We start from the raw sequence: 255,859 nt of genomic DNA, 5'->3' as shown, positions 1-255,859 counted from the left end.
TGAGCTCCCGTTGCTCGGTCCCTGCTCCTGCCAACCTAGCAGTTCGAAAGCACGTCAAAGTGCAAGTAGATAAATAGGTACCACTCTGGCGGGAAGGTAAATGGCGTTTCCGTGTGCTGCTCTGGTTCGCCAGAAGCGGCTTAGTCATGCTGGCCACATGACATGGAAACTGTACGCCGGCTCCCTCGGCCAAAAAAAGCGAGATGAGTGCCGCAACCCCAGAGTCGGCCCCGACTGGACCTAATGGTCAGGGGTCCCTTTACCTTTACCTTTGTATGACTTAAAATTGAATGTAGCTAAAGAGACACTGGGTACTTCTGGTGGGAGGGTTGTAAAAAATAAATCAGTGTTTAGGAACGCTTTTAAGATCTGATGAATTATTGTTCAGTGGTACCTCAGGTTACATAGGCTTCAGGTTACATGCGCTTCAGGTTACAGCCTCCTCTAACCCAGAAACAGTACCTCGGGGTAAGAACTTTGTTTCAGGATGAGAACAGAAATCGCACGGCGGCAGCAGGAGGCCCCATTAGCTAAAGTGGTGCTTTAGGTTAAGAACAGTTTCAGGTTAAGAACGGACCTCCAGAATGATTAAGTTCTTAAACCGAGATACTACTGTATTTTAATGTTTTGTTGGAAGCTGCCCAGAGTGGCTGGGGAAGCCCAGCCAGATGGGTGGGGTATAAATAATAATATTAATAATAATAAGAAGAAGTCTATGAATCACTGTTTATGGCTGAGATATATTGCAAATAAAGAAAAACACCATTTGTTTTATATTGCTTTATGCAGACTGCTTAGTGTGTTCTTCGTTGATTGATTATGTGAAATAAATACAGGCCAGACTTTGATCAGCTGAAGGGAGACATTTGGGGGTTAAGGGGGTAGCAGCAGCAAATGGCAAGGAATGAGCCTTCTATCGCAGCCTCTGGTGGGAGGGGAGCGCAGCCGCTGTGGCTGGGAGCTCCAGATAGCCTGTCTTCCCATGTCAAGCACAGGGCAGCTGTCAATCCTTGAGGTTGCAAAGGAATTGATGAGCCGGGCGCAAAAGATCCCTCCTCTCCAAGGAACAGGTGGGAAAAGTCTCCCCCCCCCCGCCCCCGACCAAGACTGGTCCTTGCTGATCAAAAGGGCAAAGCAGGAATCCTCCCGGTCAGCCAGTTTAACCTCATTGCCAGCCTCCTGGGACTGATCCTGCAGCTGCTCAGGGGTGCTTAGTGAAATGGAGGCCTGGGGGCCACCTCTGCGTTGGATGAAAGCAAGACAGCTGCACACCGACCCCCCCCCCCCCAGCATCCCCTTGCGTCCCTGAGGAATTTCCCCTTCTTTTTTTGGGCAACTCTTTTTTACTGGTTTTCATTTTTCCTTCTTTTTTTACCCACTAATTGTGCCAGTGTACTGCTTGGGTCTGGGTGAAGCCCTGAGCCCTTCCCAATTCTTGGGGTCCTGTATGCTGTGAAGGTCAGGATCTAAAGGATGAGGTGGCTGAACTGGTTCGGCAAGTCTCTTCTTCAGACAAGGACCTCAGTTGGCCACAGAAATGTCCCCATCACCAGACCCGAAGAAAGGCTAATGGCCTTTCCTCCACCCTCTTTGCCCAGAAACACAGAGACCTCTCATCTCACCATTTGTTGTTGTTTAGTCGTTGAGTCGTGTCCGACTCTTCGTGACCCCCTGGACCAGAGCACGCCAGGCACTCCTGTCTTCCACTGCCTCCCACAGTTTGGTCAAACTCATGCTGGTAGCTTCGAGAACACTGTCCCACCATCTCGTCCTCTGTTGTCCCCTTCTCCTTGTGTCCTCCATCTTTCCCAACATCAGGATCTTTTCCAGGGAGTCTTCTCTTCTCATGAGGCGGCCAAAGTATTGGAGCCTCAGCTTCAGGATCTGTCCTTCCAGTGAGCGCTCAGGGCTGATTTCCTTCAGAATGGAGAGGTTTGATCTTCTTGCAGTCCATGGGACTCTCAAGAGTCTCCTCCAGCACCAGAATTCAAAAGCATAAATTCTTTGGCGATCAGCCTTCTTGATGGTCCAGCTCTCACTTCCATACATCACGACTGGGAAAACCATAGCTTTAACCAAACGGACCTTTGTTGGCAAGGTGATGTCTCTGCTTTTTAAGACACTGTCTAGGTTTGTCATTGCTTTTCTCCCAAGAAGCAGGTGTCTTTTAATTTCGTGACTGCTGTCACCATCTGCAGTGATCATGGAGCCCAGGAAAGTAAAATCTCTCACTGCCTCCATTTCTTCCCCTTCTATTTGCCAGGAGGTGATGGGACCAGTGGCCATGATCTTTGTTTTTTTGATGCTGAGCTTCAGACCATATTTTGCGCTCTCCTCTTTCACCCTCATTATAAGGTTCTTTAATTCCTCCTCACTTTCTGCCATCAAGGTTGTGTCATCTGCATATCTGAACTTGTTGATATTTCTTCTGGCAATCTTAATTCCGGCTAGGGATTCATCCAGCCCAGCCTTTCACATGATGAATTCTGCATATGAGTTAAATTTGTATACCTTCATCCATAGATCTTAGGGCAACGGTTCATAAGATAAAAACACAAAATACATAATAAAGACAAGACCAAAACCAAACAATAACCCCCCTCCCCGCTGTACTTTTTATGTGTTTTTTAAATTGTTTATGAGTACTTTGTTATGTTTGTGATTATGTCAGTCTTTTCATGTTGCGGGCTGCCTGGAGCATGGTTTTAGCTATGGAAAAGCAGCAAACCAGTAAAATGACGAACCATCCAACCTCTGATTTAAAACGTCCCATGAAGGAGTCCACCACCTCCTGAGGGAGTCCCGTCTGCCCCCCAAATTAAATCTAAAACTAACAAGAACACTAATTAATATCCAACTCTGTGTCTAAATGCCCAGACCTTCCGAGTCCCTCTTGCCATTAGCCTCTGCTTCCAGAAGAGGGCAGCAACACCTCATGGACCAGTTGCTAAGCACCACACACCCTCTCTCTCAGGTGGGTGCACAGGTGAGTGTGAACACAGAGCATCCAAGGGCCTTTCCATCCACTGCAGCGTCCGAAGTAAATCTGTGACCTGGTGAAACAGTTACGTTTTTCTCATACAGCCTAAAGTTCTTTTAGGCTTTTGGGTTTTGGGGGGGGGGTGTTTCCAGGCCATAAGATTAGGGGGACCCAGGTTCAGATCCTTCACTCGTTAAGCTCCCTGTGCCAGTTGCAACCTCTCAGCCTAGCCTACCTCGCAGAGGGCAAAACAGAGTCAGGCAATTGCTTTAAGCTTCCTGGAGGAAGCGGACACGGAGCAATGGATCCAAACTACAAGAAAGAAGATTCCACCTAAACATTAGGAAGAACTTCCTGACAGTAAGAGCTGTTTGACAGTGGAATTTGCTGCCAAGGAGTGTGGTGGAATCTCCTTCTTTGGAGGTCTTTAAGCAGAGGCTTGACAACCATATGTCAGGAGTGCTCTGATGGTGTTTCCTGCTTGGCAGGGGGTTGGACTCGATGGCCCTTGTGGTCTCTTCCAACTCTATGATTCTATGATTCTATGATTCTATGAATGTGAATAATAATAATAATAATAATAATAATAATTTATTTATACCCTGCCCATTTGGCTGGGTTTCCCCAGCCACTCCGGGCAGCTTTCAATAGAACATTAAAAACAGAATAAAACTTCAAACACTAAAAACTTCCCTAAATGTTTATATTTCTGAACCTCGAATTTTATTGTTATTCATGTTTTTATACTGTATTGTATGCTGCTTTTACAACTAAGTGTTTTAAATTTGTTGTTAACCACCCTGAGCCCGGTTTTTGAACCGGGAAGGGCGGGGTATAAATAAAATTTTATTATTTATTATTACCATTATTAAACAGGGCTGCCTTCACATGTCTTCTAAATGTCATATAGTTGTTTATTTCTTTGACATCTGGTGGGAGGGTTTTCCACAGGGCGGGTGCCACCACTGAGAAGGCCCTCTCCCTGCTTCCCTGTAACTTCGCTTCTCACAGGGAGGGAACCACCAGAAGGCCCTCGGAGCTGGACCTCCATGTCTGGGCAGAACGATGGAGGTGGAGACTCTCCTTCAGGGATACTGGGCCTTTGAGGCCATTTTGGGCTTTCAAGGTCAGCACCAACACTTTGAATTCTGCTCGGAAACAATTAATTCATGTTCGCACAATACCTAGAGTTGCGGCAGGGTAGAAATCTTGGGGAGGGGTGCATACAAAGGGGCTGGGGGGGACTGGAACTGGCAATGGGGCACACATTGTGTTTCTGACAGACGTAGGGGACAGAGAAGAGGTGGAAGGGAAAGAGAGAACTCTCCCTGCCCTCTTTTCCCCATTCTTCACCCCCCCCCCCAAGTGTGGGTACTACCCACAATGGCTCTGCCCTGCAATGCTCCTGAATTGAGAGCCAGTGTGGTGTAGTGGTTAAGAGCGGCGGACTCGTAATCTGGGGAACCGGGTTCGCGTCTCCGCTCCTCCACCTGCAGCTGCTGGGTGACCTTGGGCCAGTCACACTTCTCTGAAGTCTCTCAGCCCCACTCACCTCACAGAGTGTTTGTTGTGGGGGAGGAAGGGAAAGGAGAATGTTAGCCGCTTTGAGACTCCTTAAAGGGAGTGAAAGGCGGGATATCAAATCCAAACTCTTCTTCTTCTTCTGAATGGCAGCTGCTAGAAACCACACGAGGGAAGAGTTGCTCTTGTGCTCGGATCCTGACTACATTGCCTCCAACATTCCTCGGATGAAAATAGGGACATTCTGCTCTACATCAGTATCCCTGCTAGTTAGTTGCATTTATTGATTTGGGGTTTGCTTTTTCCCTCGGGCTTCCCTAAGTGCAATAACATCAACTTCATTGGACTGTGAAATATACTCGGAGTCGAAAGTGGATTTCCTGCTCTTTATTCAGCTCATAGTGGTGAGGAGGAATGGAAGTTCCCCCAGAATGTCTGCTTTATATACATTATTTACACAATGGGCCCCATGTGATTGGCTAATTCTGGGATTCACCTGTCGGCCAATCAGGTTGCAGATTCCCTTCCGCCTGGAGCTGGATTGGGTGGCTCCTGTGGACCAATCAGACTGCTGCACTCTGAATCCTATTGTTCTAGGACCAATCAGACTTCTGCCTTTTGGATCCTATTCAACTCAGTACATAACAGACTGGCCATGTTGTGCGGATGCCTGATGATCGTCTTCCAAAGCAACTACTCTATTCTGAACTTAAAAATGGAAAGTGTTATGCTGGTGGTCAACAAAGGAGGTTCAAAGACTCACTCAAGGCAAATCTTTAAAAATGTAGTATAAACACCAACAACTGGGAAGCACTGGCTTGCGAGCGCTCCAGCTGGAGAACAGCTTTTACCAAAGGTGTCATGGGTTTTGAAGACACTCGAACTCAGGACGCAAGGGAGAAACGTCCTAAGAGGAAGGCACGCTTGGCAAATCCACACCGGGATCAACTCCCACCCGGAAACCATTTTCCCCACTGTGGAAGGACGTGTGGGTCCAGAATTGGCCTCCACAGTCACTTACGGACTCACTGTTAAACCGTGTTTGTGGAAGACAATCTTACTTGACTTTGAGTGACCACCAAAGAAGAAGAAGACATAAGTTCAAAAATACCTCTGCAGTTCTCTGTGTTTCCTCTAATAACTTTGGCACTTGACCTGGAGAAAATGCTCAAGCCGTGATACTGATAGAGAAGAGAACGTCCCTATTTTCACCTGAGGAATGTTGGAGGGAATGTGCTTGTGGGTTCCCGCCACTTGGACGCCTGCCTGGCCCCTGTGGGAACAGGAGACTGGACTGGGTGGGGCCTTGGCCTGATCCTGCAGGCTCTCCTTTAGGTTCCAGCTACATCTCTGCCAGGAATGAAAGGAAGGCAGGGCAGCGGGGAGGAGAGGAAAGGAGAGGAAGGGTGAGCAGGCCTTCGCCCTCTGCTCTGGGGGGCCAAATTTAATTAAAGCAGCAGGCCTTGGCAACTCGTCCCAGAATCCGCCCTCATCTCCTCTGCTGGCTCCTTCCCTCCATGCTGGGGCGGCTGAAGGAATCAGGGACTCATCAAGCCATCTCAATTAGCAGGCAGAAGTTTATTGCAGCCCAGAAAGTGATGGATGGTGACAGCAGCAGCCCTGCTGAGCTCTTGTGGTTTTGTTTTGTTTGTTTTTTGCTGCGCCACAAGAGCCAGCCACCCAGGCAGCTGCTAGAGCCAGCATTGCGCCCTGATTCTGAGGTCTCTCACCTACTTTTTAAGTCTCTCAGTTTTATCCATATGAATCCAAACAAGCAAAAAAAGAACCTTAGAAGACAAACGCATGAAGACCCAACCCAGGCTGGCCTGAGATGTTCTATTCACAAAAAGAAAGGATAAGATTCCAGTTGTTTCCTTATCTGGTCTGGAAACAACAGCAGATACCAGCAGTAGAAGAATGGCGACAGAAGGTAATGGAATATGCAGAAATAACCAAATTAAAAAGGAAAATTAGGGGGTGCAAATCCACAGCTTAGGGGGCGCAAATCCACGGGTTAGGGGGCGCAAATTACCTGCCTTGCCCCGGGTGCTGACAACCCACGCTACGCCACTGAAGAGGCGAGGGGCAGACCTCTCTCCTGCCCTTGAAGGGAGCATCCTGGGTGGAGTTGCCTCCCCCAAAGGAGCAAGTTGCCACCTGAGGCAAACCAGAAAACGGCAAACCAGAAAACAAAAAAATTCACACCGGTATTTCTGTTTTGGTGTGCTTTCTGGTGACAATCTCATCCTTCTATATTGCATCTTGCAAACAGTTTTTCCTGGCCTTGTTTACCATCTTTGCCTCCCACTTGCGATAAAGAGTTTTGCGCTGCCTGTGGACTGTTAACAAAAAAATAGTATTAATGTTTTGTGTGTGGGAGTCTTGAGGGAAGGAGTAAACAGTTATTTGTCCTATTTTCTTCTTCTTCTGGGTGTGCTGCATTCATCAGCCTTTCAAACAACTAACTGCCCCGGACTCAAAATGACATCTCTACTGCCGAAGATGCTTTTGTGATTCTGTTGCTAGATGCTATTCTTGAAAGTTGAAATATACAGTGATTTCATGCTCTTTATTGCAGCTTGTAAAACAGTGATTGAATTGCCCCTTAAACCTCAGGCTTTTATATACCGTACGTTATTTCCACAGTGAGTCCCGTCGGATTGGCTGATTCTGCATCCCTCCTGGATCCTGATTTGTCTTTTCCTGCAGGCCAATCAGTTGTTGCATAATAGAATCCTAGCAGCCTAATAGGCTGATTAACTTCCTTCTGGAGTGTGATTGGTCTGCTCCTGCAAGCCAATCAGTTGTTGCATTCTAGGATCCTACTTGCTCTAGGATCCAAGCTTAGTACATACCAAAAGTGAATCAAAATAAACCCCCAAAATGGCACGTGCCCCCCCGTCAACGCCTGAGGAGAGTGCGTCAGCGAGGCTAATGGGCAGGGGGCCTGACTCTGTGGCCAGGGCTGCCTCCTACCAGTTTCATCTGGTTCTCCACCTTTTTAAATAATAATAATAATAATATTTTTATTACCGTATTTTTCGTTCTATAAGATGCACCAGACCACAAGACACACCTAGTTTTTGGAGGAGGGAAACAAGAAAAAAATATTCTGAATCCCAGAAGCCAGAACAGCAAGAGGGATTGCTGCGCAGTGAAAGCAGCGATCCCTCTTGCTGTTCTGGCTTCTGGGATAGCTGCGCAGCCTGCATTCGCTCCATAAAACGCACACACATTTCTCCTTACTTTTTAGGAGGGAAAAAGTGAGTCTTATAGAGCAAAAAATACGGTAATTTTTCCATTTTAACAATCCAATCAAATCACATTAAATATTCCAAATTATACATATACATATCAAATAATCCAAATATTCTATTTGGTTGTTATAATTTGGTTGTTGTTGTTGGGGCTTCCCATGCTTCAAGTTCAGGGGGGCTGTGATCATCTCATCTCTCTGCTGCTTTTGATAGTCATTCCTAATAGTTCCTTTAAATCTTCCTGTTGTTTTCCTTCTTCCGCTGTCTCTAAGTTGTTCCCACAGGCGAGTTGAAGTAAAATGCTATGTTTCTGTGTGGATTCATCTGGTTCTCCACCTTTGGCCGTTCCTGGACAGGAACAACTTGACCAAGGTGCTCCAGCCATGAATTGGTTGGATCCCCTTGAAAGCTCCCTCCTGTGGCAGGGAGTTCCATAGTTGACCTGAGCACAGAAGATGCAGCAGGAGGGCACTCTGGGGTGGCAGAGGGGACCTCCACATGGGCTCTTGTGGCAGCCCTCTGCCAGCTGCTCCCCCCTCTGCCCAGCCAAAGGCCCTGGCCTCATTTGCCGGCTCCGCTAATTCCCCTTGGCAGCCCTGCCAGGCTGCACACTCCCCGCTCTCTCCCCAGCCGCTCTCTTGGGCTGAGCTCACGGGCTGCTTCTCCGGCTCATCTGCAGCTTGGCTAAGCAGCCTTTTCATGCCTGAGCCTCCATTGTCCTGCTGCCTCCAGCCTGTCTGCGGAGCAGGAAGTGATTTCAGGGCCTGGGATTTGCAGGCTGTCCACCCCCAGGCTGCCCTGGGGGTGCCTTTGTTTCCTGAAACAGAATGCAGGCTGGCCGCTTGCTTGGCAGCCCTCCCCCTCCCAGGAGGGAGCCACAAATGAATGCCCAGCGATGGACTCTGCTTCAGTAGCCACAGGACACAGGGAGGCCTCCCCCCCCCCCAACTTGAGAATGTCAGAGGCTGCAAGGGGACGTGCGGAATTCCCTGCTGCAGGATCTGACAGCAGCCATAACAGTGGTTGCTTTTAATTCATTCCCTCTCTTCTCTTTTTTCTCAATGTGTTATCATGCATTATGGGGGGGGGGGGGTCCCCAGGTGGTCTCCCTCCTGGCAAACGCCAGACTCTGCCCTGTTTATTTTCAACATCCATGGTTTCCAGACCCCAGAATGACCGAGGGGAAGGAGCGACGCTGCAATGAAGAAAGGTTGCAGAATTTGGGACGTTTTAGTTTCGAGAAAAGATGTGGGGTGATAGACATTAAAAAAATTATTAATGGCAAGGGGGGAAAGCGGGTGGAGGAAAGGTTTTCCTCCCTCTCTCACAACACGAGAAGTCAGGAACATCCAGTGACGTAGAAGGTCTTAGTTTGAATCAGGCGCAGGGCCTCTACTGAATGCTGGGACTCAGCCACTGGATATAGGAAGGCAGTGCCTCTGAGCACGAGCAGAGTGCACAGGCAGCGGCCGAGTCCCTGGAAGACAACTCCTCCCACCTGGACTCTCTGTAGACTTCCCCAGTCCTACCAAAAGAGCTCTTCATGCAGCCCCACTTGTCGTGGGGATTAAAAGAGATCGATGTACGCCACCTTGAGCTCTCCGGAGAAAAAGGCAGGATATGAAGGCAATTAAATAAAAATAAAATAAAAGGAATGTCTGAGGCACAACGCACCCAGCTCCCCAAGGATGGCTGTGCAGCTCCTCCCCATATTTCCCCCCACTCCCGGTTCAACCCCCACCTGCCTGGTACCCAGAGATCAGGCAGCTCAGAGTAAGCCCTGTGCTAACGCAGGACCTCTGGATTTTCCTCCCCCTGAGATTGCTGAGGGCTGGGTGATGCGTTCTGGGGTACAAGCCTCTGCCCCTGCCCAGGCCCCGCTCCGCACGCGTCGCCCCGGCAACGCTTGGCAGGGGAAAGCGCCTGGCAACAATTACATCACCTTCCTCCTCGTTCTCCTGCCTCCCTCCCGGCTCATTGGCTGCTGCTGCTGCTGCTCCAGCAAGAGGCCGAGAGGGGATGCCTGCAAAGGGACCACGGAGCAGCTGCCTTTTAAGAACTCCAGAAGAGCTGGCAGGATCAGGCCAGTGGCCCATACAAGCCAGCATCCTGTGCCCAAGGCGGCTGGAGAGGCAGCTCTGAAAAACCTCGGCACCGGGGGCAACAGCTGCTGCTACCCATCGCGGGATGTGGGATTGTGTTGAGATGGAATAAGAGCCAAAGAATATGGGAAGAGGCCAATGGATCAGGCCAAGGGGGCCTCATCCTGGCCACCGCCCTGCTCTCACAGTGGCCTGAGCAGATGCCCCACTGGGAAGCCCCCAAGCAGCAACTGGTGTTCAGAAGCATCGCTGCCTCAAATTGTGGAGTCAGAGTCCAGCCATCCTGGCCAGGAGCCATTGATAGCCCTGCCTTCCTGCTCCATGAGTCTAACCCTCTTTTAAAGCCATTTGGACTGGTAGCCGTCATGGGGAAGGGAGTTCCCTAGGTTAACTCTGTGCTGTGAATAATTGAATCACAGAATTAATTGTAAAGTTGGAAGGGATCGTGAGCAGGGCCAGATTTAGGTCTGATGACACCCTAAGCTCCTGAACGTAATGGGGCCCTTGATAGGGCCAGCTGTCCTTTGTCCACAACAAATGGTCACTTTTTTGTGTTCAATATATGCTAGGTGGTGATTTATGGACCTAATGGGTATCTAAAGCCATTTGCAACCAGTCCATGCAGAATGTAGGTACTCTGTATATAGAAATGAGCAAACCGGTGATATTTTAGGGAGCAGGCTAGCAGGCGAGGCCCGTGACTTACATCATAGGAGCCTACACAACACAAAACACGGTTGCTGTAGGTAGGCTTTATTTTACAGTGGTACCTCGGGTTAAGAACTTAATTTGTTCCTGAGGTCTGTTCTTAACCTGAAACTGTTCTTAACCTGAAGCACCACTTTAGGTAATGGGGCCTCCCACCGCCGCCACCGCGCAATTTCTGTTCTCATGCTGAAGCAAAGTTCTTAACCTGAGGTACTATTTCTGGTTTGCCGAGTCTGTAACCTGAAGCGCCTGTAACCCAAGGTACCACTGTATTTGTTTTTTATCTTATATTTTGAAAATGTACATCCAGTTTTTTCCCCTTTAAATTTTTTGGGGGGTCCCCGAGAGAGTGGGGCCCTAAGCTATAGCTTGTTTAGCTCATACGCAGATCTGGCACTGTTCGTGAGGGTCAGCTAGATGGGTGAGGTATAAAATCATCATCCTCATGCTGAACCCCCTGCAATGCAGGGATCTTTTGCCCAAAGATGTGGGGCTCCAACTCACAAGCCTGAGATTAAGCACTTATAGAATCATAGAATCATAGAAGAATCATAGAATCCTAGAGTTGGAAGAGACCACAAGGGCCATCGAGTCCAACCCCTTGCCAAGCAGGAAACACCATCAGAGCACTCCTGACATATGGTTGTCAAGCCTCTGCTTAAAGACCTCCAAAGAAGGAGACTCCACCACACTCCTTGGCAGCAAATTCCACTGTCAAACAGCTCTTACTGTCAGGAAGTTCTTCCTAATGTTGAGGTGGAATCTTCTTTCTTGTAGTTTGGATCCATTGCTCCGTGTCTGCTTCTCTGGAGCAGCAGAAAACAACCTTTCTCCCTCCTCTAGGTGACATCCTTTTATATATTTGAACATGGCTATCATATCACCCCTTAACCTCATCTTCTCCAGGCTAAACATGCCCAGCTCCCTTAGCCGTTCCTCATAAGGCATCGTTTCCAGGCCTTTGACCATTTTGGTTGCCCTCCTTTGGACACGTTCCAGTTTGTCAATGTCCTTCTTGAACTGTGGTGCCCAGAACTGGACACTTCATGCTCTGCAGACTGACGGAGGACCTTATCTGTCCTGAATCTTAAAGCATTTGGCTTCCTTTGCCCAATGGGACTGGGGAGACCTCAGGGTGAGGTGGGTGCAGTGAAGCCCGCCCCCCCCCCCAGCCACAGGAGGCAAGGCAAAGGCCCGGATGCCCACAGGGTGGCAGGAGACTCCCCAATGCCTTGTGGGATCTGGTGACATTTGGCTGCTCATTCCAGGGCTGCAGCTCCGCTGGGAGATTCCCTGGCGCCAGGGGGCTCTTGCTCACGCTGGCAGCTGCCCTTCCCACCACAGCAGGTGCTGCTGCCGCATGCCAGCCAGGCCGATGCCAGCTTCCCCGGGGGGCAAACGAGTTTATCCAGGGACAGATTCCTCCCAGGAGAAGGAGGCGGCAGAGCCGGATTTTGAGAGTTCAGAGCGTGGCAAGGTCCCAATCCACAGCATCTCCAGGTAGGGCAATGGAAAGACCCCCTTGGCCTGAGAAGCCCAGGGAGAAGCTGCTCCCTTCTCCCTGAGAGCCAGTGTGGTGTAGTGGTTAAGAGCGGTGGACTCATAATCTGGGGAACCGGGTTCGCGTCTCCGCTCCTCCACATGCAGCTGCTGGATGACCTTGGGCCAGTCCCACTTCTCTGAAGTCTCTCAGCCCCACTCACCTCACAGAGTGTTTGTTGTGGGGGAGGAAGGGAAAGGAGAATGTGAGCCGCTTTGAGACTCCTTCGCATAGTGATAAAGCGGGATATCAAATCCAAACTCTTCTTCTTCTCCCTGAACCCCTCTTCTTGTTTGTTGTGGGGGAGGAAGGGAAAGGAGGTTGTGAGCCGCTTTGAGACTCCTTCGGGTAGTGATAAAGTGGGATATAAAATCCAAACTCTTCTTCTTCTTCTTCTGCCAGCCAGTGTAGGCAATATTGAGCGAGATGGACCAAAGGTCCGGGTGAGTGGAAGGTGGCTGCCTGTGGTGTTTTGTTTTGTTTTGTTTTGTTTTTTTGAGGGGGGCATAACTCAGGGTTGGAGCATCACCCAGTTCACAGGTTCATCTCCAAAGCCACAATGGCTGGGCAGGCCTCCCTGGTCAGAGGCAGACAAAATGCCCCCCCCCCAGCACTTTGCACGTGCTCCAGTGTGGATGCTGCCTTGCCCACTCATAGAACTGTACAATTAGAAGGGACTCCCAAGGGTCATCTAGTCCTACCCTCTGGAGCAGCAGAATAAAAGGTTGTGACAGCCCTGCAGAGCTCTCATAGCACATCTCAGTCTCCTCTTCCCCCGGCTACACAAAATTGAAATACAGTGGTACTTCTGGTTACGTACTTAATTCGTTCCAGAGGTCCGTTCTTAACCTGAAACTGTTCTTAACCTGAAGGACCACTTTAGCTAATGGGGCCTCCCGCTGCTGCCGTGCCGCTGGAGCACGATTTCTGTTCTCATCCTGAAGCAAAGTTCTTAACCCGAGGTACTATATTTCTGGGTTAGCGGAGGCTGTAACCTGAAGCGTCTGTAAACTGAAGCGTCTGTAAGCGGAGGTACCACTGTACTTTATTGTCACTTGTACATAGCCAGCTCCTTCAACCATTCCTCATCAGGCTTGGTTTCCAGACCCTTCATCCTCTTGGCTGCCCTCCTCTGCACACCTTCCAGCTTGTCAACATCCTACTTAAACTGTGGTGCCCAGAACTGGACACGGTATTCCAGGTTTGGTCTGACCAAGGCAGAAGAGAGCGGGACTATGACTTCCCTTGATCTGGACACTAGACTTCTGTGGATGCAGCCTAGAATAGGCTTAGCCTTTTTTGCTGCTGCATCACACGGTCAGCTTGTGGTCCGCCGAGACCCCTGGATCCTTTTCACATGTACTGCTGGCAGTCCAGGTGTTCCCCATCCTAATCTAATTTTTCCTAGAATCATAGACTTGTCCAGGCTTGCGCCCCAGGGAAGTCACTTCAGTGCTGCTAACACAGCGGCTTGACTTCACCCCCGAGACAGACAAACGGCAACAAGAATCGTGGAGTTGGAAGGGACCCTGAAGGTCATCCAGCCCAGCCCCCTACAATGCAGGAATCTCAACAAAAGCATCCCTGGCAGATGGCCACCCAACCTCTGCTTAAAAACCTCATGTAGAACCTTGGATTTCTTCCTACTGAAATCCATTTTGTGAGCTTTGGTCCAATCATCTCCTCTGGAATCCTCACTCTGCCTTCTGCGGTAGCTCAGGTTGGTGGCCGCTGCTGCCATGGGCTGGTGGCCGTCTGCACATGCTCGGGCACCCTCTCTCCTTGAGTCCGAAGCCCTCTCCCCGGTCCTCGGGCCTGGGAGGACTGGGCTGCCCGGCGAGCCTGCGGCTGCGGCGAGGGCGGGGATGAGCGTCGGCGCGCGCGCCAGTGGATGCGCACGGAATCCGGAGTGGCTCCGCCAGGGAGGGGGCGGCCCGGGCGCTCGCCTGCCTCCTCCGCGCGCTGCTGCTGCTGCGCGCGTCCCTCCGACGGGCGGCAGAGAGGAGGAGCCGCGGCCGGCGCTGCTGCTGCTGCTCGTCGCCTCCGCCTCGTCGTGCGCGGCGCCAGCCGAGGAGCCGAGCCCGAGCCAGGCGGCTGCGGCAAGAGCGCGTCCAGGTGAGCGGCTCCGGCGCGGGGCAAGGAGCGGCCGGGGCCGGAGAGCCCCCCGACGGGCGGCCGCGGCGAGGCTGCGCTGCCAGCCAGAGGCGCCTTCCGTGGGGCGGGAGGAGGGCAGAGTTGGGTGCAGGCTGTGCCGGGGGCGGGCGAGGGGGGGGGGGGGGAGAGGAAGGCCGGCTTTGCTGCTGAAATGCAGAGTGGAGGGGGGGGGGCGCTGAGTTGCCCGCAAGCGCCCTCGCGGGAGGGGAGCGGGGCGCACATCCCTCCCTCCTCCTGCTGAAGGGCAGGAGCCCTCCAGGATCGGGGCCCTGGGTTGGGGACGGGGCTCTCCGTCGCCCGCCCCTCTCCTCGCCTGTCCGGGACCGTCCGCGGGGCAAGGCAGCCGACGGGGCGGACTGGCCGGGGCTGATGTGCGCTCTGTTTTTACGCGCCCGTTCTCTCTTTCTCTGGGTCAGCTGCGCTCCGCGGAAGATGCGCGCGGTTTGGTGCTGGGGGCCCTTTTCCCAAGAGGCCCTCTCGCTCTCTCCCCCTCCCGTGGCTTCATCTGCCAGTGCCGACCGTTCAGACGAGACGGTGCAAGGGCAGTTTGGATTCTGACTGGATTCGAGGCGGCCAGAGTAGCCTTAGCCTCCCCGCTAATGACTCTGGTTGCGTTCTGAGAAACGGGCACTGCTCTTCTCTTGCGTGCAGCTTGGCTGGCTGACTAGAGCCCTCTGGCTCACCGGTTCCGCAGGCGCCTTGCCCAGGGGTCTGGCCTGCTTTGGGGCAGTGGGGGCGCCCTCAGTTTCTCCCCCCCTCCTTTCCCGGCATGTAGGTTGCTTTTAGGTTCTGAGGTGCTCCTTCTCACCTCGCCTGGGTCTTAAGAGTTACTGCGAGGCATTAAGAATGGCCGGACTCTGCCTCGCCAGTCGAAGGCAGCGACGCTTCTGAATGCCAGTGGCTGGAAACCGCAGGAGGGGAGATTCGCTCCTCTTGGGCTCCGATCCTGCTTGCTGGTTTCCCACAGGCAGGCTGGAGGAGATGAGCCCTTGGCTCGACCCGGCAAGTTCTTCCCACGTTCTCCTTCTACACGCTGTGACAGAGAAGGAGGAGAGGAACGGAGTGGGCTTCAGATCGGCCGTAGGGGAGGGGGGCACCAGCTGTCCTCTGGGAGGAACAGGACAGCCTTTTCCATGGGGCAATTTGCACACCCGCAAGCTCACATAGGGCAGAGGGAGAGGCTGTAGCAGAGCAGCCCAGAGAGGGGCATTTAAAACGTGCAAAGATTCACTGGGGCCCAAAAACGCATCTGACAGCCACGTGGCAGGGAGGTCTCTCCATTCAGCCTGCAGGTAAGGAAGACAGCTCCCTCCCATCTCTGGGGCAGAGGGACTTGGGGGCTGGTTTCCTTCTTACTTGAGCCACCTGCCACCTTTCTGCCTGGGTGTTCAAAGCTCTTGCAGGCAATTTGGAATCTGCAGCTAGCCCTGAATACAGTCAGGGCCATTAACATGGATGGACTTAGTCATGCCCCTTGATTTTAATGGGTATACTCTGAGTAGGGCTTGGGGGCAGGTGCAACCCACAGTATTTGCACAGAGCTGGGGCCTGGGTCTCTTTGTGTGTGGCGGCTCCCAGTTTCTTTCCAGGCTCAACTATGACTGCTGCTCCTTGTTGACCTTGAAATCCCTCCCCAGCTGAGGAGGGGGAGACCAGAGGGGCCCCCAAAGGGTCCCTGGGGTCCATGTCATGTGCTTGTCCACATGGCACCAGGATCCTGTCTCTGGCGCTCCTGCCCTCTAAGGGGTGGCTGGAGGGACGAAGAAGGGCCTTCTCGGTGGTGGCACCGTGACTTTGCAACACTCTCATTGCTTAGGAACCTTTCCCCTCATTTCCCCAGGCTTCCCAGTCCTGCAAATGTGGCTTTTCTCCTGCTGCTTCATGCCGGAAGGTTGTGAATTTCCCCTTTGCAATTTAAACTGGTTGAAGGGAAAGGGCACGTGAGCAGATAATAACATATGGTACTAAAACACGGCAGGAAAGCAAAGTGCCATGGTCTCTTTCAGGGGGACTGGTAACCAGCCCTGCCCACTGCCTGCCCTCCCCATGGGCACCCAGGACAGGGAGAGGCATCTGCTTGCCCTGCCCGGTTGCCATGGGCGAGAGGGTGCTGGGATCACCAGCATGGCCCCCCAGGCAGGCTCTGAGGACAGAAGGCATTCTGCGCATGCCCCGAAGTGCTCTTGGTGCTCTGACTTCTCCTGGCCCTACTCAGGAGAAGAGTTTCACCGCCATTTGCCCAAAACCAAATCTGGAAGGTGGGCAGCTTTTCATAACTTCGGGACCCTGGAGCTGAAAGGAAGGTGCTTCTGGGCTCAGGTGGGCCCCTGTCCCCCCCACCCTCACGCGCCCTGCCTGGGGTGTTCAGTGAGAGCCACGTAAGATCTTACCGATAATCCTGCTGGATTAGGCCAATGGCTCATCCAGGCCAGCATTCTGTTCTCACAGGTGTCTGTGGGAAACCAGCAAGCACGAGAGTTTTCAGCTACTGGGATTCAGAAGCACAGCTGCCTCTGACTGTGGAGAGCAAAGTGTAGCCATCCCAGAATCGTAGAACGGGAAGGGACCGTGAGGGTCATCTGGTCCAACCCACTGCAAAGCAGGACTCTTTTGCCCAATGTGGAACTTGAACCCACAACCCTGAAGAGCTTCATGCCCTAGCAGCTGAGCTATGGGCAGGGGCGGAGCAAGGTGGAGGCGGTAGGAGGCGGACTGCCCCAGGTGTCATCGAGGGGGCTGACATTCGGCGCGTCACCCGCCCGCGACTCCCGCCTACCCCGATCCATCTGGCGGGAGCTGCGGCGTTCCCCCCCCCCTTCCGCCTTCATTTATACAGCCCCGCACTCCCGGGCTGGTGGAGGAGGCATGCAGGGAGAGGATGCGAAGGAGGCAGGCGAGCGAACAAGCAGAGGGGGGAGGGAACTCTGGAGCAAAAAGCTGAACAACTTTGGCAAACCCTGGAATCCCCCCAAAAAAGTTCAGCGAAAAGATTTCAATGTGGGGGGTGGGTGCCGAGAAGTTTTCTGCACCGGGTACCACCTGACCCTGCTACGCCACTGGCTATAAAGGTAAAGGGACCCCTGACCATTAGGTCCAGTCGCAAACGACTCTGGGGTTGCGGCGCTCATCTCGCTTTACTGGCCGAGGGAGCCGGCGTACAGTTTCTGGGTCATGTGGCCAGCAGGACTAAGCCTCTTCTGGCAAACCAGAGCAGTGCACAGAAACACCGTTTACCTTCCCGCCGGAGTGGTACCTATTTATCTACTTGCACTTTGTCATGCTTTCAAACTGCTAGGTTGGCAGGAGCTGGGACTGAGCAACAGGAACTCACCCCATCGCGGGGATTCGAACCGCCGACCTTCTGATCAGCAAGCCCTAGGCTCTGTGGGTTAACCCACAGTGCCACCCGCGTCCCTAGCTATAGGTGGCTATAGGTGAGCACAACAGCTAGCAGCTACCCAGAGCTCTCTCCTGCTCCATGAATTTGCTCAATCCTCTTTGAAACCCCCCCCTCCTCCTCCTCCTCCTGCTCCTGCTCACTTTCTGCCATGGTGACTGTTGTGGGTTGTGGGTGTGCAGAGCTGTCCATGCGCCTCTTGCCGGGGCTGTGTTGTTTGCCACCCACCCAGCCCCGTGACTCAGGCGGCTTGTTGTTGAGGGTTTGGCTGGGGCTGTTTTGCTGCAAGCTGCTTGGGGGGTGGGGAGTGTCTCTGTGCTTACCCTGGGATTTAGGAGCCTTGCTGTCCCTGGGGCCAAGGCCGGCTCCGAGAGCCAGATGCCTCTGCAGGTCTGCTCCTGTCTCTCATATTTCCGCCTCTCTCTCTGCAACCCTTCACCTCTTGCCTGGCCCCTCCGAAGAAGCAGAGGGTCCTGTCCCCCCCCCCACCCGACAAGCACAATGGGGAGTCAGGGCAGCCCACATGCGCTCTCCGTTCCACATGCACACATATGCACCTGGCAGAGGGCATGCATGTCATAAGAACATTAGGAGAGTTTCCTGGATCCGGCCGCATCTAGTCGAGCAAGAGAGGGGCTTCGGGTGCTGGCATTTGACTGCCCTCTGGGTGGCCCATCCTGGGTAAAAGGTAAAAAAGGTAAAGGACGCCTGGACAGTTAAGTCCAGTCAGAGGCAACTATGGGGTTGTGGCACTCATCTTGCTTTCAGGCCGAGGGAGCTGGCGTTTGTCCACAGGCAGCTTTCTGGGTCATGTGGCCAGCAGGACTAAACCGCTTCTGGTGTAACAGAACACTGTGGCGGAAACCAGAGCCCATGGAAATGCCGTTTACCTTCCCGCCGGAGCGGTACCTATTTATCTACTTGTGCTGGCATGCTTTCAAAGTGCTAGGTTGGCAGGAGCAGGGACAGAGCAATGGGAGCTCCCCCCGTTGTGTGGATTCGAACTGATTGGCAAGCCCAAGAGGCTCAGTGGTTTAGACCACAGCGCCACCCGTGTCCCATGCTGGGTGTACATTGCAGAGCAGTGAGGAATTCCTCTCTCCCGAGCCCCAGGTCGGTTCAATGAAATGGGACCGGAGGAAGCAGTTGCCTCAGACAGAGTCAGACCATCCTTATTTAATTTGTATGCTGCCCTTCGTCCAAAGAACCCAGGGCAGGTTCACAGAACGAAACTGCAACATACCTAATGAAAACCAGAACCAACCAATGCCCTCACCTCCCAAACTGGTCCATTGAGTTCTGGGTGACACTTCCATCAGCTCCTGACGGGGGCTCTCAGACAGGGGGCTTCCCTCAGCCCTGCCTGGTTTTGATAGGGAGTGAACTGGGGTTCTTCTGCGGGCAAATCAGAGGGGCCCTACCAGTCTGTGATTCTGTCCCAGGGCTCGGGGTGCCCCCTCTGAGCAGCACCCCCTCTCCCAGGACTCCTCCAGCCAGGGAAGGACACCTGCCTTGCATGCAGAATGCCCCAGGTTCAATTCCTGACATCTCTGGGTACGGCTGGAGGGACTCAGAACAGACCAGCTCCCACATTCCAAGCCTCACTCCAGAATGGGATTCCCTCGTCTCCTTTGTGAACGGCTCGCATGCAGCCCATCTGGGTGGAAATGGCCAGTTTTCCTGGCAAAACAGGGGGAGGGAGATGCCTCGTACCCAGTGCCGGATTTACGTATAAGCTAAATAAGCGCTAGCTTAGGGCCCCACTCTCTTGGGGGCCCGCAAAAAAATTAAAGGAAAAACAAACCGGATGTGCATTTCCAAAATAGAAGATAAAAAACAAATAAAATAAAACCTACATTGTGTTGTGTAGGCTCCTATGATGTAAGTCATGGCCCTCGCCTGCTAGCCTGCTCCCTAAAATATTCCTGGTTTGCTCCTTTCTAGACATAGCGTGCCTACATTCTGCATGGACTTTGCATTCTGCATGAACTTTTCAACAATTACTTTGATAAAATACATATTTTGTTATGTGCAAATGGCTTTAGATACCCATTGGGTCCATAAATGACCATATAGCATATATTCAACACAAAAAACCTGTGACAATTTGTTGTGGACAAAGGACAGCTGGACATATCAAGGGCCCCATGACCTTCAGGAGCTGAGGGCCTCATCAGACCTCAGTCCGGGCCTGCTTGCAACCGTGGTTATTTCACGGGTGGGGGGGCTGTTCCCTCAGCCACGCTGGCACCCTCCCCCGTCGATGCTGCCAGGCACGTGAAGTTTGTACTCGAGGCAGCAGACGGGCCCCGACTGGGTGCAAAACGTACAAGTCGCAGCCTATTTATTTATATATTGCATTTCACAGAAACGCATCTGTGCTCAAAGCTGTTCAGAAGCAGCCACCAGCTAGAGGCCTTTTTAAGCCTAGTTTGCGTATGGATGGACCAAATGCAGTTTCATTCCCTGATTTTTTTGCCTCTAAAGAGCCCAACGTGGCTTGCACAGTCCTCCCTGTTTTAGCATCACAAGAGCCCTGTGAGGTAGGCTGGGTTGAAAGAGGCAGTGACTGGCCCCCCAGCGAGCTTCATGGCTGAGGGGGATTTGAATCCTGGTCTCTCCCAGGTCCTAGTCTGACACTCTAACCACTCCACCACACTGCCTCTCTGGGGACGGCCATATTTTTCCTCATTTAGTCCCCACAACAACCCTGCGATGTAGGTTAGGCTGAGAGAGGCAGTGAGAGGCAGTGGCAGGGGGATTTGAACCTTGGCCTCTCCCAGGTCCTAGTCTGACACTCTAACCATTACGCCACACTTCCCTTTCCTCCACTCTTTCCATGCATGGCCTGCACTTTAAAGCTCTGTGTCCGAGCATCCCCTCTTTTTTTGCTCCAGAGCTTTCCCTGTGAAAACACACTCAGTCGGAGCAAACATCAGTCCGTGGAAACCCTGAATTGCTGTTTGCTCCAGTTGAGCACTAAAGAGTGGGGAGGGGGTTGTGGGAAAAGCTCTGGAGCAAAGACGAAAATGCTTTTAAGTGCAGACTTGTGCCTGGAAAGAGTGGGGCAAAAAGGTATGTGATGATAAGCCCTGGCTGTTTGGTTCCTGACGTCCTTTGATTTCTGTAGAGCTGCAACCATCCCTGGGCAGGTATAGCTGGCCTGAATCTCACGGAGTGTGGAGCTGTCCCAGTCCAGCAAAGCCACCATCATGGGCTAGACTCCCGTGGGATGCTGCGTCCTGCTAGTTCAGGGGTCAGCAAACTTTTTCAGCAGGGGGCCGGTCCACTGTCCCTCAGACCTTGTGGGGGGCCGGACTACATTTTGGGGGGAAAAATATGAATGAATTCCTATGCCCCACAAATAACTCAGAGATGCATTTTAAATAAAAGGACACATTCTACTCATGTAAAAACACGCTGATTCCTGGACCATCCATGGGCCAGATTTAGAAGCTGATTGGGCCAGATCTGGCCTTAGTTTGCCTACCCATGTGCTAGATGCTCGCAGGGTGCCCCAGCCGCCCCCACCATCAGCTCCCCAGCTGGTTCCTGAGCCTTTGGAGAGCAGAAGCCAGGAAGGAGGGGGCTTTTCTGTCCTGGCTGCTGGGCCCCTGCAATGCCAACCTGGTGGTGCATTGCATCACCTGGAAACAATGCCTTATGAGGATCGGCTAAGGGAGCTGGGCATGTTTAGCCTGGAGAAGAGGAGGTTAAGGGGTGATATGATAGCCATGTTCAAATATATAAAAGGATGTCACATAGAGGAGGGAGAAAGGTTGTTTTCTGCTGCTCCAGAGAAGCGGACACGGAGCAATGGATACAAACTACAAGAAAGAAGATTCCACCTCAACATTAGGAGGAACTTCCTGACAGTAAGAGCTGTTCGACAGTGGAATTTGCTGCCAAGGAGTGTGGTGGAGTCTCCTTCTTTGGAGGTCTTTAAGCAGAGGCTTGACAACCATATGTCAGGAGTGCTCTGATGGTGTTTCCTGCTTGGCAGGGGGTTGGACTCGATGACCCTTGTGGTCTCTTCCAACTCTATGATTCTATGATTCTATTCTATGATTCTATGCAGCGGAGGCAAACCTGCTGTCCCATTCTACAATAGCTTTGTAAAGAAGCATTTTGATTTCCCTGCGAATGTCCAGGTCCTCAAACACTCTGCACTTCAATCGGGAGAAAGCCACACTCGCAGAGCTCAGGACCCTTGCGGGAAGACAGACGAACTAATGCCAGTGTACTGGATGAAGCAAAGATCACCAGTGTGGAAGCCATGATTCTTCAACGTCAACTTCGTTGGACTGGTCATGTTGGGCAGATGCCTGATGATCGTCTTCCAAAGCAACTACTCTATTCCAAACTTAAAAATGGAAAGCATAATGCTGGTGGTCAACAAAAGAGGTTTAAAAACTCTCTCAAGGCAAATCTAAAAAAATGTAGTATAAACACCAAAAAATGTAGTATAAACACCAACAATTGGGAAACACTGGCCTGTGAGTGCTCCAGTTGGAGAACAGCCTTGACCAAAGGTGTCATGGGCTTTGAAGACACTCGAACTCAGGACGCAAGGGAGAAACGTGCTAAGAGGAAGGCAGGCTTGGCAAACTCTCACCACGATCAACTCCTGCCCGGAAACCCGGAAACTGTGGAAGGACATGTGGATCCAGAATTGGCCTCCAAGGTCACTTACGGACTTACTGCTAAAACTGTGTTTATGGAAGACAATCCTCCTTGGCTAGGAGGGATCGCAGCAGCAGCAGCAGCAGCAGCAGCAGCAGAAGAAGAAGAAGAAGAAGAAGAAGAAGCAGCAGCAGCCGTCCCGTTCTGGCAGCCCTCTGCGCCTCAAAGGTGTGGCTGGCAGGGGACTTGGGGTGCTCCAGGGAGAAGCCTTTCTGCCCTCCCCCTGGGTCAGCCATAGGTCATGGGCTCAGGCAAAGAATCCTGACTTCCCGGCTTCTCTGCATGCCAGAGATAAGAGGAGCCCTGCAGAGATCTACAAAGATCTGAAAGGGGCGTTGGCTCCCCCCCCCCTTTGCCTCTCAGCGCCTCCCAGCTTCTAATGGGCACTGTGTCAATCCCAGAAGCAGAGAATCCTCAAGTTGGGAGGGAACCCAAATGCCATCTAGTCCACCCACCCCGCAATACGAGTTTTCTAAGCATGGAGAAGAGTGCAAATGTTTAGTGAGCCTTTAAAGGGCTACTGATTGTGGATCATTTCTTCTAAAACACTTTGTGACCCACCTGTCAATCATTTGGGGTGCAAGGATGGGGTGCAATGTGTAACCCTGCTAGCAAGACACCCCCCCTTGCTTTTGGCCATAAGAACATGAGACGAGCCTCCTGGATGAGGCCCATGGCCCCTCGACTCCAACAACCCCACCGCGCTCCTTTTAAAATAATAATAATAATTTTTATTTGGTTTTACAAATATAAAATAATAGTAATACAACAACACATATCCACAATTAAAAGATTCCTCCGAATCTCTGGACTTCCCCTCCACGGGTTCTGTTCTTAAACCTTTCCTACTGCATCTTTTTCTGTAATCCATTTTCATATACGGTGGACGCTCCGGTTGCAAATGTGATCCATGCGGGATGCACGTTAGCAACCTGCAGCGGCACGTCTGCGCACTCGCGGGTTGCAATTCTGTGCTTCTGCACATGTGCAAAGCGCAATTTAGCACTTCTGCACATGCGTGACCTCCGAAACCCGGAAGTAACCCATTCCGGTACTTCCAGGTTTCGGAGTGTCCGTAACCTGATAAAACGCAACCTGAAGCGTCTGTAACCCGAGGCATGACTGTAATTTTCTTTCAACGTACAGCGTGCCGAAAATTTCAAATCAGTTTTCCATAAACTTTCCTAAGATGGAAGTTGGATATTCTGCCTCCATGGCCAGCCTAATGGGACCTGCAAGCTGGACTCCAGCACAACAGGCAGCCCTCTCCCCTCCTGCGCTTGCCAGCAGCTGGCACTCAGAAGCAGGGGCTGCCCTCTCCTCCTCCTCCTCCATGGTCTCATCCTCTTTTAAAGCCACCCATGTCAGTGGCCATCCCTGTCTGCTGTGGCAGGGAGTTCCACAGCTCAACTATGCCCTGTGTAAAGAAGGACTTCCTATTATCTGTCCCGAATCTCCCAATATGCAGCTTCGTTGCACGCTTAGAAGTCCTGGTCTTGGATAAAAACTTTCCTCTCCCCACTTTCTCTGCACCAGGCATCACTTTATAAGTTTTTACCATGTCGCCTCTTCCTCACATTTTCTCTAAATTAAGAAGTCCCAAGCACTGCAGCCTTTCTTCCTTGGGAAGTCACGGCCCCTGATCAGGGCCAGATCTGATGTGGCCCTCAGCTCCTGAAGGTCATGGGGCCCTTGATATGTCCAGCTGTCCTTTGTCCACAACAAATTGTCACTGGTTTTTGTGTTGAATAGATGCTAGATGGTCATTGATGGACCTAATACAGTGGTAAAAGGTAAAGGTACCCCTGCCCATACGGGCCAGTCTTGACAGACTCTAGGGTGCGCCCATCTCACTTAAGAGGCCGGGGGCCAGCGCTGTCCGGAGACACTTCCGGGTCACGTGGCCAGCATGACATCGCTGCTCTGGCGAGCCAGAGCCGCACACACGGAAATGCCGTTTACCTTCCCACTAGTAAGGTCGCTATTTATCTACTTGCACTTTGACGTGCTTTCGAACTGCTAGGCTGGCAGGCGCTGGGACCGAGCAACGGGAGCGCACCCTGCCGCGGGGATTCGAATCGCCGATCTTTCGATCGGCAAGCCCTAGGCGCTGAGGCTTTTACCCACAGCACCACCTGCGTCCCAATACAGTGGTACCTCGGGTTAAGTACTTAATTCATTCTGGAGGTCTATTCTTAACCTGAATCTGTTCTTAACCTGAAGCACCCCTTTAGCTGCCGTGCCGCCACTGCATGATTTCTGTTCTCATCCTGAAGCAAAGTTCTTAACCCGAGGTAATATTTCTGGGTTAGCGGAGTCTGTAACCTGAAGTGTCTGTAACCTGAGGTACCACTGTAGATATCTCAAGCCATTTGCCCATGTTGCCATGCACCCAGTCCATGCAGAATGTAGGCACCCTATATATAGAAAGGAGCAAACCAGGGATATTTTAGGGAGCAGGCGAGGCCCATGACTTACATCGCAGGAGCCTGCACAACACAAAACATGGCTGCTGTATGTAGGTTTTATTTTATTTGTTTTTTATCTTATATTTTGGAAATGTACATCCAGTTTTTTCCTTTTAAATTTTTTGGGGGCCCCCAAGAGAGAGGGGCCCTAAGCTAGAGCTTGTTTAGCTTACAGGTAAATCTAGCACTTAAATCAGCATCTTAAAAAGCAGAGACAAAGCTGAGACATCACCTTGCCACCAAAGATCCATATAGTAAAAGCTATGGTTTTCCCAGTAGTGATGTATGGAAGTGAGAGCTGGACCATAAAGAAGGCTGATCGCCGAAGAATGGATGCTTTTGAATTATAGTGCTGGAGGAGACTCCTGAGAGTCCCATGGACTGCAAGAAGATCAAACCTCTCCATTCTGAAGGAAATCAGCCCTGAGTGCTCACTGGAAGGACAGATCCTGAAGCTGAGGCTCCAAGACTTTGGCCACCTCAGGAGAAGAGAAGACTCCCTGGTAAAGACCCTGATGTTGGGAAAGATGGAGGGCACAAGGAGAAGGGGACAACAGAGGACGAGATGGTGGGACAGTGTTCTCGATGCTACCAACATGAGTTTGACCAAACTGCGGGAGGCAGTGGAAGAGAGGAGGGCCTGGCCTGCTCTGGTCCAGGGGTCACAACGAGTCGGACACGACTAAACGACTAAACGACTAAACAACAACAACAAATCCCGCACTGGCCCCTGATCATTCTTGGCCCCCTCTTGCACCCATGTGTGCTCCCGTACCCATAGCTCTGGGCTCATTCAGGCACCCGAGCCAAAAGCGCTGGGTTGCTATCTGGGTGCTGGCTGATGGCGCGTCAAACGGGGGCTGCAGAATGGGTGCTGTTGATTGGGAAGGGCGGGTCCTTGCAGTGCTTGCCAGACTCAGCACCGCAGCAGCCGTGTGTGTCCTCCTCCTCCCCAGCCCCCACCACGGCACGTCCAGACTGTGTCGTCCGCGTGAGGCCTCCACCCGCTCCGCAAGGAACTGCTGCGCTCGGCAGAGGACTGTCAGCCCGATTGACGTCCTGCTTCTACACCTGTCGGCCGACCGGCCCCCTCGGGGAAGGGTGCTGTCGAGGTGCCAGCCTGCATTCGCCCCTGTCTCTTCACATCCCTGCCGAGCCGGTTTCAGGGAGGGCGTCTCGACTGCACTGATGCGACACTGCGGAAAGAGAGCTTGCCAGGGCACAAGTGCCCAGGGCTGAACTCTGCCGCGCTTCTTCAAAGAGGCAAGGATGGGCAGGTCAGCTGGCAGGAGAATACCCCAAAGAGCCTCAGAAGAGGCTGCTGGATCAGGCCATTGCCCCATCTAGTCCAGCATTCTGTTCTCACGGCAGTTAAAAAGACACTCCTGAAGGAGCGTCCCCATCCCCGTCGTTCAGCCCGGACACTGAGGTCCAGTGCTGAGGGCCTTCTGGAGGTTCCCTCATTGTGAGAAGTGAAGTTACAGTGAGTCAGGCAGAGGGCCTTCTCAGTGATGGCACCCGTCCTGTGGAACGCCCTCCCAGCAGATGCCAAGGAGCTAAAAAAACCTACAGTCATACCTGTAGTTGCGTTAGGTTCATGCTGCAGATTTTCGGGTTGCAAACCCGGCAAACCCAGAAGTGTATACTTCTGCCACGTGTGCATACACATAAGTGTTCTGTGCGCTTCACGCATGCGCAGGAGCACTCTATTGTGTCATGCGCATGTGCAGAAGTGGCATTCTATTTACGGACTTTTCGGGGTGCAAATGGTACCCCGGAACAGTTCACGTCCATAGGTAAAGGGACCCCTGACCATTAGGTCCAATCGCAGATATCTCTGGGGTTGTGGCGCTCATCTTGCTTTACTGGCTGAGGGAGCCGGCGTCCAGCTTCCGGGTCATGTGGCCAGGAGGACTAAGCCGCTTCTGGCGAACCAGAGCAGCACACAGAAATGCCGTTTACCTTCCTGCCGGAGCGGTACCTATTTATCTACTTGCACTTTGACGTGCTTTCAAACTGGGACAGTAACCGAGCAAGGGGAGATCACCCCGTCGCAGGGATTCGAACTGCCGACCTTCCGATCGGCAAGTCCTAGGCTCTGTGGTTTAACCCACAGCGCCACTTGCGTCCCTATAAGCAGAGGTACCACTGTATATAACTTTTAGAAGACATCTGAAGGCAGCCCTGTGTCGGAAAGTGTTTAATGTCTGGTGTTTTATTATGTTTAGATATATGCTGCAAGCCACCCAGGGTGGCTAGGGAAACCCAGCCAGATAGGCAGGGTGTTGTTGCTGCTGCTGCTGCCGTTGTTGTTGGAAATCCGCAAACAGGATTCCAGGCCAAGAACCCTGTCCCCTCCTGTGGCAGTGGAAGACCTTGGGGTTTCAAACTGGCTGCGCTCCCTTAAGTCCACCTCTTTGTGGCTTCCAGCAACTGGCACTCAGAAGCCTCACTGCCTCTGACCACAGAGGCAGAGCAGAGCCATGGTGCCTGGGAGCCATCAATCGCCCTCTCCTCCTCCCCCTCCTCTTGCCACCTTTGGGAGCAAGTTTCCTACAAAGGCATGGCTTCTTCAATAAGAGGTTTAAAGCTCTACATCCACTTGCTCTTTCTTTTTTGCAAAAACCCAGCTCTTTAAAGCAGAATCGCAATATATATATATATATATGGCAATTTGGTTTGCCCATGGATTGCCATTTGTTCCGATTCTGCTTTAAAGAGCAGGTTTCTGCAGGGAAGGCTCCAGAGAAAAGAAAGAGCACAGGAAGGTAAGTGGGGATAAGTCCATAGCTGAGGAGCGTTCAGGACTATTGCTCAGGCTTTCAGGATTTTTAAACCCCAAGTTCCCCTGGGGAAGAGGCAGAGCAGGCGGCTCACTCTTCCTCCTCCAGTTAAGGCGGGGGTTGTGTGCTCGCCTGAAACCCAGGAGAGTCGCTGCCAGTCTGAGCAGGCAATACTGAACTAGATGGACCACTGGTCTGGGTTTTCCGGAGAGAAGCGAGGCAGTTTGGCCGGCCTCAGAGGAGCAGCCTGTGCAAGACGGGGCGAGACTTGGTGACTTTGCCTTGTCTTCCTGCTTCCCTCCCAGCGCACTCCAACCGCCAGCTCAGCTCAGCCTGGGTGACAGTGACGACCCGCCACACTCCTGTTCTCGCCGGAGAGTGGCAGGAGGGTAGTTTCTTCTTGGCTGCGTGTGCTGTGCGCTCGTGCATGATCCCGTCTCGCTGGAGGGAGCGCTCCTCACGTCCTTGCTCCAACTGGGACTCTGGAGCGGAAACCGTCACCTCCCGCGTCTCCTCGTCCTCTTGTCACATCGATTGCACGGGACGCTTCTCCCCGACTGAGCTCGGAGGGAGCTGGGCGCCTGACGGGATCCGCTTTCTAACTTGGTCACCAGGCTGTGTGGTGATGGGGGGTGGGGGTGCCGGACAACCTGCCCCAGAAGCAAATGACACAACTCTGGCTTGTTGGAAACAGAAAGCTGCCTTCTTACTCTGAGTTAGAGCAATGGAGCTCACCATTCGCTAGGCCAGGGGTTCCCAAAGAGATGGGCTTCCCTGGGAGGGGTTGGCAAGGGGGGTGTGTGGGTGCTGAGGACCACCCAGCTTCATAAAGAAAGCGTACAGGACCTGCAGCCTTGTTTGTGATTGGCATCACACTCCAACCAACTGAGCTATCCAGGATGTTCCGACCACTTTGCCCATTGAATTAGGGCGAGATGTTTCAGGGCCAACTCTCTGGGGAGCATCACAACAACAACAATTATTTATTATTTATACCCCGCCCATCTGGCTGGGCTTCCCCAGCCACTCTGGGCGGCTTCCAACAAAATATTAAAATACAGTAATGCATCAAAGCTGAGGCTCCAAGACCTTGGCCACCTCATGAGAAGAGAAGACTCCCTGGAAAAGACCCTGATGCTGGGAAAGATGGAGGGCACAAGGAGAAGGGGACGACAGAGGACGAGATGGTGCAACAGTGTTCTCGAAGCTACCAGCATGAGTTTGACCAAACTGCGGGAGGCAGTGGAAGACAGGAGGGCCTGGCGTGCTCTGGCCCAGTGGGTCACGAAGAGGCGGACACAGCTAAACAACTAAACAACAACAATGCATCAAACATTAAAAGCTTCCCTAAACAGGGCTGCCTTCAGATGTCTTCTAAAAGTGTGGTAGTTGTTGTTCTCTTTGACATCTGGTGGGAGGGCGTTCCACAGGGCGGGCGCCACCACTGAGAAGGCCCTCTACCTGGTTCCCTGTAACCTCACTTCTCTCAGGGAGGGAACCGCCAGAAGACCCTCGGAGCTGGATCTCTGTGTCCGGGCTGAACAATGGGGATGGAGACACTCCTTCAGATATATAGGACCGAGGCTATTTAGGGCTTTAAAGGTCAGCACCAACACTTTGAGTTGTGCCCGGAAACATACTGGGAGCCAATGTAGGATGACCTCTTGACTCTCCATCTGGGATTTGTGAGCTGTGATCTCAGCATCGCAGGGGGGGTGTTGACTAGATAACACCCAGGGGTCCCTTCTATGATTCTATGGCCTGTGAGGAATGAATGCACGGGGGGGGGGGGGGGTTGATACCGTGTGTCCCTCTAGGACAGGGTTTGCCAAACCCAAGCCTCCTGCTGTTTTTCAGACTACAACTTCCACCATCTCTAGCTAGCAGGACCAGGCGCCGGGGTGACGGGAAGTCCAAAAGCAGCAGAGACCCAAGTTTTGGAAACCCTGATCCAGGAGAAAAGCCCAGAAAGTCGGGGATTCTTCCTGCTGCCCTCATGTGCATATCTCTGTGACAAGAGATGGCAGAGCTGCAGTTCCCGAAAGGGGAGCCATAGCCCCACCCCATAGGGAATTCTGCCCGAAATTTTCCATGTTTACTGAGGGTCAAGGAGTCCTTTTCTGCAATAGCTCGGGGCACCTAATGACCCTGTTTGTTTATTGCTTGCTCTTATCTCCCCATAACCCTCCCCTTAATTGCAGGCAAGTCTAGTCTGACCTCCCTCCAGATTCCGCTAGACTCGCTTTGCTTGCTAGGGATTATCTGGTCCAAGGACTGGGGGCGAAGGGGGGCGGAGGTGGGGGGTTTGCTTTTCTCTCTGCCTGTGGCCTCCGAGGGTGGCTGGGAGGGCAAATGGGGGAGCTGGCCAGGCGTGGGCATGGGAAACCCCCATATCATGCCGTAGAAACAGCCAACGAGAGCGCAGGTGGGGAGGTGATAAGGATCAGACCAGACTCCAGGGTCAGGGAGAGGGAGCTGTGGTGCTCTAGAGCAGGGGTCAGCAAACTTTTTCAGCAGGGGGCTGGTCAACTGTCCCTCAGACCCTGTGGTGGGCTGGATTATATTTAGAAAAAAGTAGAAAAAATTCCTCTGCCCCAAAATAACACAGAGATGGATTTTAAATAAAAGGACACATTCAACTCATGCTAAAACAAGCTGATTCCTGGACCGTCTGTGGGCCGGATTGAGAAGGCGATTGGGCAGGATCTGGCCCCCAGCCTTAGTTTCCCTACCCCTGCTCTAGAGAGATTCCCCCTCCCGACTCTCCCCAGGAAGGATCACCTGGAGCCTTACCCAAACACCTTTAGGCACCTGGTGAAAACCTTCATCTCCAACCAGGCTGCCGGCTGATGGACGTCTGATGCCCTTTTAAATGTGCTGGGCGTGTATGGGGGACTCTCGGTTTGCTTTTGCTTTTATTTCTATTATGAATTTTACGATTTAGGGAAGTCTTTAATGTTTGACGTTTTATCGTGTTTTTCATACAGTGGTACCTTGGTTTAAGAACAGTCCTGTTTATGAACAATTCTGTTTACGAGCTCCGCAAAACTGGAAGTAGTGTCCCGGTTTGAGAACTTTACCTCGGTCTAAGAACAGAATCCGAATGGTGGAAGGGCACTGGTGGCGGGAGGCATCATTAGGGAAAGTGCATCTCGGTTTAAGAACAGTTTTGGTTCAAGAACGGACTTCTGGAATGGATTGAGTTCATAAACCCAGGTACCAATGTACAGTGGTACCTTGGGTTACATACGCTTCAGGTTACAGACTTCACTAACCCAGAAATAGTACTTCAGGTTAAGAACTTTGCTTCAGGATGAGAACAGAAATCATGCGGCAGCAGTGCAGCAGCAGCGGGAGGCCCCATTAGCTAAAGTGGTGCTTCAGGTTAAGAACAGTTTCAGGTTAAGAACAGACCTCTAGAACAAATTAAGTACTTAACCCGAGGTACTACTGTATTCTGTTGGGAGCTACCCAGAGTGGCTGGGGAAGCCCAGCCAGGTGGGCGGGGTATAAATACTATTATTATTATTATTAATATTAAATGATTTTATGTTGCAAACCACCCTGGAGCCTATGGATGGAGGGTAGTATTCAAAATTAATTAATTAATCAATCATCATCGCGAAGCCCTGCAGCACCTTCCCCCCCATCCCCCGCTCGCCTTGGCACCCGGGGCAAGCGAACTGCTTGCCAGTGGTGGACTTTGGGGTTTCAGATTTCAGCAGTGCCCTGCACGATGCCTCCCGCAATGATTGCTTTGCCCTCTTAACTTGGTGCCTAGAGTGGGCAAAGCGGTTGCTGTCCCCTAACCATAGCTGTCGACATTTTCCTTCTTTAAAGGGAAATTCCCTTATTCCGATTCCTTGCAAGAAAAGGGAAAAGTTGACAGCTATGCCCCTAACCCCGCCTCTGTGACCAGTAGCGTAGCAAGGCCAGGTGGTACCCGGTGTGGAAAATTTCTTGTCTCCCCCATAATACACATTGAAATTTTTGGGGTTTTTTTGCCTGCAAAAATGGTTTGATTTTATTTCATATTTTTGGGAGGGGAACCGGAGTTGTTGAGCTTTTTTTGCAGGGATCATGCACCTTGCGATGAGGAGTCTGCCGGCCACCCTACAGCTGAGGGGGGGGGGACCTTTTGGCAGCCAAAGCCTTTTGCGCGCACACCAAAGCCACAGTGTCTCTCCCAGACCTCAAAGGTGATAACACCCAGGGCAAACCGCACCCACCTTCCTCCACCCCGTCTGTGGCTGCCCACTGTGATGCCAGCCTCATTGGCCCATCAGCCAGATCCTGCCCCCTCTTTCCCTCCCTCTCCCCGTCCTTCTGATCTTCTTTCTCTCCTCTCTGTTCTCCAGGTTCCACCTGCAAGAGGCCGGCAGACAGAGCCAGCGACGACGGAGGCCAATGTGGAGGTTCCTGCTCCTCCTCTGCCTGCCCCCTCTGGGCTCCGGGACGCCTCCCGGCCCCCGCCAGCTGGCGGGGCTCAGCGACAACAACTCCAGCCATGGGCTCCAGGCCCCCGGCACGTCCCCCACCCCCCCACCGGTGACCCCCACCCTGCTGCCCACCCACAGCGAAGCCCCTGGTCTGTCCCTGAACCTGGGGCTCAACTTCAAGATCAAGGTGCGAGGCAAGGGCCGGGCGGGCGAGGGGCCGGCCAGCACAAAGCCCCCCGCCCACCCAGCAGCCCCCACCCACTCCCAGGCGCCGGGCGCCAGTCGCTTCTGGGAAGAGGCCCCGGGGGGCTCCGGGTGGCAGGCTAGCATCCCTGCTGAGGAGCTCCCCCCTGGGCCTGGGGGGTGGGCCTGGGGTGGCCCCCCGGCACCCGCTGACCCCAACCTCCCGGGCCCCGGACCCACCCCTCAGCACCCGCTGACGCTCTGGCCCAGGCTGACGGAGAAGGCCTTGGCTGCCCCCGTGGGCGAAGACAGCAAGGAGCTTGAATTCAAGATCGACATTGACCTGACGGCCGGGCTGGGCAAGGAGGGAGGCCTGGCGCCCAACAGCAGCAGCGGTGGCACTGCCAGGCGGTACCCGCTGCTCCCTGGGCTCCGGGTGGGGATCTCGGAGATTGCCAGCAAACTGGGGGGACCGGGTGAGTATCTGTTGCAAGGGGAGGGAGGGAGGCCAACATTAGGGGGCGCTGGAGCCCATGACTAGAAAGAGGTGCCTCCTCCTAGCTTTGCCCCATCTTCCGCCTTCCTGCTGAGTTCCTCCAGAGTTGAACTGTGGAACTCCCCGCTGCAGTGACATCCAACCCATTTGGAAGGCTTTTTAAGAGGGTTGGAGAAATTCATGGGGGGAAAGAGGGTTGCAATAGCTCTGCTCTGCTTCTCGGTCACTCAGAGCTGGAGAGAGTTGCTGCTCCGCTCAGATCCCTCTTGCGGGTTCCCCATTGGGAAATCTGGCCAGCCGCTGGGAGAGCAGGTCTCTGGACTAGGTGGGCCCTTGGCCTCATCCTGCAGGCTCTTCTCATGGGTGGCTGGTGCCCCTTGGGAGGGAATATTAGTAACAAGTATATTTCACAATTTATAAACAGGAAATTTATGATTAATAATAATAATAAATTTTTATTTATACCCCTCCCTTCCCGGTTCAGAAACCAGGCTCAGGGCGGCTAACAACAAATTTAAAACAATTGATGCAACAAAAAACAGCATAAGATACAGTATAAAACATGAATAACAATAAATTCAGAATTCAAAAATCAATTTAGGGGGGAAATCCATCCAATAAACATTAGATGATCCCCAGGGCTAGCTGGCTAAATTAGTCCTATTTGGGCCAGTGAGGAGACCAGGGGAGAATTAGCTGTGGGGTCTCAGAGCGGGTAATCTTCATAAAAAGGGCAGGGGGAGGGAATAAAAGATCAGGCTAAGTTCAAATTGAAAGCCAGGCAGAATAGCTCTGCCTTACAGGCCCTGTGGAAGGAAGTTAAATCCTGCAGGGCCCTGGTCTCATGGGACAGAGCATTCCACCAGGTTGGAGCCATCACTGAGAAGGCCCTGGCCCTGGTGGAGGATAATCTGACGTCCTTAGGGCCTGGGACCTCTAAACTATGATGGAGTCACAAATAGTACAATTCAATCAAAATTGCATGCACCAAATTAAAACAAGTAGTCAAATAATATCACAGAGGCAAACAAGGCTTTCAACTGAATTTTCTGTTTAAAAATTGTGAAATATACTTGTGACTAATATTCTTATTAGCCGCATTTTCCCTGTGATTGTTTAGAGTTTGTCTATTTTTGCAATCCAGGGGATTTCCTTTGTTACACCTTGGGAGGGATAGGGCAGGAGGCCGGGAGGGACATCTTCCTCTTCCTCCTCCTCCTCCTCCTCCTCCTCCTAAGGCCGTGCCACCCTCTGGACTGGCTGCTAAGGGGGCAGGGCAGGTGGGGGCTGGCTGGGTTCCAATAGGGAGGTTGGTGGGACAGCAAGCAGCCTCCATTGAGTTGGCACAGAATGACGCTGAACCCTGGAAGATCCCAGGGAAACAAAAGCAGGGCAGATATCGACTCGCACCTTCCAGTGGTTTGCAGCAGCTGGTCTGCAGAAGCGTCACAGCCTCCGGCTGAGGAGGGCACAGCATGGCCATCCTGGCTAGGATCCCTTGACAGCCGTTGGCCATGCCAGGCTCTACCTGAAGCCGCTGCTCCCTCTCCAGCTCGGCTGTGTGGCACAGCCATCTTTGCCCAGGCCTGCCGTGGCGCAGCGGGCAAGAAGCAAGGCCTCTCTCGCGATGGAGCCAGGCAGAGTAGAGAAGCATCTCCTCCGTGGCCAGACAAAGGGGATTCCTTAGGGATTCTTCAGCCATGATTCCTGCATTGTAGTGGGTTGGACTAGATGAGTCTTGGGGGTCCCTTCCAACACCACAGTTCTGTATTAAACAAAAATCTGGCCTTATTCCCTTATGGGGAACACAAGAGCCCATATAGAGTCCTTTGTAGGTTCTCCATCGGTCAGAGAAAAGAACAGAGGCCAACCAGAGAATATCGAGAAGCAAAGCAGCTTGTAAGCTTGATCTTTATTGAACTGTTGCAACAGGGTGCTCCCTCACATGCAGGAGGAGGACCCAGAACCAAGGTGTGTCCGCCCTTATATAGACATTTTAAATTGCCTGCCCTGGAGCTCAAGACCACCCCCAGAAACATCATATCTACATCACTGAAAAGGTGGTCTACAACAGAAATCTGAGTGCGTTGTTTACCTCCTGTTTGGCAGGTTACCTGTTAATGCTTACTTGATTGGATACCCTGCGGAGCCTGGCCAGTCTTTTGTAATGATAAATACTTAGTTCCTGAATCCAGGTCACAGGCTGACCCTATTCATACACAGACATAGCCTTAAGGCAGGATTTGTGAAGAAAAAGACAATGGGGAGGCTTTTCCATTTTCCTTCGACCTTGCAGAGAAATATTTGAGGTCAATTTGGGAGGGACAAAATGGTTTCAGGACTTTTTCTGCGGGGTTTCAGACATGTGGTTTATGTATGCAGTTATGAACGTTTATCTTTTATATATAAGACCTTACAGTTTTTTATTTCACTTCTAAGCTGCTTCGCAAGTGTCTGGGAGGGTCTGGCATTGGTCTAGGTGCCCGATGGCCTCGTGGCGGGACGGAGAGAGGGGAGCAGCGCCCCCGAGCCCCTCTCAATTCTCTGCTTCTCTCCTCAGGCCTATTTGGATCCACGCTGCCGCCAGAGCCTCCCGAGTGGAACGTCACAGGCAGCCCCGGGGAGCAACCTGGGGGCTCCTACCCAACCCCAGAGCAAGGTGAGAGTGTCAGAGAGGCAGGCGAGGGAAGATGGGAGGGAGGGAGGAAGAGTTGGTCCCAAGATGCTCACCTGAACTCCAGGCTCCAAAGGATGGAGGGGCTCGCAGGAGCTTGGTCGATCCGTGGCCAGGATTGCTGCAGGATGAGGGCTGGCCCGGGGGTTAAGAACCTACTTAGAGCCTGCTGGATGAGGCCAATGGCCCACCTCGTCCAGCATCCTCCCCCCACAGTGGATGAATTGTTGACTGTGGGAAACCCACAAGCAGGATCCAAGCAGGAGAGCAACTCTCCCCTCCTGAAATGGTTTTCAGAAGCACTGCCCCCTCCGGCTGTCCAGAGCAGAGCAGAGCCAAAATCTGACTCACAGCCAGAATCTTTCTAATCCCCTTTTCAAGCCATCCAGCTTGGTGGCCATCGCTGCCTCCTGCTGGAGGGAGTTCCATAGTTTAACAGATGTGAACTTTTAGAGCAGATCACTACAAGACATGTCTCCGGAAAATTTTACACATCACTTGGGAGGATAGGCGAACTAATGCCAGTGTAGTGGAAGAAGCAAAGATCACCAGTGTTGAAGCAATGATTCTTCAACGTCAACTTCGTTGGACTGGTCATGTTGGGCGGATGCCTGATTCTCGGCTTCCAAAGCAACTCCTCTATTGCAAACCTAAAAATGGAAAGCGTAATGCTGGCGGTCAACAAAAGAGGTTTAAAGACTGTCTCAAGGCAAATCTTTAAAAATGAAGTATAAACACCGACAACTGGGAAACACTGGCCTGCGAGCACTCCAGTTGGAGAACAGCCTTGACCAAAGGTGTCATGTGCTTTGAAGACACTCGAATTCAGGACGCAAGGGAGAAACGTGTTAAGAGGAAGGCACACTTGGCAAACCCTCACCAGGATTAACTCCCGCCCGGAAACCTGTGCCCCACTCAGTGGTGGAGGAAGGGGGCAAGGGGAGTGCACCGCTCCGGCACCATCGGGGATGGGGGTATCAATGTGGTCGACCCCCCCCAGACACTCATCACGCACCCCCCATGCACCGGGCACCCGGGATGCGCACCAGCCATGCTCCCGTTTGCTCTCTGCTCCTGGTGCTGGAGCATGCAGCTTCACCACTGGTCCCACTGTGGAAGGACGTGTGGATCCAGAGTTGGCCTCCACAGTCACTTACGGACTCATTGTTAAAACCGTGTTTATGGAAGACAATCTTACTTAGCTATGAGGGATTGCGGGAGAAGGAGAAGGGAGAATACCCTGGAGCCCAGGAAGCCACAGACACATGTTTAAATGAAACAGAAACAAGGTCCAGCTCGAAGCCAAAATACTTTTATTCTCTTAACTCTACAAATATCGATCTCTCCCCTGCCCCGCTGAGCCTCCCCGGCTGCTCTCTCCCACGGTGCAAGACTTGCTGGCATCGCTCACCTCCTCTGGACGGGCAGCGGCTTGACCAGGAAGCTCTCAATGTGCTCAAAAATGGTGTAGGGGTCCTGGTCCGCGTTCAGGAAGATGGCTTCCTCGTAGTAGTCCTCCAGCTCCGTCACCTGCCGGTTGTAGATGTCGGCCTTCTTCTCCACCAGGCTGGGGGCATCCTTGGGGTTCCGCCGCAGGCGCTGGTGCACATCCTCGTCGGCCGGAGGCTTGAAGATGGTGTGGTACCTCTCCCCCGAGACGGGGTCGGTGGCCCGCTGGCAGATGCGCTGCAAGGCCACCTCGGTGGGCAGGTTGAGGAAGAAGACCCGGTTGGGCTCGAAGCCCGTGTGCTTGAAGAGGTCCGCCTGGTCCACGTCGCGGGGGAAGCCGTGCAGCACCCAGCCGTTGGTCAGGCAGTCCTGCTCCGACAGCCGGTCCTTGAGGACGCTCAGAGCGATGCTGTCTCTGACGGGGTAGCCGCTCTCAAAGAAGGGCTTGATGAGCTCGCCCACCGCCGTCTTGGCCGCCACCTTTTCCCGCAGCAAGTCGCCAAAGAAGATGTTGACCAGCCCGTACTTCTGGGCCAGCAGAGCCGCCTGCAGGCTCTTGCCGCAGCCGGGTGGACCTAGGAGCAGCACTCGGGGGCTGAAGGGGGCGTCCGAGCGCGGGCGGCTCTGGACGAAATTTAGGACCTGGGCAAAGACGTCCACGCAGGGCTGGTCGGCGTTGATGGCCTTGTGGCACCCCTCGTACGCCTGGATGATGCCGGGCAGGTTGCGGTGGCTCTCCAGGAGGCGCCTGGCCGTGGCTGGTGCCGAAACGCCCTCTGGCCTCACCAGGCGCTTCTGGACGGCAAAGTCGACCGGCCAGTCGAAGGTGGTGTGGTAGACCTCCTGGGTGAGCGGGTCCAGCAGCTTGCCCAGGTTCCTCTCCATTAGCACGGTGTCCGGAGCAGAGAGGACCACCACGTGCCGGGGGGCGATGCCCGTGGACTGCAGCACCAGAGCCTGGCTCCTCGTCTCGGGGAAGCCGTCCAGCACCCAGCCCAGCTTGATGCAGTCCACGTCGTTCAAGCGCTCCTCCAAGAGGGCGGCCCACAGATCATTGGGGATCTGCTTCTTTTGATCCCGCAAGGCCATGGCCTCGCTGGATCTCTTGAGAAGCTTGCTGCGCATGAGGTCCTGGGGACAGAGGTACGTGGCGCTCAGGTGCTTGCAGATCCAGCGGGAGATGGTCGTCTTCCCAGAGGCTGGAGGCCCCACGACGAAGATCTTGGGCACCTCGTCGTTGTCCCTCTTCAGGTGGGCGATCATGAAGTCAATGGGGTCCTCGGGCTGATACACCAGGAGGTCCTCCATCAGGCTCTGCATCAGCTGGAAGATGTTGTGTTTCTCGGCGTAGACGGCCATCGCCGGAGGGACTTGGTGGGGCTTGGTCGTGACGTCCATCTCTCCCTGCTGGCGCCACTGGAGCAGAAAGCCAGGTTCTCAAGCAGGTGTTGTGTTCCGAGGTCGCCCAGCAGCGACTGGTGACATCACCATTCGTAAAAGCGGAACACGGAACAACGCACAGCCCTCGGAGCGCAGAGCCATCCTGAGCGCAGCCTGGCTGCTGCTTTTATTGATTAGGAGCGAGTAGCAATTAAAGCTCTGGTTTTCCCAGTAGTGATGTATGGAGGTGAGAGCTGGACCATAAAGAAGGCTGATCGCCGAAGAATTGACGCTTTTGAATTATGGTGCTGGAGGAAACTCTTGAGAGTCCCATGGACTGCAAGAAGATCCAACTGATCCATTCTGAAGGAAATCAGCCCTGAGTGCTCACTGGAAGGACAGATCCTGAAGCTGAGGCTCCAAGACTTTGGCCGCCTCATGAGAAGAGAAGACTCCCTGGAAAAGACCCTGATGTTGGGAAAGATGGAGGGCACAAGGAGAAGGGGACGACAGAGGATGAGGTGGTGGGACAGTGTTCTCGAAGCTACCAGCATGAGTTTGACCAAACTGTGGGAGGCAGTGGAAGACAGGAGTGCCTGGCGTGCTCTGGTCCAGGGGGGCACGAAGAGGCAGATACGACTAAATGACTCAACAACAACAGAGTAGCAATTTATCGTACTTGCTGAGCATGGATGCCTGTTTAGTTTTTAGTTGCTGATATTCCGTGAGTTGTTTTCATTAAAAATATTTTGTTAAAGCCTTTTCATAATACAGTAAGAGAAATTCCTCTAAGTAAAAACAAAAGCAAGGAGAGAAAGAGAAAACACCAAAGGAAAACCCCCAAAATTGCAGAAGACAAATGTACCGGTACATAACAGAAATTGTTCAAGATATTCACTCTAGAATGGCACCCAACTGATCTACTTTCTAGTAGGCAATATTTACCGAAGTGGATTGATTCATTTCCCTTTTCACACAAAAAGTCCAAAAGGAGGGGTTATGTTGTTGTTGAATGTCAGCAATACAGTCATACCTCAGGTTACAGACGCTTCAGGTTGCGCGTTTTCGGGATACAGACACGCTGAAACCCGGAAGTACTGGAACGGGTTACTTCCAGGTTTCGGCATTCGCACATGAGCAGAAGCACTAAATTGCGCTTTGCGCATGCGCAGAAGCACTGAATCCCAACCCGCGCATGTGCAGATGCGCCGCTGCGGGTTGCGGACACTGCGGGTTGTGAACGTGCCTCCCACACAGATCACATTCGCAACCCGAGCGTCCACTGTAGTTTTTCCCTCCAGTAACTTCAACAACCATTCCTCCATATTAAACAGTAATAAATCTTTCCATCTTTGTGCACACAAGACTCTCTGCATTTCCATTTCCTGTTGTATTTGCCACAGCTTTCCATCTTGATTTTTGGGGGGAAAGGCTCTTCCATTAATGCTTCTCCCATTCTGTTTCCAAGAAAAGCTCCAGAGGCTTGACAGCTTTCCCCTCCAAATTCACTCCAAATTTTTCACCGAGTCCTCCTCCTTTCTTTCTCAACTTTCTCTATCTCTGCTGGCTCACGGTGTCTTTTCATATAGCCCTCCATGGAACACCTGTGTGAAGGACTTCTAAAAAAATAAGAAACCCGGGAGCTGTAGTTTGCTAAGGTTGCTGGGAACTGGAAAGTCCTCAAGGGATGGACTACAGTTCCCATGATTCTTGTGGGGAGGGGGGATGTGCTTTAAAGAGATGGTATTTGTTGTTGGTCCAGTAAGAGCAGGAGCCTGGAGCTCAGTGAGCAGGACTGAGAATGGGGTGTTTGCTCTGGCTTCCTGTGTGCTTAGGAGAGGCCCAGCGCCTCTGCAAACAGCACCCAGCGGGGGCCTCTGTTGCTCCAGACAAGGCATCCCACCTCCTGGCTGACCTCCCATCTCAGCTCCCTTGAAAAGGGCTGCATTGCAGGAGACTTTGTGCAAATATCAGAAGTATCCCAGGACCACTGATTCAGGGGGTCGACCCAGTCCCTTCTGCCAGGTCAGTTGGGGTGGGTTTACTCAGCCTGCAGAGGGGCTGATTCTCCAGTTGTCCTTGCCCACCTGCAACAGCTCCCCCCCCCACATGCTCCCCCCCCCCATGTTTCAGGCCAAATGGGAATCCTTTCTTCCTGTCTGAATTCCTTCCCAATAATCCTTCCCTTTGAGCCCTTAAAGGGTCTCTTCAAATGCAAATCTTCAAAACGAGCCATCAGTATGGAAGAAGCAAAGATCACCCCTGTGGAAGCGAAGATACTTCGTTGGACTGGTCGTGTTGTGCGGATGCCTGATTATCGTCTGCCGAAACAACTACTTAAAAACTTAAAAATGGAAAGCATAATGCTGGTGGTCAACAAAAGAGGTTTAAAGACTGTCTCAAGGCAAATCTAAAAAAAATGTATAAACACTGATTGGCCTGCGAGTGCTCCAGTTGGAGAGCAGCCTTTATCAAAGGTGTCCTGGGCTTTGAAGACACTTGAACTCGGGACACAAGGGAGAAACGTGCTAAGAGGAAGGCACGCTTGGCAAATCCACACCGGGATCAACTCCCGCCCGGAAACCAATGTCCCCACTGTGGAAGGATGTGCGGATCCAGAACTGGCACCCATAGTCACTTACGGACTCACTGTTAAGATAGTGTTACCAGACGTTCCCAGTTCCCGGGGACAATCCCCGGATTTGCAAATCTGTCTGCGGACAAATTCTGTCCCCGCATTGTCCCCAGATTTGCAAATCTGTCCCCGGAAAATGTGGCAGCAGCAGCCTCAGCAGCCCGGAGCCAGCCTGGTAGCGCAGTTGGCTCTGGCTGGCTCCAAGAGCTGCTCACTGCCCTGGCGCCCACCATTTTTCCTCACCGAAACTTCCCATATGATGTGTCTTGTGTGCAACACATCCTATGGTGACATCTGGCAAGGAAAAATGGTGGGTGCCACAGCAGTGAGCAGCGAGCAGCTCTTGAAGACAGCCAGAGCCAACTGTGCTCCCAGGCTGGCTCTGGGCTGCTGACTGCCGCTGCCACTGCCGCCACTGCCAAAGGGGAACTGGGGACGTCCGGTGGTACAGATCTCCTGCCCCCTTCCCCCTTTGTTTTCTTTTTCTTTTCTTTTTTAAGAGAAGAGTTTGGATTTGATATCCCTCTTTATCACTACCCGAAGGAGTCTCAAAGCGGCTAACATTCTCCTTTCCCTTCCTCCCCCACAACAAACACTCTGTGAGGTGAGTGGGGCTGAGAGACTTCAGAGAAGTGTGACTAGCCCAAGGTCACCCAGCAGCTGCATGTGGAGGAGCGGAGACGCGAACCCGGTTCACCAGATTACGAGTCCACCGCTCTTAACGGCTACACCACACTGGCTCTCCTTTCCCCCTTTGTTTTGACTGATCAGAGGAGGCACAGGAGGCGCGGCCAGCCGGCCATTGCCCAGTTGTTGTTTTTTTAAAAAAACTGCACATTTATGTTTCCCAGTGGTGCGAAAGAAGGGCTTTGCACCTTGCCTGGCAGAAAGACCGTGCGCCTTGCACCCTTCCTGGGCAATGGGCACCCGCCTATGACTCCTGAGTCTCTCCCAATCTGTCAAAACAAAGGGGGAAGGGGGCAGATCATTGGGGAAGGCTCAGGATATGCATGTGTGCTTGGGCCCAGAGTCTTTTACCTCTCCATCCCCACTACTGACTCATCATAACCATATGTTAAGATCGTGTTCATGGAAGACCATCTTCCTTGGCTACGAGGGATTGAAGAAGAAGAAGAAGAAGAAGAAGAAGAATGGAGGAGAAGAAGGGAGAAGCTGCCAGCTGCCTCTGTGCCCTTGGAAAGAGAGGCATGAAAAGCAAGGAGGGGCAATATTTTTGAGAGGTGCACAGGGAGGGAGTCCCGGAGAGCACAAGCAGTTTTACACCTTCAGTGCTTACCTGATTCTGTCTTATACATCTTAACAAGTCTGCTTGGAGTTAAATACCACCTGTGAATCATTTTCAGGTAGTTCTCCTTCAAAGAATAACATGCTGTAAATTTCAAGTCACTTTTCCAGAGTTTTTCCCAGAGGTTAAAATCTATATCGTGTCCTGTATCTCTTGCCCGGTGTGTCACTGAGGCTTTAAGAAGCTCGTCTTTTGTTTCCCAATCTAATAACAGATTGTACATTGTAGACAAAAGTTTTTATTTGTTTTGCAGAAGCTCTTTTTCAAATTGTAAGCTTTAGTCCAAAAAACAATTTTTCCTATCAATTTTAAACATTTCATGTAACTGGTGAGATTGTAACAAATCCATAACATGGCTCCTTACATTTTCCATTGATTTCGGTTTGGGTCCCCACCCCCCACCCCCCATAAAATGCAGCAATTCCTTGTAAGTTGCCCATGGTCTATCCATATTAACTCTCTTAATAGTAATGGCCTCGATAGGAGATAGTGTTTTCCTTTCCAGCAGATCTTTATATTTCGCCCAAACTTTATACAGATTCTTCCTAAGGATATGGATCATAAAACTTTTTATAAATTTTTGGCTTCCCATACCAACGACATTCATGCCAGCCGACCTTCTAAGTCCAGGATGTCTGCATTATCCAATATAATCCACTCTTTTAACTAACACAAACAGGCTGTCTCATAATACATTTGCAGGTCTGGCAGTTTCCTTCCATCTTTTGGGTGGGATCCAAGATGGGGCTTTCAGGGACTTGCTCCCGGCGAACAAACCAACCTCTCAGTCCGCCCCCTTTTCTCCTTCTCCCCCCATAGGTTCCGAATCCAGCAGCCTCTCTGCATCTCCGGGCAGCGAAGGGGCTTTCGTGGCTCTGCCAGGCTGCCCACCTGACCTCCTGAATGACTGCGGTTCACCGCTGCCCGACCCCGGCTCACCCCCGGCCTCCTCGCTGCTCTCGCCAGCCCTGCCCCTCTTTGTGCCGCTGCACGCCGACTGGGATGTGGCCCTGGCTGAGTGGGGCCTGGCCTGGGAGGCTCATGTCTATGGGGCAGGCTCCCTCTTTGCCCTCCTGGCCCTCCTCTCCCTGCTGGGCCTCCTGGGCCTCCCTTGCCGCTGCCCTGCCGGCTGCAAAACCCTGGCGCTGCTGCAGCTGCTGCTGCTGGGGGCTGGCGGTGGGCGAGCCGCCCTCCTCCTGGGCGACGCCTGTGGGCACCTCGAGCTGCTGCCCGCCTTTGCCCTGCGGCTGCTCCACGACCTGGCACTGCCCTGCCTGACCTCGGCCCTGGCCGCCACCCTGCTGCTGCTTTCGCGCCGCGCCCGCCTGGAGCACTCCTCGCCCTCCGGCCTGCGCCACCCTTGCCTGCTGGCTGCCCTGGTCCTGCTGCACTTCTCAGTGGCCACGGGGGCCGTTCTGGCCACTGACCTCCTCCACCAGCTGCCCTTCCTGCTCCTGGCTTCGCGAGGCGCCTTCGCCCTCCTGGCTGCCCTGCTCTCCGTCTCCTTCCTCATCTTCCACTGCAGGGCGCGAGCCGAGGCCGCACAGATCTACGACCTCAAGAGTGCCACGCAGCCAGCCTGCCGCTGCCCCTTCGCCGACACCCGCCAGTGGAGGCAGGCTGCCCACACCGCCCTCCCGGCCGCCTTCTTTGGGCTGCTGAGCGCCAGCCTGCACACCTACGCCATCCTGCATGCCCTGGGCTACGGCCTGCGCCCCCAGCTCTTTGGGCCCTGGCCCTGGTGGGGGCTGCAGCTGGCCTGCCGCATCTGCGAGGCAGGCATGGGGCTGCCCTTGGCCTTCCTGGGGCTGTACGCCACCTTCTGCTGCTCTCCGGCCGGCGGGCCGCCCTGCTGCGCCCGCTGCTGCTGCCTCTCTGCGGACCCCGCTGCTGCCAAGGCCCAGCTCCTGCCCAACAACTTCCAGTGGGCATTGTCTCAGCACGAGAAGCTGGTGGTCTGCGACACCATCGCCCGCAGCGAGTCCGACTACCTCCCGCTCTACGCCCTGCCTGCCGGGGAGGCCGACGACGCCAAAGCCGTCTCCGTGCTCAGCGTGGCCGTGGAGGCTGGCGACCCCACGGCAGATTTCCAGCCCCCCTCGCCCATCGACCTCCGGCGCAGCATCGACGAAGCTCTCTGCAGCGAGGGGCTCTTCCTCCGGGACGGGGGCTCTCCCTACGCCCCCTCCAGCACCCTGTCGCTCAGCCTGGCCCGGGAGCGGTCTGCAGAGAGCGAGCTCTACCGCACGGCCTCCTGCCTGGAGCTGGTGCCTGCCCGGTCCTGGGGGGCCGGCGGGGAGGGGGCCAGCGGAGCCACCACCGCCGCCTCCTCGTCCCCGGAGCCTTGGGGGGGCGGCGAGGGCGGCAGCAGCACCTGCTCCACCTGCCCCTACAGACACTCCACGGACGACACCTCTCTCGTGCTCAGCTCCAGCCCCGGGAAAAGCCCCCCGCGGGTCTCGCCGGCCTGTGGGAGCCCCCCGCCTCCAGGCCGCCAGAGCTGGCCCCAGGCTCCCGTCTCCCAAGAATCCCTGGTGTCGTCGTCTTCGGGGCCCCGGGGGCCACACGCAGCCCTCCTGCAGGAGGAGTTCATGGACGTGTGCCGCCAAATTGACGCCCTCAGTGTCAGCAGCGACACCATAGACTTGTAGGCGTGCTGGGCGGAGGGAGGGGAGGCTGACCTTTGACCCCCCCAAAAAAGGCACATGCAATTCTCAGCGGGAGCTGCAGTGGGGCAGGTGCCTTGCCACTCCCCCCCCCCCCGTCGCCGACTTTGCATGGGTCAGGAATCGTGGTGCGGCTGAGCGTGGGGGGCTGCTCTTGTCTGCTCTGCTCCCCCCACCCCCAAGGGGAGGGAAAGACAAACGGACATCCCTGCTGGGGCACAGCCATATGCAATGCCCCCCCTGCCCCCAACCTGTGTCCTCCTCTGGTCTGCTGAGGCCCCAGTGTTAGAAAAGAGCCTGCCCCACATTCCCCCCTCTCCGGACTTGCTTTCCCGTCCCCTAAGGGTGGGGGCTGCCCTCCAGCAAGAGTTTGTTCCCTTTAGTAGCGCTGAAAGAGGATGTCTTGCCTTGTTCCGTGGTGTCGTCGACTAAGAAGAAAAGGAAGCAGGTGAGGACCCCCCCCTCCTCACCAGGGCTGGGGGAGGGAGCAGGGGAAGCGAGAGAGAGAGTTTTAACCTTTATTTATCAATAAAAGAGTTTTATGGAGACACGTGTCTGGGTTTCCTCTTTGGGAAGCGCAGCGGAGATTCACCTGCGAGTTCTGCGTTGCAAGGGGTTGGGATAGATGACCCTGTGGGCCCCATCCGATGGGACTGTGGTTCTGTGCCGCCTGGTCCCCCACTGCTACCCCTCTTATAGCAAACAGAGGCAGCTGCCTTCTGCTGAGCTAGACCTTTGGGCCTCTCTAGCTTGGTTCTTCCCGCACTGACCGGCAGAGGCTCCCCAGGGTTTTGCTCCAGCCCTGCCTGGAGCCAGAGTCGCACCCAGACTCCCTTGCACCCTTGGGAAGGAGCTGTGCCAGCACCTCCAGAGGCAGGAGAGACCATGGACCAGAAACCCAAAAATGTTTGCTTTCTGTCCCCTTTGTTATTAGAGGCTTCTCCCCACACACTTCCGCTGCACTTTTCTGCTTGTGTGGTGGCACCTCAGTAAAACCACTTCTGACTGTTTGTAGCAGAGTTTTCCCCGGAGGCAGAGGACAAGAACAGGAGTCATACTCAGACTCACAGTCAAGAGCTTCTTTATTGCTTGACTGGCAGCACAAGCATCTCTGTTCCTATTACAGTGGTACCTCTGGATATGAACAGGATCTGTTCCGGAGCCCCGTTCACAAACAGAAGCAAACGTATCTAGCGACAGCACGTCTGCGCACTTTGGGCCACTTCTGTGCATGTGCATGATGTCATTTTGAGTGTCCGCACATGCACAAGCAGCGAAACACGGAAGTAACGCGCTCCGTTACTTCCGGGTTGCCGCGGAGCGCAACTCAAACGTGCTCAACCTGAAGCTCATTCAACCCGAGGTATGACTGTATATACAAGCTACAGTGGTACCTCGGGTTACAGACGCTTCAGGTTACAGACTTCACTAACCCAGAAATAGTACTTCAGGTTAAGAACTTTGCTTCAGGATGTGAACAGAAATGGCGCGGCGGCAGCAGGAGGCCCCATTAGCTAAAGTGGTGCTTCAGGTTAAGAACAGTTTCAGGTTAAGAACAGACCTCCAGAATGAATTAAGTACTTAACCCGAGGTACCACTGTACAGTATTTACATTCCATCTTTATCTTTCCAGCACGGTATACTCTCAGTCCAGTAATTAACAATCCTGACACAGCAAAACTCATAGTATCAGCAGCACACGTTGTCTTACTTCCAACCTTGTTGTCAGCGTGTGTGCTGACAGTGCGTGTGTGTGTGGAAATTGTAGCCTGCAACTTTCTCCCTTTATGTGCACCTCCAGCTGACAACCAATCAAGTCTAGAGTGCCACTCCTACACACTAAAGAAAACTCTGGAACCCTCTTTAAAGCTTCCAGGAACTTTTATCTGTTTCTTAAAGAAAGTTTTCATAACATTTGTGACTTCTGCCATGGACATCAAGATGGTCTCTGCTCCTTCTTCTCTTCTTCCTCCTCCTCTGGTCCCTCGGTCTGCCAGCCGCTTTCCATTCTGTCTCCCTTCCTGTTCCCTCCTCTCGCAAGTCCCTCCCCTCCCAACAACCTCTCCATTTTTCTTCCAATTATTATTATTATTATTTATTTGTACCCCACCCATCTGGCTGGGTTTCCCCAGCCACTCAGGGTGGCTTCCAACATAGACTAAAAATACATTAAAATGTTACACATTAAAAGCTTCCCTAAACAGGGCTGCCTTCAGATGTCTTCTAAACATTAGATAGTTGTTTATTCCTTTGACATCTGATGGGAAGTTGTTCCACAGGGCGGGTGCCACCACCAAGAAGGCCCTCTGCCTGGTTCCCTGTAACTTCACTTCTCACAGTGAGGGAACCGCCAGAAGGTCCTCAGCGCTGGTGTCTGGGCTGAACGATGGAGGTGAAGACACTCCTTCAGGGATACAGGACAGAGGCAGTTTAGGGCCCCACTGAGCCCCACTGGGGAGGGGGCCCTGCAGGGCTGTTGTGACGGCCCACACCAGTGACTGGATTCCTCCGCAGAGGCGCACACCTCTCCCAGCCGCCCAGGACAGCAGAGGAGCGGTCCAAGGAGCGCACAGGTAGGCGGACAGGTGCCTAGCCCCACCCTACCCCCCAAAATGCCACAGAGGAAAATAGGATGTGCATCTTTCCGGGACAGGCTCCCATGTGAGTCACATGACTTGCACAAGAGGGCGTCCCCCCAGATGGGGACCACACTCTTATCACAGGAGCCAGGTGACTTGTGTAAGAGCACGCTCCCCTCCCCAACAAAATGGGCATCTTTTGGGATCGTGCTCTTGTGGGATCATCTGGGATCCAACCGGAAGCCAGTATGGCTTCGGTAATTCTGGGATGTCCCGCTTGAAGTGGAACAGTTGAAGGGTATGGCCACCGCGAGCCTGCCTAGAGAGGTGAGGATTTCGCACATGCACCCTGGGCCTGCTGTGGACTCCCAGCTGTCCATGGAGGCGCAGGTCAGTTCTGTGTCCAGGGCAGCTGTCTCCCAGCTCCATCTGGTACGCAGGATGAGACCCTCCCTGCCCACAGACTGTCTCGCCAGAGTGGTGCATGATCTAGTTTTCTCCCGCTTGGACTACTGCCATGCGCTCTACATGGGGCTAACTTTGAAAGTGACTCGGAAACTACAACTAATCCAGAATGCAGCAGCTAGACTGGGGACTGGGAGCAGCCACCGAGACCACATAACACCGGTCTTGAAAGACCTACATTGGCTCCCAGTACGTTTCCGAGCACAATTCAAAGTGTCAGTGCTGACCTTGAAAGCCCTAAACGGCCTCAGCCCAGTATATCTGAAGGAGCATCTCCACCTCCATCGTTCTGCCCGGACACTGAGGTCCAGCGCTGAGGGCCTTCTAGCGGCTCCCTCGCTGTGAGAAGCCAAGTTACAGGAACCAGGCAGAGGGCCTTCTCGGTGGTGGCGCCCGCCCTGTGAAAAGCCCTCCCACCAGATGTCAAAGAGAAAAATAACTACCAAACTTTCAGAAGACATCTGAAGGCAGCCCTGTTTAGGGAAGCTTTTAATGTTTAATAGGTTATTGTATTTTAGTGTTTTGTTGGAAGCTGCCCAGAGTGGCTGGGGAAACCCAACCAGATGGGCGGGGTATAAATTTATTATTATTATTATTATTATTATTATTATTATTATTGGCAGGGGACAGCCTGGTCGACCCCTAGTTATGCCTCTGCCAGGAGCCAACGGGAATTGAACCCACGACGTTTAGCACAGAACACAGCCTCTCTGACGCCGTCTCTCTGCCTCCCCTGTGTGGAACCCGGAGGCATTGCAGAGGGAGGGTCTAGATGGCCCCCAGGGTCCCTTCCAAGGCTGCTGCTCTCTGATCCTAAGGAAAGTGGTCCTTTCTGAGCTGTGGCTTCCCAGCCTGCCCTCCCCTTCCTGCAGTTCAGCTGTGCCAAACCCTGCTGGGGGTCCCTGCCCTTCTCCCTGCAAACAGACCCCCCCTCGCTCCCCCTTGCATGCCTCTCCCCCCTCCCCTGGCTCCAGACAGTATGACTGATGCCCATCGATCTCTCTCTGCACACCCAGCTTTTCTCTCTTTTCGCAACATAATTTTTTATTACATTCTTCCAAGCCTTTTCACAGTCGTCTTCATCCCAAATAACGACATTGCTTCATAAATTGACTTCCGCAGTGTATTCTACCCAAACCCTTTCTATGGCATTTTATCTTTATCCAGTGCAGGAGGTTTCTCCATTTACCGTTATTTTAACATTTTTCCCCCGCTGCCTTCATCATGAATCCTGTGGCCGCAATTTCATTTGACTAGAGTGTGTTTTTCAAGCAGTCCACAAAAGGCCTTCTTCTATCAAAAGCAGCTCATTCCGATCTCTCCGTTTCGCTGCCAGCCTTGCCATTTCTGCACAGTCCAGGGCACACACACACGGCTCCAACTGGTGTGACTGGCGCCCATCGATCTCTCGCTGCACACCCGGCTTTTCCACTCTGGGTCAGTCAGGCGCAGGAAAGGCCTCTTTTCCCCAGGCTGCAGAAAACTGGGTTGCTCCGCCTGCTTGCATCGAATGGCGAGTGAAATTGGGGCCGAGCCGTGTGGCCGCACCCTGACCCTGCGCCCGGACAGTCAGATAAGCTCAGTGCAGAACTGAGCTCCTGCTGAAGAAGGGAGGGAGCATGTGCAGAGGGCCCTTTGCAGGAAGAACGGAAGCTGCCTTTGTTGTTGTCTAGTTGTTTAGTCGTGTCTGCCTCTTCGTGACCCCCTGGACCAGAGCACGCCAGGCACTCCTGTCTTCCACTGCCTTCAGTTTGGTCAAACTCATGCTGGTAGCTTTGAGAACACTGTCCCACCATCTCGTCCTCTGTCGTCCCCTTCTCCTTGTGCCCTCCATCTTTCCCAACATCAGGGTCTTTTCCAGGGAGTCTTCTCTTCTCAAGAGGTGGCCAAAGTCTTGGAGCCTCAGCTTCAGGATCTGTCCTTCCAGGGAGCACTCAGGGTTGATTTCCTTCAGAATGGAGAGGTTTGATCTTCTTGCAGTCCATGGGACTCTCCAGAGTCTCCTCCAGCACCAGAATTCAAAAGCATCCATTCTTCAGCGATCAGCTTTCCTTATGGTCCAGCTCTCACTTCCATACATCACTACTGGGAAAACCAGAGCTTTAACTAGACGGACCTTTTTTAGCAAGGTGATGTCTCTGCTTTTTAAGATGCTGTCTAGGTTTGTCATTGCTTTTCTCTCAAGAAGCAGGCATCTTTTAATTTCGTGACTGCTCATACTGGCTCAAATCACCTAGTTCAAGACTGCCTGCACTGACTGGCAGCAGCTCGCTTGGGTTTAACGAAGGCGAAACTCCCAGCCGTGCCTGGAGGTGCTGGGAATTGAACCCAGTATCTTCTGCATGCAATGCTCTACCCACTGAGCGATTGATTCCCTGGCCTGCCAGTCAGAGCCATCTTTCCTATTGGGCTTAGTGGTGCTTTGCACCAGGGCGCCTGCCTCTCAGGGGTGCCCCAGCCAGTGGGGGAGCTGTGCGGCTTTGCCGGCGGCCTCCCCTTTCCCTGCATGCCCGCCAGCTGTGCCCCATCAACCATATGCAGATGATATGGATGATACCCGGCTCTTCCTCTCTTTCAAATCGGAACCAGTGAAGGCGGTGCAGGACTTGCCCCCCCCCCCCCCGAGCCCTTGGGCTGCCACAGAAGCTCTCCTGCCATACCACACTCACTGCTTGGTGCGAATGTTTTTGTTTTGGAGACAGAGAGGACCATAAATCTCAGCTCCAAAGGCAGAGATGGCTTAAAAGAGGATTAGACACATTTCTGAAGGATAAAAGCTATTGAAGGTTCCTTCTTCTTCTTTGGCGATCAATTGTAGCCGAGTAAGATGGTCTTCCATGAACACGGTTTTAACAATGAGTCCGTAAGTGACTGTGGAGCAGTGGCATAGTGTGGGTTGTCAGCACCCGGGGCAAGGCAAGTAATTTGCGCCCCGCCCCCGCTGCACTGTCCCTCCCCCAGATAGTCCCTCGCTCTCTCTCCGCACCGCACCGCACCGCACGCCTGGAACCCTCCCCTCCACAGTGGGCCGCGACCCAGCGGCTCGGATCGGATTCGCACAGCCAGCACTGCAGTGAGAGAGAGTGAGTGAGCCAGGTAGGGGCAGAGAGCTGCGAGTGCGAGCGCGCCCCCCCCCAGATGTTGCGCCCGGTGCGGCCGGCCCCCCCTGCACCCCCCACGCTACGCCACTGCTGTGGAGGCCAATTCTGGATCCACACGTCCTTCCACAGTGGGGACATAGGTTTCTGGGCAGGAGTTGATCCCGGTGTGGTTTTGACAAACGTGCCTTCCTCTTAGCACAAAACAAAATAAAAACATTCCTTCCAGTAGCACCTTAGAGACCAACTAAGTTTGTTCTTGGTATGAGCTTTCGTGTGCATGCACACTTCTTCAGATACTGTGGTACCTCAGGTTACAGACACTTCAGGGTACATACGCTTCAGGTTACAGACTCCGCTAACCCAGAAATAGACCTTGGGTTAAGAACTTTGCTTCAGGATGAGAACAGAAATATTGTGGTGGTGGTGCGGCGACAGCGGGAGGCCCCATTAGCTAAAGTGGTACCTCAGGTTAAGAACAGTTTCAGGTTAAGAATGGACCTCCGGAATGAATTAAGTTCTTAACCTGAGGTACCACTGTATTATGAAACCGCATACCAATAACAAACTTAGTTGGTCTCTAAGGTGTTACTGGAAGGAATGTTTTTATTTTGTTTTGACTATGGCAGACCAACACGGCTACCCACCTGCAACTTCCTCTTAGCACGTTTCTCCATTGTATCCTGAGTTCAAACGTCTTCAAAGCCCATGACACCTTTGGTCAAGGCTGTTCTCCAGTTGGAGCTCTCGCAGGCCAGTTCTTCCCAGTTGTCAGTGTTCGTGCTACATTATTAAAAATTTGCCTTGAGAAAGTCTTTATGCATTATGCTTTCCATTTTTAAGTTCAGAATAGAGTAGTTGCTTTGGAAGACAATATCAGGTGTCCACACAACATGACCATGACCACAACATGAAGGCTCCAAGGCAGGATGATGAAGAAGAAGAGTTTGGATTTGATATCCCGCCTTTCACTCCCTTTAAGGAGTCTCAAAGCGGCTCACATTCTCCTTTCCCTTCCTTCCCCACAACAAACACTCTGTGAGGTGAGTGGGGCTGAGAGACTTCAAGGAAGTGTGACTGGCCCAAGGTCACCCAGCAGCTGCATGTGGAGGAGCGGAGACGCGAACCCGGTTCCCCAGATTACGAGTCCACCGCTCTTAACCACTACACCACACTGGCTCTGCTCTGCCCTCCACAGTCAGAGGCAGCGATGCTTCTGAATGCCAGCAGCTGGACACCGCAGGAGGAGGAGAAATGCTATCGTGATCGGATCCTGCTTGCAGGTTTCCCTTAGCGCGCATCTGCTTGGCCCCTGTGAGAATAGGAGGCTGGACAGGATGGCCCACAGCCTGATCCTGCAGGCTCTGGGGGTTCTTATTGTTTCCACACTATTGCCACCTATGGGCTTGTTAACAGAGAAATCTGAGGGACAAAAAACAAGGACACCAGCCAGGAATAGCAGAGCAAACAGCAGCCAGGAGGCTTGGTCTTTATTGAAGTCTGTCACGACAGGGCTCCCACCTGCCACCAGGTGGAACAAGATGGAAGCCCAGAACAAAAGAGCCCCCAAACTTTTATTAGCTGCTAATCCCCATGTTACACCCCCCAAACTACATCACTCATACATCACAGTTACATCATGAAAGGGGAGGTCTGGTGGCAGAAATCTGAGCATCCTGGACCCTGCCCCATGGTTCCCCTTGCCCTCCACCAAACACCTATCAAGTGTCACAAAAGAGATCTTTATATTTCCTTGTTTCCTAGCCAAGTTAATCACACCCTTTTGTCTTCATCTGGGTTTGTTATTTCTGGCATGGCTACCTCAGTCTGGCACTCAGGTATCAGGATGCCAGGGATTATCACTCAGGCAGAGGGGCTGCTGAGCAGCTGAGCTCACAGGTCTATATGAATTTCTGAAGTTTTCCCAGTGAGTCAGTACATAGATACATTGATCAGTGAATTCTTACATTTGGTATCGTGCAGCAACATCTCAGGGCGGTTCACTGCATAAAATTACAATATATTTGAAAACAAAAACAAAATACTTAGTAAAAAATAAGAACAAAAGGAGCAACCCTGCCCGGAATTCCTGACCTAAGCTGGCTTAGCGGCTGGCGGCCCCGTAGCAGCTCCCGCGCCGAGCAAAAGGGGAAGAGGCGGCGGCCGCTGCACCGGTTGAATTTCCGCCTGTGGCCGATCCCCGGGGAGGTGGGTAGGGGCCGGCCCGCGGCGCGGCGGAAGCTGCCCAGGCTGCTGCCCGAGCCTATTTCGGAGGCGCACGGAGCCCAGCCGGACCGAGGCGGGGAGGCGGCCGCTCGGCGGGGCGAGGCGAGCGGAGCTCCGGGCCGGAGGCGGCGGCGAGTCCGAGGCGGCCGGTGAAGGCGAGGGGTCGGCGGCGGAATCCCTGCGCGGCGCTTCGCTTCTCCTCTCCGCGCCTTGCGCCCCCTCTCCAAAGACGCGCGGCCCGTCCGAAAATCCCCTCCTTCCCCGGGGGCAGGGGGATTGTTTTCTCCTTTCCGAGTCTCCCTCCCCGTTGGCTCGAGACCCGCTGCTCCTTGCAAGGCACTCTGCACGCGCTCAGGGGCGCTCTGGAGCCGGGCGAAGGAAGGTGCGCGCCGAGGAGACGGCGCTGAGCCGGGCACCTCGCTCAACCCTCCCCAGGCAGGACCAGCGGGGCAGCCGCACCCCCGGGAGGCATGCGGATGTGAAGTGGTAAGAACTGTCGAGTTGGACGGGACCCCGGGGGTCATCCAGTCCAGCCCGCTCCGATCGCCGCTCAGGCATCCCTGGCAGAGAAGCCCCGCAAGCTCTGCTCCGAGTTCCCCTCCCGGAGCCAGAGAAGAGATGCGCTCGGGCGGCTGCAGCAGCGCCATCCCCGGCAGGGGCGGAGGGGCTCGTACTTGGGGCGGGGTAGGGGGCAGGAGCCCGGCCAGCGCTGCGGGGCCACCGAAAGGGGGTCACCGATGCTCCGGTGGCTCCGCGGAGGTGGCCGGCCGCTCTCCGCCAGGGCGCGCCTTGCGTAAAAGCAGGCGAGCGCGGCTCCTTCCAGCCGGGGAACAAGCCCGAGGCTGCTTCTGCATGGGGGAAGACGGCCCCACTTGAGGGACCTCAAATACCCTCCCCAGCACCCCCAGACTGACGTCACTGACCCAGAGCCACCTCTTGGGTGCGCCCAGTTTCCCTAGAGCTGCTTGGAGGGGGGAGCTTGGGGGGGGGGACGCGGTGCAGAGGCTCCTGGAAGAATGTTTGAGCGGCCCAGAGAGAGGGAAAGGAAGGCCCCGCCGTCTGGAGAGGGGCACGGGGGGGGCAGGGGGCTGGCTCCGTGTCACTGCAACAGCCTGCCCCCTCCTGCTCCCCCACTGTTTTTGCAGAGAGGGAGCTCAGAGCTCAATCCCCCCCCCGCCCCCCAGAGGAGCCCTACCTGCGGATCTCAGGTGTGTGTTGGGGTGGAGGAGGTGGGGCTGGCTGTGCTTACCTGGCAGTGCAAATTGGTTGTAATAATAATAATAATAATTTATTATTTATACCCCGCCCATCTGGCTGGGTCTCCCCAGCCACTCTGGGCGGCTTCCAAAAGAATATTAAAATACTGTGATACATCAAACATTAAAAGCTTCCCTAAACAGGGCTGCCTTCAGATGTCTTCTAAAAGTCTGGTAGTTGTTGTTCTCTTTGACATCTGGTGGGAGGGCGTTCCACAGGGAGGGCGCCACTACCGAGAAGGCCCTCTGCCTGGTTCCCTGTAACTTGGCTTCTCGCAGTGAGGGAACCGCCAGAAGGCTCTCGGTGCTGGACCTCAGTGTCCGGGTAGAGCGATGGGGGTGGAGACGCTCCTTCAGGTATACTGGACCGAGGCCGTTTAGGGCTTTAAAGGTCAGCACCAACACTTTGAATTGTGCTCGGAAACGTACTGGGAGCCAATGTAGATCTTTCAAGACCGGTGTTATATGGTCTCGGCGGCTGCTCCCAGTCACCAGTCTGGCCGCTGCATTCTGGATTAGTTGTAGTTTCCGGGTCACCTTCAAAGGTAGCCCCACGTAGAGCGCATTGCAGTAGTCCAAGCGGGAGATAACCAGAGCATGCACCACTCTGGCAAGGCAGTCCGTGGGCAGATAGGGTCTCAGCCTACGTACCAGATGGAGCTGGTACACAGCTGCCCTGGACACGGATTTAACCTGTGCCTCCATGGACAGCTGTGAGTCCAAAATGACTCCCAGGCTGCGCACCTGGTCCTTCAGGGGCACAGTTACCCCATTCAGGACCAGGGAATCCTCCACACCTGCCCGCCTCCTGTCCCCCAGAAACAGTACTTCTGTCTTGTCAGGATTCAATCTCAATCTGTTTGCCGCCATCCATCCTCCAACCGCCTCCAGACACTCACACAGGACCGTCACCGCCTTCACTGGTTCTGATTTGAAAGAGAGGTAGAGCTGGGTATCATCTGCATACTGATGAACACCCAGCCCAAACCTCCTGATGATCTCTCCCAGCGGCTGCATATAGATGTTAAAAAGCATGGGGGAGAGGACAGAACCCTGAGGCACCCCACAAGTGAGAGCCCAGGGGTCTGAACACTCATCCCCCACCACAACTTTCTGAACACGGCCCAGGAGGAAGGAGCGGAACCACTGTATGACAGTACCCCCAGCTCCCAGCCCCTCAAGACGGTCCAGAAGGATGTTATGGTCGATGGTATCAAACGCCGCTGAGAGATCCAGCAGAACTAGGAAACAGCTCTCACCTTTGTCCCTAGCCCGCCGGAGATCATCAACCAGTGCGACCAAGGCAGTTTCAGTCCCGTGATGAGGCCTGAATCCCGACTGGAAGGGATCCAAATGGTCCGCTTCTTCCAGGCGTGCCTGGAGTTGTTCAGCCACCACTCGCTCAATCACCTTGCCCAAGAATGGAAGATTTGAGACTGGGCGATAGTTGGCCATCGTGGCCGCATCTAAAGATGGTTTTTTAAGAAGCGGTTTAATAACCGCCTCTTTCAGCGGGTCTGGGAAGACTCCCTCACGGAGGGAAGCATTCACCACCCCACGAAGCCCATCGCCCAGCCCTTCCCAGCTAGCTTTTATAAGCCAGGATGGGCAAGGATCAAGGAGACAGGTGGTTGGTTTCACTCGTCCAAGCAGCCTGTCCACATCCTCGGAGGTAACAGATTGGAATTGATCCCATGCAATTTGACTAGACAGGACTCTAGCACTCTCCCGCCCCGGCCCTGCTCCCACGGTGGCATCGACCTCTTCCCGAATCTGAGCGACTTTATCTGCAAAAAACTTTGCAAAATCATTGCAGGAGATCATGTGGCCCGTACTGGGCCCCGATGTAGCAGGTGGTTCCGCTAGATTGCGGACCACCTGAAAAAGTCTCCTGCTGCTGTTTTCTGCAGATGCAATAGAGGCGGTGAAGAAAGTCTTCTTCGCCGTCGCTACTGCCACTTGGTAGGCTCGACATTGAGCTCTAACCTGTGTCCGGTCAGCTTCAGAATGGGTCCTCCGCCACCGGCGCTCTAGCCGTCTCAACGATTGTTTCATTGCCCTCAGATCCGTGGAAAACCACGGGGCTGTCCGGGCTCCATGCAATCGGAGAGGGCGCTTCGGAGCCAAACAGTCAATAGCCCTGGTTAACTCCACATTCCAGCGGGCCACCAGGGAATCGGCTGAAAGGCCATCAACATGGGATAAAGCATCCCCTACCACTCTCTGGAAACCATTTGGATCCATTAAGTGGCGGGGGCGGACCATCCGAATCGGTCCCACCTCCCTGCAGAGGGGAAGGGTTGCGGAGAAGTCAAGTTGCACCAGGAAGTGGTCTGACCATGGCACTTCTTTTGTTTCGCTTTTACTTAGTGTCAGATCACCAACATCCATTGAGGTAAACACCAGGTCCAAGGCATGTCCGCGGCTATGGGTTGGGCCAAACTTATTCAGGGACAGCCCCATGGAGGCCATGCTTTCCACGAAGTCCCGAGCGGCCCCTTGTAAGGTCGTGTCGGCATGGATATTAAAATCCCCTAGGACAACCAAGCTAGGTGTCTCCAGGAGGACATCCGCCACGACCTGAAGCAGCTCGGGCAGGGAATCCTTGGTGCAGCGGGGAGGTCGGTACACCAGAAGGAATCCTGTACTGCCCCTATTGCCCAACTTCCAGAACATGCACTCAGAAAACTGGGTCTTCCCAATAGGACGCCTGGTGCAAACTAATGACTTCCTAAAAATCACTGCAACCCCCCCTCCCCGCCCACAAGGCCTGGGTTGCTGTGCGTAAGAGAAACCTGGTGGACAAGCAGCGGCAAGAACAGGCCCATCAGCTTCATCCAACCAAGTCTCTGTTACACATGCCAGGTCAAATCCTCCATCCATGATCAAGTCATGGATTGCAGTGGTTTTATGAATCATCGACCTGGCATTGCACAGCAGCACCTTCAGGCCATGTGGGTATCCCTTGCAGATTCTAGTATCCGTCCGGTCAGGACCAGACCCGGAGGCAGGGATAGTCCTCAGACAACGACTAAACCTGCCTCCTCTGTAATGACAAGGTCTGGTCTTAGCGTAACTCCTCCTCCTACCCGTGATCACTGAGATCGGTTGTCCCAGCGCATCCCCCTCTGTGGAACATGCCCCAGCCATTTTGTTGGCTGGGACCCACTCCCCGGCAGCCCTGACCCCTCCCCTTAAGAACAAAATAAGACCTTAAAACAATAAAAACAAAAACAAAAGACCCCAGAAAACAAAAAAACAATACAAATAAAAAACTATAAAATTACAAATCCGTTAAAACAAACAACTTCCCAACTAAACATCCATCCCACCCCCATCCACGTCCCCGCATATACAAAAAAATAAAAATAAAAAGAACAAGGAAAAATTTAAAACATTTTAAAAAAGCTCTGCGCCACTCCGGAACCCCCTGGGCCGCAGCAGCAGTGACAACAACCGTCCTTATGAGGCTTCAGGCCCCGCCCCATGCCAGATGGTAAGTGGCAGGAAGGAGCAGGGCCCTCAGACACCCACACAGGAGAGTCCTCCTGGGCAGCAGAGCGCAGCAGTCCCTGTGAGGCTTCAGGCCCCGCCCCGGGCCAGATGGTGAGTGGCAGGAAGGAGCAGGGCCTTCAGACACCCACACAGGAGAGTCCTCCTGGGCAGCAGAGCGCAGCAGCAGTCCTTGTGAGGCTTCAGGCCCCGCCCCAGGCCAGATGGTAAGTGGCAGGAAGGAGCAGGGCCTTCAGACACCCACACAGGAGAGTCCTCCTGGGCAGCAGAGCGCAGCAGTCCCTGTGAGGCTTCAGGCCCCGCCCCGGGCCAGATGGTGAGTGGCAGGAAGGAGCAGGGCCTTCAGACACCCACACAGGAGAGTCCTCCTGGGCAGCAGAGCGCAGCAGCAGTCCTTGTGAGGCTTCAGGCCCCGCCCCGGGCCAGATGGTGAGTGGCAGGAAGGAGCAGGGCCTTCAGACACCCACACAGGAGAGTCCTCCTGGGCAGCAGAGCGCAGCAGCAGTCCTTGTGAGGCTTCAGGCCCCGCCCCGGGCCAGATGGTGAGTGGCAGGAAGGAGCAGGGCCTTCAGACACCCACACAGGAGAGTCCTCCTGGGCAGCAGAGCGCAGCAGCAGTCCTTGTGAGGCTTCAGGCCCCGCCCCGGGCCAGATGGTGAGTGGCAGGAAGGAGCAGGGCCTTCAGACACCCACACAGGAGAGTCCTCCTGGGCAGCAGAGCGCAGCAGCAGTCCTTGTGAGGCTTCAGGCCCCGCCCCAGGCCAGATGGTAAGTGGCAGGAAGGAGCAGGGCCTTCAGACACCCACACAGGAGAGTCCTCCTGGGCAGCAGAGCGCAGCAGTCCCTGTGAGGCTTCAGGCCCCGCCCCGGGCAAGATGGTGAGTGGCAGGAAGGAGCAGGGCCTTCGGACACCCACACAGGAGAATCCTCCTGGGCAGCAGAGCGCAGCAGCAGTCCTTGTGAGGCTTCAGGCCCCGCCCCGGGCCAGATGGTGAGTGGCAGGAAGGAGCAGGACCCTCAGACACCCACACAGGAGAATCCTCCTGGGCAGCAGAGCGCAGCAGCAGTCCTTGTGAGGCTTCAGGCCCCGCCCCGGGCCAGATGGTGAGTGGCAGGAAGGAGCAGGGCCTTCAGACACCCACACAGGAGAGTCCTCCTGGGCAGCAGAGCGCAGCAGCAGTCCTTGTGAGGCTTCAGGCCCCGCCCCAGGCCAGATGGTGAGTGGCAGGAAGGAGCAGGGCCCTCAGACACCCACACAGGAGAGTTGTACTTAATGGGGTACGGGGTGCTGGCCGGGCATGCGCTATCTGGGGACCATAGAACTGCAGCTGGAAGGGAACCCCAAGAGTCATCTAGTCCAACCCCGTGCAGTGCAAGAAGCACAGCTAAAGGATCCTGGACAGGTGGCCACCTGACCTTTGCTGAAAAACCTCCAGGGAGAGCCCACCACCTTCTGAGGGAGAGACTGCTCTGCTGGCCAGCAGCTCTCACCATCAGAAGATTCTTGAGGCAGAATCTCCTTTCTTGTAATTTGAAGAACTGAAGGACGGTCTCAGAGCAAAGCATCCGCAGGAACTGTCCTACTTAAAAATAGCAGAGGTCACCTTTGGGACCTGAGCTGGGCTTATGCGTTACTGATACAATGCGTGGAGACATTGGAGAGAGGAGGAGGAGGAGAACGGCTCTGTTCCTCTGGAATCGATAAACAGGGGAAAGGTCTCCAGGATGTCCTGATAGCTTCAGGAGCTTCATTTAGGGGAGAGAAAATACGGGTTATCTGAAGGCCTTTGTAGCACACATTCCACCAGCAAATCCACAGCAAACCCCCTTCTTAGAATGACAGGCGGCAGTCAAAACTGCAAGGCGCACTGTACTCGATTTGAAAGCTGCAGTCCTTGCAGAATGCTGCAGCGCGATTGCTGACAAGAGCAAGACCTTGTCAGCGTAGAATAATGGACTTGTAGAGTTGGAAGGGACCAGGCTTCCTCGACCTCAGCCCTCCAGATGTTTTGAGACTACAGTTCCCATCATCCCTGACCACTGCTCCTGCTAGCTAGGGATCATGGGAGTTGTAGGCCAAAAACATCTGGCGGGCCGAGGCTGAGGAAGCCTGATCTAGGCCAACCCTGCAGAGCAGGGATCTTTTGCCCAACGTAGGGATTGAACTCACGAGCGTCAGAGTCTCAAGCGCTACTGACTGAGCACAGGCACTCAGAAATCTGCAGCGGTTGCCAATTTGTCTCCGGGCCAAGTTCAAGCTGTTAGTACAGAAAGCCCTCAACTGCTTGGCACCGGTTTACTTACGGGATCATCTTGCCCCAGCTGTGCCCACGTGACTGCTCCGATTGGCGGAATTGGCACTACTGCAGGGGCCAAATGAGACTCGTTCCTTTGGAACTCCCTGCCTATTGATATCAAGCAGGATCTTTCACAGTACAGTGCTACCTCGGTTTAAGAACAGTCCAGTTTAAGAATAATTCGGTTTACAAACTCCGCAAAACCAGAAATAGTGTCCCGGTTTGAGAACTTTACCTTGGTCTAAGAGCAGAAATCTAATGGTGGAAGGGCACCGGCGGCGGGAGGCCTCATTAGGGAAAGTGTGCCTTGGTTGGAGAACGGTTTTGGTTTAAGAACGAACTTCCAGAATGGATTAAGTTCGTAAACCGAGGTATCACCGTATTCTTTTCGGTACCTGCTATAAACATTCCTGTTTTGGCAAGCCTGACCCAGAAAGTTAAATGGCGATACCAATTTTAAGCTGTGTAAGTAGTTCAATCATGTGCTTTTCTCCTCGTTACCTTTTTGCATCCTGCCTAGAGGTTTTTACACAATCCAGTGAGGTATAAATCTCATGAAATGGAATGTGTCAAAGGGTGCCAACTGATGCCAGGCCTGGCTGATCCTGGGCTCGTCTGCGGCCAGTAGCTCCCCCCTCCCCATTCTCGCTTCTTTTCCCCCCTGAGCAGGGCTTTGGCTCGGACAGGCATCAGCTCCTGGCACCTCCAGGTCTGGCCTGGAGAGGGAGGGGGCACAGTGCCAGGCGGGTCTCCATAGCGACTGGGAGATTCCTCTGTGACCCAGACTCCGTGGGCCTTGATCCAGTCTGCATCGCTCTTGCCAGCCCGGGGAGCGGCGGCTGCTGCTGCTTGGTGTACAAAGTGCTCTGTTGTGATGGATTGCCCTTGTGACAACCGTGTGAGGTAGGCGGGGGGGCAGGGGGGGTCACCAACTTGGATGGCTTTAAAAGAGGATCAGACAAATTCACGGAGGAGGAGGGGGCGATGGAGGGCTACCAGCCACAACGGCTTCCTGCTTGGAGGCAGCAATCGCAGGACAGGGGTCTTGTGTTCCAATCCTGTTAGCTGGTTTCGCACAGGTCAACTGTTGTGAGAACAGGATTCTGGGCTAGATTTGGTCTGATCCGGAAGGCTGCTCTGCCCTCCTCCTGGGGATTTCTGTCTCATTGGACTCTCTGGACTCTCCTCTTTGATGTATACAGCTGCCGCCCCTCAGATCTGCCCTTCCTCATTCTTGCCGTGGACTTTGCGCCCAGAGAGATAAACATGTCCCACAGGCGCTTAACCCAATTTGAAACCGGCTGCTTCTTAGTATGTCAATCAGATTGTCATGACATACTTCATGTGTCATGACTCAGAATATTCTTCCTGATGTTTATAGAAGCCCTATACGGCCTAGGACCCTCGTACCTATGGGACCGCCTCTCCTGGTATGTCCCACGGAGGACCTTACAGTCTTCAAACAAAAACATCTTGGAGATCCCGGGCCACAGAGAGGTTAGGCTGGCCTCAACCAGAGCCAGGGCTTTTTCAGTTGTGGCCCCGATCTGGTGGAACACTCTGTCCCAAGAGATTAGGGCCCTGCAGGACTTGACATCTTTCCGCAGGGCCTGCAAGACGGAGCTGTTCCGCCAGGCCTTTGGCCAAGGCACAGCCTGACCCCCTCCTTTGGTAATCCTCACAGAACTCTAGCCCAATGGTTGCCATTAATTTGATTCTGAATTGATTTTAGAATGAATTGATTTTAGAATGCTGTTACATTTATTGTTGTTAGCCACTCTGAGCCTGGCTTTGGCTGGGATACAAATAAAATTATTATTATTATTATTATTATTATTATTATTATTATTAGGAAGAACATTCTTTTCTTTTTTTCCTCTTTACATTTTATTTATTCCAGATTTGAAAAATAAAAATCAGCTTAAAAACCATCCATACAAATTGGATTTCATAACAATCATTTTAAGTAACAAAAAATAATATGAAAATATTTACTGTAAATGTAAAGGCTGCTTTTAAAGTCAGAATACAAAACTTCTTATCAGGAAGAACATTCTGAGCGGAACAGGCTCCCTGAGAAGGTGGCCGACTCTCCTTCCTCAGAGGTTTTTCAGCAGAGGCCAGATATACCAGTGCTTATTCAGTTGAGATCCCTGCATCGCAGGGGGCAGACTAGATGGCCCCTGGGGTTCCCTTCGACTCTACAATTCTGGGAGTGCCTTGCCTGGATGATCAATGTTATTTCTCCTTTTCCCAGTTCACGATGCCTTGTTTTTTTGGAGAAATGTGCAAGAACGACCGGACATACGAAGTGATCTTTGCCAGAATGCGCATCCACCCAAAAGGGGCTGCGAGATCCTTTCCTAGGGAGCGATAAAGAGGGCAGCTCTTCAAGGAGGAGTGAGCAATTAGAGCTTGCGAATGCCGGTAGGGGAGCAAAAAGCACAACGTTTCTATTTAGGGCTGCATGCTTCAATCAATCGGCTAATTAGTCTAATTAATCAACCGAACTTTGGTTGCAGATTAAAGCTCCCCGCCCCCTCTCCTGTGTGGGCACGGGGGGGGGGGTAAGCAGAATTTGGGGTGCCCCATGATGCAGAGGGGGGGGGGAGAAAGATGCAGGTGGGGGGGCTCATGGGGTGCATTCTCTCCCTCTCTGCTCCTCTTGGCTCCCTGCCACCTCCTGCTTTCTGGAGAGATTTGGAGCATTAAGGTCAGGCAGGGGGCAGGGAGGGGGGTTAGTCCCGGTCCCCATGGAAACGCAGCGGATCAGGTGGGGGGGCGGAGCTGTCCTGTCCCCCCAGGAAGTTCCCCTAGGGGGCCTCTCTTCCCCATCCCTCCCCCTGCAATTGCGCACTTCCTGCAGTTCCAGAGATCCACCCGGGTGATCTTTGAGCTGAGCCCTTTTCCAATCCTCTTCTCGCCTCCGGAGTTTCCTTCGCTAGCTCTCTTGCTAGTTCTAGGAATGGATTTCTTGCTTGTTTCCTTTCGGAATTGTGTTCCTCATAAAACAGCCTGAAGCATATCTCTCTCTCTCTCTCATCTATCTGTCTGTCTGTCTATCTATCTATCTATCTATCTATCTATCTATCTATCTATCTATCTATCATCTCTATCATCTATCTATCTATCTCATCTATCTATCTATCATCTATCTATATCTATCACTAACATCTATCTATCATCTATCTATCTTATCTATATCTATCGCTATCATCTATCTATCGCTATCATCTATCTTTCTATCTATCACTGTCACCTATAACCTATTTATCTATATATCTATCACTATCTATCTATCTATCTATCTATCTATCTGGTCAAATACAGACAGGATCATATATTATTGCATTGCATTTATATCCATGATCCCGCAACCTCCTCATTTCATCTCCACAACCCCCCTGTGGGGCAGGCCAGGCTGAGAGGCAGGGATTGGCTTTGTGCTTGAGTGGGCATTTGAACCCTGGTCTCTCCCAGGTGCTAGACTGGCATTTGGAGACATTGGATGAAGCTGAAGGTTGGAAGATGCAGGACAGATCAAATGAAGGACCTGGTTAAACCGTGGAACTCCCTGCCACAGTAGGCAGTGATGGCCACCAATTTGGATGGCTTTAAAAGAGGTTTAGACCAGTTCATGGAGGAGGAGAGGACCATGGATGACTTTGAGCCAGGATCCATGCTCTGCCTCCACCGTCAGAGGCAGCAGGAGACCCCTGGAGGGAGAGGTATCTTGAGTTCGAATCCTGACTGCAGGTTTCCCACAGGCAACCATTGAGCGCCTATGAGAAGGGGAAGCTGGACTAGGAGGGCCATGGGCCTGATCCAGCACAGGCTCTCCTTAGGCTCTTCTATTCTTACAGATAATTACAATAAAAACATGGAGGCCGGTCCAAGATGTTGCCCCCAGTGGCGGGCGACGATGGTCCAATATCACTATCTTTTTCTGCTTTGTAACACTTCGTATATTCCTCCTTACAAAACTTCTTGTAGTCCTACTAGCGTAATTTGTTGGTTACAGTTGCTCTTCAAATAATTCATATACTTCTTCCAATCTTCTGTGAATCTCTGGTCCTGCAGGTTTCGAATCCTTCCTGTCATTTTGTCCAATTCTGCATAGTCCATTAATTTCGTCTGCCATTCTTCTTTCGTCGGAATTTCTTCTTGTTTCCATTTCTGGGCTAACAATACTCTTGCCGCAGTTGTTGCATATAAAAACAATTTAACATCTTGCCTATTCATGTCCTGACCTATAATACCAAGTAAAAATGCTTCTGGTTTTTTAAAAAATGTGTATTTCAACATCTTTTTCATCTCATTATATATCATTTCCCAGAAGTTCTTTACTTTTTTACGTTCCCAACACATATGATACAATGTTCCTTCTGGTCCTTTGACATTTTCCAGGGCTGCCTGGCCTCCAGGGCGAAGAGCAGGCGGCAGACCTTGCAGGAGCGGCGCCTGCGATGCCTCCCACGGAAACTGAGGCCCCTCCTCCCGTCACCCCCGAAGGCGCCGCGGCGGAGGACCCACCTGTGGGCAGCCCAGGAGCGAGCCATGCCTCTCTGCTGCCTGGCACGGCCGTGACGCCCGTCTCGCGCACCGTCTGCCTATACCGGCCTGCGGGCACCTTTGCCGACTCGCAGCCCCTTGTCCTGCTGCTGCCCTGGTTTGGCGCCCGGCCCGGTGCCCTGGCCAAGTACCTCTCCCTCTACCTGGGCCGCGGCTGGGCTGTGCTGGTGGCCGAGAGCAGCCTGGGCCACTTCCTGTGGCCGCGGTGGGGCCTGGCGTACGCAGAGCAGCTCCTGGGGCTCCTGGGGGAGGGCAAGGCCCTGGGCACCCAGCCCCTCCTCATCCACGCCTTCTCCATCGGAGGGTACACCTTTGCCCAGATGATGGTGCACCTCGCCAGACACCCCGAGCGGCATGCCGGCATCGGAGAGCGCATTTGCGGCTGCGTCTACGACAGCCTGGTCGCAGGGAGCCTGGAGAATATGGCTCAGGGTGAGCAGTGGGCCTCCTGGGGTGGGGAGGAAGGGGCTGGCGGGACCAGTTGGCTCACCACGGGCCATGCCCAAAGCGGCTCACAGCCGGCATTCAAGACATCAAAGCGCAGAATTCAGAATGCAGTGGCACCTTGGTCCTCAAACCTAATCTGTTCCGGAAGTCCGTTATCCACCCCCATCATTCTACATGGACGCTGAGGTCCAGCGCCAAGGCCTTCTGGCGGTTCCCTCCCTGCGAGAAGTGAGGTTACAGGTAACCAGGCAGAGGGCCTTCTCGGTGGTGGCACCTGCCCAGTGGAACGCCCTCCCGTCAGATGTCAAGGAGATAAACAACAACCGTATTTTTCGCTCTATAGGACGCACTTTTCCCCCTCCCAAAATGAAGGGGTAATGTGTGTGCGTCCTATGGAGCGAATGCAGGCTTTCGCTGAAGCCTGGAGAGCGAGAGGGGTCGGTGCACACCAACCCCTCTCGCTCTCCACGCTTCAGGAAGCTATCCGCAAGTCTTCAGAGCTTGGCGGGAGTGCCCGCTGCGCTCCAAAGGCTTGCGGATAGCAGTCTGCATCCTGAAGCCTGGGGAGCGCTGTGCAGCGTGCCCCGGGCTTCGGACACATATCCACAAGCTGTGGGAGCTCGGTGGGAGTTCCCGCCGGGCTCCCAAGGCTTGCAGATAGCAGCCTCCAAACCCTACCTGGTTTGGAGGCTGGCGGTGGGGAAAGCAGCACTTCTCCCCACCGCCATCCCCACAAGCTCGGGGGACAGCGGGGAGGCGGAGCGCCGCCTTCCTGCTGTTCCCCGACCTGGTCTTTGGGGCTGGCAGTGGGGGAAAGAAGCACTGCCCCCCCCCGCGAGCCCCAAAGAGCAGGTCAAAAGGAACCCAAAGCCTCCAGAGCCCAGCGGGAACTCCTGCTGGGCTCCTGAGGCTTCGGGTGAACACACCTTGAACGCACAGAACGCACCTTGTTTTAGACGGGGAGAACAAGAAAAAATTTTTCCCCCGTTTTCCCCCCCTTATGGTCCGGTGCGTCCAACAGAGCGAAAAATTTGGTATTTCACTTTTAAAAGACACCTGAAGGCGGCCCTGTTTAGGAAAGTTTTTAATGTCTGACGCTGTATTGTTTTTGATATTTGGTTGGAAGCCGCCTGACAAGGGATGCGGGTGGCGCTTTGGGTTAAACCACAGAGCCTAGGGCTTGCCGATCAGAAGGTTGGCAGTTCGAATCCCTGCAACAGGGTGAGCTCCCGTTGCTCGGTCCCTGCTCCTGCCAACCTAGCAGTTCAAAAGCACGTCAAAGTGCAAGCAGATAAATAGGTACTGCTCTGGTGGGAAGGTAAACGGCGTTTCCATGCGCTGCTCTGGTTCGCCAGAAGCGGCTTAGTCATGCTAGCCACATGACCCAGAAGCTGTACGCCGGCTCCCTCAGCCAATAAAGCGAGATGAGCGCCGCAACCCCAGAGTCTGCCACGACTGGACCTAATGGTCAGGGGTCCCTTTACCTTTACCTGGAAGCCGCCCAGAGTGGCTGGGGAGACCCGGGCAGATGGGCGGGGTATAAATAATAAATTATTATTATTATTATTCCTTCCTGCATCTCTGTCTCCTGCCCCCCCCCCCCAAGACCTGGGATGCTTGAGCTGCCTTCTTTCTCCCCCCTCCCCAGGCGTGGCCAGGATGACCAGCTCCTCTCCGGCCGTCCGGCCTCTCCTCCGCGGAGGCGCCCTGCTGTACTTCCGCCTCTTCCGCCCGTGCACCGTGGCACACTACGAGGCCGCCCTGGACGCCTTCCACCGCCCGCCCCTCCGCTGCCCCGTGCTGGTCTTCTTCTGCCACAATGACCCGCTGAGCGACGCCCGCACCATGCAGCAGTTGCTGGGCAGCTGGCAGGCACTGGGCCTTCGCGTCCAGGTGCAGGAGTGGGCAGTCTCTCGCCACGCCCAACACCTGCGCCTCTACCCCCAGGAATACGCCCGGGCGCTGGGCACTTTCCTGCAGCAGCTGGGCCTCCTGCCCGCCTCCGGACTCCAGGCGAAACTTTAGCGAGCGAGAGGGAGCCAGAAATGTACGCTTGGCATTGGAGGAGGAAGACATCGCCGCTGCCATCCCTGCGGCGGGCATGGAGGTGAAAGGCCCGTTTGCCTCCAGGAGGCTGCAGCCGGATGGGTGGCTGGACTTGGGGGTCCCAATGGAGCAACCCTCCCCCCAAAAAAAACTCACTTTGAGTGCTGCAGTTTGTTGCAACGGAAGTGCCCAGGAAATAGGTCCCATGGAGGGGTGGCATGGAGCTGAACTGCCACCAGCAGAAGGAGGGCAGGCAGCAAGGCTGTTCCCCCCGCCCTGCTAAGGTTGTGGGGTCTTCTCAAAACGTCAGCAGCGGAGGCTGGGAAGCCAGGATTGCAATGGGCGGAAGTGGGGAACGCGAAGTCTCCCCCCCCCCAAAAAAAATCTGCCCTGCATCTTGAGTCATGGAGAGGGGCAAGCAGAGGGCACACCGGTTAGACTGAGGGACCCCCACCCCGGATGGCTTCTGAAAAGGGGGCTTGGACCGATCCATGGAGGAGAAGGATCTGCGGAACTCGCCGCTGCTGGAAGGACGGCTGCCAACCTGGATGGCTTCTGAATGCTGGAAATTATGGGAAGGGGGTGTTACTCTCGGATCCGATGGTGGGCTCTGCCCCCTCCAGCTGACCACTGTGTGGACAGGAGGCAGGGCTGCCCAGAGGCCCCTTGGGCCGGATCCAGCGAGGTTTTCCTTGCGTTCCTCACCCCAGACCATTAAACGACGCTCCGTAGCTTTATTCTTCTTTAATAATACACAGTGACACAAGAGGAGACCTTGAGCATGCGCAAGAGTTACAGCCTTGAGGCAAAGGGGGGGGGAGGGGGGCAACTCTGAAGGAGCCCCCAAGACCCAGCCGGGCTCTAGCCAGCAGCAGCAGCTGCCCCCCACCCACCCCCAGCGGCCAAGAGGAGGGCGGGGGTCTGCTGCCCCTGTTGCTTGGCAGGAACGAGACCCAAACGGGGCAGGATCCGGCCCCATCGGCTTTAAGGGGGAGGCTGTGACCCCCAAACCAACCGCCTCAGTGCCCCCCCAAGTGCAGCTGCCCCCCCGAGGGTCCTGAGATGAGATGGGGTGCAGAGTCCCCTGGGGACGTTTCCCTGGCTCTCTCCCCCTTCTGCCCCCCAAATTAGCATCAGTAGGGCAGGCGGGGCTCCCAGCAAGCCTGGCTGGGGAGGGGGCTGCAGCACCCTGTAGAGAGGGGGGCAGCACCTGGGGTGGGGTTTGGGGGAGGCGCCTGGTCCCAGGATCCTGGCCACTAGCCCCCTCCTCCCCTCAACTGTGCCCCAGCGGGGGGTGGGGGGGAGCGGGCATGGAGGGTGTGTCACGCCATCCCCCCCCTCGAGACTTCCAGCAGAGATCCGTGAGGCTGCCAGCAGGTCCTGCCCTTGGTGGGGAGAGTCAGTCCCCCCCCCCCCAGCTCTGGGGCAGAAAGAGAGAGAGAGATGGACAGAACGAGACAGAGAGAGAGGAGGAGGGTGGCCCACGGCTCTGGCGCCAGCCAGGTGGTTCGTAGTGCAAGTCTTTGCCTGTCAGCGCGGCCCGAGAGGCCGGGGGGGGGGCGGCCAGGTGAGCCCGCCCCTTCAGGTGCGCCGGCAGCGGGCGACGGGGGCCGGGACGGTGGGGGCCGCTCGCTGGGCGCTGCTGCTCCGGAATCCGTCCTCAGTACAGCCGCTTCTCGTAACTGCGGAGGGAGGGGAAGGGAGGAATCAGTAGCGTCGGAAGGGGGCCTGGGGTCATCTAGCCCAACCCACTGCGAGGCAGGCCCCGTTCTCTCTGACGCCCCCTGCAGGACAGGGCGGCTGCGCTCGGGCATCTGGATTCTGCCTGACCCCAAACCAGGAGCTGGGGGTCGCTTGGAGAGCGTGGCTTCCGAGCCAGTCGCCCCATATCCCACGCCCCTCCAGGCCCTTCGATGTGGGGCAGCGGAGGAGGACCCCCGAGAGGGAACATGGAGACTGGCAGAGTCTGCTTCTTCTCCTGATGACCCCTCCCTCCCCAAAAGCCCCTCCACCCCACTGGAAGTGGACACCCCCCAGCGCCCTAACACCAAACGGAGGACCACTCATAGACTCTGGGAGGCAGCAAGGCATGGAAGGTGCATGAGAGGAGGAGGGAGGAGGAAGCCAGGCAATGCGGTGGGGGGGGAAGCTTGGGAGCCAGGCAGGCAAGGGGGCCGGAAACATCGGAGCCCCAGATGCCTCGGGGCCACAGAGCTAGAAGGGACCCACGGGTCATCCAGTCCAACCCCCCGAAAGGCAGCTGTGGGGAGGGCGGAAGGGAACCCCCAGCTGAAGACGGGTGCCAACGGCCGGGCGCTGGGACTCCCCCCTTTCCCCACCCTGACCTCCCACCCCCATGGGCTCAGCTGCGCCCCTCTTTGCCACCAAGCGGCGCCAGGGGGCAGCCGAGGCCTCCGTGCGGCGCATGTGATCAGGACAGCACCTGCGCCCCCCACAGACCTTTGGGGAGCCAGCAGCGCACCCCTGGGGCAAAGGGCAAGGCTGGCGGGCAGAGGGTGCCCTAAAAGCAGACCCCGCTCCCAGGTCTTGCTCTGCACATTCATGCTCACTGCAAAGTGGGGAATTGAGTCGTTCTTGCCATAGAGATGTAGCACTGCAGGGGTGGGAGGGACCCCCAGAAGCCATCTAGTCCAACCCCCTGCGACACAGGGGTCTCGGCTGAAGCATCCATGGCAGGGGGCCCCCCAGCTCTGCTCGGGATTGCCTGAGGCTGACCGTGGGGTCTGGCCAGGGCAGGACCCTCGGACCACGTTGTTGGCCGAAGGTGGGACTCTGGTCAGGGCAAGAGAAGCCCAAAGGATTCCTCCTTCCTGCCCCACGGACTCTGCCCAGGGGCCCCGATTCCCCACAGCCCAGGGAGGTCAAGGGGGTGAGGGGCTCTGAGAGAGAGGGAAGCTTTTCTGGGCCTGGGGAGAGAAGCCTCACAACGCTCATTGCAGGTCCACCATTTTTGGGGGGGGGGTTGGTGTGGGGAGAGCAGGGGGAGCTTGCAAAAGCGGTGGGGGAGGTGGGGGTGTTGAGAGGGGATGTGTCCCCCCCACGGTTGTTACTATCCCCCCAGAAGTGCCCGGGGGAGAGCGGAGGGGGAGAATGCAGCAGCTGACCCACATCCAAGACACGCGGGGTGGGGACGGACCTGCGGAACTCCCCGCCCCAGTTACTTACATGGCAGAAACGTAAAACTACAGGAAGGCGGCCATGGGCGTGGGCAGGAGAGAGAGAGAAGGTCACAAGGTCAACGTGTTCCTGCCCAGGACACACACAGGCGCGCAGCCCCCTCCCCAAAAACACCAGCAGAGCTGCCGCCGCCACCAAGCCTGAAGCCCCCCAGCTGCCCATCACCGCCCCCCAGCGCCTGCCGGGGGTCCCGCTCCCAAGCCAGCACTAGGCAAGAGCCCCCAGGCCCCTCTAGGGCCCTAGCAAAGCTTTGGACCCTCGTCTTCCGACCCACACGCAAGGGGGACGCAGAACGGGGGGGCAGGGCCCTGGGAGAAAGAGAACGGGCAGAGGCCGCCCCCTGCCGGCCGACACCCCCTAAGAGGGAGACGTGTCTTGGCCGGAATCCCAGAATTCCCCTCTCGCCTCTCCAAAGCTGGAACAGTGAGAAGGTGAACTGCGGAACTCACTGCCACAGGGCAGTGGCGACGAGCCACAATGGCTTAAAAAGAGGGCGAGACAAAATCAATGGCCCCCAGCCGCAATGACCAGCCTCTTGTCTCCCGTGTTGGAGGCAGCGATGTTCCTGAACACCGGCTGCTCTGGGAAGCGAGGAAGGGAGACCACAAGGGGCACCTGGTTAGGTGGCTGGACTAGATGGGCCCCCTGGGGCCTGATCCAGCCTCGTCTTTCAGAAGCCTTTGATTTCAGATCAAAATGGAAAGCCGAATTTTTTGGGGGGGGAGGGTGTTGAGATGGAAGGGAAGGCGAGGAAGCCTGGGGGTTTCTAATGCTTTGCTACGTCCCCAGGGCCCCCCTGCCCAAGCAGGCACCCCATTTTGCGAGCGTAAAGGGGCCACGGGCATGATCCTGCGGGCTCTTCTGATCTTCTGAGTCGGGAATCCAAACCATCCAGGTTACAGGAATCTGCTGCAAAGGTTGAAGTGCTGGACATCGCCCCCTTTCCCTGACAACCCCCCCCCCCGGCCCACCCAAACCCTGCAGGGGAAGAGGCACCCGAGGAATACGCAGAGCGGCACCCTGGGAAACGAGGGGCCAAAGCTCTCCCATCCCATCCAATGTGCATTTAACATGAACATGCGCTGCTTCATCCGCGCACGGTTCAAGGCCGGCAGACTGAAATTGCGCATGTGAAATCCAAGCATAGCAGAGAGTGAAAAAGCTCTTTTTTGTGGGGGGCACCAGGTTCGCTCGAGGTTTTCCCAGCACCTGAAGAGCTTTTAAGCTGTCTGCCTCGTTTGGGGGTGAGGGCACGGCCCGCTCAACGCGCCGGCTCTGGGGCGCTGGCGCGAACTCGAACCCAGAGCCACAGAAATCCCGCAGAGACTCACACGAACATCCCTGGCCTCCCAGAGCTGGTGCGCCAGGTGGGTCTTGCCGCCAAAGCACAGCAGAGTGTGCAAAAGCTCTTTCTGACTTGGCACAAAAAGAGCTTTTCAGCTGCCCACCGTGCTTGCCTGGCAAAGACCCCTTGGCGTGTGGGCTCTGGGAGTGCGGGGGAATTCTCTCTCTCTCCCCCCACCCTGCAATTTTGGGGTACACATGCAACCCTAGAAACTGAACCCCTCACATCAGATGTGGCCGTGCCGCGCTTTATGGAGCGTGGGGTGCCCGGCCCGGGATGCGCCAGGAGTGGAACTTTGCCTCTCTCTGGCGAGGGGGCCACCAGCGGCAGGGCCCAGCAAAATGACCCCCGGCCCACCCTCAAAAACAAGAGGGGTCTGCCAGCCAAACTCATGAGAAAGCCTTCTCATTTTGGGGGGATGATTCCATGAAGTTGTTCTGTGCTTTCCCAAAGGGTTGCTGGCAAGGTCCGTGGGACTGGAAGAAGAGAGGGCTGGGGGGGGGCTGGGGAACTGGGGGGGGGGGTCCAAGGGGCAGGGGGAAGGTCAGCCACCACTTCCCCCATGACTCTGGCCTCGGTTGGCCCCAAAATTTCTCATCCGGGCTAGAAACCTCAGGAGCCCCAAACCAGAAAGCCAATGCGTCCGGGGCTCTGCGAATTTCACCCCATTTAAAAAACCAGACTTGGGAGGTCCCCCCCCCTCCAAATTCCCAGCTCAGTCACTGTCCATATTAAATTGGCCCAGCCTTCTTGGGTTTGCGGGGCGAATAGCACAGCAGCAAGAGAACTCTTGCAGAGAAAAAGACACAGAGCGGGTCTTTTTGGGGGGGTCAGGCTGGGTTGGGGCGATTCCTTCTGCGATTGAGGGACCCGGCTATGCAGCTGGTTCCAGGAACCGCCAGGAAAAAGGCTACTTTGGGGGTCTGTGAGCAACTGCCAGCCTTACGCTACACCCCATGAAGCAAGCGGGTGCCTCACTTTCCTAGCCTGAGACCCCCCCCAAAAAGATGCCTCCTGTCCTCATCCCTGCAGTGGGAGTGGGGGGGTTTGGAAGATGGGGTTGGCCTTGGCCCCAGGTTCGCTCCGGATCAACTGTCCTGTGCAGGCAGAGTTCATAGCTGCCAACTTCCCCCTTTTTTAAAGGGAAATTCCCTTATTCCGAATAGAAAAGGGAAGAGTTGACAGCTACGGCAGAGTTTGATCCTTGGGGACCCCCACACCTCCAAGGAACCAGCCTGTCCCCAATCTTGTAGGAAGGTTCAGGGCAGATCATAGAAAACCCTTCGCACACTGCAGAGCCGACCTGCGGAACTCCCTGCCACAGGAGACCGCAATGGCATTAAACTATTGGACAAATCCACATATGGATGAGAGGCAGCCCTGCTCCTATGCCCCAGTTGCTGGAAACTGAAGGGGGAAAGGGCTCGGGGTCGGATCCTGCTTGCCCAGGGAGAAAAGGGTGCCCTCCTTGGGTTCTCAGTCTCTGGGCCTACCTAGATGGGCGGTGGAGCCTGGCTCAATGGCCGCAGGACGGCCCCCTGCGCTTCTTGGACCAGAAGACCCTTGGGATCCATTCCAGCTCTACAATACAGTGGTCCCTTGGTTCTCAAACTTAATCCGTTCCGGAAGTCAGTTCCAAAAGCAAAGCGATCCAAAAGTGAGGCGCGCTTTCCCATAGAAAGCAATGCAAAATAGATTAATCCGTTCCAGACTTTTAAAAACAACCCCCAAAACAGCAATTTAACATGAATTTTACTATCTAACAAGACCATTGATCCATTGACTTCCAAGATAGCGACGGGAGTAGCAGCCTCGCTAGAGCTCTCCCGCTCGAATCCATGGTTTTAACTAGCCGATAGCCGCTCCCTTGATTTTCCCACTGAAATGAGGCTGCATTTTAATGTTTTAATGTTGTATTTTAATCTTGTTTTTTAAGCTGTGGTTCAATCAGTTGTTTTTATATTTGGTGTTAGCCGCCCTGAGTCCAGTCTTGGCTGGGGAGGGCGGGGTATAAATTATTATTATTATTATTATTATTATTACTATTATTATTATTAAAATGAAAGCAATAGACAATGTACTGCAGTCAGTACCTGAACTGGGTTCCACGCAGTTGCAAAAACAAAACAAAAAAGCCGCTGAAACAAAAACGCAAAATAAAGAGCAAAAACAGACAGACCTCTACGTGGGACTCAAAACGGAGCACGTTCAGCTTCCGAAAAAGGTTTGCAAACCGGAACACTGACTTCTGGGTTTGCAGCCTTCGGGTTGCAAGTTGTTTGACTACCGAGCCGTTTGAGAACCAAGGGACCACTATATAGTTGGGACCACATAATGGATTTTCATCGGCTCCCAGTATGTTTTCAAGCACGATTCAAGGGGGGGGGGCTGACCTTGAAAGCCCTAGACGGCTGTGGCCCTGGACACCTGAAGGGCATCTAGTCCAACCCGCTGAAACGCAGGAAGAGGTTGGAGGGAGGAAATGAGCCCCCCCTTAAAAAATGAGCACCCACCTTCCGAGAAGCTGGGGGCGCAGCTTCCTCCCCCTCCGAGGCCGCCCTCCAGGAAGCCAGGGGCGGGCAGTGGGGTGACCCCCTTCTCTCCCTAGACAAGCCCTTGAAAAGGGGGGTGGGGGGCAGGAGATGCCTTGGGGGGGTCTGTGCTCAGGCAGGAAGGAGGTTTGAGAGCAGGAACGGAGGCAAGGGCAGCACCGGGGAAAGCAGAAAGGGGGGGGGAGGCCCAGATGGCGATGGATTTTCAGGGGGGCAGAAGGGGGGGGTTACTCACGAGTGCAGGCCGTGGACGCCCCCCTCGATCTGGGCCGACATCGTCCGCTTCTCAAACTTCAGTTCACCGGAGTACATCATGGACCTGCAAAGGAGATGCCGCCGGCTAAGCGTCTGAGGCGGAAGGGGGGGTCTCCAGGGGGCATCTAGTCCACCCCACCCCTGCTCAGGATGCGACGACGGTGTCCCCGGCCAGCCCCAGTGAAGAGGAGGCTGCTGCGCACCCCCCAAACCGCTCCAGCTCAGTCCCTCTTCTACTGTCCAACAGCTCTAACCATTGGGCGGCACTTCCCCCACCAACAGGAAGCCACAGTCACTCCCTGGACCCACCCGGTCAAACCCCGACAGCTAAACCACCCCGTCTTTAACCACGGAAGCAGGGCAGAGCCAGCCTCGCTAGAAGTCATCAATCACCCTTTCCTCCAGTGGCAGGGAGTTCCACAGTTCCGCCACGCTTTGCGCAGAGAAAGGCCTCCATCGTTTTAGAAGCAGCAGTCATGCTCGCCTCTTGCTCGCTTTCCCTTCAAGCCAGGGTACCCGGAACTCGGATCTCCAGCGGTTGCTGGACTACAGCTCCCATCATCTCTAGGACCAGTGGTCAGGGATGCTGGGAACTGTGGTCCCAAGACGATTTGGAAAACTAAAAAGAGACAGCCTGGTCCATCTGTGACAGACAGGCCGCCGGCCCTGGAGACTTTTGAAGACCCCTCTCGCGTTCTGACCCTTCTCCGAATGCGCCCTCAGAGGCTTTGTGTTCGAATCCTGCTGGCGGGTTTTCCATTTGGGGCATCCGGTCAGCCGCTGCGGGAACAGTATGCTGAACGAGACGGGCATGATCCAGCAAAATCTCCAGCACCCAGGGGGCTCACCGATGCAATTCTTAACAGCATCATAGAATCTCAGTCGAAAGGGACACGAGGGTCATCTAGTCGAACCCCCTTCAATGCGCGAATCTCAGCTAAAGTCTCCAGGATGGTTGTTCTCTTTTTGGCAGAGTTGGCTTAAGGCCGGCATAGGCAAGCTCCGGACCTCCAGATGTTTTTGGGACTACAACTCCCATCATCCCTAGCTAACAGGACCAGTGGTCAGGGATGATGGGAATTGTAGTCTCAAAACATCTGGAAGTTTGCCTAGGCCTGGCTTAAGGGATATTTTGTGGGATTCTTCTTCTCTTGGAAATCTGGTTGGAAGGAAGGAAGGAAGGAAAACCATCTATAAATAACCAAACCGAAATAACTAGGAGTCGGGTGCGATTTTAAAAACGCAGAAGTGGCTCATAAGCTGCCTCTCCAGCGGAACACCATTTGACGTAGTTTCCTCTGAGTCGCACGGGCGACAGCTGGGTTGGCGTTGGCAGCTGAGAAAAAGCTGCCATTTATTCCCACCTTCCGCCCACCTTCTGCGCGGAAAGGAAAATAACTTTGCCAAAACATTGTGAGATTTCAAGGGAAGCCTGCCAGCAGGCAGAATGCGCTCTCCCTACGGCGCTTGAGCAGCCACCCCACAGCGAGGGGCCTGGGATCCCCTTTTCACCCTCCTGGTCAAACCTCCTCCAAGTTTCCCGTGCCAGAATAAGGGAGAAGGGCCATCTCTCCCCTTACAGCGCAGAGCTAGACTGTGGAACTCCCTGCTGCAGGAGGCAGCGATGGCCAGAAACCTGGGTGGCTTTAAAAGAAGACTGGACTAATTTATGGGGTATGAAGGCGATCAGTGGCCGCTAGCACATCCCCCCACTTCTGAAGGAGCGGCAACTGCAACGCAGGGGGCTGTGGGGAGACGAATCGGCGCCAGGCCCCCCCTTCCAAAAGTCTGCATCCCGCACAGTGCCAGATTTCCGTATGAGCTAAACAAGCTGTAGCTTAGGGCCCCACTCTCTTGGGGGCCCCCCAAAAAATGAAAGGAAAACAACAACTGGAAGTACATTTCCAAAATATAAGATAAAAAAGCTAATAAAATCAAATCTACATACAGTGACAGTGTTTCGTGTTGTGTCGGCTCCTATGATGTAAGTCATGGGCCCCGCCTGCTAGCCTGCTCCCTAAAATATCCCTGGTTTGCTATCATTATTTCACGTTATAGCAAGTTTCTAGAGACTAGATTATAAGTCTTTGCAAATTGTGTTTCTAAAGGAACTTTTGTCATTGCCCAATGCCAATGTGTTTGCATTGTTAAGTTTGTTATGAATAAAAAATCATTTTAAGTTAGAGCTCAATAATCATTGCACGATTAATATACAGTGGAACCTCGTGCAGGAGGCACGTTCGCAACCCGCAGCATTCGCAACCTGCAGTGCCACGTCTGCGCACGCATGGGTCGCTATTCGGTGCTTCTGTACATGTGCAAAGCACAATTTAGCGCTTCTGCGCATGCGCCAAAACCCAGAAGTAACCCATTCTGGTACTTCCAGGTTCAGCGCAGTGTGCAACCCAAAATCGCATAACCTGAAGCGTCTGTAACCCGAGGTACCACTGTACTTCTTCTTAATTGTATTTCACTGTTAGTATACTTCTTAATTGTATTTCAGTTCAACAATTACTTTGATAAAATACCTATTCTGTGATGTGCCAATGGCTTTAGATACCTACGAGGTCCATCAATGAACATACTGTATAGCATTTATTTGACACAGAAAACAGGGTCCATTTGTTGTGGGCAAAGGACAGCTGGACATGGAAAGGGCCCCGTTACCTTCAGGAGCTGAGGGCCGCATCCAACCGAAATCCGGCCCTTGTCCCGGACCCCCCTGCGAGGAGAGAGAGGGCACCCCAGGGACTCACCTCAGGATGGAGAGGCTCTTTGCGCCAATGTCTTGGCAGCCGTGCTGGATGCCAGCGATCAGGTAGGGCACGAACTTCTGGATGGAGCCCTTGTCCTGGATGGAGCCGGAGACGCCTTGCGCCACCTTGACCTTGTCTCCCTCGCTGAAAAGGAAGGAGGAGACGCTGCGTGGGTCACTGTGCCCGTCTCCGGAGCCCCAGTTCACCCCCGGCTTCTGCCAACCACATTCTCTCTTCCCATCCATCAAACCTTCTGATGGCTAATCTGAAAACCTGCTAACGTACCAAACTCTTTTTTTTTCCCTCCCCCCCCCCCCCCAAATTTCTGTACATACAAGGGGTGGAGCAGGAATCAAAGGGGGGAAAATGAGCTTGTCTGACGTGGCATATTCTTAGATTGGAATAATGACTACAATGCACATAATAAAATTGTTGCAAGATCTAAGCCAACTATATAAATATGAATATAAATATGGTAACATTGCAGAGAATAAATGAAGAGAGAGAGAGAGAAAAGGAGAGAGGGGGGGGGAGAAAGAGAAAGAAAAGAGAAAAAGAGAAGAAGAAGAAGAAGAAGAAGAAGAAGAAGAAGAAGAAGAAGAAGAAGAAGAAGAAGAATAAAAATTTTATTTATATCCCGCCCTCCCCAGCCGAAGCCGGGCTCAGGGAGGCTAACAACACTAAAATAGTGCAACATTATAAAAACATTTAAGAAAAGAGAGAGAAAAAGAAAAGAAAACAGCAAAACCAAAAAAATTTGGAAGAATAAAAATACCTATCAATTGCTAAGTACAGTGGACACTCAGGTTGCAAACATGATCCGTGTGGGAGGCACGTTCACAACCCGCAGCACCACGTCTGCGCACGTGCAGGTTGCAATTCAGCGCTTCTGTGCATGCACAAAGTGCGATTTAGCACTTCTGCGCATGCATCAAAACCTAGAAGTAACCCGTTCCGGTACTTCTGGGTCCGACACGGTGGGCAACCCGAAAACATGCAACCTGAAGCATCTGTAACCCGAGGTATAACTGTACAGTGGAGCCTCTATTTACGACCGCCTCTGCTTGGGCCTGATACAAGTTGTGACCTCGGCAAACCCGCGTGCGCAGAAGCAGCTGCACATGCGCAGAAACACACTGCCGCCGAATGAGCCGGCACACAACGGCGCTTCTACCAGCCCCCCGGCTCAACTTACGGACGGAGCTCCGGAACGGATGATGTCCATTAAGCAGAGGTTCCACTGTAGTGTTTTATTTATCCCTAAGGGCTCCTACTCCCCGCGGGGGGTTTTCCAAAGCTGACAATGCCCTTAGTTTGTATGTCTCTGATTACATCCTTATTTCCATCATTGTCTCCTAAGATCTCTGAGCAGCTCTTCCAGGGCCAAAGTCAAGGGGGGGGGGCAGCCTTGCCTTGTCCCCTTCTGGGTATCCCAGGGTTTAGCCAAATCCAAGCGTTATGCAGGAAGGAAACCCCAAATACATCACAACGCCATGCTGGTGGCCATAATATAGCTGCCCTGGGACCTGCAGGTATGGGGCAGTATATACAAATATAATAATTATTATTATTAATAATAATAAACAACTTTTATTTGTATCCTGCCCTCCCCGGCCGAGATCGGGCAGCTAACATCCAATATAAACATTGATATAAAATCAAACAATAATTAAATCACCTCTTAGAAATGAATTGGGACAGAATTAAAATCTGAATTCAATGGCTTTCTGCAGGATTTGGGTTGGGGACCGTAAATGCTCATCAGGCCCAACGCTGATCTTATATGGGCCTGTGAGAATACTGGGAGGCCTCTTTCGTATCAGTTCTCATACAAAAATTTGGGGACATAATTTATAATGAAATCAAAAAGATCTTCTGATTAAAACAAACAACCTGAAGCCTTTGCATTAGGCATGATGCCCATTGGTATACAAAAAAAGCTACAGAACCCTTTTTCTGTATGCACCCGCAGTGGCGAGGATTTTAATAGCAAAAAAACTGGGAAGGCGACTTAATCCTCACAAAAACGGACTGGCAAGCGAAGATGATAGAATATTTAGAACTTGCAAAGAGGACTGGGAGAATAAGAGGAAACTCTAACCAGAAAGCCAGTAAAGATTGGACAATATTCAAAGAATATATTTGAAAGCACCGTGATAACACAAATCTCCTGACAGATTTGGATTGAATCTTGAAGTTTAAGGAAATTATAAAAGCAAAAAAAAAAATCTTTATAAGTAACAGAAAAGAATAATAAATAATGAAGTGCGTATAGATTAGTATAAAAAATACAATGAACTGAATTGGAATTCAAAGGGTATGTAATGTCAAATGATGTGATGTTAGTCAGTGCCTATGGTTTGCTTGTGTTCCTTTTGGCTTAGTTTACATTTTAAGTAAATTGTTTTGCAGTAAAGAATCTTTTCCAAAATTAAAAAATACAAATTTAAGGAATCATAACAAGCTTTGTGTATCGATCTCTACATTAGTATAACATTCTAAAGTCACTTGTAATAAGATGAAGAAGGTTTTAAAATGGGTTTTGTTAAGAAAAAAAGGACCTCATCTGAGTCGGGCTTTATGGGGGCTGCATTAAAAAAAATTAATCTGGAGGACCCCATTTTGGGGGATCTTTCTCTGCTGCGACTCCCCTAGTCTGTAAATTTTATTTTCAGTTTATGAAGCAATTCTATATCCTCCCACCACGCTGATGAAGAATTCTATGAAACAGCAGTCAATATCTGGAATCACTGTTCAGCGTTGGACATCATTTTTGCTGGAGACACAGAGCTTCACAGATTGTCTGTCATCGCACAAAGTCTGGGACCTCGCTTCATTTAAAGCTTTTCAGAGACTTTGAGACTAAAGATTTCATTTTAGACTTGTTACGGTTTGAAGGAACTCTATAAAAGATTGTTTATCGCATGTGGACATGGTTGTTGCGTTGCCTAGACATTGCTAGGCAATGAGGATGATTTGCCTTTGATCAATTGTTATGCTGAAATTTTCAATCAAAATTATTCAAAAGAAAAAAGGATGTCCCCTGGTGCGGCCACTCCCCCCCCGCACGCCCCCTTGCTCCGCCCCTGCCTGGAAGCCGCTGTCCCTTTGAATGCGCCCGCGTCCGGCCTGCGCAAAGCCAAGGCAGGAGCGCGCCTCCCTGCCCGCCCCTTGTGCCAGGTGGCCCCACTCCGTACCTGAAGTAGCGCTTCTGGCTGCTGCTGTTCTTCTCCATGGCGTCGAGGGAGCCCATCCCCCGGTACTTCTTCAGCCGGACCCCGTCCGAAAAGAAGTATTCGCCGGGGGCCTCCGTGGTGGCAGCCAGCAGGGAGCCCATCATCACTGGGGGAGAGGGAGAAAGGGGGATCAGGGCCAGAGTGCATGGGGGGAGCTGGGGGACACCAACCCAGGCGGCTGGGGAAGAGGACTGGGCAAACTGGTGGGCAGTGCTGCCCTAGGGCTGGAAGGGACGCCCAAAGGTCATCCATTCTGACCCCCTTTGATGCAGGACTCTCAGCTAATGCATCCATGACTGATGGTCATGCTCTGCTCAAAAACCTCCAGGGAAGGAGAGGAGATGGGAAGAGAACAGGGACTGGAATTGGAATCGACTGAGCTGGGCACAGATCATAGCTGTCAACTTTTCCCTTTTCTTACGAGGAATCCTATTCGGAATAAGGGAATTTCCCTTTAAAAAAGGGGGAAACATTGACAGCTATGGCACAGATTCAAGGATATAGAACAAGAAAAGAAGGACAGAATATTATGGAGAGACTTAAACACGGGCAGAAGAATTTACAAATTCCCAATCTGGAGGCCTGGGGGTGGGAATTACTGGAGGCCAAGGGGACATTAAAGAAAAAACATGCCTGACATTTGTCGAGAATAAACCTAATTTGGGAACCCCTCTTGGATTTTCCGCGAGAAAAGGAAATGAATGCCTTTGGACGTAAAAGAAAAATCAATTAACAGATAGCAGAGAAGATGAATGTTGTCATAGACTGAATGTCTTAAACAACCGGCAGATGGAAAATCAGAAGTCCTCTTTTTAACGACTTCTTTTTCCTTTCCCGCTTCTTTCTCTTCTCTTTCCCTTTCTCTTCTGTTTTTGCCTCTTTTTTCCATTTACATTAAGTTTTCTATTATGAATTGTTAAAAATAAAAAATCAACAAGCATCAGCGACGGAGACACAGAGCGAGGCGTCAGCTCAGCCAGAGGAGGAGGAGGCCACCAGCATGCATTTTATTATTACTATTAATAATAATAATAATAATAATAATAATAATAATAATGTTATTAATGATGATGGTGATGGCGACAGGATTCCCAGCTCACCTGTCGAGGCTCCCAAAGAAAGCGCCTTGACCACGTGGCCCACGGTTTGGATCCCGCCGTCGGCAATGACCGGTACGCCGAACCTGCGGGCGTACTCGGCTACTTTATAGACTGCTGTCCCCTGGGGCCGGCCGCACGCCATCACTGGCCAGGAGAGAGAAAAGGAAGAGGGGCCGTCACTGCCAGGGGGCCAGCCTCCTGGAGGACCCCGAAATTCTGAGCTGCCAGGGTGTGTGGTTTAAATGGTGATTTAGTTGTATTTAGAGACACGACACAAAAGGGAAGGGGGCGGGGAGGGAGAAGGAAAAAAGCAAGTTCAGGTTACGTGGCAGAGATAGCGAAGGGAGAAGCAGGGAGGGAAACATCTGAGACTCCTCAAATCCCAGGAGGTTACTTCGCCTTGAAGGAACTGCCCTCTGCATATGCTCAGAGGTGGCCTCTTTTAACTGCCTTACCCCTGGGAACGGAAATAGGTTCTGGGGCTTACGGGATGGAGCTATGAAGAAAGGGTGCAGCTGGAGAAAAAACTGCTCATGTAATAATAATAATAATAATAATAATAATAATTTATTATTTATACCCCGCCCATCTGGCTGAGTTTCCCCAGCCACTCTGGGCGGCTTCCAACAAAACACTAAAATACAATAACATTAAAAGCTTCCCTGAACAGGGCTGCCTTCAGATGTCTTCTAAAAGTTTGGTAGTTAATTTTCTCTTTGACATCGGGGGGGGGGGGCGTTCCACAGGGCGGGCGCCACCACCGAGAAGGCCCTCTGCCTGGTTCCCTGTAACTTGGCTTCTCACAGGGAGGAAACCGCCAGAAGGCCCTCGGCGCTGGACCTCAGTGTCCGGGAAGAACAATGGGGGTGGAGACTCTCCTTCAGGTCTACTGGGTCCCTGAGGCCGTTTTGGGCTTTCAAGGTCAGCACCAACACTTTGAATTGTGCTTGGAAACGGACTGGGAGCCAATGTAAGTCTTTCAAGACCGGTGTTATGTGGTCTTGGTGGCCGCTCCCATTCACCAGTCTAGCTGGTATATGCTACCACTGCGGCTAGGATCTTGCCAGCGCAAAGATGGAAGAGCGCTGAAATACCAACCAAAGAGGAATGGCAGGGGAAAGCGACGGAATAATACACGGAAATGGCAAAATGAATGGAAAGGCTTTGAGACAAAGACAACAGAGAGTTTAAGAAAGACTGGGAACCGTTTATGTCCTATCTGCAGAATCAACGTAAAGAAATGGACTTGGTTGCGGGGTTTGATTAAACACTTGCAATTAACAAAACAAATGCAGATATAGAAACACCATGTTAAAAGGATAGGAGAATAATAATTTTTTTAAAAAAATTTTTAAAGAATATGAAATAACCAATAAGCAGGGAGAGATAATATGCCCAAAAACCAGAAAAGGAAGTCATGGTGGGGGGTGGTTTGGGGATCTATATTATATTTTGGTTTTTTTGAAGCATAATAATAATAATAATAATAATAATAATAATAATAATAATTATAATAATAATTTATTATTCATACCCCACCCATCTGGCTGAGTTTCCCCAGCCACTCTGGGCGGCTCCCAATCAAGTGTTAAAACAGTACAGCATTAAATGTTAATATTAAATATTAAACATTACAATTAAAATGGCTGTGGTGATGACAAAATTGTATAGATAGCCAAGATCGTATTTTTCGCTCTATAAGACGCACCAGACCATAAGACGCACCTAGTTTTTGGAGGAGGAAAACAAGAAAAAAATATTCTTGATCCCAGAAGCCAGAACAGCAAGAGGGATCGCTGCGCAGTGAAAGCAGTGATCCCTCTTGCTGTTCTGGCTTCTGGGATAGCTGCGCAGCCTGCATTCGCTCCATAAGACGCACACACATTTCCCCTTACTGTTTAGGAGGGAAAAGGTGCGTCTTATAGAGCAGAACATACAGTATATATATTTTCAAAGGGCGCAGCGTTTGGGAGCTTCCCTCCCTCTCTCGGTAACCTTCGAACCCGCTCCCAGCCGGGACTCACCTTCCTGTGTGATGCAGATGGAGCCACAGCCCATGCCCACCCGGAGGGCGTCCACGCCAGCGTCGATGAGGTTCTTGGCCTGCGCTGCTGTCACCACTGTGCATCCAATAGGGGAGAAAGCAAAGGCACCTGTGAAATACCTGGCCGGCTGGGGGGGGGGGCTAGATGGCCTTTGGGGTGTCCCTGTCCAGCTCTACGCTTGCAGGTCTACTCAGAAGCGGCTAGGGACTAGGAATAATAAACATATGGCCAACTCTATAAATTCACAAGGTTCGTTTTGCTGCTCTACTCTTGAGGGGACAATGTCCCCTTCCCCATTTTTAGCTATTGGTATTCTAGCAGCTATCAGATTCCCATCGGGCCTGACACTGAGGAAAGAATGGGAATGTGTGGAAGAATATATGGCGAAATGTCGTTCAGAAACCATAGTAACAATATGTGTTGACTGAAGTTTGTAAAGTTAAGGATAAAATATGGAAAGATGGTTAAGGGGGGATATGCAAACAATATTTACAATACCTTAGATGAGCTAAGGTGGAGGGAAATCATAGGGGTAGGAATAAGGTAAAAATATGTAATTAAAAAGAGATGCTTATATTATATATTGTATAACTTGGAAGGTATGAAAAAATATAATGATTGGTCTAAGTAACCAAAAAGATCAGGAGTTTTTTTCTTTGAATAGAGGGCAGTATTGTGGTCCCCCCCCCCCCATGTTACCTCTATTATCAATTTAGGGTTTTTCTTCTCTGGGAGATGCATTGTCTTTGTAAAACAAACACTGCTTTTCTCCAATTTCTCTGTTAACGGCGAAGAATGGAAATAGAATAAAGTTTTACTGATTTGGGGGGGAAAAGGGAAAAAATATGTATCTGAATGTATAACCATAAAAAAATAAAAATAAAATTATTATCCTTATTTTCAGAAGCAAACCCTACTGAAGTCCCTGGGGCTTACTCGTGAGTAAACAGGATCGCAGCTGAACCTCTCTGTTTCGATTTCCTCCTTTATTCCCCCACCCCTCCAGAAATTTGACCAACGAGCAAAATAAAACAGGCTTTATTACCTCGGCTGAAACTCCCCACCCAACCACCCCAAGGGGGGGGGGAGAACAGTGTTCTTGGGGGGGGGGGGAATCCTGTTCCCCTGCCAAGGCCATCCAGATACTCACCATTGCCCCCAATGACCTGGAGATCTGGGTATTTGTGTTTGATGTAGTGGATCATGCCGATCTGATAGACGGAGTTTCCCTGAGATGAGTCCTTTTTTTTGGTGGTTGGGGGGGGGGAAGGAAAGAGAAGAGAAGAGCCTGTTAACATTCCCGCATTGCAGGGGGGCTGGTCTAGATGGCCCTTGGGGGTCCCTCCAAACTCTACCGTTCTAGGATTCTACGAGGGTTCGAATCTCCACTGGGCCTCGGAGGCCCGACGCTGCCTTCCTGCGCCCAGCCCACCTCGCAGGGTTGTGGTGGGGGTTGAATGGCAGAAGGGCAGAATCAGGCCCACCCCCTCAAGCTCCTGGGAGGTGCATATAATTAACATTTCATAGGCTGCCCCCAATTTGCAAAGGCAGCTACAGCAGTACCTTGGTTCTCAAACTTACTGTATATACTCGAGTATAAGCCAACATTTTCAGCATATTTTTTATGCTGAAAAAGCCCCCCTCGGCTTATTTCCCCAGTTTTTTTGTGCTAAAATTAGGTGCCTCGGCTTATATTCAGGTCGGCTTATACTCGAGTATATATGGTAATCCGTTCCGGAAGTCTGTTCGAAAACCAAAGCGTTCCAAAACCAAGGCGTGCTTTCCCACAGGAAGCAATGCAAAATGGATTAATCCGTTGCAGATTTTTAGAAACAACCCCCAAAACAGCAGTTGAACATGAATTTTACTATCTAACGAGACCATTGATCCATAAAATGAAAGCAATAAACAATGTATTGCAGTCACGCAATCAATCCGTCAGGAGCTGAACTGGGTTCCACACAGTCACAAAAACAAAAAACAAGAGCCACAAAAACACAAAATAAATAGCAAAAAGAGACAGACCTCAGTATAACACGCGAAATGGAAATTATCTGAAAATTATCTGAAGAAGTGTGCATGAAAGCTCATACCAATAACTAACTTAGTTGGTCTCTAAGGTGCTACTGGAAGGAATTTTTTAATTTTATTTATTTAATTTTATTTTGTTTCCACTCAAAACAGAAGTGCGGCACTCAAAACGGAGCACGTTCGGCTTCCGAATAAAGTTCGCAAACCGGGACACTGACGTCCGGGATTGCACTGTTTGGGTTCCAAGTTGTTTGAGTGCCAAGGTGTTTGAGAACCAAGGCGCCACTGTACTCGTCTTATTCTCCAGGTGCAAAACCGGACGGGGGAGCCAGCCCTTCCGAAAAAGCGCCTCTGCGGATTCAGCACAGAGGACCATCCTTGCCCCCGGAGCCACAGCCCTCCAGCCAGACGAGGCGGGCACCCACCAGCACGACCACGTCGACGCCCGCCTGCATGAGGAGGTCGAGGCGGTACTTGTCGTCTTCCCGGGTGCCAATGGCCGCCCCGCACAGCAGCTGCTTCCGGGAGTCTTTGGAGGCCAGAGGGTAGTCGCGGTTCTTCTTCAGGTCCGTGCGGGCGATGATGGCCACCAGCTCGTCCACGTCGTTCACAATTGGCAGCTTCCCTGCGCGGAGGAGGGCAGAGGGAGGCAGGGCAGCTGAGAGCCTGGCGGCAGGATCGGGCCCAAGGGGGCCCCAAACCGCCCAGCAGCCAGAAAAAGAGGGAACATTTTATCACATGTGGTGGGAATGTAAAAAAGTTAAATGCTTTTGGGAGATGATATAGAATGAGTTGAAAAAAATGTTGAAATATACATTTATAAAGAAGCATTTTTATTGGGCGTTGTGGGGAGTGACATAAATAGAAAGGAATGTAAGCTCTTTTTATATGCAATAACAGTACGTTTCTGAGCACAATTCAAAGTGCTGGTGTTGACCTTTAAAGCCCTAAACAGCCTCGGCCCAGTATACCTGAAGGAGCGTCTCCACCTCCATCGTTCTGCCCGGACGCTGAAGTCCAGCGCCGAGGGCCTTTTGGTGGTTCCCTCATTGCGAGAAGCAAAGCTACAGGGAACCAGACAGAGGGCCTTCTCGGTAGTGGCGCCCACCCTGTGGAACACCCTCCCACCAGATGTCAAAGCAATAAATAACTACCTGACATTTAGAAGACATCTTAAGGCAGCCCTGTTCAGGGAAGTTTTTAATATGTGATATTTTACTGTATTTTTTGTTTCTATGGAAGCCGCCCAGAGTGGCTGGGGAAACCCAGCCAGATGGGCGGGGTACAAATAATAAATTATTATTATTATTATTATTATTATTATTATTATTATTATTATAACAGCAGCAAGAATATTATTGGCCCAAAAATGGAACCAAGAAGGGTTACCGACGATTGAAGAATGGAGGATGAAGTTAATGGACTATGCAGAATTAGATAAACTAAAAGGAAGGATTTGAAACCGGCAAGACCGGAAATTAACGGAAGACTGGAGTAAATTTAGGGACTATTTGAAAAGTATTTGTGAAGAACAGACGACGTTTGTAGGGTTGCAAGAAGTTTTGTGAGGAGTATTATTAGAAGTATTGTAATAATGGAGAAGGGGGAGGCTGATTTGTTAAGAGATGTAACGGCAATATAAAGTTAAGAAATGCATAAGAAGTGGTTAAAACGGTGGATCATCAGAGGTGCTGATGGAAGTCTAAAAAGACAGTATAAGTGATAAGATTTGTGGTACATTTTATAATTTATATGTTAAAATTAATAAAAAATGTTATATATAAAAAAACCGCCCAGCACCCTGCTCTGGCAGCGGCCAACCAGGGAGGAAGACTGCAAGTGGGGCCTGACTCTGGCTCCCCACCGCCTGGTACCCAAAGGTAGACTGCCCCAGGGGGTGGAGGTTCTGCTCTAATTCCTGCAGCAGAACCGGCCCAGATTACCGGCTCTGACTGAGGAGGGCAGAGCAAAGCCAGCCTTAGGGGTCCATGGGGGGAAAGGGTTACCCACCCTACCCCCCCCCCCCCGCGTACCTTTTTTGCTCCTCTGAAGGATCTCGTTGGCTTCTTTCAGCGTGACTCCGGCGGGGGCCACCACCAAGTCGTTGCGCTTCGTCATGACCTGCGTGGGGGGCAGGAAAGGGGGCTGTCTGGGGTGAACTGGCCCCAGACACACAAACACACACAGAGCCAGTTTGGCCACCCCAAGAAAACTGGGACCGGGCATTTTGGGGGCGCCTCTAGATCTCCTGGATGCGGGTGGCACTGTGGTCTAAACCACCGAGCCTCTTGGGCTTGCCGATCAGAAGGTCGGCGGTTCGAATCCCCGCGACGGGGTGAGCTCCCGTTGCTCAGTCCCTGCTCCTGCCAACCTAGCAGTTCGAAAGCACATCAAAGTGATCATGCCTGACCTTCCTCTCAAGGGCTCTCGGCTGGTGGCCCTCGCGGCCTCAAAGTGGGAGGGAATTCCACAGTTGGACTATGTGCCGTGCCTCCATTCCAGGTATAGTTTGAGAAACTTCCCTATGCATCTCCCAAGACACTGCAACTAATCCAGAATGTGGCAGCTAGACTGGGGACTGGGAGCGTTCGCTGGGACCACATAACACCCGTCCTGAAAGACCTACATTGGCTCCCAGTACGTTTCCAAGCTCACTTCAAAGTGTTGGTGCTGACCTTTCAAGCGCTAAACTTGGCCCAGTATCCCTGAAGGAGCATCTCCACCCCCATCATTCAGCCTGGACACTGAGGTCCAGCTCCGAGGGCCTTCTGGCGGTTCCCCCCTGTGAGACATGAAACTACAGGGAACCAGGCAGAGGGCCTTCTCGGTGGTGGCGCCCGCCCTGTGGAACGCCCTCCCACCAGATGTCAAGGAAATAAACAGCTATCTGACTTTTAGAAGGCATCTGAAGGCATTCCTGTTTAGGGAAGTTTTTAATGCCTGATGTTTTATTGTGTTTTAATATTTTGCTGGAAGCCGCCCAGAGTGGCGAGTCAGATGGGTGAGGTATAAATAATAAATTATTATTCTAATATTATTATTATGAAGAAGAAGGACTTTCTTTGTCTGTCCTGAATCTTCTCAGAGGATGGAGGAAGACACAAGGGCAGCATTTGAATTGGGTGCCGAGCAGGAGACGGGAGACCTCCCCACGAATTCAAGGCAGTGGCAGAAATTCAAGAGAGATCCTTTTTTTCAGCAGCTGTGCCCTCTTTCCCCCCGACCCACATTGCAGGGGGTTGGACTGGATGACCCCTGGGGTTCCCTCCCAGCTCTACGCCCGTTCCTTCCCTTTCGTCTTGGCTGCTGCCAAGGGAGGCGGGCACCTGGCTCCTACCTCGCTGAGCACGATGCCGTAATCCTTCTCGGAAAGGAAGTCGATGTCCCGGGAGGTGACGATGCCCACCAGCTTGCTGCCCATCTTGCCCGTCTCAGTGACCGGGATGCCCGAGAAGCCGTGCCGGATCTTGGCCTCGAAGACGTCGCCCACCGTGTGCGCAGGGCTCAGCACCACCGGGTCCGTGATGAAGCCCTGCTCAAATTTCTGCAGAGAGAGGAGAGAATAATTGGGTGCCCTCTTCCCACCTTGGATCCAATCTACACTTCCAGGCAGTGCCATAAGAAAGCTGCAGAGATAGCGCAGGATAGTGTGCACCCCAAAAATGATCTCTTTCAGCTTCTGCCTTCTGGAAGAAGGTCCAGGGTTATAAAGACCAGGACTAGCCGCCTGAGAAACAGTTTCTATCCAAATGCGGTTTTGGTTTTAAACGCAGTGTAAGGTAGTCTTTAGATGCGGGTGGTGCTGTGGGTTAAACCACAGAGCCTAGGACTTGCCGATCAGAAGGTCAACGGTTCGAATCCCCGTGATGGAGTGCGCTCCTGTTGCTCGGTCCCTGCTCCTGCCAACCTTGCAGTTTGAAAGCACGCCAGTGCAAGTAGATAAATAGGTACCGCTCCAGCGGGAAGGTAAATGGCGTTTCCGTGTGCTGCTCTGGTTCGCCAGAAGCGGCTTAGTCATGCTGGCCACATGACCCAGAAGTTGTACGCCGGCTCCCTTGGCCAGTAAAGAGAGATGAGCGCCGCAACTCCAGAGATATCTGCAACTGGACCTAATGGTCAGGGGTGCCTTTACCTTTACTTTAAGGTAGTCTTTATGTGAGTATCTTGTATTTAAAAATGGGGTATCAGAGTTTTTAGGGGGCTAACCAGGTTGGGATAGCAGACTTGTTGGTTTTGAATGTCGTATGTAGATTCCCCCCCCCCCAATTTCGTTGTTCTGTATGGGACAATGACAATAAAGATTATCACATCGTATCGTAAACCTTGCCAATCCCTGCGCCAGGAGAATCCAAGGCCAGGGACACGCCCCCCCCCGGGATAAACTGGGGTGGCACCAGGAAACACCTGCAAGCCCACCCTGCCTTCCTCCAGGCTGCGTGTCTCACACACAGTTCACACCCTCCATAAATGTGTCCATTCCTCTTTTAAAGCAATCCTTCAGCGGGGAGTTCCGCAGTTCAACTCTGCTCTGCGAAAAAGGGCTTTATTTTACCTGCCCTGAACCTCCCAGCGTTCAGTTCCATTGGAGGCCTGCGAATTCTGGTATTTTAAGAGAGCGACTAGGATTTTACTAGCCCAGAAATGGGAGGATGGCAAGATGCCAATGAAAGAAGAGTGGCAAGCGGAACTTATGTACTGCGCCGAAATGGCGAAGCTGACGGGAAAACTCAAAGACAAGGACAGTAAAGACTTTTTAGAAGACTGGGAACCGTTTACGATGTGCTTACAGGAAACGGACTCACTAGCGGGGTTTGAGTAAACACTTACAATCAAGGGGGGAAGTGTGTAAATCAAGGAGCAACGATTGGGAAAACAACAAAGATGTAATTTGGAAAGATATAGTATAAAAATGGTAAGAATAGAAGAATATTTAGTTGGAAGATTTTTAAAATCAAGGTAAACAAAGCAAGCAGAAGGAGCAAATATTTAAAGAACCAGAAGAGAAGGTTGCTGGAAGTCAAGGGGGGGGGAGGGATTTGGATTTATGAATTTTTAAATTGTGTTTATGATGATTGTGTTGCATATAAAATTATAAAACCTAATTTTAAAAAAGGAGAGCGAGAAAAACTTTCCCCGGCTGTCCCCTTCCTCCCTGCCAGGCATCATCTTACAAACCCTTCCTTCCTTTTTCGGCCAGCCAGGGGGCAGGAGTGGTCCTTCTCCCCCCGACTACCCTGGGGTCGGCCTCGCGGCTCTGGCCCCACCCCAATACGGAGCCCTTCGCCAGCCCCAAATCCGGGCGCTCACCTTGACTTTCCGGACCTCGTTGGCCTGGAATTCCGGGGTGCAGTTGTGATGGATGATCCCAATGCCGCCCATGAGCTGCAGGGGGGAGACAAGCGGGGCGGGGGGGGGCAAAGTCACAGGGGCTGCATTCTCCCAGGTCCCAGCCCCCCAGATTCCCCACCCCACTCCTAAACTCTGGGTGCTGTTTTCTCCCCACACTGAGCCCCCTTTTAACCATGGAAAGGGCGTCATACCAGTAAATCTGTGTGTCTGTGTGAATGCCTCCAGGCAAAGTCTGTTTTGGGGGGCCTAATCCAGCCCACCAGTTGGTCTAATCCAGCCCCCCCCCCCGTGTCAATTTATTTCCTGGGGTAAAATCCTAAAATAAACCTCACCAACTTAAAAAAAGCTCAACAACCAACTGTGGGGTAAAATCTTTCAAATGTCACCCATTTCAATCCTTTCTTTGGCCCTTCACTTCATCAAATCTGGCCCTCTTTGGAAAAAGTTTGGACCCCACTGCCCCAGACCCACGGGCAAAACTGCCTCCCCGGGGCTCCTGCTGGGGGGAAGACGTGGAAACAGAGTGGGGGGACCATCCCCACCCCCTGGGAGGCCCTGCCCCCTCTCTGGGGACGGCCACTCACCGCCATCGCAATGGCCATGTCTGACTCGGTCACCGTGTCCATCGGGGAGGAGATGAGAGGCGTCTTGAGGGTGATCTTGCGGGTCAAGGCTGACGTCAGGTCCTGCGGAGGAGGGAGAGGGGGGTGGAGGGATGGAAGAGACCCCAAGGCTCATCCGGCCCAACCCCCAGGGCGCCCCCAAACCCCAAAGAGCCACAAGAGGGCCAGGTGACACTCAGCACCAGAGGTTCTCCAAGTGGGCGCTCTCGCCCCCTGGAAGGCAGCGCAAGAACCTTGGCGGGGGGTGACAAGAGGCATGGGGGCGGCAGGGAGGTGCTGGGGGTGTTAATGATGATGATAATAATAATAATTTATTATTTGTACCCCGCCCATCTGGCTGGGTTTCCCCAGCCACTCTGGGCGGCTCCCAATCAAATGTTTAAAAATACATCAAAATGTCACACATTAAAAACTTCCCTGAAGTTTTCGATGGCTCTCTGACTTTAAAAAACCGATATCCCTAGATAAAGTTCACCCGTTCTGTCAAATTCATTGCGCTCAATAGTTTCCATTGGACTTTGAATAAAGGGGAAACTCATTTTTTATTTTTATTTTTTATTGTGTGGTTATTTTCCTTAGTAGGTCATGTGAATAATAATGTTCTCAATAATTGCTTTTTGCATGCGCCGGGGATGAGTTTATGGGCAGACATGGCCAAACTTGGCCCTCCAGATGTTTGGGGACTACAAATCCCATCATCCCTAGCTAACAGAACCAGTGGTCAGGGATGATGGGAATTGTAGTCTCAAAACATCTGGAGGGCCGAAGGGGGGGGGTTTTCAAACGATAAATTTTCTCCATAGACATACGACTTCCCGTCCTGTCCAATTTCCCACCATATTAATAAACTCATTGCTTAAATTTGTCTGTTTTATTATTACGAAAGTAGTAGTAATAATAATAATAATAATAATAATAATAATAATAATAATAATTTATTCTTTGTACCCCGCCTATCTGGCTGGGCTTCCTCAGTCACTTTTCCAACAAAGACTAAAAATACATTAAAATGTCACACATTTTAAGTAAGGCTGCTCCTATCTATTTCTCTTAACGTATAGTATTTACCAAAGTTATTCCAAGGCGGCTGCCGTACTGAGATTGCAGCAACTGCTTTTGAAATATTCCTTGAAGAATTCCCACCTGGAGGCGTCTCTCATTTCGTCCCTTGCAAAGAATCCTAGTTTCCTGGGGTCGTTGGGAACTGTAGCACCGCAAGGGAGAGGGCTCCTTCCCCCCCCAGCATTTCTCGCCTCGGCCGCCCGCCTGACCTTCACCGTCCCGGCCAGCCGATTAGGCACCGGCTCCATTTGGCCTAATTAGCCTTGACGAGCTTATCTCCACAGGGCCGGCATCGTCCCCACCCCCAGCCCAGGCTGCGCCACGCCAGCGCTCCCCAAACCGGTGCCCCCTCCCAGATGTTTAGAGGGCCCAGCCCTGGGCAGCACAGCTGGAGGTCAGGTGGGGAGCGGCTGGCGGGGTCCCAAACAGCGCAAGGCGAACCCTGCGGGGGCCAGGTATACCCCCCCCCCTTTTATGGTGTATTCGAAGCCTGTTTCTGCTTTTTTTTAGGAAAAGAAAGTTTGCCTAGTTATATAAAAAGAAAACACATATACCACTGTATCACAGAATGTACAGAAATACCATGTTTTTATTATTTTTATCGTGTTTTTAATTTTTTATTGTGTTTTAAATATTTTTTCGTGTTTTTAATATTTTTTCGTGTTTTTAATATTCTGTTGGGAGCCGCCCAGAGTGGCTGGGGAAACCCAGCCAGATAGGCAGGGTATAAATAAATTATTATTATTATTATTATTATTATTATTATTAATCACAAAAGAGCCATCTGACTCTCCCTCCTTGGAGGTTTTCCAGCAGAGCTGGGATGAGCATCGTTTGTCAGGGATGCTTTAGTGGAGATTCCTGCATTGGAGGGGGTCGGGCTGGATGACCCCTGGAGGGCCCCGTCCAACTCTACGATTCCATGAAAACCAGATAGTAAAATCACCAAAATATTGCAAAAGAGAGAAGAGCAAAATAATTCCCAACACCTACACCAGGGGGCTCATTTCTTTGGGAAGGAAGGGAAAGGTTAGGGGGCGTCGTGACCCACATGGAAAGAGGGATGGCTGGGGAATTCAGAGAGGGGAGCCAATGGCTTGTATATTTGTGCTGCTCTGCAGCTCATAAAGGGGGGGGGGGTCTCAGGTGACTGGCTAGGGAAAAGCCCCCTTGCAGCTCCCACCAAGGGGAGAGGGGAGCAGCCGCATGACTCAGCCCCCTGGGACCCCTCAGGCAGCCCCACCCAGCAAACGGCGCTGCCCCAGGCAGAACTCGAACTCACCACCTCGTCCGCCGTGAAGTCGATGAAGCCTGGGAGGATCAGGAAATCACTGAGGAGAAAGGAACGGACGGCGGTTAGCGGCAATCGGTGCATCACGGCGGGTTGGAATGCATGACCTCCGGGGGCCCCACCCACCTCTACCAATCTTTCCTTTTTTTAGTTAAATAATTGTTATTTATTTTCAATTACAGTGGACGCTCGGGTTGCAAACGTGATCCGTGCGGGAAGCACGTTCGCAACCCGTGCCCCGCGCATCTGTGCATGCGCGGGTTGCAATCGGCACTTCTGCACATGCGCAAAACATGATTTAGCGCTTCTGCGCATGCACCGAAACCTGGAAGTAACCGTTCCAGTACTTCCAGGTTCGGCGCGGTGCGCAACCTGAAATCGCACAACCCGAAGCGTCTGTAACCCGAGGTACGACTGTACAAAAATCCAGTTTGTGCCATATTATATTAATACCAAATAGCAATACCAATTCAAACACAAATCAATTACATAGCCAATTATAAATTTTGTGTGGCTTCCCACGGGCTGGCCTTCAAGGTCTGAGTCTCTTTAATTCTGCCGCCAGACTGTTGCTCAAACCAAATACAAATACAATATGAATGTACTGCCCATAAATGCTATTTCTATTCTAATCAATCCTGATAATAAGTAATATGGCATGTTTTAGGTAAAAGGTAAAGGGACCCCTGACCGTTAGGTCCAGTCGTGTCCAACTCTGGGGTTCCGGCGCTCATCTCGCTTTATTGGCCGAGGGAGCCGGCATACAGCTTCTGGGTCATGCGGCCAGCAGGACTAAGCCGCTTCTGGCGAACCAGAGCAGCGCACGGAAACGCCGTTTACCTTCCCACCGGAGCGGTACCTATTGATCTACTTGCACTGTGTGCTTTTGAACTGCTAGGTTGGCAGGCGCAGGGAGCAAGCAATGGGAGCTCACCCCGTCACAGGGATTCGAACTGCCAACCTTCTGATTGGCAAGTCCTAGGCTCTGTGGTTTAACACACAGTGCCACCTGTGTCTGAAGTATGGTACATCATAATTGGGACGCAGTGGTACCTCAGGTTACATACGCTTCAGGTTACAGATGCTTCAGGTTACAGACTCCGCTAACCCAGAAATAGTGCTTCAGCTTAAGAACTTTGCTTCAGTATGAGAACAGAAATCGTGCTCCGGTGGCGTGGCAGCACCGGGAGGCCCCATTAGCTAAAGTGGTGCTTCAGATGAAGAACAGTTTGAGGTTAAGAACAGACCTCCAGAACGAATTAAGTACGTAACCCGAGGTACCACTGTATTATGGTATAAAAGCTAAAAACAGAAAGAAAATGGGGTAATAATGAACTAAGAAGGAAACAGTTTACCAAAAACGAAAAGAGAATCGTGTTTAGGGTGAAGGAAGTCAATTGCCAGAAAAGAAGTATTGAAATTTTACGCCAGAAGAAACGCCAGAAGCCCAGCCACCCTCCACAACAACCCATGAAACAAACAGTACATAACATATCAGACAGGATCCTCACCTCAACTGAAACCAAAGTACTCTCCAAAGGTTTCAACTTTGCAGTCGCCCCGAGACGCATCCCCACGGAAAACATCATATGCGGAGTCGAAGCTAGCCTAACCAAAATCAATCCAGATGAAGCCAATAAAATCAGACTTGAAGTCACCAACATCCTCTGCTCCAGCAAACCACCCAGAAGCAATTTACACAAAGAAGAACAGAAAGCACTCACCAACCTGAGGAAAGACAACAACATAATCATTCTCCCAGCAGACAAAGGTAATGCCACTGTTGTGATGAACACATCGGACTACCAAGCAAAACTATCAAATCTACTCCAAGACCCTACCTACCAACCTATAAAAACAGATCCCACCACCTATCTGGAAAAAACCACCAAATCCAAAATAAAAGCCTCTCCTATCAGTGAAGAAATCCAGCTAAGAATCATCCCCAGAGAAAAATCATCCAGATGCCCCAAACTCTACGGCCTCCCCAAGATACACAAAGAAGGAACACCACTCAGACCAATAGTCAGCTCCATAGGCTCACCTCTACAAAATCTCGCTAAATTTCTCGCCAAGCAACTTCAGCCCTATGCAGAATCCATCTCTTCACACGTTCCAAACTCCTTCCAGTTCATAGAAACAATAAAGAAGCAAAACCTACAACCAAATGACCTACTTGTGAGCTTCGATGTTGTATCTCTCTTCACACAAGTGCCCATTAATGAAGCCTTGACAGCCATTCAAAACAAATACAATCCCCCCGAATACATCTTGGACCTGACCAACCACTGCCTAACCAACACGTACTTCATCCACAATGGACAAAGATACAAACAGATAGAAGGAGCACCTATGGGATCACCCCTCTCACCGGTCATCGCTAACCTGTACATGGAACACTTTGAAACCAATGCTTTAGACAAGTCAGAACACAAACCCAAACTTTGGCTCAGATATGTTGACGACACCTTTGTAATTTGGCCACACGGGAAGGAAAAACTGGATAGCTTCCTCACACATCTCAACAGCCTACACCCCAAAATACAATTCACTATGGAAATAGAAGCCAACAACCAACTTCCCTTCCTTGACGTCCTAATCTACAAAAAACCTGATGGCTCCCTAGGACACACTATCTACCGGAAAAAAACACACACCAACCGCTACTTACATGCACAATCACACCACCACCCTGCACAAATAAACTCCGTAGCCAAGACTCTCATCTCCAGAACCAAACGCCTGGCTGACGAAGACCACTTGACAACTGAGTTACAGAATCTCTCAAATGTGTTAATTGCCAATGGATACCAGCAAAACAGGGTTACGAAGCTAATCCAAAAAGAAACACCCCCCAAAAACCAAGACACAGAAGAAAACAATGGCATAGCCCTCCTTCCTTATATCAAGGGCACTACAGATAAAATTAGCAAAATCCTCCATAAACACAATATCAAAACAGCCTTTTGCACCAACCAAAAAATAGCCAATATCCTCAGAAACCCCAAGGATAAAATTCAGTTGGAAAACCAAGGGGTCTATGAAATACCCTGCAAAGTCTGCCCAGCCACGTACATTGGACAAACAAACAGACGAATAAATGCACGGATCGCAGAACACAAGAATGCCGTCAAAAAAGAAGAAAAAACTTCCTCTCTTTTCCAACACATGAAAGAAACAGGACACGAAATTAATTTTGCAGATTCCAAATTGCTCTTTAACATGGAACATCACCACAAGAGAATAATCATGGAAGCCATCGAGATAGAGAAACACCCTCACAACATGAACAAGCGTGACGACACATCCCGCTTGCCAGACATCTGGAAATTAGCCCTCCCCACAAAATCTGACACCAGATCCAGAGGCACACAGAACGCCATCACCAACCAACCACACCAGACCCAAACCCAGACCCTCTCCACAGATAAATTACAGACACCATCCAGTAGCCAAACCAGGGTGGCACCTCCGGATGCTGCACCCCCCTGCAATCCCTACACAGATCTGGCTGGCACAGGCCACAAAACCACAGCTCGCCCCTATACACGAAGCCAAGCCAGAGCACAACCAAGTGCAGTACAGCCATCTTCTCAGAAAAACTCTTCACAAAGTTCAAGAGTTCAAGACACGAAGGCTTTAGCAACTAATCCACACCTAATGACCCACCTAAGTGGGATTCAGGAAATCACTCAAGAAATCACTCAAGATATCCCTCAAGTAATTAAGGAACAAAAGAAGAAAAGGCACACTAGCCTGGGAACCTCCTCTCTGCCCAGAACATTGGAGGCTATACACCACACCTCCTCAACAGTATTTATAGGAACTCAAACACTGAGATCCTGCTCTGTTCCAGTAACAAGAAGCCGAAAGCACCAGCCTGAAGATGACGAGTGAGACCTCGTCGAAACGTCGCCTAGACACCCCAACTTTTACACGGGAAGACACCCGAGGACACCAAAACCTGCATTCCTGTACCCGTGAAAATCTACGAAAGCAAATATATATATATATATATATTTACATTGTTGACTATTTGATCTGTGCAAGTTTCTGTATGTCATTATGTTTTATTTGTATTCATTTGTTTGCTGTTTGTTGTTTGATTGTGTATTATTACTTTGATGTTTAGTTTTATGGCTGTGTGTGTGTGTGTGTTGTAAAAGAAACTTAACAACAATAATAATAAAAGACATAAGAGCATGGGAAGCACTGGGGCAGGATCCGGCCCAAAGGCGCCCATCTGGCCCAGCACCCTTTTCTCACAGTGACCCACCAGAGGCCCATCATGGGAACCCCGCAAGCAGGATCCGAGTGCGAGAGCAGCCCTCTCCCCGGGGTCCGGCCCTTTCCGGCCCCCGGCGGCATCCATTGCTTCCGACTGCGCAGGGCAGAGCCTTCAAGAACCCTCTCCGCTGTTGAATGTTACTTTTTTGATGTAGGCTGCCTATTTTAAAGTTATGTTTTATTATCACATTTTTGTATTGCATTGGATTGTTATAAGATGTACATTTTTTGTTTCTTCAGCTTGCAAACCGCCTTGAGCATTGCAAGATAGAAAGACGGTATACAAATTAGAAATGATGATGATGAGCCATTGCGGCTGGGAGCCTTCAAGAGCCCTCTCTGATGTGGATTGAAAGAGGGCACCCCAGGAGGGGCATCACACACCCCGGGGGCAAGAGGGGGGCACCTAGAAGCGTGGCTGCTCCAGGAGAGAACGGGGTGTGTGTGTGTGCTTAGGGCTCGAGACCCCAGGGCGGGTGGACTCCCCAAGCCAAACCCCAGGTGTTAATTCAGGGATTCTTTCCCTGGCAGCCTCTGACCCCATCCCCCCCCCCAAAAAAAACAAAAGGTCTGGAGGGGCCCCACGGCAACCGATGCAAAGCCATTCATGGGCAGCCGGCGTGAGTAATGGGGCTTAGAGAGGGAGGCCCAGGGCAGCAGCGGGCCCTATTTTGGCTGGGGGAGAAAGGAGGGGTCAGGGGATCAGGAGGCTGAAAGCTGGAGCACAGGAGCTCCCCCCCCCCAGCACTGTCAATATTTTCTGCCCCCAATGGACAGAATTCAACCAAGGCCAGACCAGATAATAACAACAACAACTATTAATAATAGTAATAATTTATATCCCACCCATCTCTGGGCGACTCCCAACAGAATATTTAAAACACAATAAAACAGCAAACATTAAAAGCTTCCCTAAACAGGGCTGCCTTCAGATGTCTTCTGACAGTCTGATGGTAGTTTATTTCCTTGACATCTGATGGGAGGGTGTTCCACAGGGCAGGCGCCACCACCGAGAAGGCCCTCTGCCTGGTTCCCTGCAACCTCACTTCTCGCAGGGAGGGAACCACCAGAAGGTCCTCGGAGCTGGACCTCAGTGTCCGGGCAGAATGATGGGGGTGGAGACGTTCCCCCAGGTATACAGGACTGAGGCCGTTTAGGGCTTTAGAGGTCAGCGCCAACACTTTGAATTGTGCTGAGAAACATACTGGGAACCAAAGTCTCATTTTTCAAAAGATTGATTGACTCTTTCTCTTAATGGTGACACTGGTCATCCATAACGTGGGAATATCCTTCAAAACTGTGGGCAGATGGAAGCGACAACAATTCAATGTTGTTCGCTGCTCCTGCTCAGCTTGCCCAGAAAAATAATTTTGGTTTCAGAAATTCATTCTGACGGCGCAGATAAAACATAACAGATAAAATGCTACAGGGTGTAAAAACGACCCCGATCCGATGATCCCCAAGCATGCACCTCCAGATACGGCAGAGATATCAGGCGCTATCCTGGCAGCCAGGCATCTTCCCTTGGTCACAAGGGACTGAGAGCCGAGTGCAAAATATGCCCGGCTCATTTTGAACCCCGCAGGGTTGGTGGGGGGAGATGCTAAATTGAGCCCCCCACGCCTTGCGCATGCAGGTGAGCAGGGCTGTATAATAAGGCAGGCGGGATGTGAGGGATGGGCCAGGGAGGCAGCTCTGCTCAGCATCAAGTCGAGTGACCAGATCAAGGCAATGGGGCTTCTGTCTCCTGTCTTGGTCTGGCCACACCTGGAGTCCTGCGTCCACTTCTGGGCACCACAATTTGTTCTTTTTCTTTGGCGATCCCTCGTAGCTGAGTAAGATTGTCTTCCATAAACACGGTTTTAACAATGAGTCCGTAAGTGACTGTGGAGGCCAATTCTGGATCCACACGGCCTTTAACAGTGGGGACAGAGGTTTCCGGGCAGGAGTTGATCCCGGTGTGGATTTGCCAAGCGTGCTTTCCTCTTAGGATGTTTCTCCCTTGCGTCCCTTGCGTCCTGAGTTCGAGTGTCTTCAAAGCCCATGACACCTTTGGTCAAGGCTGTTCTCCAACTGGAGCGCTCGCAGGCCAGTGTTTCCCAATTGTTGGTGTTTATACTACATTTTTTAAGATTTGCCTTGAGACAGTCTTTAAACCTCTTTTGTTGACCACCAGCATTACGCTTTCCATTTTTAAGTTCGGAATAGAGGAGTTGCTTTGGAAGACGATCATTAGGCATCCGCACAACATGACCAGTCCAACGAAGCTGATGTTGAAGAATCATTGCTTCCACACTGGTCATCTTTGCTTCATCCAGTACACTGGTATTAGTTCGCCTGTCTTCCCAAGTGATGTGTAAAAATTTTCGGAGACAAATGGAATCTTTCGAGGAGTTGGATGTTGACAAGCCGGAAGGTGTGCAGAGGAGGGCGACCAAGATGATCAAGGGTCTGGAAACCAAGCCAGATGAGGAATGGTCGAAGGAGCTGGGTATGTTAATCTGTAGAAGAGACTGAGAGGAGATCTGAGAGCCATCTTCAAATATCTCAAGGGTTGTCACAGGGAAGAGGGAACAAGCTTGTTTTCTCCTGCTCCGGAGGGCAGGACTCGAACCCATGGCTTCATGTTGCAGGAGAGGAGATTCCGACTCAACATCAGGAAGAACTTTCTGATGGTAAGAGCCGTTCGAACAGACTTCCTTGGGAGGTGGAGGACTCTCCTTCCTTGGAGGCTGGATGGCAATTTGTTAGGGAATCTTTAGCTGCGATTCCTGCATTGGAGGGTTAGACTACATGGCCCCTGGAGGTCCCTTCCAGCCCTTCACTTCTATGAATGATAACACATTTCGAAGCAGGAAGAGCACACCACGCTGCCCGCTCGCTCGAGGGGAAGCAGAGCAAAGGCCAAACACCCCCCTGGACTGGGAAGGGGATCCGGTAGCAATGGAGGGATCAGAGATCCCTTACGCAGCAGCTCCGCTCTCGGCCTCCGTGCAGAGAATCCCTTTGCGATTCCCATCCGGAACTGTCAGCCCACATGCATAATGGATATTTGCAACCGCAAGACCCATCAAAAAAACCTCGGTCAGCCATCCGGAGGGAGCTCAGCCACTCCCAGGCAGGAGCAAAAAAGGAAAAAATTAATTGCATTTGGAATGCATCCAAACTGGCACACGCCTTTGCATAAACATTAAAGGGGGGAAGAGATGAGGCTTCTCCAAAAACCGAGCAAAATGCTTCACAGGAATAAAAAGAAAAATTAAAAAGTGGGGGGGGGGGGCTGCTAAAAGACTTGCTGTAGTCAGACCTTCGCATGAGACAAGCTCTCTTACCAGGAAACAGAAAGGGACCTAATCCAGCAAACACTTTGTACCCTGAAAGGTCCACAAAGTGTCTGTTGCTCTTTGCCACTTGCCCTGCCCAGCTCCCCGTTAAAACTGGGGTGTCCTGCATATTTTATGTACCATAAACAGTAGGCCTCTTGCAGTGACCCCACTCTAAGGAAGGCATACAATGGCACAGTCCCGTGAGTTGACCCCGGAGCGAACATCGAACAGCTGCCAATCGGGACACTCTGGGCCAAACCCGGACAAGACCGTCTCCGAATGCAGCAGAATGAGGCCCGCTGGGGTCCCTCAGCCGTGCGCCGGGTGGTCTTGGGGACCCTGCAGCCAGCGCCACAACTCAGCACCTCCAGAATTCACGACTCTTTGGCACCGACAGCTGCAGTGGCCCTGAAGAGGACCCAGGCCCAAAGGGGGCAGGATTCTGTCTATGTCCTTCCTCTGATCAATACAGATCAATTGACAGCTGCTTCGTGCGCAATCGTTTGTGGAGGGCGGAGAGAAGATTCAGAAGCACGGCTTCCTCTGACCGTGGAGGAAAAGCGAGCCGTCGAGAGGCCTCTCCTCTGCCGTGAATTTGTCCATTCCTCTTTTAAATCGCGCTTTGCGCATGCGCAGAAGCACCAAATCGCAACCCGCGCGTCAGCAGATGCGGCACTGTGGGTTGCAAACGTGCCTCCCACACGGATCACATTCGCAACCCGAGCGTCCACTATATTATTAATAATAATGTATTTCTTATAGCCCGCCCATCTGACTGCGATGCCCCAGCCACTCTGGGCAGCTTCAGACAAAAATACAGAGGGAAGGTGGGTGGAGAACCATCAAGCATTAAAGGAATGATGGTTTGGGGGGACAGGGGGCGGGCAGGGGTGGGGGACTCCCTGGTCCTGAATGGGGTAACTGTGCCCCTGAAGGACCAGGTGCACAGCCCGGGGGTCATTCTGGACTCCCAGGTGTCCATGGAGGTGCAGGTCAATTCTGTGTCCAGGGCAGCTGTCTACCAGCTCCATCTGGTACGCAGGATGAGACCCCACCTGCCTGCAGACTGTCTCGCCAGAGTGGTGCATGCTCTGGTTATCTCCCGCTTGGACTACTGCAATGCGCTCTACGTGGGGCTACCTTTGAAGGTGACCCGGAAACTACAACTAATCCAGAATGCGGCAGCTACACTGGTGACTGGGGGCGGCCGCCGAGACCACATGACGCCGGTCTTGAAAGACCTACACTGGCTCCCAGTACGTTTCCGAGAACAATTCAAAGTGTTGGTGCCTTTAAAGCCCTAAACGGCCTCGGTCCAGTATCCCTGAAGGAGCGTCTCCACCCCTATCGTTCTACCCGGACACTGAGGTCCAGCACCGAGGGCCTTCTGGCGGTTCCCTCCCTGCGAGAAGCAAAGCTACAGGGAACCAGACAGAGGGCCTTCTCGGTGGTGGCGCCCACCCTGTGGAACACCCCCTCATCAGATGTCAAGGAAATAAACAACTATCTGACTTTTAGAAGACATCTGAAGGCGGCCCTCTCTAGTGAAGTTTTAAATGTCTAATGTTTTCTTGTGTTTTTAATATTTCGTTGGAAGCTGCCCAAAGTGGCTGGGGAAACCTAGTCAGATGGGTCAGGTTATAAATAAGAAATTATTATTATTTTATGATAAGGATGAGGATGATGGACTTTCTTTCTTTGTCCTGAATCTTCTCAGAGGATGGAGGAAGGCACAAGGGGTGGCATTTGAATTGGGTGTAGAACCGGAGGTGGGAGACCAGCCCACGAATTCAAGGTGGACGTGAACGGCAGTGGCAGAAATCCAAGAGAGATCCTTTTTCTGGCAGCGGTGGGGGATCTGCCAAGATGAAAAGCCGTTTTTTCAATTATTAGCGTCAAAGGATGACAACGTTTTCTTAAACCACGCGCTTACTCATTCACTGCTCCTCGTTCCACGCCCACCAGATTTGCACAGTTTGGGGGGAAACATGAGATATGGGAGATGCTCTCCCCAAAGCCACAGGCTGCATCCCTCCTCCCATCCTTGGCTTCAAGGAAAAGGCGGCGCTATTCTCTGCAAAGATAACCAGAAGTATCTTTCCATTCCTCCTTCCCTTCCTCTCCCCTTGAGGGCACCTGGTCTCCTTAAATTTCTGTGGTTTGGCTTCCACTGCACCCGGTCCCACAGCTTGAGGGCAGGAAGAAAGTTCTCCACTACAAGGACCCGGAACAATCTGACACCCCGTCAAATTCAGACAAGGCACACTTTCCCCAAGCCACAGTGTGCCCGCAAAATGGGAAAAGGGTGCTGTTCAGAAATAAAGGGCCGGAAAGCTGGGAAACCTCTCCATGGACAGGAATCTCCAAAGCGCCTCTCTGCCAGTGCGAGAAACTCAGCATTCGATGGACGTTGGAGAGAGCCTGAGTTGAGAAATAAGACCAAGGGTACATATTGATATAGGAATGTATTAGATAAAATGTAAAGAAATATACAATAAGAAGAGTACATTCATTTGTAAAAAAGCAATATACGACGGGATAGACAGGAAGTCCAAAGTGTTGGTACCTATATGATTTTGGAATAGTTTTTTCTCCTTGTTTCTTTTCTTTAGGTATATAAACATTGTATATTTGCTGAAAATTGTTTTATAATAAGCCTTGTGATGTAATATGATAATGTTTACCGATGTAACATTAGAACGTTAATAAATAAATAAAACTCAAAAAAGGAAAGGGGGAAAAAGAAACTCAGATATATAAACTACCGTATTTTTCGCTCTATAAGACACACCAGACCACAAGACGCACCTAGTTTTTGGAGGAGGAAAACAAGGAAAAAAATATTCTGAATCTCAGAAGGCAGAACAGCAAGAGGGATCGCTGCGCAGCGAAAGCAGCAATCCCTCTTGCTGTTCTGGCTTCTGGGATAGCTGCGCAGCCTGCATTCGCTCCATAAGACGCACACACATTCCCCCTTACTTTTTAGGAGGGAAAAAGTGAGTTTTATAGAGCAAAAAATGCGGTAATTGCCAAATGGCAACTTAAACCAAGGTTACGGTCACCACAATGGAACGTCTATGCACCATTTTCCCCCATAGTGAGATTTACTATTTTTACTACTACTACTATTATTATTTTTATTTCCATTTCTAGAGCACTTCATCTTTCAAAGAAAAAACCTCAGAGCTGCTTACGAACACATTAAAACGTCAAATAAAACTACCCCGTACAAAACACATTCAAGCCTCAGGGCCAATATTTCAGAGCCTTCTCTAAGTGACTGCAAATGAGTTTATAGAACCCGGATGGGCACCAATGACTGAAACGATGGCAGTCGTGCCCGAAATGAGGAGAGAAGGAAGGAACACAAACTCTGGCAAAACAAATTCAAATTAAGAGGGAGGATTGGGGGAAGGAGTTACCAGAAGAATGAAGACCAACATTCATACATTATTTTTAAATACATCAGAAAACAGAAGTGTGAAAAGGGCTGCCAAAGGGAGCAGAGGGAGACGGCAGAAAAGGGGAAGGAATTATTTGCGTTGGTCTTCACTGCAGAAGATTCTGGACAGGCATCTGTGCCCAAACCAGTTTTGAGGTGTGTCGTGGTGGTTATTTTTTATTTTTTAAAGAGGGGCATCTGAAGAATTAAGTCAAGCAGGAATGACAAGAGACGAAGGTCTAGGGCCAAGTGACAAGCGAAGGACAAGTCGCCGGGTCCAGATGGAAGACGCCCAGCTCTAACAGAAATGTGAAAACGCTGATCTTCTAATAAAAAGGGGCGGCTTGTTGCTAAAAATCAATTTCCCTCCTGAGGGGCTGGAAGGAGGCCCGTTTTTAAATGGAGGAATTAGGAGGGAATTACAGACCCACGAACCCACCGCCTCTCTCTGGCAACTTTGTAGGCAGCATTGTGAAAATCCGAATAACTGAACATACGGAAGAACAAGCCTGGGCCAAAAAACCAGCAGGGCTTTTGCAGCAGGAAACCTTCCTTCGCCGTGTCCTGAGCATCAGCAACCATGGAGAGATGGGAGATAATCTGGTATAAAAATTGTATGCCAGTAGCCGCTCCTCCTGAGTCCGATTACTTGGACATTAAGTCCCGCTGTACTTCCAGCTAAGTGTGCACAGGATCATGACCTTGCAGCACAACCCAAAGTGTGTTTACTCAGAAGCAAGCTGCGTCCAGTTAAGCAGCGCTTACTCCTCAGGAAGCATCCTGGGGATTAGAGCCTCCTGTTTTCCAAAAACCTCTAAATTATCTAAGTTCAAGAAGGACACTGACAAACTGGAACGTGTCCAGAGGAGGGCAACCAAAATGGTCAAAGGCCTGGAAACGATGCCTTATGAGGAACGGCTAAGGGAGCTGGGCATGTTTAGCCTGGAGAGGAGGAGGTTAAGGGGTGATATGATAGCCATGTTCAAATATATAAAAGGATGTCACCTAGAGGAGGGAGAAAGGTTGTTTTCTGCTGCTCCAGAGAAGCGGACACGGAGCAATGGATCCAAACTACAAGAAAGAAGATTCCACCTAAACATTAGGAAGAACTTCCTGACAGTAAGAGCTGTTCGACAGTGGAATTTGCTGCCAAGGAGTGTGGTGGAGTCTCCTTCTTTGGAGGTCTTTAAGCAGAGGCTTGACAACCATATGTCAGGAGTGCTCTGGTGGTGTTTCCTGCTTGGCAGGGGGTTGGACTCGATGGCCCTTGTGGTCTCTTCCAACTCTAGGATTCTATGATTCTATTCTATCCCAGGGGATGAGGAGGGGCCCTCCTTATAGGGGAGCCTCTGGCTATAGGAAAGAAAAACCAGGAACTCAAAGGTGCTCAGCCCATTCTTGCAGCAGAGGGGAGCCAGGGCTGGGGTCTTCCAGGGCCCGCCACTTTTAAACTAGTTCCTTAAGTGATCTTGGGTGAACAGTAAGGTGGGTAAACTTGCACCTGGGAGCTCAGGAGTTCCAGAAGGATCGCTTCAAACTGGCTGAACGAGGAGTATTAATAATAATAATAATAATAATAATAATAATAATAATAATAATAATAATTTATATCCCGCCCATCTGGCTGGGTTTCCCCAGCCACTCTGGGCGGCTTCCAACAGAACACTAAAATACAATAACCTATTAAACATTAAATGCTTCCTGAAACAGGGCTGCCTTCAGATGCCTTCTAAAAGTCTGGTAGTTGTTCCCTTTGACATCTGGTGGGAGGACGTTCCACAGGGCGGGTGCCACCACTGAGAAGGCCCTCTGCCTGGTTCGCTGTAACTTGGATTTTCGCGGGGAGGGAACCACCAGAAGGCCCTTGACACTGGATCTCAGTGACCAGAATGAAAGATGGGGGTGGAGACGCTTCTTCAGGTCTACTGGGCCGAGGCCATTTAGGGCTTTAAAGGTCAGCACCAACACTTTGAATTGTGCTCGGAAACGTACTGGGAGCCAATGTAGGTCTTTCAAGACCGGTGTTATGTGGTCTTGGCAGCCGTCACCAGTCTAACTGCTGCATTCTGGAATAGTTGCAGTTTCTGGATCACCTTAAAATGAAGCCCCACATAGAGCGCATGGCAGTAGTCCAAGCGAGAAATAACTAGAGCATGCACCACTCTGGCAAGGCAGTCTGTGGGCAGGGAGGGTCTCATCCTGCGTACCAGATGGAGCTGATAAATACGTCAATACATCAAAGAGAGATCAGTGTCTGCAAGATGATGAAGGGCCTGATGAGGAGTGGTTGAAGGAGGTGGGGGTGCTTAGCCAGCAAAAGAGGAGACCGAGAGGAGATCTGAGAGCCGTCTTCCAATATCTGAAGGGCTGCCACATGGAAGATGGAGCAAGCTTGTTTTCTCCTGCTCTGGAGGGTAGGAGTGGAACCAATGGATTCGAGTTGCAAGAAAGGAGATTCCAACTGAACTTATAGAATATTTTTCGGGCGGTTATGAGCTGTTTGACAGGATTTCTCAGAAGTACGACGGTGATTCTGTACAAGGGGAGAATGTGACCAGGGTGCAGAACACGTACCCAGAGCCTCGCCTTCCCTTTTGACTCAGGAAGCTTCCTCCTTGACCTCCGGCCCATGAGCCTCATCCGGCGGAAAGAGCACAGGAAATCTCAAGGCATTTCTTGCTGCAAAGCGCGGCGATGGCCACGGGGCATGGGTTGTTTTTAAAAGGGGGTGAAGATGAAATTCAAAGGGTCGGAGGAGAGAGAGAGTGAAACGGAGCCTCCACAATCAGCTGCAGGGTAGCAATATTGGGAGACGAGAGCTATCCACGGCAAGCGGCCATGGAAGCGAAACGGAGCCTCCACAATCAGCTGCAGTCTACCTCCAAATACGAGGGGCAGGGTCCCAATATTGGGAGACGGTTGCTGGGCGCCCCCTGCTCCTATCCTGACTAACAACCTCCCAAGGAGAATATCTAAGTTTTGCTGACATGCATTCTCTGTGTGTGGCCTTTTCACTGCAAATTCAGAAGAAGGGAAGGGAGGGGGAACCACAAACCCAGCACAATACTTTCGAGCCTCAACAAAAGACATCGTTTTATTTTTTAAAAATAATAAATGTGGAAGCAACGCCCGGTGGGGGAGGATGACCGTGGTAATCTGATTAATGGATCATCTTCCATCATATGAGAAGAAGCTTAAACTGTTGGGCTTTTATGTATTGGTGGGCGGGGTTAGGCAGGGGAACTCTCAACTGTGCCAGAGCAAGAATGCAATTTATAGGAGTGCACACAGAAGAGCTAAACCACGAGATTCGGTCCCAGCTTGGATCGGACCATTCCAAAAGCTTCTGGTCATGACGGCTGAGCTCTCGCCTCCCTCTCTGGTCCCTCAGGATCGAGAAGATGCACAGCAAAGCATGGAGGCAGCAGGATTTTATGCAACGGCTCACTAAGAAGTCACACTATCCATCACGGCCTGCTTGTGGGTTTTCTAGGGGGGGATTCGGGTTGGCTGCTGCTTCTGCCCTGTATCCCTGAAGGAGCATCTCCACCCCCATCGTTCTGCCCAGACACTGAGGTCCAGCTCCGAGGGCCTTCTGGCAGTTCCCTCCCTGCGAGAAGTGAAGTTACAGGGAACCAGGCAGAGGGCCTTCTCAGTAGTGGCACCTGCCCTGTGGAACACCCTCCCATCAGATGTCATGGAAATGAACAACTACACAACTTAAACATCTGAAGACAGCCCTGTATTGGGAAGTTTTAAATGGCTGGTATTTTATTGTGTTTTTATATATATTGATGATTGCCCAGAGTGGCTGGGGCAACCCAGTCAGATGGGCAGGATACTATTATTATTACAATTTTTATTATTATTATTATTATTATTATTATTATTAGATGCTAGACTACGTAGGCCCTTATTGACCTCATACAGCTATGGGACACTTCTTATGTTCTCAAGGAAAAGGAGAACCAACGGGGTTCTAGGATAGTTCTGTAGGTTAGAGTGTGGCGCTGATAATGACAAGACTGCAGGTAACAGACAAATGCCTGGAGACACCACCTTGCCAACAAAGGTCCGTATAGTAAAAGCTCTGGTTTTCCCAGTAGTGATGTATGGAAGTGAGAGCTGGACCATAAAGAAGGCTGATCGCCGAAGAATGGATGCTTTTGAATTCTGGTGCTGGAGGAGACTCTGGAGAGTCCCGTGGACTGCAAGAAGATCCAACCTCTCCATTCTGAAGGAAATCAGCCCTGACTGCGAACTGGAAGGACAGATCCTGAAGCTGAGGCTCCAAGACTTTGGCCACCTCATGAGAAGAGAAGACTCCCTGGAACAGACCCTGATGTTGGGAAAGATGGAGGGCCCAAGGAGAAGGGGACGACAGAGGACGAGATGGTGGGACAGTGTTCTCGAAGCTACCAACTTGAGTTTGACCAAACTGCAGGAGGCAGTGGAAGACAGGAGGGCCTGGCGTGCTCTGGTCCAGGGGGTCACCAAGAGGCAGACACGACTAAATGACTCAACAACAACAAAGACTGAACTTGGGTCGCCAGGTGCTTTTAGACTACAATTCCCTGGTTCTGTTCGCTGGGGATGCTGAGAGCTGTAGTCCAACAACCTCTGGAAAAGACCCAAGTTTAGGAAACACTGAGAGAGAGAGGTTGTTTTCTGCTGCTCCAGAGAAGCGGACACGGAGCAATGGACACGGAGCAATACAAGAAAGAAGATTCCACCTAAACATTAGGAAGAACTTCCTGACAGTAAGAGCTGTTCGACAGTGGAATTTGCTGCCAAGGAGTGTGGTGGAGTCTCCTTCTTTGGAGGTCTTTAAGCAGAGGCTTGACAACCATATGTCAGGAGTGCTCTGATGGTGTTTCCTGCTTGGCAGGGGGTTGGACCCGATGACCCTTGTGGTCTCTTCCAACTCTATGATTCTATGATCCTTGGGGTCCCTCCCAACCCTTCAATTCTATTAATCTACAGAGTATGCATTATTATTTATTTTCTCCCCATAAACGCAACGCTTGGGAGATACCTGCTGAAGCTACTACTCTTCAGATAAGAAGGGCAGGAACTTAGGGAGAGGCTGCTGGATCAGGCCAGAGGCCCACTGAGTCCAGCATCCTGTTCTCGCAGTGGCCGACCAGATGCAAGCAGGATCCCAGCGCCAGAGCATCTCTCCGCGGCTGAGATTTCCACCAACTGGGATGCAGAGCCATCCCGGCTGGGAGCCCCCAAGAGCCCCCTCCTTCTTGAGGATTACTTGGAACTCACAGCCGCAGGATGTGGTCATGAACACTGGCACAACTTGCTTTTCTTAAAATAAAACGAAATGAGTATCCTAGGGGAAAGGGAAAGTCCATTCTTGGTTGCGAGCCCATCGCTGGCAGAAATGCAGCCTCCACTATCTGAGTGACAGAAAATGACAGGCAGCAACAGAGCGTTTGGGGCCTGGGAGGCGGCTGGATTGGAGCAAAACTGAGGCTCCTGAAAGCCAGGCTGGATACAGTGTTAAGGGCACCAGAATCTTTCTTTCCCTGCCACTGAACCCAAAACGCAGACTCAAAGCTGAAAGCTGAAATTCTTATTAATAGATCGCCTTTCCCCACCCAGGCCAGGACTCAAAGCAGCTACTGCAACTTTAAGCAGCACAGCTTACAACCCAAAAAGCTAAAGGCACGTCGAAGGTGAACGATTTAAAATGCAATGAAATGCAGAATTAAAACCACAGATCTGTTTAAAACGCAGATGGCGAAAACAGCGCAGGACTATCCGAAACACTTTTATTTCCAAACAAAACAAAACGCAGTCAGTTCCCAAAGACCTGCTGGAAAATTCCAAAGTTTCCTGGGAGAAGCCACCACCGAGAAGGCCCTCTCCTGCATCCCCACCCAGCGGGATTGTGAGGGTGCTGGGACTGAGAGAAGCCCCCCCCCCCCCCCCGAAGATCTCAGAGCCCGGCAGGTTCGCCTGGGAGAATACAGTGGTTCAGACAGCCCAGGCCTGTCAGTTTCGGGCTCTGGAGGTTGTAACCCGAAATTTGGATAGGAGAAACCCTTTCCCTGCAAATTCACTCCAAGACCCGGACCGTGATGGAGGGGGAAGATGCACCCAGCCAGACCCAGGAAGAGGAGGTGGTAGAGGCGGCCCATTCGGAATATTTTTGCCCTCTACCCACCCACCCGCCAACCCCAAAGGCTCAGCAAAGGCTGTCACCAGGTTCCTCAATTAAGAGTTGACTAGGAGGTTTTGCGCAACAAACCTGCTTCCCCCGAAGATTCACTCTTTTTGCAAAAAAAGGAAAGCGATAAGAAAAAACAACAACTTTGGAAAGGCAGGGAGGGATGACGCTTGCGTGGACGCAACTCCAAGTAACCTTCCCACAAACTGGAATGAAATTGCATTGAATGGCCAACGCTGCCTAACGTCCCTGCACCCAAATCCGAACAAACAGCGGGGTCTCCTGCAAGCGCAGAGAGTGGCCAGCAGCCCATTTCACAGATTTCCGTGCAGGAAAAGCAAGGCAGGCCCTGTTGGCAATTGCAGAGGTCCACAGGCCGAACTGTTCAGCAGAGCCAACCAAGGGGTCCCCCAGGTGGCTGCCACATTTCAGAGAGGGAAATGAGAAGGAGATTTCTGCCCTGCGCCATCTGCTCTTTGCAGGGCCTGGCCAGAGATTCTGATCCAGAGGTTCAGGTTGGGCACTAGGGTGGGGTTGACGGCTGGGGGGCAGGGAGAGGGATGCAGCGGAAGGTGTGGGGCAGGAGGAGGACCCCCGCCATCCATGCAGGGAAGGGGCTCCTTGCCATGGGGCGCTGCCAGCCCTCTCCATCCGCCCCTGGCGCTTGGGCAGGTGATGCGGAGACGCCCTTCCTGGCCGGGGCCCCTTTTCCTTGGGTGCCATCTTCCGGGGGGCCCCCAGGCAGGGTGCGTGCAGAGGGACCCAGCTGGGAGCCACGTGGGGGGAGGTCCCGCCCCCTTGCCCCCCCTTACTTGTAGGTGAGTCCGTCGGCGATGGCGAAGAGCTGCTGCGCCGTCAGGCCGTCCTCGGGGACGTAGCCGGTGCCGCCGCTGATCAGGTAGTCGGCCATGCTGCGGAGGAAGGGAGAGAGGAGAGAGGCCGTCAGCGCTCTGCACATGCTCCGGGGCCGCCTGTCCAGCCAAGGAGCCGCGGGGCCAGGCGGCGGGGCTGGCCCTGCCTGGCGCACGGAGCCTGCCCGGGGAACTGGGTGGGTGCTCGGGCACCCGGGGCGCCCAGGGGCCGCCGATGCCACCACCAGCAGCAGCCGCCCCGGCCCGGCCCGCTTCCTGCCTCGCCTCCTGCCCGGCCGTGCGCTCCTCCTGCCGCGGCCCGGCGCGCCTACCTGAGCGGCTCGCCTTCGCCCATGGCGCCGCCGCCGCCGGGCCGGGCTCGCCTCCGCCGCCGCCGCCGCCGCTTCCCCCTCGTAGTCGTCGTCGTCCGGCGGGCGGGCGGGCGGGCGGGCGGCTTCCTCGGTCCGCCGTTGGCTGCGCTCGGCGCCCGCCCCGCGCTCTCTGCGCCGGAGCCACCAAGCGGCGCCCGAGAGGAAGAGGAGGAGGAGGAGGGCGGAGCGCGGGGCGCGGAGAGCCCGGGAGGGCGGCTCCTCCCTCCGGCGAAGGAGGGAGGGAAGGAGAAGGAGAAGGAAGGAGGGCGGGGAGGGAGGAAAAGGAAGGAGAGTAAGAGGAAAAGGAAGAAGGATGGAAGGAAAAGGAAGGAGAAAGGAAAAGGAAAGGGAAAAGGAAGGAGGAGAGAAGGAAGGAAGGAGGAGATGGAAGGAGGATGGGAAGGAAAGAAAAGGGGGGTGGAAAAAGAAGGGAGGAGAAGGAAGAAGTAAGGAGGATGGGGAGGGAGGAAAAGTAAAGAAGGAGAAGGGAGGGAGGGGGGAGAAGGAATGAAGATGGAAAGGAAGGAAGGAAAAGGAAGGAGAGAAAGAGGAAAAGGAGAAGGATGGAAGGAAAAGGAAGGAAGGAAGGAAGGAAAGAAGGAAGGAAGGAAGCAGAAGGAGGAAGGAAGGAAGAAGGCAGGGGGTTCCTGCTTCCTGGTGCCCCAGGAGGCCTCAGAAGGAACCCCCATCCATCCTCCGGCCACAGTTGTGCTCCCCCAAAGAGGAAGCACAGGTTTTGGGTCAGGCAGGCGCCGCTCTTTGGGCCAAAGCAGACAGGCTGACAAGCAAAGGAAAGCTCTTTGGCATCCAAATGTGGGCAACCAGCAAAGGACTTCAGGGTCTGAGAACCCAGGTCGGAGCGACGCTGGTTTTAACTGGGGTCAATGGGCAGGCAGCTCCCCAGTGAATCCTAGGATTGGGGAGCTGGATGGGACCATGAGGATCATCTAGTCCAGGGGTCAGCAGACTTTTTCAGCAGGGGGCCGGTCCACTGTCCCTCAGACCTTGTGGGGGGCCGGACTATATTTTTTGGGGGGAAAGAGAGAACAAATTCCTATGCCCCACAAATAACCCAGAGATGCATTTTAAATATAAGGACACATTCTACTCATGTAAAAACACGCTGATTCCTGGACCATCCGCGGGCCGGATTGAGAAGGCGATTGGGCTGGATCCGGCCCCGGGCCTTAGGTTGCCTACCCCTGATCTAGTCCAAGCCAGGAGTCTTTCGTCCAATGTGGGACTCAAACCCAGGAGCCTAGGATAGGGTTACCAGACGTCCCCGGTTTCTGGGGACAGTTCCCAGATTCACCAATCTGTCCCCGGACAAAATCTGTCCCCGGATTTATGCCTGGGGACTTCCGGTGGGGAACATGGTGGGCGCCATGGCAGTGAGTAGCACTGGAGGTCCCGGCCACATCAAAGTTCCAGCCAGCCAATCCGCTGGCTGGTGTTGGGGCTATTTAACCCGAGGCGCAAGCCAGAGAGCTTCGTTCTGGCTCACTTCCTTGATCAACGCTCACCCCGAACCCACAGCAGAAGAGCCTGTGGCGCTCCAACGGGCTCTGAGCCACTCGGCTGCCTTGTTATGTACTGAAGTTCTCACCCTGGGCCAGCAGGGGGATACTGTAGATAGTCCACATATGCAAATAAGGGATCGAAAGTGACTTTCAGTGATTGGATAGTTACAGAAAATGGTTACTGTTGCGTTGTAGTGGAGCTCTATATAAGCAGGCTGACTGAGCTCCTCAGTTCAGTTCTGTTCTGGCCGGTGAATAAACAAGAGCTGTTTGAAGAATCGCTGTGTCGTCTGATATGTTCACCCACAACTTAGCATGCCTTGTGTGTGTGTTTTAATGCGTGTTTTCCCAAGACCAGCAAGCGCCTCTATTCAATCTCTCTCCACACACAACCCGCCACCTTTTTTTAAAATTTGCATTTGTGTGTTTGTAGATGGGCTTCTCCGCCTGCCTTGTGTTGAGGTGTGCGCTCCACAACTTTGGGGATTTCCCCCCCCCAAAAAAAAATAGGTCAACAACTTTGGACAACCCTTTTCTAAAACAATAAAGCATGGAATTCAGGAAAAAAAGGAAAGAGAAAAAGAAAGTGTCCCCGGATTCCTTGAAAAAAATCTGGTAACCATATCCTAGGACTCAGCCTTGCGTATTTTAATCTTTGGAATGTTTTAAATAGTTGGGTTTTTATATTTTTAAAAAAACCCTTCTGCTGATAATTTTATTGCTTTATTCATTTGGAAAAGCACTTTGAGGTTGTTGGGCCTTTTTAAAAACAAGTAGGATGTAAATCTTAAGGATCAAATAAATCAATAATCAAGTTTTAAATTAAAAAAAAACCACACATACTGTTGTTAGGCAGTGCTACAATTTGCATTTTGGGGCAATTGATCGCTCCTCCCCGCTTTGTGGACAGCTTGATGAAGTGAGCTGTATCTTCAGCCGTGATAAAAGGGTTTCGGGTGCTGGAAATACTCTTTGTTGTTTTGCTGCAATGGATTTGCATGGCTGTCCCCCCCCCCCGCCCAATCTGATAATAGGGTTGACCTTCATTCCCCAGAAGCCATGACAACTGCCGGGAGAGTCTCTTTAATAGTATTGAGAAGCGACATGGTAAAGGTAAAGGGACCCCTGACCATTAGGTCCAGTTGTGACCGACTCTGGGTGCTCATCTGGCTTTACTGGCCGGCGTACAGCTTCTGGGTCATGTGGCCAGCAGGACTAAGCCGCTTCTGGTGAACCAGAGCAGTGCATGGAAACGCAGTTTACTTTCCCGCCAGAGTGGTACCTATTTATCTACTTGCACTTTGACGTGCTTTCAAAGTGCTAGGTGGGCAGGAGCTGGGACCGAGCAACGGGAGCTCACCCCCTCATGGGGATTTGAACTGCCGACCTTCTGATCGGCAAGTCCTAGGCTCTGTGGTTTAACCCACAGCGCCACCTGCGTCCCAAGCGACACGGTAGCCATCACCTAACATCGGGTGGAGGACGGAGCAAACTTGTTCTCTCCTGCTGCGGAGGGTAGGACTCGAACCCATGGCTTCAAGTTCCAAGAAAGGAGCTTCCCACTAAATCCAGGGTTGGGCTGGATGACCCTTGGGGGTCCCTTTGACTCTACAATTTCATGGTTCCATGAGGGTTCTTGTGATTATTATTATGCTTTCCTGCGCTCAAGTCATGCGCTTGCGGAGAGGCCAGGATCTCCGCGCAGTTAATTGGCCTAATTGACCACGAGGTGCTGAATTATTCCAGACTGGCTTCCTCTGCAGCTAAATTCCTTCCTCACATGATTCCAGAACTTGCCGCCATTCAAGAATCCCTTTAACTTCATTTACGGACGTCAGAAGAGTCCTGGGCTGGACCCTGCCAGTGGCCCCTCTTGTGCAACATCCTGTTCTCAAAGTCGCCAAGCAGATGCCCATTCTGGAGACCCACAAGCAGGATCCGGGCCATGGCTCAGGGAGAGGACACCTGTCCTGCATGCAGAAGGTCCCCAGGTGCAACACCCAGCGGCAGGGGATCTCCGGGCAGGGCTGGGGGAAATTCCCTGCTTGGAAAATTCACTGCCAGTCAGAGTAGGCTCTACTGAGCTGGATGGATCAATTTATTACTCATCCCATAAAATTATACACCTCTCGTCTTTAAGGTGGAGCCGGGGGGGGAGGCGGGGACTCGAGCGGCTTCCAAAAACGATAATAAAAGTATCCGTACGAAAAGTTAACAGCAGTTATTTTAAAACTTTCAAAAGTGGAACTAATAATAGGCTAGAAGTAGATTAAACCACGGACGCGGGTGGTGCTGTGGGTTAAACCACAGAGCCTAGGACTTGCCAATCAGAAGGTCGGCGGTTCGAATCCCTGCGACAGGGTGAGCTCCCGTTGCTCGGTCCCTGCTCCTGCCAACCTAGCAGTTCAAAAGCACAAAATGCAAGTAGATAAATAGGTACTGCTCCGGCGGGAAGGTAAACGCCGTTTCCGTGCGCTGCTCTGGTTCGCCAGAAGCGGCTTAGTCCTGCTGGCCACATGACCCAGAAGCTGTACGCCGGCTCCCTCGGCCAGTAAAGCGAGATGAGCGCTGCAACCCCAGAGTCAGCCGCGACTGGACCTAATGGTCAGGGGTCCCTTTACCTTTAGATTAAACCACACATTGAGTTTCTAAACATCTGGGTGGGCTTGTCTAAACAAGAGTGTTTTCAGCAGGTGCCAAAAGGCGAACGATGCTTGATCTCAATAGGCGAGGAGTTCCAAAGGGGAGGCGACTGAGTCGGACGGGGGATTATGGGTCACCTGTAGCAATGCCAGTTCCACCGATTCTAGCGGCCGCGTGGGCACATCTGGGGTAGCAAATTGGCAGCCCATCTGAGCAGCCCAGGTGTTCTGTGCTGGCAAGGCCTCACCCTGTCAGCACTTTTGCTGCAGCATCCTGCACTCACTGCAGCCAAACACGATGGCCTGGTAGCAGAAGGCAGCTCTGCTCCTGTGGTCAAGGAAACCACCCTGAGTCTGACTGCAAAGCAAGGAGCAGAGGAAACCACGGGGGACAGAGAAAAACCTTGGGACTCGGATCTCGAACCCGTGACTCAAGCCAGCAATTCCCCTGACTCCTTTCCATCCGTAGGAAAATATCAGAGGAAGTGAAATCCATCCGGCGAGCAAATTCTGCCCGTGTGGTTTGCATTTAATTTCCATTTCAAACTCTTGCAAACCACGATGGTTCTTTTTGGGAGAAGCTTCCTGGGCTGCCCTGACCTTCCCCTACCAAACTGCCATCATGCTTTTTTCCAGCCAGGAAAAGCTGGTCAGGTCCAAAGCACAAGGTTTTTCTTGGCTTGCAAACAGGAGTTTCATTTATGTCCCCCGAGGAGAGTCCCGAGTTCGAGGGAGAAGTCGAGGCAGGCAGATTGCGTGCCTGGTCCTCAGGCCAGCCGCTCCTGGGCTCAGCACCCCTTGTCAAAGGGGCTTGATCCTGCAAGGGGAGGCCCTGCTTCTTAATGCAGCCACAACTTTCAATGTGTGAACCCTGGCTGCGTGTACTCAGCACTGACACCAATGCACTCTGTGCATCCTCAGAGGCCGTTCCTTTTCTTTCCTTCTTGGGGTGAGCCCTGGTGCTAAAAGCCGCTTTTGGAGTGGAACTGATGCTCACAGGGAAGCCCTAGAGACACTCCTCTTTCCTGAGGGGTCTGGTGGCTGGGAAGGTGAGATTTCGCCTCCCTGCCTAAGGCTGGTGTGCTCTGCCGTCCCCCCAAGAGCAAGGGCACCAGGAGACCATTCACCAGTTCAGCAGAACCGCGTCCAACTAGATTTCGGGGTTCAGGGGTCACTGGCCAAAGGGAGGCAGCGGAATCGATACAGAGGGAGAGCGATTTGGGCTCCTTCTGCTCCAGGGCCTTGCCTCGACCTCTGTCTTGAACACCTGGCTCTGCTTGGGGAAAATAATAATAATAATAATAATAATAATAATAATAATAATAATAATAATTTATGCTCTCATCTGGCTGGGTTTTCCCAGCCGCTCTGGGTGGCTTTCAAGAGAACATTAAAAACAAAATAAAACTTCAAACATTAAAAACTTCCCTAAACAGGGCTGCCTTCAGATGTCTTCTAAAAGTCATGATTCTAGATTCAGGTAGGTAGCCGTGTTGGTCTGACGCAGTCGAAATAAATTTAAAAAATTGTCCAGTAGCACCTTAGAGACCAACTAAGCTTGTTCTGGGTGAAGTGTGCATACACACGAAAGCTTATACCCAGGACAAACTTAGTTAGTCTCTAAGGTGCTACTGGACAATTTTTTTATTTATTTCTAAAAGTCAGATAGTTGTTTATTTCCTTGACATCTGAAGGGTGGGCGCCACCACCGAGAAGGCCCTCTGCCTGGTTCCCTGTAACCTCACTTCTCGCAGGGAGGGAACCGCCAGAAGGCCCTCGGAGCTGGACCTCAGTGTCAGGGATGGATGATGGAGGTGGAGACATTCCTTCAGGGATACTGTTTGCAAGCCAAGAAAAATCTTCCTGCCATCATAGAATCATGGCATACCCCAAGGGTCACCTAGTCCAGCCCCCTGCAATGCAGGAATCTCAGCTCCAGGATCCAACCTCTGCTTAAAAACCTCCAAGGAAGGAGCGTCCACCACCTTCGAAGGGTCAAGCAGCTCTCATCAGCAGAAAGTTCTTCCTAAGGGTTGGTTGGAATCTCACCCTAAAGTCCGTAGCAGGACAAGCGAAAGAGGACGCCTCTGCTGCCCTCCAGTGGCCAGACAAGGAACCTCAGGCCCACTTGCACTGAGTCCCACCAGCCGGTTTCCCCAGTGCAATTGCCCAGTCACTGGAGAGGGAAACAACAACAACAACAACAGTAATAATTTTTTTTATTATTTATATCCCGCCCATCTGGTTGGGTTTCCCCAGCCACTCTGGGCGGCTTCCAACAAAACACTAAAATACAATAACCTATTAAACATTAAAAGCTTCCCTAAAGAGGGCTGCCTTCAGATGTCTTCTAAAAGTTTGGTGGTTATTTTTCTCTTTGACATCTGGTGGGAGGGCGTTCCACAGGGCGGGTGCCACCACCAAGAAGGCACTCTGCCTGGTTCCCTGTAACTTGGCTTCTCACAGTGAGGGAACCGCCAGAAGGCCCTCGGTGCTGGACCTCAGTGTCCGGGTAGAACGATGGGGGTGGAGACGCTCCTTCCGGTATACAGCGGGAAGGGACCCAAGGATCATCTGGCCTTGGCCGGGGAGGGTGGGGTATAAATGCTACCACCACTATTATTATTATTATTATTATTATTAGTCCAACGCACTGCAATGCAGGGATCTTTTGCCCGAAGTGGGGCTCAAACCCATGTCCCTGAGATTAAGAGTCGTCTCTGCAGAGCTGCTGTTTCAGAAGGGGATGCTGGAGGCTTTTAAGCAGAGGTTGGGTAGCCATCTGCCAGGAATGCTTTGGTTGTGATCTCGGCATTGCCGGGGGTTGGACTAGATGACCCTCAGGGGTCCCATCCAACTCTACAATTTTATGGTTCTTTACCGGCCTGACTTGGCTGGCAGCCTGAAATAAGCAGGGCATGGAAAGGTGGAGAAATGTTCCCTGTTTGATTTCCACAGAACAAGCTGCTGTTGCTGCTGCTGCTGCAAGTGCAGGATTAGGGCCAGGGGCAGAGCAGAAACATCCCAGAAGCCCCCACAAGTCCCTCGCAGACCACCCACCCCAGTCAGCCCTGCTCCTTCCACTGCCTTTGGGATGGGGGAAGAGTTTGCAAAGCTTTGCTGGCCATTTTTAATGGTTTCCTCATTTATATCCCTCAGCTTTGCTCTGGGCCCCTCTCTTTATTGATGCTCTTGCTGGTGACTCCATTGTGACCCACAGTTTAAGCGTGCAGAATGGCGGGGGCTGCCCCCCCCATGGTAAATCTTTTCTAATGTTTCCTTTTAATGAGGTTCATCCCGCCCGACTTTTAAACTAGAGAATTGTATTCATGGCTGCCAGTTCCCTCCTCCCAGGGCGCTACCTTGCTCCTACTTCCCTTATGTCTATTATCGTGCTGTGAGCTGGTTTTAATTCCTTATTCTTAGCTGCCTTGCAACACTTGTAAAAGACGGGATTGGGTAGATCCTGGAATGAATGAATGAATGAATGACTCAAGCCAGGGTTGAATTTTTGCTTCTTTTGATTTGGAATTTACAGTGAAGCTGTGTGTCCATCCAGCTTGCACCCCAACAAAAAGACTACATTGAGAATTTCTCTCAGAGGAGTTCACCATCACCCTGTTGCGTCTCTGTGTGCACCCCCAACCTGGACGTGGCTTCTTCAGATAACTGGGCTGTGCCTCTGCATGGGGAGTGATTGGCCGAATGAGCCAGTTTCACCCTCTCCAGGGAAACAGCAGAATCACCTGCGTCAAGCGCAGCCTGGGTGGGCCAGGCCAGGAAGGCCAGCCCAGAAGAGTGAATCACGCAGAGACAGAGCAGGCAGCCTCCTCTGAGGACCCTGGAGTCGCAGGAGCCTTTTGTTGAATCCGTTCTCCTCTGGCAAGGTGCTTGCTGGGCAGGGATCTCTGCTCCAGGGGGCAGCACTTTGCCTGCAGAAACGCATCCTTTACGTTTGCAGAAACGTTGTCTTTGAGTCTTTGGCAGGAAGAACAACAAAGCTGTCTCTCCTGGGACAGTGCAATTTATTGCGGCATCAACTTTCCTGGACTCTCATCTCTCCCCTTCGTCAAATGTATCATGGGAGTCAGGATCCAGCTTCACCAGAAGAGGCACACAGCGTCTTCTGAATGAGGCCTCTGCCTGAGGTTCTTTCCTTTCTTCTCTGGGTAGGGCTGTCCTCACACCTCATTGCAGCGAGTGTGGAATGCTGCAACCTGATTGCTGACAGCAGCGAGGTCTCGTCAGCCTGTAACACCTGCGCTCAGAGATCTGCGCTGGCTGCTGACTTGCTACTGGGCCAAGGTTAGTATACAAAGCCTTTGGGACCAGTTTGCTTACGAGATCGCCTCACCTCGCATGTGGCCACTTCACCTCGTCAATCTTCAAGAACTATGGTAACCGGATCCCTGTCCTCTTGCCAGGCGGGTCTTAAAAGGTTCCAGGAGAGCCAGGGGGAAAGGCAGCCAGCCTCTCAGGCCCCGGGTGCAGGCTTGCAGGCGGCAGAAGCTGGTTGTGGGCCACTTCCCATTAGGCGCCACTTCCTATTAGGCGCAAATCCCTGGCTGCCATTTTTAGGAAGGAGGAAAGAGGGTGAGTCCACCTGGCCAGGTCACACCCTCTGGCTGGGACATAGGAGAAGAGCTTGCTGCTTGACCAGCCCATCCAGTCATCATAGTGGCCAGGGATCAAGATAGACTGCCCCTGGCCCTGGAGGTGCCATAAGAACACAAGAAAAACCCTGCCGGATCAGGCCCATCAGGTCCAGCATCCTGTTCCCACAGCGGCAAGCCAGGCGCCCGTTATGGGAAGCCAGGAAGCAGGATTCGAGAACAAGAGTAACTCTCTCACACACACACCCCTGTCGTTTCCAGCAACTGACATTCAGAAACATCGCTTCCTCCTGCTGGGGAGGCCCAGCCCAGCCGTGATGGCCACGATCCACGGACCAGGTGGCCCACGCCTTATCTCTGCCCCCACCCCCAGGCTGCCTTTCATCCCAAAGTACCAATGAGGTGTCGCTCAGGGCACAAACCACGTGCACAGTTGACCTGTGGAACTCCCTCCCACCGGAGCAAAGGTCTGCCACCAACTTGGGTGGCTTCAAAGAAGGGTTGTACAAATTCAGGGAGGAGGAGAGAGGTTATTGATGGCTCCTAGACATCTCTGCTTCCACAGTCGGACTGAGCAATGCTTCTGAATGCTGGAGATGGGAGGAGGGGAGAGTCTTGCTCCCGGTGGATGAGAGGATCAGGTTTAAGGTGCTGGTTTTAAAATTTAAAGCCCTATACGGCCCAGGACCCGCGTACCTACGGGACCGCCTCTCCTGGTATGTCCCACGGAGGACCTTACAGTCTTCAAACAAAAACATCTTGGAGGTCCCAGGCCACAGAGAGGTTAGGCTGGCCTCAACTAGAGCCAGGGCTTTTTCAGCTGTGGCCCCGATCTGGTGGAACGCTCTGTCACAAGAGACCAGGGCCCTGTGGGACTTGACATCTTTCCGCAGGGCCTGCAAGACAGAGCTGTTCCACCAGGCCTTTGGCCAGGGCACAGCCTGACCCCCTCCTTTGGTAATCCTCACAGAACTCCAGCCCAATGGTTGCCATTGATTTGATATCAACTGATTTTATAACGAATTGATTTTAGAATGCTGTATTACTTTACTGTTGTTAGCCGCCCTGAGCCCGCCTTCGGCTGGGGAGGGCGGGATATAAATAAATTATTATTATTATTATTATTATTATTATTATTATTATTCTCAAATCTTGCATACAGATTTCCCAGGGTGCTGGGCTAGATGAGAGCCCTTTGGCCTGATCAGCTTCTTCAGCCCTCCTCTCACACTGCAGGAGCAGAAAGAGAGTTTCCCTGTTCCGGCTCCCCTGCCAGCCTGCGCCCGCGGCTGAGGCTTGTGTACAGCTGCAGGCAGGCAGCTCCCCAGTGCCCAGAGCAGCCTGGCACAGTTAATTATGCCCCAGGAGAGGCAAGCAGGAAAACAGCCCCATGGCAGCTAGCCTTGTTTTCGTGCCGGGGAAGGAAGCCTCTCTGACGGCAGCAGAGGCGGGTGAGCCTGCCAGCCAGCTAGCCAGCCCTCGTTCCCAGACATGCGCTTGAGAAGAGGCTGCTGGGTCACCTAGGGGCCAACCAGATGCCCATGACGGAAAACCCGCAAACAGGATCCGAGCACAAGAGCCACACTCTCCCCTCTGGCGGTTTCCCACAACTGGCATTCAGAAGCACTGCTGCCTCTGACCTCAGAGGTCAGAGCAGAGCCATTCTGGCCAGGAGCCACTGACAGCCCTCCCCTCCGTGAATGGGCCTAATCCTGTTTTATAGCCATCCCAGTTGGGGATCATTGCTGCCTCCTGGGAGAGCCAATCTATCTGCCCAATACCACAAGGCCTCCTCTCTCAGATGCTTCATTGATTTCGTTTGCTAAATACCGTATTTTTCGCTCCATAAGATGCACTTTTTTCTTCCTGAAAAGTAAGGGGAAATGTCTGTGCGTCTTATGGAGTGAATGCGTGGTCGCTGGAGCCGAATTGCCCAGGGGCAAAAAGCAGATTGTGCTTTTCTTTTTTTTTAAAGAGGGAAGTGGGTGTTGAAACAAAGCCGCTGATCGTTTGCCCATCAGGGAGAGAGATAAGGGATGCTAGAGATAAAGGAGGCTGCCTGGGAAGGGGGAGGTAAAGACAGCAAACTTGCAAAGGGGGAAAACAGGAAGACTAAAGCAATAAGGAGAGAAATTAGAAGAAAAGGAGGAGCAAAAAAACTGCTACAGCTAAGGAAAAGAGACTAAGGCAAACAAGAGGGAAGGGAGTGTTGAAAGGAAACAGCTGATTGGTGGGATCGGGAGAGAGATAAGGGATGCTAGCGGTGGCTGCCTGGGAGCGGGGAGGTAAAAGCCCATGGATCCTCAGAATTTTTGCACTGGGTCACCCCGAATTCACCATCAGATCACATAGCATGTCAATGGCTGCAGCCTGCACCAAAAAAATCACGCACCCGCTGTTGCATGGGACCGCAATGGCACAAAAACGTGGTTACAAAGCATGAATCCAAATGGATCCTCAGGATTTTTGCACTGGGTCATCCCAAATTCACCATCAGATCACATGTCTTTGGCCACAGCATGAGCCACAAAAATCATACATCCACTGTTTCTTTTAGAATATTTTTTTTCTTGTTTTCCTCCTCTAAAAACTAGGTGCGTCTTATGGCCAGGTGTGTCTTATGGAGCGAAAAATACGGTATTTGCCAAATATGTGTGCAATGGACACACTGTTATTTAACACTAGGTGGCGTTTGGGATTATTGCTTTTGACTGACAGCTGACAGGCAGTGAGCGGCATTTGATCATAGAATCATAGAATCATTGGATCATTGGAGTTGGAAGAGACCACAAGGGCCATCGAGTCCAACCCCCTGCCAAGCAGGAAACACCATCAGAGCACTCCTGACATATGGTTGTCAAGCCTCTGCTTAAAGACCTCCAAAGAAGGAGACTCCACCACACTCCTGGGCATTTGACATCTTCTGAGCTCACCCACGTTCCCCGAAAGCTGGACCAAATCTAGTCCAAACTGTTCAAATTCTGCGACGGGTATCAGATGGAAAACGGAGAAATCTGAAATGTGGGCTAATCTTCAAGGTGCTTCTGTTCTACCTGGAAACCTTTGCACCACAGCTCACAGAATCGCAGAGGGAGCCCCAGGGGTCATCTAGTCCAACCCCTGCAATGCAGGGACCGCAGCTAAGCTCTCGGTGACCTATTACTATGGAGGCAACCTGGCTGGTCATCCCACTAGTTCCCTCCTTTGACCTGATCTCCGTGGGGCCCCAAGTCCTGACGGGACACCACTTTGGGGGGTAAACTGCTTGGGATCTGAAGGGATTGGAAGCTGTCTTCTCCAAATTGGGAGAAGGGAGGCGAGACGCTCCCTGATCTCCAAGGACAACCCTATTCTTTTTTTTATTACTATTAGCAAAAAACATACAGAAAAAATAAACAGAAAAAGCATATGTAAAAAGGAAAATAGAAAATAGAAAGTAATCTTACAATAAATGTTCTTTGACTGATATAGATCTTATCTTATATATAGTGAAATTGTTTAGAAATCTAAGATTTATATATTAATTCAATAAGGTAAAGGTAAAGGGACCCCTGACCATTAGGTCCAGTCGTGGCCGACTCTGGGGTTGCGGCGCTCATCTCGCTTTATTGGCCGAGGGAGCCGGCGTACAGCTTCCGGATCATGTGGCCAGCAGGACTAAGCCGCTTCTGGCGAACCAGAGCAGCGCACGGAAATGCCGTTTACCTTCCTGCCAGAGCGGTACCTATTTATCTACTCGCACTTTGACATGCTTTTGAACTGCAGGAGCAGGGACCAAGCAATGGGAGGGGATTCAAACCGCCAACCTTCTGATCGGCAAGTCCTAGGCTCAGTGATTTAGACCACAGCACCATCCGCATCCCAATTATACAATACAGTATCTTAAAAAAAGAGAAATTTGTTCACAAGATCAAGGGAGTGAATCGGACGTTGCCACGTCCTTCTGGAGCAAGACCAAAAGCCTTGACTCTCGTGCCCTGGAATAACTGGGATTGGTGATCCCTTTCCCAAGTCAGCCCAAGACAGGCAGTCAATGGGCAGGAAACGGAAGCCCTCCAAGCAGCCCAGAGGTCTGGGGGCATGGGAAGAGGGGGGCGCCCCACCTTTGCCCAGGGGAGCAGCAGCGGAGGCCACCCTGAATATGCCTCTCCCCTGCTGTCTCTGCTCAGCCCATCGCAGCCAGGCCACAATTAGCAGCATTTGCTGCCTCGGAGATTAAGGTCTCCAACGTCACTCCTCTATCCTGCGGCAGAAATAGCCAGGAGCAGCTTTGCGGGGCAAGGGTTCGCCAGAAAAAGGTAGGCAGCGTTTCCGGAGGGGTCCGCAGAAGCCAATGCCCTGCCCTGGTTCTCTTAACGTGTGCGGAAAGCAGAGCCAGAAGAAGAAGCATGTCTTTGTGTGCGTTGGCAAGTCTATGTGCACATCTCAGTCTTCCGCTGGGCAGTAGATATTCTCTTTCTGCCTCCCCACTTTACTCAGCTCTAGGCTCCTGTTGATCTACTCAGAAACAGGCCTGGTTAGCACTGAAGCGTCTGACATTGAGGAACTGGACCTCACCGATTTACGCGGCTCCAAATAAATTCTGGGCTTTTTACAAAGTTACTGAAGTGCGCTGTGCATTCGGCACCTTAAGTGCCCCAAAAAGGGACAAGGAAATTCTTGCTTAGAATGCTTTTGGGGCTGGGCATGTCACCAGACCTCATGGAGAATAGATAGCATAATCCTTGCAGGTGCTGGTGGACTCCATCCCCTGGCCGCCTTCCTAGTTTTCCATTGTCAAAGGCAGGAGGGTCTGCTAAAGAGCCCCCCCCCCCGCCTTTCCCTCCAAAAAAAACCCCAGTTCAGTCCTGCAAAGAACTTGAGGAAGAGCTGTTTGCTGCTATCTGAGGATTGCTGTGTATACTGAAGGCTATCTCAGGATTGAACCACCCTGTGATCTTTAGATAAATATAATAATAATAATAATAATAATAATAATAATAATAATAATAATGCAGAAGGTCCCAGGTTCAGTTCTCCATGGCAGGGCTAGGAGCAGACCCTGAAGCCCTGAAGCGCTAGCGGTGTTCCTACATTGGGGCCCAATCCACTTGTCTGCCCTCGATGGGTCAAGCCCAAGGCCAGCCCAGCTGAGCTGCTTTCCTCCTCAGCTACCTTTCGACAGACAAGAGCTGAGGACCTCAGAGCGCTGTGGACGGCCGGAGTCGATTCTCCTGCTCCCATCCTGCTATTCTCTGTGCTTTGTGGGGCTCAGGAACCCTGCAGAGCAGGTTTGACCAGGCAGGGCAGCTGGAAGAGAGGCCCCCCTCTTTCAAGGGGGGAGAGGGTCTCTGGATGGCTCCTCGCCATGACGCCCACACTCTGCCTCCGCAGTGAAGAGGCAGCAATGCTCCTGAATGACAGCTGCAGGAAATGGCAGGATAGTGCTTTTCAGCTCAGGTTCCGATTGCAGGTTTCCCAGTAGAGACATCTGACTGGCTGCTGTGAGAACTGTGTTGAGCCACCGGCTGGATCCGGCAGCCAGGCTCTTCTCATGGCCCTACGCTCTGCAGCAGTGGTGGTACGGGGACAGACTGGGTCTCACGCATCCCTTTCGGGTCCTCCTGAGCTCTGGAAAGCCCCTGGGCACCCATCATTCAGGCAGCTCAGCTGGACTTGACCCAAGGGGGCTCCCTGCCTTCCACGAGTTTACGGCGTAGGTTTCCAGCCCCTCTGATTCGGCACACAAGTGCCGCCAGCAAAACCCCACCCAGACCCGGGTGAAATGGCCCTGGGCCAACGCCCGCCCCCTCCCCACCGCCAGCAGATGCTACGCAGATCAGATGAGCACCTGCCAAATTCATATTAAGCCTTTAAAAGTCATTATGTAAGAGCTCAGACACTTTAGGCCAAAGGCAGATAACTAGCCCCCGAGCAGCCGTCCGAAAAGAGCTCCCACCCCGGGGTCACCCAGGGTCTCTGCTGAGCAGATGGAGACTCAAGCGCCACTTGCGGGAAAATTAAATCATAATCGTCACCCACCCAGCGTAGGCAGCCTTCGGATTCGCCATGGAACCTCAGCTCCAGAGCCTCAGCCCCTTTGGGGTCATTCCCAGTTCCTGGCTGAGGAGCTTGGGCCCCCACCCTTCTGTGGGGATACTGGAAAGGGGCTCAGATTCCTCCTGCAGCCCAGGCCTCTATGCCTTCTCCCTTTGGTGCCATCACACTGTCTGTGCCAGCGCTCTCTTAAGCCACAGCCTAGGACCCTCGTACCTATGGGACCGCCTCTCCCGGTATGCCCCACGAAGGACCTTAAGGTCCACAAATAGCAACACCCCAGAGGTCCCGGGCCCTAAGGAAGCCACATTAGCCTCAGCCAGAGCCAGGGCCTTTTCAGTGATGGCTCCGGCTTGGTGGAACGCTCTGTCTCATGAGACCAGGGCCCTGAAGGATCTGATTTCTTTCTGCAGGGCCTGTAAGACAGAGTTGTTTCACCTGACCTTTGGCTTGGAGCCAATTTGATTCCCTCCCCCTCTTTCTTTTTCCTTTCTCCTCCTGTGATGAGGCTGCATTTTAATGTTTTAATGTCGTATTTTAATCTTGTTTTTAAGTTGTATTCATTCAACTTGTTTATATTATTGCTTGTTAGCCGCACTGAGCCCAGCCTTGGCTGGGGAGGGTGGGGTATAAATAAAATTTATTATTATTATTATTATTATTATTATTATTATTATTATTATTATTTGCCTCTGGTGAACCAGTTGGCCTTTCAGTAAACAGGTTGGATCAGCGATTTGCTCCTTGGCATCATCACAACTGGGGACCAGTTTACCTGTGAGGTCACCTTATCCCTCAAATGCCCTCTCAACCTCTTCTGGACAAGGCCTCTCTCCTGTCAGCAACCTGAATCCTGTTATACTTTAATTGCATCTACAGTGGTACCTCGGTTTAAGAACAGTCCTGTTTACAAACGATTCAGTTTACGAACTCCACAAAACCGGAAGTAGTGTCCCGGTCTGAGAACTTTACCTCGGTCTACAAACGGAATCTAAACAGTGAAAGGGCACCGACGACGAGAGGTCTCATTAGGCAAAGTGCACCTCGGTTTAAGAACGGTTTTGGTTTAAGAACGGACTTCCAGAATGGATTGAGTTCTTAAACCGAGATACCACTGTATTTCAAATTATGATTTTAGCCTTCCCCATTTGATCTGTGTTGTTTTGATTTGTGCAGGCTGCCTTCGCTCCTGGTCTGGGGAAAACACAGGATATTGATAAACATTATTTTTATTACTATTGCCCAGATGCGCTCACAGGGACCAACACACACTCCACGCCACATCCCTTCCATGATGATTCCCATTTCAGCCGGGGACACACACACACCCCATGTAGCTGCTGTGGGCAGCTCACCTTCCATTGGGAATAACAGCAGTTTGAAAGCACATCAAAAGGTACTTCTCTAGTGGGAAGGTAAATGGCGTTTCCATGCGCTGCTCTGGTTCGCCAGAAGTGGCTCAGTCATGCTGGCCACATGACCTGGAAGATGTCTGCAGACAAACGCCGGCTCCCTCAGCCAATAAAGCGAGATGAGCTCCGCAACCCCAGAGTCGGCCACGACTGGACCTAATGGTCAGGGGTCCCTTTACCTTTACCTCGCAGGGCTAGCTCTGAGTGCTTGTGTCAGTGGCTTACCAGGTCATTTCAACGGGGCTTTTGCACAATGAAGACTTCCCCCTGCAGTTGCGTCCCAGGTGATCAGGGGACAAGAAATGGGGCAGCCTTCAAAGACCGGCATGTCTGGAGCCTACAGGGCTGCGTGTGCAAGCGAGAAGCAGGGACCGGGGGCCGTCACAAGGATACTGGGCAGGGGCCCTGGAGCTCAGTGGTCCCTTTCCTTTGCACTGAGACGGACCCGGGTTCAAGCCCTAATAGTGCTGCTGTCTCCAGGCAGGGCTGGTTACGGCCCCCTGCCTGAAATTCTAGACAGCTGCTGTCGACAGCGAGAGGAGAAGAGCCTTTCTCAACTTTGGGTCCCCAGATGTTCTGGCATCCCTGACCACAAGCCATGCTGGACTGATGGGAGTTGAAGTCCTGCAACATCTAGGGACCATGAGAGGCTGATGCCGAAAATACTGACCTAGGTGGGATGAGCTCTGCCTCTGTGCAAGGCAGGGGGTTGTCTCAGGATCCTGCCCAGGGTTCTGGGTGCCCCCAGGTCACCTCTTGACTTGGCTGGGTGGTGGAGGGGGCGTGTTGCAAATGTCTTCATGGCCTCCTGGAGGTCTTGGGACCTCCAGGAGGATTCCAGGACCATTTTGGGAGCCAGTGACAGATTCCAGGTCTGCAGCAGCATCTACTCTGCTTCTTTTTGACCATAGACACTGAAAGCTCTCTAAGCCCAGGGATTTGTTTTGAGGGTCAGGACCGAAGGGAGCTCCCCCCACTTGGGGTTGGGCCTGGGGGAGAAGGGAAGGTGTAGAGGTGAGACCGCAGGATGGAGCAAGCTTGTTTTCTTCTGCTCCAGAGGGAAGGATCTGAACCAGTGGATTCAAAGGACAGGAAGTGAGATTCCGACTCAACATCTGGAACAGACTTTCCAATGCTAAGAGCTGTTTGGCAGTGGAACGGTCTCCCTCCGGAGGCTGTGGGCTCTTCTTCCTTGGAGGTTTTTAAGCAGAGGTTGGGTGGCCATCTGTCCTGGATGATCTAGTTGAGACTCCTCCATTGCAGGGGGTTGGACTAGATGACCTAAGGGGGTCCCTTTCAACACACTCCACCAAACTTTATTCATTTCAATTGGTTGGCGTAGGGAGGCAGAAGAGCCAGCTTGTTGCTACTGTTGTAATTGTTGATGTTATTAATTCAGATCCTTACACTCCCTTCCCCAGGATGTCCCAGGGTGGCTAAACTCAAAAATTACAGTATTAACGTCAATTAAAACCAATGTGCAGCCCCTAAAAATATACCCCCTGTAGCACAGTCAGATGGTTTTGAGCCACTGGAAGTGAGAAACCCTTGCTGATCTACTTTGGGCCACCCAGAGGTCCACCAGTCGATCCCCGCCAGCCAGGAACCTCCGAGGAGCAGAGAAGCCCCAAGCTGGGAGCGTCTCTCCTGGCACGGCAAGCGCAACGACGTGGGGGGACAGGTGGCTGGTGTTCTCCAAGGGCGACCCGGGGCCAGTCGCCCCCACTCAGCACCCAGCCCACCTAGCGGGGTAAAACCGGGCTGAGCGCGCATGTGGACGCGCACCTGGCGCCCAGGTGCAGAATAAGCAAGTGCGCAGCATGTCTGAGTTCCGCCTGCCAAACTAAAACGATCCTTTTGCCAACAACCGAAGTTCAGAAGTACCGCGGTTGGTTCCGGAGTTAGTCAACCCGAGTTAGTGGGGAAGGAGAAACTAGCTCTCACCCCGACCCCCCCGCCCCGGGGCTTCCCCGAATCCGGCGCCGCTCACCTCTCCGGCTCGTAACCGGCCTGCAGGAGACGAGCGTTGTACCTCTGAGCCGCCGTCTCGTGTCCCGCGTAAATGGGGGCGCAGCCGTTGGCCGGACCGCCGGGGCGCCGCGTCCTCTGGCCGGGGGCCGCGGGCTCGCGCAGCGGCCCCACGATGCGGCTGTAGTCGTAGTGGGGCGCCCCCGACGCCTCTTCGCCCGCCTCGACGCCGCACAGCCCCGCCTGCCCGTCCATGGCGAGCAGCCTCGACGGGGCGCACGGCGCGCTGCGGCGCCCCGGACACTGTCCGAGCCGCGTCCCCGGAGCGGATGGCCCTCGACGGAGCGCTTGCGGGCGGCTCTCCCCGGCAAGGCGCTCCCGGCTCCTGCGCGCCCGTCCTCTGCCGCCGCCGCCGCCGCTGCCCTGCCCGCGCTGCCTCCACCCCCGCCGGGCAGAAGCGGCCGAGGCTCTGTGCCAGCAGCCGTGCCCGGAGACGCGCACGCCGAGGAGCGGGGGACGCCCTCCCGTGGACACAAGCGCTCTCCGGGGGGCCTCGAGGGACGCCCCTGGGGAGCCCTTCCGAAGCAGGGCACCCTGGAGACCCCGCCAGATCTCTCCAAACCCCGCACCCTCTCCTGTTCCTTTGGACGCGCTGGCAAAGCGGAGCTGCCTCTGCACATGGGCAGAGGGCGATTTCTCTCCCGGCGAGTTTAGGGTCAGCAAGGGGGCAGGGAAGGTTTTTAAGCAGAGGTTGGATGACCATCTGCCATAGATCTTTAGCTGAGATTCCTGCATTGCAGGGGGTTGGACTAGATGACCCCTGGAGGTGCCCTTCCAACTCTACCATTCTATCAGTGTGCATGCCCACTTTTCTCTTTAGAAATTGGGTGGTGGTCTGGACAGGCAGAGCGGCTGGTTTCCTTGGCTGCAGACCCCAGCCTGGAATTGGGGGGCGCAGGGAAGGCACTTGGGTGGGCAATGTACCAGCACGGTTTTGGGGTTTTGCTGTGATGCTGCCATCACCCATCTTCCTTTAAACACACACACACACACACACACACACACACACACTGCTTCTAGGGTGGCTGGTATTGATATTTGGTGAATTATTGCATTTTAATATTTTGCTGGAAGCTGCCCAGAATGGCTGGGGAAACCCTGCCAGATGGGTGGGGTATAAATTGTTGTTGTTGTTGCTGCTGCTGTTATACCAATTGCTACATCATCATCATCATTATTATTACTGTATTTTATTATTATTATTTATACCCTGCCCATCTGGGCGGCTTCCAGCAGAACACTAAAATACAATAACCTATTAAACATTAAAAGCTTCCCTAAACACGCAGATTTTGTCCAGATTTGTGCACCCAGCCTGGCAATGCCCCGAGATGGTCGCACCTAAACACATACCTAAACAGGACACTGCAAAGTTAACTATGAAGAGGGAGCCTTTGAGCATACTCTGAGTGGTTTTCACTCACCTCGCAACTCACCCTGCCCCTGGATTAAGGAGGAAGGGGCTTTCCGGTCCTGATCCCACACTGCAGCACTGGGTTTCCTTTGGCCTGCGCCAGAGATCCAAAGGCCACCGATGGAGCCCAGTCCCCGGCTGGCAAAGAGGGAGGAAGGGAGGGCCTCTCTGTGCCAGTGTCTCTGCCCGCCCCACCCCTCTAACATTCTCTGCCAGGTCATGATGAACCACAACGAAGGGGCCTTTCAGGACACCGGGCTCACAGTGACCAACGCCAAGAAGTCCAGCCATTGCACGCTGCGTGAGAAAGGGCCCTCGCGTCCAACAACGAGCATCACCAATCCCCTGTCGCAAGAAGGGAACCCCGAGGGTCATCCAGTCCAACCCCCTGCAAAGCAGGAATCTCAGCTAAAGCATCCCAGACAGATGGCCATCCAGCCTCTGCTTAAATACCTCCGAGGAAGGAGAGTCCACCACCTCTTGTGGGAGTCTGTTCCACTGGCAAACAGCTCTTGCTGACAGAAAGTTCTTCCTGATGTTTAATCGGAATCTCCTTCCTTGTAACTTGAAGCCACGGGTTCGAGTCCTAACCCTCCAGAGAAGGAGGAAAAGAAGCTTGCTCCATCCCCCGTGGGCTAGCCCTCTAGATGACCCTCTACAAGTTGATGATACTAGATCCACTGCATTCTAGACCCAGGGCTCTGCCAGCTGCCTCTCCAGACTCCTGGACCCTCAGCATGTGGTGCAGGCCCAGGCAGGCAGCCCCTTCTAGTGCCCGTGAAAGCGTCCAGGGAGGGAGGCACAAACGCAGCCAAGTCCAAGGAGCATCCGAGTGCACCTCTCGTGACCTTCCTCCTTCCACGTGGACCATCCCAGGAGTCACTGAGTGCTAATATTGACTTTCCCTGCTTGGCCTGCAGCCGCCTGGGCTCCCAAGCTGTGACCTGTCATGTGCCAGCGAAGAGACAGCAAGCTTGCCAAGGCAATTCCTCTGACCAGGCAATGGCTTTGGCCGACTTGAGAAGCACCAGGATGAGCCAGCGCCAGATCTGGCTTGGGCGAGCGGCTGGTGGTTGGTGGGCCAAAAGGCTCACCCTGAGATCCTGTGGTGAAGGGTGGTGTAATAATAATAATAATAATAATAATAATAATAATAATGGTAGTGGTGGTAGCATTCTTCCCAGGGCTTACTTATTAAATTATTACATTTGTATACTGCCCTATGCCCGCAGGTCTCAGGGCGGTTCACAAGATAAAATCACAAGATAAATCATCAAATTCTTCTTCTTTTTCTTTGGCGATCCCTCCTAGCCGAGGAAGATTGTCTTCCATAAACACGGTTTTAACAATGAGTCCATAAGTGACCGTGGAGGCCAATTCTGCATCCACACGTCCTTCCACAGTGGGGACATTGGTTTCCGGGCGGGCGTTGATCCCGGTGTGGATTTGCCAAGCGTGCCTTCCTCTTAGCGCGTTTCTCCCTTGCGTCCTGAGTTCGAGTGTCTTCAAAGCCCATGACACCTTTGGTCAAGGCTGTTCTCCAGTCGGAGGGCTTGCAGGCCGGTGTTTCCCAATTGTTGGTGTTTATACTACATTTTTAAAGATTTGCCTTGAGAGAGTCTTTAAACCTCTTTTGCTGACCGCCAACATTACGCTTTCCATTTTAATAAAAATAAAAACAACCCAATAATCAGATCCACAATGAAGTGAAGAGACCCTCAGGCTTATAAAACAGAGAGGAACCCAGTTTGCCCCTGAAGGATGAAGAGACACAGCTTCAAAAGAGGCCCTCCAAGGGGATTATGGAGCCACACAAGCAGGTGTTTTGGAAATATTTCGGTACGCCCCTCAAAGCATTGTAAAAATAAGTTTGCAGCATCATTTCCCTGAGAGATTTCCTGTGCATTTAACAGCATTTAACAGAGGACCAATATTTCCCAACCCCCAGAAGAAAAATGGATCTCCATGTTTTTTCTTCTGCAACAGGTTTTTTGTGACATTACTGTCAGCTTTGAGGTGAGATTTGACCGTTGGATTTTAAATCCAGACTCCGATACTTATTTTATCTTCAGTTATTCAGAATCTCTGGGGACGGGAAGGTGCAAACCATTTTTAATATTGTGTTTTAATGTCATAGCTCGCCCTGGGACCTTAGGGCGAAGGGCTGGTGATAAATAAATTTTATATACTGTATTTGTGGGTCTGGGTGTGAATCCTGCATTGCAAGGGGTTGGTCCAGATGACCCCCCCCCCCGGGGGGTCCTGTCTAACTCTACAGTTTTATGACTCTAGGAATGAAGTGACCAAGTACATACAAATCTCCTGGGATTGCAAAACGGATCCAGAATTCATCCCAGTCTGGGGTGCTTGTAACAGGGCGCTCAGTAGTTAGTTGCAGCAGAGCTGAGCAAAATAAAAATTGCTGGGTTTTAAAGTGCTGTGCACTTATATACGATATACGATATCTTTATTGTCATTGTCCCATACAGAACAATGAAACTGAAAAACTACATAAAACTACTACAAAACTACATTAAACTACTACAAAACTACATAAGACATTCAAAAACCCCTAAAAACTCTGACACCCCATTTTAAAATACACTATACTATAGAGACCCCTTATGCTGCGTTTAGAACCAGAATTGCATCTCGGTAGAAACTGTTTCTCAGGTGGCTAGTCCTGGCCTTTATAACCCTATACCTTCTTCCAGAAGGCAGAAGCTGAAAGAGATCATTTCTGGGGTGCGCACTATCCTGCGCTATCTCTGCCGCTTTCTTATAGCACCTGGCAGCATAGATTTGATCCAAGGTGGGAAGAGTGCACCTAATTATTCCCAATCCCAGACGCGGCAGGGCTTCCTTTTGCTGGTTACAGCCAGCATTGCAAGCCAAAGGGACCATAAGACAAGCCCCGCAGGATCCGGCCCATGGCCTTTCCAGTTCTGTCCATTGGGCCAACCAGATGCCCCAATGGAAAACCCAAAAGCAGAATTTGAGAGCAAGAGCAACTCTCCTGCGGTATTCAGAAGCAGGGCTGCCTTCATCCTGGCTCAGAGCCATCCATAGCCCTCTCCTCCTCCTCCTCCCCAAATCCTCTTTCGAAGCCATCCCATTTGGTGGGATGCCTGAACTTACAGCTGATGCCTGAACTGAGCAGCTTCGTTTTCTGTCTGCCACAACAGCTTCGAGAATATTGCTAGCAAAGAATGGGAAGAAACAAGATTTACCAACTATCTAAGAAGGGGAGATGAAGATGATGGATTATATGGAACTTGTCAAACTGACCGGGAGACTCCGAGACCAGAGAGAAGAGACGGTGGAAGAAGACTGGAAGAAGTTTAAGGAATATTTGAAAAAATATGTTAATATTTAAATCTCAGAATAGCTTTGGAAGCGGATATAGGCTGTAGGGTTAGAAGCAGAAGATAGGGTATTTTAAAACAGTATTATTTGTAAGCGATAAAATGTGAAGTTATTTTAAGTGTGTTTTTAAAAAAAGATGGTTAGAAACTATGATATATGTAAACTGCTAAATATGAAGTAAAATGAAAATCAGATAGGTGGGACTTGCGAAAGCCCACCTAACAATGTTTAGAAAAATAAGGATAAGAGAATAATTTGTTTGCATTGTTTGTTTTTCTGTTTGTGTTCTTTATTTGTGTAATAAAATGAATAAAAAAATTGATGGGGGGGGAATGAACTGAGCAGCTTCAGGGAGAGTTGTGTTGTTTGGGATCCTGGAGCCAACTGTCTCCCCAGAGAGGTGAAAAAGCAACAGCGGAAGACCAACCCCAGATGGGGCCGCAGGATCCTGCCAGCCTCACCGAAAACCCATCCAGGTCCTCTCTGCGAATTATTACTGTTGCTCTTCATATTCATTGTGGCAACAGAGACCGAGCGAAAGAGGCAGGTTACAAACTGACGTTTCGAGAGATGGGGAAACAGCAGAGAGAGGGGAGACCCTGGAGGCAGCAGGGCGAGGGGCGGAACCCCAGGATGAATCGTAGAATCGGAAGGGACCCCGAGGGTCATCTAGTCCAACCCCCTGCCAAGCAGGAATCTCAACTGTAGCCAATTGGACTTGGGCTTTGTTGCAGCCTAGCTATGTTGCATGGTGGGTGCTGGGGGAGGCACAAGTCATGCCCCACAAGGGAAGGGGGTGGACTGCCCTTCCTTGGCGCCTTTTAAGCAGAGGTTGGGTGCCCATCTGTCCGGGATGCTTCAGCTGTGATTCCTGCGTTGCAGGGGGGTTGAGCTAGATGTCCTCCTGGGGTCCCTACAGCTCTGTGCTTCTGAGAAATGCAAGCAGGTCTCCTTTCCCATTAGCAGTTTATGTATTAAGCCTGAATCATAACTGGCTCCCAGTGGTCATTGCCCATTGTGCAATGTGGCCCTCAGTTCCACGGACAGCCATCACCTGCTTTGTGTTTCTTTCCTTTTTTAAACAAAATTTTATTGATTTTCCAACATTCTCAATCCAATATAATTAACAACAACAAAACCCAGATACAAGATTCCTTTGCATCCTTGGACCTCCCTCAACTCTTCCATGGGCTCCATATTTAACATTTCCTGCTGCATATTTTATGCCCTCCGTTTATCCCATTTAACATTTACAGTGGTACCTCGGGTTACATACGCTTCAGGTTACATACACTTCAGGTTACAGACTCCGCTCACCCAGAAATATTACCTCGGGTTAAGAACTTTGCTTCAGGATGAGAACAGAAATCGTGCTCTAGCAGTGTGGCAGCAGCAGGAGGCCTCATTAGCTAAAGTGGTGCCTCAGGTCAAGAACAGTTTCAGGTTAAGAACAGACCTCCGGAATGAATTAAGTACTTAACCCGAGGTACCACTGTATACCTTAAGTCTCTGTTAGCTCACAAGTGTTACTGAAGTCTGGTTAAAGAGCTCAGCTGTTTACAGTGGTCTTCCAAGTACGATATAAATTTCTTCCAGTCTTTATTAAAATCTTGGTCTTCCTGATTTATTATTTTTCCACTCATTTTCGCCATCTCAACACAGTCCATCAATTTAACTTGCCATTCCTTGCCATTGGGACCTTTTTGTTTTTCCATCTCTGGGCCACAAGCATTCTGGCAGCTGTCATTGCATATATATGAATCCTGAATCGTAATTGGCTCCCAGTGGCCATTGTGCGGTTGCCCCTGGCAATGTGGCGGTCAGTTCCACGGACAGCCGTCACCTGCTTTGTGTTTCAGACCTCTCTTTTCACCCTGGCTTTTGCAAACTGGGTGGTTCTCAGTATTGCATGCAGCCCACACTGCATATAACGAAGGGTTTTTAAGTTGCATTGCTGCTCTCAGTATTGTTCTGCAACATATTCTATGGCAGGGGTCAGCAAACTTTTTCAGCAGGGGGCCAGTCCACTGTCCCTCAGACCTTGTGGGGGGCCGGATTATATTTTTTGGGGGGCGGGGGAATGAACAAATTTCTATGCCCCACTAATATGAGATGCATTTTAAATAAAAGGACACATTCTACTCATGTAAAAACAAGCTGATTCCCAGACCATCCACAGGCCAGATTGAGAAGGCGATTGGGCCGGATCCTGCCCCCGGGCCTTAGTTTGCCTACCCATGTTCTATGGGCTTCTGAACACTTTTGTTCCACACTTGCAAATTTTAAGCTGCTTATATATTGTCATTTAAAAAGAAACCAGCTGCGATTCCTGACTTGGGTCCCTTCCGACTCTAGAGTTTTATGGTTCTAAATTTCATCCCATGAAGAAGAGGGGCATTTGACATGTGTGCAGGCAGATGAGGCACTGCTATAAAATGCCCAGAGATGAGGGCATTTCTTTCCTTCCAGCGCAAAGCAGCCTCTCAAACTGAACGGGACAAAGCTTCCGTTCTTGAGAGGATTAAATCGTAATCCCTTCAATTACCTCCTTACTTTATTCCTGACATTTTTATTCCACCTGGCCTCCAAGGAGCTCGGGGTCAGGCCCCTGGGTTCCCTGGCCGGCGTCTCCTCGCATTCACAACAACCCTGCGAGGTGGGTGAGGAGGCAGAGAGGACTTGGCGGTGGGAGCATTTGATAGGCAATGCAATAAAAGTATTCCAGCACTAGAACTCGTGCACATCCATTGAAGATTTGGGATAGATAAAACCAAAGCACTTTTTCACACAGCACAGAGTTAAACTCTGGAACTCCCTTCCACTTGAAGTCACCAACCTGGGTGGCTTTAAAAGATGATGGAAAAAATCACGGAGGGCTTTCCGTGGCTACTAGTCAGGATGCCTATGGCCTGTCTCTGCTGGAAACCGCAGGAAGGGAGAACTTCTCATAATAATAATAATAATTTTATTAATTATACCCCGCCCATCTGGCTGGGCCTCCCCAGCCACTCTGGGCGGCTTCCAAAAAAATATTAAAATACTGTGATGCATCAAACATTAAAAGCTTCCCTACACAGGGCTGCCTTCAGATGTCTTCTAAATGTCAGATAATTGTTGTTCTCTTTGACATCTGGTGGGAGGGCATTCCACAGGGAGGGCGCCACCACCAAGAAGGCCCTCTGCCTGTTTCTCTGTAGCTTTGCTTCTCGCAGGGAGGGAACCGCCAGAAGGCCCTCGGCACTGGCAGAACGATGGGGGTGGAGACGCTCCTTCGGATATACTGGACCGAGGCCTCTTGCGCTCAAATCCTGATATCTGGTTTCCCATAATGGCCAGTGTGAAGAAGCGGGTGCTGGACTAAACGGGCCCCTTTGGCCTGACCCAGCAGGCTCTGCTTCCATTCTTCCGTTCCAGTTCAGCCCCTGCGGAGACCTTGCCGCTGCCTTCCTCGCCTGCCGTCCCCTGAGCCCCAGCACCTAGTAACGGCCTGAGCCCAGAGGAGGGCTGCTGCTGCTGCCGGCGCTGTTCTGCTGCGTCCTGGGATTAGAGAGAAGAGTCAGCGCTGAGCCAGCAGAGGGCTGGCAGGCCAAGCCTCTTAGCAGCCGCAATCTGGGCTCAGCCCCTGCTGCCACTTGCAGGCCAAGAACACTGGCGGGGGGGGGGGGGCATTCAGTAATATCGGGAGGAGTGCCAGTTCTCGATGACTCTGTCTGCAGAGATCCCAGGTCAACTGGTGCCCCTGCAGTTATGACGGAGGGGAGGGGGGACCTGGGTGTCTTGTACCTGCAGAGGTGTCTTGTTCTGCTGGAGCACCTGCCCGACCCTGGACCACCTTGGAGTAATAATAATAATAATAATTTGTTAATGTCTAGGCACCAATTAAAAGCACGTGTCTTTTTGCAAACATTTGGCAGCTCTTGATCAGTATTTCGTTCATGTTTTCAGCCTCCCTATTTATTTAACCCTTGGTAGACTTGGCTCTGGGGCGGGCTTGGCTCTATGTCCAGCTGTTTGTTTTGGTGGATTGCTCTGTTTCGCCTTCCTCCCAGGAGAGCCTGGGTGGGGTCCAAAGGCGGGATATTGATCTGTTTTGTGTGTGCGCAGTGCCAGATTTACATACAAGCTATAGCCTAGGGCCCCACTCTCTTGGTGGGGGGGGGGCAGGAAACTGTATTAATTGTATTTCAGTTCAACAATTACTTTGATAAAATACATATTTTGTGATGTGCAAATGGCTTTAGATACCTATTAGGTCCATCAATTAAGTAATAATAATAATAATAATAATAATAATAATAATAATAATAATAATTTTATTTATACCCCGCTCTTCCTGGCCACAGCCAGGCTCAGGGTGTCTAACACCAGTAAAATTACAATAAAAACATAATGGGGGGGAACCAATTTAAAATACAGGATATAATACAATTTAAAAAGCAGCCTCATTTTAATAATAGCCCATGGATCAAAAGCATAAGGGGAGGGAAATATAAGGTTCATACTGAGTCCAAACCAAAGGCCAGGCGGAACAGCTCTGTCTTGCAGGGCCCAGAAAGATGTCAAGTCCCGCAGAGCCCTGGTCTCTTGAGACAGAGCGTTCCACCAAGTCGGGGCCAGTGCTGAAAAGGCCCTGGCCCTAGTTGAGACCAGTCTAATCACCTTGCGGCTCGGGACCTCCAAAATGTTGCCATTTGTGGCCCTTAAGGTCCTCTGCAGGGCATACGAGGAGAGGTGGTCCCGTAGTTACATTCAACACAAAAAACAGCGACCATTTGTTGTTGACAAAGGACAGCTGGACATAGAAAGGGCCCCATTACCATCAGGAGCTGAGGGCCTCATCAAACCGAAATCCGGCTCTGTGTGTGTGAGCAGACTGGAGCGGCAGGGACCTGAGATTGAGAGTCTCCTGCTCTACTGACTCAACTATCGCGGCAGCAGCAGCCAACCTGTTGTTCTGCCCGTAACGTGATTCGCTGCGTGCTGTGTGATCTTTAGCTGAATTTTTACAGATGGTTTCAGAACTTCTCACCTAACAGTTCCTTTCGCAGTCTCCCCAGTTCCAGACCAGTTCAGAGCTTTGGTGAGCAGCTGCCCTCGTGTGGCTTTGGGTGGCGCTGCAGCCGCTCATCCCCCAACGCTCCTTCTCATGGCCAAGTCACGGCACAAAGCAGAACAAGCAACAACCCTTCATGTTCTGCAAGCAGGACGTAGGCAAGTGCAAGGCCCCTCTGCACACCTGAGATTCCCAACAACTGGTAACCAGAGGCATGCAGCCAGGGGCATAGGAAAGGGGGGGGCAAGGGAGCCGACCCAGGTACCATCATGGAGGGGGTGTGTGACAAATTATCAAGGAATATAATAGTAATAATAATAATTTATTATTTGTACCCCGCCCATCTGGCTGGGTTTCCCCAGCCACTCTGGGCGGCTTCCAACAAAACATTAAAATACAGTAATCCGTCAAACATTAAAGGGCTGTCTTCAGATGTCTTCTAAAAGTCTAGTAGTTGTTTATCTCTTTGACATCTGATGCGAGGGCGTTCCACAGGGTGGGTGCCACTACCAAGAAGGCCCTCTGCCGAGTTCCCTGTAACCTCACTTCTCACAGGGAGGGAACCACCAGAAGGCCCTCGGAGCTGGACCTCAGTGTCCAGGCAGAACGATTGGGGTGGAGATGCTCCTTCAGGGATACTGGGTCTTTGAGGCCATTTAGGGCTTTCAAGGTCAGCACCAACACTTTGAATTGTGCTCGGAAACATCCTGGGAGCCAATGTAGGTCTTTCAGGACCCGTGTTATGTGGTCTTGGCGGTCGCTCCCAGTCACCAGTCTGGCTGCCTCATTCTGGATTAGTTGTAGTTTCTGGGTCACCTTCAAAGGTAGCTCCACATAGAGCGCATTGCAGTAGTCCAAGCGGGAGATAACCAGAGCATGCACCACTCTGGCCAGACAGTCTGTGGGCAGAGAGGGTCTCATCCTGCGTACCATCTGGAGCTCCTAGACAGCCGCCCTGGACACAGAATGGACCTGTGCCTCCATGGACAGCTGTGAGTCCAGAATGACTCCCAGGCTGCACACCTGGTTCTTCAGAGGCACAGTTGCCCCATTCAGGACCAATTACTGCCCTACTAGGGTGGTTCATAAAAAACTTTAATAAAAAAAAGCCTGCTCCAAAGGTCTTATCTTACTACACTAGGGGTTATATAGCTATATATGGAATTTCATGCATATCAGTTAATATCTTGACCCTCCTCCACGAAAATAGGTGTTTACTTGGCCATTTTCCTATGTCGTGAAGGCTGAAATTTCAATTCAGTGGAGGAGGGTCAAGATATGCATGTAATTTCATATATAGCTATATAACCCCTAGTGTAGTAAGATAAGACCTTTAGAGCAGGCATTTGTTTATTTAAGAAAAAAAATTTTATGAACTGCCCTACCCTCCGCTGGGATTCCCAGGTCCTGGAAAGTTGGCCTTTGTGAAGAAAATGAGACTAGGCTGAGTAGATTAGATAATACAGAGCATGGCGAAATATAATAAATAAAACGTCCCCTTCAGTAGTTTCAAGCACTGCTACAGGTTCCACATAATATCTGTACTGCATTGTTTACTAGGACAGCACCTGCCCTTTGGAACCCGCCGCCTCTTGCAACAAAGCACGTGCCTTTGCTAGGCTCTTTTCAGGCACCTGCTAAAAGCATTCTTCTTTAGGCAAGCATACCTAGATGCTTAGGAAGCTGAAGTAATTTTAATCTTAATATTTTAGCTTTTGTATGTTTTAAAGTAGGAGTATTAATTTTTCTTGATTTTACTGCTTGATTTTTTTGTTTTTTGTTTCAGTAAACCACTTTGCAGGTTATTAAATAAACAATAAATATAAATGAAATAACACAAGCCAAAACACAACAAGTATTTGTCCATAGTCGCCTACTTGTTATCAGAGGCCCAGAATCCACATTCCTTTGTAAGAAAATATGAAATAACGTAAAACCAAATAAATAAATAAATAAATAAATAAAAAATTCAATGGGGGGAGGGGGGAGTGACAAGAAATTTCCTGCCCCGGGTACCCACCTGACCTCTGCATGCAGCCTCCCAGCCAGGCCTGAGGGGAAGGGGGTGCAACTCAGCCGGAGCTTTAGTGAACTGAACAGAGCGAAAGGCTAGGAGTCCTGGGGGCGCAGAGACTGTGTGAATGAGCTTCCTGCTTAGCTTCTATTTGAACTGCTATTTTGTTAATGTTTTTAACGTTGACTTACAGATTCTAAATGCTGCATTGGTTTGTTAATCGCACAACTTGCCATAATTGTGAGGTTTAGCTTATTTTTTTAGTTGCTGTTTCGTTAAGTGCCTGAGAATACCTTCTGTATCCTGAGCAAACCGTTTTGTACGACTGGCTTTTCGGACTGATGAAGCGTGTGGCAAAACCTGTAATATATCCGGAGAACAGGTCTCCTTTTGCCCACTTGCGTTCTTCTCACCAGGGTGGTGGCTTTGATTTGCCTTCCCGGGATTGATCCACGCACACGGCTTTGGGTTTCCAGCCCCAGGCCCATTGAAGAACATCTCATCCAGTTCAACCTTTGAAAAACAGCTTTGAAAAACTTTTTCAGATTCTCCAGTGCGCTACCCTTGCCGTTGTGGCGTCACGGGGTTGCCGTTCTGCGACTGGACTTACGCTACTTGTTGAACGGTTCATTCATCCAGTCTGTATAACGTTTATTGCACATGTATCTTGTTAAGATACAGTTGTACATTTATCCACTCCACGTTTACAGTATCTCCAGGCTTTGTTTTGCACACGGCACCTTAGTATGTTTGTTGTTTGAATGGTTACAAGTCTATCTCTATTCTAGCTATTACTCTAGTAAATTTGGTTTTATACTTATAAGCTAGTTTGTGTTGGTGGTGTTTTGTATTATTATTACTGTCACCACATTTGATACTTTGTGTATATACTGTTCCTTATTCTCAGCCCATTAAGCTTCTCGAATGGCATTCCCAGCCTCTTGGCTTCTGCTCTTGACAAAGATGCCTTAAGAGAAGCTTGGACAGAAGCCAAGAGGAGGAGAGAGATTCCTTGGGGGCCAGAGGCACCCTGGCTGCCCCACCCCTCAGCCCCCTTCCCCACAGGGCTCCCTCCCTCTACCTGAGCTGCTTCCACAGCCGCTGCTTCTCCTTCCCCACCAGGAATAGATGGAAGAGGAGGTCTTGCTGGCATCATCTGGTCACCTGCAAGAGACAGAGGTAAGTGGGAAGCCAGGAGTGCAGCTGCTCTCCAAAAAGTCTCACCTTCTGAGTCCATCTGGACATTTGGACCCATTTCATAATGTAGTTGGGTTAAAAAAGACATCTCCCTCCTTGGTGCTCTTGGCCCCAAGGGTCTCCCCCCCCCCAAAAAAAAGATGACAAGAACCCATGGATTTGTTTTGATATCCACAGAAAGGGACCAAATGGAGAACGGACTCCTTCCTTACCCAGCAGCCTCTCTCTGGTGTTCAACAGAATCCTTTTGGTCTCAGAAGAATCTGGGCCCATTTCTGCAAACAGACCCTGTCTCTGAAATAGCAACGAAGATTCAAAACAGAGAATATGAAGAAGAGTTAGAAAAGGAATGACAGAGGCAAAAACTGAAGGGCAATCTGATAGCATTCAATGGCTGCTTTCCAAAAAAAGGATGGAGAATTTTCAGATACCCTCACTCACGTTCGGAGCCCCTTGGGAGTATCGAGAGGAAAGTCTCTCTCACCTGCTGCTCTGCCTGCTTCCTCTCCTCTGCCTGACTCAGGAGGAAACCTTCGGCCAGGGCCACCGCCTGGGAACTGGTCTCCGCTCCGCATTCCCTCACCCAGCTCTCCATCTCCGGTGGAAGGACAGCCAGGAACTGCTCCAAGATCACCAGGTCCAGCATCTCAGCTTTCGTGTGCCTTTCTGGCTTCAGCCATTGATGGTAAAGGTTGTAGAGTCGGCTGCAAACCTCTCGAGGTCCTTTGGCCTCCTGGAAGCAGAACTGCCTGAACTGCTGGCTCTGCACATCTAGGAACAAGCAATGATGCTTAACATGCCCCCTCCCCCATCATGAATACTTGGGGACGCCTGGGTCCATCATGGTTGCTTGAGTCCTAGACTTGGTCCTGGTCCTCCCTGCTCTGCACCAGATGGGATGGTTGCAACGCTCTCTGTGTGGAACTGCCCTTGAAGGCGACTCAGGAACTGGTCCAAAACACAGCAGCCAGATGATTGGCTGGGCTGCCTCTCTTTATGAAGGGCATTTCTCTCCCACCTCTTTGCCCAAGGAGATCAAGGCGGCATCCATGGGTCTACCCCTCCCCACTGAGTCCCCCCACAACAAACACATTGGATTCCTGTTTTAAAACAGTTGCACTGGTTGTTTCCATTCCAGCAGGACCTCTCCTGCTCTGGATGCCTTGGCTTGTGAGACCTCCAGTGGTGCTTTCATAGAACTATGGAGGTGGATGGCACCCCAAGGATCATCTAGCTCAACCCCAGGCAATCTCAGAGGCCACGCTTGCATCTGGAGGAACTGAGCACTGGAGGAGAAAATGGGCCCTGCAGGATCAGGCCAGAGGGGCCCCTCTTGAGTCCAGGCTCCTGTTCCCACAGGGGCCAACCAGGGACCCCTCATGGGAAGCCCACCAGCAGGACTGGAGCACCAGAGCCACTTTCTCTGAAACTGGGCTGCCTCCTATGGGGGAGACAGAGCAGAGGAGCCCCCCATCGCCCTCTCCTCCTCCACAGATTGGACTCCTCCTCTTTTAACGCCACCTTGATTGGTGGCCTCTGCCTCTTGTGGGAGGGAGTTCCACAGGTTTTACTCTGCCCTGCCCTGCAAGAGGAAGCGCTTTCTCTTCTCTGCTCTCCTTCCTTCCTTCTTTCCTTCCTTCCTTGCACAGTTGCGGTTTTAGGGACCAGGGTATATTTCATGTCCGAATGTTTCCAATGGGACCCCCCCTCCCCATGGGAGAGAGACTCACCGGATCCCAGCAGGCGCCCCCGGGCAGCCTCTGCAGAGCCGAACTTCTTGCAGGAAAGGGAGGGAGAGGCTTTTGGCCCGGAGGACCTGCCCTCCCCTTCTTACTTTCCTCTCCTCTCTAGGAATCCAGCTCGTTTCCGTTTAACCCTTGGCAAGCCGAGCGCACCCAACTCACGCCTCTCCCTCTCCCGAGAGCAGGAGCATCGCGCACCAATGGCATCCCGAGAAGGCGGAGCAGGAGAGGTTTACGGATTACTTCCGGCAAGGGATACATTCTTTGATGGACAGCAGCTGAACGGCCCCCTAACAGCTGGTCCCTGAACACGGGTCCTAAGAAATCCTCACTGGCTCCCGGTCCGCTGACCTTGAAAGCCCCAAATGGTCTCAGCCCAGTAGAAGGAGAGGAGCGTCTCCACGTCCATCGCTCAGCCCGGACACTGAGGTCCAGCTCCGAGGGTCTTCTGGCAGGTCCCTCATTGCGAGAAGGGAGGTTACTTCTCGGTTGTCGTGACTGCCCTGTGGAACGCCCTCCCACCAGATGTCAAGGAGATAAACCATCATGCGACCTCCCTAGACGCCTGAAACGCCTCCCCCCCGCCCCGTGGATGTTGCAGGAAAGTAAATGAAAATCCCGACGGAGGACAAAGAGGTAAAGGGGTCGCGGGGGGGGGGGGGAGGAGAGGGGAGAAAAGTACCCAGAGACCCCTGACAGCTCCCCAAAGCGCCTTCCGTGGGCCCCGTCGGCAGTGATGCGAAGGGGGCTTTTCTCGGCCCCTTAGGCGCCTTGGCAGGGGCGGGCATGGAGCCCTCACTCAGGGGGGCTCCGTGCAGAGAGAGGTGGGCCACGAAAGGGTTAACGGGCAGGAGGAATAGAGACGCCCCTGTCCCTCCCCTGCTTCTCTGGGGGGGGGGGGGCGCCTCCGGCTGGAGAGATGGGGGCGCAGGGTGTGGGATTAGCGGAGCCAAGGGAGCCTCTGGATGCAGGGGAGACTCTGGAGAGAGGGAGGGGGTCAAGGAAGTGGGGGAGAGGAAGGGGAGCATTGGTGGGGGGGGGGGAGAGGTAGGAAGGACAGTCTGGGGGGGGGGCGTCTCCATCGTGCCTTCCTCGGGGAATCTCTGGTAGGACAGCCTTGTCTTCTCCCTCCCGCCCAGGAATGGGCCACCCCTTCAAGGAAACCAGAGGGATCCCTGGAAAGTGGGGGGTCCTGTCCCCCCCTTCCTTCCTGCAAGCTCCATCCTCTTCCCACCCCATAAGCCCCTGCCCTGTCCAGACACAGCGATTCTGCCCAGTCCAACCATTGTTCACCCTGGAGAGGAGAGGAAATCCAAGAGGAAGAGGGGAGGGGGGAGGCCTTCTCAGAAGCAGCTCTTTCTTTCCGCAATCCCACCCAGGAAGCAGCCAGAAACCTTTTCCTCTCTCTCAGGCTTCCATCTTTTCCACTGCCTGGTTCATTGAGGATGAGGATAAGGTGCACCTGTCATCAGAAACGGGTGCAGAGTCCATGGAATGGCTCTCAGGATTGATATAGAAGTTGCACCTCAAAAGCATTTCTGTTCCTCTTATTCTTTGTAGGCAATGTCAGAGTGACTGACGAGCTGAGATACAACCCATCAGCATCCGATGACAGCGACTGCATGAATCTTCCCAGTCAAAGGACCCATTTTCTTGATAGACAGTGCCTGGGGCTGGAGGCTCTACACACAGGGTGTGCCTGTGCAGGCCAAAGACTGCCAGTATTAGCACAGGTGAGGAGTGTGACCTCCCCAAATTTACAGACTGTATGTGAATGAGTGTTTCTGGGTGGGATTATAGTTTACGGCAAACCTGTGATTTTCTCCACCCATAACATTTTATGAGCTGATATATCAGTACAAGCTCCAAAATAACTTTAAAAACCCCCACAAGATCATCATCATCGTCATCGTATTTATACCCCGGGCCTTAGTTTGCCTCCCCATGATCTAGAGAAAACACCAGCTTTGAATCATACAGAGTAAAACTACCAGAACCTTCTTGAACCGATAGGTTAGGAATTATCGCTGTACATTAGATCTGTACTTTTCTATGCCTGAGAAATGCAACCATGACACAGTGGGAATGTTCAGGGATGCAGGAGAGGATATATTGTTTGATTATATCCTTTCCAACTTGTGTTAACAAGTTGTACAATTTAGCACAGTAACATTTCCCTTTTTAAACTTACAGCGGATGCGTTTCTGGGTCACCTTCAGAGGTAGCCCCATGTACAGCACATGGCAGTAGTCTAACCAGGAGATAACCAGAGCATGCACTACTCTGGCAAGACAGTCAGCGGGCAGGGAGGGTCTCAGCCTGCGTTCCAGATGGAATGCTAGACAGCTGCACTGGACATAGAATTGACCTCCGTGGACAGCTGTGAGTTCAAAATCAAACCCCAGGCTGCGCACCTGGTCCTTTAGGAACACAGTTAACCCATCAGGACCAGGGGGTCCCCCACACCATGCCACCCCCTGTCCCCCAGGGGCAGTACTTCTGTCTTGTCAGGATTCAACCTCAATCTGTTAGCTGCCATCCATCCTCCAACCACCTCCAGGCACCAACACAGGGCATTCACCGCCTTCAGTGGTTCCAATTAAAAGAAATGAAGAGCTGGGCATCATCCACATACTGGTAAACACCCAACCCAAACCCCCGATGATCTCTCCCAGTGGCTGCATATAGATATTAAAAGCATAGGGGAGAGGATGGAGCCCTGAGGCCCCCCACAAGTAAGCATCCAGGGGTCTGAACACCACTTTCTGGACATGGCCCAGGAGGAAGGAGCGGAACCACTACATAACAGGCCCCCCAGCTCCCCTAGAGGGTCCAGAGGGATACCATGGTCATAGGTCCCCAAAGCCACTGAGAGATCCAGCAGAACCAGGAAAGAGCTTTCCCCTCAGCCTCTGGCCCATTGGAGATGATCAAGCAGCACAACCAGGGCAGTTTCATTCCCATGATGAGGCCTGAATCCCCATTGGAAGGATCAGGGTGGAAGAAGCTTTCCTGGTCCTGCACCCCCAAGAGCTCCAGCCACAAGACTTTAAATAGTTTTCAAGGGGCCACCTGATACATGCTTGTCTTTTCTTCGAAAAACAAATATTCTGAATACTTTTTCAGTGCCGTATAATGTAAAGTGTTTCTGTTTCGCTTGTTCCACATCAGAGAGACTTTGATAAACAGGTCTGAGCTCATTTCTCCACCTGAAACTGCTGTGTTAGCAGCACTGCCTGGGCAGTGTGTTTGGGGGTCCTGGGCTGCCTAGACAACAAGACCCCCTTCTCAGCAGAGCAGTACGTTTGGCACCAGCTTGGCTGCAGGAGTTGAATGAAGAAGGTGTGCAGGGCACTATCCAAGCATCTTAGAGACTCCACTTAAGATTTGTGTAAGGTTTTCCTCCACAGCCTTTTCTTCTCCTGAAGATAACTCAAGAGGCAGTGAAGGTTTAGGACCAGAGTTTTCCTTCTCGATGGGCTTCCTTCCCTGGTTGACGATCCCATCTGCCCTTTATTTTCCTCTGCAGCATGGGCAGAATCTGCCTTCTAGACTGTGGGATTCACTTTTGGTCTCCTCCTCTCCATCCACCAGGGCCTGCCTTCACCTGCAACAGAATTCCCCAACCCACCAGGGGTTTGAGACCCATCAGGTATCCACACCTAGTTTTGCCGGCCGGTTGGAGCGGTTCCTGGGATTGTCGCTCCTGTTACACACTTACAGCTTCTGGAAACTACAGGTGAGAGCTGAGTTCAGGGTGGGGACCAGTGGTGGATAAATTACCCCATAAGGTGCATGACATTTCCCCCACTAAAGGTACTACTGCTCCCATAACACCCCATGACATCATATAATTACAATATTTGAGACAGAACAGGAAATAACACAACTTCAGGCCATCAATAGATCAACACTACATATTCAAGGTTTAAGTTTTCACTAAGTACAGTTATCCATTTGCCTTTAATATCCAGCTTTTTCAGTGTCACTTTAGGATAGTCAGAAGACGGGCACAAGATCAGGCAGCACATCATCATTATAAAGAACCATTTGGGTCGGTGTTTCCACCTGGGATTCCCATGTGCCATCTGCTTCTCCTGCTCTCTCCATGCAATGTGAGGCATGTAGACAGAGGTCCATCTCCAAGAACAGGAGCTTCCCTGAGCACCCATTCAGCTGACCCGAAGCACCAAGCCTTGTCACTAGTTCTCTGACTGACCCAGACCGCAGTCCCCAGAAAAGATGTAGACCTGGATCTCACAAAAATGGTTCATATGGACCTCCTGTGGCCAATGGGACTGTGAAGGTGACTCATGAAGATCTAGAGGTGGATGGAGGATTATGATGCAGAGGATGGGGAATGTCCAAAGGAACGATGAACCAGAGAAAGAGAGGGCCTGTTCATGGACAGAGAGCAGCTGCCTTTCCTGTGAGGAAACAACTGATTTGAAAAGGCTGTTTTCCAAGATCACGCTGTGTAATTAACGATGATTGAGGATTATGAAATGTTGCTGATGCATTACTATCATTTGATGACATTGCATCTTCATTTCCAAAAAATTGGGAACAAGGGTAGGATGCGGGGAAATGTAGGATCTGTTGAAATATGAGGTGATGCTAATGGCGGTTCTAAAGTCTTTCATTTTGTTCTCTTCCTTGAAACCCAAACAGGATTTCCTTTCCTTCCACTCGGAAGAAGGTGATGGAGAAGACATTCAGAATTCCAGGGTATAGGCCAACTTTTGTTTCATTAGGAATAGAAATTAAAATGTGGAATATGTGGGATATGCTTCACTGAATGAGCACACATAGCTCACATCAATGAACACAAAAAGGAAAGAACCCATTTAAAGGTATGGAGAGTGTGAAATGTTTCACTGATAGTGGAAAACTTAGAACACATCAGCGAACTAACATGGGCAAGAAAGGATTCCAATGCAGAGAGTGTGGGAAGAACTTCAGTCAGAGAGGACTCCTCAATATACACCAGCGGACTCACACAGGAGAAAAACCATTTAAATGCATGGAGTGCGGAAAAAGCTTCCGTCAGAGTGGACACTTAAGTGCACATCTACGGACTCACACGGGTGAAAAACCTTTTAAATGCAGGGAGTGTGGAAAAAGCTTCAGTCGAAGTGGACACTTAAGTTCACATCAACGGACTCACACGGGTGAAAAACCATATAAATGCATGGAGTGTGGAAAGAGCTTCAGTAAGAGTGGACACCTCAGTAAACATCACCAGACTCACACAGGGGAGAAACCATTTAAATGCATGGAGTGTGGGAAGAACTTCAGTCAGAATGCAGACCTTAAATTACACCAGCGAACTCACACTGGTGAAAAACCATATAAATGTATGGAGTGCGGAAAGAGCTTCAGTCAGAGTGGACACCGCAATATGCATCAACGGACTCACACAGGGGAGAAACCATTTAAATGTATGGAGTGCGGAAAGAGCTTTAGTGAAAATGGAGCCCTTAGAATACATCAACGGACTCACACAGGTGAAAAACCATTTAAATGTATGGAATGTGGAAAGAGCTTCAGTCAGAATGCAGACCTTAAAAAACATCAACGGACTCACACAGGGGAGAAACCATTTAAATGTATGGAATGTGGAAAGAGCTTCAGTTACGATTCAGGCCTTAGATCACATCTACAGACTCACACAGGGGAGAAACCATATGAATGTATAGAGTGCGGAAAGAGCTTCCATCAGATTGGAACACTTAGAATACATCAACGGACTCACACAGGGGAAAAACCATTTAAATGCATTGAGTGTGGAAAGAGCTTCAGTCGAAATGGATACCTTAAAACACACCTACGGACTCACATAGGGGAGAAACCATATAAATGTATGGAGTGCGGAAAGAGCTTCAGTTACGATTCAGGCCTTAGATCACATCAACGGACTCACACAGGGGGGAAACCATATGAATGTGTGGAGTGCGGAAAGAGCTTCAGTAAGAGTGGAGACCTCAATATACATCAACGGACTCACACAGGGGAGAAACCATTTAAATGCATGGAATGCGGAAAGAGCTTCAGTTTCAATGCAACCCTTAGAAGTCATCAACGGACTCACACAGGGGAAAAACCATTTAAATGCATTGACTGTGGAAAGAACTTCAGTCAGAATGGAGACCTTAAAACACATCAACGGATTCACACAGGGGAGAAACCATATAAATGTATGGAGTGTGGAAAGAGCTTCAGTAAGAGTGGACACCTCAATATACATCAACGGACTCACACAGGGGAGAAACCATAAGAATGCATGGAATGCGGAAAGGGCTTCAGTTTCAATGCAACCCTAAGACGACATCAACGGACTCACACCGGGGAGGAACCTTTTTAATGTATTGAGTGCGGAAAGAGCTGCAGTCAGAATGGAGACCTTAAATAAATGGAGACCAGCGGACTCACACAGGGGAGAAACCATTTAAATGAAGATGTTTTTCAACGTTTTTGGCAGGTCTTTCCCTACAATCCCCAACAAAAATGCCTCGGGTTTTTTAACAAATGTTAAATGGAACATTTTCTTCAATTCATTGTATATCATTTCCCAAAATTTTTAATTACTTTACAATCCCACCACATATGATAAAATGTTCCCTCCTTTTCCTTACACTTCCAACATATATTTGAACTAGTTTTGTACATATTCCCTAGCTGCACTGGTGTTGTGTACCATCTGTACATCATCTTCATGTAATTCTCCTTCAATAGAGAACAATCTGTAAATTTTAAGTCAGTTTTCCATAATTTAACCCAATCCTCCATCATAATGTTGTGACCTACATCTTGTGCCCATTTAATCATAACTGATTTTACCTCTTCATCTTTCGTCTCCCATTCTAATAATATGCTATATGCGGCCTTCAGGAGTTTCACTTTCCCTTCAATCACTTCTGTTTGAAACCTAGATCTAGTATAACTAAATCCTTTCTTACAGTCTTCTTTATATGTTTCATGTAGTTGTCGATAATGCAACCAACTCTGAAAGTGGTCTTTGGTCTCATCATAATCTCTTAATTTCCATTTTCCATCATGTTCCTTTAATAAATCAGCATATGTGAGCCATTTTCCTTTCTTTCCAAGTGGTTTGAGCAGTAATGCTTCATGTGGTGAAAGCCACCACGGAGTCTTTCGTTCCAATAAGTCTTTATATCTCTCCCATACTCTCATTAATGATTTCCTGATTATATGGTTGTAAAAGCTTCTATTAATCTTCCCTTTCCCCGGATTAAGAGCAATTTATCAAGACCAAAAGGCAAATTTAATAATTGATGGGGAGATGACTGAATACTTTAAAATAGAAAGGGGGACAAGACAAGGGTGTCCCCTATCTCCCTTGTTATTTATTTTAACATTGGAGGTACTAAATCAAGTTATCAGGTCAGAGGAGGAGATTAGAGGTATAACACTAGGAAGAGTCGAATATAAAATAAGAGCATTTGCCGATGATATGATTGTAATGGTAGAAGAACCAACAGGAAGTATAAGCAAGCTGCTGAGAAAGATGGAGGAATTTGGCAAGGTGGCAGGATTTAGAATAAAGAAAGAAAAAACTAAGGTGGTGGTTAAGAATATGGATGAACAGAGGAAAAAGAATTTGGAGCAAGAAACGGGATTACAACTTGTACAAGAAGCAAAATATCTAGCGATAAATTTGACAATGAAGAATATCAATTTGTTTGAACATAATTATTAGAAGACCTGGAAAGAAGTTAAAAATCAATTAGAGATTTGGCAAAGGTTAAAGTTATCAATATGGAGGTGGATTTCAGTGATTAAAATGAATATCCTGCCAAAGTTACTGTTTCTTTTTCAAGAGAGAGCCAGTGTGGTGTAGTGGTTGAGAGCGGTAGTCTCGTAATCTGGTGAACCGGGTTCGCGTCTCTGCTCCTCCACATGCAGCTGCTGGGTGACCTTGGGCTAGTCACACTTCTCTGAAGTCTCTCAGCCCCACTCACCTCACAGAGTGTTTGTTGTGGGGGAGGAAGGGAAAGGAGAATGTTAGCCGCTTTGAGACTCCTTAAAGGGAGTGAAAGGCGGGATATCAAATCCAAACTCTTCTTCTTCTTCTTCAAGTTATAACGATAATAGGCAAAGTTGATTGCTTTGAGAAATGGAGAAAATGATTTAAGATTTCGTTTACCAAAAAGCTTTTCGTTAGGCCTAATATCTAATAACATCCCCAGAAAGAAGAAAAATTTATTCCTTTACTCAACTGCAGCGGCCAGAATACTGATCGCAAAGAATTGGAAGGGGGAGAAAACCCATCATTATTAGAATGGCAAAACAAACTGCGAGTTTGTAGAAATGGCAGAATTGACGGCACTTATTAGAGGCCACTCAAATCAGAGAATAAACAAAGAGTGGGATGGTGTGAAGGAATACATGAAAAAATATTGTTCCGGAATTGAAATATGAATAGATAATGGGTAAAACGTGCAGGGGTAAGCAAGAAAAGAACAATAGAATTAATTGAATCATTATTAAACTATAACAATACAACAAGATGGAAGAAGTAAAATACTGAGATCACACATGGGTGAAGGGGAGTGGGGGGCATGTGGGAATCTATAATATTATTTATAATATAATTCTTTTAACTGTGTTTCATTTGCATATAGCAAAAGGAAGCCTAGAGTGATTATGTAGATTTTAATTTAGGTAATCTATGTAATAGGCTTAGGGACAGGGGTGGCGCTGTGGGTTAAACCACAGAGCCTAGGACTTGCCAATCAGAAGGTTGGCGGTTTGAATCCCCGCGACGGGGTGAGCTCCCGTTGCTCGGTCCCTACTCCTGCCAACTTAGCACTTTGAAAGCACGAAGAAGTGCAAGTAGATAAATAGGTACCGCTCCAGCGGGAAGGTAAACGGCATTTCCGTGCGCTGCTCTGGTTCGCCAGAAGCGGCTTAGTCCTGCTGGCCACATGACCCGGAAGCTGTACGCCGGCTCCCTCGGCCAGTAAAGTGAGATGAGCGCCGCAACCCCAGAGTCGGCCACGACTGGACCTAACGGTCAGGGGTCCCTTTACCTTTACCTATGTAATAGGCTTATGTTAGAATACAAATATGGATTTTGAATTTGATGCTTGTACTTTGTTTCTTTTTGGGTTTGAAATAAAAAAAGGAGAAGGGGGGGGAGGAGAATATTCATCTTCAGACGATTCCCTGACAAAACACATTGCCCTGTGTCCTTCCAGCCTCTTTCCTCCCTTGCTCCCTTCTGCCGGTTTGTGTGCCTGACTTAGATATCCTGTGTGCTGTATTTTTCTACTGCTGAAACTGGATCTGCTCTCAGGAGCTAAGTTTTGTGCCTCACTGGGGACCCAGTGAGAACTGTATGCTTTGAAAGCTCAGTAAACTATTACTGAAGAAGTCCTGCTGCCTCTGTGTGTGTTTTTGACCTCAGCGTGGGACTTGCTCTACGCGTGGCCCCTACTCTGCTGCTACTTGGCTCAGGCCCTGGAGTTGCTCTACTCAAACATGCAAGACGGGTGTGTATGTGTGTGTGTGTGACTGTGGTTTTTCTGCACTGTTACGGAAATGACAAGTAGGACCCACATCTTTAAAGTTCTTGCAATGTTAGAAACCATCAAACCTTTATTGGCATCACTTACAAACATTCAGAATAAGTGGGCCAGTGCGATCTCGTCGCCATTTCAACAGTACAGTCATTTGCCAAAGGGAAGAAGAGGCAAGCAATCTATTTCATCTCTCCAGCAAGGGCAGGATCCTGTAGCCTACTTTGGCGACAAAAAATCAAATAGAGGAACTTAGCTACTGTCTTGGGGAGCTCCTGGTCTCTCCCCTGGAATAAGAAGCGTACAACCTCCTTCTCTGGTTTCCAGGTTGGAATGCATAGGTGGTCTAAAAATGGTTGGCGGAGATCATCATAGATTTTGCATTTAAGGGCCATGTGAGCTGGAGTTTCCACCAGGTGGGCATCGCATGGGCAGATCCTATCTCCTTCTGCCAAACCCACAAACCTGCCCCAAAGGAGGTTAGAAGGATTAGAATTGAACCTAGGCAGAGAAAAAGCCCTTCTTTCTTGCAGGTTAAACAAAAATTGTAAATAATTAAGGTTAAATTCCTGCACCCTAGAGAGTCGAAAATAAAGAGGGGACCATGTTTTTTCCGCAGCTGAGATTAGTTCCTGGAGATCTATGTCCCACAGCCTAGTTTTTAACACGGCCTTGGCTACTGGGAAAGCCATGATGATGATAATGTTGCAAATATTATGCCTGAATGTATCCTTTCGACTTGACAGCTCGGGGAAGATACCTAGCTTTATAAATTTGTAGAAAATCCATACTTTAACTGACTCTCCTCATTCCAACGCCATTTTGACCCTTAAACAAAGGGGAATTTGGGCTCCACCTCCCTCCGTGAACCAAGAAGCAGAAAATCAGATCGGCAGTGCCAAGCGCTCGTCCTACACTCGAGTAGGACCCTGGTAGAGACACATGCCCGACTGGCATGTTCTCTCCCTCCTGGTCATTCGTTCGGGACCTTCAAAAGCTTCACAGCGACTGATGCCAACAGACATTGGCACACTTAGGGATCTGCAGAGTGTTTGCAGTTTGCGTTACAGAGCTCAGCAACTCAGCATTTTGGCTAATCTACTTTATTTACATATAAACACACACGGAGCACTGCAACATGGCTCCCTCTCTCTCTAGCATCAGAAAGCAGAGAGAGAGAACAAAGGACAACAGTCCCACTTCATGGAGCACAGGAACACAAACATCCTGTCTCCATCATTTCTCACTCTGTGGAGTCAAAACATCCATAACAGACAACAATCCCATGACTGCAATCACGGAGCAGGAATTCTAACAGGCAGCAGGAACAGGGCATCTTGCCATAATCCCCCAAGCGTGAGAGCACAGACACGGCCCCCCACCCAGGGAGCAACCGGGGGGGGGGGCAACAATAGACATCTGCAGAGGCAGTTGAGCAAGTCAGGTGTTCTGAAAGCCCATCTCCAGACCAGTCCTGAGGGCAAGGAGATGTCAAGAGTTTTATTGTTCTTCTGGTGATGGGGAGTTAAGAGGTGTCTGATAAAGGGACCTAATGTTGGACTTGTGTCACCCTTGTAGACCCCTCCCCCTTTGTGACATGCTAGTGATGTAGTGATGATGTCTCAGTGATGCTGCTCCAAGTGTATTCTGGGATATTGTGGGAAGTTTTAAAAGAGGGGGGTCACCCCTTACTCAGGGTTCTTACTCCTGTGGAGACCTGTTGCACAACAATAAGGATCATGGTCTACTGACCGCTGTTTTGCTGGAGCTTCTTTCTTTTACTGACCACATGGACCCGCGGGGGAGCAGCACCCCGATGATCTTGGCTGTTGAGTCGTCTCTCACCCCAGAATTTTTCATTACCAATAATGATCTTTTAAAATGTTTATATTTTTTGTTGTCTGCCACACTCCAAAAAATTTCACCATCTTTTCTATCCCCAGCTCTGTTATCTGTCTCTACTCATTTTTCTTCTGTTGTCTCATATTTTTACCAACAATTTATTTCAATTTTTATTCAATTTAACACCTGCGACTTGGCCAAATTGATTAATCTTGTTGAACACCCTTGGTATACTTTCCAATGGGTTTCTACCATTATTACCAGGTTGTTTTCAAATGCCTTAGGTTCATATGATCTTCATCCCACTGTAATAACAACAACAACAACAATAACAATAATAAAATTTATTTGTATCCCACCCTCCCTGGCCAAAGCCGGGCTCAGAGCGGCTAACAACAGGTAAAAATAGCCCAGTGCACAGAAAATTGCACAGTCAATTAAAATACATTCTAGAATCAATTCAGAATCAAATTAATGGCAACCATCAGGTTAGGGTTCTATGAAGATTACAGAAGGAGACGGGGGTCGGACTGTGCCTTGGCGAAAGGCCAGGCAGAACAGCTCCGTCTTGCAGGCCCTGCAAAAAGATTTATTGATGATGCTGTGAGAACTCAATTCCCCGATATGGTGGGAAAGTTTTAAATGTCAATGTCGCCCCCCGCTCTGGGTTCACTCGCTGTTGTTGAACCTGTTGCACAACAATAAAGAATCTCAGTCTACTGGCTGCTGTTTTGCTCCAAATTGCTTCGCTGGAATTTCCTTCTTTTACTGACCACACGGACCCGCAGGGCACTTGGACCCTGATGAGCTGAGCTGTTGAGTAGACTCTGAACCCAGAATTTTCCTTATCAAAACCTTTCTGCAAATGGCCTTTGCAACACAACTCCCTGGGTGGTTACAAAGTATACACATCTGCCTCTTTTCAACGGAAGCTTTTGCTTGGCCCCGTTTCCTCAATGAATCCACCCATTTCGTGATGAAATAGAACTTCTGCCAGGAAAACCTGAGCTGAAAGAGTAAGGAGAGCAAAACAGCAGCCCTGTCTGACCCCCGTCAGCCTCCAGACTCCCCCAGTCACGTGGCAGGAGATTCTCCCTGAGCCCCCCCCCCCATCAGTGATGATCCAGTGATGATCCATTGATGATTCACATGATCCAAGCAGACTGGGCCAAAGAGCAGATCTCTAGGCCTGAATGAAACGGGTCTGCGGTGATGGAATCTGGAGTCAAGAAATCCGCCCTTTCCAGTGATCTCTCAGGCTGGCCAGGAAAAGGCAGCGAGCAGGAATCCTCGGGCATCCCGGTTGACAGACAGACTTGTCATGTTGCCGAAACATGAACTCGGAGTCTGATCTGATTTCCATGCAGAACTCATTTTGTGACTTCGCTGTTGGATTGTCGGGATCAGCCCCTCCCCTCTCTCCTGATCCCAGAAGGAAGACCGGGGGGGGGGATTTCCTCTCCTCCTTCCTCCCCACCCGCTCAACACTTTCCCTCCCCTCCCGGCACATCCTTCTCTCACCCCGCCCCCACAGCCCCAGATCCCGCCCCCAATACATTGCTCCTCCTCCTCCTCCTCCAATCCGGTTTCTGCTCCAGGAATGTGGGGGGGGAACCCCCCCTCCCAACCTGCCTGCTTCTCCCGGAAGTGGAGCTTCCACTCCGGATTGCTGCTCTGCCCCGTAGATCGGGGGGGGGGCGCTTTCGGAAAGGGGAGGAGGATGGGAAGAGGAGGATCCCCGCCCCCCGTGGACGTTGCAGGAAAGAAATGAGAATCGGGAGGGAGGACAAAGAGGTAAAGGGGTCGCGGAGGGGAGGAGGGGGGAGAAAGGACCCAGAGACCCCTCCAGCTGCCCAAGCGCCTTCCGTGGGGCCTGGATCCCGGCACGCGTGCTGCGAAGGGGCGGAGATGGGGCGCCCACCCACGAGGACACCCTGGGGCGCGGAGAAGCGGGCCAGGAAAGGGTTAAGGGGTGCGGGAGGCGCCTGGATAGAGACCCCCCTGTCCCTCCCCATCTCGTCTTGGGGGGCAATAGGGTCGGAGAGATGGAGGGCGCACGGCGAGGGATGAGCCAAGGGGGCATTTTTGTGCAGGGGAGATTCCGGGAGAGAGGGAGGGGGTCATGGAAGTGGGGGGAGGGGAGCATTCCCGGGTCAGGGAAGGGCAGCATTTTCGGGGGGAAGGAAGACCAGTCTTTGGGGAGACATCTCCATCATGACGCCCACGATGAATCTCCGGAGGGGCCGCCTTGGCTTCTCCCTCCCGCCCAGGAATCGGCCCCCCTTCAAGGTGACCAGAGAGGGATCCCTGGAAAGTGGGGGTCCTGTCCCCCCACCCTTCCTTCCTACAATCTCCATCCTCCTTCCACCCCATAAGCCCCTGACCTGTCCAGACACAGCGATTCTGCCCAGTCCAACCATTGGTCCCCTGGAGAGGAGAGGAAATCCCAAGAGGGGAGGGGGGAGTTCTTCTCAGAAGCGGCTCTTGGTTTCCGCAATCCCACCCAGGAAGCAGCCAGAAACCTTTTCCTCTCTCTCAGGCTTCCATCTTTATTGTCTTTTCCACTGAGGATGAGGATAATGTACACCTGTCATCGGAAAAGGGTGCAGAGTCCATGGAATGGCTCTCAGGGTTGATTTAGAAGTTGCACCTCAAAAGCATTCTGTTCCTCTTATTCTTTGTAGGCAATGTCAGAGTGACTGACGAGCTGAGATACAATCCATCATCATCGGATGACAGCGACTGCATGAATCTTCCCAGTCAAAGGACCCATTTTCCTGATAGACAGCGCCTGGGGCTGGAGGCTCTACACACCAGGTGTGCCTGTGCAGGCCAAAGACTGCCAGTATTAGCACAGGTGAGGTGTGTGACCCCCCCAAATTTACAGAGTGTGTATGAATGTGAGTTTGTGGGTGGGATTATATTTTACAGCAACCCTGTGATTTTCTCCACCCACAACATTTCATGAGCTGATATTGCAGTACGAATTCCAAATTAACTACAGAAATCACATGATAATAATAATAGTGCAGTGGTACCTCGTGTTAAGAACTGAATTCATTTTGGAGGTCCATTCTTAACCTGAAACTGTTCTTAACCTGTGGTACCACTTTAGCTAACCTGTGGGGCCTCCTCCTGCCGCCGTGCGATTTCTGTTCTCATCCTGAAGCAAAGTTCTTAACAAAAGGTACTATTTCTGTGTTAGCAGAGTCTGTAACCTGAAGCGTCTGTAACACGAGGTACCACTGTAAAAGTTATAGTATTCGTCTTTCCCCCCAGCCACTCTGGGCAGCTTACAGTACATATAGGTAAAGGTATAGGGACCCCTGACCATTAGGTCCAGTCGTGGCCGACTCTGGGATTACGGCGCTCATCTCGCTTTATTGGCCGAGGGAGCCGGCGTACAGCTTCCGGGTCATGTGGCCAGCATGACTAAGCCGCTTCTGGCGAACCAGAGCAGCACACGGAAACACTGTTTACCTTTCCGCCAGAGTGGTACCTATTTATCTACTTGCACTTTGACATGATTTCGAAATGCTAGGTTAGAAGGAGCAGGGACCGAGCAACGGGAGCTCACCCTGTCGCAGGGATTCGAGCCGCCGACCTTCTGATCGGCAAGCCCTAGGCTCTGGGGTTTAACCCACAATGCCACCCGCATCCCTACAGTACATATACAAGACAGTAAAACATCCAACATTAAAAACCTCCTGATACGGCTGTCTTCTAAATGTCAGATAGTTGCCTACCTCCTTGCCCTCTGAAGGGAGGGCATTCCATGGGGCAGGAGGCCCTCTGCCTGGTTCCCTGGAACTTCACTTCTAACAGCAAGGGAACCAGCAGAAGACCCTCGGAGGCGGACCTCCCTGTCCGGACTGAGCAATGGGGGTGAAGATGCTCCTTCAGGTCCACAGGGCCGAGGCTGTTGAGGGCTTTGGGTTGCAGATCTTGCTCCTCCATAATGATTGATGTATAGTTAGCAGAGTAGGAAAAAACACTCAGAGGCAGCAAAAAAATAATTCAGCTGAGAAATTTATTGCTGAAGACAGATAAGCATAACAGGATCCAAAAATAGCAAAAATTTAACTCACAGTAAAACCCTGACCCAGCATACCAAAACAGCACTCAAGTAAGAAACAGACAAGCAGAGTAGAGTAATATCAGAATAGGAAGTGGGAGCAGGCACATTTCAATACTGCAATTTCTATACAATGCAATGTCAGAGTAACCCTGGGACTAGATAACAAGCCTCCAGGTGGACGTGCCCCACCTGCCCTTCACGTTCCTCTTCCGCACGGGCAGAATCTGCCTTCTGGACTGTGGGATTCACGCTTGTTCTCCTCCTCTCCATCCACCAGGGCTTGACTTCAGGTGCAGCAGAATTCCCCAGCCCCCAAGGATTTGAGACCCATCAGCTATCCTCACCTGGGTTAGCCGGCCGGTTGAAGCCGTTGCTTGAACCCCTGTTGCATGCTGACATCTTCTGGAAGCCACAGGTGAGAGCTGAGTGCAGGGTGGGCACCAAGGGTGAAAAAATGACCCCAGAAGGACATGTCCCCCACCAGAGGAACTACAGCTCCCCAACACCCCATGACATCTAGATTCAGATAGGTAGCTGATGCAGTTGAAATAAAATATTTTAAAATAGTCCAGTAGCACCTTAGAGACCAACTATGATTGTTCTAGATATAAGCTTTTGTGCGCATGCACACTTCTTCAGATGCACCGACACAGATGTCACCAGACCCTTGTATATTGTGGGAGGGTGGGGTGGGCTTTTTCTCAGAAGGGCACTCCTACTACCATCTCCCACTACCCATCACTATATGAAGAAGTGTGCAAGCACACAAAAGCTTATGCCTAGAACAAACTTAGTTGGTCCCTAAATTGCTGCTGTTGTTGTTTTTTAGTCGATTAGTAGTGTCTGCCTCTTCGTGACCCCCTGGACCAGAGCACGCCAGGCACTCCTGTCTTCCACTGCCTCCTGCAGTTTGGTCAAACTCATGCTGGTAGCTTCGAAAACACTATCCAACCATCTCGCCCTCTGTCGTCCCCTTCTCCTTGTGCCCTCCATCTTTCCCAATATCAGGGTCTTTTCCAGGGAGTCTTCTCTTCTCTTGAGGAGGCCAAAGTCTTGGAGTCTCAGCTTCAGGTTCTGTCCTTCCAGTTCGCAGTCAGGGCTGATTTCCTTCAGAATGGAGAGGTTTGATCTTCTTGCAGTCCATGGGACTCTCAAGAGTCTCATCCAACACCAGAATTCAAAAGCATCAATTCTTTGGCAATCAGCCTTCTTTATGGTCCAGCTATCACTTCCATACATCACTACTGGGAAAACCGCAGCTTTAACTATACAAGCATTTGTTGGCAAAGTGAGGTCTCTGCTTTTTAAGATGCTGTCTAGGTTTGTCTTTACTTTTCTCCCAAGACCCTAAGTTGCTACTGGACTATTTTTGTTAATTTTTTTACTTCAACCGTGTCAGACCAATATGTCTACCTACCATTAAGTACAGTTATCTCCTCGCCTTGAATATCCTGCTTTTCAGTGCCAGATTAGGATAGTGCTCTGTCAGAAGGCAAGCACAGGATCAGGCAGCACATCATCATTATAAAGAACCATTGGGGTCGGTGTTTCCGCCTGGGATTCCCATGTGCCATCTGCTTCTCCTGCTCTCTCCATGCAATGCAAGGCATGTAGACAGAGGTCCATCTCCAAGAACAGGAGCTTCCCTGAGCACCCATTCAGCTGACCCCAAGCACCAAGCCTTCTCACAAGTTCTCTGACTGACCCAGACCACAGTCCCCAGAAAAGACGTAGACCTGGGTCTCCCAAAATGGTCCACATGGACCTCCTGAGGTCAGGGGGACTGTGCAGGTGATTCATGAAGATCTAGAGGTGGAAATGGGGACAACCACTTGATTTGAAAGGTAGTCTCAGAGGACAACGGTATTCCAAGATCATGCTGTGTTATTAAAGATGATTGAGGATTATGAAAGTTTGCTGATGCATTACTATCATTCGACATTATACCGTTTTCATTTCCTAAAAAGTGGGAACATGGGGAGGACATGGGAGAATGTAGGGGATGTTGAAATAGGAGAAGGTGCTAATGGCGGCTGATCTGTCCATTTCCCCCTGTGTTTTCTTTCCTGAAACCCAAACAGGATTTCCTTTCTGCCCACTCTGAAAAAGGTGGTGGAGAAGACAGAATTGCAGGGGACAGGGCACCTTCCATTTCATTGGAATAGCCATTAAAATTGTGAAATGTGGAATATGCTTCACTGAATGAGCACACACAGTTCACATCAACGAACACAAAAAGGAAAGAACCCATTTAAAGGTATGGAGTGTGGAAAGAGCTTCTGTTTCAATGCAAAACTTAGAACACACCAGTAGACTCACAGAGAGAGAAAACATTTTACGTGCAGGGAGTGTGGGAAGAACTTCAGTCAGGGTGGAAACCTTAAATTGCACAAACGGACTCACACAGGGGAAAAACTATATTTATGCATGGAGTGTGGAAAGAGCTTTAATGATAGTGGAAGCCTTAGAAGACATCAACGGACTCACACAGGGGAGAAACCATTTCAATGTATGGAGTGTGGAAAGAGTTTTAGTGATAGTGGAAGCCTGAGAACACATCAACGGACTCACACAGGGGAGAAACAATTTGAATGCATGGAGTGTGGAAAGGACTTCAGTCAGAGTGGAAACCTTAGAAATCATCAACGGACTCACACAGGGGAGAAACCATTTGAATGCATGGAGTGTGGAAAGGACTTCAGTCAGAGCGGACACCTTAGAAATCATCAACGGACTCACACAGGGGAGAAACCATTTGAATGCATGGAGTGTGGAAAGGACTTCAGTCAGAGCGGACACCTTAGAAATCATCAACGGACTCACACAGGGGAGAAACCATTTAAATGTATCGAGTGTGGAAAGAGTTTCCGTTTTAATACAAACCTTAGAAGACATCAACAGACTCACACAGGGGAGAAACCATATGAATGTATTGAGTGTGGAAAGAGCTTTAGTGATAGTTCTAAACTTAGATCACATCAACGGACTCACACAGGGGAGAAACCATTTAAATGTATGGAGTGTGGAAAGAGTTTTACTGATAGTGGAAGCCTTAGAATACATCAACGGACTCACACAGGGGAGAAACCATTTGAATGTATGGAGTGTGGAAAGAGTTTTAGTGATAGTGGAAGCCTGAGAACACATCAACGGACTCACACAGGGGAGAAACCATTTGAATGCATGGAGTGTGGAAAGAGCTTCAGTCAGAGTGGGCACCTTAGACAACATCAACGGACTCACACAGGGGAGAAACCATTTGAATGCATTGAGTGTGGAAAGGACTTCAGTACGAGTTCAAACCTTAGAAATCATCAACGGACTCACACAGGAGAGAAACCATTTCAATGTATGGAGTGTGGAAAGAGTTTTAGTGATCGTAGATACCTTAGATCACATCAACAGACTCACACAGGGGAGAAACCATTTGAATGCATGGAGTGTGGAAAGGACTTCAGTCAGAGTGGGCACCTTAGACAACATCAACGGACTCACACAGGGGATAAACCATTTAAATGCATGGAGTGTGGAAAGGACTTCAGTACGAGTTCAAACCTTAGAAATCATCAACGGACTCACACAGGAGAGAAACCATTTCAATGTATGGAGTGTGGAAAGAGCTTTAGTGATAATGGAAACCTTAGACAACATCAACGGACTCACACAGGGGAGAAACCATTTAAATGCATGGAGTGTGGAAAGGACTTCAGTCAGAGTGGAAGACTTAAAAAACATCAACAGACTCACACAGGGGAGAAACCATTTAAATGTATGGACTGAGGAAGGAGCTTCAGTCAGAGTGGAACCTTTGATTTATGTCCACAAACACACACAAAAGACAAACTGTATAAATATCAGGAAAGCAGATAGAGGTTCACTCTTAGTGGAAGTTCAAAATCAACAGACTTATGGACAGAAAGAACTTTAAGAGTTGAAACCCTTCAAACCATCAACAAACTCAGAGAGGAGAAGCAGTTTAAATGAAAAGATTGCAAAAAGTGCTTTATTTATAATGGAGTGATCAAGGAACATCCCAGGACTCTCACATGGGAGAACCCATTTAGATGTATGGAGTGTGGGACGTCTTCCTCTCAGAGTCAACTCTGAGCAATGAACTCAGCAGGAAATCATTCCTAAAAGCATGAGGTATATGTGAAGTTCTGGTGTTTATATGTAAAACTGTCTAATAATGAAATAATGAAGGCAACATCTCAGAATAGTGAGTATAATTTTAGATTAAAGTACCTTTGGTTTTTGCACCAAACTCTGTCACCCCCCACCCCTGATCTCCAAGCACGGCTTCTTCACCTGAACTTCATCGCTGCCTCCTGCCCTGCACGTTCTGAAGAAAACTTGAAATACTGAAATTGAATGGGAGATTTCCCCCCAAGCCTAATTTCAAGAGGGGGAAGGAGGGGCTGTAGGTATCAGGGAAGTCTCCTGGGGGGCCCATCTTCACTTATGAACCCCATGGGGCAACCCCAGAGATCCTGCTTATTCCAGGGTTTGGGAAAGAGAATATTTTTCCATAGTCCCAGAAGTTTTTATTCCCTCATGCTACTCGGGAGTTTTCCTAGCAGAGGACCACAGTGCTGTGGCTGCTGTTGTTGTCATGGACTGGCTGGTGGGAGGGGGAGGCACCAGCTGGGGGACCACAAGGGAAGAAGGCTCAAAGCCTGGGGATTGGTGGGGGGATGAGGCGAAAGAGGGAGAAAAGGGAGCAGACCGGAAGGGGAGATTTTGCAAGCTGAGAAGGAAACAGGGTTTAGTGAGCGGGAAGAGTCTGGGGCAGAGAGCAGTTCAGGCTCAGAGGGAGGAGAGGAGGGGGCCAGGAGACCCAGAGGAGGCCGGCTGCTGAAGCATCCAGGGAGACTGCCCCTCCTGCTGCGACCAGCACATGCCTTTGTGTCTGGCGGTTAGAACTCTTAGAATGTGGGGATCCCATTTTTCAACCAAAGGAAAACCCCGCTAGCCTTTTCCCAGGTCTTTCCTGACCTGACAGTCGTTCGTCTTCTCTACGAAGGACTCTACGAAGTCCTTCTCCCTCCCTTTATTTACCATGGGGTCCCAGCACCCTTTTCTGCCTCTTACACTCTAGGGAAAAGAGTCCCTTTCCATTGGACGCCTGGCAGCCCAGTGCCAAATCCAGCTGCTCCAGAGAGAACGGAAAGGAACTGGAAACGCCCTTGCGCTCTGACGCACACCAGTCGCTTCCTTCAGGATCAGCTGCATTTACGAGAAAAAGAGAAATTGGAAACCGAGCCCAAGTCCCTTGCTATCCAAACTGGCCACTTGGACCAGCCTTGGGGCGTCTTCCTTGGGAAAAAGGAAAAGTTTCAGATCTCAGGTTGCCTTGGCTGCCAGAGCGACAGAGAATGAGAGCTTTGATTGGCGTTCTCCCCTTGCAGTTAATTGCCTCTCTAATTGCAGAACCCCAATTCTCCCATTCTCCCCTCCCCCTCCTAGCTACCTCTTGCCAGGAAGGCTGGGAGTGAAGACCGTAAGCAAAAGATACAGCAAAGGATGAGAATCTGGGTTGCTGGGTGTTTCAGAGAATCCCGCCCACAATCTTCTCCATTCCTAGACTCACATCCGCATGCGCTGCTCCTGGCCATCCCAGGGTCGTCTGCTTCTTTTTTTAATATGCTTTTTATTAAGTTTTCATTTTAAATACACCAACACCAACAAACAAATATATCAAATCTTTTTACATCTATCTTACTTTATGTTCCATAGAGCCATTGACCTCCCTCCTTCCCTTCCGCAGGTTTTCTTCTTCCAGTCTTTAATTCACAGATTCATTAGTAAAAGACTAAACCATGACATGAGATTTATTTCAGTCCTGCTAACGTCTTCAGATTTCTACAGTTCTCACTTACATAGACCATAAATTTACTCCATTCTTTTTGGTACTTTGTTTCCTCCTGACTGCGAATCCTGTGTGCCAGTTTTGCTAGTTCCGCATCCTCGACCAACTTTGTCTGCCACTCCTTTACAGTCGGTATCTCCTGTGTTTTCCACTTTTGGTCTATCAGAACTCTGGCTGCTGTTGTAACATACATATATAGTCTTTGGTCCGTCTTCTTAATATCCTCTCCTATCAAACCTAGCAGTAGTTCTTCAGGCTTTTTTGGGAAAGTATATTTAAACATCTTTTTAAATTCATTATAGATCAGTTCCCAAAACTCTTTCATTTGATCACATGCTCACCACATGTGGTAAAAGTCACCATCCTTTTCTTTACATTTCCAACAGATTTTACTACTCGTCCTGTACATTTTTGCTAGTTTGCTGGGAGTAAGATACCAGCGATAAACCATTTTCATTACATTCTCTTTTAAAGTAGAGCATGCAGTAAATTTTAAATTTTAATTCCAGAGTTTGATCCATGCATCATATTCTATATTATGCCCAAAGTCTATTGCCCATTTTGTCATAGCCTCTTTCATCAATTCATCTTTTGTATTCCGTTCTAATAAGAAATTATACATTTTCGAGAGTAGTTTGGTCTTGCTTTCTATAATGTCAATTTGAAATTTCTATTTCTTATCTTCAAATCCTAATCTTTTATCATCCTTAAAAACATCATTAACTTGATGGTATTGCAACCATCCTGTCAATTTCTCCTCAATACAATTATAGGGCTTCAATTTCCATCCTTTCTCAGATTGCATCAAAATCTCCTCATATGTAGCCCATCTCCCTGCCATATTCAATTTTTTTACTGTTAACATTTCAACTGGTGAGACCCAACACGGTGTTTTCCTTTCTAGCAGATTCTTATTTCTGCCCAGACCTCATATAGGGCACTCCTTATCACATGGTTTGTGAAACCTCTGTGCACTTTCACTTTACCATACCAGAGGTAGGAGTGCCACCCATATCTGTTATTAGATCCCTCCAGAACTAACAGGTCTGAGTTTTCCAGGTTATCCAATCCTTTATCCAACATAGACAGGCCACTTCGTAATAAAGTTTCAAATCAGGTATCGAGACCCCCCCCCTTTCCTCTCTGTCCGTCAGTATTTTAAGTTTAATTCTCGATTTTCTCCCTTGCCATATGAAGCACGGGAGAACCTTTTGCCATTCTCTAAATTGTCCTAAGCCTCTGATTATAGGAATCGTTTGAAATAAAAATAGCATCTTTGGTAATGTATTCATTTTGATCGCTGATATTCTTCCCCTTATTGACAATTTTAATCTATCCCATACTTCCAAATCTCTTTTAATCTCTTTCCGCACTGGTTGATAGTTATCATTGAATAAGTTTATATTCTTTGCCGTCTTCCAGATTCCCAAGTATTTTACTTTTTTAATCACCTTAATTTCACTTTCTACCTTTCTACCTCATTCTTTTCCATATTTTTGACCAGCATTTCCATCTTTGTCTTGTTCAATTTAAATCCTGCCAATTGTCCGAATTTTCCCATTTCTTCCAATGCTTTTTTAACACTTTCCTGACTGAGGTTCATCTAAGGTTAATGCTAAATCGTCTGCATAGGCCTTAAGTTTTCATTCTTTAACACCTATTTTAACTCCATTTATCTCTGATCTTTCTCTCAAATAATTTGCTAATACCTCTAGAACCATAATAAACAATAGCGGGGACAGTGGGCACCCCTGTCTGGTACCCTTTGTGATGTCAAATGATTATGTCAAGGCATTATTCACTATTAGTTTCGCTCTCTTTTCCGAGTAAATTGCTTCAATTCCGCTCAGGAAGGAGCCACCAACCCCCATCATCTCCATAGTTTTCTTCATAAATAACCAAGATATATTATCAAATGCTTTTTCAGCATCGATAAACATGAGTACAGCTGGTTTATCATTTCTTACCTCTAAATATTCCAATGTATTAATAATATGTCTTACATTATCTTTTAATTGCCTGCCTGCTAAAAAACCTCCTTGGTCTTTATGAATTAGCTCATTTAATATTATTTTCAATCTGTTTGCCATAATGTCCACAAATAGTTTGTAATCATTGTTTAACAGTGATATTGGTCTAAAATTCTTAATGCTCAAATGATCTGTGTCTTGTTTGGGGAACAACGTTATATATGCCTCCTTCCAGGAATTTGGTATTTTTCCTCCTTGTAGAATAGAGTTCACAGAGAACCGGTATCAACTGTTCACTAAGTGTCTTGCAATACTTTGAGGTAAGCCCATCCGGTCCTGGGGCTTTACCTTGTTTCATCCTCTTTATTGACCTTTGGGTTTCCTGTTTTGTTATTGGGGCATTTAGTTGTTCTCTTTCCATGCGGCAGCAGGATTGGTTTGGATGAAAGACTGGATTACACCAAAAGATATGGACCTAATAGACTTGGAAGGCCACGAGAATCGGTCTGGATGGCAGGCTTCTTCAAAATACGAAAAAGTGAAGGTCCACAGGGTATTTTTGAGCCATGTGTTAAGAAAATCATGATATAAAATCTGGAATAAATATAAAGGACTACTTGAGCCCAAAATACCCTTGTGGACATCACCAAGAGAAGCCATCTACTCATGTCAGAATAGTTACAACTAGCAAAACTGACGGGAAGAGTCAGAGGAGGATTGAACCAGAAAATAGTTGGAGAAGGGAGAATATTAAAGGATTATATAAGATCATATTTTACCAACCACACCATATTAGCAGAACTTGAGTGATACTTGTAAACACAACAACATGCTGTTTGTGGAGTAGACGGGAACAATATCAAAGAATATAAAACTGTGGGGGGAAACAACGGCAGTATAAACAGTACAATGAGAATGATTGGAAGACTCATTTTGTCAGAAGTCTTTTTTATTTAATTAGGAAGATTAAGTTTTTTCATGCACATAAATCTGCTTTTTCTTTCTTTTTCTGTATTTTCTTCTTTCCTTTCTTCTTCTTCGTTTTTTCTTTCATTTTCTTTTTGCAGTATGAGATTCCAAATTCTTTGCATATGTATGTAATTTAAATCAAAAAAAGATTATTTTAAAAAATAAATAAATTTGAGGCCGGCCTGATGAAGCGTTGCTTCCTCTGGTTAGCCCCGCTGGAACTCCACTTATTTCCAGACCCTGGGGTCACTAGAGGACTGGTGGCTCCTCCTGGCAAATGGCCTGGTGTGCGCTGGATCATCGGTCCTTCCTTGCCCCCAGAATCCGGCCATCCGAAGGTCCCATCTGGGGTGCCATCTGTTGTAAACAAAAGCTGCCCTTCTTCCCTTATGGGGGACACAAGAGCCCTCATAGAGTCCCTTGTAGGTTCGCCATCGGTAGGAGAAAACAACAGAGGCAACCAGAGAATACTGAGAAGCAAAGCAGCTCGTAAGCCTGATCTTGATTGATCTGTTACAACAGTGTAGTCCCCTGAGGTGGACCCCCAACCAAGGTGTGCCTGTCTTTATATAGACATTTTAAATTCCCTACCCTGGAGCTCCAGACCACCCCTCCATACATCACAGAAGGGGTGTAACCCCAGACCACCCCCCACAAACATCATACCTGCATCACAGAAAAACAGTCTACAACAGAAATGTGAATGTTGCCATTTTTCCTGTCTGCCAGGTTATCTGATATTGCCTTATCTGATTCCCTTTCCTGGTAGTCTGGCCATTCCTTTGAGATGGTGATTTCCCAATTCCTGAGACAATGGGAAGGTTCCCTCACCCCCTCCCTCCTTGCAGAGAAAACATTTGGTCAGTTGGGGAGTCTAAATGGTTTCCTGTGCTGCTCCAGACATGTGGTCCACATATCTATGTATGCACTTGGTTGGTACATTTATGAACATTTATTGTATATATAAGACCTTGTTACGGAAAATCCAGGTGCGAGGCTGCTCTGCCACCTGGCTCGTCGGACTGAGTCCGCGGGTCCCTGCGGAACAAAAGGAGCGCAGCCAGAGACGGGAGCAAGTTGGAGAAGATCCACGTTTGTTGTGCAACAGGTTCAAGGCGAGATTGAACCCCGAGGATGGGGTGACATGAACTTTTAAAACTTCCCACCATTACCCCAGATACAGTTCAAAAGCATCATCACTACATCATTGCTACATCACGATTACATCAGAAAAGGGGTGGGTTCTACAAGATTAAGATATGGAGGAGGGAGGGGGAATCCTGCAGAGTTGGAACATGTATTGAAAGGCACATTCTGAGTACCGGTGGTAAGAGGGCAATGGGGACTTAGTTTGCATAGTCTGTCACCCGGCCGAGCCTGGAGGAAGGGCTAGACTGGGTGATTTGGCATCAATGGGGTCCTTCCTGGGTGTACGTGACCTCCCGCTTGAGGGATTATGGAAGGTACTGGGCAGTCTTGAAGTCCTGAGGAAATTGAGCAGTTTGGCATTGAAAGCAAGAGAATCGGTGGTACGGGTGATTTTCTATGGGGATTTTTTAGCCCTTTAAAACAGTGGCAGCTCATTTGGGGAACGAATTGATCCATTGTATCAATTTGGATGGGCTTAGCAAGGATACGAGGTGTCAGTCCATTGTTCTCCCATCAGGGAGCTGTCAACAGCTTGTCCGAAGGTAAAGGAGACCTGCAAGAGCTGACACTGCGGACCAAATGCATTGTATTGATTGGCTGGAGGCTGCATTCAGTGTAAGCTGATTGGTCAGGACGCTCCCATAGGCAAATAGTCTGTTCATTCATAAAATATGCTACTAGCTCCTCCGGTCTAGCCAGGGAAAGGGCACTTTATTTGGGGGCTTGGGTTTTGCGTGGTGCTTAGTGCAAAAGAGTGAGGGGGCTGAGGGGTCCTTGTAGGCCCGGGCGCCCTTGAGGTCATCGCCTCGAACCCTCTGAAGGCTTCTGGGAAGGGGGTTGACCAACATGCCCCCCCTTCCGTATCAACCTTAATTTTTTTATTACAGGATTCATCCAGTCCAGCCTTTCGCACGATGAATTCTGGATCTACGTTAAATAAGCAGGGAGACAATATACAGCCTTGCCGTACTCCTTTCCCAATTTTGAACCAATCAGTTGTTCCATATCCAGTTCTAACAGTAGCTTCTTGTCCCACATAGAGATTTCTCAGGAGACAGATGAGGTGATCAGGCGCTCCCATTTCTTTAAGAACTTGCCATCGTTTGCTGTGGTCGACACAGTCAAAGGATTTTGTGTAGTCAATAAAGCAGAAGTAAATGTTTTCTAGCTTTCTCCATAATCCAGCACATGTTTGCAATTTAGTCTCTGGTTCCTCTGTCCCTCTGAAATCCAGCTTGCCCTTCTGGAAGTTCTCGGTCCACATACTGCTTAAGCCTGCCTTGTAGCATTTTAAGCATAACCTGGCTAGCGTGTGAAATGGGCACAATTGTACGGTAGGTGGAGCATTCTTTGGCACTGCCCTTCTTTGGGATTGGGATTCATGTGTTCAGGAAACACATGAACTCCTCTTTGTCTTCAGGAATGTAATCATGGGGAGAGGAAAGCAGGAACCGGACAAGTGACAAGGAGAAGAAGAGGAGGAGGAGTTTGGATTTGATATCCCGCTTTATCGCTACCCTAGGGAGTCTCAAAGCGGCTAACATTCTCCTTTCCCTTCCTCCCCCACAACAAACACTCTGTGAGGTGAGTGGGGCTGAGAGACTTCAGAGAAGTGTGACTGGCCCAAGGTCACTCAGCAGCTGCATGTGGAGGAGCGGAGACGCGAACCCGGTTCCCCAGATTACGAGTCCACTGCCCTTAACCACTACACCACACTGGCTCTCGACAAGACACTCTGGTTACCACCACAACTCCTCCCTCAACCCTTCCTCTTTGTGATGTGTCAATGATGTAGTCATGATGTAATCATGATGTAGTCTTGGGGGTGTAGCATGGGGGATTAGGAGCTAATAAAAGTTGGGGTCTTCTTTTGTTCTGGGCTTCCATCTTGTTCCACCTGGTGGCAGGTGGGAGTCCTGTGGCGACAGTCTTCAATCAAGACCAAACCTCCTGGCTGCTCTTTTGCTCTGCTATTTGTTAGGGGGAAATCTAGGTGCGAGGCTGCTCAGTCCCCCAGCTGGTCGGGCAGAGCCCGCGGGTCCCTGCGGAATAAAGGAAGGAGTCCAGCCACCAACCGGAGCAAATAGCTGTAGACCAAAGTTTTTGTGCAGTAGGTTCAAAGATGAAATTTGAACCCCGAGGATGGGGTGACAAAGACTTTTAAAACTTTCCCACCACATCCCAGAATACAGTTCGAAGGGGAGGGGTTAACCTTGGCAAACATGTCCAGACAAGTCCTTGGTACAAGATTTGCATAAGCAGACATGGCGGGGCAAGAGTCAGGTATAAGATGAGCATAGACAAATATGTCTTAAGTGCCCACCACCCAAAAGTACAATAGAAGTTCCTTTGCATGTCTGGAGCCTGAGGGAGTCAGGTGATGAGATTTGGCTTCCTTTGGCTAACAATGAGCCCAGCAATTGTCACCTCTGGGAACTTCCTGAAGTCCTTTTGCAAGGGGAAAATAGCTTTGGAATGGGGGGAACTGGCAAAGGAGATGATTTTATATTATTTTTAAAGCTAGGTGACTTCCCTGAGCTGTCAAGTTGGAAGGTTATATTCAGGCATAATATTTGTCATATTTAACTTTAAAGATGTGCCCCCCCCCCCCGTAATATATTCCTGGCTGGTCTCCTTGTTTCTTGCCCTCAGATTTTGGAATCCGCTTCTGGCTCCAATTGTATCGGCTGCTTTTCTGAGCCTCTTGGCTGTTGTGCATGGACGGTGCCTGGGTCCACGGTCCTTGTCCTGGCCTGAGTCAGAGCTGGGATTTGGGGGTTTGAACAGCACCAAGACATAAAACCCGGAGGGATCCAAGCTCGTGGGGTGGGGGAGGGGAGGATGTTGCAATGCAAACCTTGCAGGGGGAGGGGACCCACTTTGCAGCTGGATCTCCGGGATCAGCCCCTCCCCCGCCCTCCTGATCCACTAAAGGAAAAGGGGAGGGGGAAACCTTCCTCCCCCCCTCAATTCTTTCCCTCCCCTCCTCCTCTCACCCCGCCCCCACAGCCCCAGATCCCGCCCCCAAACATCCCACCCCTTCCTCCTCCTCCTCCTCCAATCCGGCTTCTGCTCCGGGAATGGTTGGGGGGGGGGTGAGCTTCTCCCGCAAGTGGAGCTTCCACTCCGGATTGCTGCGCTGCGCCGTAGCTCTGGGGGGGGGGGGGGGGGCGCTTTCGGAAAGGGGAGGGAGGAGGCAGGGGACGCACCGCCGAGGATGTTGCAGGAAAGGAGAATCGGGAGCGAGGACAAAGAGGTAAAGGGGTCGCGGGGGGAGGAAAGGACCCAGAGACCCCTCCAGCTCCCCAAGCGCCTTCCGTGGGGCCTGGATCCCGGCACGCGTGCTGCGGAGAAGCGGGCCAGGAAAGGGTTAAGGGGTGCGGGAGGCGCCGGGATAGAGACCCCCCTGTCCCTCCCCATCTCGTCTTGGGGGGGCAATAGGGAGGGAGAGATGGCGAGGGGTGAGCCAAGGGGGCCTCTGGGTGCAGGGGAGACCCCGGGATGGGAAGGGGGCCAGGGGCGGCGGGAGGAGCATCCCTGGGGCAAGAAAGGACAGCATTGGGGAGGGGGGAGATACGAAGACCAGTCTTGGTGGGGGGCTCCATCGTGGCTTCCTTAGGGAATCTCCGGAGGGGCCACCTTGGCTTCTCCCTCCCGCCCAGGAATGAACCCCCCCCTTCAAGACGACCTAAGAAGGATCCCTGGAAAGTGGGGGGTCCTGTCCCCCCACACTTCCTTCCTGCAAGCTCCATCCTCCTTCCACCCCATAAGCCCCTGCCCTGTCCAGACGCAACTATTCTGCCCAGTCCAACCATTGGTCCCCTGGAGAGGAGAGGAAATACCGAGAGGAAGAGGGCAGGGGGGAGGCCTTCTCAGAAGCGGCTCTTGGTTTCCGCAATCCCACCCAGGAAGCAGCCAGAAACCTTTTCCTCTCTCTCAGGCTTCCATCTTTATTGCCTTTTCCACTGAGGCTGAGGATAATGTACACCTGTCGTCAGAAACAGGGGTGCAGAGTCCATGGAATGGCTCTCAGGATTCATATAGAAGCTGCATCTCAAAAGCATTTCTGTTCCTCTTCTTCTTTGTAGGCAATGTCAGAGTGATTGACAAGCTGAGATACAATCCATCATCATCCGATGACAATGACTGCATGAATCTTCCCAGTCAAAGGACCCATTTTCCTGATAGACAGTGCCTGGGGCTGGAGGCTCTACACACCGGGTGTGCCTGTGCAGGCCAAAGACTGCCAGTATTAGCACAGGTGAGGTGTGTGACCTCCCCAAATTTATAGACTGTATGTGAATGAGCGTTCGTGGGTGGGATTATACTGTACGGCAACCCTGTGATCTTCTCCACCCATAACATTTCGTGAGCTGATATTGCAGTACGAATTCCAAAATAACTGCAAAAAATCTCATAATAATAATAATAGTACAGTGGTACCTCAGGTTAAGAACTGAATTCGTTCTGCAGGTCCGTTCTTAACCTGAAACTGTTCTTAACCTGTGGTACTACTTTAGCTAATGGGGTCTCCTGCTGCCGCCATGCGATTTCTGTTCTCATCCTGAAGCAAAGGTACTATTTCTGGGTTAGCGGAGTCTGTAACCTGAAGCGTCTGTAACCTGAGGTACCACTCTAGAAGTTCTAGTATTTGTCTTTTCCCCCAGCCACTCTGGGCAGCTTACAGTACATATAGGCAGTGGTGTAGCGTGGGGGGTGCAGGGGGGGCCGGCCGCACCGGGCGCAGCATCTGGGGGGGGCGCACTCGCAGTGCTAAAATCCACGGGTTAGGGGGCGCAAATTACTTGCCTTGCCCCGGGTGCTGACAACCCACGCTACGCCACTGCATATAGGTAATAGTATAGGGACCCCTGACCATTAGGTCCAGTCGTGGCCGACTCTGGAGTTACGCCGCTCATCTCGCTTTATTGGCCGAGGGAACCGGTGTGCAGCTTCTGGGTCATGTGGCCAGCATGACTAAGTCACTTCTGGCGAACCAGAGCAGCGCACGGAAATGCCGTTTACCTTCCCGACAGTACAGTACATATACAAGACAGTAAAACATCCAACATTAAAAATCTCCTGATCCAGCTGTCTTCTAAATGTCAGATAGTTGCCTACCTCCTTGCCCTCTGAAGGGAGGGCATTCCATGGGGCAGGAGGCCCTCTGCCTGGTTCCCTGGAACTTCACTTCTAACAGCAAGGGAACCAGCAGAAGACCCTCGGAGGCGGACCTCCCTGTCCGGACTGAGCGATGGGGGTGAAGATGCTCCTTCAGGTCCACAGGGCCGAGGCTGTTGAGGACTTTGGGTTGCAGATCTTGCTCCTCCATAATGATCGATGTATAGTTAGCAGAGTAGGAAAAAACACAGAGGCACCAAAAAAGAATTCAGCTGAGAAATTTATTGCTGAAGACAGATAAGCATAACAGGACCCAAAAAATAGCAAAAAGGTAACTCACAGTTAAACCCTGACTTAGCCTACCAAAACAGCACTCAAGTAAGAAACAGACAAGCAGAGTAGAGTAATATCAGAATAGGAAGTGGGAGCAGGCACATTTCAATACTGTAAGTTATATATAGTTCAATGTCAGAGTAACCCTGGGACTAGATAACAAGCCTCCAGGTGGACGTGCCCCATCTGCCCTTCACGTTCCTCTTCCGCACGGGCAGAATCTGCCTTCTGGACTGTGGGATTCACGGTTGTTCTCCTCCTCTCCATCCACCAGGGCTTGACTTCAGGTGCAGCAGAATTCCCCAGCCCCCCAAGGATTTGAGACCCATCAGCATTCCTCACCTGGTTTAGCCGGCCGGTTGAAGCCGTTGCTTGAACCCATGTTGCATGCTGAGATCTTCTGGAAGCCACAGGTGAGAGCTGAGTGCAGGGTGGGGACCAAGGGTGGAAAAATGACCCCAGTAGGACATGTCCCCCACCAAAGGAACTACAGCTCCCCAACACCCCATGACATCTAGATGCAGGTAGGTAGCCGTGTTGGTCTGACGCAGTTGAAATAAAAAATTAAAAAATAGTCCAGTAGCACCTTGGAGACCAACTATGATTGTTCTAGATATAAGCTTTTGTGTGCATGCACACTTCTTCAGATACACCGACACAGATGTCACCAGACCCTTGTATATTGTGGGAGGGTGGGGTGGGGTTTTTCTCAGAAGGTACTCCTACTACCATCTCCCACTACCCTTCACTATATGAAGAAGTGCGCAAGCACAGGAAAGCTTATACCTAGAACAAACTTAGTTGGTCCCTAAATTGCTGTTGTTGTTGTTGTTTAGTCGATTAGTCGTGTCCACCTCTTCGTGACCCCCTGGACCAGAGCACGCCAGGCACTCCTGTCTTCCATTGCCTCCTGCAGTTTGGTCAAACTCATGCTGGTAGCTTCGAGAACACTGTCCCACCATCTCGTCCTCTGTTGTCCCCTTCTCCTTGGGCCCTCCATCTTTCCCAACATCAGGGTCTTTTCCAGGGAGGCTTCTCTTCTCATGAGGTGGCCAAAGTCTTGGAGTCTCAGCTTCAGGATCTGTCCTTCCAGTTCGCAGTCAGGGCTGATTTCCTTCAGAATGAAGAGGTTTGATCTTCTTGCAGTCCGTGGGACTCTCAAGAATCTCATCCAGCACCAGAATTCAAAAGCATCCATTCTTCGGCGATCAACCTTCTTTATAGTCCAGCTCTCACTTCCATACATCACTACTGGGAAAACCATAGCTTTAAGTATATAGACCTGTAATGGTTCTGGGGTTGCTTGTGCATAAGTTGCCGTTACTCCTGGCTAGGTTGCCTGGTTGAACCCTTTCTGTCTGGACAGCCTTCAGTTCGTGGCTGCCTCAGTTACTGGCAGAATCCGTCAGTGGCCATTTCTTGAACCTCTTCCAGCATAGAAGCTGTTTGACGCCCAGTCTCCTCCTATGCCTGCGCGGAAGTCTTCTGCGCAAAGTGGGTGTGGGCAGTGGAGCACTCGTGCCCTCCCCGCTGGTCTCCGGCGAAGAGTCCTGGAGCCCCCTCTCCGATTCCCCCATCTGCCCCCCTTCTCCACTGGTGTTACGCTGATTTCCTTCCCCCGCAGATGGGCTACCTCTCTCCCTGCTGGGACCCTCTCCGCCATCCCTCTGGAGCCTCCTCTCCGCCTCCAGTTCCGATGGCAGTTCCCTGACAGGACCTTTGCTGGCAAGGTAATGTCTCTGCTTTTTAAGACGCTGTCTAGGTTTGTCATTGCTTTTCTCCTAAGACCCTAAGCTGCTACTGGACCATTTTTTTACTTCAACTGTGTCAGACCAATATGGCTACCTACCATTAAGTACTGTTATCCCCTTGCCTTGAATATCCTGCTTTTCAGTGCCCGATTAGGATAGTGCTCTGTCAGAAGGCAAGCACAGGATCAGGCAGCACATCATCATTATAAAGAACCATTGGGGTCGGTGTTTCCGCCTGGGATTCCCATGTGCCATCTGCTTCTCCTGCTCTCTCCATGCAATGCAAGGCATGTAGACAGAGGTCCATCTCCAAGAACAGGAGCTTCCCTGAGCACCCATTCAGCTGACCCCAAGCACCAAGCCTTCTCACTAGTTCTCTGACTGACCCAGACCACAGTCCCTGGAAGAGATGAAGGCCTGGGTCTCCCAAAAATGGTCCATATGGACCTCCTGAGGTCAGCGGGACTGTGCAGGTGATTCATGAAGATCTAGAGGTGGAAATGGGGGCAACCACTTGATTTGAAAGGCAGTCCCACAGGACAACGGTATTCCAAGATCATGCTGTGTTATTAAAGATGATTGAGGATTATGAAAGTTTGCTGATGCATTACTATCATTAGACATTATACCATTTTCATTTCCTAAAAAGTTGGAACATGGGTAGGACATGGGAGAATGTAGGGGATGTTGAAATAGGAGAAGATGCTAATGGCGGTTGATGTGTCCTTTTCCCCCTGTGTTTTCTTTCCTGAAACCCAAACAGGATTTGCTTTCTGCCCACCCTGAAAAAGGTGATGGAGAAGACAGAATTGCAGGGGACAGGGCACCTTTCATTTCATTAGGAATAGCCATTAAAATTGTGAAATGTGGAATATGTTTCACTGAATGAGCACACATAGTTCACATCAACGAACACAAAAAGGAAAGAACCCATTTAAAGGTATGGAGTGCGGAAAGAGCTTCTGTTTCAATGCAAAACTTAGAACACACCAGCGGACTCACACAGAGAGAAAATCTTTTAATTGCAGGGAGTGTGGAAAGAGTAGATACCTTAAATTGCACAAACAGACTCACACAGGGGAGAAACCATATACATGTATGGAGTGTGGAAAGAGCTTTCGTGATAGTGGAAACCTTAGATCACATCAACGGACTCACACCGGGGAGAAACCATTTAAATGTATGGAGTGTGGAAAGAGTTTTAGTGATAGTGGAAACCTTAGATCACATCAACGGACTCACACAGGGGAGAAACCATTTAAATGTATGGAGTGTGGAAAGAGTTTTAGTGATAGTGGAAACCTTAGATCACATCAACGGACTCACACAGGGGAGAAACCATTTAAATGCATGGAGTGTGGAAAGGACTTCAGTCAGAGTGGAAACCTTAGAACACATCAACGGACTCACACAGGGGAGAAACCATTTGAATGCATGGAGTGTGGAAAGGACTTCAGTCAGATTGGACACCTTAGAAATCATCAACGGACTCACAGAGGGGAGAAACCATTTAAATGCATGGAGTGTGGAAAGAGCTTCGGTCAGAGTGGAGACCTTAGACAACATCAACGGACTCACACAGGGGAGAAACCATTTAAATGCATGGAGTGTGCAAAGGACTTCAGTTCGAGTGCAAACCTTAGAAGACATCAACGGACTCACATAGGGGAGAAACCATTTAAATGTATGGAGTGTGGAAAGAGTTTTAGTGATAGTGGAAGCCTTAGAACACATCAACGGACTCACACAGGGGATAAACCATTTGAATGCATGGAGTGTGGAAAGGACTTCAGTCAGAGTGGACACCTTAGAAATCATCAACGGACTCACACAGGGGAGAAACCATTTAAATGTATGGAGTGTGGAAAGAGTTTTAGTGATCGTGGAAGCCTTAGAACACATCAACGGACTCACACAGGGGAGAAACCATTTGAATGCATGGAGTGTGGAAAGAGCTTCAGTCAGAGTGGAAACCTTAGATCACATCAACGGACTCACACAGGGGAGAAACCATTTAAATGTATGGAGTGTGGAAAGAGTTTTAGTGATCGTGAATACCTTAGATCACATCAACAGACTCACACAGGGGAGAAACCATTTGAATGCATGGAGTGTGGAAAGGACTTCAGTCAGAGTGGAAACCTTAGATCACATCAACGGACTCACACAGGGGAGAAACCATTTAAATGTATCGAGTGTGGAAAGGACTTCAGTCAGAGTGGACACCTTAGAACACATGAACGGACTCACACAGGAGAGAAACCATTTAAATGCATGGAGTGTGGAAAGGACTTCAGTTCAAGTGCAAACCTTAGATCACATCAACGGACTCACACAGGGGAGAAACCATTTAAATGTATGGAGTGTGGAAAGAGCTTTAGTGATAATGGAAAGCTTAGAAGACATCAAAGGACTCATACAGGAGAGAAACCATTTCAATGTATGGAGTACAGTAAACACTTCACTCAGAGTGGAAGCCTTAGACAATATCAACAGAATCACACAGAGATGAAACCATTTAAAGGTATGGACTGTGGTAGGAGCTTCAGTCAGAGTGGAACCCTTGATTTATGTCAACAAACTCACACAAGAGACAAACCGTATAAATATCAGGAAATAGATAGAGGTTCACTCTTAGTGGAAGTTCAAAATCAACAGACTCATGGACAGGAAGAAGTTTAGGAGTTGAAACCCTTCAAACCATCAACAAACTCAGAGAGGAGAAGCAGTTTAAATGAAAAGATTGCAAAAAGTGCTTTATTTATAATGGAGTGATCAAGGAACATCCCAGGACTCTCACATGGGAGAACCCATTTAGATGTATGGAGTGTGGGACGTCTTCCTCTCAGAGTCCACTCTGAGCAATGAACTCAGCAGGAAATCATTCCTAAAAGCATGAGGTAGATGTGAAGTTCTGGTGTTTATATGTAAAACTGTATAATAATGAAATAATGAAGGCAGCATCTCACAATGGTGAGTATAATTTTAGATGAAAGTACTTTTGGTTTTTGCACCAAACTCTGTCACCCCCCCCCCCCCGATCTCCAAGCACTTCTTCTTCACCAGAACGTCATCGCTGCCTCCTGCGCGTTCTGAAGAAAACTTGAAACACTGAAATTGAATGGGGGATTCCCCCCCCCCAGCCTAATTTCAAGAGGGGCAAGGAGGGGCTGCAGGTACCAGGGAAGTCTTTTGGGGGGCCCATCTTCACTCATGAACCCCATGGGGCCACCCCAGAGCTCCTGCTCATTCTAGGGTTTGAGGAAGATAGTATTTTTCCATAGTCCCAGAATTTTTGATTCAGTCATGTAGTCTGGAGTTTTCCCACCAGAGGACCACAGTGCTGTACCTGCTGCTGTTGTCATGGACTGACTGGTGAGGGGGGGAGTCACCAGTTGGGGGAACCACAAGGGATGAAGGCTCAGAGCCTGGGGACTGGTGGGGGGATGAGCAGAAAGAGGGAGAAAGGGGAGCAGACCAGAAGGGGAGATGTTGCAAGCTGAGGAGGAAACAGGGTTTCGTGAGCGGGAAGAGTCTGGGGCAGGTAGCAGTTCAGGCTCAGAGGGAGGAGAGGAGGGGGCCAGGAGACCCAGAGGAGGCTGGCTGCTGAAGCATCCAGGGAGACTCCCCCTCCTGCTGCGACCAGCTCCCCTCTCCCCTGGTCTCCTAAAGCACACAGGGAAATCCAGTTCAGACCCCATGAGCCTGTACATGATATTAACAGGTGTTTGGTTTTTTATCCCAACATGCATCACTTTAATCTTATTGATAATGAACTGTATTTTCTGCCCATTCACCCCATCAGCAAACTGCCCCCTCCCTGCTCCCTCCTAAGTCTAGATGATTTATGAACAAGTTGAAAAGCCACAGGTCCCAATACTGATCTTGAGGGGACTCCGCTTTCTGCTCCTCTCCATTCAAAGAACTGTCTGTTTACTCTCTTGGTGTTTCAGAAGGAGGGCTGCCTTCCTGGTGGTGGGATGGCGGTGAGCCGAAAGAGGGAGAAAAGGGAGCAGACCGGAAGGGGAGATGTTGCAAGCTGAGGAGGAAACAGGGTTTAGTGAGCGGGAAGAGTCTGGGGCAGAGAGCAGTTCAGGCTCAGAGGGAGGAGAGGAGGGGGCCAGGAGACCCAGAGGAGGCCGGCTGCTGAAGCATCCAGGGAGACTCCCCCTCCTGCTGCGACCAGCACATGCCTTTGAGTCTGGCGGTTAGAACTCTTAGAATGTGGGGATCCCATTTTTCAACCAAAGCCAAAACAAAAACTCGCTAGCCTTTTCCCAGGTCTTTCCTGACCTCACAGTCGTTCGTCTTCTCTACAAAGTCCTTCTCCCTCCCTTTATTTACCATGGGGTCCCAGCACCCTTTTCTGCCTCTTACACTCTAGGGAAAAGAGTCCCTTTCCATTGGACGCCTGGCAGCCCAGTGCCAAATCCGGCTGCTCCAGAGAGAACGGAAAGGAACTGGAAACGCCCTTGCGCTCTAACGCGCACCAGTCGCTTCCTTCCGGATCTTGGTGCTGCCGGTGCAGCTGCATTTACGAGAAAAAGAGAAATCGGAAACCGAGCCCAAGTCCCTTGCTATCCAAACTGGCCATTGGACCAGCCTTGGGGCGTCTTCCTGGGGAAAAAGGAAAAGTTTCAGATCTCAGGTTCCCCGACAGGGAATGAGAGCTTTGATTGGCGTTCTCCCCTTGCAGTTAATTGCCTCTCTAATTGCAGAACCCCAAGTCTCCCATTCTCCCCTCCCCCTCCTCGCTACCTCTTGCCAGGAAGGCTGGGAGTGAAGACCGTAAGCAAAAGAGACAGCAAAGGATGAGAATATGGGTTGCTGGGTGTTTCAGAGAATCCCGCCCACAATCTTCTCCATTCCTAGACTCACGTCCGCATGCGCTGCTCCTGGCCACCCCGGGGTCTTTTGCTAGATTAATTCATGGCCAGCCTGGGGCTGAAAATAAACTACCAAAAAACTAAATTACTGACAAAAAGCCTCACAATGGAAGTAGGGGGGGGGAGAACTTCAAGAAAATAAATATAAGGTTAAACACCTAGGCATCTGGATTTCAAATAAAAGCATAAATGTATATGAGGATAATTATAGTAAAATATGGAAAGAAATTTTTAAAAAAATATATGGAAACCTGGACCAAACTCCATCTCTCACTCTGGGGAAGAGTCTCGGTTGTGAAAATGAATATCCTCCCCAAAATGATTTTCTTATTCCAAATAATGCCAATTTTAGGAGAAATGAATTGTTTTAAGGAGTGGAAAAGGGAAATATCTAGATTTATATGGAGTGGAAAGAAACCGAGAATTAAACACCAGTTATTAACAGATAAAAAGGAGAGAGGAGGTTTTGCATTGCCAGATTTGGAATTCTACCATGAGGCAGCAGGATTGGTTTGGATAAAAGACTGGATTGCACTAAAAGAGATGGACCTATTAGACTTGGAAGGCCACAAGAATCGGTCTGGATGGCACGCTTCTTTAATATACAGAAAAGTGAAGGTCCACAGGGGATTTTTGAGCCATGTGATAAGAAAATCGTGATATAAAATCTGGAATAAATATAAAGGACTGCTTGAGCCAAAAATACCCTTGTGAACATCACCAAGAGAAGCCATCTACTCATGTTAGAATATTTACAACTAGCAAAACTGACGGGAAGAGTCAGAGGAGGATTGAACCAGAAAATATTTGGAGAAGGGAGAATATTTGAGGATTATAGAAGATCATATTGTACCAACCACACCATATTAGCAGAACTTGAGTGATACTTGTAAACACAACAAATGCTGTTTGTGGAGTAGACGGGAACAATATCAAAGAATATAAAACTGTGGGGGAAAACAACGGCAGTATAAACAGTACAATGAGAATTATTGGAAGACTCGTTTTGTCAGAAGTCTTTTTTATTTAATTAGAAAGATTAATTTTTTTCATGCACATAAATCTGCTTTTTCTCTCTTTTTCTGTATTTTCTTCTTTCCTTTTTTCTTCTTCGTTTTTTCTTTCATTTTCTTTTTGCAGTATGAGATTCCAAATTCTTTGCATATGTGTGTAATTTAAATCAAAAAAGATTATTTTGAAAAATAAATAAATTTGAGGCCGGCCTAATCAAGCGTTGCTTCCTCTGGTTAGCCCCGCTGGAACTCCACTTATTTCCACACCCTGGGGTCACTAGAGGACTGGTGACTCCTCCTGGCAAATGGCCTGGTGTGCGCTGGACCACCAGTCCTTCCTTGCCCCCCTTGAATCTGGGAACCGAAGGTCCCATCTGGGGTGCCATCTGTTGCAAACCAAAGCCGCCCTTCTTCCCTTATGGGGGACACAAGAGCCCTTTATAGAGTCCCTTGTAGGTTCTCCATCGGTAGGAGAAAACAACAGAGGCAACCAGAGAATACTGAGAAGCAAAGCAGCTCGTAAGCCTGATCTTGATTGATCTGTTGCAACAGTGTACTCCCCTGAGGTGGACCCCCAACCAAGGTGTGCCTGTCTTTATATAGACATTTTAAATTCCCTACCCTGGAGCTCCAGACCACCCCTCCATACATCACAGAAGGGGTGTAACCCCAGACCACCCCCCACAAACATCATACCTGCATCACAAAAAAGGCGGTCTACAACAGAAATGTGAATGTTGCCATTTTTCCTGTCTGCCAGGTTATCTGATAATGCCTTATCTGATTCCCTTTCCGGGTAGTCTGGCCATTCCTTTGAGATGGTGATTTCCCAATTCCTGAGACAATGGGAAGGTTCCCTCACCCCCTCCCTCCTTTCAGAGGAAACATTTGGTCAGTTTGGGAGTCAAAATGGTTTCCTGTGCTGCTCCAGACATGTGGTCCACATATCTATGTATGCACTTGGTTTGTACATTTATGAACATTTATTGTATATATAAGACCTTGTTACGGAAAATCCAGGTGCGAGGCTGCTCTGCCACCTGGCTCGTCGGACTGAGTCCGCGGGTCCCTGCGGAACAAAAGGAGCGCAGCCAGAGACGGGAGCAAGTTGGAGAAGATCCACGTTTGTTGTGCAACAGGTTCAAGGCGAGATTGAACCCCGAGGATGGGGCGACATGAACTTTTAAAACTTCCCACCATTACCCCAGATACAGTTCAAAAGCATCATCCCTACATCATTGCTACATCACGATTACATCAGAGAAGGGGTGGGTTCTACAGGATTAAGATATGGAGGAGGGAGGGGGAATCCTGCAGAGTTGGAACATGTATTGAAAGGCACATTCTGAGTACCGGTGGTAAGAGGGCAATGGGGTCTTAGTTTGCATAGTCTGTCACCCGGCCGAGCCTGGAGGAAGGGCTAGACTGGGTGATTTGGCATCAATGGGGTCCTTCCTGGGTGTACGTGACCTCCCGCTTGAGGGATTATGGAAGGTACTGGGCAGTCTTGAAGTCCTGAGGAAATTGAGCAGTTTGGCATGGAAAGCAAGAGAATTGGTGGTACGGGTGATCTTCTATGGATTTTTTTTAGCCCTTTAAAACAGTGGCAGCTCATTTGGAGAACAAATTGATCCATTGTATCAATTTGGATGGGCTTAGCAAGGATACGAGGTGTCAGTCCATTGTTCTCCCATCAGGGAGCTGTCAACAGCTTGTCCGAAGGTAAAGGAGGCCTGCAAGAGCTGACACTGCGGACCAAATGCATTGCATTGATTGGCTGGAGGCTGCATTCGGTGTAGGCTGATTGGTCAGGACGCTCCCGTAGGCAAATAGTCTGTTCATTCATAAAATACGCTACTAGCTCCTCCGGTCTAGCCAGGGAAAGGGCACTTTATTTGGGGGCTTGGGTTTTGCGTGGTGCTTAGTGCAAAAGAGTGAGGGGGCTGGGGGGTCCTTGTAGGCCCGGGCGCCCTTGAGGTCATCGCCTCGAACCTTCTGAAGGCTTCTGGGAAGGGGGTTGACAAACATGCCCCCCCTTCCGTATCAACCTTAATTTTTTTATTACACGATTCATCCAGTCCAGCCTTTCGCATGATGAATTCTGCATTTACATTCAATAAGCAGGGAGACAATGTAAAGCCTTGTCATACTCCTATTTCAATTTTGAACCAATCAGTTATTCCATATCCAGTTCTAACTGTAGCTTCTTGTCCCACATAGAGATTTCTCAGGAGACAGATGAGGTGATCAGGCACTCCCATTTCTTTTAGAACTTGCCACCGTTGGCTGTGGTGGACACAGTCAAAGGATTTTGCGTAGTCACTGAAGCAGAAGTAAAATGTTTTCTAGCTTTCTCCATAATCCAGCGCATGTTTGCAATTTGGTCTCTGGTTCCTCTGTCCCTCTGAAATCCAGCTTGCCCTTCTGGAAGTTCTCAGTCCACATACTGCTTAAGCCTGCCTTGTAGCATTTTAAGCATAACCTTGCTAGCGTGTGAAATGGGCGCAATTGTACGATAGATGGAGCATTCTTTGGCACTGCCCTTCTTTGGGATTGGGATTCATGTGTTCAGGAAACACATGAACTCCTCTTTGTCGTCAGGAATGCAATCATGGGGAGAGGAAGGGAGGAACCGGACAGGTGACAAGAAGACGACGAAGAAGAAGAGTTTGGATTTGATATCCCGCTTAATCACTCCCCTTCAGGAGTCTCAAAGCGGCTAACATTCTCCTTTCCCTTCCTCCCCCCCACAAACACTCTGTGAGGTGAGTGGGGCTTAGGGACTTCAGAGAAGTGTGACTGACCCAAGGTCACCCAGCAGCTGCATGTGGAGGAGCGGAGACGCGAACCCGGTTCCCCAGATTACGAGTCCACTGCTCTTAACCACTACACCACACTGGCTCTCGACAAGACACTCAGGTTAACACCACAACTCCTCCCTCAACCCCTCCTCTGTTTGATGTGTCAATGATGTAGTCATGATGTAATCATGATGTAGTCTTGGGGGTGTAGCATGGGGGATTAGCAGCTAATAAAAGTTGGGGTCTTCTTTTGTTGGGGGCTTCCATCTTGTTCCACCTGGTGGCAGGTGGGAGTCCTGTGGCGACAGTCTTCAATCAAGACCAAACCTCCTGGCTGCTCTTTTGCTCTGCTATTTGTTAGGGAAAAATCTAGGTGCGAGACTGCTCAGTCCCCCAGCTGGTCGGGCAGAGTCCGCGGGTCCCTGCGGAATAAAGGAAGGAGTCCAGCCAACCGGAGCAAATAGCTGTAGACCAAAGTTTATTGCGCAATAGGTTCAAAAGCAAATTTGAACCCCGAGGATGGGGTGACAAGGACTTTTAAAACTTTCCCACCACATACCAGAATACAGTTCGAAGGGGAGGGGTTAACCTTGGCAAACATGTCCAGACAAGTCCTTGGTACAAGATTAGCATAAGCAGACATGGCGGGGCAAGACTCAGGTATAAGATGAGCATAGACAAATATGTCTTAAGTGCCCACCACCCAAAAGTACAATAGAAGTTCCTTTGCACGTCTGGAGCCTGAGGCGAGTCAGGTGATGAGATTTGGCTTCCTTTGGCTAACAATGAGCCCAGCAATTGTCACCTCTGAGAACTTCCTGGAGTCCTTTTGCGAGGAGGAAATAGCTTTGGAATGGGGGGAACTGGGAAAGGAGATGATTTTATATTATTTTTAAAGCTAGGTGACTTCCCTGAGCTGTCAAGTTGGAAGGATATATTCAGGCATAATATTTGTCATATTTAACTTTAAAGATGTGCCCCCCCCCCGTAATTTCCGTAACATATTCCTGGCTGGTCTCCTTGTTTCTTGTCCAAGGGAGCCCTCAGATTTTGGAATCCGCCTCTGGCTCCAATTGTATCGGCTGCTTTTCTGAGCCTCTTGGCTGTTGTGCATGGACGGTGCCTGTGTCCACGGTCCTTGTCCTGGCCTGAGTCAGAGCTGGGATTTGGGGGTTTGAACAGCACCAAGACATAAAACCCGGAGGGATCCAAGCTCGTGGGGTGGGGGAGGGGAGGATGTTGCAATGCAAACCTTGCAGGAGGGACCCACTTTGCAGCTGGATCTCCGGGATCAGCCCCTCCCCCGCCCTCCTGATCCACTAAAGGAAAAGGGGAGGGGGAAACCTTCTCCCCCCCTTAATCCCTCCCCTCCTCCTCTCACCCCGCCCCCACAGCCCCAGATCCCGCCCGCAAACATCCCACCCCTTCCTCCTCCTCCTCCAATCCGGCTTCTGCTCCGGGAAGGGGGGGGGGTGAGCTTCTCCCGCAAGTGGAGCTTCCACTCCGGATTGCTGCTCTGCGCCGTAGCTCTAGGGGGGGGGGGCGCTTTCGGAAAGGGGAGGGAGGAGGCAGGGGACCCCCCCCCCGTGGATGTTGCAGGAAAGGAGAATCGGGAGCGAGGACAAAGAGGTAAAGGGGTCGCGGGGGGAGGAAAGGACCCAGAGACCCCTCCAGCTCCCCAAGCGCCTTCCGTGGGGCCTGGATCCCGGCACGCGTGCTGCGGAGAAGCGGGCCAGGAAAGGGTTAAGGGGTGCGGGAGGCGCCGGGATGGAGACCCCCCTGTCCCTCCCCATCTCGTCTTGGGGGGGCAATAGGGAGGGAGAGATGGCGAGGGGTGAGCCAAGGGGGCCTCTGGGTGCAGGGGAGACCCCGGGATGGGAAGGGGGCCAGGGGCGGGGGGAGGAGCATCCCTGGGGCAAGGAAGGGCAGCATTGGTGGGGGGGGGGGAGATAGAAGACCAGTCTTGGTGGGGGTCTCCATCGTGGCTTCCTTGGGGAATCTCCGGAGGGGCCGCCTTGGCTTCTCCCTCTTGCCCAGGAATGAAACCCCCCCCTTCAAGACGACCTAAGAGGGATCCCTGGAAAGTGGGGGGTCCTGTCCCCCCACCCTTCCTTCCGGCAAGCTCCATCCTCTTCCCACCCCATAAGGCCCTGCCCTGTCCAGACACAGCCATTCTGCCAAGTCCAATCATTGGTCCCCTGGAGAGGAGAGGAAATCCCGAGGGGAGGGGGGAGGCCTTCTCAGAAGCGGCTCTTGGTTTCCGCAATCCAACCCAGGAAGCAGCCAGAAACCTTTTCCTCTCTCTCAGGCTTCCATCTTTATTGTCTTTTCCACTGAGGATGAGGATAATGTACACCTGTCATCAGAAACGGGTGCAGTCCATGGAATGGCTCTCAGGGTTGATTTAGAAGTTGCACCTCAAAAGCATTTCTGTTCCTCTAATTCTTTCTAGGCAATGTCAGACTGACTGACAAGCTGAGTTACAACCCATCAGCATCTGATCACAGCGACTGCATGAATCTTCCCAGTCAAAGGACCCATTTTCCTGATAGACAGCGCCTGGGGCTGGAGGCTCTACACACCGGGTGTGCCTGTGCAGGCCAAAGACTGACATTATTAGCACAGGTGAGGTGTGTGTCCTCCCCAAATTTACAGACTGTATGTGAATGAGTGTTTCTGGGTGTGATTATAGTTTACGGCAACCCTGTGATTTTCTCCACCCATAACATTTCATGAGCTGATATTGCAGTACGAATTCCAAAATAACTACAAAAAATCTCATAATAATAATAATAGTACGGTGGTACCTCAGGTTAAGAACTGAATTCGTTCTGCAGGTCAATTCTTAACCTGAAACTGTTCTTAACCTGTGGTACCACTTCAGCTAATGGGGTCTCCTGCCGCCGCCGTGCGATTTCTGTTCTCATCCTGAAGCAAAGTTCTTAACAAAAGGTACTATTTCTGGGCTAGCAGAGACTGTAACCTGAAGCGTCTGTAACCTGAAGTACCACTCTAGAAGTTCTAGTATTCGTCTTTTCCCCCAGCCACTCTGGGCAGCTTACAGTACATATAGGTAGTGGCGTAGCGTGGGGGGTGCAGGGGGGGCCGGCCGCACCGGGCGCAACATCTGGGGGGGCGCACTCGCAGTGCTAAAATCCACGGGTTAGGGGGCGCAAATTACTTGCCTTGCCCCGGGTGCAGGAGGCCCTCTGCCTGGTTCCCTGGAACTTCACTTCTAACTGCAAGGGAACCAGCAGAAGACCCTCGGAGGCGGACCTCCCTGTCCGGACTGAGCGATGGGGGTGAAGATGCTCCTTCAGGTCCACAGGGCCGAGGCTGTTGAGGGCTTTGGGTTGCAGATCTTGCTCCTCCATAATGATCGATGTATAGTTAGCAGAGTAGGAAAAAACACAGAGGCACCAAAAAATAATTCAGCTGAGAAATTTATTACTGAAGACAGATAAGCATAACAGGTTCCAAAAAATAGCCAAAATGTAACTCACAGTTAAACCCTGACTTAGCCTACCAAAACAGCACTCAAGTAAGAAACAGACAAGCAGAGTAGAGTAATACCAGAATAGGAAGTGGGAGCAGGCGCATTTCAATACTGCAATTTCTATACAATGCAATGTCAGAGTAACCCTGGGACTAGATAACAAGCCTCCAGGTGGACGTGCCCCACCTGCCCTTCAGGTTCCTCTTCCGCACGGGCAGAATCTGCCTTCTGGACTCTGGGATTCACGCTTGTTCTCCTCCTCTCCATCCACCAGGGCTTGACTTCAGGTGCAGCAGAATTCCCCAGCCCCCCAAGGATTTGAGACCCATCAGCTCTCCTCACCTGGGTTAGCCGGCCGGTTGAAGCCGTTGCTTGAACCCCTGTTGCATGCTGACAGCTTCTGGAAGCCACAGGTGAGAGCTGAGTGCAGGGTGGGGACCAAGGGTGGAAAAATGACCCCAGGAGGACATGTCCCCCACCAAAGGAACTACTGCTCCCCAACAGCCCATGACATCTAGATGCAGGTAGGCAGCCGTGTTGGTCTGATGCAGTTGAAATAAAAAATTAAAAAATATTCCAATAGTACCTTAGAGACCAACAATGATTGTTCTAGATATAAGCTTTCGTGTGCATGCACACTTCTTCAGATAAACCGACACAGATGTCACCAGACCCTTGTATATCGTGGGAGGGTGGGGTGGGGTTTTTCTCAGAAGGTACTCCTACTACCATCTCCCACTACCCTTCACTATATGAAGAAGTGTGCAAGCACACGAAAGCTTATACCTAGAACAAACTTAGTTGGTCCCTAAATTGCTGTTGTTGTTGTTGTTTTTTAGTCGATTAGTCGTGTCTGCCTCTTCGTGACCCCCTGGACCAGAGCACGCCAGGCACGCCTGTCTTCCACTGCCTCCTGCAGTTTGGTCAAACTCATGTTGGTAGCTTCGAAAACACTATCCAACCATCTCGCCCTCTGTCGTCCCCTTCTCCTTGCGCCCTCCATCTTCCCAACGTTAGGATCTTTTCCAGGGGGTCTTGTCTTCTTTTGAGGTGGCCAAAGTATTGGAGTCTCAGCTTCAGGATCTGTCCTTCCAGTTCGCAGTCAGGGCTGATTTCCTTCAGAATGGATGTGTTTGATCTTCTTGCAGTCCATGGGACTCTCAAGAATCTCATCCAGCACCAGAATTCAAAAGTATCCATTCTTCGGCGATCAACCTTCTTTATAGTCCAGCTCTCACTTCCATACATCACTACTGGGAAAACCATAGCTTTAAGTATATGGACCTGTAATGGTTCTGGGGTTGCTCGTGGGTAAGTTGCCGTTACTCCTGGCTAGGTTGCCTGGTTGAACCCTTTCTGACAGGGCCTTCAGTTCGTGGCTGCCTCAGTCGCTGGCAGAATCCGTCAGTGGGCGTTTCTTGAACCTCTTCCAGCATAGAAGCTGTTTGACGCCCAGTCTCCTACTTTGCCTGCACAGAAGTCTTCTGCGCAAAGTGGGTGTGGGCAGTGGAGTACTCGTGCCCTCTCCGCTGGTCTCCGGCGAAGAGTCCTGGAGCCACCTCTCCGATTCCCCCATCTGCCCCCCTTCTCCACTGGTGTTACGCTGATTTCCTTCCCCCGCAGATGGGCTACCTCTCTCCCTGCTGGGACCCTCTCCGCCATCCCTCTGGAGCCTCCTCTCCGCCTCCAGTTCCGATGGCAGTTCCCTGACAGGACCTTTGTTGGCAAGGTAATGTCTCTGCTTTTTAAGACGCTGTCTAGGTTTGTCATTGCTTTTCTTCTAAGACCCTAAGGTGCTACTGGACCATTTTGTTACTTTTTTACTTCAACTGTGTCAGACCAATATGGCTACCTACCATTAAGTACAGTTATCTCCTTGCCTTGAATATCCTGCTTTTCAGTGCCAGATTAGGATAGTCCTCTATCAGAAGACAAGCCCAGGATCAGGCAGCACATCATCATTATAAAGAACCATTGGGGTGGGTGTTTCCCATGTGCTTTCCTTCTGCTTCTCCTGCTCTCTCCATGCAATGCAAGGCATGTAGACAGAGGTCCATCTCCCAGAACAGGGGCTTCCCTGAGCACCCATTCAGCTGACCCCAAGCACCAAGCCTTGTCACTAGTTCTCTGACTGACCCAGACCACAGTCCCTGGAAGAGATGAAGGCCTGGGTCTCCCACAAATGGTCCATATGGACCTCCTGAGGTCAGCAGGACTGTGCAGGTGATTCATGAAGATCTAGAGGTGGAAATGGGGGCAACCACTTGATTTGAAACTCAGTCCCACAGCACAGCGGTATTCCAAGATCATGCCGTGTTATTAAAGATGATTGAGGATTATGAAAGGTTACTGATGCATTACTATCATTAGACATCATACTGTTTTCATTTCCCAAAAAGTGGGAACATGGGTAGGACATGGGAGAATGTAGGAGATGTTGCAATAAGAGAAGGTGCTAATGGCGGCTGATGTGTCCTTTTTCTTCTGTGTTCTTTTTCCTGAAACCCAAACAGGATTTCCTTTCTGCCCACTCTGAAAAAGGTGGTGGAGAAGACAGAATTGCAGGGGACAGGGCACTTTTCGTTTCATTAGGAATAGCCATTAAAATTGTGAAATGTGGAATATGCTTCACTGAATGAGCACACATAGTTCACATCAACGAATACAAAACAGAAAGAACCCATTTAAAGGTATGGAGTGCGGAAAGAGCTTCTGTTTCAATGCAAAACTTAGAACACACCAGCGGACACACACAGAGAGAAAATCTTTTAAGTGCAGGGAGTGTGGAAAGAACTTCAGTCAGAGTAGATACCTTAAATTGCACAAACAGACTCACACAGGGGAGAAACCATATACATGTATTGAGTGTGGAAAGAGCTTTAGTGATAGTTCAAACCTTAGATCACATCAACGGACTCACACAGGGGAGAAACCATTTCAATGTATGGAGTGTGGAAAGAGTTTTAGTGATAGTGGAAGCCTTAGAATACATCAACGGACTCACACAGGGGAGAAACCATTTAAATGTATGGAGTGTGGAAAGGATTTCAGTCAGAGTGGACACCTTAGACAACATCAACGGACTCACACAGGGAAGAAACCATTTAAATGCATGGAGTGTGGAAAGGACTTCAGTCAGAGTGGACACCTTAGACAACATCAACGGACTCACACAGGGAAGAAACCATTTAAATGCATGGAGTGTGGAAAGAGTTTTAGTGATAGTGGAAGCCTTAGAATACATCAACGGACTCACACAGGGGAGAAACCATTTGAATGCATGGAGTGTGGAAAGAGTTTTAGTGATAGTGGAAGCCTTAGAATACATCAACGGACTCACACAGGGGAGAAACCATTTAAATGCATGGAGTGTGGAAAGAGCTTCCGTCAGAGTGGAACACTTAAACAACATCAACAGACTCACAGAGGGGAGAAACCATTTAAATGCATGGAGTGTGGAAAGAGCTTCCGTCAGAGTGGAACACTTAAACAACATCAACAGACTCACACAGGGGAGAAACCATTTAAATGCATGGAGTGTGCAAAGGACTTCAGTTCAAGTGCAAACCTTAGATCACATCAACGGACTCACACAGGGGAGAAACCATTTAAATGTATGGAGTGTGGAAAGAGTTTTAGTGATTGTGGAAACCTTAGATCACATCAACGGACTCACAGAGGGGAGAAACCATTTGAATGCATGGAGTGTGGAAAGAACTTCAGTCAGAGTGGACACCTTAGAAATCATCAACGGACTCACACAGGGGAGAAACCATTTAAATGTATGGAGTGTGGAAAGAGTTGTAGTGATCGTGGAAACCTTAGATCACATCAACGGACTCACACAGGGGAGAAACCATTTAAATGCATGGAGTGTGGAAAGGACTTCAGTCAGAGTGGACACCTTAGACAACATCAACGGACTCACACAGGGGAGAAACCATTTGAATGCATGGAGTGTGGAAAGGACTTCAGTCAGAGTGGAGACCTTAGAAAACATCAACAGACTCACACAGGGGAGAAACCATTTAAATGCATGGAGTGTGGAAAGAGTTTTAGTGATAGTGGAAGCCTTAGAATACATCAACGGACTCACACAGGGGAGAAACCATTTGAATGCATGGAGTGTGGAAAGAGTTTTAGTGATAGTGGAAGCCTTAGAATACATCAACGGACTCACACAGGGGAGAAACCATTTAAATGCATGGAGTGTGCAAAGGACTTCAGTTCAAGTGCAAACCTTAGATCACATCAACGGACTCACACAAGGGAGAAACCATTTGAATGCATGGAGTGTGGAAAGAACTTCAGTCAGAGTGGAAGCCTTAGAATACATCAACGGACTCACACAGGGGAGAAACCATTTAAATGTATGGAGTGTGGAAAGAGTTTTAGTGATCGTGGAAACCTTCGATCACATCAACGGACTCACACAGGGGAGAAACCATTTGAATGCATGGAGTGTGGAAAGAGCTTCAGTCAGAGTGGAAACCTTAGAATACATCAACGGACTCACACAGGGGAGAAACCATTTAAATGTATGGAGTGTGGAAAGAGTTTCAGTCAGAGTGGAGACCTTAGATCACATCAACAGACTCACACAGGGGAGAAACCATTTGAATGCATGGAGTGTGGAAAGAACTTCAGTCAGAGTGGACACCTTAGATCACATCAACGGACTCACACAGGGGAGAAACCATTTAAATGCATGGAGTGTGCAAAGGACTTCAGTTCAAGTGCAAACCTTAGATCACATCAACGGACTCACACAGGGGAGAAACCATTTCAATATATGGAGTACAGTAAACACTTCACTCAGAGTGGAAGCCTTAGACAATATCAACAGACTCACACAGAGATGAAACCATTTAAATGTATGGACTGAGGAAGGAGCTTCAGTCAGAGTGGAACCCTTGATTTATGTCAACAAACTCACACAAAAGACAAACCGTAGAAATATCAGGAAATAGATAGAGGTTCACTCTTAGTGAAAGTTCAAAATCAACAGACATGGACAGGAAGAAGTTTAGGAGTTGAAACCCTTCAAACCATCAACAAACTCAGAGAGGAGAAGCAGTTTAAATGAAAAGATTGCAAAAAGTGCTTTATTTATAATGGAGTGATCAAGGAACATCCCAGGACTCTCACATGGGAGAAGCCATTTAGATGTATGGAGTGTGGGACGTCTTCCTCTCAGGGTCCACTCTGAGCAATGAACTCAGCAGGAAATCATTCCTAAAAGCATGAGGTATATGTGAAGTTCTGGTGTTTATATGTAAAACTGTATAATAATGAAATAATGAAGGCAGCATCTCACAATGGTGAGTATAATTTTAGATGAAAGTACTTTTGGTTTTTGCACCAAACTCTGTCACACCCCCACCCCCACCCCCCTTTGAACAACCCTGGACAATTTACTGCCATCAGCAAACTGCCCCCTCCCTGCTCCCTCCTAAGTCTAGATGATTTATGAACAAGTTGAAAAGCCACAGGTCCCAATACTGATCTTGAGGGGACTCCGCTTTCTGCTCCTCTCCATTCAAAGAACTGTCTGTTTACTCTCTTGGTGTTTCAGAAGGAGGGCTGCCTTGCTGGTGGTGGGGTGGCGATGAGCCGAAAGAGGGAGAAAAGGGAGCAGACCGGAAGGGGAGATGTTGCAAGCTGAGGAGGAAACAGGGTTTTGTGAGCGGGAAGAGTCTGGGGCAGAGAGCAGTTCAGGCTCAGAGGGAGGAGAGGAGGGGGCCAGGAGACCCAGAGGAGGCCGGCTGCTGAAGCATCCAGGGAGACTCCCCCTCCTGCTGCGACCAGCACATGCCTTTGAGTCTGGCAGTTAGAGTGTGGAAAGGACTTCAGTCAGAGTGGAGACCTTAGAAAACATCAACAGACTCACACAGGGGAGAAACCATTTAAATGCATGGAGTGTGGAAAGAGTTTTAGTGATAGTGGAAGCCTTAGAATACATCAACGGACTCACACAGGGGAGAAACCATTTAAATGCATGGAGTGTGCAAAGGACTTCAGTTCAAGTGCAAACCTTAGATCACATCAACGGACTCACACAAGGGAGAAACCATTTGAATGCATGGAGTGTGGAAAGAACTTCAGTCAGAGTGGAAGCCTTAGAATACATCAACGGACTCACACAGGGGAGAAACCATTTAAATGTATGGAGTGTGGAAAGAGTTTTAGTGATCGTGGAAACCTTCGATCACATCAACGGACTCACACAGGGGAGAAACCATTTGAATGCATGGAGTGTGGAAAGAGCTTCAGTCAGAGTGGAAACCTTAGAATACATCAACGGACTCACACAGGGGAGAAACCATTTAAATGTATGGAGTGTGGAAAGAGTTTCAGTCAGAGTGGAGACCTTAGATCACATCAACAGACTCACACAGGGGAGAAACCATTTGAATGCATGGAGTGTGGAAAGAACTTCAGTCAGAGTGGACACCTTAGATCACATCAACGGACTCACACAGGGGAGAAACCATTTAAATGCATGGAGTGTGCAAAGGACTTCAGTTCAAGTGCAAACCTTAGATCACATCAACGGACTCACACAGGGGAGAAACCATTTCAATATATGGAGTACAGTAAACACTTCACTCAGAGTGGAAGCCTTAGACAATATCAACAGACTCACACAGAGATGAAACCATTTAAATGTATGGACTGAGGAAGGAGCTTCAGTCAGAGTGGAACCCTTGATTTATGTCAACAAACTCACACAAAAGACAAACCGTAGAAATATCAGGAAATAGATAGAGGTTCACTCTTAGTGAAAGTTCAAAATCAACAGACATGGACAGGAAGAAGTTTAGGAGTTGAAACCCTTCAAACCATCAACAAACTCAGAGAGGAGAAGCAGTTTAAATGAAAAGATTGCAAAAAGTGCTTTATTTATAATGGAGTGATCAAGGAACATCCCAGGACTCTCACATGGGAGAAGCCATTTAGATGTATGGAGTGTGGGACGTCTTCCTCTCAGGGTCCACTCTGAGCAATGAACTCAGCAGGAAATCATTCCTAAAAGCATGAGGTATATGTGAAGTTCTGGTGTTTATATGTAAAACTGTATAATAATGAAATAATGAAGGCAGCATCTCACAATGGTGAGTATAATTTTAGATGAAAGTACTTTTGGTTTTTGCACCAAACTCTGTCACACCCCCACCCCCACCCCCCTTTGAACAACCCTGGACAATTTACTGCCATCAGCAAACTGCCCCCTCCCTGCTCCCTCCTAAGTCTAGATGATTTATGAACAAGTTGAAAAGCCACAGGTCCCAATACTGATCTTGAGGGGACTCCGCTTTCTGCTCCTCTCCATTCAAAGAACTGTCTGTTTACTCTCTTGGTGTTTCAGAAGGAGGGCTGCCTTGCTGGTGGTGGGGTGGCGATGAGCCGAAAGAGGGAGAAAAGGGAGCAGACCGGAAGGGGAGATGTTGCAAGCTGAGGAGGAAACAGGGTTTTGTGAGCGGGAAGAGTCTGGGGCAGAGAGCAGTTCAGGCTCAGAGGGAGGAGAGGAGGGGGCCAGGAGACCCAGAGGAGGCCGGCTGCTGAAGCATCCAGGGAGACTCCCCCTCCTGCTGCGACCAGCACATGCCTTTGAGTCTGGCAGTTAGAGTGTGGAAAGGACTTCAGTCAGAGTGGAGACCTTAGAAAACATCAACAGACTCACACAGGGGAGAAACCATTTAAATGCATGGAGTGTGGAAAGAGTTTTAGTGATAGTGGAAGCCTTAGAATACATCAACGGACTCACACAGGGGAGAAACCATTTAAATGCATGGAGTGTGCAAAGGACTTCAGTTCAAGTGCAAACCTTAGATCACATCAACGGACTCACACAAGGGAGAAACCATTTGAATGCATGGAGTGTGGAAAGAACTTCAGTCAGAGTGGAAGCCTTAGAATACATCAACGGACTCACACAGGGGAGAAACCATTTAAATGTATGGAGTGTGGAAAGAGTTTTAGTGATCGTGGAAACCTTCGATCACATCAACGGACTCACACAGGGGAGAAACCATTTGAATGCATGGAGTGTGGAAAGAGCTTCAGTCAGAGTGGAAACCTTAGAATACATCAACGGACTCACACAGGGGAGAAACCATTTAAATGTATGGAGTGTGGAAAGAGTTTCAGTCAGAGTGGAGACCTTAGATCACATCAACAGACTCACACAGGGGAGAAACCATTTGAATGCATGGAGTGTGGAAAGAACTTCAGTCAGAGTGGACACCTTAGATCACATCAACGGACTCACACAGGGGAGAAACCATTTAAATGCATGGAGTGTGCAAAGGACTTCAGTTCAAGTGCAAACCTTAGATCACATCAACGGACTCACACAGGGGAGAAACCATTTCAATATATGGAGTACAGTAAACACTTCACTCAGAGTGGAAGCCTTAGACAATATCAACAGACTCACACAGAGATGAAACCATTTAAATGTATGGACTGAGGAAGGAGCTTCAGTCAGAGTGGAACCCTTGATTTATGTCAACAAACTCACACAAAAGACAAACCGTAGAAATATCAGGAAATAGATAGAGGTTCACTCTTAGTGAAAGTTCAAAATCAACAGACATGGACAGGAAGAAGTTTAGGAGTTGAAACCCTTCAAACCATCAACAAACTCAGAGAGGAGAAGCAGTTTAAATGAAAAGATTGCAAAAAGTGCTTTATTTATAATGGAGTGATCAAGGAACATCCCAGGACTCTCACATGGAAGAACCCATTTAGATGTATGGAGTGTGGGACGTCTTCCTCTCAGGGTCCACTCTGAGCAATGAACTCAGCAGGAAATCATTCCTAAAAGCATGAGGTATATGTGAAGTTCTGGTGTTTATATGTAAAACTGTATAATAATGAAATAATGAAGGCAGCATCTCACAATGGTGAGTATAATTTTAGATGAAAGTACTTTTGGTTTTTGCACCAAACTCTGTCACACCCCCACCCCCACCCCCCTTTGAACAACCCTGGACAATTTACTGCCATCAGCAAACTGCCCCCTCCCTGCTCCCTCCTAAGTCTAGATGATTTATGAACAAGTTGAAAAGCCACAGGTCCCAATACTGATCTTGAGGGGACTCCGCTTTCTGCTCCTCTCCATTCAAAGAACTGTCTGTTTACTCTCTTGGTGTTTCAGAAGGAGGGCTGCCTTGCTGGTGGTGGGGTGGCGATGAGCCGAAAGAGGGAGAAAAGGGAGCAGACTGGAAGGGGAGATGTTGCAAGCTGAGGAGGAAACAGGGTTTGGTGAGCGGGAAGAGTCTGGGGCAGAGAGCAGTTCAGGCTCAGAGGGAGGAGAGGAGGGGCCAGGAGACCCAGAGGAGGCCGGCTGCTGAAGCATCCAGGGAGACTCCCCCTCCTGCTGCGACCAGCACATGCCTTTGAGTCTGGCAGTTAGAACTCTTAGAATGTGGGGATCCCATTTTTCAACCAAAGCCAAAACAAAACCCCGCTAGCCTTTTCCCAGGTCTTTCCTGACCTGACAGTCATTCGTCTTCTTTACGAAGGACTCTACAAAGTCCTTCTCCCTCCCTTTATTTACCATGGGGTCCCAGCACCCTTTTCTGCCTCTTACTCTCTAGGGAAAAGAGTCCCTTTCCATTGGACGCCTGGCAGCCCAGTGCCAAATCCGGCTGCTCCAGAGAGAACGGAAAGGAACTGGAAACGCCCTTGCGCTCTGACGCGCACCAGTCCCTTCCTTCCGGATCTTGGTGCTGCCGGTGCAGCTGCATTTACGAGAAAAAGAGAAATCGGAAACCGAGCCCAAGTCCCTTGCTATCCAAACTGGCCATTGGACCAGCCTTGGGGCGTCTTCCTGGGGAAAAAGGTAAACTTTCAGATCTCAGGTTCCCCGACAGGGAATGGGAGCTTTGATTGGCGTTCTCCCCTTGCAGTTAATTGCCTCTCTAATTGCAGAACCCCAAGTCTCCCGTTCTCCCCTCCCCCTCCTCGCTACCTCTTGCCAGGAAGGCTGGGAGTGAAGAACGTAAGCAAAAGAGACAGCAAAGGATGAGAATCTGGGTTGCTGGGTGTTTCAGAGAATCCCGCCCACAATCTTCTCCATTCCTAGACTCACGTCCGCATGCGCTGCTCCTGGCCATCCCAGGGTCTTTTGCTAGATTAATTCATGGCCAGCCTGGGGCTGAAAATAAACTACCAAAAAACTAAATTACTAAAAAGCCTCACAATGGGGGGGGGGGAGAACTTCAAGAAAAAAACAGGCCTGGAAAATAAATATAAGGTTAAATACCTAGGGATCTGGATTTCAAAAAAAAGTATAAATGTATAGGAGGATAATTATAGTAAAATATGGAAAGAAAATTTAAAAAATATGAAAACCTGGACCAAACTCCATCTCTCACTCTGGGGAAGAGTCTCGGTTGTGAAAATGAATATCCTCCCCAAAATGATTTTCTTATTCCAAACAAGGCCCATTTTAGGAGAAATGAATTGTTTTAGGGAGTGGAAAATGGAAATATCTAGATTTATATGGAGTGGAAAGAAACCGAGAATTAAACACCAGTTATTAACAGATCAAAAGGGGAGAGGAGGTTTTGCATTGCCAGATTTGGAATTCTACCATGCGGCGGCAGGATTGGTTTGGATAAAAGACTGGATTACACTAAAGGATATGGACCTAATAGACTTGGAAGGCCACGAGAATCGGAATGAGAATGATTGGAAGACTTGTTTTGTCAGAAGTCTTTTTTATTTAATTAGAAAGATTAAGTTTTTTCATGCACATAAATCTGCTTTTTCTTTCTTTTTCTGTATTTTCTTCTTTCCTTTTTTCTTAATTGTTTTTTCTTTAATTTTCTTTTTTTGCAGTATGAGATTGTAAATTCTTTGCATATGTATGTAATTTAAATCAAAAAAGATTATTTTAAAAAATAAATCAATTTGAGGCCGTCCTGATCAAGCATTGCTTCCTCTGGTTAGCCTCGCTGGAACTCCACTTCTTTCCAGACCCTGGGGTCACTAGAGGACTGGTGGCTCCTCCTGGCAAATGGCCTGGTGCGCGCTGGATCACCAGTCCTTCCTTGCCCCCAGAATCCGGCCAACCGAAGGTCCCATCTGGGGTGGGTGCCATCTGTTGTAAACAAAAGCTGCCCTTCTTCCCTTATGGGGGACACAAGAGCCCTTTATAGAGTCCCTTGTAGGTTCTCCATCGGTAGGAAAAAACAACAGAGGCAACCAGAGACTATTGAGAAGCAAAGCAGCTCGTAAGCCTGATCTTGATTGATCTGCTGCAACAGGGTGCTCCCCTGAGAAGGACCCCCAACCAAGGCGTGCCTGCCCTTATATAGACATTTTAAATTCCCTACCCTGGAGCTCCAGACCACCCCTGCATACATCACAGAAGGGGTGTAACCCCAGACCACCCCCCACAAACATCATACCTGCATCACAGAAAAGGCGGTCTACAACAGAAATGTGAATGTTGTCGTTTTTCCTGTCTGCCAGGTTATCTGATAATGCCTTATCTGATTCCCTTTCCCGGTAGTCTGGCCATTCCTTTGAGATGGTGATTTCCCAATTCCTGAGACAATGGGAAGGTTCCCTCACCCCCTCCCTCCTTGCAGAGAAAACATTTGGTCAGTTGGGGGGTCTAAATGGTTTCCTGTGCTGCTCCAGACATGTGGTCCACATACCTATGTATGCACTTGGTTGGTACATTTATGAACATTTATTGTATATATAAGACCTTGTTACGGAAGATCCAGGTGCGAGGCTGCTCTGCCACCTGGCTCGTCGGACTGAGTCCGCGGGTCTCTGCGGAACAAAAGGAGCGCAGCCAGAGACGGGAGCAAGTTGGAGAAGATCCACGTTTGTTGTGCAACAGGTTCAAGGCGAGATTGAACCCCGAGGATGGGGTGACATGAACTTTTAAAACTTCCCACCATTACCCCAGATACAGTTCAAAAGCATCATCACTACATCATTGCTACATCACGATTACATCACAGAAGGGGTGGGTTCTACAGGATTAAGATATGGAGGAGGGAGGGGGAATCCTGCAGAGTTGGAACATGTATTGAAAGGTACATTCTGAGTACCGGTGGTAAGAGGGCCATGGGGTCTTAGTTTGCATAGTCTGTCACCCGGCCGAGCCTGGAGGAAGGGCTAGACTGGGTGATTTGGCATCAATGGGGTCCTTCCTGGGTGTACGTGACCTCCCGCTTGAGGGATTATGGAAGGTACTGGGCAGTCTTGAAGTCCTGAGGAAATTGAGCAGTTTGGCATGGAAAGCAAGAGAATCGGTGGTACGGGTGATTTTCTATGGATTTTTTTTAGCCCTTTAAAACAGTGGCAGCTCATTTGGGGAACGAATTGATCCATTGTATCAATTTGGTTGGGCTCAGCAAGGATACGAGGTGTCAGTCCATTGTTCTCCCATCAGGGAGCTGTCAACAGCTTGTCCGAAGGTAAAGGAGGCCTGCAAGAGCTGACACTGCGGACCAAATGCATTGTATTGATTGGCTGGAGGCTGCATTCGGTGTAGGCTGATTGGTCAGGACGCTCCCGTAGGCAAATAGTCTGTTCATTCATAAAATACGCTACTAGCTCCTCTGGTCTACCCAGGGAAAGGGCACTTTATTTGGGGGCTTGGGTTTTGCGTGGTGCTTAGTGCAAAAGAGTGAGGGGGCTGGGGGGTCCTTGTACGGCCGGGTGCCCTTGAGGTCATCACCTCAAACCCTCTGAAGGCTTCTGGGAAGAGGGGTTGACAAACATGCCCCCCCTTCCGTATCAACCTTAATTTTTTTATTACAGGATTCATCCAGTCCAGCCTTTCGTATGATGAATTCTGCATTTACGTTAAATAAGCAGGGAGACAATTTAAAGCCTTGTCATACTCCTATCTCAATTTTGAACCAATCAGTTATTCCATATCCAGTTCTAACTGTAGCTTCTTGTCCCACATAGAGATTTCTCAGGAGACAGATGAGGTGATCAGGCACTCCCATTTCTTTAAGAACTTGCCATCGTTGGCTGTGGTGGACACAGTCAAAGGATTTTGCGTAGTCACTGAAGCAGAAGTAAAATGTTTTCTAGCTTTCTCCATAATCCAGCGCATGTTTGCAATTTGGTCTCTGGTTCCTCTGTCCCTCTGAAATCCAGCTTATCCTTCTGGAAGTTCTCGGTCCACATACTGCTTAAGCCTGCCTTGTAGCATTTTAAGCATAACCTTGCTAGCGTGTGAAATGGGCGCAATTGTACGATAGATGGAGCATTCTTTGGCACTGCCCTTCTTTGGGATTGGGATTCATGTGTTCAGGAAACACATGAACTCCCCTTTGTCCTCAGGAATGTAATCATGGGGAGAGGAAGGGAGGAACCGGACATGTGACAAGAAGAAGAAGAAGAAGAAGAAGAAGAACAGGAGGAGGAGGAGGAGGAGGAGTTTGGATTTGATATCCCGCTTTATCACTCCTCTTCAGGAGTCTCTTTTTTTAAAAAAAATATAATTTGTATTCAATTTACAAATAAAACAAATTATTACAATTCATACAATTTTTAAAAACCATTCTCTCGTTTTTTGACTTCCCTCAACTTGGCTGGTACTCCTTCCCTTCTCAATTTTCCACACATTTCTTACTTCTCAACTACTTTGTAAGTTAAATCAAGTTTCACTCCAGATTTTATCTTTCATTTTTACAAAGCTTCGTTAAACGTTACAAGCGTTATTTGTTTTTCACTTAGATTATGCATATATTCTAAAAAAAATTCCCATTCTTCAGTGAATCTCTGATCTTGTCGATTCCTAATTCTTCCAGTCATTCTATCCAGTTCTGCAAAGTCCATCATTTTCATTCTCCATTCTTCCAATGTTGGGAGTTCTTCTTGCTTCCATTTCTGGGCTATCAATATTCTCGCTGCTGTTACTGCGTACAAAAATAATTTCCTATCTTTCTTATTTATCTCATTTTTTACGATACCTAGCAGGAATGCTTCTGGCTTCTTAACAAATATATATTTAAACATTTTTTTCAGTTCATTATATATCATTTCCCAATAGTTTTTAACTTTCTTGCATTCCCACCACATATGATAAAATGTACCTTCTTTATCTTTACATTTCCAACATTTGTTACATCCCTTGTACATCTTGGCTAGTTTCACGGGTGTTAAGTACCATCGATACATCATTTTCATTACATTTTCTTTTATAGTTGTACATGCAGTAAATCTTAGGCCTTCTTTCCACAATTTCTCCCAATCCTCCATATATATGTTATATCCAAAATCTTTAGCCCAGTCAATCATAACTGATTTTATCTCTTCGTCTTTTGTGTGCCATTCTAACAATATTTTATACATTTTAGCCAAAATTTTAAAGTCACTGTTTATTATTTCTTTCTGGAATTTCGACTCTTTCTCCGCAAAACCATTTAATTTTAACTCTTTAATAAACATTTCATTAATTTGGTAATAGTGCAGCCAGTCATTCACATATATTTTAACTTCTTCATATGGCTTCAACGTCCATTTGCCATCTATTTTTCTTATTAGTTCTCTATATGTTACCCATTCCCCACTCATGTTAATCTTTTTCACACATAATTCCTCCAATGGTGACAACCACCATGTTGTTTTTACCTCCAACAGATTTTTATACTTTTCCCAAACTTCTATCAATGAGCCTCTTATGGTGTGGTTTCCAAACCCTTTATTGCTCACTTTTTGTCATACCATAAATACGCATGCCACCCAAATCTATTGTCGAAAGCTTCCAAATCCAGTAAGTCAGTATTTTCCAGTTTTATCCATTCCTTCAACCAGCAGAGGCAGGATGCTTCATAATATAGTTTCAGGTCCGGCAGGGCGAAGCCTCCTCTTTCTTTCGCATCAGTCAATATCTTAAACTTTATTCTCGGCTTCTTACCCTGCCATATGAACCTTGAAATTTCTTTTTGCCAATTCTTAAAGATCGCTGCCCCTCTGATTACTGGAATGGTTTGAAACAAAAATAACATCTTTGGTAGCACGTTCATTTTTATTATTGCGATTCTGCCCCAAAATGAAAATTTCATTCTTCCCCACACCTCTAGGTCTTTTTTAATCTTACTCCATGTTGGGATATAATTATTTTGGTATAGATCTATACTTCTTGGGGTTAACCAAACTCCCAAGTATTTGACTTTCTTAACCACTTCTATTTCTAACTGTTGCTGCACTTCCTCAATAGATTTTAAGTCCATATTTCTACACATCATTTTTGTCTTTTTCTTATTTAAGCGGAATCCCGCCAATTGTCCAAATTGCTCTATTTCCTTCCAAACTTCCCTTATAGTGTCCGTCGAATTTTCCAGAGTTAAAACCAGGTCATCGGCAAATGCTTTAATCTTATATTGCTTGCTTCCTACCATTATCCCTTTTATCTGTTGGTTATTTCTTATCGCTCTTAACAAGACTTCCAGGACCATGATGAATAACAATGGTGAGAGCGGACATCCTTGTCTAGTACCCTTCGTTATTTTTATGTTTTCTGTCACCACATTGTTAACTATTAATTTTGCTCTTTGATCTTTATATATTGATCCTATTCCATTCATTAAGTTTTGTCCAATGTCCATCATTTCAAAGTTTTTTAACATAAATTCCCAAGAAATATTATCAAAGGCTTTTTCCGCATCCACAAATATTAACATTGCTTGCTTGTCATTCCTGGCATTCAAATATTCCAAAACATTAATTATATTCCTAATATTGTCTTTCATTTGCCTGCCAGGAAGAAAGCCTGCTTGATCTTCATGTATCAACTCCTTTAACAACTTCTTCATTCTGTTTGCCAATATATTAGCAAATAATTTGTAGTCATTATTTAAAAGCGAAATCGGCCTATAGTTCTTGAGTCAAATCTGAGTCCTGTTTGGGAATTAGAGTAATATATGCCTCTTTCCAGGTTTCTGGAATCTCATTTCTCAATAATATATCATTCATTACCTGTTTCAGTGGTACAATAGAAGTTCCTTTGCATGTCTGGAGCCTAAGGTGAGTCAGGTGATGCGATTTGGCTTCCTTGAGCCCAGCAATTGTCACATTCCCGATTCATGGAATCCGCTTCTGGCTCCAATTGTATCGGCTGCTTTTCTGAGCCTCTTGGCTGTTGTGCATGGACGGTGCCTGTGTCCACGGTCCTTGTCCTGGCCTGAGTCAGAGCTGGGATTTGGGGGTTTGAACAGCACCAAGACCTAAAACCCGGAGGGATCTAAGCTCGTGGGGTGGGGGAGGGGAGGATGTTGCAATGCAAACCTTCTAGGGGACGGGACCCACTTTGCTGCTGGATCTCCGGGATCAGCCCCTCCCCCGCCCTCCTGATCCACTAAAGGAAAAGGGGAGGGGAAAACCTTCTCCCCCCCTTAATCCCTCCCCTCCTCCTCTCACCCCGCCCCCACAGCCCCAGATCCCGCCCCCAAACATCCCACCCCTTCCTTCTCACCCTCCAATCCGGCTTCTACTCCGTAGCTGGGGGGGGGCGCTTTCGGAAAGGGGAGGGAGGAGGCAGGGGACCCCCCCCCCCCGTGGATGTTGCAGGAAAGGAGAATCGGGAGCGAGGACAAAGAGGTAAAGGGGTCGCGGGGGGGGGGGAGAAAAGGACCCAGATATCCACTCCAGCTCCCCAAGCGCCTTCCGTGGGGCCTGGATCCCGGCACGCGTGCTGCGGAGAAGCGGGCCAGGAAAGGGTTAAGGGGTGCGGGAGGCGCCGGGATAGAGACCCCCCTGTCCCTCCCCGGCTCGTCTTGGGGGGCAATAGGGACGGAGAAATGGAGGGCGCAGGGCGAGGGATGAGCCAAGGGGGCGTCTGGGTGCAGGGGAGACACCGGGATGGGAGGGGGGCCAGGGGCGGGGGGAGGAGCATCCCTGCGGCAAGGAAGGGCAGCATTGGTGGGGGGGGGGAGATAGGAAGACCAGTCTTTGGGGGGGGGGGGTCTCCATCGTGGCTTCCTTAGGGAATCTCCGGAGGGGCCGCCTTGGCTTCTCCCACCCGTCCGGGAATGAACCCCCCCCCCTCAGGACGACCTGAGAGGGATCCCTGGAAAGTGGGGGGTCGTGTCCCCCACCCTTCCTTCCTGCAAGCTCCATCCTCTTCCCACCCCATAAGCCCCTGCCCTGTCCAGACACAGCCATTCTGCCCAGTCCAACCATTGCTCCCCCTGGAGAGGAGAGGAAATCCAAGAGGAAGAACGGAGGGGAGAGGCCTTCTCAGAAGCGGCTCTTGGTTTCCGCAATCCCACCCAGGAAGCAGCCAGAAACCTTTTCCTCTCTCTCAGGCTTCCATCTTTATTGTCTTTTCCACTGAGGGTGAGGATAATGTACACCTGTCGTCAGAAACAGGGGTGCAGAGTCCATGAAATGGCACTCAGGATTCATATAGAAGCTGCATCTCAAAAGCATTTCTGTTCCTCTTATTCTTTGTAGGCAATGTCAGAGTGATTGACAAGCTGAGATACAATCCATCATCATCCGATGACAATGACTGCATGAATCTTCCCAGTCAAAGGACCCATTTTCCTGATAGACAGTGCCTGGGGCTGGAGGCTCTACATACAAGGTGTGCCTATAGAGGCCAAAGACTGCCAGTATTAGCACAGGTGAGGTGTGTGACCTCCCCAAATTTATAAACTGTATGTGAATGAACGTTCGTGGGTGGGATTATAATGTACGGCAACCCTGTGATTTTCTCCACCCATAACAGTACGAATTCCAAAATAACTACAAAAAATCTCATAATAATAATAATAGTACAGTGGTACCTCAGGTTAAGAACTGAATTCGTTCTGCAGGTCTGTTCTTGACCTGAAACTGTTCTTAACCTGTGGTACCACTTTAGCTAATGGGGTCTCCTGTTGCCGCCATGCGATTTCTGTTCTCATCCTGAAGCAAAGTTCTTAACAAAAGGTACTATTTCTGGGTTAGCGGAGTCTGTAACCTGAAGCGTCTGTAACCTGAGGTACCACTCTAGAAGTTCTAGTATTCGTCTTTTCCCCCAGCCACTCTGGGCAGCTTACAGTACATATAGGCAGTGGCGTAGCGTGGGGGGTGCAGGTGGGGCCGGCCGCACTGGGCGCAACATCGGGGGGGGGGGCGCGCTCGCACTCGCAGTGCTAAAATCCCCGGGTTAGGGGGCGCAAATTACTTGCCTTGCCCCGGGTGCTGACAACCCACGCTATGCCACTGCATATAGGTAAAGGTATAGGGACCCCTGACCATTAGGTCCAGTCGTGGCCGACTCTGGGGTTACGGCGCTCATCTCGCTTTATTGGCCGAGGGAACCGGTGTGCAGCTTCTGGGTCATGTGGCCAGCATGACTAAGTCGCTTCTGGCGAACCAGAGCAGCGCACGGAAATGCCGTTTACCTTCCCGCTGGAGCGGTACCTATTTATCTACTTGCACTTTGACATGCTTTCGAATTGCTAGGTTGGAAGGAGCAGGGACCGAGCAATGGGAGCTCACCCCGACACGGGGATTCGAACCGCCGACCTTCTGATCGGCAAGCCCTAGGCTCTGGGGTTTAACCCACAATGCCACCCGCATCCCTACAGTACATATACAAGACAGTAAAACATCAAACATTAAAAACCTCCTGATACGGCTGTCTTCTAAATGTCAGATGGTTGCCTACCTCCTTGCCCTCTGAAGGGAGGGCATTCCATGGGGCAGGAGGCCCTCTGCCTGGTTCCCTGGAACTTCACTTCTAGCTGCAAGGGAACCAGCAGAAGACCCTCTGAGGCGGACCTCCCTGTCCGGACTGAGCGATGGGGGTGAAGATGCTCCTTCAGGTCCACAGGGGCGAGGCTGATGAGGGCTTTAGGTTGCAGATCTTGCGCCTCCATAATGATTGATGTATAGTTAGCAGAGTAGGAAAAAACACTCAGAGGCAGCAAAAAAACAATTCTGGTGAGAAATTTATTGCTGAAGACAGATAAGCATAACAGGACCCAAAAAACAGCAAGAATGTAACTCACAGTTAAACCCTGACTTAGCCTACCAAAACAGCACTCAAGTAAGAAACAGACAAGCAGAGTAGAGTAATATCAGAATAGGAAGTGGGAGCAGGCGCATTTCAATACTGCAATTTCTATACAATGCAATGTCAGAGTAACACTGGGACTAGATAACAAGCCTCCAGGTGGACGTGCCCCACCTGCCCTTCACGTTCCTCTTCCGCACGGGCAGAATCTGCCTTCTGGACTGTGGGATTCACGCTTGTTCTCCTCCTCTCCATCCACCAGGGCTTGACTTCAGGTGCAGCAGAATTCCCCAAACCACCAAGGATTTGAGACCCATCAGCTATCCTCACCTGGTTTAGCTGGCCGGTTGAAGCCGTTGCTTGAACCCCTGTTGCATGCTGACTGCTTCTGGAAGCCACAGGTGAGAGCTAAGTGCAGGGTGGGGACCAAGGGTGGAAAAATGACCCCAGAAGGACATGTCCCCCACCACAGGAACTACAGCTCCCCCAACACCCCATGACATCTAGATTCAGGTAGGTAGCCATGTTGGTCTGATGCAGTTGAAATAAAAAATTAAAAAATAGTCCAGTAGCACCTTGGGGACCAACTATGATTGTTCTAGATATAAGCTTTTGTGTGCATGCACACTTCTTCAGATACACCGACACAGATGTCACCAGACCCTTGTATATCGTGGGAGGGTGGGGTGGGGTTTTTCTCAGAAGGGCACTCCTACTACCATCTCCCACTACCCATCACTATATGAAGAAGTGTGCAAGCACACGAAAGCTTATACCTAGAACAAACTTAGTTGGTCCCTAAATTGCTGTTGTTGTTGTTTTTTAGTCGATTAGTCGTGTCTGCCTCTTCGTGACCCCCTGGACCAGAGCACGCCAGGCACGCCTGTCTTCCACTGCCTCCTGCAGTTTGGTCAAACTCATGTTGGTAGCTTCGAAAACACTATCCAACCATCTCGCCCTCTGTCGTCCCCTTCTCCTTGCGCCCTCCATCTTCCCAACGTTAGGATCTTTTCCAGGGGGTCTTGTCTTCTTTTGAGGTGGCCAAAGTATTGGAGTCTCAGCTTCAGGATCTGTCCTTCCAGTGAGCACTCAGGGCTGATTTCCTTCAGAATGGAGAGGATTGATCTTCTTGCAGTCCATGGGACTCTCAAGAGTCTCATCCAACACCAGAATTCAAAAGCATCAATTCTTTGGCAATCAGCCTTCTTTACGGTCCAGCTCTCACTTCCATACATCACTACTGGGAAAACCGCAGCTTTAACTATACAAGCATTTGTTGGCAAAGTGATGTCTCTGCTTTTTAAGATGCTGTCTAGGTTTGTCTTTACTTTTCTCCCAAGACCCTAAGTTGCTACTGGACTATTTTTGTTAATTTTTTTACTTCAACTGTGTCAGACCAATATGTCTACCTACCATTAAGTACAGTTATCTCCTCGCCTTGAATATCCTGCTTTTCAGTGCCCGATTAGGATAGTGCTCTGTCAGAAGGCAAGCACAGGATCAGGCAGCACATCATCATTATAAAGAACCATTTGGGTTGGTGTTTCCGCCTGGGATTCCCATGTGCCATCTGCTTCTCCTGCTCTCTCCATGCAATGCAAGGCATGTAGACAGAGGTCCATCTCCGAGAACAGGAGCATCCCTGAGCACCCATTCAGCTGACCCCAAGCACCAAGCCTTGTCACTAGTTCTCTGACTGACCCAGACCACAGTCCCTGGAAGAGATGAAGGCCTGGGTCTCCCAAAATGGTCCATATGGACCTCCTGAGGTGAGCGGGACTGTGCAGGTGGTTCAAGAAGAATTAGGGGTGGAAATGGGGGCAACCACTTGATTTGAAAGGCAGTCCCACAGGACAACGGTATTCCAAGATCATGCTGTGTTATTAAAGATGATTGAGGATTATGAAAGTTTGCTGATGCATTACTATCATTAGACATTATACCATTTTCATTTCCCAAAAAGTGGGAACATGGGGAGGACATGGGAGAATGTAGGAGATGCTGCAATAGGAGAAGGTGCTAATGGCGGTTGATGTGCCCTTTTTCTTCTGTGTTCTTTTTCCTGAAACCCAAACAGGATTTCCTTTCTGCCCACTCTGAAAAAAGTGATGGAGAAGACAGAATTGCAGGGGACAGGGCACCTTTCATTTCATTAGGAATAGCCATTAAAATTGTGAAATGTGGAATATGCTTCACTGAATGAGCACACACAGTTCACATCAACGAACACAAAAAGGAAAGAACCCATTTAAAGGTATGGAGTGCGGAAAGAGCTTCTGTTTCAATGCAAAACTTAGAACACACCAGCGGGCTCACACAGAGAGAAAACGTTTTACGTGCAGGGAGTGTGGGAAGAACTTCAGTCAGAGTGGAAACCTTAAATTGCACAAACGGACTCACACGGGGAGAAACTATATACATGTATGGAGTGTGGAAAGAGCTTTAATGATAGTGGAAAAATTAGGCAACATCAACGGACTCACACAGGGGAGAAACCATTTAAATGCATGGAGTGTGGAAAGAGCTTCAGTCAGAGTGGAGACCTTAGACAACATCAACGGACTCACATAGGAGAGAAACCATTTAAATGCATGGAGTGTGGAAAGGACTTCAGTCAGAGTGGACACCTTAGATATCATCAACGGACTCACACAGGGGAGAAACCATTTCAATGTAAGGAGTGTGGAAAGAGTTTTAGTGATCGTGGATACCTTAGATCACATCAACGGACTCACACAGGGGAGAAACCATTTACATGTCTGGAGTGTGGAAAGAGCTTCAGTCAGAGTGGAAACCATAGAAGACATCAACAGACACACACAGGGGAGAAACCATTTAAATGTATTGAGTGTGGAAAGAGTTTCCGTTGTAATACAAGCCTTAGATCACATCAACAGACTCACACAGGGGAGAAACCATTTCAATGTATGGAGTGTGGAAAGAGTTTTAGTGATAGTGGAAGCCTGAGAACACATCAACGGACTCACACAGGGGAGAAACCATTTGAATGCATGGAGTGTGGAAAGGACTTCAGTCAGCGTGGACACCTTAGAAATCATCAACGGACTCACACAGGGGAGAAACCATTTCAATGTATGGAGTGTGGAAAGAACTTCAGTCAGAGTGGAAAACTTAGGCAACATCAACGGACTCACACAGGGGAGAAACCATTTGAATGCATGGAGTGTGGAAAGGACTTCAGTCAGAGTGGACACCTTAGATATCATCAACGGACTCACACAGGGGAGAAACCATTTCAATGTAAGGAGTGTGGAAAGAGTTTTAGTGATCGTGGATACCTTAGATCACATCAACGGACTCACACAGGGGAGAAACCATTTACATGTCTGGAGTGTGGAAAGAGCTTCAGTCAGAGTGGAAACCATAGAAGACATCAACAGACACACACAGGGGAGAAACCATTTAAATGTATTGAGTGTGGAAAGAGTTTCCGTTGTAATACAAGCCTTAGATCACATCAACAGACTCACACAGGGGAGAAACCATTTACTTGTATGGAGTGTGGAAAGAGCTTCAGTTATAGTAGAAACCTGAGAGTACATCAACAGACTCACATTGATAAGAAACTATTTCAATGTATGGAGTGCAGCAAGAGCTTTAGTGATAGTGGAAGACTTAGAACACATCAACGGACTCACACAGGGGAGAAACCATTTAAATGCATGGAGTGTGGAAAGGAGTTCAGTCAGAGTGGAACACTTAAACAACATCAACAGACTCACACAGGGGAGAAACCACATAAATGTATAGAGTGTGGGAAGAACTTCAGTCATAGTGGACACCTCAATATACATCAACGGACTCATACAGGCGAGAAACCATTTAAATGCATGGAGTGTGGAAAGAGCTTTAGTTATAGTGGAAGCCTTAGAAGACATCAACGGACTCACACAGGGGAGAAACCATTTCAATGTATGGAGTGTGGAAAGAGCTTTAGTTATAGTGGAAACCTGAGAATGCATCAACAGACTCACATCGGTAAGAAACTATTTAAATGTATCGAGTGTGGAAAGAGCTTTAGTGAAAATGGAAGCCTTAGGAAACATCAACGGACTCACACAGGGGAGAAACCATTTAAATGCATGGAATGTGCAAAGGACTTCAGTACGAGTGCACACCTTAGATCACATCAACGGACTCACACAGGGGAGAAACCATTTAAATGTATGGAGTGTGGAAAGAGTTTTAGTGATCGTGGAAGCCTTAGATCACATCAACGGACTCACACAGGGGAGAAACCATTTGAATGCATGGAGTGTGGAAAGGACTTCAGTCAGAGTGGACACCTTAGATATCATCAACGGACTCACACAGGGGAGAAACCATTTCAATGTATGGAGTGTGGAAAGAGCTTCAGTCAGAGTGCACACCATAGAAGACATCAACAGACACACACAAGGGAGAAACCATTTAAATGTATCGAGTGTGGAAAGAGTTTCCGTTGTAATACAAGCCTTAGATCACATCAACAGACTCATACAGGGGAGAAACCATTTACTTGTATGGAGTGTGGAAAGAGCTTCAGTTATAGTAGAAACTTGAGAGTACATCAACAGACTCACATTGATAAGAAACTATTTCAATGTATGGAGTGCAGCAAGAGCTTTAGTGATAGTGGAAGACTTAGAACACATCAACGGACTCACACAGGGGAGAAACCATATGAATGTATGGAGTGTGGAAACAGATTCACTCGGAGTGCAAACCTTAGATCACATCAACGGACTCACACAGGGGAGAAACCATTTAAATGCATGGAGTGTGGAAAGGACTTCAGTCAGAGTGGAACACTTAAAAAACATCAACAGACTCACACAGGGGAGAAACCACATAAATGTATACAGTGTGGGAAGAACTTCAGTCATAGTGGACACCTCAGTATACATCAACGGACTCATACAGGCGAGAAACCATTTAAATGCATGGAGTGTGGAAAGAGCTTTAGTTATAGTGGAAGCCTTAGAAGACATCAACGGACTCACACAGGGGAGAAACCATTTCAATGTATGGAGTGTGGAAAGAGCTTTAGTTATAGTGGAAACCTGAGAATGCATCAACAGACTCACATCGGTAAGAAACCATTTAAATGCATGGAGTGTGGAAAGAGCTTTAGTGAAAATGGAAGCCTTAGGAAACATCAACGGACTCATACAGGGGAGAAACCATTTAAATGTATGGACTGAGGAAGGAGCTTCAGTCAGAGTGGAACCTTTGATTTATGCCAACAAAAACACAAAAGACAACCCGTATAAATATCAGGAAATAGATAGAGGTTCACTCTTAGTGGAAGTTCAAAATCAACAGACTCATGGACAGGAAGAAGTTTAGGAGTTGAAACCCTTCAAACCATCAACAAACTCAGAGAGGAGAAGCAGTTTAAATGAAAAGATTGCAAAAAGTGCTTTATTTATAATGGAGTGATCAAGGAACATCCCAGGACTCTCACATGGAAGAACCCATTTAGATGTATGGAGTGTGGGACGTCTTCCTCTCAGAGTCCACTCTGAGCAATGAACTCAGCAGGAAATCATTCCTAAAAGCATGAGGTAGATGTGAAGTACTGGTGTTTATATGTAAAACTGTATAATAATGAAATAATGAAGGCAGCATCTCACAATGGTGAGTATAATTTTAGAAGAAAGTACTTTTGGTTTTTGCACCAAACTCTGTCACTTCCCCCCCCCCCCGATCTCCAAGCACTGCTTCTTCACCAGAACGTCATCACTGCCTCCTGCGCGTTCTGAAGAAAACTTGAAATACTGAAATTGAATGGGGGATTCCCCCCCCCAGCCTAATTTCAAGAGGGGGAAAGAGGGGCTGCAGGTACCAGGGAAGTCTTCTGGGGGGCCCATCTTCACTCATGAACCCCATGGGGCAACCCCAGAGATCCTGCTCATTCTGGGGTTTGAGGAAGATGGTATTTTTCCATAGTCCCAGAATTTTTGATTCAGTCATGTACTCTGGAGTTTCCCCACCAGAGGACCACAGTGCTGTAGCTCCTGCTGTTGTCATGGACTGGCTGGTGAGGGGGGGGAGTCACCAGTTGGGGGACCCACAAGGGATGAAGGCTCAGAGCAGATCGGAAGGGGAGATTTTGCAAGCTGAGAAGGAAACGGGGTTTGGTGAGCTGGAAGAGTCTGGGGCAGAGAGCAGTTCAGGCTCAGAGGGAGGAGAGGAGGGGGCCAGGAGACCCAGAGGAGGCCGGCTGCTGAAGCATCCAGGGAGACTCCCCCTCCTGCTGCGACCAGCACATGCCTTTGTGTCTGGCGGTTAGAACTCTTAGAATGTGGGGATCCCATTTTTCAACCAAAGCCAAAACAAAAACTTGCTAGCCTTTTCCCAGGTCTTTTCTGACCTGACAGTCATTCGTCTTCTTTACGAAGGACTCTACAAAGTCCTTCTCCCTCCCTTTATTTACCATGGGGTCCCAGCAACCTTTTCTGCCTCTTACACTCTAGGGAAAAGAGTCCCTTTCCATTGGACGCCTGGCAGCCCAGTGCCAAATCCGGCTGCTCCAGAGAGAACGGAAAGGAACTGGAAACACCCTTGCGCTCTGACGCGCACTAGTTGCTTCCTTCCGGATCTTGGTGCTGCCGGTGCAGCTGCATTTACGAGAAAAAGAGAAATCGGAAACCAAGCCCAAGTCCCTTGCTATCCAAACTGGCCATTGGACCAGCCTTGGGGCGTCTTCCTTGGGAAAAAGGTAAACTTTCAGATCTCAGGTTCCCCGACAGGGAATGAGAGCTTTGATTGGCGTTCTCCCCTTGCAGTTAATTGCCTCTCTAATTGCAGAACCCCAAGTCTCCCATTCTCCCCTCCCCCTCCTCGCTACCTTTTGCCAGCAAGGCTGGGAGTGAAGACCGTAAGCAAAAGAGACAGCAAAGGATGAGAATCTGGGTTGCTGGGTGTTTCAGAGAATCCCGCCCACAATCTTCTCCATTCCTAGACTCACATCCGCATGCGCTGCTCCTGGCCACCCCGAGGTCTTTTGCTAGATTAATCTATGGCTGGCCTGGGGCTGAAAATAAACTACCAAAAAACTAAATTACTGACAAAAAGCCTCACAATGAAAGGAGGGGGGGGAGAACTTCAAGAAAAAACAGGCCTGGAAATTAAAAATAAGGTTAACTATCTAGGGATCTGGATTTCAAATAAAAGTTTAAATTTATATGAGGATAATTCTAGTAAAGTATGGAAAGATTTTTTTAAAAAAATATATGGAAACCTGGACCAAACTCCATCTCTCACTCTGGGGAAGATTCTCGGTTGTGAAAATGAATATCCTCCCCAAAATGATTTTCTTATTCCAAACAATGCTCATTTTAGGAGAAATGAATTGTTTTAAGGAGTGGAAAAGGGAAATATCTAGATTTATATGGAGTGGAAAGAAACCGAGAATTAAACACCAGTTATTAACAGATCAAAAGGAGAGAGGAGGTTTTGCATTGCCAGATTTGGAATTCTACCATGAGGCGGCAGGATTGGTTTGGATAAAAGACTGGATTACTCTAAAAGGGACGGACCTATTAGACTTGGAAGGCCACAAGAATCGGTCTGGATGGCACGCTTCTTTAATATACGGAAAAGTGAAGGTCCACAGGGGATTTTTGAGCCATGTGATAAGAAAATCGTGATATAAAATCTGGAATAAATAAAAAGGTCTGCTTGAGCCAAAAATACCCTTGTGGACATCACCAAGAGAAGCCATCTACTCATGTTAGAATAGTTACAACTAGCAAAACTGACGGGAAGAGTCAGAGGAGTACTGAACCAGAAAATACTTGGAGAAGGGAGAATATTTGAGGATTATAGAAGATCATATTGTACCAACCACACCATATTAGCAGAACTTGAGTGATACTTGTAAACGCAACAAATGCTGTTTGTGGAGTAGACTGGAACAATATTAAAGAATATAAATGTGCGGAAAAACCAACAATGGCAGTATAAACAGTACCATGAGAATGATTGAAAGACTCATTTTGAGAGAAGTCTTTTTTATTTAATTAGGAAGATTAAGTTTTTTTATGCACATAAATCTGCTTTTTCTTCTTTCCTTTTTCTGTATTTTCTTCTTTCCTTTTTTCTTAATTGCTTTTTCTTAATTGTCCTTTTTGCAGTATGAGATTGCAAATTCTTTGTATATGTGTGTAATTTAAATCAATAAAGATTATGTTAAAAATAAATCAATCTCTGGCCGGCCTGATGAAGCGTTGCTTCCTCTGGTTAGCCCCGCTGGAACTCCACTTCTTTCCAGACCCTGGGGTCACTAGAGGACTGGTGGCTCCTCCTGGCAAATGGCCTGGTGTGCGCTGGATCACCGGTCCTTCCTTGCCCCCAGAATCCGTCCAACCGTAGGTCCTATCTGGGGTGCCATCTGTTGTAAACCAAAGCTGCCCTTCTTCCCTTATGGGGGACACAAGAGCCCTCATAGAGTCCCTTGTAGGTTCTCCATCGGTAGGAGAAAACAACAGAGGCAACCAGAGAATATTGAGAAGCAAAGCAGCTAGTAAGTCTGATCTTGATTGATCTGCTGCAACAGGGTGCTCCCCTCACACGCAGGAAAGGAGGAGGACCCAGAACCAAGGTGTGCCTGCCTTTATACAGACATTTTAAATTGCCTTCCCTGGAGCTCCAGACCACCCCTAGAAACATCATACACACATCACAGAAGGGGTGTAACCCCAGACCACTCCCCACAAACATCATACCTACATCACAGAAAAGGTGGTCTACAAGAGAAATTTGAATGTTGTTGTTTTTCCTGTCTGGCAGGTTATCTGATAATGCCTTATCTGATTCCCTTTCCTGGTAGTCTGGCCATTCCTTTGAGATGGTGATTTCCCAATTCCTGAGACAATGAGAAGGTTCCCTCACCCCCTCCCTCCTTGCAGAGGAAACATTTGGTCAGTTTGGGAGTCAAAATGGTTTCAGGACGGTCTTCCTGTGCTGCTCCAGACATGTGGTCGACATATCTATTTATGTGCTTGCTTGGTACATTTATGAACATTTATTATATATATAAGACCTTAAATTTTTTATTACATGATTCATCCAGTCCAGCCTTTCACATGATGAATTCTGCATTTACTTTAAATAAGCAGGGAGACAATATACCGTCCTCCTTTCCCAATTTTGTTGTTCCATATCCAGTTCAAAGTGTAGCTTCTTGTCCAACATAGAGATTTCTCAGGAGACAGATGAGGTGATCAGGCACTCCCATTTCTTTAAGAACTCACCATAGGTTGCTGTGGTCGACACAGTCAAAGGCTTTTGCATAGTCAATGAAGCAGAAGTAGATGTCTTTCTGGAACTCTCTAGCTTTCCCCATAATCCAGAACATGTTTCCAATTTGGTCTCTGCTTCCTCTGTCCCTTCGAAATCCAGCTTGCACTTCTGGAAGTTCTCGGTCCACATACTGCTTAAGCCTGCCTTGTAGCATTTTAAGCATAACCTTGCTAGCGTGTGAAATGAGCACAATTGTGTGGTAGGTGGTGTGGGATGTGAAACACAAGAGCAGTCAATTACAACATTCCTAGATCGTACATGTTTAGACATGGGGAGGGATGTTTGTCCAGCCAGCAGGTAAACTTCCTGTTTCCCTCTGGGCTGGGACAGACTTCCTCTGCATGTGACTAGAGGTGGGTGTGGCCTCACCTGTGCAGGTAATGATAAAAGTACAGGGCAGGGGCAGCCATCTCTCTCTTGCCTCTCTTCCTTCGAAGAAGCAACCTCTACTAAGCTGAAGATGCCCTCTTGGCTCCCAGCCAAGAGAGGAGACAGGGACTGTCTTATTATAAGATAGACTCCAAATGTATATTACTCCATTAAGCCTAAGTCTGCCTTCTGGGATCTGATTGTGAACAGAATGTGAGTAAACTCTTTTTATACTTTTGTAAAAGACTGTGTCGTCTCTTCTATTTTATGAGGGAATAAGGGGAAATTACCAGAATAGTTATTATAGAGGCTTCAGCGAGCCTGAGCAAACGCTGCCGTTGCAAACTTAAAATAAAGGGGAATGTTGTACTCTGCTGATATTGGAAACTTGTTAACACAAGTTGGAGAAGGATATAACCAGATAATATATACTCTCCTGCATCCCTGAACATTCCCACAGGTGGAGCATTCTTTGGCACTGCCCTTCTTTGGGATGGGGATTCATGTGTTGCAGGAACCCCCTGCCCAATCATTCAGTTTGTACAAACAACACACACACACACACTCACACAGGACATGCATGACACTTCTGTTATAAATTCATACAAAATCAGCCGTACATTGGATCTGCACCGTTCAACCTTTATTTTACACCATGAGTGAAGGACTATCAAAGGGGGGAGACTTGACACAAGGCAGCCAACACGTCCGCAGTGAGCCCTACCCAGTTGGCATGCCAACCTTGATGGTCCTGGACAGAAGATCATTCCACTCACAAAGGACCTGCAAATGGAAGTGGATTCAGTACGGACTGAAACACAGGACAGTGACCAGCCCTTCCCTCTGGGGACAGGAAACAGTGAACTCCCCTTTGTCCTCAGGAATGTAATCATGGGGAGGTGAAAGGAGGAACCGGACAGGTGAGAAGACCCTCAGGTTACCACCACAACTCCTCCTCCTCACACTTCTCTGAGGTTTCTCAGCCCCACTCACCTCACAGAGTGTTTGTTGTGGGGGAGGAAGGGAAAGGAGAATGTTAGCTGCTTTGAGACTCCTGAAGGGGAGTGATAAAGCGGGATATCAAATCCAAACTCTTCTTCTTCTTTTTCTCCCTGAACTCTTCTTCTTCTTCTTCTCCCTGTGATGTGTCAATGATGTAGTCATGATGTAGTCTTGGGGGTGTAGCATGGGGGATTAGCAGCTAATAAAAGTTGGGGTCTTCTTTTGTTGGGGGCTTCCATCTTGTTCCACCTGGTGGCAGGTGGGAGTCCTGGGGAGACAGTCTTCAATCCAGACCTACGGGCTGCTCTTTTGCTCTCTTCCTGGCTGGTCTCCTTGTTTTTTCTCCAAGGGAGCCCTCAGATTTTGGAATCCGCTTGGCTGTTGTGCGTGGACTGTGCCTGTGTCCACGGTCCTTGTCCTGGCCTTAGAGGCTGGGGTGGGGAGCTGGGATTTGGGGGAGTCGTTTAGCTGCCCCCCTCCATTCCTGCTCTGAACAGCACCAAGACCTAAAACACGGAGGGATCTAAGCACGTGGGGTGGGGGAGGGGAGGATCTTGCACTTGTGGGGGGGACCCCACTTTGCAGCTGGATCTCCGGGATTAGCCCCTCCCCCGCTCTCCTGATCCAGAAGGAAGAGGGGAGGGGGAAACCTTCCTCTCCCCCCCCTCAATCCTCCCGGCACATCCTCCTCTCGCCCCGCCCCCACAACCCCAGATCCCGCCCCCATAAGTCCCACCCCTCCTTCCTCCTCCTCCTCCAATCCGGCTTCTCCTGAAGGAATGGGGGTGTGAGCCCCCTCCCAACCTCCCTTCTTCTCCCGGAAGTGGAGCTTCCACTTCGGATTTCTTCTCTGCCCCGTAGCTCTAGGGGCGCGCGCTTTCGGAAAGGGGAGGAGGGGCGGCTGGTAAATCCCCCCCCACCCCCGTGGATGTTGCAGGAAAGGAAGGGAGGATCGGGAGCGAGGACAAAGAGGTAAAGGGGTCACGAGACCCCGCCAGCTCCCCCAAGCGCCTTCCGTGGGGCTTGGATCCCTGCGTGCGTGCTGCCGAGGGGGCTTTCCTCGCAGGGGCGGACGTGGGGCGCCCACCCACGAGGACTCCCTGGCCCCGTTTCCCCCGCGCAGGCATCCCTGGGGCGCGGAGAGAAGCGGGCCAGGAAAGGGTTAAGGGGGCGGGAGGCGCCTGAATAGAGACCCCCCTGTCCCTCCCCGGCTCGTCTTGGGGGGGCATTAGGGACGGAGAGATGGAGGGCGCAGGGCGAGGGGTGAGCCGGGCCAAGGGGGCGTCTGGGTGCAGGGGAGACTCCGGGAGAGAGGGAGGGGGTCATGGAAGTGGGTGGGGAGAAGGGAGGGGGCGCCCTCGGGTCAGGGAAGCGCAGCAATGGGGGGGGAGAGGGAGGAAGACCAGTCTTTGGGGAGACATCTCCATCGTGCCTTCCTCGGGGAATCTCCGAAGGGGCCACCTTGGCTTCTCCCTCCCGCCCAGGAATCGACCCCCCCCCTTCAAGGCGACCAGAGAGGGATCCCTGGAAAGTCGGGTCCTGTCCCCCCACCCTTCCTTCCTGCAATCTCCATCCTCTTCCCACCCCATAAGCCCCTGCCCTGTCCAGACACAGTGATTCTGCCCAGTCCAACCATTGGTCCCCTGGAGCGGAGAGGAAATCCCGAGAGGAAGAGGGGAGGTGGGAGGCCTTCTCAGAAGCGGCTCTTGGTTTCCGCAATCCCACCCAGGAAGCAGCCAGAAACCTTTTCCTCTCTCTCAGGCTTCCATCTTTATTGTCTTTTCCACTGCCTGCTTCATTGAGGATGAGGATAATGTACACCTGTCATCAGAAACGGGTGCAGAGTCCATGGAATGGCTCTCAGGATTGATGTAGAAGTTGCACCTCAAAAGCATTTCTGTTCCTTTTATTCTTTGTAGGCAGAGTCAGAGTGACTGACAAGCTGAGATACAACCCACCATCATCTTGTGACAGCCATTGCATATATCTTCCCAGTCAAAGGACCCATTTTCATGATAGACACTTCCTGTGGCTGGAGGCTCTACACACCAGGTGTGCCTGTGCAGGCCAAATACTCCCAGTATTAGCACAGGTAAAGTGTGTGACCCCCCCCCCCATATTTACAGACTGTATGTGAATGAGAAGTCGTGGGTGGGATTATATTTTACAGCAACCCTGTGATTTTCTCCACCTATAACATTTCATGAGCTGATATTGCAGTACAAATTCCAAAATAACTACAAAAAACCCCACAATATAATAATAATTTTAGTATTTATACCCCGCCCATCTGGTTGGGTTTCCCCAGCCATTCTGTGCAGCTTCCAGTACATATAAAAGACTGGAAAACATCAAACATTAAAAACCTCCTGACACAAGGCTGCCTTCAGCTGTCTTCTAAATGTCAGGTAGTTGTTCATTTCCTTGACCTTTGAAGGGAGGGCGTTCCACAGGGCGGGCGCCACCACCGAGGAGGCCCTCTGCCTGGTTCCCTGTAACCTCACTTCTCACAGAGAGGGAACCCGCAGGAGGACCTCAATGTTCAAACTGAGCGATGGGGGTGGAGACACTACTTTAGGTCTACAGGGCCAAGGCGGTTGAGGGCTTTAGGTCGCAGATCTTGCTCCTCCCTAATGATCTCCACGTCTGACATATAGTTAGCAGAGTAGGAAAAAACACTCAGAGGCAGCAAAAAATCAATTCAGCAGTGAAATTTAGTACAAAAGGCAAAGAAGCAGAACAATCCAAAAACTGAATTTACAGTAAAACCCTAACTTAGCATACCAAAACAGCACTCAAGTATGAAACACACAAGCAGAGTAGAGAATAGCAGAATGGGAAGTGGGACCAGGTGCCTTTCAATACTGTAATTTATAAACAATTCAGTGTCAGAGTAAACTTGGGACTGGATAACAAGCCTGGCTCACTCCAGTTTAAACCAGGTTCTTCTGGTTCCCAAAAACAAGGAAGGTTCAGCATAATCTCATTACAACTGAACCCACCACCTGCTCTCAGCAGAAAGGAATCTGCCTTATCAAGTAAAATGTTCCAGCTGGAGAAAACACCAGCTTTGAATCACACAGAGTAAAACTACCAGAACTTTCTTGAACCAATAGACTAGGAATGATCTCTGTATGTTAGATCAATACTTTTCTTGCCTGAAAGATGCAAGCATGATAATTTAAAGATCAGCACAAGCAGTTTGAATTGTGCTCGGAAATGCACTGAGAGCGAGTGAAGATCCTTTAGGACAGTGTTACAAGGTTGAACTTTCCATTAAGTACAGTTATCCCTTTGCCTTGAATATCCAGCTTTATCAGTGCCAGATTAGGGTAGTCCTGTGTCAGAAGAGGGGCTCGAGATCAGGCAGCACATCATCATTATAAAGAACCATTGGGGTGGAGTGTTTCCCATTTGCCAGCTGCTTTCCTTCTGCTTCTCCTGCTCTCTCCATGCAATGCAAGGCATGTAGACAGAGGTCCATCTCCAAGAACAGGAGCTTCCCTGAGCACCCATTCAGCTGACCCCAAGCACCAAGCCTTCTCACTAGTTCTCTGACTGACCCAGACCACAGTCCCTGGAAGAGATGAAGGCCTGGGTCTCCCAAAATGGTCCATATGGACCTCCTGAGGTCAGCGGGACTGTGCAGGTGATTCATGAAGATCTAGAGGTGGAAATGGGGGCAACCACTTGATTTGAAAGGCAGTCCCACAGCACAACGGTATTCCAAGATCACGCCGTGTTATTAAAGATGATTGAGGATTATGAAAGTTTGCTGATGCATTACTATCATTAGACATCATACCATTTTCATTTCCTAAAAAGTGGGAACATGGGGAGGACATGGGAGAATGTAGGAGATGTTGAAATAAGAGAAGGTGCTTATGGCGGTTTACGTGCCCTTTTTCTTCTGTGTTCTTTTTCCTGAAACCCAAACAGGATTTCCTTTCTGCCCACTCTGAAAAAGGTGATGGAGAAGACAGAATTGCAGGGGACAGGGCACCTTTCGTTTCATTAGAAATAGCCATTAAAATGTGTGAAATGTGGAATATGCTTCACTGAATGAGCACACATAGTTCACATCAACGAACACAAAAAGGAAAGAACCCATTTAAAGGTATGGAGTGCGGAAAGAGCTTCAGTTTCAATGCAAAACTTAGAACACACCAGCGGACTCACACAGAGAGAAAATGTTTTAAGTTCAGGGAGTGTGGAAAGAACTTCAGTCAGAGTAGATACCTTAAATTGCACAAACAGACTCACACAGGGGAGAAACCATATACATGTATTGAGTGTGGAAAGAGCTTTAGTGATAGTTCAAACCTTAGATCACATCAACGGACTCACACAGGGGAGAAACCATTTAAATGTATTGAGTGTGGAAAGGATTTCAGTCAGAGTGGACATCTTAGAAATCATCAACGGACTCACAGAGGGGAGAAACCATTTAAATGCATGGAGTGTGGAAAGGACTTCAGTCAGAGTGGAACACTTAAAAAACATCAACGGACTCACACAGGGAAGAAACCATTTAAATGCATGGAGTGTGGAAAGAGTTTTAGTGATAGTGGAAGCCTTAGAATACATCAACGGACTCACACAGGGGAGAAACCATTTGAATGCATGGAGTGTGGAAAGAGTTTTAGTTATAGTGGCAGCCTTAGAATACATCAACGGACTCACACAGGGGAGAAACCATTTAAATGCATGGAGTGTGGAAAGAGCTTCAGTCAGAATGGAACACTTAAAAAACATCAACAGACTCACAGAGGGGAGAAACCATTTAAATGCATGGAGTGTGGAAAGAGCTTCAGTCAGAGTGGAGACCTTAGACAACATCAACGGATTCACACAGGGGAGAAACCATTTAAATGCATGGAATGTGCAAAGGACTTCAGTTCGAGTGCAAACCTTAGATCACATCAACGGACTCACACAGGGGAGAAACCATTTAAATGTATGGAGTGTGGAAAGAGTTTTAGTGATAGTGGAAGCCTGAGAACACATCAACGGACTCACACAGGGGAGAAACCATTTGAATGCATGGAGTGTGGAAAGAACTTCAGTCAGAGTGGACACCTTAGACAACATCAACGGACTCACACAGGGGAGAAACCATTTAAATGCATGGAGTGTGGAAAGAGCTTCAGTCAGAGTGGAGAGCTTAGATCACATCAACGGATTCACACAGGGGAGAAACCATTTCAATGTATGGAGTGTGGAAAGAGTTTTAGTGATCGTGGAAACCTTAGATCACATCAACGGACTCACACAGTGGAGAAACCATTTAAATGCATGGAGTGTGGAAAGGACTTCAGTCAGAGTGGAAGACTTAAAAAACATCAACAGACTCACACAGGGGAGAAACCATTTGAATGCATGGAGTGTGGAAAGGACTTCAGTCAGAGTGGAGACCTTAGAAATCATCAACGGACTCACAGAGGGGAGAAACCATTTAAATGCATGGAGTGTGGAAAGAGCTTCAGTCAGAGTGGAAACCTTAGACAACATCAACGGACTCACACAGGGGAGAAACCATTTAAATGCATGGAATGTGCAAAGGACTTCAGTTCGAGTGCAAACCTTAGATCACATCAACGGACTCACACAGGGGAGAAACCATTTAAATGTATGGAGTGTGGAAAGAACTTCAGTCAGAGTGGACACCTTAGACAACATCAACGGACTCACACAGGGGAGAAACCATTTAAATGCATGGAGTGTGGAAAGAGCTTCAGTCAGAGTGGAGAGCTTAGATCACATCAACGGATTCACACAGGGGAGAAACCATTTCAATGTATGGAGTGTGGAAAGAGTTTTAGTGATCGTGGAAACCTTAGATCACATCAACGGACTCACACAGGGGAGAAACCATTTAAATGCATGGAGTGTGGAAAGGACTTCAGTCAGAGTGGAGACCTTAGAAATCATCAACGGACTCACACAGAGGAGAAACCATTTCAATATATGGAGTACAGTAAACACTTCACTCAGAGTGGAAGCCTTAGACAATATCAACAGACTCACACAGAGATGAAACCATTTCAATGTATGGACTGAGGAAGGAGCTTCAGTCAGAGTGGAACCTTTGATTTATGTCAACAAACTCACACAAAAGACAAACCGTATAAATATCAGGAAAGTAGATGGAGGTTCACTCTTAGTGGAAGTTCAAAATCAACATACTCATGGTCAGGAAGAACTTTAAGAGTTGAAGCCCTTCAAACCATCAACAAACTCAGAGAGGAGAAGCAGAAGTCAGAGAGGAGACGTTCCCGTTACTCAGTCCCTGCTCCTGCCAACCTAGCAGTTTGAAAGCACATGAAGTGCAAATAGATAAATAGGTACCGCTCTGGCGGGAAGGTAAACGGTGTTTCTGTGCGCTGCTCTGGTAAGCCAGAAGCGGCTTCGTCATGCTGGCCACATGACCCGGAAGCTGTACGCCGGCTCCCTCGGCCAATAAAGCGAGATGAGCGCCACAACCCCAGAGTCGTCCGTGACTGGACCTAATAGTAAGGGGTCCCTTTACCTTTACCTTTATTTAAGGAACATCTAGGGACTCTCACATGGGAGAACCCATTTAGATGTATGGAGTGTGGGACGTCTTCCTCTCAGTCAACTCTGAGCAATGAACTCAGCAGGAAATCATATATTTATATGTCAAGTTCTGGTGTTTATATGTAAAACTGTATAATAATGAAATAATGAAGGCAGCATCTCACAATGGTGAGTATAATTTTAGATGAAAGTACCTTTGATTTTTGCTCCAAACTCTGTCACTCCCCCCCCCCACCGCATGATCTCCAAGCACGGCTTCTTCACCAGAACTGCATCGCTGCCTCCTGTGGGTCATGAAGAAAACTTGAAATACTGAAATTTAATGGGATATTTTCCCCCAAGCCTCATTTCAAGAGGGGGAAGGAGGGGCTGTAGGTACCAGGGAAATCTCCTGGTGGGGGCATCTTCACTCTTGAACCCCATGGGGCAACCCCAGAGCTCCTGCTTATTCTAGGGTTTGGGAAAGAGAATATTTTTCCATAGTCCCAGAAGTTTTTATTCACTCATTCTACTCAGGAGTTTTCCTACCAGAGGACCACAGTGCTGTGGCTGCTGTTGTTGTCATGGACTGGCAGGTGAGGGGGGGGGAGGCACCAGCTGGGGGACCACAAGGGAAGAAGGCTCAGAGCCCACGGACTGGTGGTGGGATGGCAATGAGCAGAAAGAGGGAGAAAAGGGAGCAGACCGGAAGGGGAGATGTTTCAAGCTGAGGAGGAAACAGGGTTTAGTGAGCGGGAAGAGTCTGGGGCAGAGAGCAGTTCAGGCTCAGAGGGAGGAGAGGAGGGGGCCAGGAGACCCAGAGGAGGCCGGATGCTGAAGCATCCAGGGAGACTCCCCCTCCTGCTGCGACCAGCACATGCCTTTGAGTCTGGCGGTTAGAACTCTTAGAATGTGGGGATCCCATTTTTCAACCAAAGCCAAAACAAAAACAAAAACCCACTAGCCTTTTCCCAGGTCTTTTCTGACCTGACAGTCATTCGTCTTCTTTACGAAGGACTCTACAAAGTCCTTCTCCCTCCCTTTATTTACCATGGGGTCCCAGCAACCTTTTCTGCCTCTTACACGCAATGAAAAAGAGTCCCTTTCCATTGGACGCCTGGCAGCCCAGTGCCAAATCCGGCTGCTCCAGAGAGAACGGAAAGGAACTGGAAACGCCCTTGCGCTCTGACGCGCACCAGTCGCTTCCTTCCAGATCTTGGTGCTGCCGGTGCAGCTGCATTTACGAGAAAAAGAGAAATCGGAAACCGAGCCCAAGTCCCTTGCTATCCAAACTGGCCATTGGACCAGCTTTGGGGCATCTTCCTTGGGAAAAAGGTAAAGTTTCAGATCTTAGGTTCCCCGACAGGGAATGAGAGCTTTGATTGGCGTTCTCCCCTTGCAGTTAATTTCCTCTCTAATTGCAGAACCCCAAGTCTCCCATTCTCCCCTCCCCCTCCTAGCTACCTCTTGCCAGGAAGGCTGGGAGTGAAGACCGTAAGCAAAAGAGACAGCAAAGGATGAGAATCTGGGTTGCTGGGTGTTTCAGAGATTCCTGCCCACAATCTTCTCCATTCCTAGACTCACGTCCGCATGCGCTGCTCCTGGCCATCCCAGTGTCTTTTACTAGATTAATTTAGGGCCGGCCTGGGGCTGAAAATAATCTACCAAAAAACTAAATTACTGACAAAAAGCCTCACAATGGAAGAGGAAAAAAAAGAACTTCAAGAAAAAACAGGCCTGGAAATTAAAAATAAGGTTAACTACCTAGGGATCTAGATTTCAAATAAAAGTATAAATGTATATGAGGATAATTATAGTAAAATATGGAAAGAAATTTTAAAAAATATGGAAACCTGGACCAAACTCCATCTCTCACTCTGGGGAAGAGTCTCGGTTGTGAAAATGAATATCCTCCCCAAAATGATTTTCTTATTCCAAACAAGGCCCATTTTAGGAGAAATGAATTGTTTTAAGGAGTGGAAAAGGGAAATATCTAGATTTATATGGAGTGGAAAGAAACAGAGAATTAAACACCAGTTATTAAGAGATAAAAAGGAGAGAGGAGTTTTGCATTGCCAGATTTGGATTTCTACCATGCGGCGGCAGGATTGGTTTGGATAAAAGACTGGATTACACTAAAAGATATGGACCTAATAGACTTGGAAGGCCACGAGAATCGGTCTGGATGGCACGCTTCTTTAATATACGGAAAAGTGAAGGTCCACAGGGGATTTTTGAGCCAAGTGATAAGAAAATCGTGATATAAAATCTGGAATAAATATAAAGGACTACTTGAGCCAAAAATACCCTTGTGGACATCACCAAGAGAAGCCATCTACTCATGTTAGAATATTTACAACTAGCAAAACTGACGGGAAGAGTTAGAGGAGTACTGAACCAGAAAATACTTGGAGAAGGGAGAATATTTGAGGATTATATAAGATCATATTGTACCAACCACACCATATTAGCAGAACTTGAGTGATACTTGTAAACACAATAAATGCTGTTTGTGGAGTAGACCGGAACAATATCAAAGAATATAAAACTGTGGGGGAAAACAACGGCAGTATAAACAGTACAATGAGAATGATTGGAAGACTCATTTTGTCAGAAGTCATTTTTATTTAATTAGGAAGTTTTTTTATGCACATCTGCTTTTTCTTCTTTCCTTTTTCTGTATTTTCTTCTTTCCCTTTTTCTTAATTGTTTTTTCTTAATTGTCCTTTTTGCAGTATGAGATTGTAAATTCTTTGTATATGTGTGTAGTTTAAATCAAAAAAGATTATTTTAAAAAATAAATAAATTTGAGGCCGGCCTGATGAAGCGTTGCTTCCTCTGGTTAGCCCCGCTGGAACGCCACTTCTTTCCAGACCCTGGGGTCACTAGAGGACTGGTGGCTCCTCCTGGCAAATGGCCTGGTGTGCGCTGGATCACCGGTCCTTCCTTGCCCCCAGAATCCGTCCAACCGTAGGTCCTATCTGGGGTGCCATCTGTTGTAAACAAAAGCTGCCCTTCTTCCCTTATGGGGGACAGAAGAGCCCTCATAGAGTCCCTTGTAGGTTCTCCATCGGTAGGAGAAAACAACAGAGGCAACCAGAGAATATTGAGAAGCAAAGCAGCTAGTAAGTCTGATCTTGATTGATCTGCTGCAACAGGGTGCTCCCCTCACACGCAGGAAAGGAGGAGGACCCAGAACCAAGGTGTGCCTGCCTTTATACAGACATTTTAAATTGCCTTCCCTGGAGCTCCAGACCACCCCTAGAAACATCATACACACATCACAGAAGGGGTGTAACCCCAGACCACCCCCCACAAACATCATATCTGCATCACAGAAAGGGTGGTCTACAACAGAAATTTGAATGTTGTTGTTTTTCCTATCTGCCAAGTTATCTGATAATGCCTTATCTGATTCCCTTTCCTGGTAGTCTGGCCATTCCTTTGAGATGGTGATTTCCCAATTCCTGAGACAATGGGAAGGTTCCCTCACCCCCTCCCTCCTTGCAGAGTAAACATTTGGTCAGTTGGGGAGTCTAAATGGTTTCAGGACGGTCTTTCTGAGCTGCTCCAGACATGTGGTCGACATATCTATTTATGTGCTTGCTTGGTACATTTATGAACATTTATTATATATATAAGACCTTAAATTTTTTATTACATGATTCATCCAGTCCAGCCTTTCACATGATGAATTCTGCATTTACTTTAAATAAGCAGGGAGACAATATACCGTCCTCCTTTCCCAATTTTGTTGTTCCATATCCAGTTCAAAGTGTAGCTTCTTGTCCAACATAGAGATTTCTCAGGAGACAGATGAGGTGATCAGGCACTCCCATTTCTTTAAGAACTCACCATAGGTTGCTGTGGTCGACACAGTCAAAGGCTTTTGCATAGTCAATGAAGCAGAAGTAGATGTCTTTCTGGAACTCTCTAGCTTTCCCCATAATCCAGCGCATGTTTGCAATTTGGTCTCTGCTTCCTCTGTCCCTTCGAAATCCAGCTTGCACTTCTGGAAGTTCTCGGTCCACATACTGCTTAAGCCTGCCTTGTGGCATTTTAAGCATAACCTTGCTAGCGTGTGAAATGAGCGCAATTGTGTGGTAGGTGGTGTGGGATGTGAAACACAAGAGCAGTCAATCACAACATTCCTAGATTGTACATGTTTAGACATGGGGAGGGATGTTTGTCCAGCCAGCAGGTAAACTTCCTGTTTCCCTCTGGGCTGGGACAGACTTCCTCTGCATGTGACTAGAGGTGGGTGTGGCCTCACCTGTGCAGGTAATGATAAAAGTACAGGGCAGGGGCAGCCATCTCTCTCTTGCCTCTCTTCCTTCGAAGAAGCAACATCTACTAAGCTAAAGATGCCCTCTTGGCTCCCAGCCAAGAGAGGAGACAGGGACTGTCTTATTAAAGATAGACTCCAAATGTATATTACTTCATTAAGCCTAAGTCTGCCTTCTGGGATCTGATTGTGAACAGAATGTGAGTAAACTCTTTTTATACTTTTGTAAAAGACTGTGTCGTCTCTTCTATTTTATGAGGGAATAAGGGGAAATTACCAGAATAGTTATTATAGAGGCTTCAGCGAGCCTGAGCAAACGCTGCCGTTGCAAACTTAAAATAAAGGGGAATGTTGTACTCTGCTGATATTGGAAACTTGTTAACACAAGTTGGATAAGGATATAACCAGATAATATATACTCTCCTGCATCCCTGAACATTCCCACAGGTGGAGCATTCTTTGGCACTGCCCTTCTTTGGGATGGGGATTCATGTGTTGCAGGAACCCCCCGCCCAATCATTCAGTTTGTACAAACAACACACACACACACACACACACACACACTCACACAGGACATACATGACACTTCTGTTATAAATTCATACAAAATCAGCCGTACATTGGATCTGCACCGTTCAACTTTTATTTTACACCATGAGTGAAGGACTATCAAAGGGGGGAGACTTGACACAAGGCAGCCAACACGTCCGCAGTGAGTCCTACCCAGTTGGCATGCCAGCCTTGATGGTCCTGGACAGAAGATCATTCCACTCACAAAGGACCTGCAAATGGAAGTGGATTCAGTACGGACTGAAACACAGGACAGTGACCAGCCCTTCCCTCTGGGGACAGGAAACAGTGAACTCCCCTTTGTCCTCAGGAATGTAATCATGGGGAGGGGAAAGGAGGAACCGGACAGGTGAGAAGACCCTCAGGTTACCACCACAACTCCTCCTCCTTCAGAGAAGTCACATGTCTCTGAGGTCTCTCAGCCCCACTCACCTCACAGAGTGTTTTTTGTGGGGGAGGAAGGGAAAGGAGAATGTCAGCCGCTTTGAGACTCCTGAAGGGGAGTGATAAAGCGGGATATCAAATCCAAACTCTTCTTCTTCTTTTTCTCCCTGAACTCTTCTTCTTCTTCTTCTCCCTGTGATGTGTCAATGATGTAGTCATGATGTAGTCTTGTGGGTGTAGCATGGGGGATTAGCAGCTAATAAAAGTTGGGGTCTTCTTTTGTTGGGGGCTTCCATCTTGTTCCACCTGGTGGCAGGTGGGAGTCCTGGGGAGACAGTCTTCAGTCCAGACCTACTGGCTGCTCTTTTGCTCTCCTCTTCCTGGCTGGTCTCCTTGTTTTTTCTCCAAGGGAGCCCTCAGATTTTGGAATCCGCTTGGCTGTGTCCACGGTCCTTGTCCTGGCCTTAGAGGCTGGGGTGGGGAGCTGGGATTTGGGGGAGTCGTTTAGCTGCCCCCCTCCATTCCTGCTTTGAACAGCACCAAGACCTAAAACACGGAGGGATCTAAGCTCGAGGGGTGGGGAGGGGTGGATGTTGCACTTGTGGGGGGGGGACCCCACGTTGCAGCTGGATCTCCGGGATCAGCCCCTCCCCCACTCCCCTGATCCAGAAGGAAGAGGGGAGGGGGAAACCTTCTCGCCCCCTCAATCCTTTCCCTCCCTCCCCTCCCCTCCTCCTCTCACCCCGCCCCCACAACCCCAGATCCCGCCCCCATAAGTCCCACCCCTCCTTCCTCCTCCTCCAATCCGGCTTCTCCTGAAGGAATGGGGGTGTGAGCCCCCTCCCAACCTCCCTTCTTCTCCCGGAAGTGGAGCTTCCGCTTCGGATTTCTTCTCTGCCCCGTAGCTCTAGGGCCGCGCGCTTTCGGAAAGGGGAGGAGGGGCGGCAGGTAATTCCCCCCCCCCGTGGATGTTGCAGGAAAGGAAGGGAGGATCGGGAGCGAGGACAAAGAGGTAAAGGGGTCACGGGGGGGGGGAGGCTGGAGAAAAGGACCCAGAGACCCCGCCAGCTCCCCCAAGCGCCTTCCGTGGGGCCTGGATCCCTGCGTGCGTCTGCCAAGGGGGCTTTCCTCGCAAGGGCGGACGTGGGGCGCCCACCCACGAGGACTCCCTGGCCCCGATCCCCCGCGCAGGCATCCCTGGGGCGCGGAGAGAAGCGGGCCAGGAAAGGGTTAAAGGGTGCGGGAGGCGCCGGGATAGAGACCCCCCCTGTCCCTCCGGGCTCGTCTTGGGGGGGCATTAGGGACGGAGAGATGGGTCGCGCAGGGCGAGGGGTGAGCCGGGCCAAGGGGGCGTCTGCGTGCAGGGGAGACTCCGGGAGAGAGGGAGGGGGTCATGGAAGTGGGGGGAGAAGGGGGGGGGCGCCCTCGGGTCAGGGAAGCGCAGCAATGGGGGGGGGGAGGAAGACCAGTCTTTGGGGAGACATCTCCATCATGACGCCCACGATGAATCTCCGGAGGGGCCGCCTTGGCTTCTCCCTCCTGCCCAGGAATCCATCCCCCTTCAAGGTGACCAGAGAGGGATCGCTGGAAAGTGGGGGGTCCAGTCCCCCCTCCCCTCCCCTTCCTGCAAGCTCCATCCTCCTTCCACCCAATAATCCCCTGCCCTGTCCAGACACAGCCATTCTGCCCAGTCCAACCATTGCTCCCCCTGGAGAGGAGAGGAAATCCCGAGAGGAAGAGGGGAGGGAGGAGGCCTTCTCAGAAGCGGCTCTTGGTTTCCGCAATCCCACCCAGGAAGCAGCCAGAAACCTTTTCCTCTCTCTCAGGCTTCCATCTTTATTGTCTTTTCCACTGAGGATGAGGATAATGTACACCTGTCATCAGAAACGGGTGCAGAGTCCATGGAATGGCTCTCAGGGCTGATATAGAAGTTGCACCTCAAAAGCATTTCTGTTCCTTTTATTCTTTGTAGGCAGAGTCAGAGTGACTGACAAGCTGAGATACAACCCACCATCATCTTGTGACAGTCATTGCATGAATGTTCCGGGTCAAAGGACCCATTTTCATGATAGACAGTGCCTGTGGCTGGAGGCTCTACACACCGGGTGTGCCTGTGAAGGCCAAAGACTGCCAGTATTAGCACAGGTAAAGTGTGTGCCCCCCCCCCCAAATTTACAGACTGTATGTGAATGAGAAGTCGTGGGTGGGATTATATTTTACAGCAACCCTGTGATTTTCTCCACCTATAACATTTCATGAGCTGATATTGCAGTATAAATTCCAAAATAACTACAAAAAAACCCCCACAAGATAATAATAATAATTTTAGTACTTATACCCCGCCCATCTGGTTGGGTTTCCCCAGCCATTCTGTGCAGCTTCCAGTACATATAAAAGACTGGAAAACATCAAACATAAAAAACCTCCTGACACAAGGTTGCCTTCAGATGTCTTTTAAAGATAAGATAGCTGCTTATTTCCTTGACCTCTGAAGGGAGGGCGTTCCACAGGGCGGGCGCCACCACCGAGAAGGCCCTCTGCCTGGTTCCCTGTAACCTCATTTCTCGCAATGAGGGAACGGCCAGAAGGCCCTCGGCGCTGGACCTCAGTGTCTTCATGATGCAGAGGATGGGGAATGTCCAAAGGAACGATGAACCAGAGAAAGAGAGGGCCTGCTCATGGACAGAGAGCAGCTGCCTTTCCTGTGAGGAAACAATTTATTTGAAAAGTCTATATTCCAAGATCATGCTGTGCTGTTAACGATGATTGAGGATTATGAAAGTTTTCTGCTGCATTACTATCATTTGATGGCATTGCTTTTTCAGTTGCTGTGCGCAAGAGGGGTGGGGTGGGTGTTTAGTCGGGTGCGGGAATTTGTTTAATTTAATTTAATTGTGGTGTGTTTGTAACGTACTCTTTTTTTGTTTTTTTGTTTTGTTAGTTTGTTTTTTGTATAGGTTTTAATTTGATTTTAAGGGGAGGGGTCAGGGCTGCCTGGGAGTGGGTCCCATCAAACAAAATGGCTGGGGCAAGTTCCACGGGTGTGTGTGTGTGTACTGGGGCAACCGATCTCAGTGATCACGGATAGGAGGAGGAGTTACGCTAAGACCAGACCACGTCATTACCGAAGAAGCGGGCTTAGTCATTGTTTGAGGACTATCCCTGCCTCCAGGTCTGGTCTTGACCGGACGGATACTGGAAGGGGCTACCCACATGACCTGAAGGTGCTGCTGTGCAATGCCAGGTCAATGATCCATAAAACCATTGTGATCCATGACTTGATAGTGGATGGAGGACTTGACCTGGCATGTGTAACAGAGGCTTGGTTGGATGAAGCAGATGGGCCTGTCCTTGCCGCTGCTTGTCCACTAGGTTTCTCTTACACACAGCAACCCAGGCCTTGTGGGCGGGGAGGGGGGTTTGCAGTGATTTTTAGGAAGTCATTAGTTTGCACCAGGCGTCTTATTGGGAAGACCCAGTTCTCTGAGTGCATGTTCCGGAAGTTGGGCAATAGGGGCAGTACAGGATTCCTTCTGGTGTACCGACCTCCCCGCTGCATCAAGGATTCCCTACGCGAGCTGCTCCAGGTCGTGGCGGATGTTCTCCTGGAGACACCTAGTTTGAGTGTCCTAGGGCATTTTAACATCCACACCGACATGACCTTACAAGGGGCTGCTCGGGACTTTGTGGAATGCATGGCCTCCATGGGGCTGTCCCTGAATAAGTCTGGCCCAACTCATAACCGCGGACATGCCTTGGACCTGGTGTTTACCTCTATGGATGTTGGTGATCTGACACGAAGTAAAAGTGAAACTAAAGAAGTGCCGTGGTCAGATCACTTCCTGGTGCAACTGGACTTCTCTGTGACCCTTCCCCTTCTGGACTGTCTTGAGGGGCTGGGAGCTGGGGGCACTGTTATACAGTGGTTCCGCTCCTTCCTCCTGGCTGTGTTCAGAAAGTGGTGGTGGGAGATGAGTGTTCAGACCCCTAGGCTCTCACTTGTGGGGTGCTTCAGGGTTCTGTCCTCTCCCCATACTTTTCAACATCTACATGAAGTCGCTGGGAGATATCATCAGGGGGTTTGGACTGGGCGATCATCTGTATGCGGATGTTTCCCAGCTCTACCTCCCTTTTAAATCTGAAGGCAGTGAAGGTCCTGTGTGAGTGTTTGGAGGTGGTTGGAGGATGGATAGCGGCTAACAGATTGAGGTTGAATCCTGACAAGACAGAAGTACTGCTTTTGGGGGACAGGAGGTGGGCAGGTGTGGAGGATTTCCTGGTCCTGAATGGGGTAACTGTGCCCCTAAAGGACCAGGTGCGCAGCCTGGGAGTCATTTTGGACTCACAGCTGTCCATGGAGGCGCAAGTCAATTTTGTGTCCAGGGCAGCTGTCTACCAGCTCTATCTGGTACACAGGCTGAGACCCTATCTGCCTGCGTACTGCCTTGCCAGAGTGGTGCATGCTCTGGTTATCTCCCGCTTGGACTACTACAATGTGCTCTCTGTGGGGCTACCTTTGAAGGTGACCCGGAAACTACAACTAATCCAGAATGCAGCAGCTAGACTGGGGACTGGGAGCGGCTGCTGAGACCATAGAAGACATCTGAAGGCAGCCCTGTTTAGGGAAGCTTTTAAGGTTTGATGTATTACAGTATTATTTTTCTGGAAGCCTCCCAGAGTGGCTGGAGAAACCCAGCCAGATGGGCAGGGTATAAATAATAATTATTTAAATTATTATTATTATTATTATTATTATTTCCTAGAAATTGGGAACATGGGTAGGAAGCGGGGGAATGTAGGAGATGTTGAAATAAGAGAAGGGGCTAATGGTGTTTGATTTGTTCTTTTCCCTTTGTCCTCTTCCTTGGAATCCAAAAAGGACTTCCTCTCTGCCCACGCTGAAGAATGTCAGAATTCCAGGGGACAGGGAACATTTCATTTCATTAGGAATAGACATTGAAATGTGCGAAATGTGGAATATGCTTCACTGAATGAGCACACATAGCTCACATCAACAAACTCACAGGAGAGAAACCTTTTAAAGATTTGAAGTGTGGAAAGAGTTTCACTGACAGTGAAAAACCTAGAACACATCGACGGACTCCCATGGGTAAGAAAGGATTCAAATGCAGGGAGTGTAGGAAGAGCTTCAGTTAGAGTGGAAACCTTAAATTACACCAAAGGACTCACACAGGGGAGAAACCATATGAATGTATGGAGTGTGGAAAGAGCTTCCGTCGAAGTGATACACTTAGAATACATCAACAAACTCACACAGGGGAGAAACCATGTGAATGTGTGGAGTGTGGAAAGAGCTTCAGTTCCAATGCAACCCTTAGATCACATCAACGGACTCACACAGGGGAGAAACCATATGAATGTATGGAGTGTGGAAAGAGCTTCAGTTACAATGCAGACCTTAGAACACATAAACGGACTCACACAGGGGAGAAACCATATGAATGTATGGAGTGTGGAAAGACCTTCAGTCAGATTGGAACCCTTAGAACACATCAACGTACACATACAGGGGAGAAACCGTTTAAATGCATGGCTTGTGGAAAGAGCTTTAGTCAGAGTGGAGGCCTTAGAATACATCAACGGACACATACAGGGGAGAAACCATTTAAATGCATAGCTTGTGGAAAGAGCTTTAGTGATAGTGGAAGCCTTAGAAAACATCAACATATTCACACAGAAGAGAAACCATTTAAATGTATGGAGTGTGGAAAGAGCTTCAGTTTCAGTTCAAACCTTAGAAAACATCAACCGACTCACACAGGGGAGAAACCATTTAAATGCATGGAGTGTGGAAAGAGCTTTAGTCAAAATGCGCACCTAACTTTACACCATCAAACTCACACAGGTGAGAAACCATTTAGATGTATGGAGTGTGGAAAGAGCTTCATTCAGATTGGAAACCTTAGAATACATCAACGGACTCATACAGGGGAGAAACCATATACATGTATGGAGTGTGGAAAAAGCTTCAGTTTCAATGCAGCCCTTAGAACACATCAAAGGACTCACACAGGGGAGAAACCACATAAATGTATGGAGTGTGGAAAGAGCTTCAGTCAGAGGGGACACCTCAATATACATCAACGGACTCACACAGGAGAGAAACCATTTAAATGTATGGAGTGTGGAAAGAGCTTTAGTTCCGATGCAGGCCTTAGATCACATCAACGGACTCACACAGGGGAGAAACCACATAAATGTATGGAGTGTGGAAAGAGCTTCAGTCAGAGTGGACACCTCAATATACATCAACGGACTCATACAGGGCAGAAACCATATAAATGTATGGAGTGCGGAAAGAGCTTCATTCGGATTGGACACCTTAGACAACATCAACGGACTCACACTGGAGAGAAACCATTTAAATGTATGGAGTGTGGAAAGAGCTTCAGTTATAGTGGAAACCTGAGAGTACATCAACAGACTCACATTGGTAAGAAACCATATAAATGCCTGGAGTGCGGAAAAAGCTTCAGTCAGAATACAAATCTTAGAAAACATCAGCAGACACACAGGGGAGAAACCATTTAAAGGTATGGACTGTAGAAGGAGCTTCAGTCAGAGTGGAACCCTTGATTTATGTCAACAAACTCACACAAAAGACAAACCATATAAATGTCAGGAAAGTAGACAGAGGTTCAGTCCTAGTGCAATCCTACATCTAAAGACTCATGGACAGGAAGAACTTTAACAGTTGACACCCTACAAACCTATCAACCCTCGAAAGAGGAGAATTTGTTTAAAGGGAAAGATTGCAGAAAGTGCTTTAGTTACAATGGAGTGTTTAAGGAACATCTAAGAGCCAGTGTGGTGTAGTGGTTAAGAGTGGTAGACTCATAATCTGGGGAACTGTGTTTGTGTCTCCGCTCCTCCACATGCAGCTGCTGGGTGACCTTGGGCCAGTCACACTTCTTTGAATTCTCTCAGCACCACTCACCTCACAGAGGAAGGGAAAGGAGAATGTTAGCCGCTTTGAGACTCCTTCTGGTACTGATAAAGCGGGATATCAAATCCAAACTCCTCTTCTTCTCAGAGGGGAGAACCCATTTAGATGTATGGAGTGTGGGACATCTTCCTCTCAGAGTCCCCTCTTTTCTTCACAGAAATGAAATCAGGAGGAAATCAGTCTTTAATACATTTTGTGTATGTGACGTTCTGGTATTTATGTGTAAAACTGCATAGTAATGAAATATTGAAGGCAATGTCAAACAATGTGATTATAATCTAAGATGTAAAGTACCTTTTGATAGTGAGGGGGAGTTGGTGAATCTGGATTTCTGGTGGGGAGTGAGGATTAGGGCTGGGCGATATATTGATCTCATCCTATACCGGTTTCTAGACCATATCGCGGTAACCTTTCAAAAACAATGGATATGGCAACACCCCACAGATCACAGTGTGTGTTTCTGGGATGCCCATTTGCCTGGAAGCAGGCAGCAGAAAGCTTTGCTTTGTGAAGTCCCTGAATATGCTGAGTTGCTGACTAACCTAGACGACAGGAAGCGAAAGACACACCTCCATTGCCCTGTCTCCTTCCAGCCTCTTTCCTCCCTTGCTCCCTTCTGCCGGTGTGTGTGCCTGACTTGGGATATCCTGTGTGCTGTATTTTTTTACTGCTGAAACTGAATCTGCTTTCAGGAGCTACGTTTTGTGCCTCACTGGGCACCCAGTGAGAACTGTATGCTTTGAAAGCTCAGTAAACTATTACTGAAGAAGTCCTGCTGCCTCTGTGTGTGTTTTTGACCTCAGTGTGGGACTTGCTCTACACGTGGCCCCTACCCTGCTGCTACTTGGCTCATGCCCTGCAGTTGCTCTACTCAAACATTCAAGATGGTTTTTGCACCAAACTCTGTCACACACACCCCACCTCATGATCTCCAAACACGGCTTCTTCACCAGAACTTCATCCCTGCCTCCTAAGCATTTTGAAGAAAACTGATAATACTGTAAGTTAATGGGTGTGGCGTTCGCAAAGTAAAAGAAGGATTGGACCCTGATTAAAAGCAAGACACGAGGCTTTGACCAGCAAGGCTCTCGGAGAAAGTGCATCCACCACACCCCTCGCCAGGCCATTTTATTAGCAAAAGAATCTTTTACACAGTGCTCGTAAGAACCAATCATATTTCCTCTGAGCATTTCATCAAACCCCACGTGGGGAAAAAGTTACACTACAACACTAATTAGCATGCATATATTTTGGGGTAAATATGTTGAGAACTACAAAGAAGAGCATCTGGCAACCCCGAGGTAATAAACAAGCAGTACATATGATAAGAAGGATGGCCAGGAGGACAGTGACCATTATCCCCCTAATGTGAGATCTGTTTCCTGGCCCTAAGATTACCATCCTACATCAAATAAACTTGCCCACTATCTTTCATGACCCAGGACGGTGGCCTGTCTAAGCAACTGGGCTGTGTACGTGACAAGAGGAATGGGCAGCAGAGGCAAAAGGGCATAAAAGGACATGAATGTAGAATCTTATGGGATTTAATCAGAAATTATCGTCAATATATCAAACCCAGTCAACACAATGTCTTCATCGTGGACACGATGGCTTGATGTATATTTTATAATTCCTCATGGTAATCCCATCTGATCCCTACAATGGGTGATTCTAGGGTTTGGGGAAGATAGTACTTTCCCATAGTCCCAGAACTTTTTATTCAGTCATGCTGCTAGAGAGATTTCCTACCAGAGGACCACAGTGCTGTGGCTGCTGTTGTTGTCATGGACTGGCTGGGTGCAACGGGGGGGGGGGGAGGCACCACCAGGGACTTGTGGTGGGATGGCAATGAGCAAAAAGAGGGAGAAAAGGGTGTAGACTGGAAGGGGAGATGTTGCAAGCTGAGGAGGAAACAGGGTTTAGTGAGCGGGAAGAGTCTGGGGCAGAGAGCAGTTCAGGCTCAGAGGGAGGAGAGGAGACCCAGAGGAGGCCGGCTGCTGAAGCTTCCAGGGAGATTCCCCCTCCTGCTGCGACCAGCTCCCCTCTCCCCTGGTCTCCCTAGAGCACACAGAGAAACCTGGTTCAGACCCCATGAGCCTGTACATGATATTAAGATGGTGTCCCCCCCCACACACACACATGCACCACTTTAATCTCATTGACAATGAGCTGTATTTTCTGTCCATTCACTCCCTTTGAAGAAGTCCTTTAGGAGCTCCTTGCAATCTCTCTCTGTTTGAACAACCCTGGACAATTTACTGCCATCAGCAAACTTTGCTCCCTCCTAACTCTAGATCATTTATGAACAAGTTGAAAAGCCACAGGTCCCACTACTGATCTTGAGGGGACTCCACTTTCTGCTCCTCTCCATTCAGATACTGTCCGTTTACTCTCTTGGTGTTTGAGAAGGAGGGCTGCCTCCGACAAAGGGGGCACATTTCTTCTAGGGGCACCATTCCGGGGTCCTCAAGGTGCCCCCCAGCCTGACTCCACTCAGCCAGGGCAGCTGCATTTTGTTTCGCTGCAGGTGAGCCTGCCCCCTGTAACGTGGGTTCTTAAAGGAAGTTTGATGGGGGCAGAGGGGTCGCAGCTTCCCCACACTTGTGAAGGAGCCATGGGGGGGAGGCAGGCGTAATTGGGGGGGGCAGTAGTGTGGAGGAATCAGTGAGAAGGAGCTTCTGGAGCCTGTGCTGCCCCTCCCCACCTGAAACTTTCCTGAGCCCCTCCCCTTTTCATTTCTATGACTGGGGGTCCCGCACAGCCCTCAGGGCACCTCAATATCTTGGGAGGGGGAGCTATTTTGTCTGCTGAGGGCAGGGACACAATCCTGTCTCATTGCGGGGTCTAAGGCTTTTAGGTAAGAGGCTCAGGTGGAAAAGCACGGAGAAGGAAAAAATCCTGGGGTGCTGATTTCCTCCGCTGCCCAGCTCCCCAGGGGGCCACTGTTAGGATATAGTTCCATTCCACCTTAAAAGGGAACAGGCTGTTGTGTGTCACATGCCTGTTTACTTCCAGCTTCTGCTGGGAACTTCCGTTTTGTATATAGCTTTTGTATTCTGGCTGTTTTCCTGGAGACGGAGGCAAGCAGTCATGTTTTTCCTTTGTTCTGAACTACGTTGAATAAAGCTGTGAATATGCTCTCCTGTCTGCATCTTTCCTTGTGGAGACTCTGCTGAAAGGGTGGCATGGGGCTTGGAATGTCTCTGAGGCTCCTGTCGCTAATTCACTGGTGCTGTTCCATGGGAGACCGGTGATCGTCCAGAGACACCTGGGGGCTGCCTGATGCCTCCGTCTCCCGGGCAGTATCCCAACAGCTACACCCCGCGGTCCCTCCGGGGTCAGCAAAGAAGGAGAATCCAGGCAAGTTAAGGGAGCAAAACAGCGGTCAGGAGACCGGAGCTTTATTTGTAGCAACAAGGTTCATCCTCACAAAGAGTAGGAACCCCGAGAAGATGGTTGTATGAACTTTTTTTCAGGGGTTGTTGCTGTTGGCGTTTTGTATTTATATTTTAGATCTTGTTGAGATTCATGTGGAAATTGTTCAATTGTTCAATCCCAGCATTCCAAACTAACCCCATCGCCGTCTAGCAATACCTAAAATTTACTCTTCTACTGTAAATGCCATTAATATATTACAGTGGTGCCCCGCAAGATGAATGCCTCGCAAGACGGAAAACCCGCAAGACGAAAGGGTCTTCCGTCTGCAGAGGCGCTTCGCAAGACAAATTTCCCTATGGGCTTGCTTCGCAAGACGAAAAATGACGAAAAAAATCGATTTTTTTTTTTTTTTTGCTCCAAAACCCCTTATTCTGAATCGCTAAGCTGCTAAAAGCATTTTAGCAGCAAAACCGCTACCCCCCCCTAAAAAAGCCGTTTTTAGCCCTTTTTTTAGCCAATAGCGCTAATAGCGCTACTACGTCAATGGGCTTGCTTCGCAAGACGAAAAACCGCAAGACGAAAAGACTCCCGGAACGGATTCTTTTCGTCTTGCGAGGCACCACTGTAATGTCATTGATACATGTGTACACAACTTTAAATACAAACACCAAGACATAGCAAAGACATTTGCTAGAGAGGTTAAAAGCAACAAAAAAGGCTTTTATAAGAAACAGTGGGGTCACTCAGAGGAGAAGATGGTGAAATGCAAACAGGGGACACAGAAAGGGCTGAACTCCTCAATGCCTTCTTTGCCTCAGTCTTCTCCGATAAAGAAAACAATGCCCGACCTAATGAATTTGGAGCAAATGATTCAGTAGAGAAAAACAGCCCAGAATAACTAAGGAGATAGTACAAGAATACTTGGCTAGTTTAGATGTATTCAAGTCTCCAGGGCCAGATGAACTGCATCCAAGAGTATTAAAAGAACTGGCAGATGTGATCTCAGAACCACTGGCAATCATCTTTGAGAATTCCTGGAGAACAGGCGAAGTCCCAGCAGACTGGAGGAGGGCAAATGTTGTCCCTATTTTCAAAAAGGGGAAAAGAGAGGACCCAAATAATTACCGCCCAGTCAGTCTGACATCAATACCAGGGAAGATTCTGGAGCAGATCATTAAGCAAACAGTCTGTGAGCACCTAGAAAGGAATGCTGTGATCACCAATAGTCAGCATGGATTTCTGAAAAATAAGTCATGTCAGACGAACCTGATCTCATTTTTTGACAGAATTACAAGCCTGGTAGATGAAGGGAACGCAGTGGATGTAGCCTACCTTGATTTCAGCAAGGCATTTGACAAGGTGCCCCATGATATTCTTGTAAAAAAGCTGGTAAAATGCGGTCTTGACTATGCTACCACTCAGTGGATTTGTAACTGGCTGACTGACCAAACCCAAAGGGTGCTCATCAATGGTTCCTCTTCATCCTGGAGAAGAGTGACTAGTGGGGTGCCACAGGGTTCTGTCTTGGGCCCGGTCTTATTCAACATCTTTATCAACGACTTGGATGATGGACTCAAGGGCATCCTGATCAAATTTGCAGATGACACCAAACTGGGAGGGGTGGCTAACACCCCAGAGGACAGGATCACACTTCAAAACGACCTTGACAGATTAGAGAACTGGGCCAAAACAAACAGGATGAATTTTAACAGGGAGAAATGTAAAGAATTGCACTTGGGCAAAAAAAATGAGAGGCACAAATACAAGATGGGTGACACCTGGCTTGAGAGCAGTACATGTGAAAAGGATCTAGGAGTCTTGGTTGACCACAAACTTGACATGAGCCAACAGTGTGACGCGGCAGCTAAAAAAGCCAATGCAATTCTGGGCTGCATCAATAGGAGTATAGCATCTAGATCAAGGGAAGTTATAGTGCCACTGTATTCTGCTCTGGTCAGACCTCACCTGGAGTACTGTGTCCAGTTCTGGGCACCACAGTTCAAGAAGGACACTGACAAACTGGAACGTGTCCAGAGGAGGGCAACCAAAATGGTCAAAGGCCTGGAAACGATGCCTTATGAGGAACGGCTAAGGGAGCTGGGCATGTTTAGCCTGGAGAAGAGGAGGTTAAGGGGGGATATGATAGCCATGTTCAAATATATAAAAGGATGTCACATAGAGGAGGGAGAAAGGTTGTTTTCTGCTGCTCCAGAGAAGTGGACACGGAGCAATGGATCCAAACTACAAGAAAGAAGATTCCACCTAAACATTAGGAAGAACTTCCTGACAGTAAGGGCTGTTCGACAGTGGAATTTGCTGCCAAGGAGTGTGGTGGAGTCTCCTTCTTTGGAGGTCTTTAAGCAGAGGCTTGACAACCATATGTCAGGAGTGCTCTGATGGTGTTTCCTGCTTGGCAGAGGGTTGGACTTGATGGCCCTTGTGGTCTCTTCCAACTCTATGATTCTATGAAACTTTCATTAAATGCTCATGCATGCATTTTCCAAGAGTCTCATTCAAGTAGAGTGCTTAAGAGTTTTGGACTAGGACCTGGGAGATCTGGGTTCAAATCTCCACTCAGCCATGAAGCTCACTGGGTGATGGCTTCACAGCCCAACCTACCTCACAGGGTTGTTGTCAGGATTAAACGATGACGGGGAGAACCACTTTACACCACACTGAGCTTCTTGAAGAAACAGGTGGTATATAAAGGCATCCAATAAATTTCACTAAGAAGAAAGGTAAGATTCTGTACTTAGGCAAGAATAATTTGCTGCACAAATATAAGATGGCGGATACCAGGCTTGCCAGTAGTACATGTGGAAAAGACCTGGGGTCTTAGACTAACATGAGTCAACAGTATGATGCAGCAGCAAAAAAGGCTGTTATTCTAGGCTGCGTCCAAAGAACTCAAGTGTCCAGATCAAGAGAAGTAACAGCCCCACTTTCTTCTGCCTTGTTCAGACCACACCTGGAGTCCCGTGTCCAGTTCTGGGTGCCCCAATTTAAGAAGGATTTTGACACGCTGGAAGGTGTGCAGAGGGGGTTGACCAAGACAATTAAGAGTTGGGAAACCAAGCCTTCTGAGGAACAGGAAGGACTATCACGTGGAAGATTGAACAAGCTTGTTTTCACCAGCTCTGGAGGCTGCGACCCAAACCAATGGCTTCAAATTAGAGATGCCCTTGGAAGGTTGTGGACTCTCCTTCCTTGGAGGTTTGTAAGGAGAAGTTTGAAGGCAATACGTCATGGATGCTTTAGTTGAGACGACCCCGGGGTCTCCTGCAGGTCTAAAATTCTATGATTCTCCCCTGTATGAATTCTTTGATGGGCCATGAGCTTGGTCCTCTTACCGAAGCTCTTTTCACATTCCAAGCACTGATATGGTTTCTTGCCACTGTGAATTCTTTGATGGGAAGGGAGACTTTGCTTCTGACTGAAGCTCTTCCCACATTCCAAGCACTGATAGGGTTTCTCCCCTGTGTGAATTCTTTGATGGGAAGCGAGACCGGAGCTCACAGTGAAGCTCTTCCCACGTTGGGAGCACTGATATGGTTTCTCACCACTGTGAATTCTTGGGTGTGCCACGAGATTGGCACGGTGACTAAAGGTCTTTCCACATTGCAAGCACTGATATGGTTTTCCCCCTGTGTGAATTCTTTGGTGGGAAGTGAGATTGGCTCTCTGGAGGAAACTCTTTCCACAATCCAATCATTGATAGGATTTCTCCCCAGTATGAATGCTTTGATGGGTAGCGAGATGGGCGCTTTTACAGAAGCTCTTTTCACGTTCCAAGCACTGATAGGGTTTCTCACCACTGTGAATTCTTTGATGGGAAGTGAGACCAGAGCTCACAGTGAAGCTCTTCCCACGTTGGGAGCACTGATATGATTCTGGAGCAGATCATTAAGCAAACAGTCTGTGAGCACCTATAAAGGAATGCTGTGATCACCAATAGTCAGCATGGATTTCTGAAAAATAAGTCATGTCAGACTAACCTGATCTCGTTTTTTGACAGAATTACAAGCCTGGTAGATGAAGGGAACACAGTGGATGTAGCCTACCTTGATTTCAGCAAGGCATTTGACAAGGTGCCCCATGATATTCTTGTAAAGAAGCTGGTACAATGCGGTCTTGACTATGCTACCACTCAGTGGATTTGTAACTGGCTGACTGACCAAACCCAAAGGGTGCTCATCAATGGTTCCTCTTCATCCTGGAGAAGAGTGACTAGTGGGGTGCCACAGGGTTCTGTCTTGGGCCCGGTCTTATTCAACATCTTTATCAACGACTTGAATGATGGAATCAAGAGCATCCTGATCAAATTTGCAGATGACCCCAAACTGGGAGGGGTGGCTAACACCCCAGAGGACAGGATCACATTTCAAAATGACCTTGACAGATTAGAGAACTGGGCAAAAACAAACAAGATGAATTTTAACAGGGAGAAATGTAAAGAATTGCACTTGGGCAAAAAAAATGAGAGGCACAAATACAAGATGGGTGACACCTGGCTTGAGAGCAGTACATGTGAAAAGGATCTAGGAGTCTTGGTTGACCACAAACTTGACATGAGCCATACAGTGTGACGCGGCAGCTAAAAAAGCCAATGCAATTGTGGGCTGCATCAATAGGAGTATAGCATCTAGATCAAGGGAAGTAATAGTGCCACTGTATTCTGCTCTGGTCAGACCTCACCTGGAGTACTGTGCCCAGTTCTGGGCACCACAGTTCAAGAAGGACACTGACAAACTGGAACGTGTCCAGAGGAGGGCAACCAAAATGGCCAAAGGCCTGGAAACGATGCCTTATGAGAACGGCTAAGGGAGCTGGGCCTGTTTAGCCTGGAGAAGAGGAGGTTAAGGGGTGATATGATAGCCATGTTCAAATATATAAAAGGATGTCACCTAGAGGAGGGAGAAAGGTTGTTTTCTGCTGCTCCAGAGAAGTGGACACGGAGCAATGGATCCAAACTACAAGAAAGAAGATTCCACCTAAACATTAGGAAGAACTTCCTGACAGTAAGAGCTGTTCGACAGTGGAATTTGCTGCCAAGGAGTGTGGTGGAGTCTCCTTCTTTGGAGGACTTTAAGCAGAGGCTTGACAACCATATGTCAGGCGTGCTCTGATGGTGTTTCCTGCTTGGCAGGGGGTTGGACTCGATGGCCCTTGTGGTCTCTTCCAACTCTATGATTCTATGATTCTTCTATGATTCTAGGATGAGAACAGAAATCGCACTGCAGCGGCAGCAGGAGGCCCCATTAGCTAAAGTGGTACCTCAGGTTAAGAACAGTTTCAGGTCAAGAACGGACCTCCAGAATGAATTAAGTTCTCAACCCAAGTACCACTGTACATTGTTCTGTTACAAAACTGACATATTGCCTGGAGGAGAAAAATGTTCCATGAGGAAGTGTGTTTGAGTCTTGGAAGAGCCAGCTCTGGACTCCACCACAACCCAGACTCTGAGGTTTCTATAAAAAGGAGAAGGAGAAGTAAGTCTCCAGCCCTCCTAGAGGGAAAGTGACCATGCAAAATGTGCAGGGAACTGCTGGTCTTTCGGAGAGATGAATGAGCCTGGTTGCGCCTGCCTTTCAGAGTTTTCAATCAAGGAATGAAGTCAGAACTGTGATTGACAAGTGACTCATTTGTACTGAGTGTTATCTGAGCATTGGGTTATAGTGGGGTCCTAACCCAGGGTTCCTCAAGAGTTGCTCTCCTGCCCAACCGCACTTCAGGGCCCATTTATTCCCTTATCTGGCTCACTCCTGAGGGCCAAATGACATGTGGGTGGGGTCAAAGGACAGCTCTCAAAAACAAATGAAGTGGGACTCGCCTTTCTAAGCGTGTAATGTGTTTTCAACTGTTCTTATTGCTGTTTTTTATATTTAGTAATCTGCTCTAGGAGATTCGGATTACAGACAGGGAACTAAGAGTAATGATGAGGATGAGGATGTTACACTGCTTAACATGCCCCCTCCCCAGTCATACTTGCGGGCACTCCTGGGTCCATCATGGTCGCTTGAGGCCCATGTCCAGCTCAGGCTAGTTCCCCACCCCACAGACCTTTTGGGACAGAGAGGACATGGCCCTGGTCCTCCCTGCTCTGCACCAGATGGGATGGTTGCAACGCTCTCTGTGTGGAACTGCCCTTGAAGGCGACTTGGGAACTGGTCCAAAATGCAGCAGTCAGATGATTGGCTGGGCAGCCTCTCTTTATGAAGGGCATTTCTCTCCCACCTCTTTGCCCAAGGAGATCAAGGCGGCATCCAGGGGTCTGCCCCTCCCCACTGAGTCCCCCCACAACAAACACATTGGATTCCTGTTTTAAAACAGTTGCACTGGTTGTTTCCATTCCAGCAGGACCTCTCCTGCTCTGGATGCCTTGGCTTGTGAGACCTCCAGAGGTGCTTTCATGGAACTATAGAGGTGGATGGCACCCAATGGATCATCTAGCTCAACCCCAAGCAATCTCAGAGAACACACTTGCATCTGGAGGAACTGAGCACTGGAGGAAAAAATGAGCACTGCAGGATCAGGCCATAGGGCTGCCCCATAGAGCAGAGGAACCCCCCCCCATCACCCTCTCCTCCTCCTCCACGGATTGGCCTCCTCATCTTTTAACGCCACCTTGATTGGTGGCCTCCCTGGCTCTTGTGGGAGGCAGTTCCACAGGTTTTACTCTGCCCTGCAAGAGGAAGCGCTTTCTCTTCTCTGCCTTCCTTCCTTCCTTCCTTGCACAGGTGAGCTTTTAGGGACCAGGGTATATTTCATGTCCGGATGTTTCCATCTGCGGACAACCTCTGTTGTAAATGGAGACTGATCCATACATCCGAATGGGGTTTCTCTGCATGCATTTCCCCGCTCCTGGACCCAAGGGGCAAGCAGCGCATCCATGCAAAGGAAGAGCAGAGCTGCCGCCCTCCTGCGCCCCTCCGCGCCCTGACTTGCCCCCCTCTCGCCATGCAGCGCTGGGACCCCCGCTCTCCCCATGGGCCCTATCCTGGGAGAGAGGAGACTCACCGGATCCCAGCAGGCGCCCCCAGGCAGCCTCTGCAGAGCCGAACCAACGGGACCCCCACACGCCCCACTTCTTGCAGGAAAGGGAGGGGTTGGGCTTTCGCTCTGGAGGACCCTGCCCCCCCCCCGTCTTACTTTCCTGTCTAGGAATCAAGGGCTGACCTTGAAAGGCCTAAATGGTCTCAGCCCGAGGAAAACATTTCCGCAAAAAGATGAAAGCATGTAGCCGCAGGTGATACAATAGGAGCCTTTCTGCAAATGGCCTTTGCAACACAACTCACTGGGTGGTAACAAAGTACACACATTTGCCTCTTTACAACGTAACCCCGTTTCCTCAATGAATCCACCCATTTCTTGATGAAATGTAACTTCTGCCAGTAAAGCTGAGCTGAAAGAGTACGGAGAGCAAAACAGCAGCCCTGTCTGACCCCAGTCAGCCTCCAGACTCCCCCAGTCACGTGGCCGGAGATTCTTCCTGAGCCCCCCCTCCGTGAGATGGGTATGACATCATGGATGATCCATATAATCCATTGATGATCCCCATGATCCAAGCAGACTGGTCCAAAGAGCAGATCTCTAGGCCTGAATGAAACGGGTCTGCGATGATGGATTCTGGAGTCAAGAAATCCACCCTTTCCAGCGATCTCTCCGGCTGGCCAAGAAAAGGCAGCGAGCAGGAATCCTCAGGCATCCCGGTTGACAGACAGACTTGTCATGTTGCCAAAACATGAACTCGGAGTCTGATCTGATTTCCAGGTGCAACGCATTTTGTGACGCAGCCGGGGATGTCTCTGTGACGGTGGGGGGGGGGGGCTACTATCTTAGGCTGTACAAATTGCAACGCGCTTTAGTTCTGGGCTGCTTCGCTCCTTGCATGGGGGGGGGGGGCTCTGTGCGCAAACAGATCAACAGCTGCCTTGCTTTCTTCCTGGCCGCATTGTGTTACCTCTGAGGGAGACACAAGGGAGGAATTGTGTCGGCTCTCTCTCTCTCTCTCTCTCTCTCTCTCTCTGTGTGTGTGTGTGTGTGTATGTGTGCAAAAGCCCAAGCCCCATTTTCCCCGTTACACAGGAGTCACAGAGCCCAACTCGCTGCTCAATGTGCACCAATACCTAAAACATGGAATGGATCTAAGATATGGCGTGGGGGGGCGGGGGGAGGGAAGAATTCTGCAATGTAAACATTGTAAGGGGAGGACCGCACTTTGCAAATGGATTACCGGGATCACCCCTTTCCCGCTTTCCTCATCCCCTGAGCGAAGAAGGGAGGGGGGACCATCCTCTCCTTCGCCCCCCCAATTCCTCCCTTCCCGGTACATCCTCCTCTCACCCCGCCCCCACAACCCCAAATCCCTTCATCATGCGCTGCACCTCTTCCTCCTCCTCCTCTTCCTCCTCCCCGCAATCCGGCTTCTGTTTCCGGAATGAGGGGAGAGAGCCCCCCTCCCAAACTCCCTGCTTCGCCCGCAAGTGGAGCTTCTGCGCCGGATTGCTGCTCTGCGCCGTAGCTCTAGGGGAGCGCGATTCGGAAAGGAAAGGCGGGGCGGCAGGGGAGGGAACCCCCGCCCGGTGGATGTTGCAGGAAAGGAAAGGAGAATCGGGAGCGAGGACAAAGAGGTAAAGGGGTCGCGGGGGGCGGAGAGGGAGGAGTAAGGACCCAAAGACCCCCGCCAGCTCCCCAAAGCGCCTTTCGTGGGTCCCGTCGGCAGGGCCTGGATCCCTGCACGTGTGCTGCGAAGGGGGCTTTCCTTGGCCCCTTAGGCGCCTTGGCAGCGGCGGACATGGGACGCCTACGCAGGGGGTCCCCACGAGGACCCCTTTGCCCCGTTTTCCCCGCGAAGGCATCCCTGGGGCCCTGTGGGTTTCGCACGGATAAAGGTGGGTTAACGGGCGTGAGGGTCGCCTGGATAGAGACCCCCCTGTCCCTCCTCTGCTAGTCTTGGGGTGGCCCCCCAGGATGGAAAGATGGAGGGATGAGGGCTGAGCCGCGCCAAGGGAGGCCTCTGGGTGCAGGGGAGACTCTGGGACAGAGGGAGGGAGTCGAGGAAGTGGGGAGGGGGAGCATCCCCGGGGCAGGAAAGGGCAGCAATGGGGGGGGGGGAGATAGGAAATCAGTCTTTGGGGAGACTTCTCCATGGTGGCCCCTGCGGGGATTCTCTGGAGGGGCCGCCTTGACTTCTCCTTCCCACCCAGGAATCGGCCACCCCTTCAAGGCGACCAGAGACAGATCCCTGGAAAGTGGGGGGTCCAGTCCCCCCCTTGCTTCCTGCAACCTCCATCCTCTTCCCACCCCATAAGCTCCTGCCCTGTCCAGACGCTGTGGTTCTGCCAAGTCCAACCATTGGTCCCCCTGGAGAGGAGAGGAAAGAGGAAGAGGAAGAGGGGAGGGGAGAGGCCTTCTCAGAAGCAGCTCTTCGTTTCCGCAATCCCTCCCAGGAAGCAGCCAGAAACCTTTTCCTCTCTCTCGGGCTTCCATCTTTAAGTTTCTCTTCCACTTCCTGGTTCCAGTACAAAGAAAAGACAGTAAAACAGACATTAAAAAGCTCCCGATAGAGGGTTGCCTTCAGCTGTCTTCTAAATGTCAGAATGTTGCCCACTTCCTCGCCCTCTGCCTGGTTCCCTGTAACTTCGCTTCTCGCGGGGGGGGGGGGGGAATCAGCAGAAGACCTTTGAAGGACCACCTCCCTGTCCAGACTGAGCGATGTTGGTGGAGATGCTCCTTCAGGTCTACAGGGCCGAGGCTGTTGAGGGCTTTAGGTTGCAGATCTTGCTGCTCCATAACAATCTCATTCAGCAAATAAATTTATTACTGAAGGCAAAGAAGCATAACAGGACCCCAAAAATAGGAAAAACTTAACTTACATAAAACCCTAACTTAGCATACCAAGACAGCAATCAACTGAGAATCACACAAGCAGAGTAGAGAAATAGCAGACTAGGAAGTGGGACCAGACGCCTTTCGGCCTTGTAAGTTATGTTCTAATAAATATCAGAGTAACCTTGGGACTGGATAACAAGCCTGGCTCACTCCAGTTTAAACCAGCTTCATCTGGTTCCCCAAAACAAGAAAGGTTCTTCATAACCTCATAGCAACTTATCCCACCACCAGCTCTCAGAAGAAGGGAAACTGCCGAGTTTCAGGAAGCCTGCATTAGATCAATACTTTTCTATGCCTGGAAAATGCAGCCATGCCACTTAAAGGTCAGTACCAACAGTTTGAATCGTGCTTGGAAATCTGGTGGGAGCCAGGTAAGGTCCTTTAAAGGCAGTGATATGTGGTCTCGGTGGCTGCTCCCATTCAGTTGCAGTTTCTGGGTCACCTTCAAAGGTAGCCCCATGTAGACCACATAGCAGTAGTCCAAGCCGGAAATACCCAGAGCATGCACCACTCTGGCGAGACAGTCTGCAGGGAAGGAGGGTCTCAGCCTGCGTTCCAGATGGAGCTGGTAGACAGCTGCCCTGGACACAGAATTGACCTGAGCATCCATGGTCAGCTGTGAGTCCAAAATGACCCCTAGGCTGCGCACCTGGTTATTTAGGTGCACCGTTACCCCATCAGGACCAGGGGGTCCCCCACACCTGCCCACCCCCTGTTCCCCAGGGACAGTACTTCTGTCTTGTCAGGATTCAAGCTCAATCTGTTAGCCACCATCCATCTTCAAACCACCTCCAGGCACCAACACAGGGCATTCATCACCTTCACTGGTTCCGATTTAAACGAGAAGAAGATCTGGGTATCACCCACATACTGGTGAACACCCAGCCCAAAACCCCTGTTGATCTCTCCCAGCAGCTTCATATAGATATTAAAAAGCATGGCTGATAGGACAGAGCCCTGAGACAGCCCACAAGTGAGAGCCCAGGGGTCTGAACACTCATCCCCCAACACCACTTTCTGGACATGGCCCAGGAGGAAGGAGGGGAACCACTGCATAACCATTTCCCCAGCTCTCCCAGAGGGTCCAGAAGCGCAACATGGCCAAAGGTCTCCAAAGCCACTGAGAGATCCAGCAGAACCAGGAAACAGCTTTCCCTTCAGACTCTAGCGCATTGGAGATCACCAACCAGAGCAACGAGGGCAGTTTCTGTCACATGATGAGGCCTGAATCCCAGTTGGAAGGATCATGGTGGCAGAAGCTTTCCTGGTCCTGCACCCCCAAAAGCTCCAGGCACAAGTCTTTCATTAGCTTTGAAGGGGCCCTCCGATACTTGGTGGTCTTCTCTTCAAAAGACAAATATCTTGAATACTTTTACAGTGACATATGATGTAAATAGCACATCCACCTTGGAGAGATTTTGATACACAGGTCTGAGCTCATCTCTCCGCCTGAAACTGCTGTGTTAGCAGCACTGCCTGGGCAGTGTGTTTGGGGGTCCTGGGCTGCCTAGACAACAAGACCCCCTTCTCAGCCTGGCTGATATGGTCCCAAGGAAAGCAGAGCAGTATGTTTGGCACCAGCTTGGCTGCAGGAGTGGCTGGAAGGAGGTGTGCAGGACACCATCCAACCGCCTTAGAGACTCCACTCTGGATTTGTATAGCCTTTTCTTTTCCTGAAGATAACTCACCAGGCAGCGAAGGTTTAGTTTTCCTTCTCGAGGACCTCCCTTCCCAGATTGCTGAGCCCCATCCGCCCTCCACTTTCCCCAGCAGCATGGGCAGAATCTGCCTTCTGGGCTGTGGGATTCACGCTTGTTCTCCTCCTCTCCATCCACCAGGGCCTGCCTTCACCTGCAGCAGAATTCCCCAACCCACCAAGGATTTGAGACCATCTATTCTCACCTGGTTTAGCCGGCCGGTTGAAGCCGTTCCTGGGCTTGTGATCCCTATTCTATCCTGACAGCTTCTGGAAGCCACAGGTGGGAACTGAGTGCAGGGTGGGGACCATTGATGGATAGATTACCCCATAACGTGCATGACATGACCCCCACCAAAGGAACTAATGCTCTCCTAACACCCCAAGACATCGTATAATTATGATATTTGAGACAGAACCGGAATAAATTCGTCTCTAGAAAAAACACAACTTCAGGCAATAAGTAAATTAATACTACTTATTCAAGGTACTACATATTCCACTAAGTACAGTTTATCTATTTGCCTTGAATATCCGCTTTTCAGTGTCATTTTAGGATAGTCCTGCGTCGAAGATGGGCAGGAGATCAGACAGCACATCATTCTTTTAAAAATCATGCTGCTTTATTAACATTGATTGAGGATTATGAAAGTTGCTCATGAATTACTATCTTTTGTTAACATTACAACTTCATTTCCAAAACAATTGGGAACATGGGGAGGAGGTGGGGGAATATAGGAGATGTTGATATAGGAGAAGGTGCTAATGGAGCTTGATTTATTTTCTTTCCCTTAGTTCTCTTCCTTGAAACCCAAACAGGATTTCCTTTCCTCTCAATCTGAAGAAGGAGATGGAGAAGACAGTCAGAACTCCAGGGGATGGGGCACCTTTCGTTTCATTAGGAATAGAAATTAAAATGTGTGAAATGCAGAATATGCTTCATTGAATGAGCACACATAGTTCACATCAACAACCTCCAACAGGGGAGAAACCATTTAAAGGTATGGAGTGTGGGAAAAGATTCAATGATAGTCGAAAACTTAGAACACATCAGCGGAGTCACATGGACAAGAAAGGATTCCAATGCAGGGAGTGTGGGAAGAACTTTAGTCAGAGTGGACTCCTCAATATACACCAGCGGACTCACACAAGAGAAAAAGCATTTAACTGTCTGGATTGTGGAAAGAGCTTCAGTCGGAGTGCTGCTCTTAGCATTCATCAACGGACTCACACAGGGGAGAAACCATTTAAATGTTTGGAGTGTGGAAAGAGCTTTAGTGATAATGGATACCTTAATTTACACCAGCGGATTCACACAGGGGAGAAACCATATAAATGTATGGAGTGCGGAAAGAGCTTCAGTTTCAATGTAGCCCTTAGAACACATCAAAGGACTCACACAGGGGAGAAACCACATAAATGTATGGAGTGTGGAAAGAGCTTCAGTCAGAGTGGACACTTAAGTATACATCATCGGACACACACAGGAGAGAAACCATTTAAATGCATGGAGTGCGGAAAGAGCTTTAGTGATAATAGAAGCCTTAAAAAACATCAGCGGACTCACACAGGGGAGAAACCATTTAAATGTAAGGAGTGCAGAAAGAGCTTTAGTGATAATAGAAGCCTTAAAAAACATCAGCGGACTCACACAGGGGAGAAACCATTTAAATGTATGGAGTGTGGAAAGAGCTTCACTTCCAATGCAACCCTTAGATCACATCAATGGACTCACACAGGGGAGAAACCATATGAATGTATGGAGTGTGGAAAGAGCTTCAGTTACGACGCAACCCTTAGATCACATCAACGGACTCACACAGGGGAGAAACCATATGAATGTATGGAGTGTGGAAAGACCTTCAGTCGGATTGGAACCCTTAGAATACATCAACGTACACATACAGGGGAAAAACCATTTAAATGCATGGCTTGTGGAAAGAGCTTTAGTCAGAGTGGACACTTAAGTTTACACCAGCAGACTCACACAGGGGAG

The 255,859-nt window shown here is 50.0% G+C and overlaps 10 protein-coding genes across 26 annotated transcripts; 7 read left to right on the top strand and 3 right to left on the bottom strand.

The window, feature by feature from the left end:
• Positions 1-13,999: 13,999 nt before the first annotated feature.
• On the top strand, positions 14,000-45,367 carry PRRT4 (proline rich transmembrane protein 4; the record flags this gene model as incomplete). Its single annotated transcript, XM_083401903.1, has 4 exons — positions 14,000-14,223; positions 31,952-32,691; positions 35,272-35,370; positions 42,975-45,367. 4 exons carry the CDS (start codon positions 14,000-14,002, stop codon positions 44,804-44,806), a joined length of 2,895 nt encoding a protein of 964 aa, XP_083258029.1. The 3' UTR covers positions 44,807-45,367.
• Positions 36,682-38,306, bottom strand: LOC310659125 (adenylate kinase 8-like). The gene has a single exon (XM_083402264.1). The coding sequence runs from the start codon at positions 38,230-38,232 to the stop codon at positions 36,793-36,795; it is 1,440 nt and encodes a 479-aa protein (XP_083258390.1). The 5' UTR covers positions 38,233-38,306; the 3' UTR covers positions 36,682-36,792.
• A 7,869-nt stretch (positions 45,368-53,236) lies between the features above and the next one.
• On the top strand, positions 53,237-68,051 carry LOC310659198 (transmembrane protein 53-A-like). Of its 6 annotated transcripts, none has more exons than XR_014502659.1 (5): positions 53,237-53,675; positions 62,513-62,682; positions 64,663-65,259; positions 66,923-67,581; positions 67,639-68,051. XR_014502659.1 is itself a non-coding variant. In XM_083402415.1 (4 exons), exons 3-4 carry the CDS (start codon positions 64,722-64,724, stop codon positions 67,297-67,299), a joined length of 915 nt encoding a protein of 304 aa, XP_083258541.1. In that variant the 5' UTR covers positions 53,237-53,675; positions 62,513-62,682; positions 64,663-64,721; the 3' UTR covers positions 67,300-68,051. The 6 variants fall into 6 exon arrangements, 4 of the variants coding, with proteins under 4 accessions (XP_083258541.1, XP_083258540.1, XP_083258542.1 ...); XR_014502660.1 differs by lacking the exon at positions 53,237-53,675 and adding an exon at positions 60,967-61,158 and having other exon boundaries at positions 62,513-62,655; XM_083402415.1 differs by having other exon boundaries at positions 66,923-68,051.
• Positions 68,050-131,214, bottom strand: IMPDH1 (inosine monophosphate dehydrogenase 1). Of its 5 annotated transcripts, none has more exons than XM_083402163.1 (16): positions 112,583-112,744; positions 112,212-112,310; positions 94,155-94,203; positions 91,772-91,873; positions 91,146-91,220; positions 89,176-89,382; positions 87,872-87,959; positions 86,264-86,463; positions 84,958-85,048; positions 83,787-83,882; positions 81,763-81,906; positions 80,624-80,768; positions 77,427-77,570; positions 74,651-74,734; positions 70,507-70,523; positions 68,050-69,002 (listed from the first exon to the last, which is right to left on the bottom strand). In XM_083402163.1, exons 1-16 carry the CDS (start codon positions 112,603-112,605, stop codon positions 68,902-68,904), a joined length of 1,665 nt encoding a protein of 554 aa, XP_083258289.1. In that variant the 5' UTR covers positions 112,606-112,744; the 3' UTR covers positions 68,050-68,901. The 5 variants fall into 5 exon arrangements, with proteins under 5 accessions (XP_083258289.1, XP_083258287.1, XP_083258290.1 ...); XM_083402165.1 differs by lacking the exon at positions 112,583-112,744 and adding an exon at positions 130,835-130,939 and having other exon boundaries at positions 68,568-69,002; positions 83,787-83,893; positions 84,960-85,048; XM_083402162.1 differs by having other exon boundaries at positions 68,568-69,002; positions 83,787-83,893; positions 84,960-85,048; positions 112,583-112,738.
• An 8,110-nt stretch (positions 131,215-139,324) lies between these two features.
• Positions 139,325-146,067, bottom strand: LOC310658857 (zinc finger and SCAN domain-containing protein 32-like; the record flags this gene model as incomplete). Its single annotated transcript, XM_083401228.1, has 5 exons — positions 139,325-139,484; positions 143,801-143,883; positions 144,129-144,210; positions 144,401-144,687; positions 146,010-146,067. 5 exons carry the CDS (start codon positions 146,065-146,067, stop codon positions 139,398-139,400), a joined length of 597 nt encoding a protein of 198 aa, XP_083257354.1. The 3' UTR covers positions 139,325-139,397.
• Positions 146,068-156,517: 10,450 nt separating this feature from the next.
• Positions 156,518-195,864, top strand: LOC310659061 (uncharacterized protein). Of its 8 annotated transcripts, none has more exons than XM_083402014.1 (4): positions 156,518-158,723; positions 188,510-188,611; positions 190,753-190,891; positions 192,992-195,864. In XM_083402014.1, exon 4 carries the CDS (start codon positions 193,114-193,116, stop codon positions 195,361-195,363), a length of 2,250 nt encoding a protein of 749 aa, XP_083258140.1. In that variant the 5' UTR covers positions 156,518-158,723; positions 188,510-188,611; positions 190,753-190,891; positions 192,992-193,113; the 3' UTR covers positions 195,364-195,864. The 8 variants fall into 8 exon arrangements, 7 of the variants coding, with proteins under 7 accessions (XP_083258140.1, XP_083258146.1, XP_083258143.1 ...); XR_014502615.1 differs by lacking the exon at positions 156,518-158,723 and having other exon boundaries at positions 188,461-188,611; positions 192,992-195,454; positions 195,497-195,864; XM_083402020.1 differs by lacking the exon at positions 156,518-158,723 and having other exon boundaries at positions 188,461-188,611; positions 192,992-195,025; positions 195,277-195,864.
• On the top strand, positions 183,309-226,215 carry LOC310658838 (uncharacterized protein; the record flags this gene model as incomplete). The annotated part of the gene is made up of 5 exons (XM_083401209.1): positions 183,309-183,602; positions 183,712-184,734; positions 218,039-219,366; positions 222,075-222,247; positions 224,095-226,215. Exon 5 carries the CDS (start codon positions 224,218-224,220, stop codon positions 226,213-226,215), a length of 1,998 nt encoding a protein of 665 aa, XP_083257335.1. The 5' UTR covers positions 183,309-183,602; positions 183,712-184,734; positions 218,039-219,366; positions 222,075-222,247; positions 224,095-224,217.
• Positions 197,572-199,452, top strand: LOC310658856 (uncharacterized protein; the record flags this gene model as incomplete). The annotated part of the gene is made up of 3 exons (XM_083401227.1): positions 197,572-197,593; positions 198,107-199,042; positions 199,085-199,452. The coding sequence occupies 2 exons, from the start codon at positions 197,572-197,574 to the stop codon at positions 198,949-198,951; spliced, it is 867 nt and encodes a 288-aa protein (XP_083257353.1). The 3' UTR covers positions 198,952-199,042; positions 199,085-199,452.
• LOC310658855 (uncharacterized protein) lies at positions 206,963-214,995 on the top strand. Its single transcript, XM_083401226.1, has 6 exons — positions 206,963-207,068; positions 207,924-208,101; positions 209,738-209,876; positions 211,553-213,331; positions 213,440-214,818; positions 214,869-214,995. The coding sequence occupies exons 4-5, from the start codon at positions 211,899-211,901 to the stop codon at positions 214,677-214,679; spliced, it is 2,673 nt and encodes an 890-aa protein (XP_083257352.1). The 5' UTR covers positions 206,963-207,068; positions 207,924-208,101; positions 209,738-209,876; positions 211,553-211,898; the 3' UTR covers positions 214,680-214,818; positions 214,869-214,995.
• Positions 226,216-237,901: 11,686 nt separating the features above from the next.
• On the top strand, positions 237,902-239,667 carry LOC310658837 (uncharacterized protein; the record flags this gene model as incomplete). Its single annotated transcript, XM_083401208.1, has 2 exons — positions 237,902-238,759; positions 238,986-239,667. One exon carries the CDS (start codon positions 237,902-237,904, stop codon positions 238,481-238,483), a length of 582 nt encoding a protein of 193 aa, XP_083257334.1. The 3' UTR covers positions 238,484-238,759; positions 238,986-239,667.
• Between the last annotated feature and the right edge of the window lie 16,192 nt (positions 239,668-255,859).

The sequence above is a fragment of the Podarcis tiliguerta genome, assembly GCF_965153285.1.
Source record: "Podarcis tiliguerta genome assembly, chromosome: 10".
NCBI classification, from domain to species: Eukaryota; Metazoa; Chordata; class Lepidosauria; order Squamata; family Lacertidae; genus Podarcis; species Podarcis tiliguerta.
Note: the sequence above shows the minus strand (reverse complement) of the source record. Positions and strands in the feature narration are given on the sequence as shown.

Excerpts from the sequence above, each read along its gene's own strand:
- LOC310659125 (XM_083402264.1), bottom strand. The coding sequence starts at position 38,232 with ATGGACGTCACGACCAAGCCCCACCAAGTCCCTCCGGCGATGGCCGTC.
- LOC310659198 (XM_083402415.1), top strand. The coding sequence starts at position 64,722 with ATGCCTCCCACGGAAACTGAGGCCCCTCCTCCCGTCACCCCCGAAGGC. Across the intron at positions 65,260-66,922 it reads CCTGGAGAATATGGCTCAGG|GCGTGGCCAGGATGACCAGC; the intron begins GTGAGCAGTGGG and ends CCCCCTCCCCAG.
- IMPDH1 (XM_083402161.1), bottom strand. The coding sequence starts at position 131,067 with ATGGACGGGCAGGCGGGGCTGTGCGGCGTCGAGGCGGGCGAAGAGGCG. Across the intron at positions 94,204-112,211 it reads GCCGACGGACTCACCTACAA|TGATTTCCTGATCCTCCCAG; the intron begins GTAAGGGGGGGC and ends CTTTCTCCTCAG. Across the intron at positions 80,769-81,762 it reads TTCTTTGGGAGCCTCGACAG|TGATGATGGGCTCCCTGCTG; the intron begins GTGAGCTGGGAA and ends CCTCTCCCCCAG.
- LOC310659061 (XM_083402014.1), top strand. The coding sequence starts at position 193,114 with ATGAGCACACATAGTTCACATCAACGAATACAAAACAGAAAGAACCCA.
- LOC310658855 (XM_083401226.1), top strand. The coding sequence starts at position 211,899 with ATGGAGTGTGGAAAGAGCTTTAATGATAGTGGAAAAATTAGGCAACAT. Across the intron at positions 213,332-213,439 it reads AAACCATTTAAATGCATGGA|TGGAAACCTGAGAATGCATC; the intron begins GTGTGGAAAGAG and ends CTTTAGTTATAG.